The sequence below is a fragment of the Schistocerca piceifrons genome, chromosome 6, assembly GCF_021461385.2.
Source record: "Schistocerca piceifrons isolate TAMUIC-IGC-003096 chromosome 6, iqSchPice1.1, whole genome shotgun sequence".
NCBI classification, from domain to species: domain Eukaryota; kingdom Metazoa; phylum Arthropoda; class Insecta; order Orthoptera; family Acrididae; genus Schistocerca; species Schistocerca piceifrons.
The window spans coordinates 409,913,737-410,202,094 of NC_060143.1; the positions used below are offsets into that span (position 1 = coordinate 409,913,737).

The following is a 288,358-nucleotide window of genomic DNA, read 5'->3' on the forward strand; positions in this document are numbered from 1 at the left end:
TGTGCATGTTACGGTCCATGTTTGACAATTCTTTCTTAGGTTGGTTCATACTACCACCTCTCAAAATATGGAATTCAAAGAGCCTGCAGAAAAACAATTTGCTTCGCAGTATCAAAAACGTAGTGCCTTAAGGTACGCATTTTAGCCCCTGACGTACGCATTTTAGAGATCATGTTTACTAGACTTTTTTGGTTTAATTATCATCGAATATCACCGAATATTGACGATAACCCTCGGACAATCTTTCCAGACCTCAGAAACCTAATTGTCTCTATTACCTTATATTTGTGTACAGAACGTTAGGATCAGAAGGTAGGTTAATGCAGTTGCTAGGAAACTTAAACCTAGTGGGATATTTTGGATCATCAGCCTTCCAGTCAGCCGCCGCAATTCCCTCTTGTGCGGGTCACTTCAAACTATTGTTGCGTTTGTTCGTCACCCTAACTTCATCAGTTATTTATTCTGCGTGTTCTAATATCTTTACAAACAATTTTTGACCTATGAGGGTGCCTCTAGTGCCTCGGGAGTTATCTCCTCCAGTCCTAGCGCATGTGCTATCAACTTAAACGTTGTTCACGCTAGTGTGTTTCGTACACGAGAGTTTAAGAATCCAAAATAAAACGACGAAACCCACTCATAAAGTGCGTAAATTTCACTGTGTACCAGGACTGCAGACATGCACCTGTGAAAAGAAAACAATATGTAGCTTATATTTTCGAGATGATGATTAAAATTTTATGACTACCCCCACACGTACACCACTTTTACTTTTATTTGTGTGCCCAATTTCTGTGATTATCCATTTCGTGATGTCCATTTATCCTCAACTAAACTACTGTGGTATTCATTATCCTACTGTCTATAGCCTCCGTAGACTTGGGACTCATATCATTTCTCAGTGTTTCGTACCGCAATTCGTTGAGCGTTGATTTTTACTGGCGATTCTTTTAAATTTCAGCGTGCTCTTCATCTGGGTCCACATTTCCTCCTTAGCATGCCTTACAATCCAGGATCCGATTTCGGAATTCCTGTCCCACCATTATGATGTAATCTCTCTGTCTCTCGCAGTTTTTTCCATGTACATCTGCCCCCTTGGTATTACCAGCTGAAAGTTGTTGCAAAACTCAAGGTGCCTTTCTCCTGTATTCACCAGTAACTGTGCCTTTAATTCCTTCCCGTGCTATAGCGTTCCAAATTTCCCTTATTGCTATATTTTCATATCACTTCGCACACTGAATTACTCGTTCGTTTTCCTCGCATAACTCGCATCTCTTTCGTGTGACGTACCTGCACTTACATTGTTATCGTTGGTTTGACTCCGTTTCTGACGAGACTAGTGTCAGTTCGCCTGCGCTATTTGGTATGTTTACTATCTGGAGTATTTAAGATAAACTGTCAAAACTGCGACCATTTATAAATATGTCAAAGTAATATTAATTTTAGAGTGATGTTTAATGAACATATTGCAGCTTTTCGCCTTCAACAACCAAATAAATCAGCATTAGTTGTGCATTAAATTGAAGCTGGGGACACGGTAGTCGATACTGAAACAGATCTAAAAGACTACATATATAAAATATAAGCTAAGACGCGAATATCCAGGAACATTTAAATATTTTCAGATAAATAACCACGCAGCCATACCACACACTTAACGACAAGACAGACGGCGAATGGACAGATTGGAGTTCTGTGTACTATTAATTCATCTTACAATTTTCTGTTTCCTCAAAATCAGCCATTTACCAAAGTTAATTTTGGAAAGACTCTGTAGTAGTACCTCTTTTCATTGCGATTTACTTAATTCCTCATAGTAGTAAACACTCTTTGACAGCAATCTCCTTTATTCAGCGTATCATTTCTACAGAACTGAACTGCTGTAAGCTAACATCTTCGTCACACAAGCTATTTATTTTCTATATTTTCATATTTCTGTTTTTTAACGATAAATTATGAGATGAAAACCAAAAATCTTTGAGGAATTTCAGTAAGGACCATCAGTGAAGAAGGTTCTTGTAATATGCAGGTAGTTTATAGCACTGCTTTTTTACTAGCACTCATATGTTTTTTTAGTGTATATGACAACATAACCACCCAAGTGCGTGTGATTCCGAAAGTGGTAGGTCGTGATGAAACAACCTCCAGTTTGAAATCCCAAAAGTGGGCCTTTCACTCTGAAATATAAATCGCAAACACACACCTGAAAAATCGAAATAAAGACAGTTAATTCATAAAGTACATGCCATTAACTGAATTACTCCTCGGTACTTGGCAGAACACGATAACAATATTAAATAGGGAACACTTCTTAATTTTCAGCAAAAATGTTTATTTGGTCACAAAGAGTTTCACCTTCTTCGGCCATCTCCAGGTGACAACTAAATGTCGCATATGCAGATAAAATTATGTGCGACTTACACAGATACTATTTACACGCAAGATACAAAAGTCACAAAAATTGCTTGTAGTGTGTTAACACACAAAAACATTACATTTTTTGTCATGCAGAAATTATTACGTTAACAAAAACAAAAAAATAAAGATTTTTATGTGGGGAAATATTTAATAACAGGTGAAGAGTAAAGTTGAATTTACACTTTTAATCTAATATTTGTAGATCGAAAACTTAATTTTATATAGATCCAGGGAGGAAATTGAGTACAGTTATTTAATACTGAGCTGCTATTCTGTGGCAAGTTTATTGATTTCCAATATTTCTGTTAGTCAATCAGAGCTGTGGCAGTTTGGTTTTATGTACAAGAGAAGTTGTAGGTTAATGAAGAAAGAATCAACCTTTGCCGAACATCTCTTAACAGAAAAGCATTCGTATGATATAAGTTGTGAAGTTTTATAGTCTATTAATAAAGCAGAAAGATCAGTCTACCGGAAATCAATAAACATATGACACAGAATTACAGCTTAAAATTCAATGATCGAACTGAATTTCCTATTCAATCTCTGTTAAATTAAGTTTTAGTTACATAAATATTAGATTAAAACTGTAAATTCAGATTTTTTCCCATCTGTTGCGATGTATCTATCCAAAAAAAATTTCTTTCTTATTTAAATATAACTAAAATGTAATGTTTTCCAACAACAGCCTACATTTCATCATTTGTGTGTCTCTTGTATCTTGCTGCATAAACAATGTCTATGTATGTCGCACGTCTTTTTATTTGTCTCTGTGTGATTGTCATTTGATGATAGCTTAAGAAGCCGAAAGACGGTTCCCTGAAAAAAAAAAAAAAAATTTTGCGAAATATTAAGACATATTTCCTATTTAATGTTTTCAAAATATGTATATGTCCCTGTCTTTGCGTGCGACGTGACGCCATTATCCATTTGTTAAAAAAGAGGGTTTCCGCCTCCGTTTTGCATATTTCAAGCCGTATTGCAAGACTGGCACAGCAAGAATGAAGTGCTCGGATTAACAAGGAGGTAAGAATGGATGACATCTTTCGCGCTTACTGTAAAATGTTTACATCGAAGAAGCTATTACGAAAATAAGATAAGTTTCAAGTGTGGGATTAAAATTCAGGGTGAAAGAATATCAATGATAAGATTCGTTGACGACATTGCTATTCTCAATGAAGGTGAAGAAGAATTAAAAGATCTGTTGAATGTAATGAACAGTCTAAGGTTGGTTGGTTGGTTGGCTTGGGGAAGGAGACCAGACAGCGTGGTCATCGGTCTCATCGGATTAGGGAAGGATGGGGAAGGAAGTCGGCCGTGCCCTTTCAGAGGAACCATCCCGGCATTTGCCTGGATTGATTTAGGGAAATCACGGAAAACCTAAATCAGGATGGCCGGACGCGGGATTGAACCGCCGTCCTTCCGAATGTGAGTCCAGTGTCTAACCACTGCGCCACCTCGCTCGGTACAGTCTAAGGAATACCGAATATACATTCAGAGTAAACCAAAGAAATAGTTAGGTAATGAAGTAGCAGCAATGTCAATAGCGAGAATCTTAACAACAAAATTGGAATCAAGAAGGAGAGGAAGTCTTGGAAGCTAAACAACCCATGACTGTCGAAGTAAGGAGGACATAAAAAGCCGAGCAGCACGGGTAAAGAGGGCGTTTCTGCCCAAAAGAAGTCGGCTAACATCAAACATAGGCCTTAATATGGAGAAAAAATTTCTGAAAATGTAAGTTGGCAGCGCAGCATTTTTGATAGTGAATCATGGACTGTACGAAAACTGGAACAAAAGATAATGGAAGCATTTGAGATGTGATGCTACAGAAGAATGTTGAAAATAATGGGGACTGATAAGGAGTGAGAAGGTTGTGCTCCGAACTGGGGAAGAATGGAATACATGGAAACCACTGACAAGAAGAAGGGACAAATGATAGGATGTTTGTCAAGACATCAGGAAATAACTTCCATGCTACAAGTGGGAGCTGTAGAGGGTAGAAACTGTAGAGGAAGAGAGAGATTGGAATATATCCAACAAATAATTGAGGACGTAGGGTGCACGCGCTACTCTGGGGTGAAGAGATTGGCACAGGAGAGGCATTTGTGGCGGGCCGCATCAAACGAGTATTAACACTGATGACAAAAAAAAAATTGCAGTTTCCACAGTGTTTCAATTTGTCACTCCCCTGTGAAATATTCCCCGCCAAAGTAAGAAACAACGTCACAACGCGTGCTGAACAGCTGAGAGAGGCAGCATCAGTGGCGAAATTGAAACTGCTGCACTAAACTCTTCACTAAACTACTTCGTCAGGGCACGTTAATTTTTTTTAGGTGTAAGACGTTCTGATAAACTAAAGGCGCGCTGATAAATTTTTTTTTCTTGTCATATAGTTGCAACGAACTAACAAACACTTTTTCGTAATTGTACTGACCATGAAGAGAAGTAAATTAACATTATTTTTTTGGTACACATATTCTGTGTCTTGGTCCCAGAATTGTACACGGAACAGCTAAAGAAACTGGTACACCTGCCTAACATAGTGCACGGCCCACGCGAACACGCAGAAGTGCCGCAACACGTCGTGGCGTGGGCTCGACTAATGTCTGAAGTAGTGCTGGAGGAAATTGACCCCTGAATCCTGGAGGGCTGTCCATAAATCTGTAAGAGTACGAGAGTGTGGAGATCTCTTCTGAACAGCACATTGCAAGGCATCCCATATATGCTCAATAATGTTCATGTCTGGGGAATTTGGTGGCCAGCGGAAGTATTTAAACTCAGAAGAGTGTTCCTGGAGTTACTCTGTAGCAATTCTGTACGTGTGGGGTGTCGCATTGTCCTGCTGAAATTTTCCAAGTCCGTCGGAATGCACAATGGACATGAATGGATGCAGGTGATCAGAAGGAATCTCACGTACGTTTCACCTGTCAGAGTATCAGGGGTCCCATACCACTCCAACTGCTCAGGCCCCGCACCACTACAGAGCCTCCACCACTTGAACAGTCCACTGCTGACACACAGGGTCCATGGATTCACGAGGTTGTCTCCATAACCTTACACGTCCATCCGCTCCATACAATTTGAAACGAGACTCGTCCGACCAGACAACACGTTTCCAGTCATCAACAGTCCTATATCGGGGTTGACGGGCCCAGACGAGGCGTGAAGCTCTGTGTCGTGCAGTCAAGGGCACTCTAGTGGGCCTTCGGGTCCGAAAGCCCATATCGATGATGTTTTGTTGAATGGTTCCCATGCTGACACTTGTTAATGACCCAGAATTGAAATCTGCAGCAATGCCAACAGAGTTACCAAAATACTCTTAATAAAAATTCCAAGAACTGTGTTCATGAAGGGTTGTACTTCTGTCACTTTGAACGATCCTCTTCAGTCGTCGTTGGTCCCGTTCTTGCAAGATCTTTATCCTGCCTCAGCGACGTCGGATATTTGATGTTCAACGGATTCGTGATATTTACGGTACACTCGGGAAATGGTCGCACTGGAGAATCTCCATTTCACCGCTATCTCGGAGATGCTGTACCCCATCGCTCGTGCTCCGACTATAACACCATGTTCTAACTCACAGAAGTCTTGATAGTCTGCCATTGTAGCAGCAGTAACCGATCTAACACTGCGCCAGACACTTCTCTTTTACCATAGGCGTTGCCGACCGCAGCGCCGTGTTCTACTGTTTAGATATCTCTGTATTTGAATACGCATGTCTATACCAGCTCCTTTGGAGCTTCAGTGTATTTCTCTATGAGAATGGCGAAAGATTGTGAACATAATTTAAACTCATGTTTCGTGGGTGAATAACGTAACACATGGGCTTCTGTAGAAATTTATTCAGCGGGGGTTGGTTGAGGGGCAAAATTCTAAAACTGCCTTTTTTTACATAAATGATTTCTTCAGTTTCGAGACGTATCACGCCACAAGAATTAAATTATATAGGTGGAACAGCTGACTGAACGAGAGGTTTAGCGAAGTCAAATGAAATATAACTTCTAGAAGTATGAGACCGATGGGGAGAGGGCTGGCGGAATTCCCTTTCGTCCTCCTCCCCTCCTTTTTAACGCCTATGTATACCACCCTGATGTTCATACTAATTTCAACAAGTTAGGAGATTAGGAGAGAATGAATGAAGTGAAGCAAATGAGATTTGCAGGCAGATAAAGTCTCTTGTAGGGATCACAATAATTAAGAAAGGTAAGTGTGGTGGAGTATAAGCTACAATCCTCCCAGCACTTTATACTAGAATGAGTACGTAATTAGAAACACTTAAACACGTATGCACCATCCATGGCATAGTACTACATTTGCCAGCGTATTTTGATATTTAAAAACGTTTATACGTATTTGAATTAACACAGTCTTGGCTGCAATTTATTTATTTATTTATAGACAGTAACTGAATACAATTACATTCGTATATTTTGTCAGCATATGCTTATTTTTAGGATAAAATCGCTTTCTTAAATGGCTGATATGCCACGTTCTCCCTATTGCGAGGAATAGCTCATCATCAAAATGAAAGCATGAAATCGTAGTACTACTTTAAGTGTTGAGTGTTCAATCAAATCATAATCTCATACATCATTCAGAGCTGATAGTACTATCAAATCAGCAGAGTATTGGTGAAAAGTAGCGCTATATTAATATTAACTGCATGTTATTCATACAGGAGTCCGAGAGACTAGATTATCATCTGTCTATCCAGCTTTAGGACCTGCAAGAAGACAAGAGGATGATACATGGATGGTTGTTGAGCAACGGTGTCTGCAGTTCAAAGAACAGTCATTGGTCTACTTTAGGAATGTCCTGAATTAACAACAGCGATAGAGAAAGGGAGGCTACAGAAAAACATGTTGGCAGTTATTGACAGCTTTCTCTCTTGAGTTATTTAAGTGTTGAGATGTACACTTGTGTTGCAAGGTTGCGTCAGCGTGGCGAAACTATGGTTCGCAAATTGAGACCGAGCGTTTTGCACTAGGGAACCACTTCTGGGAATATTTGATGAATATTTGATGAATACAGAACGGGAACCAAAGTACTCCAATGCAGATGTTATGTGCGAAGAATGTATATCAGGAATCATTTCATATATCGATGTAGTGCATCCTAATAATTTAATCGGTGTTACGTTATTGGCACGTGTACACCTGTTTTGGTAATCATCGGTTTCTGGAGGAATCTTGTATTCATTCTGTTAGTTTTGTGCAAAGAAAAGGAAGATAAAAAAGGTAATTACAATGAGTGTTCACAAATATCACAGTCTGGCAAGCGAGTTGCTATGGTTTCTTATTGTCTACAGTTTATTTTTAGGATTGCGGTCGGAGTTGAGGTGTCGAAGTGGGGGAGGGGGATTTGATGGAGAAGAATGGATTTATGTCTCCCTTATCTGAGCACATCGATTCTATTTGTGGCTTTAAGTTGTATATAGTATGGCGTGTTTGTAATTGGTTACTAAATTAATAATTCTTTACATGGTGAAACGCGTGACTGATGTTTGTTAGGCTACAGTTCACTTCCAGAATTCCCCGTAGATAGTACTAATTATTGACTTAAAGGCTATTTTCTGTTTAGTTTCATAGATCTGAGGATGGCTGTTAGTCAATCGAAACTGGTAACCCAACATGTAGTGGAATTGTAACGAGTTGCTGTTTATTCCAAACTGTGTAATTAAGGGACGTAAAATGTTACTCCCTTTCTTACCGAATAAGAAAATGCCAACAGTGACCAAAAGACTCTGAATAAAAATTCCAAGAACTGTGTTGATGAATACATAAGAAAGATTTCAGTCGTTGCTGTGAGTGCCGATGTTGTCTGCGGCAGCGCCGTCGACTGTGATAACTTAAATATTTTTTAAATCAATTTTTTGACTTGTTTGATGCGGCCCACCACGAATTCCCCTTCTCAACATCTTCATCTCAAAGTATCACTTGCACCCTACGTCCTCAATTATTTGCTGAGTGTATTCCAATCTGTCTTCCCCTACAGTTTTTGCCCTCTAAATCTCCCTCTAGCACCATGGAGGTTATTACCTGATATCTTAATACACGTCCTAACATATCGTCACTACTTCTCAGTGTTTCCCATATGTTCCTTTCTTCACCGATAATGCGGAGAACCACCTCATACGTCATTTTATCAGTCTTCGTAATTTTCAACATTTCAAACGTTTCGATTCTTTTCTGTTCTGGTTTACCATTGTCCATGACTTACTACCAAACAATGCTGTGCTCTAAACGTACATTCCCAGAAATTTCTTCCTCAGATTAAGCCCTACGTTTGATACCAGTAAAATTCTCTTGGCCAGGAATGCCCTCTTAACCTGTGATAGTATGCTTTTTGTGTCCTCCTCGCTTCGTTCGTCATAGGTTGCTTTCCTTCCAAGACAGCGGAATTACTTAACTTCGTTTACTTCGTGGTCACCAATTTTGATGCTAAGTTTCTCGTTACTCTCACTTCTGCTATTTCCCGTTACTTTCGTTTTTTTCCGGTTTATGTCAATCCATATTCTGTACTCACAAGATTGTTCATTGCATTCAACATATCCTGTAGTTCTTCTTGACTCACAGAGGATGGCAGTGTCATCAGCGAATCTATCATTGATATCCTTTCAGCCTGAATTTTAATCGCACCCTTAACGTTTCTTTTATTTCCGTCACTGCTTCTACTATGTATACACTAAACGGTAGAGGCGAAAGACTGCATCTTTGTTTTACATCCTGTCTCCACCTGCCCACCCTCTCCTCCGCGTTTAGCAGTGGAATTCCCATTGCAATCTTAATAATACCACCCTTTCTTAAAATTTCACTACTCACTTCTATAAAAGTAAATTAATAAATAAACATATCTTTAAAATTTTCTGTTGGAAATGAGAATACGGTCCCATTCCGTATCCGATAGGAGTGGATAAATACAAGCAAGAAGTTATCCAAAGTGTGCATCATTCAGTCATCGCCTCCTCATTTTGTACTACGCCAGTAGCTTATTCTGTAAGGCAAACCAGAACCATGGCCTTAGTTTGCTGCTCTTTGTCAAAATTCGACATGATATGCGAGTCACATATTCTTAACATCAAATTCATTTTCGGCGGATTGATTCTAGTTCCTCTTAAGTTTCTACCACGCACTTCATAAAGGTTTGTATAGTATGTATGTAGATGCAGAACGCCGGGTTGTAAACAAACTGTGTTGAAAAGATCCCTTATCACAACAGGGAGAATTTCCGATTATTCTACTGATATTCAACTATCGATTTTTCTTTAACCGAATATTGAGATTCTGCGATCTTTCTAAGAGCCCAAAGATCTGCATTGTAGAAATGACATGGGCTCTACAGACAGCGATTTGGTGGAATCCAGCTTGTTCTGTTCATCCACGAGACCCAGAAGGTATTAGTTACCACCGCCCAGGTTGATGCTGCCACGCTCCTAGACGTCCGGTATGCATTCCACACATTTCCGCATTGACGCTTAATAAACGAAGTTATGAGAGTACAGAACTTCAGGCCAGCGTTGTGGTTCAACTTAAGAGCTAAATGCAAATACAAATACAAAACAGCATATCTTTCTTAACGGGGAAAAATCTTCAGCCGTAAAAGTAGTTTCGGCCGTACTCTAAAAGAATCTTTCGGGAACTGTTGTTCCCAATTTACACAGTCCAGTCTGATTGTGTGCGGTCGTTGTCACGCGAAAACGGAGCGATTTATTTGACCTCCAAAAGAGCACGACCATTGGCTTTCGAGCCAAGGGTGGAAGAATATCCGAAACGACTATGTCTGCAGCCGAATATACTGTGTATGACAAAATGGTGCTCTCGTCATCCGGCGCCGAGGCAACTGAGGTGGCCGAAAGCCTATAAATGACGGGAGTGAAGGGCGGCTGCGGAGATACGTGCTGGGGAATAGACTTGTTGAGCAGCTAACCCCCCAGACGAACCAAGGGACTACGAACAGTGTCTCCTCAACAATAATTCAGTGAATGTTACTGTGTACAGGCCTCCGCACCGGTCGCCTGTTTCATGCCCGTATGCTGACTGTTGTTCATCGGCGACGTGGGCTGGAATTTGTATGCCGATACCGCAATAGGGCGTCCACTGAGTGGCCACAGGTGGCATTTTCAGACGAATCCACCAGAGAGATAGCTTTTGGCGTGTGTGGCGTGAAACGTCTGATAGCAAACACATTCCAACAATGGTCGGAAGGGTCCAGGCCGGAGGAGGAGCGTTGTGGTCTGGGGAATGTTTTCGTTGCACAGCTTGAGTGATTCCGTCATTTTGGAAGACACAATGAATCGACACAAGTACACATCTATCCTTGGGGATCGTGTTCACTCCTACATGCAGTTTGTTTCTCCTCGACACTTTGGCATCTACCAGCAGACACGTGAATTCAAATACACAATTAAAAACTGAGCATAATTGATAGCAAAAGAGTCCTTGGCGTTTGGGATCACAAAATTGTTAATGAGCGGCGTGGAAAAGGGATTAACTAACAGTGGAATTAAAATCTTGGCACAAGTGAGTCTGAGTATATTATCATCATTCCCAGGGTGCAGAAGTCAAATAAGACATTAGTACGGATATTAATTAAGCTTACATAAAAACATTTAATTATAAGAAATAAATGCGACACAACTAGCACTGTATAACTTGTCAAAAGTTTTCAGTAAAGAAGTCTGCGTCCAGAAATGGTTATCATCCTAACAAATTAATCACGTGTAACATAGACATGGGTAAATACAGTGAGTGTAAGATCGTACCGTTTGGAGAAGAGAAAATAGCATGCAAATACTGTTGCTTCCCTAGTCATAGATGAGCTTGCATTAATTTAATTAAGCACTGCAAAATGCCTAACTTCTCTCTGTTCTAACCACCCGAAGCCCCCAGAGAATCTCACCATAATTGTTGTGAAGGAATACAGGCTGCGCACAGGTGGATGCCACGGCTAGTGTCGCAACGCACAGTCCGCATTTCCAAACGGAACTTCTACTCACTGATGCATCCCGTTGCCGAAGATTGAAACCTCACGTCTTAATCCTAAAGTGTGCACTGTCCTGCATCTCCTTCCACTTTTCTCCACCTCTCATGTCCCTGCTCTGAGCAGAGTCCGTGTCACAAACATTACCTTCTAATGAAAAAATTTGCGCCAAACCCTGCACAATTAGGAAATTGTTGTCTGTTCTCCCACCATAGAATCAGTCTAAAAGTTAATCAATCAACCGGATCCCCACTGACGCCATTTGTGGAGCATTTCATTTCAGTTTCATACATTACTGATTTCTCTTTTAGTCCGTCAGTTTTCCCGGAAACAAAATTTTCGGATTGCTAGCTCCTAGCCTCCCACTGTCTAGCATTTTTTAAGAACGCACATGGAGAAAGTGTGCCATCTTTTGATTGAAGAATTCCCATGTCACGGAGGCTGGTGTCTGGTTGACGTAACTAGCTTTCACTGAGAGATAGAAAACTCAGTAAAAACCGATGAATAGAGTCGCTTTCTTCGGAATGGCAGGAGACAGAGGTTTGTGCAGTTCCCACTTCACCGACCTTCTGGGAAGTCACTGAGCTGAGTACAATGACATCCGCGAAATATGCTATGACCGAGTTGGGCCTGGTTGTAAAATGGTCGTTTATTTGCTTCGGGCTAGACTTGTTACTCTTAATATTCCAGCCACACCCTTTGCTCCTGCACTTGCCACCTGTGGATCATGGACAGAATTTGCAGGTGCGCCGGAATGACGCCTGTCAGAACAATGTTGGTCGGCAGAGGACAAGGGCCCAGCTGACCAGAGGCATTAATCCTCTTTCTGTCAGTAGGTTCCTCAGAAGTCAGCTCTTGTCCTTCAGAAAGTATCTCAACAGGGTTCTCGGCCCGCATGCCATGATGTGGCATGTGCTGGGTGCCCTGACAAAGGCTCACCAGTTAAGAATCCTATATGCTAAAGTTCCCAGTGAGAATACAGATGAATGATAGGTAGGAAGAGAACCCTAACATTCCTTCTTCCTTATCTTAACTGCATCACCACTTTCCTCACCAAACCATCTTCTTTCCTCTTATTTTTTCTTTGCATCCAGCTCTTTATTCACATCTGTTGCAGCTGTCTCCACAGTGTGCCACATTTTCTCCACATTTTCATCATTTATATTTTTTAGTGCTGTAGGAGCTTTTACTAACTGGTTTACAAGTTCTATTAATCTATCCTTGATGGAATATTTCTGGTTCTGTGTCGAAACTAGCTTCATAATTCTTAATTCCCGTAAACTATCACACTAATTTCTAGTCGTACCCTGCGACTTTTATCTTTATCTGTTTGTTTTTTCTTTTTTTTTCATCTACTGTTGTTCCGGTACACTATCTGCGATTTGTATTTGAAACAAAAATTTCCCTTGCGTTTTCTCAAAACACACAACCTGAAAACTACGTTTACGCACAAACTACTTGCAGTACTACTGCGTACATCAAACTGGTCGGTAGTTACAGTTACTCACAGACTATCTACACCTTGAAATGTCACGCTACATTATACCTTTCCCTTTTGAACTCAACTTTCTTGTGCTCTTCGGTACTTTACCGTGTGCATTGAATCTTAGTGATGCCGTACGCAGTTTAAGTGATTCTACTTTCATAATAATAGACACTAGTGACATTGTCTCCCTTGTGGCTCCCCTCAGGGGGCTCAGCATTCATTTGCTGAGTACCGGCTTGGCGAAGCTGATGTTCCCTGAGCTGAGGAGTGGTAAGCGCCGCCAGTTCTCTGGAGGAAGAAAAAAACCTCAGTCCTAAGGTATGATATGTGCTGATGGGGTGTATGGTTGTTGCGGCAGAACAGTCGTAAGAGGGCAACCTCTTTGCAACCTGCCAGCATCTCAGTTGTACGTGGCTTACCCTGGCAAGCGGGGCTCTGTCTGAGTGGACATCCATCCCCTAGCTACTCGCGGGACTATCATGGAGCCTCTTAATTCTTCATAAACTGGATCGGGTGTGCCATTGGTGAGCACTACCACCCATCACAACAAGAGAAGCCGCGAGAGTACGTCTCCTGAGCATACTCCTCAGAAATGCAGAATTCGTTATAGTAACAGGGCATAGGAGTGCCTAAAGAACCGCAGGCACCTTTGCTAAGGTATCCCCATCTGTACCCAGAAAGGTTTAGATGGTATTACGAGTGGTCCGAAGACAATAAAAAGGGTTCATAATGGTACCCTTTGAAACGGCCACTTCAGGGCAAGCACACAGACTAGCACTGGGTGACAGCCCTATTACTGTTGACCTGGATAAATCCTTAAATTCCACCTGCAGGGTGGTAACATGTGAAGACTTCATGTAATGAGGAATGGGCAGACGAAGAAGACAGAATGTGAAGAACACAATGCATGGGCAGCTTGAAACAACACCTACATTCTTTCTAACTTCCAACACGCAAGATCTGCCCAGCCACATTAACGCAGGTTTCTTACGCTTACCCGTTCACCCTTTTTTTCCCAGTCCCATGCGGTGTTTCACGTGTCAATGATTTGGTCGTGCTACCATTGCGTGTAATGGTCATGCTAGTTGTGAGACTGTAGTCATGCAGCTCATGAACCAGATGTGGAATGTAAATCTCCATCAGTGTGTGTCAATTGCTCTAACTCACATCCAGCCTGAGCAGAGTGTGCCCCATCTGTAGAGACGAAAAGAAAATTCAAGAACTTAAAGTTACATGTCGCGTATCATATGCAGGATCAATGATGATGTTTAAATCCATGTAGCCCCCCATCATCCGCTGTCTCATTTGCATCAGTTGTGAAACAGCCTATAATTAAAGTCAGTGTGACGACACAAATGGAAGTGTCCACTGCTGCTACCAACACGTGCTCCTGTTGCTGCACATGCCGACAGCCAGGCTCTAGCACCACCGCGCTTGCCAGAGACGCAGTTACACGAACTTCTCTCACTGACAATTTGGAGTCATTGCCCGCCAACAGCAACTGCCCCACTGGCACCGACTTGCATTCAGGGGTCTTCCGTGTTTCAGCCTACCAAGGGAAAGCCGCCACAAAGACGAAGTAAAACTCCATTGGAACACCACCTAAAGCACGGCTGCCACTGCTGCTATTAACGATTTGGCGATGGATGTGGTTCCAATAGACAACGCACATAGTACTACTAGTCTGCCACCAATGACCTCGCGTTCCCCGCCAAGCAGCAAAGAGAAACGGAAGACAAACTTTCCTGTAGCGAAATTTAAATGGCTTCAGAGCTCGCTTGGATCCGATATCCCTGTATTCAGAGGTTATCGTCTATATCGGAAAGATGACCTTCATGGCGACAGAACTCAGGGTGGAGTTACAGCGTTCGCCATGACAAGCTTTACTCCTCCCCTGTAACCCTAATCACCACACTACAGGAAATTGCTGTCAATGCGTATTTTGGGTCCTTTCAAGTAACCTTCTGTTTCCTATGTCTTCTGCCACAGGCACCACTGGATGGCGAGGCGAGGCACTTTCTGAGCTGATCGACCAGCTTCCGCCACCGTTTGTCCTCTCGGGGATTCAATGGCGTAGTCTCTCCATCTGCCCGAGGGGACGAGTGGTTCAAAGTGTATTACGATCTGACATCACGTGTCTCCTGAGTACGGGCTCCATGACACATTTTTGAACAGCAACAGGGACATTCTCCACCATTGATTTGACAGTTTGCTCTCCTGCTCTCGCAGACTCTGTCGAATGGGAGGTGGCAGATGACGTCAAATCCAGTGAACACTTTCTTATTACTGTCCGCCATTTATAACAAATGGAGCCTGACACAAGTGGCCTTTATCCAAAGCGAACTGGGCGCTTTATAGCCAGCTGGCTGTGAGTGAGCACAGGGACGCGTCCACGACTGGGTGGGTCACATTACCTATGTAATCCACGCTGCCGCTCATGGATCTATACCTGCCGTCACAGGAAGCAACGTGTTCCTTGGTGGAACGATCAGTGTCGTTGAGCTACACGGGACAGGCGGACAGCGCTGCGCAGGCTCACGCGTGGTCCAACAGTAGAGAACCTTCGAGTCTTTCTGTTAACAGGAGCCAAAGTTTCTAAATTCCATTTATTGGTCAACTCCGGCCACTGCAGTATGGGAATCCGAAAGGAAGATATGTGGGAAATGGATGTCATGTCCATTCGCTGCCGTAAAGGAAGGACAATGAAGTCCTGAAAATAACGCCCGAAGATATCGCTAACAACACGGAGCGGCACTTTTATGATGTAACATCGTCCACGAGTCCAGTTCCAGGTTTCCATGCATGTCGCGAAGTTCGGGAGAGGAAACGTCTTACTTTTGCCTCCAACAATGACGTGGCCTATAACCTCCCGTTCTCCATGTGGGATCTGCACACTGCATTTGCTGCGGCTCGCGAGACCGCGCCTGAGGCAGACTTTATACATTATGGTATGCTACGGCACCTTAACCCTGGATCTAAAGAAATCTTACTTGCTCTCTTTAATAAGACATGGTGAAATGGGGAATATCCTGCCCCTTGGAGGGAATTCATAACGTTCCCCATTCTTAAACCAGGGAAGGTCTGCACATTCCCAGGCAGCTATCGGAGTGTCGCTCTTGCCAGACGCCTAGAGGAGATAGTCAACTCTCGCCTAGTCTGGACTCTGGAATCTCGAAATCTCCTCAGTCGTTTCAAGAGTGGATTTAGAAGATATCGTTACATTCTTGATAACCTTACCCTACTGGAGGCGGCTATGCAGGAGACGTCTCTACGGAAACTGCTTTTAATATCCATTTTTTGACACTGAAAAGGCATACGACAAGGCGTGGAGACACAATATACATTGTCAGCTACATGAATGAGGTTTTCGTGGCCACCTCCTCATTTTCCTGCAGTCCTTTCTTGCTGAGCGTTATTTTCGGTACAGAGTCAGTAATTCTCTTTCAAATAGATTTACTCAAGTTTATGGTATCCAACAGGGGAGCGTTTTAAGAGTCACTTTGTTCGCAGGTGTGGTCAATGACATATCCTCAGTAATGAGGAGTCATGTGCAGTGCTCACTGTTCGTGGGTGATTTTCTATTTCCTTTTCCACTTCTAGTCACCATATCTTCCTCTCGTTAGTTACAGCTGACATTTAAGCGACTGGAAGAATCTTCTGCTCGGACATGTTTCAATTTATCCCCAGAGAAAACTGCATGTGTTGAATTTAATCGTGATCGTTCTCTTTTTACTCATCCGGAACTAAAGCTGTGGGATACTGTTTTACCTTTTAAGGAGACTGTCTAGTTTTTAGGTATCTTACTTGATATCAAACTTACTTGGCTGCCACATCTCAAGGAGCTCAAAACACGAGCCCTTAAAGCGCTGGACATCATGAAGTGTTCGAATGGGAAGAACTGGTGTGCTGATAGATCCTACTTGTTGCAGTTCTATAAGAGTTTCGTGCGATCACTTCTTGATTATGGTTGTACGGTCTATATTTCTGCACGACCAACATATTTAAAGATGCTGGACTCCATACACGAACAAGCCCTATACCGAGACTGTGTGCAGAGGTAGGGGAGCCGCCATTAGCTGCTCGGCGGCGGTTCCTTGTGGCTAAAACGGTGCTCAAGCTCCGGTCATTTCTGACTTCGCTGACTTTTCCTACAGCTATTAATATCTGCGAATCCTTAGAATTTTAGATCTGACAGAGTGCAACAAATTGTTCACTCCAGACTACTATTTTAAGAATAAATTTATTACCATTTCAAATGAGTACCAGGGCTCTAACGTGATATACACAGATGGGTCCAAAGAGGGGGGGGGGGGGGGGGGATGGCTGTCGGTTCTTTTGTCATTTTTCCTACCTCTGTCCTTAGGCTCCATCTGCATAGAGAGTTAACTATCTTTGATGCCGAACTCTATGCGATTTTTAAAACTGTGGATCAGAGAAAACGTGAACGTGGATCCAAATTCCTCATACGCTTCATTGGCTTAGTGCGCTGCAGACAATCCAGTCTTTGTGCCCAGAACATCCACGACGCCATCCTTCACTTGCACAGACAAAGACAGGAGGTCTCACTCTGCTGGCTACCAGGACAAGTGGGTATCCGAGGGAATGAGTTCGTGGATACCACGGCCAAGGAGGCATATACCCTTCCCAACATAACTGACTGTCCTTTCCCTCTGCTTGCTGCGCTGTCATTGCTGCGAAGGTTTTTCGTGCGTCTTTGGGAGGAAGAGTAGCTGGGCCTGACGGAAAATAAGTTGTGATGAATAAGAGAGACTGTGAGGCCATGGCGCACCTCCTTCTGGCCAGTAAGAATTGATGGTCTGTGTAACGCGACTTCGAATAGGACACAGCCCCCTGACTCACGGCTTCCTTCTCAGAAGTGAAGAATCGCCTGTCTGTGAAACATGCGGTGTGCTGATTACAGTTCGCCACATTTTAACCAACTGTATTTTATATTATAACGAGAGGGTTCAAAATGGTTTACCGACAGAACTGCCCTCCATTTTAGGTGATAATAAGCTGAATGTGGCATGTGTCTTAAGATTGTGTTTTGTCTTCCCTTCCACCTAAGCTCTTAGGTCGAAGTTTTTAGTATGTTAGAGAACGACTGGCTCATCCAGTTACTATTTCTATGATCCGCCAATCTTCTTTCCTGGACTTGCCTCTTCATAACTCCACATCAGATATAATTGTTTGTAATGATCTGCCTTGACTCGCTTGCTCCATTGTACTGTTCAGAGGAGTCGTGTGTGTTCACGTAAAGTACAAGGAAACATACGTGGTCTTTGGTTCTATTTTAGGCTATCCCCATCGTGTATGCGATAGCCCCATTTGCCCACCAGATTCAGCAACGACAACATCCCTTGCAGCTGTCTCCTTCGGCTGAAAAAATGTCGCCCCGAACTTGACTGTGTTTTTAAGAAAAATAACACGACGTTTTCTCTTGCTCTCATTACCTATAAAATTGATGATACTTGCAAATTTACCCTGATCCACAGGCACACATTCCTGAAAGGATTCAGTCTTGTCGGCTCGCTCATTATTATTACAAGCATCGTTCCTCCTCCTCTTTCCTCCATCTTCTTCCTCCCTTCCCCTTTGGGAAAGGTGGTGCCATTCGAAGTGGTCCCGAATCTGCGTTCCTTTAGAAGTAAATGCGTCCGTACTACTCCGTTATCCACAACATTCGCAACACAATTAACAATATTAGATTCCTCTGCAATCTCCAGAGTATCTCCTTTAATATCACCATCTACAGTACCACTGTGTAAGATGCAGAAATCAGTGGTACATACACTTCCCTGTTCATCTAGCCCAAGCTTCACTGCCATTATCACCCAGTTGACTAGATACTGCTGCATCTAAATCAACATCGCCCATGTTTCTGCTCACACAATCATCCATTCCCGTACTGACCGCACTAACTTCATTCGGCACTACAGCTACTTCAGACTCCAATATTCACAAGATATTGGAGATGACACTTACATGCTGTTGTTCTTAATTACATCAAACTAACTAAGAGGTATCTGCACAACAGCACTAGTATCTTCATCTTCTAATATCAGAATATCCCCCTTTATGAAATGGACCACTCAGTCGTTGTGTTCTATCCTCCTAACAATCGACACATGTGAAACCGTGTCCACCAAGAATTCATGTTCCTTATTGCTCACCGTGACAAGCAAGCAACAATCCGTTTCTCCGTGTCAACTAATAAACTCCCGTTCGCTTCTTTCTATTGCGCCATCCTGTTTCCCACCTATGGATTCAAGCTCTTTATGCCCAACATCACCATATTTAAAGCATAGAGGGTGGCGACATTGTTTCTTCACGTGTTCCCCTAGTCCACATTTGTAGCATTTTACCTCAGAGAAGACACGATGGTCACTCCGTTTGTGAGTGGCACTACCTTTCTTCTTCATCTACCTATTCTAAAAGCCGGCATGGTAGCTCCGCGTGATCGGTCAGAGAGCCGGTGGTTCACTGTAATAAAAAAAAACTGAGTAAAGTAATCAAAGGTCAAATTAAACGGAGGTCATGTGACGTCCGCTTAAACCAAACGCAACGACCAAAAAAAAAAAAAAAAAAAAAGCTGAGACAAATCACTAGGATTTTCCATCCTCAACCGTAGTGACATATCCGCTGAAATACCTCGTACGAATACCTCTATTCTCTGCTTTTCGCAAAAATACTCTATCCGCCTCTGCGATGTGTGTCAGTTCGTAGGTCTGCGAGTTTAGCTTAAAAATCCTATCAGAGAGTGCTTCTACTCACTCTCTGTGTTTCTATGTCAAACCCATGAGCTTTTCCCTGAAAAATCTTGTACTATTTTTCTGGTAATAGCGGTAGGTAAATCTTTCGCCCAACTGGTCAAATATCTGTCTCTTACCAAGGGCTTCGTCGTATGTCGAATACCTTTTAGCGCCAACATTAATAGTAATTTCGCCATAGAAATATATGTCGCATCGGACCAATTCCCTAATCGAGCTGCTTCCCTCACATCATCCAGAAGGGCTGATACGTCCTTGGAGGCTTTCCCACAGAAAGGCGTAATGAAAACAGCTGCCGTAGCATCAATGGATAGGACATACTTTTACTACGGGCTTAGTATCCCCTCTCTGCGATTTCGTCAACCTAGTCGTAGTATGTAGTGCTTCGAGCTCTCTGAATTTCTTCGCTAGCCTGGATTCGTTCTATTTTATCCTGGATTAATGTGGCTACCTGACGTTTCAAAACTTCAACGGCCGGCTGGAGTGGCCGAGCGGTTCTAGGCGCTAGTCTGGAACCGCGCGACTGCTACAGCCGCAGGTTCGAATCCTGCCTCGGGCATGGATGTGTGTGATGTCCTTAGGTTAGTTAGGTTTAAGTAGTTCTAAGTTCTAGGGGACTTATGACCTCAGAAGTTAAGCCCCATAGTGCTCAGAGCCATTTTCAAAACTTCAACAGTTTCACTCAAAGTTACTGCACGTGTTTCCAGTTGTTGCCCATCTCGACTTATAGTACAGATTAAGAGGGAACTTAGTATACTGACACGCTCAATTAGCAAAATTAGCGACATCAACCTTTCCTACGCATCGCAGCCCAGCAAAACACACTGCACTCCCGTGCCTCATGGCCAAACCTTCTCAAAGTTCCACACGCTACTAGCACCGCCTTAGCACACGGTATTCGTACCCTGATAAATTATAGTGCTGGCACCTAGTCGGCCGTAAGTACTCTTCCCTACAGTTATCCCGCAACTTTGAAATGTCTGCTGGTTCCTGTGGCCTATGCAATGTCACTTTCAAGTTCATATGCAATCCTTTCGACTTAACATGATCCCAAAGATAAAAGAAAAAGAAAACAGGCTAACAAAAATTGGCCACCCACCGCACTGCATGATGACTGACGTCTACGATTGATGGTACAGTTCCTCGACGGTCATGACAGCCGACGCCAGAATCTATGGCGCCCAACATGAAGGACTACAGGTTTTTCTGGCACTATTGCAGCGTGCCAGAATCACTTATTGGGAGCAAATTTGTAGATGACCGCCAGATGAGGCGTCTTATGTGATTATAGGCTAGACGAGCGGACGTGCTGGGGATGAGTCCTGTGGAGCGATGGGGCGTTAATAAGATATCACTCAATTAATAATCGGTTATTGGCAAAAGTTTTACCTTCACTCTGTTTTATTCCCCCGTTGTCGGTTGTACAGATGACGTGTAGGCTAGAGACCCAACAGGAACGCGGAGGACAGTCCGAGAAGCGGCACAACGTACAGTCGGTTTGCGATACTTCTACTATCCAGGAGTGGCGGCACAGGCGCGCTATGCCCAAGTTGTCCAGCTCACAAATGCGCAGAGCAGATCTTCATTCACGGAAGATCAGCCCAGCTCTCATCTTCAGTCAGTCTCGTCTTGGCCGGCACGAGTCCAGTTTGCAGAGTCGAAGTTCTCTCCGCAGCCTGACAGCTGTCGACTAGTAGCAGTGGATTCAATGGTGGCAGCAGCTCTAGACACTTCGTAGTATTCTTCAAAACTGCATCCTGCAAGTATTAGAGCCAACCTTCCATCGGTATCCTCAATGCAGATGGAAAGGCTTAACTGTGAGTGAGTGGAATAAAGGTGAGGGTTTTATACCAGTCGATGACGTGATTCGTCGAGGTTTTCATAGCACTCGATAGCGTGATTCCCACCGTACCGTGATCGAATGTGCTCTCCTTTTCTGAGCGTGCGTTTGTTCTTTGCTGGCGTAATGTTTGACTTCAGGGCTTCAGAGCGTTCCTCTATGTAAAGTTTGCAGCCTGAAAGACGTTCTTCTGTCATCCCTAAGTACACGTAGCCTCCTTACTTAAAGAGTGTTGTGTGTGCTTTGCACTGTTGTCTGTGTGCTGAATCAGAATCTGTTTGTACCCGGCGGACTTGTTCCACTTTGCGTAGTCCCAACTGGCTCTAACAAAACTTTATTCCTAGACTTAATTCCTATTTTGCTATGCAACAGTACATCTAATCAGTTAGCTATTTCTGATTTATACACCTTACATTTTGTCCCAATTTTTAGACTTGCCATGTCAAACCTTGGGATTGCTTTCTTTGTTTACTTATTAAATCTCATATTTTCTAGGTCTATTTTTTGCTTGCAACAAGAAATGCTCTGTCCATCACTCTGCCCCTCGTCGTGCTACGACAACTTCCACTGTTTGCCCGCTTTGTATGTCTGTCACTACGCGATCTACCTGACTGACGGTTATTCTGTCCAATGAGCACTATATTCCTGTATGGATTTTCTTATTACGTAATGTTATTCAGCTGTCATATTGTAATAAAACACACAAACATTAAAGTAATATTTTAGGACGTCCTACTATTTCTTCAACTCTCTAAGTACATGACCCCTATTTTTCGGCTTATATTAGCATGACTTATAAATACCAGAAAAAATATACCCTCCCCTTCCTTCTTCATTAATGATTCACAGAACTGTTTTCCATGGTCAAATGGCTTTTTACTTAGACAATCTTCAAATGAAGCCAATAAATTTAAGGAATGTGAACACCTGGCATAATTTTGTTTATGCATGTTTATTTCAAAAAAAGGAGAACAGTTGGTTGTGCAAGAAATATTATCAGTGCAAAGGCAAATAATCTAATTTCTTTAGAGTCATTGGACTCATATTTCAACTGATACGATTCGCCCGTACAGATCTCGGATAGTATCACTCGAGTTCACGTCAGACGCTCTCGTGAAGGAGGCATACAGTCATTAGCACACCTGTTTAACGTCGTTTTGAATGAAGTGCTACGGGTTACCATTTGTAGTTTTACCAGTACTTGCTTTTAGCAAGTCATGCACACACCATTGCTAGCAGTTGTGTCTTCCTTCCTCTGTTATACGGACGCGACTGCTAGAAGGGTGATCCTGACGGTGAAACTAGACGTGTAAATACAAGGAAAATCTTTCGTTCGTCTCTGCTTATTTGTATCTTAAAATCTGTGAAGTGATATTACCTTGCGACTTCTTCAGATGGCATTCCCACTGATGTTCAAGCGCGCATTGTAACAGCCGCTTTAACAGTTCCCTCAGAGAATTTCTGGCGCCTTTACTAAGAATCATGATTATTTAAAGCATGATAAACATAAATATCCTGAATTAAATAATCATGATCGATTGAGGTTTCACTATCAGTGATAGTGACACCATTTCTAAACACCTGATGGGGAAGTATCGGGAAAGAAATCGGCCAAGCCCTTTCAGAAGGAGCATCCCAGAATTTGCCTTAAGCTATTTACGGAAACCACAGAAAATTTAAATCATGATGGCGGAATAGACACTTGAGCCACTGTCCTCCTGAATCGTGATTTCATAGTCTTCACTCAATGGACGGCCTAAATGGACAGCTAATGTATATTGCATACCTTAAGCTTAACTATGAAGGTCCAACATTAGAAACACGATGAAGGAAATAGTAGTATCATAAGATGAGCTGTATAATAACCGTTAGATTTTTATGTCACGTTTTTACATGATTTATTCCCGTCCGTGAATGTTCAATACTGCTGGTTAGTCACATCTGCCTATATGGATTTGATTTCCAAGCACAAACAGGATATGAAGTTCTTGTACACAAAAGACCAAAGTAAGATTTGTACGACTTCTTGAAAATAATTTTCATTAAATTCAATTCATCTTTATTTCCTTCGGAAACAATTTGCAAAACGCGTTCAGATTATTTTTTGACAGTTAGAAAAATTTTCGGTCTTCGTTTGCAGGATTCTTCATCTAAACAAAATGGTCGTCGTATCGCTAGAAAATTTTTTACTGTCGGGTAGGTGTATTGTTAGCATTAAACAAATAGACTACCCTGTCTCGAATTTTGAAGAATAGTTTGTCATCAGACTTCTGACTGGCTTGATGCGGCCTGCCTCGAATTTCTCTCCAGTGCCAAACTTCTCATCTCAGAGTAGGAATTGCAACCTACATCTTCTCTTATTTGCTGGATGCATTCCAGTCTTTGTTTCCTCTACAGTTTCTATCCTATACAGCTCCCTCTAGTACCATGGAAGTTAATCCCTTATGTCTTAACAGATGTCCTACCAACCTTGTCAGTGTTTTCCATATACTCGTATTCTTTTCCTCGCCGATTCTGCGGAGAACCTCCTCCTTCCACACCTTATCAATCAACCAAATTTTCAACTTTCTTCTGTAGCACCACATCTTTTCTGTTCCTGTTTTCCACAGTCCATTTTTCGCTAACGTACAATGCTGCGCTCCAAACGCACATTCTCAGAAATTTCTTTCTCAGAATAAGGTCCATGTTTGACACTAGTAGACTTACCCTTATTATGTCCTCCTTACTCCATTCACCATGGGTTGTTTCGTCTGCATTGTGATCACCTACTCCGATGTTCAAATGGAACCCGTTTATGATGTTCCAGTGAACTGCTATGTCGAAATCGTGGTGGAGCTCGGCAGTTGTGAGTGAGTGCTGTCTGCCTACCTCACTTAGTTCGACATCGAAATGCTAAACTAACGAGTGCAGTGCTTGTTATATATTAATTTAAACAAATTAAACTTATCTCCGAAGCATGACACCTGTACCACAACGGAAATGCCGTCACATTGAGACAACAAATTAGTTATGCAAGTAACTAACTATGTTTATTACAGCGCACGTCTAGTTCTAATTAGTTGTAGAACAATCGGGTTCGTAATTACAAAGCAAAAATGCTCTGAACAATATCGGTCTATTGTGACCAAAGTTCTACGTGAACTAAAGAAAATGATTATTAAGTAGTTACCATCACGTGAATAATCAATTTTCTGAACATTAACGGCAAACAGTGGGTCACTAGAAGCTTATTTGTATTTTAATGTATCCCTAACACATTGCAGGATACATCAAATCTAACTGCAAGACTGCTTGGGAAGCGCAGCAAAGTTGTCATCTACACAGCTCAAAAATGCAAAGTATCTAGCGCAAGACTCGCAAGACAAGACACTAAACAAGCAACCCAAGTTTCGCCGCAAGTCCTGCAGACTTCGACCAAACGGAGAGCGTTAATTGCAGACTGCGAAGCTTTCTTAGAACTCAGCGGACGTGGGTCCCGATGCACGTATCAGCACCTAATGCAAAATGGCTGAGATGGCAGGAGAGAATAGCTACTACAAACGTCAGGACAGGTCCATACATCCTTCCTACAGCATATCCCAAAATGGAATCGTCATTTCCTCCCTTTTATCTACCTATCGGAAACCTCAATCTGCGGAGAGGATCTCCGGACGTTGCCACAGTGACGTGCGAGAATTTCTTTCTTCTCCAGAATACAGACGACACTGAACACAGTTACCATTCTTAGCTTACTGCATAAATTTTACTATGAAGAAGGTAGCTATTGACTCCTTACCAGGCTCCACTCATTGGTGGAGACCTTTGCGCCAAAGCATGATATTGGAAAAGATTCACATGATCCGATAACCATAGCTTTGAAGAGAAGGCAACGAGTTTTTAGGCGGTAGGCTAGCGCCGCCGTATCTTTACTTTCCGCTTTCTGTGCACCGTAAGGTTAATTCGTCACACGTGACAATCCTTTGCGGGCTAGTCGGAAAATCCTGTCAAAGGAAAAAACGCATTCTCATAACCGAAACGGTAGGCCAGAGGTTTACAACAGACACTTCTGCAATTGCAGCACCCTCGAGTCGGGCCTCCCTTTACCAGGGCCTTCATAACAGACCACCTGTTCTCACCAGAACCTCCACGTAACCACTCACCCCTCTCGCTTTCCACAATGACAACTGAAAGCTTCCTCCGTAGATATCTAGCCTTGTGCTTTCCTAAAACCTAGCCAAAAATAAGAAAATAAAAAAATAAACATCGACGACGACATCTGACTGCTATGTACTAATGTTAAGTTTCTTGCTGTTCTCATTTCTGCCAATTCTCATTACTTTCGTCTTTCTTCGACTTAATCTCAATCCATATTCTGTACTCATTACACTGTTCATTCCATTCAGCATATCCTGAAATTATTCTTCAGTTTCATTAAGGATAGCAATGGTAACAGCGAATCTTCTCATCGGTATATCGTTTCACCTTGAATTTTGATCCAACTCTTCAAACTTCCTTTCATTTCCGTCATTGCTTCTTCAATACATAGATTCAACAGTACGGGCAAAAGACTACATTCTTGCTTTACAATCTTTTTAACCCAAGCACTTCGTTCTTAGTCTTCCAGTCTTATTGTTCCTCTTGGTTCTTGTATGTATTGTATATTACCTGCTTTCCTTCTAGCTTACCGCTATTCTTTTCAGAATTTCAAAATTTTGCACCAATTTAAACTGTCGAACGCTTTTTACAGGTAGACGAATTCTACGAACGAGTCTTCATTTTTCTTCATCTTACCTCCATTCTCAGCTGTAACTCAGAATTGCCCTTCTGGTGCTTTTACCAATCCTAAATCCAAACTGATTGACATCTATCAGGCCCTCAATTTCCTCTTCCATTTTTCTGTATATTATTCTTGTCGACAACTTCGGTGTATGAGCTGTTAAGCTGATTGTGCGATAATTCTCGCACTTTCCGGCTCTTGCTATCTTCAGAATTATGTGGACGATGTTTTTCCGGAAGTCTCAATGTATATCGCCGCTCTCATACATTCAACACACCAACATGAACAGTCGTTTCGCTGCCACTTTCCCCAACGATTTCAGAAATTGCCATAGTATGTTGTATATCCTCTGTGCCTTATTTTCTCTAAAGTCATCCGAAGTTTTTCTAAATTCTGATTCTTTTTTTTTTTTTTTTTTTTTTTTTTTTTTTTTTTTTTTTTTTTTGTCATCAGTCTACTGACTGGTTTTATGCGGCCCGCCATGAATTCCTTTCCTGTGCTAACCTCTTCATCTCAGAGTAGCACTTGCAATCTACGTCCTCAATTATTTGCTTGACGTATTCCAACCCTGTCTTCCTCTACAGTTTTTGCCCTCTACAGCTCCCTCTAGCACCATGAAAGTCATTCCCTCAAGTCTTAGCAGATGTCCTATCATCCTGTCCCTTCTCCTTATCAGTGTTTTCCACATATTCCTTTCCTCTCCGATTCTGCGTAGAACCTCCTCATTCCTTACCTTATCAGTCCACCTAATTTTCAACATTCGTCTATAGCACCACATCTCAAATGCTTCGATTCTCTTCTGTTCCGGTTTTCCCACAGTCCATGTTTCACTACTGTACTCCAGACGTACATCCTCAGAAATTTCTTCCTCAAATTAAGGCCGGTATTTTATATTAGTAGACTTCTCTTGGCCAGAAACGCCTTTTTTGCCATAGCGAGTCTGCTTTTGATGTCCTCCTTGCTCCGTCCGTCATTGGTTATTTTACTGCCTAGGTAGCAGAATTCCTTAACTTCATTGACTTCGTGACCATCAATCCTGATGTTAAGTTTCTCGCTGTTCTCATTTCTACTACTTCTCATTACCTTCGTCTTTCTCCGATTTACTCTCAAACCATACTGTGTACTCATTAGACTGTTCATTCCGTTCAGCAGATCATTTAATTCTTCTTCACTTTCACTCAGCATAGCAATGTCATCAGCGAATCGTATCATTGATATCCTTTCACCTTGTATTTTAATTCCACTCCTGAACCTTTCTTTTATTTCCATCATTGCTTCCTCGATGTACAGATTGAAGAGTAGGGGCGAAAGGCTACAGCCCTGTCTTACACCCTTCTTAATACGAGCACTTCGTTCTTGATCGTTCACTCTTATTATTCCCTCTTGGTTGTTGTACATATTGTATATGACCCGTCTCTCCCTATAGCTTACCCCTACTTTTTTCAGAACCTCGAACAGCTTTCACCATTTTATATTGTCGAGCACTTTTTCCAGGTCGACAAATCCTATGAAAGTGTCTTGGTTTTTCTTTAGCCTTGCTTCCATTATTAGCCTTAACGTCAGAATTGCCTCTCTCGTCCCTTTACTTTTCCTAAAGCCAAACTGATCGTCACCTAGCGCATTCTCAATTTTCTTTTCCATTCTTCTGTATATTATTCTTGTGAGCAGCTTCGATGCATGAGCTGTTAAGCTGATTGTGCGATAATTCTCGCACTTGTCAGCTCTTGCCGTCTTCGGAATTGTGTGGATGATGCTTTTCCGAAAGTCAGATGGTATATCGCCAGACTCATATATTCTACACACCAACGTGAATAGTCGTTTTGTTGCCACTTCCCCCAATGATTTTAGAAATTCTGATGGAATGTTATCTATCCCTTCTGCCTTATTTGACCGTAAGTCCTCCAAAGCTCTTTTAAATTCCGATTCTAATACTGGATCCCCTATCTCTTCTAAATCGACTCCTGTTTCTTCTTCTATCACATCAGACAAATCTTCACCCTCATAGAGGCTTTCAATGTATTCTTTCCATCTATCTGCTCTCTCCTCTGCATGTAACAGTGGAATTCCCGTTGCACTTTTAATGTTACCACCGTTGCTTTTAATGTCACCAAAGGTTTTTTTGACTTTCCTGTATGCTGAGTCTGTCCTTCCGACAATCATATCTTTTTCGATGTCTTCACATTTTTCCTGCAGCCATTTCGTCATAGCTTCCCTGCACTTCCTATTTATTTCATTCCTCAGCGACTTGTATTTCTGTATTCCTGATCTTCCCGGAACATGTTTGTACTTCCTCCTTTCATCAATCAACTGAAGTATCTCTTCTGTTACCCATGGTTTCTTCGCAGCTACCTTCTTTGTACCTATGTTTTCCTTCCCAACTTCTGTGATGGCCCTTTTTAGAGATGTCCATTCCTCTTCAACTGTACTGCCTACTGCGCTATTCCTTATTGCTGTATCTATAGCGTTAGAGAACTTCAAACGTATCTCTTCATTCCTTTGTACTTCCGTATCCCACTTCTTTGCGTATTGCTTCTTCCTGACTAATGTCTTGAACTTCAGCCTACTCTTCATCACTACTATATTGTGATCTGAGTCTATATCTGCTCCTGGGTACGCCTTACAATCCAGTATCTGATTTCGGAATCTCTGTCTGACCATGATGTAATCTAACTGAAATCTTCCCGCATCTCCCGGCCTTTTCCAAGTATACCACCTCCTCTTGTGATTCTTGAACAGGGTATTCGCTATTACTAGCTGAAACTTGTTACAGAACTCAATTAGCCTTTCTCCTCTTTCATTCCTTGTCCCAAGCCCATATTCTCCTGTAACCTTTTCTTCTACTCCTTCCCCTACAACTGCATTCCAGTCGCCCATGACTATTAGATTTTCATCCCCTTTTACATACTGCATTACCCTTTCAATATCATACACTTTCTCTATCTGTTCATCTTCAGCTTGCGACGTCGGCATGTATACATGAACTATCGTTGTCGGTGTTGGTCTGCTGTCGATTCTGATTAGAACAACCCGGTCACTGAACTGTTCACAGTAACACACCCTCTGCCCTACCTTCCTATTCATAACAAATCCAACACCTGTTATACTATTTTCTGCTGCTGTTGATATTACCCGATACTCATCTGACCAGAAATCCTTGTCTTCCTTCCACTTCACTTCACTGACCCCTACTATATCTACACTCCTGGAAATGGAAAAAAGAACACATTGACACCGGTGTGTCAGACCCACCATACTTGCTCCGGACACTGCGAGAGGGCTGTACAAGCAATGATCACACGCCCGGCACAGCGGACACACCAGGAACCACGGTGTTGGCCGTCGAATGGCGCTAGCTGCGCAGCATTTGTGCACCGCCGCCGTCAGTGTCAGCCAGTTTGCCATGGCATACGGAGCTCCATCGCAGTCTTTAACACTGGTAGCATGCCGCGACAGCGTGGACGTGAACCGTATGTGCAGTTGACGGACTTTGAGCGAGGGCGTATAATGGGCATGCGGGAGGCCGGGTGGACGTACCGCCGAATTGCTCAACACGTGGGGCGTGAGGTCTCCACAGTACATCGATGTTGTCGCCAGTGGTCGGCGGAAGGTGCACGTGCCCGTCGACCTGGGACCGGACCGCAGCGACGCACGGATGCACGCCAAGACCGTAGGATCCTACGCAGTGCCGTAGGGGACCGCACCGCCACTTCCCAGCAAATTAGGGACATTGTTGCTCCTGGGGTATCGGCGAGGACCATTCGCAACCGTCTCCATGAAGCTGGGCTACGGTCCCGCACACCGTTAGGCCGTCTTCCGCTCACGCCCCAACATCGTGCAGCCCGCCTCCAGTGGTGTCGCGACAGGCGTGAATGGAGGGACGAATGGAGACGTGTCGTCTTCAGCGATGAGAGTCGCTTCTGCCTTGGTGCCAATGATGGTCGTATGCGTGTTTGGCGCCGTGCAGGTGAGCGCCACAATCAGGACTGCATACGACCGAGGCACACAGGGCCAACACCCGGCATCATGGTGTGGGGAGTGATCTCCTACACTGGCCGTACACCACTGGTGATCGTCGAGGGGACACTGAATAGTGCACGGTACATCCAAACCGTCATCGAACCCATCGTTCTACCATTCCTAAGCCGGCAAGGGAACTTGCTGTTCCAACAGAACAATGCACGTCCGCATGTATCCCGTGCCACCCAACGTGCTCTAGAAGGTGTACGTCAACTACCCTGGCCAGCAAGATCTCCGGATCTGTCCCCCACTGAGCATGTTTGGGACTGGATGAAGCGTCGTCTCACGCGGTCTGCACGTCCAGCACGAACGCTGGTCCAACTGAGGCGCCAGGTGGAAATGGCATGGCAAGCCGTTCCACAGGACTACATCCAGCATCTCTACGATCGTCTCCATGGGAGAATAGCAGCCTGCATTGCTCCGAAAGGTGGATATACACTGTACTAGTGCCGACATTGTGCATGCTCTGTTGCCTGTGTCTATGTGCCTGTGGTTCTGTCAGTGTGATCATGTGATGTATCTGACCCCAGGAATGTGTCAATAAAGTTTCCCCTTCCTGGGACAATGAATTCACGGTGTTCTTATTTCAATTTCCAGGAGTGTAGATTGAGCCTTTGCATTTCCCTTTTCAGATTTTCTAGTTTCCCTACCACGTTCAAGCTTCTGACATTCCACGCCCCGACTCGTAGAACGTTATCCTTTCGTTGAGTATTCAATCTTTTTCTCATGGTAAACTCCCCCTCGGCAGTCCCCTCCCGGAGATGCGAATGGGGGACTATTCCGGAGTCTTTTGCCAATGGAGAGATCATCATGACACTTCTTCAAATACAGGCCACGTGTCCTGTGGATACACGTTACGCGTCTTTAATACAGTGGTTTCCATTGCCTTCTGCATCCTCATGCCGTTGATCATTGTTGATTCTTCCGCCTTTAGGGGCAATTTCCCACCCCTAGGACAAGAGAGTGCCCTGAACCTCTATCCGCTCCTCCGCCCTCTTTGACAAGGCCGCTGGCAGAATGAGGCTGACTTCTTATGCCGGAAGTCTTCGGCCGCCAATGCTGATTATTTATCCAAAATTAGGCAGTGGCGGGGATCGAACCCGGGACCGAAGACGTTTTGATTATGAATCAAAAGACGTTACCCCCTAGACCACGGGTATCGAACTGATTCAAATACTAGATCCCTTATCTCTTCTCTGTCGACCGATGTTTCTTCTTCTATCACGAGATCAGCCAAATCCTAACCCCCCCTTCCCCCATATAGAGGCCTTCAGTGTACTCGCTTTTAACTTCAGCGAAGGCTGTTTTGCCTTTTCTATGTGCTGAGTCCGTCCTTCCGTCAATCATGTCTTTCTCGTTTCCTTCATATTTCTCACGCAGCCATTTCCTTCCCTGTACTTCCTACTTATTTCATTTCTAAGTGACTTCCTTTATTCCTAAATTTCACTGAACATTTCTGTGTTTCCTTCTTCAGTCGATCAAAGGAAGCATTTCTCCTGTTTCCCATGGATTCTTCGCAGTTTACTACCTTGTACCTATGTTTTTCCTCCCAGCTTATGTGACTGTCTTACCTAGAAATGTCCATCGCTCTTCAACTGAATTGCCTGTTAAGATATTCATTATCGCAGTATCTATAATCTCAGAGAACTTCTAGCGTACCTCTTCATTTCTCAGTACTACCGTATCCCACTGCTTTGCGCATTGACTGTTCCTGACTAGTCTCTTATACTTCAGCCTACTCTTCATCATTACTAAATTGTGATGTGAATCTATATCTGCTCCTGGGTACCCCTTACAATCCAATACCCTATTTCGGAATACCTGCATGACCATGATGTAATCTAACTGAAATATTCACGTATCTCCCGGCCTTCGCCATATACGCGACCTCCTCTCGTGATTTTTGAGCAGAGCATTCGCTCCTACCGGCTGAAATTTACTGCATTCTTCCGTAACCCTTTCTTCTAGTTCTTTCGCTACAATGGCATTCCAACAACCCCCACCCCCAATGCATTGATTCCAATACACAGCTGAAGAGCTGATAATCTCATCAACAGGGATGTGGGATTTCAACAGGGCACAGCCTGGAACCCTGAATTGGCTGCTATTAAATCACGACTAGAAAATCAAGATTTTTCGATAACAGACCCGTCATAACATTCGTCTATTATGGTTTTTTGGTGACGTCTGGCCGCACTGTTAGTAAACATAGCGTACAGCGCATATACAGTAGTGCCACTCTGAGACTTTCGGCAGAGGGCGTTTGAGTATGGCGCCATGTATCTGCAAATCATTGCGCATGCGTGATGATTTTCGCGCCTGCACTTTCTTCGCGCGAGTCTTCTATATATATATATATATATAGGGTCGTGGACATAAGGAACCGATCCCCCTCCTGCTCATCTTCTCCAGTTCGCTGATGACACCGCCTTCCTAGCCCTTTATCCTACCCTTCAACGGTCCCAACGTACCCTCCAAACCCACCATGACCAATTCACCGCTTGGTGCAACCAGTGGTTCCTCCGTGTTAATCCCTCCAAGACCCAGGCAATCATCATAGGCCACACCACGCGCTCCTTCCGCCTCCATGATTTCTACCTCACCATTTATGGCCGTCCTATCCACCTCACTCCTACCCTCAAATACCTTGGCCTCACACTCGACCGCCACCTCACCTGGACTCCCCATCTCCTTACCATCCAAAACAAAGCTCACAACCACCTCCGCCTCCTGAAACTCCTGTCTGGCCAGACGTGGGGTCTGCATCCTTCCACCATCCTTCACACCTACAAATCCATGATCCGCCCCATCCTTTGTTATGCCAGCGTCACTTGGATTTCGGCCCCTCCCTGGTTCTATAAAGCCCTCCAAATCCTCGAACGCCATGCACTCCGCCTCACCTTCCGCATCCACCTTCCGTCCCCCACGCGCATCCTCTACGACCTCATCCCCTTCCCCCACCTTCTCCTCTTCCTTGAACATATCCGCACACTATATATTGTCCGCCACCTTGATCCCTCTCACCCCCTGGTGTCTCCCTTCCTCTCCACCCCCAACCAGTTGCCGCGCCTTTACTGTTGTGTCCCTTCCTCTCTCCATCTCCACACTCTCCATCTCCCTTCCCAACACAACTTCCACCGTCTACCCCTCCCAGATGATGAGGTTCGCCCTGACATCTACCCTTCCTACCAACTCTAACCCCCCTCTTCCTGCCTCCTCCTCAGGGCTCCCTCTCCTCCCCCTCCCTCCTCCTGAGCGGCTTCCCCTCCTACTCCCCCTCCATCCTTTGTGCCTCCTTTCAGTGTCTCTGCACTCCCTCCTGCCCTGTCTTCCCTTTTCCTCTCCCACCCCACTTGCCTCCTGCCTCTTTGTGAACCCACGGTTGCCCCTCCTCGCTTCATCCCACCACTTCCCCAGCTGCCCCATGCTCTCCCCTCCTTTTACATCCTCTGTGACCTTTCCCTCGGCAAGTTCCACCTGGTAGTTTTATTCTTCGTCGTGTGTGCTCCAAGTGGGTTTTACGTGTGTTGTTTCGGAGTGTTTTTAATACTGTGGCCAACTTTTAACCTGTGCATGCGCATTCAGTGTCTTCTCTGTGTTTTAAGAATCGCCAACTGTGTTTTTTAACTTTCTGGTGACTTTTTTAACTGTCCCCCATAAACGTCTCCATGTCAGTGTATTTTTCCCTCCATTTTCACCCCTTACTCTGTTTTACGTTCCCCTTTTTTATCTCCTTATGTATGTATCATTTTATTCTTGTTTTAGTTATCATGTCACTCGGCTGAAGAGTGGCGGATTGTGCCACTGACAGCCCTCCACTCCCCTGCCCATATGTGGCAGGGGAATGAAATCACAATAAAGGAAAAAAAAATACGGAGCCGATATCCTTGACCCCACAGGTAGCAACCATCTGCCTGTCCTCACCATCATGTCTGCCCTCCACCTCCCTCCCTCCCCACCCTGCACCCCCTCCCAAGGTCGTCCATGACTACCGTCGTGCCAACTGGGATGCCTACCAGTAACCCATCGCCACCCAGGTCGAAAGCCACCCTCTTATCTACCACCATCCAGACGACATCATCCACGCCTTGTTCTTCCTTCAGAAGGTAATTACCGATGCAATCGAGACCCATGTTCCTACTAAAACCATCCACCTCCACCGTCCCATTCTCCCTCTGCGAGCTGTCCTCCTCCTCCGCGAATCCTGCCGCCTCTATCACTCCTTCCTGCACACTCATGACAGGGATACACTCCAACGCCACCGGCAAATACAGCGACACGTATGGAACCTTGTATCAGCAAAGAAACGCTGGGACTGGCGCCAGACCTGCACATGACTTAACGCCACCCTCCCTATCAACTCCTGCAAGTACTGGTCCGCCTTCCATCGCCTTACTGGTTCCCATTCCGCACCCCATTACCCCCTTCTCCATAATGACTGCCCTCCTCCCTGACAACCTCAGTAAGGCCAACCACTTCGCTTCCCACCTTTTCGAGGTCTTCTCCATCCCTAGTGATCCCCACTTTGACTTTTCTCTTTTCCCCACCATCATGGAATGCACGGATACCTTGGTCGATCCTCTTGCTCCTAGTCTCCAACATCAACACTCCAATCACAGCACAAGACATTAAATTTATCCTCCGGTCCAAATGCAATGCGGTCCCTGGTCACGACTGTGTCGCCTACTGCCACCTTAGAAAAAGCCCCTTCTCCTTCCTGACTGTCCTTGCCCATCTCTATGATGTCATCCTCTCTATCGGGTTCAACCCCGACCAGTGGAAGACTTTCCGTGTCCTCTTATTCCTCAAACCCAACAAACCCCCTCCGTCACCTCTTCCTATCGTCCATCTGCCTCACCTCTGTCTTCAATATGGTCTTCAAATCCATTCTCTTCCATCCTCTTCCATCGTATCCATCAGTGCCTTAATCAACACCCCCTCCTCCCCCTTACCCCGTGTGGCTTCCGACTCTCCTTCTCCGCCGAAGACCAACTCGTAAAACAATGAACTGGTAGTCAAGATCACAGGAATTCTTTTTATTCCATGATTACTGGTTTCAGTGAAACTAAAGCCGCCATCATCGGATCTTAGGCAATCATGGAATAAAAAGAATTCCTGTGATCTTGGCTACCAGTTTATTGTTTTACAAGCATCTAGATCGCCCCCACATGCACACAATGTGCTCCCTACTGAAGACCAACTCTTTAACCTCATTCACCTTCTCTCCCTCCAGCTTAACTACTGACGCTCTGCCATTTTTGTTTCTCTCGACCTCCAAAATGCCTATGACAGTGTATGGCATCCCGGTCTTCTCTTTAAATTCCAAACCTATGCCCTGAATATCAGTCTTGTCTGTCTAGTCGCTTCCTTCCTCTTGTGCCAACCTTCCTATGTCACCCTCCATATCACCAACTCCCATATCTTTTATCCCATTGCTGGCGTTCTCCAGGGCTCCGTCCTCTCGCCTCTCTATCTCTTGTACACGACTGATATGCCCAAGCCACCCCCACCTGTCCACCTTCTCGAATATGCTGATGACACTGCCTTCCTGGCTCTCTAACCCTTCAACGGTCTCAACGCACCCTCCACACCTACATTGACCAGTTCACCACTTGGTGTAACCAGTGGTTCCTTCGTCTGAACCACTACAAAACCCAGGCAATCATCATAGGCCGCACCACCCATTCCTTCCGTCTCCATGATTTCTACCTCACCCTTTATGGTTGTCCCATCCAGCTCACTCCACCCTGAGATACTTTGGCCTCACCCTCGACCATCACTCACCTGGACCAGTCACCTCCTGACCATCCATCGGAAAGCCCTTTCCTGCCTCCGTCTCCTGAAACTCCTGTCTGGCTGGACATGGGGATTGCATCCTTCCACCATCCTCCACACCTACAAATCCCTCATCCATCCTATCCTCTGTTACGCTAGCATTTCCTGGATCTCTGCACCAACCTGCTTTAACAAGGCCCTCCAAATCCTCGAATGCCATACGCTCCCCCACACGGCTCCTGTATGACCTCATTCTGTTATCCCACCTCCTCCTTTTCCTCAAATATCTCCATATTCTTTACACTGTCCACAGGCGTGATCTCCCCCCCCCCCCACCTCCTGGTTTCCTCCTTCCTCTCCACACCCTGCCCATTGCTGCACCTCTATCGCTGTATCCCTCCCTCTGTCTGCCTCCACACCCTCCATCTCCTTCATCAGGGAAATTCTCAGCATCTCCCACTCCTGGATGTTGAACTTCGCCATGACATATACCCCTTCCAACTGTAACCTAGCCTTGTTCCCCCCCCCTCCCCAGGCCCCCTTTCCCTCTCCCCTCCTTCTCCCAGAGCGGATTTTCCTCCTTCTCCCACCGAGTCCCTGCTGCACCCCATCCTCGCCTCTTTCCCTCCCAAGTCCTTCCCTCCACAGCCCTCTTTGGCGCGTCCCCTGCCCGTCTCACCCCTCTCTTCCCCTCCATCCCTTCTTCCCTTCTCCCTCATCTTCTTGTCCTGGGCAAATCCTCCGTTTTGCTCATCATCATCAGTGTGCTACGTCAGTGTCGTGTTTGGTGCTGCTCTCCTGTGCGTCGAGAGGTGTGATTTTAATGTGTGCTGAATGTGTACATAGTGTTACTGTCAGTGATTGGTATGTGCTACACCGTCTATCGATACTTTTATGCTCCGGTCATACTTCGCCTTGAGTTCTTTTAATTCTCTCAGTGTGCGGTTTTTTGTGTATTTTCTCCTTTGTTATTTTTAAATGTCTTCTATTGTATGTTCTATGTCTTTCGGCTCAAGAGCAGTGCATATGCTGCTGCCAGCAAGCCCATTTGCGGAATTGAAATAAAATAAAGAAAAAAAAAATACGGAGCCGTCAGTTGTAGCTAGCCACCAGCAAGGTTAAACCAGCTGAAGATGTCGCAAGTTGCTTAGAGGAAATATTGTGGAATTCGCACAACGCCATCCGGCAGCAAACTTGTGGAGAGTATTCACTGCTTAATACATTGTTGAATAATGTAGTTCACTGTGTACACAAGCACTATGTTGTTATTCATGCAAAATTTTGTTTTCGTACCTTTATTGTTGGATGTCATAATGACACCTATGCATGCAAAAACGTTGATTACGGGAAACTGAAACTAAAGATTTGCACGTAATTTTCTTCTAAATGACAACATGTCAAAACATTCAAGCCCTATAGTCTGTTGAGTCTGTTGATTCTGAGTGATCTTTTCATCTTTACATCTTTACTTTTCTTTCTTTTATTTGTCGTGCTGGCCTTCTTTGTCATGCGTTCAGCAGCTGTTTTGGGTTCAGCGACACGTTGCTTGTCCACTCATATCAGCCCACTTTTCATGATGTTCCCAGTTTTGATGCCTAATCCGTTCATGGTTTTTAATCTGCTTGTTTATCATTAAAACATATTATGGTACCCACTACACCAATCTGAAAAGCTGACATGCCAAAAAATTTTGGCATGCATTTCCAAGTGCAGCTATTGTAGCTTTTGTTCGGATTCCGTGTTTTGCATTGTTTTCCAGGAGTTCTTCAAGGATATTGCACGAACGAGTTATTATAAAAACAGCGGCGCCAAAATTAACTAATGAGACCTGATTGGCAAGGTTTTGTGTTTGACGGTAATGTGACTGTTAGGCATTTACGTGCGAATATGCTTTAGAAAGGTACTATATATCTTTTACATATTTTTAGAATCAGGAAGACTCACAGAAATTTATTAATTAAAAAATTTCCATTTTTTTTGGATCTACATGACATCCAGGTCTCTCCAAAAACAAATCGTAGTTTACCAACCCGACCTCTCTTTTGGATTAATACACGGCGTAATATTTCAAGAACAAAATTAGTTCCTAGTAGTAGTTTGCATGACTCTCTTCCTGCAAAAGAGAGGAAATATTGTCATATAGTGGGTTGAATGTAAATTAAGCATTTTGTTGGACTTGCGGTGTACTGTGAAACCCTCCCAACATCACATATTATTGCAAGGGACAGATTCTTGCTCACGGTTTTTAACAAATTTGCTGGAGTATTACGTTTCGTCACAATGAAAAGTACGCAGCGTGAAGTTGCAGAATCCTTCGAAAGTAGTCCATTATTTTCTTTTCCGTTCTGAAGTCTTGACTCAGTAAGGGAAGATAACCTACACAACACCTTTCTCCACATAAAAAACACGCAGATGATGATAGTCGTACGTTAGCTCTTACTTAATTTTCAGCTATAGTGAGCGAAGGAAATAGGGGTGCAAACAACAGTACTGCGTAAAATATTTTTGCCAAGAGTTCCTACGTAATTAACTTTCCAAAGTGACAACGTCTATATTGACAGAATTAGAGCGCAGACGTGTTCATGTCGCTGTGTGTAAGTGCACAGGCAACATCACGTGGCATATTGTGGCATATACTTGCACGTAATCTGACCGCCGAGTTTTAAATAACCAGAGCGTGGAGTCGGTAACTTAAAGCCAAGCTAATATTTCAACGCCGTTCAAACCTATCAGTAATAATAAATGCTGCAAGATCAATCACCCACATACTGGATCTGGGAAGCCTGTCAGAAAAACGTAGAAAGAAATCAAATACGACGTCACAATTAAGAAAATTAAAAAACTGGAACTCTCAAATGTCATGCTTGTACAGAAGTTTTGCGAACATATTCATTTAATTTTTTAGAATAAACTCCCAATATCGCTCATCTGGAAGAAAACCGTACGTATTAGGTACGTATCTTTAAAAAAAAGATCCGAACTCTATCATATAACGTACAATAGAGCTCAAAGTTTCATCACTGATGCATTTTTAGATGCCCAAATTGTTCCCTTTTACGGGTGATTCTTAGAGAATGGGATTTATGTTAACTAACAACGCAAGTCAGACATGGAAGAAATCAAGGGCCTTCTCTTCGTACACCATTTCTCATTTCCTTGAGAAAAAAGTATTAAGAAGTATGCATTCTAGAGGTGGAAATACGCACCGATACCCTGTTCGCTTATAATTATTTCAATTCTGACAAGAAAAATTAAATCTATGAAATCTTGCGAAGTTTCAGTGCCTGTCCCCACACCCACAATTCAACTGACTCGGTCAGCTTGCTCGAGTCAACTAGTAGTGACATAGCTCATTGAATACAAGCTGTTTTCAGCTTCTTGTTATGTGAGAAAATACTGGGCGCTGTTTTCGAAAAAGAACTACATTTCCAAACTGCACATCTATGTTTAGTCAGCAGTCCCATCTTTACGTTTGTGTGTCACACGGTTGGAGGGTGTGAACCAACTTTTCTGAGAGAAACGTCTGAAGCAATTTTTTTCCTGTTGCACTATCTTATTTTTAAAAGGATTAACTTCATTTATGTAACGTATTAGGATAATGTGAAACGTTACTGTTGGTAAATATTTACTCTTCCATAGTGAATAGGGTACACAACGTCGATCAGCATACTGACTTTTGGTGTACGGGTGTTACTAGTCTTCACTGATGTGCTACGATTATTCGGAAGTAAGTTTTCATATCACAAAAAGATGGTCAAGTATTGAGAAAGACGAAGCACTTTCGTGGAGAACGCAGTTGTAGTACGCAACAGTTAATGTTCTCTGCATCACTTGCTGTGTCGGTGATAATTCTAAATGTAGTGACTTGTACGTTAATGCCGATCAGTTGGAAAAACGAACCAATAACGATCCAATTCAGCATTAGTAGTGTCTGATTGATACAGTCACATTGATTAAACATCTAGGCGTAACGTCCCATAGGGATGTGAAATGGAACGAGCATATAAGGATTGTAATGGGGAAGGCGAATGGTCGACTTAGCCTTATTGGGAGAATTTTGGAAAAATGTGGTTCATTTGTAAACGAGACCGCAAATAGGACACAAATATGATCAATTTTTGAGTACTGAGTGCTTGGGAGCTATATACCAGGTCTCATAAGAGAAAGACACGAAGCAATTCAGAGGCGGGCTGTTAGTTTTTTATTGGTAGGTTCGAACAACACGCGTGTATTACGGAGATGCTTAGGGAACTCAAGTGGCAATCCGTGGAGGGATGGCGACGTTCTTTTTGAGGAACACTATTGAGAAAATTTAGAGAAGATGACTGCAGAACGAGTCTTTTGCCTCCAGCATATATTGCGCATAAGGACCACGAAGATAACATACGAAAAATTAGGACTCATACAGAGACATACAAACAGTCGTTATTTTCCTTTCTCAATTTGCTACTGGAACATGAGAGGAAATGACAGAGACTGATACAAGGTAGCATAAGTCAGGAACCGTATGGTAGTTTGCGGAGTATGCATGTAGATGTAGAAGAAGAAGAAGAAGAAGAAGAAGGTCACAGTATCTGTCACAATACATGTTCCAGGTACCATTGTTTTCTTTTTGTGGCTATAGGGAACCTCAGTCTGAGAATAAGGCTTGTATAAAAATTCTTAAACTTTGTTACTAGTCTAGAACCACTTTTTTCCACATCTCACATGAAGTCACTGCGGGATCCGGCTCTTAAGTTACGTATTTACTCGGCCTCAGAATACGTTACTTGTTTAATTCTTTGAGTACCTCACGTGGAGTCAGTTGTGGTAGGGTGCAGACCCCGTCGACCCGCAGTCGGCACCACCGTGCAGAGGCCATCAACACCGCGGCCGGTGCCACTTTGCTGGCCTCGTCAGTTAATGAGACGAATACAGAGAGGGGCGGCCGGCGCGCAGCCTGCTCCCAGGGAGCCGGTATCTGCGCGGCCATCTCCACACCTGCAGCCGGCGGGCCGAGGCAGGACACCTGGTCCAGCCAGTAAACAGACACTGCGCTCAAGGGCAGCTGTAGCTCACACTCACACTCGCGCTCCCAGCCTCTGGCCGCCATGTTTACATCGACACCTGTCACGCACCTGTGCAGCCCAGCACCGATACGGACCCACGGTCCAAGGAAAGAGGCACTGAGCTCAGGTGAGAAACTTTCCTCGTGGTGGTCAACGCTATTTTCGAGTAAAAGGAACGTCAATATATTTCCTTATTTTGCCAGAAACTACTCATATTTCATTCCAGTTGTACGTCGAATTCCATCACTATTATTCTTAGGGGACGTCCATTAATGACGTGAACTCAAAACGAGGTGTGGTAAGGGGCTCAACAAAATCTCATTTAAATGGGGGAGGGGGGGGGGTGGAGCAGTGAAAATCTCACAGAGCCTTTTAATTCAAAGAATACCCATTATCACAAGGATAAAATTTTATTTTGAAGAATTAATCCCCAGGATGTACAGTATTAAAGTGTCCACCAGTCGTTATGTTGTCTCTGAACTTAATGGAATGCTTTATATGTGTGCATGCCCGGCAGTGCCACATTTGAAATAAGAGTAAGATTTCATACTGCGATGTTCCTGCTGCACCGATCGAAATCACTGCATGTCAGCCAGTGAGTCAGTCGTGACATTGTGCAACGCATATAAACCCGATGGCACTGCGTTCAACAGGAATTTATATCAGAACTTTACAATGTGTGCGCTAAGCCACAGTTCGAAAAGTCGAACCATGTGCGAGCAAGAAGTTAATTGTATGTTGGAGGAAGTGAAGCTTAAGTTTACAGACAAGAATTCTCTTAGTGATTATGTAAATCAACAGATTGGAAAAGTTTCATAATTATATAATTCAAAGAAAGTTACGAACAATGTTCTCTTTCATCTGCAGAGTAAGTGAAGGTTCAGTGACGTTTAATGTATATAATATATCAACAAAAGGTCAATTCTTAGGGATCTTTTGAAACGGTTAATACTACTTTCGTGGAGACTTTTTTGCCGTCCTTGTTTGTCAGGCAGCCTGTCCGCCTATCTGTCCGAATACTACTCAAGTGTTTTTTAATCACCTGATACACTCTCCAAATAAAACATGGCTTTATTAAAGTTTTTTAATCGCTGTTTGAAACAAATAACGAAATTTCGTTTTTACACGAGGAGAAGGCTGGAGACGGGGTGTCCCACCACATCGCACCGAGGAGGGAGGGGGAGTCCAAATTTTAAAGAAAACTCCTCACGTTATTAATGGCCGTCCCCGTATGGTAGTTACTGTTAATGAAACAAAATTCCCTTAGCAGTCTAATAGTTATTGCAGTTGCATCATACTACTATCCAAGTCTGATCGAAAACTTCAACAGATATTTCTAGTGTGGACAGATTTGAACCGATGTTAACATTAATTAGTTAATATGAAAAGTCCCACGGCTCAGTTTGGAAACAGATGAAGTGGTTTATCCAACTTCGTCGAAAAAGAACGTTCACTGTCCTCATTCTTGTGGTCGAACGATGTGCAACAAAAGAAATACTGTTATTAGCAGTAATTATCCCAAAGGACACATTAGCCACAGATCTACTATCCTTACTACTGAAACTACCAAAATTTCCTTACAGTTTGTAGCTTTGATCGACTGTAGCCAAATATATTGCTTCCACAAGAAGTATTATTCATATGGCTGCTATCGTTACAAAGGGCTGATGCCAGAATTAACTGCACGCTTACTTGAAAACCCAGGGTGGCCGTTTTCACATTAGCTATAAGCGTCCCCAAAATCTTGATTCAGAGCAGCTCAAAAATTTTTCGATATTGTGAATTTGATCGATCAGCGCTCTATTTGCGGTGTTTTTTCTTCAGAGAGGAACATTTATTTTGGCACAGCTTCCTCTCTGCAGTTTGAGAGCGTACAGAAGTAGTTGTTGTTGCAGTTCCATATCGCCTAACTAAATTTCATATCGTTTCTCTTAGAGTTCTGGGAGGGGAGCGGAAGCGGTGACGTATTTTACAATGTATGAAACATAGTTCCAACATTAATGGCGTCAATTCACATGTGATATAAACCATTGCAAACTTCTACTCTCATGGTCTCATGGAATTAGGACTTCATTTATGGAGGCTCCTCTGAACTGTACAGTTTCAAGGCAACCTGTTTTACTGAAGTGAACGATTCTACTACAAGCAGTAAACAATCAGTGCAACCACGATATGTTTTGTGTTGACGTCAAGCTATTCACCATTTCCTTCATGTGCGGTACCGCAGCAGTATTTCTGTTAAATGACGTTTCCATCTCTGAAATTGCTTACATGTATTTACTTTACTCAAACTCCAACAATTGGCCAATTTCGGCCTTAAGTCATTTAGAAGTCCTGTCTACAAGAAACCGAACAAGGATACAACAAATTTATGTTTGCCTTACTGACATACGAAAAATATTTTTACAGAGGGCCAGTCAAACATTTGCACTTACAGGTCCCAACATGTCGTAACATTGTCTGACTGTTCAACAGCGGACATCTAAGTTTTGAGAGCGAGCACACAACGTGCAATCGTTAAATTTAAAAGCATAATTTTTACTTAGAGCAGGTGTAGTCTTCCTCGAAACCACTGCCACGTTGTAGGTCACTGTACGTCCTCGCTTTCGTCGTTGAACGCCAACTGTCGTTTCTGTCCGCATGACAAACCGACACAGCGGGATATTTTACATCAGTATATTTTCATTGACCGATAAAAATGTCGGAAATATATATGTAGTATATATAAATTACTGTAATGCATATTGGAGGCTCGAAATTATAACAAACAAGTGAAGTAAGAACAGGATGCGTCTGTATAGTGTGGTGAAATTGAGGGAAAGGAGAAAGGAATTCTTTATTGCATCTGTAAAATAATTAATAATGTAACTCTGCCAGAACGGTTCATAAGGATAAGATTCGAAAACAAGTGACTGTTTATTCATATGTAACTACACATACAATGTGACGCAGAACACCACCGACAAACATTCAGCCAGCCGCTGTGACCGAGCGGTTTTAGACACTTCAGTCCAGAACCGCGCGACTGGTACGGTCGCAGGTTCGAATCCTGCTTCGGGCATGGATGTGTGTGTTGTCCTTAGGTTAGTTATGTTTAAGTAGTTCTAATTCTAGGAGACTGATGACCTCAGATGTTAAGTCCCATGGTGCTTAGAGCCAATTTTTGACAAACATTCAGTAGTGGTAGCACGAAGCAAAACGAGAAAAAACTGGTACTAAACATGAGCACTAAAGTACATACCTTAAGATCTGCGTGATTTTAAATTGCACATAAACTCTTCCATGCGATGCCCAGTGTCGACGGAATCTGTAGGTTTGTTTCCGGTTACAAACTACATGATTTTTAATTTTACGAGCCCATTCGATAGAGTGGTCCTAAATTAGTCTACATCTACATCTACGTGATTATTCTTTTATTCACAATAAAGAGCCTGGCAGAGGGTTCAAGGGACCGCCTTCAAGCAGTCTCACTACTGTTACATTCTCGAACGCCGCGCGGGAAAAACGAACACTTAAATTTTTCTGTGCAAGCTCTGATTTCTCTTATTTTATCGTGATGATCATTTCTCCATATGCAGGTGTGTGCCAACAAAACGTTTTCGCAGTTTGAGGAGAAATCTGGTGACTGAAATTTCATGAGAAGATCCCGTCGCAACGACAAACCCCTTTCTTATGACTGACGCTCCAACTCAAGTATCATGTCTGTGGCTCTATCTCGCCTACTTCGATAATACAAAACGAGCCGCCGCCCTTTGAACTTTTTCGATGTGATCCGTCAATCACACTGCACAGCAATACTCCAGAATAGGGCGGACCAGCGTGGTGTAAACAGCCTCTTTAGTAGGCCTGTTGCACCTTCCAAGTGCTCTGCCAATGCATCACAGTCTTTGGTTTTCTCTACCCATAGTATTATCTGTGTGTTCGTTCCAATTTAGGTTATATGTAATTGTAATCCTTAAGTATTTAGTTGAATTTATAGCCTTCAGACTTGTGTGACTTATCGCGTAATCAAAATTTAGCGGATTTCTTTTAGTACTCATGGGAATAACTTCTCACTTTCGTTTATTTAGGGTCAATTGTCACTTTTCGCACCATACAGATATCGTATCTAAATCATTTTACAATTCGTTTTGGTCATCTGATGTCTTTACAAGATGGTAAATGACAGCATCATTTGCAAACAATTTAAGAGGACTACTCAGATTGTCTCGTATCTCATTAATATAGACCAGGAGCAGTAGAGGCCCCATAACACTTCCTTGGGGAACGCCGGATATTACTTCTGTTTTATTCGATGACTTTCCGCCTATTACTACGAACTGTGAACTTCCTGACAGGAAATCACGACTCCAGTCGCACAACTGAGGCGATATTTCATAGGCACACAGTTTGGTTAGAACACGCCTGTGAGGAACGGTGTCGAAAGCCTTCTGGAGGTCTAAAAATATGGAATCAATCTGACATCTCCTGCCGGTAGCACTCATTACTTCAAGAGTATAAGTAGGTAGTTGTGTTTCACAAGAACGACATTTTCTGAATCTACGCTATGTGTCAATAAACCGTTTTTTTTTTGTTTTTTGGAAGTAATTCATAATATTCGAACACAGTACATGTTCCAAAATCCTACTGTAAATCGACGTTGGTGATATGGGCGTGTAATTCAGCGGATTATCCCTATTTCCCTTTTTGGGTACTGGTGTGACTTGTGCAATTTTCCAATCTTTAAGTACGGATCTTTCTATAAGTGAGCGGTTGCATATAATTGCTAAATATGGAGCTACTGTATCAGCATACGTACTCTGAAATGAATCTGATTGGTATACAATCTCTGCCGGAGGCCTTGTGTTTATTAAGTGATTTAAGCTGCTTTGCTACACCGAGGATACCTACTTCTATGTTTCTCATCTTGGCAGTTGTTCTTGATTGGAATTCAGGAATATTTACTTCGTCTTCTTTGATGAAGGAGTTTCCGAAAACCGTGTTTAATAGCTCTACTTTAGTGGCACTATCATCAGTGACTTCACTGTTGTTATCGCGCAGTGAACGTATTGATTGCGTCTTGCCACTGGTGTGTTTAATGTATGACCAGAATCACTCTGGGTTTTCTGCCGGATTCCGAGACAGAATTTCGTTGTGGAAATTATTAAAAGCATCTCGCAATGAAGCACGCGCCATGTTTCGAACTTCTGCAAAACTTTTCCAATCTTGGGGTTTTGCGTTCTTTTAAATTTGGCATGCTTTTTTCGTTGCTTCTGCAACAACGATCTGACCCGTTTTGTGTATCATGGGGGATCAGTACCATCACTTATTAATTTAGGCGGTATATATCTCTCAATTTCTATTTCTTTGAAATCATTCCGCATCTTTTCTACGCTTACATGATCAGATCGGGAGGAGTGGAGACCGTCTCTTAAAAAGGCGTGAAGAGCATTTTTATCAGCTTTTTTAAGTAGATGTACTTCACGTTTTTTTATGGTTGTCGGTGTTACGGTAACTTAGCAGCAACTGCCTTGTGGTCGCTAAGAGGTCAAGTATGCTTTCGCAACCATTTATGCTTCGAGCGGGCTCATGAACTAATTGTTCAAAATAATTTTCTGAGAAGGTATCCAGTATAATTTCGGATGAAGTTTTATGCCTGTCACCGACTTTCACCGTATAATTTTTCCAGCATGTCGAGTGTAGATTGAAGTCACCACCGACTACAATTGTTGGAGTGGGGTACGTATTTGAAACGAGACTCAAGTTTTCCTTGAACTGTTCAGCAACTATATCTTCTGAGTCGGGGGGTCGGTAAAAACGAACCAATTAATAGTTTAGTCCTATTTAAAGTATAACCTCTACCCATACTACTTTGCAGGAACTATCAACTTCAAATTTTACTACAAGGTAAACTACTTCTGACAGCAATAAATACTCCGGCACCAACTGCATTTAATCTATTCTTTCTGAACACCGTTACGTCGTTTGAAAAAATTTCGGCTGAACGTATTTCCAGCCTTAGCCAGCTTTCCGTACCTAAACTGTCTAAGCTTCAGTGATTTCTATTTGAGGTTTCCCAACACAGCTACGACAATTTACAACTACAAAACCAATTGTTGCTACAACTACCTTACTGTGTTTTAACTGCCCCCTCGTAGACGGACGCCCTTTCTGCCATTTCCTGAGACCCTCTAACCTAAGAAACCGCCCAATCCCTTCCCCACAGCCCCAGCTACCTGTGTGTAGTGGGCTCCTCACCTATTAAGCGGAACCAGGAAACCCATCACCCGATGGCGCAAGTAAAGGAATCTGCAGCCTACACGGTAACAGAATCACCTGAACGTCTGATTCAGATTCTTCACTCGGCTCTGCACCAAAGGACCACAGTCGGTTCCATCAACGATACTGCAGATGGTGAACTCCGCCTTAAGCTCGCAAGCAAGACTGACAGTCTTCACCAATTCCGCTAGCCACCTGAAACCAGAGAGAATATCCTCCAATCCAAAGCAACACATGTCAGTGACAATGACATGAGCCACCACCTGCAGTTGGCTGCACCCTGTACTCTTTATAGGATCCGGAAGCACCCTTTATACATCAGGAATGACTCCTCCCAGTATGCACAGTGTGCAAACTGGCTTTCTTCCCCTCCTTGGCAGCCATGTTCCTAAGGGGCCCCATTATGCGCCTAATTTTGGAGCTCTCAGCTACCAGAAAACCCATTCTCTGTGAATGCCTAGACCTTGCGGTCCGAGAAGCTTCTTCTGGAACAGGGTGGGCGACTTCATCTGGCTTAGAGACTTCGCCAGCCACAGATAACGCCAGAAACCTGTTCGTCAAACGAAATGGGGAGGCCCTACTTCTGCCCCTCAGAAAGTCTTTCACTGCCTGCTAGACTTCGTAATAATCTCCCACTCGACCATGGGTGAGGGGTCAACCTTATTGCAGGCTGTACCCAGGGCGACCACAACAGTGGACCGATTGGCGGACATGTGGGACGTGCTCGACGTCCCTCGCATCCCTGCGTCCGACCCCCCCCCCCCCCTCACAATGATGCACCTTGGCAGCAGCCTCAAGCCGTGTGACGGAAGGCAACACTGCCTGGAGCTGAGAGCGAAGGGTCACCAACTCAGCTCGCATCCATAGGCAGCAATCAAAGTTTCTATCCATTACTGAAGTCGCTCCTGTTTGAAACTCGTAAAAATATGTATCAAACGAATGGTGTATTCGTATTATTAGCAGCAGGAACTCGAGATACTCTCTCACTGATGGTCTAGCTGACACTAAGCTGTTCTAACCAAAACAGACAAAATCCTGTATGATACCCAACATAATCATGATTTCCGCCCTTTTTATTGCTCATGAAACCCAGACATTGCATGTTGTACCGCCATACAGTGAGACCTTCAGAGGTGGTGGTCCAGATTGCTGCAAACACCGGTACCGCTAATACCCAATAGCACGTCCTCTTGCATTGATGCATACCTGTATTCATCTTGGCATACTACCCACAAGTTCATCAAGGCATTGTTGGTCCAGATTGTCCCACTCCTCAGTGGCGAGTCGGCGTAGATCACTCAGAGTGGTTGGTGGGTGACATAGTCCGTAAACAGCCCTTTTCAATCTATCCCAGGCATGTTCGATAGGTTTCATGTCAGGAGAACATTTTGGCCACTCTAGTCGAGCAATGTCGTTATCGTGAAGGAAGTCATTGACAAGATGTGCACGCTGGGGGCGCGAATTGTCATCCATGAAAACGAATGTCTCGTCAGTACGCTGCCAATATGGTTGCACAATTGGTCGGAAAAGAGCATTCACGTATCGTACAGCCGTTACGGAGCCTTCCAAGACCACCAGCGGCGTACGTCGACCCCACATAATGCCACCTTGCTGCACTCGCTGGAAAGTGTGTCCAGCCTGACTGGATTACTTCTAAAACGTCTCCGACGAGTGTCTAGTTGAAGGCATATGCGACACTCATCGGTGAAAATAACGTGATGCCAATCCTGAGCGGTCCATTCGGCATGTTGTTGGGCCCATCTGTACCGCGCTGCATGGCGCCGTGGTTGCAAAGATGGACCTCGCCATGGACGTCGAGAATGAAGTTGCGCATCATGCGCACAGTTTGAGTCGTAACACGACGTCCTGTGGGTGCACGAAAAGCGTTATTCAACGTGGTGGCGTTGTTGTCAGGGTTCCTTCGAGCCATAATCCGTAGGTAGTGGTCCTTCACTGCAGTAGTAACCCTTGGGTGGCCTGAGCGACAATTCCTGTCTCTCTGTATCTCCCTCATGTTCGAACATCATCGCTTTGGGTCACTCAGAGACGCCTGGCCACTTCCCTTACTGAGAGCCCTTCCTAGCACAAAGTAACAATGCGGACGCGATCGAACCGCGTTATTGAACGTCTAGGCATGGTTGAACTACAGACAACACGTGCCGTATACTTACTTCATGGTGGAATGACTGGAACTGATCGGCTGTCGGATCCCCTCCGCCTAATAGTCACTGCTCATGCATGGTTGTTTACATCGTTGGACGGATTTAGTGAAATCTCAGAACAGTCAAAGGGACTGTGTCTGTGATACAATATCCACAGACAACGTCTATCTTCGGGAGTTCTGGGAACTGGAGTGATGCAAAACTTTTTTTGATGTGTGTAGTAGCTACACGGATAACTGAAAATAAGTCGCTCCTGTTTGAAGCTCGTAAAAATATGTAACAAATCAACTGTGTAGTCGGCTTATTAGCAGCAGGAACACTAGGTGCTGTGTCACTGTCTCTTGCGATATTCGTTTTATCGATGTGAAATTACAGTTCTCCAGTAGCGACTGAGCAGCATTGCAACACTGCGGTAGTAGTCGGTGCGGGCCAGGGCTGTGCTGTCGCTGCTGTAGTACTGACTGTTATTCGTGTTGTACTATACCTGTTAAAGCACGGTCTAGTCACGTTAATGTGATCACCGGCTACTTTCGAGTTGAACGTACACTAACAACTCACAGACCAGACAGCACGTTGCAGAACTGCCATAGTCGTGGAAAATGGTTCAAATGGCTCTGAGCACTATGGGACTTAACATCTGCGGTCATCAGTCCCCTAGAACTTAGAACTACTTAAACCTAACTAACCTAAGCACATCACACACATCCATGCCCGAGGCAGGATTCGAAACTGCGACCGTAGCAGTCACGCGGTTCCAGACTGAAGCGCCTAGAACCGCACGGCCACCGCGGCCGGCCATAGTAGTGGAGCGTATATAAATCGTGTTGGTGGGAAGGAGGCGGGTGCGGGAAGGGACAGGAAATACTGCAGTCGTTGTCGTAATGAGGAAACGGAGCGATTTATCTGACGTTCAAACATGGCATGGTTATTGGTTTTCGGGCTAAGGGAAGAAGCATTTCTGAAATGGCTAAGTTTGTAAACTGTTTGCATGCCGCTGTGGTTAAAGCATACAGCCCACGCCAAAGTGGCATTGTCCAAAACTGCTGCAGAGGCAACTGTGGTGCATCGCGGTTCACTGATGAGGGGGGGAGGGCGGGGGGCGGGGGTGTGGAGAGGGAGGGGGGGGGGGGGAGAGAGAGACGACTGCGGAGATGTGCACAGGCGAATAGACGTGCAACTGTTGAGCAACTAACAGCCCAAATAGACCAAGGTGCTACCTGTAGTGTCTTTTCAACTACCTTTTAGCGAACGTTGCTTTGTACGGGCTGCCACAGCAGGTTCCTGGTTCATGGACTTGACTGCTGTTCATCGGCAACGAAGGCTGGAATTTGCACGCTAATACCACAACTGATGGATGAAAGGTGGCCTTTGAGATGAGTCACGTTTTATACTCCATCAGACGAATAGCCATTGGTGTGTATGGCGTGAAACCTCTGAAAGCATACACCCAGCAACGAGGAGGGAACGTTTTGGTGTGGGGAATGTTTTTCTGGCATTTCCTGTTTGATCTCGTCATTCCGGAATGCACAATGGATCAAAACAAGTATGCATCTAACCTTGGGGATCATGTCCACTCCTACATGCAGTTTGTTTTTCCTCGGCAAGATGGCATCTACCAGCAGTAGACTGCAACGTGTCAAGCACCTCGCAGTGTATGTGTGTGGTTCTAAGAGCACCAGGAGGGGTGACCGTACTCCGCTGTCCACCGAACTCCTCAGGTTTCAACCCAATCGGGAATCTGTGGCGCCATCTCGATCTGGCTTTTCGCGCCATGGATCCTCAACCGAAAAGCCTGGCGCAGCTAGCCACTGCATCGTAGTCGGCATGGCTTCGTATCCCTATTGATAACTTCATGAAGCTCAATGACTCCCTTCTTGCATGTCACGCTGCGGTCTGTGCTGCAAAAAGTGGTTATTCAGACTTTAGACAGGTGGTAACATTAATGGGACTGGACAGTGAACATAATACAAACTGTCAGAGATGGTAACACAGACCGAAATGAGAAAATGTCTAGTAAGCTGGGCTCCAGAACACACACATACCTTAATATTTTTGAACACTTGCACATCTTTCCTACAGTGAAATACATCTCTTTCACTAAACAAGTCCTTATAGTTCTTATGGTATGCATTTTAGAGCCAATGTTTACTGGATTTTTTTCCTTGTTTTGGACCATAGTATCCCATCCCAATAAATGGTAAGCAAAGAACTAAAAGAGTTATGTTTCACAGTATCGAAGATGAAAAAGCGCTTCTAGATCTTAAGATATGCATTTTGGAGCCCATGTTAACTGAACTTTTTTCTTGTTTTAATTTATACTGTAACCTCTGAAAGTTTGTCAGTGGAGTTCTGGTTCACCCCGCATATGATGAAAAGTTTTACCTCAGACGACCTCAGATCATGATACGAAACGGTAAACTTATCATCTTTTTTATGTTTTATCGTCAAATGTCACATCCTGTCATTTACTTTGCTGCAGTAAAGTACTTCTAATCATATTTTTAAATATTGATATTTTCCACATCAGTTGTGACAAAGAGAATATCGCAGTCACGCAACTGGTTTCAGCAGTTGTTTCACCAGCAAAGTGACAGCACGTAATTGGGTAGAATATTTTGACCCAGTATATTCTATACTGGCCAAGGACCTTGCAGCAGAGGTAACACCGTTTTCCGCCAGATCACCAAAGTTATGCGCTGTCGGACTGGGCAAGCACTTGGATGGTTGACCATCTGGTATGCCGAGCGCTGTTGGCAAGCGGGGTGCACTCATCCCTTGTGGGGAAAACTGAGGAGCTGCTTGATTGTAAAGTAGCGGTCCCGGTCTCGTAAACTGATATACGGCTGTGAGAACGGTGTGCTGACCACATGCCCCTCAATATCCGCGCCCAGTGACGCCTGTGGGTTGAAGATGACACGGCGGCTGGTCGGTACCGTTGGGTCGTCGTGACCTGTTCGGGCGGAGTTTATTTTTATATTCTATACTGACATTCGTTGCTGCATCGTCTGCAGGCTCATCCGCTTTTTCACTTCTTTGATGGCACGTAGAAGACTGACTTCCTTTCGCTGACTTTGAAAATGAGAGGGAGAACCCCATTTCCCTTTGGTAGGAATTTTTTGCTGGGTACCTACCATGGGAAACTCCACGACCACTCGAGGAATCCAATGAGAAACACAATTAAATTTAATTTATTCGAAACCCCTCAGGTTTGCATTTTGGTCTACAAAAGAAAAAGAGAACTGGAAAAAAAGTAAACTGAACTTTGTGACTCAGCTGGAAAAAGAATTGAAAAAGAGTTGAGAGAGTCTCTGCTTATATTTATCAATATATACCACAAAACAGTTTCAGTAGTAAATCGAAACTAGAACTTAAAAACTACTTTTAAGATACAGGGCCTCCATATATCTCAGAAACCTAAAATGGAGTCTATCCTTGGTTAAAGACCTAATTTAGACCACACGAAGAGTAAATATGTCTAGCTCCGTACGAATTACAAATAAAATTAATGTTCGCAATTGATGTATTGCCGGCCGTTGTGGCCGAGCGGTTCTAGGCGCTTCAGTCTGGAACCGCGCGACCGCTACTGTCGCAGCTTCGAATCGTGCCTCGGGCCTGGATGTGTGTGGTGTCCTTGGGTTAGTTAGGTTTAAGTAGTCCTAGGGGACTGATGACCGCAGATGTTAAGTCCCAGAAGTTAAGTCCCATAGTGCTCAGAGCCATTTGAACCATTTGAGCCATTGATGTATTGCTGCATTCTGCATTGTTGAATGAGCAATTACATGGGAGATGACGATTGCTGTGGGTAGAAGGTTGTATACGACTACGTCAGGTGCACCAGAGGGAACTGGCTAAAGAAGTAAGGTCTCAGGTTTTGAACGGGTCTAACGCCAACTTAAGTCATTGAAGATAATAGCGTTTGTGGTTGCAGTAGATGATCTTACTAACCCATAAACAGTTAGCGCATAATTTTGACGAAGCCACATGATTAGGGGTAAAGGCACTCTTGGATAGTTGTACTTGTTACCTTCTTTTCACCAGACACCATAAGTATTAAACACGTCGTTCCGTGTCCCAAACTGAGGTCCACGTAAGACAATGAATTTTTAAAATGGAGAATAACTTATCTCGTTTTGCGTTCAGCAGTTAAATTCTCAGCAGAGGCAACTTAAAACCACTGTGATTGGTCCATTCCTCGAACTTTCTTTGCCGTGAGTTGGAACTGGTGAATAATGGCTGCAAAGTTAGCTGGGAAACAAAATGGAACAAATAATTTCTCCAACATATGTGAGTTCCGTCTAGGTCGCCGGGTTCTGAATGGTAGTCCATTATTTATTAATATCCTTAAGCCTATGTCCTATCTGACATCTCAAAACCAGTTCTAAACGGGAGGAGTGATGTATGTGTGGCTAGCATTGGATTTCTCATAGGGTATAATTCCTTTGAGTATAATCCTAAAGTTTATCACTTACAGACAAAATACCTGCCTCCTCTATCAAGGAAAGCCTATTGTCCAGGCATCGGCAGTAGGAGCACTTTGTCAAAAGTAAAATCATTTCCTATTACCAACACGGGAAAGTTCGTAAAGTTTGGAAACCAGATTACTCGTTGATTCGTCAGGGCCCCCATTATCTTTCTTAGAACTTAATAAGCACAATGTAACGTTGTCAACCTGCACTGGTTGGACAGTTATACGGAAACACTGCGAAAAAGCACGCTTGAAAGTAAATCCAGATGTTAGTGAAGCCTACTGGTTGCGCTGCTGCTTTTGACCATGAACGGCACCTCTACAGTGTCCTCAATACGTTACAACTGTCAGTCGGCAGTCAGAACAGTGTTCTGTGTAGTTATGGGTGTATTATGTCGGAGCTAAGTGAAATCGAAAGTGGGCAAATGGTTTGTGCTGGTATGGTGGATGCTTACGTAACCAAGGAAGTCGAAGTGGTAGTGTTAAAGAGGCACCGTAGCGATGATTCATATCGCTTAGGGGGAATGCGGAAAAAACATCATCCGCTAAGTCACAACGCGGCCGAAACTTTGTGGCGACTTCAAAACGGACGGTGATGGGCCCTTCTATATACAAATGTTGGGACTGCTGTTTAAGACACAATCATCCTCAAGAACGAATGGGTAACATTGCTTGTAGCGAGAGAAAAAATTTTCGTTTGTCCTTGAAGCGGCGAAAGAAAGCTTTTTGGCAAAACCTCTCTCAGGCACATACATGCAGTGTTGGCAGTTGCATGTCGGAAGGTAATTACTTGCATGTGTTGTAACAACAGGAAAATAGAAGGGATCTGTTCTCCTTGGATTTAGCTTCTAACAGAAGTTGAAAATGGAGCAAAAATCAACCCGTCTCTCTACGCAGTAACTTGTTTCGCACCTGGATAACACTCGGGATTCGAAAGTCTTCTGTACACAGAGAAAGATCCACTCCGTTGAGATCCAAAGAAAATTTGGTTTTCTTTCACTGACCTGTTCAAATCACGACCTGTATCCTTCGTGCGACTTGGGTACTACATAAGAACGCGAAAAATCGACATCACGTAACTATTCCCCATGCTCCAAGAAGACGAAAATGGAAGCTGTATCTTCAGTGTTCTAGAAAACATAATGAAACATCTTTCCGCAAGATCAGTAAACAGCACCATAACGATGTCCTACATAATATTAGTCACATGACTGGAGTCTTCGGCCGTGTGGTTCTAGGCGCTGTAGTCTGGAGCCGAGCGACCGCTACGGTCGCAAGTTCGAATCCTGCCTCGGGCATGGATGTGTGTGATGTCCTTAGGTTAGTTAGGTTTAATTAGTTCTAAGTTCTAGGCGACTGATGACCTCAGAAGTTAAGTCGCATAGTGCTCAGAGCCATTTGAACCATCTGAACTGGAATTTTCGGAAATAACTGAACTCCACATTATTCACAGGTAAGCTGAAATTAAATTAGTTCGCTTTTAGTATTCATGGTGTGTTGCGATTTGAGTGATAGCAGAAGCGTGCTAGAGTTCACCGCCTTTTGGTTATACAACACGCTGCGCTTATGTCACGGCATCGTCCATGAGAAAGCTTTGCTTAAATGTAACATGCCGTTGTAGAGTAACAAGGTTACAAAAAGTGCAATGAGAACATACGGACTGAAACGTGTAAAACAGGTGTCTGTAGCTCAATGGCTTATCAATGTGATGAAATTTAGTATATGCATAAGTTTTTCGTGAAGAGGCATTGGCTGTTGCAAACAGCTACTTGAATGAAACGTTGAGAAGTTGAGACAAATTTCCTGTGTGGTGCTGAAAATGCTTCTCACTTTCCGCTCTCTATAGCAATGTTACTTCTAGATGTCAGAATTTTCTGTCATCTGTGTTTGACATACGTGAGTGTAATATCTCCGAAATGTAGAAAATAAGTGCCCTTAGACATATGGATAGATAAGTAAACGCTAATGTAAAACAGTGCTCCTTAAAACGAAAACTGTCGATCCTGTAAAAGAATATGCTGAAATTTTCAGACTGTGGCTTCCTGCCGTTATTTTATTTGTATTAGTAGCTGATAATAACCCACTTCGCCGGCGTTTTAGTTTTCTGTCAGTAGTCTTATAAATGTAATAATGGACAAAAAAACTGCAGCTACAGACCTTTTCGTTTCATTTTTCTTTTTTTTTATTATTCCGATAAATATCTTTACATTAAATTACATTCTTATGAACTGTATTTGATGTTTGGTTGTGTGACATACACACATATATTTTCTGTTTGTCCAGCATGTGAAAATGCAGTGTAGATCTGGCCTTGTGAGAAACTGGTTACCTTCAAATTAACTGCACACTAGTAAGACGTTCGCCCATGAGCCTTATCGGTTGTCATATTTTAAGATAATTTCATAGAATATTGTAATCTTTAAAAGAAAATAGCATATGAGTTGAGATCAATGGGATTCTTGGTATGAACACCGATTTTCCCTCTTTTTTACCAATTAAAATTATTGCTTAAGTAATATTATGAAGTAGCTGTTTGACATACAGTGTTGTGCCACTACATAATTTGAGTGAGTTGATATTTCGTAATAGTGGCGATCCAATTTTCAGTTTCAACTCGTGCAGAGGCATACTGGACGTTTAATGAGTTTAAAAATTCGGTTGGAAAGTTGACACTTCCTTCTTGATCCATTATTGTGTCTATCGATGTACATTTTGTTATTTATTTGTTGCACTACGTCGTTCCTCTGTATTAAAATTTTTCGCTCACACCACCAGTCTTTATTTAGATACTTCATTTCTATCCACGAATACACTTTATCAATAAGTTGTTCCTCAGCTTCTATCACAGTGCATAATTCTTGTGTTAAAAAAAGCTTAACAGAGTACGGATCAAGAGCGTAAGTGCTAAATCCAATTTTTAATAAATTTTCGGAATAATTATGAGCTTTTGGGTCTCCTGTCATTATAGCATACATATTTTCTTTCAAACCTAAGTTTTAAACCTTATTCCAAATTATTAAGCTCTTTAAACTTGCGTTTTTTCATCTGTCTGTGTTGACTTTGGAATCACCAGTAATGTTTCGCGAAAGTCTCCTGATAGTAGGAATAGAACTCCGCCCATTAATCTGTTGTTTTTCCGAAGATCTTGTAATGTTGTATTGAGTGTTTTAAGATTTTTTTTCTTTTTTTTCCCATTGTACATTCGTCCCGTATAATCATCTTGCATCGCGTTTAAATTCAGGTGGAGGTAATTTTAGTGCTGGCAATGTAATTTTACCATTTGAGTAGCATGTACTTGGTATTGTTCCTCTAAATTCTTTCGTCCTACAACACTTACACAGTTTACCCATTCCCCCGACTGCTATACTTGGATGTTCATTATATTTTATTTGTTACTTCTGTATTCTGTTCATGATTTGTATTGCTGTCCAATATTTTTCCTGTTTCTTCAATTGTGTGGTCACATTGTCTGTAGTTGCCTTACAATTCCTCGGGGTATTTTCGTTCTGTCGTTGTATCTACAAGAAAATGCGTGTTTTCTTTTCTTTTTTTTAACAGATGCGTTTTATCTTATTCAGGTAAAGCCTGATCAGTGGTCTGGAATTAAAGACATTTACGATTTGATTTGTTTTTAAGACCAAAAACAGTTCCTTAACAGTATGTTGCTTTTTGCTTACGGTGATTTCGTCTCGGTTTTTCGCCTACATCGGGAAGTGTTTTCCTTCGTTAGACACTGATATTTGTAGTGTAAATTTTAGAGCATTTAAATATAGTACAAACCATCCAACATTTTCAGATCGTCTAAAACAAGAATACCATAAAGCAAGCAATATTGAAAAAGATAAGAATATAATAAGAATCAGTTAAGATAGACACCTTCTCCCTTTCCAAGAAAATACAAAGTACTGACAAAAAGTAAACAGTTGCTCAATTACCAAATAAATATTGGAAATAAAAAATAAAAAATAGAAAAAATTACATGAAAAAGAAGAGCCTATTCCATCCTTCACACTCTTCCACCCAACCACTCCTCCTCCAAATTTAATTTCACTTCTTACTCTTCACCTTCTCCTCTAACTCACTACTCTACACTTATATCCATTCATCACGGTTTCTCCCTGCGCCACCCTTCTTCACTACTCTTACACACCATATGAATACGCAACAACATAATCAAATAGAATTACACACTTACAATTAATTAAAATACGAAAAAGGAGCATAGGTCAAAGACAAACCAGTGGCAATGTTATACTGCCGCAACACAAAACAGAAACCACAATACTTACCTAGAAGTATAAAAATAAAGAGAAAACAGTGGTGTGCGAAAAAAGTGTGCAGTGTAAACGTAAGAAAGGCATAGTTTTGCAGAGCAACTAAAAATTGGACAACAATTATCAGTGTCTAACGAAGAAAAACACAAAGGATGTGCTAGCAGACGTCATTTCCCGATTTAGCAAAAAAAAAGGGGGAGACCACCATAAGTAAAAAGTAACACGTTGTTAACGAACTTTTTTCGATCTTAAAAACAAATCAAATTGTAAATACCTTTAATTACAGGCCACTGATCATGCTTTATCTCAATAAGGCAAAACGCGTCTGCTGAAAAAAACACGCATTTTCTTGTAGTGGGAACGACAGAACGAAAATACCGTCAGGTATTTTTCCTCTTTTTCTAAATGACTTATTTCTTCTCCGATCTTTCTCCCTAATATTTTCATGTAGCTCTTCTGTTAGATTATTTCCTTTTCGCTGAGAATTTTGCCGTAACCTTGCTAGATGTGCTTCTCTTTCTTCATCGGTTTCGTTGTTAAGCGCAGCATCTTTTGTCTTTTCGACATTATACGGAGTTGCAAAAACTTGTTTCTACGTTTGGGCATTTTGCTCCAATATATTATCACTTACTTTACTATTACACAGAGAGATTAGTTACTCCTACTTAAAGCCGAACTGGAAGTAAATCGCAGTTTTCGCGATCAGTTTTCCCTTGGTTACGTTTTTCACTTGGTTACGTTTTTCACTTGGTTACGTTTTTCCCTTGGTTACGTTTTTCCCTTGTTTACGTTTTTCCCTTGTTTACGTTTTTCCCTTGATAACGTTTTTCCCTTGATAACGTTTTTCCCTTGGTTACGTTTCTGCCTTGGTTACGTTTTTCCCTTGGTTACGTTTTTTCCTTGGTTACGTTTTTCCCATGGTTACGTTTTTCCCCTTGGTTACGTTTTTCCCCTTGGTTACGTTTTTTCCCCTTGGTTACGTTTTTTCCCCTTGGTTACGTTTTTTCCCCTTGGTTACGTTTTTTCCCCTTGGTTACGTTTTTTCCCCTTGGTTACGTTTTTTCCACTTGGTTACGTTTTTTCCACTTGGTTACGTTTTTTCCCCTTGGTTGCGTTTTTTCCACTTGGTTACGTTTTTTCCCCTTGGTTACATTTTATCCCCTTGGTTACATTTTATCCCCCTTGGTTACGTTTTTCCCCCTTGGTTACGTTTTTCCCCCTTGGTTACTTTTTCCCCCTTGGTTACTTTTTCCCCCCTTGGTTACTTTTTCCCCCCTTGGTTACTTTTTCCCCCCTTGGTTACTTTTCCCCCCTTGGTTACTTTTTCCCCCTTGGTTACTTTTTCCCCCTTGGTTACTTTTTCCCCCCTTGGTTACTTTTTCCCCCCCTTGGTTACTTTTTCCCCCCTTGGTTACTTTTTCCCCCCTTGGTTACTTTTTCCCCCCTTGGTTACTTTTTCCCCCCTTGGTTACTTTTTCCCCCCTTGGTTACTTTTTCCCCCCTTGGTTACTTTTTCCCCCCTTGGTTACTTTTTCCCCCCTTGGTTACTTTTTTCCCCCTTGGTTACTTTTTTCCCCCTTGGTTACTTTTTTTCCCCCTTGGTTACTTTTCCCCCCCTTGGTTACTTTTTTTCCCTTGGTTACTTTTTTCCCCTTGGTTACTTTTTTCCCCTTGGTTACTTTTTTCCCCTTGGTTACTTTTTTCCCCCCCTTGGTTACTTTTTCACCCCCTTGGTTACTTTTTCACCCCCTTGGTTACTTTTTCACCCCCTTGGTTACTTTTTCACCCCCCTTGGTTACTTTTTCCCCCCCTTGGTTACTTTTTTCCCCCCTTGGTTACTTTTTTCCCCCCTTGGTTACTTTTTCCCCCCTTGGTTACTTTTTTCCCCCCTTGGTTACTTTTTTCCCCCTTGGTTACTTTTCCCCCCCTTGGTTACTTTTTTCCCCCTTGGTTACTTTTTTCCCCCTTGGTTACTTTTTTCCCCCTCGGTTACTTTTTTCCCCCTCGGTTACTTTTTTCCCCCTCGGTTACTTTTTTCCCCCTCGGTTACTTTTTTTCCCCTCGGTTACTTTTTTTCCCCTCGGTTACTTCTTTTCCCCTCGGTTACTTCTTTTCCCCTCGGTTACTTCTTTTCCCCTCGGTTACTTCTTTTCCCCTCGGTTACTTCTTTTCCCCTCGGTTACTTCTTTTCCCCTCGGTTACTTCTTTTCCCCTCGGTTACTTCTTTTCCCCTCGGTTACTTCTTTTCCCCTCGGTTACTTCTTTTCCCCTCGGTTACTTCTTTTCCCCCTCGGTTACTTCTTTCCCCCTCGGTTACTTTTTTTTCCCTCGGTTACTTTTTTTCCCCCTCGGTTACTTTTTTTCCCCCTCGGTTACTTTTTTTCCCCCTCGGTTACTTTTTTCCCCCTCGGTTACTTTTTTCCCCCTCGGTTACTTTTTTCCCCCTCGGTTACTTTTTTCCCCCTCGGTTACTTTTTTCCCCCTCGGTTACTTTTTTCCCCCTCGGTTACTTTTTTCCCCCTCGGTTACTTTTTTTCCCCTCGGTTACTTTTTTTCCCCTCGGTTACTATTTTTTCCCTCGGTTACTTTTTTTTCCCTCGGTTACTTTTTTTCCCCTCGGTTACTTTTTTCCCCTCGGTTACTTTTTTCCCCCTCGGTTACTTTTTTTCCCCTCGGTTACTTTTTTCCCCTCGGTTACTTTTTTTCCCTCGGTTACTTTTTTTCCCTCGGTTACTTTTTTCCCCCTCGGTTACTTTTTTCCCCTCGGTTACTTTTTCCCCCTCGGTTACTTTTTTCCCCTCGGTTACTTTTTTCCCCTCGGTTACTTTTTTCCCCTCGGTTACTTTTTTCCCCTCGGTTACTTTTTTCCCCTCGGTTACTTTTTTCCCCTCGGTTACTTTTTTCCCCTCGGTTACTTTTTTCCCCTCGGTTACTTTTTTCCCCTCGGTTACTTTTTTCCCCTCGGTTACTTTTTTCCCCTCGGTTACTTTTTTTCCCTCGGTTACTTTTTTTCCCTCGGTTACTTTTTTCCCTCGGTTACTTTTTCGTGCTAGTATTAAAATAACATTGAGGCGCGCTAGCCAGCGATTACACTACGTAAATTGTGTTGGCAGCGCTGAGTTTTAATTACATTGGCATTAAAATTTTTGCCACCCACTGTAACCCACTTCCACCCACCGCTATCAAAACGCCATACTGCACAATGCGTGACTTACAGCTATTTCCATGCATAAATGCCATTAGTCTGCAGCGAATAGTTTTGGCCACAAAAGGAAATATGTGGACGCAAGTCCCATTTCTGAACCTCTCTACTAACTATTTGTTAGCAATGAAGCTGCATAAACTGTACAGCTGTCGTTTGTAGATCGGGCAGAAGTTATTAGACTTGGTAACAAGCGGTACGTTGTGAGAAAACTACCAAAGGTCTTAGCACATTCTGGAATGTTCCCGCGCAATCGTCTTTTTAACTGCGTGGAAAGCAATTACGCTAAAATAGCTGCATCTTGAAAAGGAACAGCGCGAGCAAAAACTCCAACACAGTGGTGAATTGCCGCGTTGGCTATTGACATCCGTTAATCTCCGGCTATTATCGTCCGATGCAGCGCCTTTAGCGGCGCTGGCGCGTAACACAATTTGTAATCGTGCAGAACGATCAGCTGTCTAATTTTCCCATCTGCCGACGCCGTGCCTTGTCCAGTCTATTGTCCTTGAATATCTTTTATGTTTTAATTGCATCCATTGAATTCTTGTGGCTGCCCTTGGATCTGTAGCCAGACGACCTTACAACTCACGTGCGTCAACTGCTGTAGTCTATTCATCTCCCTCTCCAAGCGTTAATCCTCTGTACAACCTAGTCCGTGCGCACTAAGGCACCACTTGAGTTCCATTCCTTTATATAGTCAAAGTAAATCAAAACTAAGACCTCAACATAACGCGGCAAATATAGAATTATTAGTTTAAACTAAATATTATCTACAAAGAAGAGGTGATGGCCTACCAACTGAGTCTCACTGAAGATTTTAGTGTCTGATAATCTCGAATTTAGAGCTTATCTCTCTTCCTATTTGGTTTCAAGAGAAGCATATGCTCTTATTGCCTTCTGTAATGGTCACAACGAATGCGACAGTGATTAGTGTTCGTCAGCCAGTTACCGCAAAGAGGAGAATGAGTTGTCTTCAAGGTCGTTAGGACAGTGACGCGATTGGTTTAAAATACATATGCGCGTGGTATACATATTAATAAATGTGTGGTTGTACGCTTAACACTGCAGAATGGGACAGTCTGATGCCTACTCCTCTTTTCGAATATCGAAAAATTTGGGCACGACCAGTTATTTTGGCAGGCATTGTCAACAATTCGACAGAACTGCCCTACATCATGTCATAAGAAATCTTCAGGTACCCATATTTGTTCCTTTAAAATGCTCAAGTCACGTTACTTAAAGCGTGTAGAATTTTGCTGCTATTACTAAAACCAGTTAGTTACACAATGAAAATAGATTCTTCTCAATATTTCCTTACATTGAGGAGGTGGGGTGGCTTGCATGCCTCAACGACACATACAGCCGCGTCATAGGTGCAACTTCAAGAGAAGGGTATTTGTGGACAGGCCAGACAGACATGTGGTTCCTGAAGAGGGGCAGCAGTCTTTCCAGGAGTTATCAGGGCCAACAGTCAGGATGACTGACTCACCTGACCTGACCTCACCTTGTAACATCAGCCAAAATGGCCTTGCTGTGTTGGGATTGCGAACGGCTGAAAGCAAGGGGAGACTACAGCCGTTATTTCTCCAAGGGCATGCAGCTCTACTGTATGGTTAAATGATCATGGTATACTTTTGGGGAAAAAATCCTGGAGGCAATATGATTCCGCACTCAGATCTCCTGGTGTGAACTGTTCAGCACTATATCGTCAAGAGCACGTGGGCTATTTTTTTCCAACTTCCGATCGGTCGCGAATTAGAAACCACAGTGAAAATCTAATATTTTTTGTTTTCAACATTTAGCTACACCTTCCAGCTACTTCTCTACACATGCTTTCCAACACCCTCGTCATAGAAGGCAGCCGCCTGTGATTTCCGCCAATTCCCTAGCCATCTGTACCAAAATGCTGTCCTCATATCTAGCGGTTCACGTCAGCGAAGACATGAAAATCAGAGTGAGCCAAATAAGGGTCCTTTCTCTTTTCTCCGGAAGCTCCCACTTCTGAAACCTGGAGCCAAAAAGTTTAGTTTTTGCAGATCATCTATTAAATCACTAAGTCCTTCTTCAGTAATTTTTTGTGGACTCCTGGGTGAGATCGAATAATCTGGGTCTTGCTGTAAAGGCCCAGTCTCATGTTTTCATTTCACTTCCACATCTTCATCAGATTCTAGGACGTAATGTTCTCGAGAGATAACAACAGGCAGACCTTCATGTGGTACAGGTCGTGTAACCAATGGTAGAGATGGACATGTGACGGTATGCTTTTTCTTTCTTGACATTCGTTGCTTAAGAGAAAACACCAAACAAAGATAAGTCACTGACATGATTTGAAGGTTCTCGCGAAATAATGCTACTTCATGTCTTAATTTATCAAAGAAATTCACGTTTCTGAGAATCAAGAGGCACTTCACCGCACACATAGCAAATCACACTGTAAACACATTGAAGTGTCATCTTAAAGCCGGCCGTAGTGGCCGAGCGGTTCTAGGCGCTTCAGTCTGGAACCGCGTGACCGCTACGGTCGCAGGTTCGAATTCTGCCTTGGGCATGGATGTGTGTGAAGTGCTTAGGTTAATTAGGTTTAAGTAGTTGTAAGTTCTAGGGGACTGATGACCTCAGAAGTTAAGTACCATAGTGCTCAGAGCCATTTTTGCCATCTTAAAACTGAATTAATATGAAATGTAACGAAAATAAATTATCTAAGAAAATTTAGATTATAACTATGTCTTTTGCGTCAATCAGGATAAATAAAGCTTTTAGGTTGGTTTCTTATTTACCAGAGGAAATTTAACTTCATAGAAAACCACCGAGGTAGAAGAGCACGTTTATTAATTACAGAGAAATTTATAATTTAACTAAAACAAAAATTGCGGACTCTTACCACACAAAATGTGGCCAAGTCCCACAGTGCGGGTCGTTGTCCTATTTGAGATAAACATGGATTAAAAACTGATACTTGCATAATAAAAATAACCCTTCGTGACATTGTTGTATTGTAGCCAAGACAACCAACAAAATATTGATCTGCAAAATCTGATAAATTTGAACGTAATTCTTAAACATTCTTACACTATGGTAATACATTCTTTTCCATGAAAGGATGATTGGTGGTGTAACTTGAAAGAGTTCAGTTACTAAGGTACCTAGTAAATAGTGTACTTCGTTAGGTCCTCTGACTCTTCACTGTAGTCCCAGATCGTTGTTCTTCGTCTTCGGATACTTCTTCGCAGAAGAGGAAGTTCATATTTTTATCTGAGTTACTGTCACGATGTGAGAAGTCTGAACCTGACTCTGAAGAATAATTGACTGGCTATTTGATATGTTTTCTTCCTTTTGTTTTACACAGAGGTACTGTCGTTTTGTTTCCATAGCACGTTCTCTTCTTTCTGCAGCACGTCTTTCCTTCTCCATAGCAAATCACTCGTTTCCCACGCATTCTTCTTCCATTCGTTCTTTAATGGGTGTAGAAGTACAGATTTCACTGTAGATATCAGAATTATATCTTCTGGTGGGACAATATCACGCAGTGTGTGTTGAATGGCACCGTTTGCGGGGTTAATCATTGAACAATTGTCGCCACGTTGTCGGAGCTTCGGGGATATGCCCCAATTCGCCATTTTCTGATAAATGCGCCATTGTTTTGGGGACAAACTGAAACAGTCATTTCCTTGCGAAAGTGAAGTTTAAAGGCAGTTTTGTCAACGAGTAATACGTTGATTCTTCTAACAAAAGCGACTTACTCATTTTCTAGCTGCTGATCAACTCCTGAATCGATGGCAGTCGATTTAAAACTTCAGTGCCCCAATTACCGAATGAACCAAGCAACGACGTGTGAAATGGGAAGACTTGTAATTAAATACCTGTGTTAGTGAGGTGTTAACACAAAGTTAAGTGAACCCAAGGTCTTTCTGACACACAAAAGTTGAAACGAAATGAAAATTAGCGTAAGGAGAACAATGCGAAAAGCTTTAAATGAACTCGAAACTAAAATTCTTACTACTGATGGAATAAAAGTTTCAAGGTAGTTTCGGCCTTATGTACAGCCAGAAAATGGATCGTTTGCCTTGGCGCTTAGAGATACTGCCACCGAAATGGAGTGGGACACAGAGAAGGCCGAAATAGTGAAATCAAGGATGAAAATCAAGCGTGGTACAAACGATGAAGTGATACACTGGCAAGCAGCAGTTTATTGCATGTTGCATGAGCACCGTAACGCAGGACATTCTCATTAAAAAAAAAAAAAAAAAAAAAAAAGTGGGGGGGGGGGCGAGTGTTAGTCCTGCATCGCTGATGTCAGTCATTTGTAGAATAGTGAAAATCGCTTTGGGCTCGCGTTCTGTGAACTGTAGAAAAGAATATGGATTCCAAAAACAGCTGTGTTGTGAATTTCAGTTAGCTCCGTTCGTCAATAAGAATCAAAGAGGTTGGTAGCGATATCGAGGTTGCTACCTTCCTGTTTCTTGACTTCGGGATGTCGTTCGAAAACGTGACGTACTATCGCGAAGTGAACTAAATGCGAGTGATATGCCGTTAGCCATCTTTGTGACAAAATTTAAGACTTTCTTGTAAATGTAACACAGCACGTCATTCGTAACGGTACCAAATCAGATGAGAACTCTGGGTACACCACAGGAGTTTGCTACAGGCTCACAACTGTACACGGGACGTATAAATGCCCTGTCTATGGTGTCGGAAACTCCGTTAGACTGTTCTCAGATGACGTTGATCATGTAGAGAAGAGGCAACACTAGAAATTTGTAGTGAAATACAAGACGACGTGCAGAAGATCGACGCTTGGTACAGAATCTAGCAGTCACCCCCATAGAATAACAAATACATATAATGTGTCAACAGACACAAATATCTGTTGTCGGGCTTCACATTTTGAACAAGTACGGAAAAATGTCACAGCTGCTTAATATGTAAGGTTGTGTCTAAAAATATTTAAAGGGAAATGTCCAATAAAACCATTAGATTGGTGCATAATTGCGTAGGGTTTTTGCTTTGTACGTTGGAATTCGGGTTACTATGTGCTTATTTATCGATTGTCATCTTTTATTTGTAGTTCTCTATTGCTAGTTGAGTTTGTATATTGTCATTTTGTTATTTCGAAATAGTAAGTGGAACCGTGGAAGCTAAAAAAATGGAGCGCCAAGTCGAGAAATCGGAACATTTCCGACATATTTTTCTGAGTTCAATAAAGGAGTGACAGCGCTGGAGGTAGGCAGAAAAGTTTGCACCGTGTATGGAGATAATACGATTGGTAAGAGCACGGAAGGAAAATAGTTTTCTCCTTTTCAGGTAGGTCTTTTTGATATTACTGACTCTCCACGTTCAGGAAGACATTCGGGGTTGATAAAGATCTTTTAAATGCATTAATCCACAATGATCCACGTCAGTGTACTCGAGCACCAACTAATGTGATAAGCTATAATCATTCCACCATCGTTCGGAATTTGCATGATATGGGAAAGGTTCAAAAATCGGGTACCGCATGCTCCAAGCCAAGTGACTAGAACGAACTGCTTCCCTGAGGTGTAGCCATCAATGCTGACATTTATTGTCAACAACTGAGACATCTTCCAGATGCAGTCCAAGAACAACGACCCGGAAGACTGGGTGAACTGATGCTAGTCCAGATAACGCCCGCGCGCTTTCTGTTAGACTGACAAAAAGCGCTATACAGGAGTTAGATTGGGAAGTCATTCAGCACCATCTTTATTCACCTGATCTTGCTCCCTCAGCTTTTCACCTTTTCTGCTCTCTGTCAAATAACCTTAAAGGAACTTCATTTCTGGATGAAAATGCGATCCGAACATGGCTCAACGAGTTCTTCGCCTCAAAGTCGTGCGGAATCGAATCGAAAATGTTACCCCTGCATTAGCCGATCGTTGTAAGTAGTGAAGGAAAATGACGACTAAAGCTCTGTTATGTGTATCTGTTATGTTGATTTATGGAAAAACGCTAAGAACTTATTCGCCGACTCAGTAAATGCAGCAAAGTATTTTAAAATGTTATTCAACGGTTAGGGATCCTTATCAAGTGGGATTAAAGGAGAAGATAGACAAGATTCAAAGGAGAGCAATGCGTTATGGAAATGCTCATCCAACGCCAGTGGAAGACACTACAAGAAATGATTTCTATGTCACAAAGACAATTATTGTTAAAAATTCGAGAGCGTACTCACACGTCCCAGCGATAGTCAAGCAGTAGATTACTCGGTTCCGCATCCAGTAGCGAATTATTTTCCTTTCACAAAGATACATTACGTCTCTTCCGCATTTTTCTAAGAGATTTAATCTGTTTCTTAAAAGGAGATTCGGATCCCAACTATGTCTACCGCGAACAGTACGCTAACAGTGGCCGTGCGGTTCTAGGCGCTTCAGTCTGGAATCGCGTGACCGTTACGGTCGTAGGTTCGACTCCTACCTCGGGCATGGATGTGTGTGATGTCCTTAGGTTAGTTAGGTTTAATTAGTTCTAAGTTCTAGGCGACTGATGACCTCAGAAGTTAAGTCGCATAGTGCTCAGAACCAGTACGCTAACATTTGATACAGGAGTAACTTCAATCGCTCCATTAAATGCCTTTGTCTCGCTCCTACTTTTGAAACCCCGGACGCTTCCACAATAATATTTCCAGGAGTAACAGCACCGGAAGAAAAGAAGGGGGCATAACAAGTGATTAAGACCTCTACCGTTGATTCATCAATGCTATAAATTACAATTCGTTACCGTTTGGCTAGCAGTCTCATTCTGGCGTGGTAGTTCAGTTAGCGCTTACCCAGTTCTCTAACCGTTCTGAATCTTCAAATAAAACGGAATCTTTCAGACACCTCCGTCGCTGAAATTATATTGTTTCTGGGGGACAGAAACAGAGAAAATTAATTCTGGATGACAAAACTGGCGTAAGTTTACGTTCACGTGCGTCGAGGTAGAGAACCCGTTCTTACAGGGAAAATTATTTGTCGAATTAATCCCATTTAGAAGTTCAACCATCGTCCTCCTTCGTAGCTGAGATCTAATTATCTAACACAAGGAACAGATATTTTCTGCATTGCTCAGCTTGGTAAGTGCCGTTCTAGAAAATGACGTTCAGGACGACTTTTAATTAAACAAAACTACACTCACCAATACATAGCTCGGAAATGATAGTTTAAAAATGAAGACTCATATGTTACTGCCATCGATCACATGTACTGCGGCAATTCTGGGGCTGAGAGTACAAGTAGTACAAATGACACTCCAAAAAATAATGATTTAAGCACACATTTGTAAAGCTAAAGTGCAGATCTTTTTAGAGTAAAAGAACTACAAGCGATTTCCTGCATACTTCTGCATTCTATGCTGATAAAATTTAGGCTGTAAGCCAATGCCTGGACTGCATTCAAAATATAATTAGAAAAAGTGACATGGCGGAAGAAAGGAGACTTGCTAATATCTTTAATGAAACTTCAGATATACATTTCTTAAGATTACTTATAGTAATATTTGATGCATGTTTAATTAGGCCATGTTCTGAAACAGTGGATGTAAATCTTGACGCAAAATCAGCATATTGACACAATAGATCATTTGGTAATGGAAATAACCACTTAAAATGTGCATTTGTTCCCCAAGAGCGGATGGAAACAGTGAAAGAGGTCAATCTAAAGCTTTCCATAGTCGAATGAAAACAGAAAACTTTCTTTCAATTAAAGCCATGTATGCCATTGCAAAGGACAAAGTTGCTAAAGACACTCTAGGAAACAAAATGCAGTGGAAAAATATAAGTAGGATCAGAATCAGTAAAGAAAGTACTCAAACGATGCAGTCCAAGTATTCACTAAAACGGGATCTTGAGTTTATTTAAGGGGATTTCAGTAGGCACAACATTCGTCGCCTATCAATACCTCCTCCGCCATTTTTACATCAAGATGAGTATCAAATAAAATTTGAGAAGTGGAAAAAATCTTCAGGGAACAAGGAACTACATCCATCTAATTTATCATGAGTTCTATAACAATATATTCCAAGATTTTGAATATGGGTACGCTTCAGGAACTGTGCATGCAAGAGCTTCAATGCATTGGAAATAAGTAAACCAGTTGCAAAATACAGGTTTACTAAACCTTGACCATGGTTTCGGCGATTTTAAAGCCGCCTCCTCAGAAGACGTAGGCCGTAAAATCACATTACCTACAGTCAACGTGGGAGTCGACTCCATCTAATTGACCCTATTTATTTGGCGGATGTCACTAGCTCTGAACGTGGCATTCACACGCTATAAGATCTGATGTCACCTTTTATATTTCGGAATAAAATACAGAAGAGAAGATATTTTTTTGCACTTGTTCCTGTTTTAATCTAGAAAGTTTTAAGATGAAAGGAGTAAAAGTATTTCTAATACGTTACAAGAAATAATGGAGAAACACTACAGTCTCCATCCATACCTACAGATATACAAAGACTAAGTGACTATTGAGAAATATACCTGATGTTTTGATAGGAAATCACGTAGTTTATACATAGCCATTTAACTTTGGCTATCATTTACTTAGTCTGTTTCAACAAGAATTTGTGCATTTGTACTCTCAGCACCAATTGCTGTGGCCTTAGCGTCTAATAATACTAATCCTGTTGTCAAAATAAAAGTTTCGTAAGTGTGATCTATCTCTTTCTAAATCAAAGTGGAAAACAACAAGGAACAATTATACTGAAGCTGGTATTATGACTATCACTATTGTCTCGTGTCTTCAGTGTGTTATATCTTCAGGTACACAAAATCCCACGGCGGGAGTGGCACTGCTATCGCTCGTGCATTCCTGTGCAGGAGGTATGTGTGGGGGGAAGGGGGAGGGGGGGCGGGCAAAGGAAGGTTCGGCATCCTCCGCTCACTACGTCTTATCATGGGTTCGGCCTCAGCTTTTGTTCCTTTGCACCTTAATGGACTCCAGCTTGTAATGGATCTCCTAATCTCTACAGCCTAAAGCGCAAAAATACACTGTTTTTACTGCTGTTCCCTGGGTCGGCAAGAAGAGCTACAAACAGATGATTGAGCAGCCGCTGTCAGTCGCTCGCGCCTACATGGCATCCACATTATGCTGTCCGCATCTTGTCGGTCGTTTCTCTGGTTAGCGACCTAACACAAGGAATTCGTCATGCTGAAGAATTTCGGTGGAAAACCATCTCCTTCGCCAGATACACATCAGATTATTATTGCTTATGGTGAACACCACATAATAATATCAGGTGCAAAGCATTTCCCAAAAGCTCTTTCACTTAATCGCTGGATCCTACAACAAACAAACAAAAACTTGGAAAATTTAATAATAAAATACATTTGTGGTCTTATTATAGAGTTTTTACTATGTCTATGTACCTTCAGAAGTGACAGATTCATCATCAGAATTCCAGTTATGTAAGGACCTTCACTGCGGAGTCAACACCCCACAGAGTCTTTACATAACAAATGAAGCGTTGATGCTGAATCGTTGAGTTCCAAATGTACATTGACGTAATAAAAAACTCCACTAATAGCAGTAAACGGATTTTATTCTTATTTTTCCACTTATGTAACTACATAGTTTTGCAAATAATAGCACCTATTGTTACCACGAAACATGAAAACATGTTGAAAGAAAACTGGTGTTAACCTCTGTTTACCAATCGCTCGTCATCCATACTCACTTAAAAGTGAGGCGGTTGTCAGGAATATTCGCAGAGTTTTTTTCTGGTTTTATTTTTTTCTTCTCGAAAGCCGTGAAATTCTTTGCGCTACTAAAATAACAGATGAGATGGTGATGAAAGTGAATTCACATGGACACTGATTTTTATCACAATGTTTAGCAGTTTCAGAAAGTGCAACTTAGGACGAAAGGAACCGTCAGTGATATAAATCTCTCTCTCTCTCTCTCACTCACTCTCTCTCTCTCTGTGAATACTAGGCTATTTTGATGGGGCTGACAGAGCCGCTTTGTAGTGACACAAACGGCTGCTCGGAGCGCGAAGCTGAAACGAGCGCCAGACACACTCACGTACAAAATTTGTATACGGGACGTATCATAATTAGTAGCGAAGACCGACCGGGATGAAAGTATAGTGGACGGGATTAGAAACGTTCGAGTAAACATTAGGCCGCTGACAATCCGTATGTGAGATAGCTGCGAATGTGTAGTTATGAGCCGCCACTGATTGAAGTGTCAATTATTGTCCCATTTACGACAAAAGTATTTTAAATTTAAATTAATCAATGAAGTCCCCATCTAATTGACCTCAAATTTCACCCAAAGCCTACCTTAACACGAAGCACACAACTACTTCAGCACGTTACATGTAACAATTTACAGTACATAAAACATTCTCAGACTTCTAGCCGCGACTATTCAGTGTAAAACATCAAGCTTTCGACGATTGCTTCCACCGTCTTCGTCAGGAACAACTTATTGTCTAGAGTGTTGCTATGGTAGTCGCATACAGCCCGTAGGCGGCTTCTGACTCTTTCGCAGATAGTGTCAACGTCTGTGTTAGTGGCGTCACTGCTCCCACAATAGCGTAAACATTGCAACAGATATCTCCGCTTCTTCTCTGCCTAGAGAGCTCGTTTCCATGTACCACTAACGTTTTATCTTCTGTAGTGATTGAAGTTCTTCTCGCACATTATTATTTCTTTAGCGTCTTTAGTTACAGAATAATCAGAGTATGTAGAATCCTGGGACAAAAGTTTTGTTTCATACAACAGTATGTTGAGTTTGTTTGTGAGACTGCGCTCAGTAACTGCAGATTTCGATTTCGAATAGACAGTGTTATACACAGCGACTGGAAACAGTGCGGATAGACTGACTGACGTAATTCCTTCTGCACTCACAAGTGATGTTATTAATCCCAGGGATCCTGACGCCGGGACTGTTATTAATAGGGTGTAGCATCTTTATCTTTTTAAGAAATCAGAAAATAAATCTTATACCATCTTCCAAGGATCTAACTATTTTGATGGCTGTAGCGCCTCAGTTAGGAAGGAATAGTGTCAGGGAAAGACTAACCGTCGCATCCATGGTTCCTGAGACTAAGTGATGGTGATGGTTGTGACATGAATGGGAAAGAACTACTCATAAAGTTTTTATTTTGGCACCCATTATTCCTGCCAAAACTTTTCCACAAAGCTTATGTTACATTACATTACATTACATTAGAAGTCGCTTTTTCATTGACATTGTTCTTAATGCTTCGTTAAGCCTACAATCCTCCTGACTTATATTTGTAGCTAATCGTAAGCTACAAGTTGATAAATCAGGTTGGATTCCATTACGAATAGATTTTCTCAACCACTATGAAATGGCTACAATCAGTGATGAACACAAAAAACAGTTGCACATCAACCTGTATCGTATTGAAGACCTAGCTAGAATTCGGCTATACTATAGCCATTATCAGGGCTAAAATAGATAACAAAGCATATGACTCAGACACTCGAATCGATTATATAAGGGGCATTTAACAGTTGTACGGACTTATTATTACATTGTAAGACAGAGATATCATTTAGTAGCAACTCATATAGGCCCAGAAAGCATGAATATATCGCATGTTGTTAAAACGACCTTAAACTGTCCAGTGCTCAGTTCACACTGAGGCTGTTGCTTACATGCCTACACAATCAGTATGTCCTACATAGTAAACGAAGCCCCTTTTACTAGTTACCTTCCTATTCCAAATTGCAGTTGATATGTAAGGGTGCATCGAGGAGTTACTTGAAGAGTATACAGGGTGAAGACAAAAAGTGTATCTAGCAAAATCTCTTGCTGACTGGGAGCGCCCACTTCCATACAGGTTTCACGGATGCCGAAAAATACTGATAAAGATGTCCTAGTAGGAAGGATGCGTGGATTCTAGGGCAACACACACACACACACACACACACACACACACACACACACACACACACACACACACACACACACAATGAAAGTAACAGAGAATAGTGAATAATAAAATATATTATCAGATTTTGGTAACGCTAGTTACAGCAATAGTAGGATGTAGGTTTAGACTGTCTGTCCTGCGTTGACTGCAGTTCCACGAACACCAACTAAATAGTGTTCCTTCAACTAAAGTTGGAAGAAAACTGATCTTCTGTCTTGATGTACTATTCGAAGCACGCCGAGCGGGGTAACCGAGTGGTCTAGCGCGTCTTGTCACGGTTCGCGTCGCTTCCCCCGTCGGAGGCTAGAGTCCTCACTCGGGAATGGGTATTTGTGTTGTCCTTAGCTTATGTCAGTTTAAGTTCAATTAAGTAGTGTGTAAGCTTAGGAATGTACAGAGGAATGTGTATCACCACTCAGTACCTTACCAGCCGTGGCAGCTCACTGAATAGACTGCTAAGACATCAAATCCACATCGACCATGGGGCTACGGTTCGAAACCTCGTCAAGTTCCTTTTCTTTTCTTTTTTAGAGTTCCATTTCCTCGCTCTAGTCGTTTATAAACGGACATTATTTTGTCACATGACAATGGCCTATCACGTGACAGTAGGACACATTAAACTGCCTGCATGTGTCCACCAAGCACGCAGTGCACAACCATAAATGGTCGTGTGATGTTCATGTAGGGCTGCTGCCCTATAGAGTACGCAAATGATGAATACGTGGAAAATGCTTTTGGTGCTGGGTGCATCCGATAACCAAGCTATTACTGCTCGTTCGTGTGCTGCAAGGTATCCTCAAAGGTACTATCCCGATGCCAATGTTGTTCGTTGCCTGGAATAACGCCTTCGGGAAGCTGGTAATCTTCGTCCACAAGCAAGTAATGAACAGAGGTCGTCCAAGGACTAGACGTCCTCCAAAAACAGAGGACGTGATTCTTGAAACTATACACCAATCACCTTGGCGAAGTACTCTTCATATTGCAAGGCATTTCCAGGCATCTCAAAGACTGGTTGTTGAAGTGTTCCACGTTGAAGAATAGCATCCATTGCACCAGTGGCCAGAAGACCGCATTCGACGAATACAGTTTTGTGTATGGCTTTTGGACTAGCTTGAAAATTACGAACGTTTTATACGAGTAAATAATGTGACATGATAATTGAAAAAAATCACAAGTCATGATCACTAAAAAACATTTTATTGGGTGACAAGTTTCGACTAGGTCTATTGATGAAATATCGATATATAGATGTATTCTCCAAAAGTACCGATATATAGGCGATGTTCTTTCTCCCAGAATATCGATATCAAAATGGCAGTATCGAGTGCCGATATTTTTATTTCATGTTATAATTTTTTTTCAAAATTTTCGGTAAATATCTGAAGTTGCGGTAGAACATAATTTCCCTTTCACTGTGTGAAGGAGTCTTAGTACTTTTTGAGCTCTCATGACGTCCAGTCTCTCTCTTTGAATGTGTAAAGCAAGTATACGTGGCACAAAAGTAGTAGTCCGGTTGCACTGGAGGGGGGGGGGGGGGGAGGGGTGAATGGAATAACAAGATTTCCGATGCAGAAATAGACATCAACTAGTGTGCTATTTCTTCACATCAGCATGCTTCCAAAACAGTTGCTGAAAATGATTAACAAAATTCTAAACGACGGGATTTGGTCGTTATGGTGGGCGGAGACGCGGGAATGGAAATGCTGACGTAACGGACGGTCGGCGCTACGAACAGAAACTGCAACGTTCAGCCTCACCACACAAATTTTGACACTGCAACTGCTACGTCGCTGGCATTGGTAGAAATGAAAAAACAGGGAAGTCGACAAGAAGTGTTAAAGACAAATTTGTTATGTGAAGAAACCGAACGACGGACCCATCGGACACCTGTTATTGTGCCACTTACATACAGTTACCACTGTCAGCAAAGTGATTACCGCCAAGGGTGAACGAGCATCGTTTTCCTTTCAGTTCTTGCTCTAAGGGAGATAGGCAGACTGCTAGCTCGTTGATGTACAGAATATCTATTAATAAATCAATACGTAAATATACAGCTCTAAAACCAGCAGTATATTTACAATGTGAAGCCGAAATTTTATAAGCAGGCACGTCAATATATATTACGTCGATATATCGATACATTTTTCCATATATCAAGAGCCGATTATGATATTTTTAAAATATCGACATATCGGATTCCCGAAATTTTTAAAAATATCAGTAGTCCTAGTTTAGACAGAGCTATGCTGTCAATATCGGATATTATGCTTTTGAATTTTTACAACATACTATTCCTCACTGTTACAAGTGACTTCACGTTGCGTACACTGAGGTGACATATAATGGGACAGCGATATGCACAAATAAAGATGGCGGTAGTGTCGCGTACACGAGGTATAAAAGTTCAGTTCACCGGCGGAGCTGTCATTTGCACTGAGATGACTCATGTGAAACGGTGTCCGACCTGATTATGACACATGACAAATTGAGACTTTTTACGTGCAATAGTAGATGGGGTAGACGCAAGGGACATTCCATTTCGCAAACCCTTAGGGAATTCAATATTCCTAGATGCACTGTGTCAAGAGTGTGCCGAGAATATCACATATCAGGCATTACCTCTCACCACCAGACAAAGCAGTGGCCGATGGTCCTCACTTAACGACCGGGAGCAGTGACATTTGCGTAGAGTTGTCAGTGCTAACAGGCAAGCAACACTGCGTGAAATAACAGCAGAAATCGATGTGAGACGTACGAGGAACGCATGCATTAGGACAGTGCGGCGAAATTTGGCGTAAATAGGCTATGGCAGCAACGAGTTTTGCTAACAGCACAACATCACTTGCAGCATCTTTCCTCCGCTCGTGACCATATCGGTAACCCTATACGATTGGAAAACCATGCCCTGGTCAAATGAATCCCGATTCCGGTTGGCAAGAACTGATGGTAATATTAGAGCAGACCCCACGAAGCTATGGACCCAAGTTGACAACAAAGTACTGTGCAAGCTGGTGGTGGCTCCATAATGGTGTAGACTGTGTTTTCATGGAATGGACTGGGTCCTCTGGTCCAACTGAACTAATCATTGAGTAGGAATGGTCATGTTCGGCTACCGGGAAACCAGCTGCAGCTATTCAAGGACCGCATGTTCTCAAACGACGATGGAATTTTTATGGATGATTATGCGCCATGTCACTGAGTCACAATTGTTCACTTTCGGTCTGAAGAACATTCTGGGCAGTTCGAGCGAACGATTTGGCCACCCAGATTGCCTGACATGAATCTCATGGTACATTTATGGGACGTAATCGATAGGTTAGTTAGTGTGCAAAATCACGCAGCGGCAACACTTACGCAATTATGGACGGCTGTAGAGGCTAATATGGTGCAATACTACTACAGGAGACTTCCAAGGCCTTGTTGAGTCTATGCTATGTCGAGATGCCGCAGTATGCCGAGCAAAAGAATGTCCAACACGATATTATCAGGTAACTCGTGATTTTTGTCACTTCAGCGCATGTACACTACCATGAAGATCACTACACATCGGCATGTAAAATGTAAAGAGACTTAAACGTGGCTGCAAATCAACAAATGTGTAAATCTGAAGAGGTTAAAAAAATCAGCCAACCAGTTGGAAAACAAAGGTTAATTATCCCTCGATCTAGGTTTCGGTATTTCTAAAAATATCTTTCTCAGAAGGAGTGGGTCCTAAAATGTGTATAAACAGCTACAAAAATTATTTCTGGAAACATAACAAAATATTAATAGGAAAATATTTCCGAGGTAAACGTGTTCACTTGTTACAATACATGATGGCACATTAGATTAGCTGAAGCCGAGCGGCTCTTGCCATATATAAAACTGACACAACAAGAATTATCCCTAGCCATGGCTTTAGATAGCAGCCAGATTACATTCAGCTTACTTCAGAATGAATAATCATTGGTAAATGCCTACTGTTAGAGGCTCTTGTCGACATAAAATTATAACAGGAGTCACAGGATGAAATATTTGCACAATATACATCATGCCAAAGACGAAGGACAACTGTTACGAATATATAGGCTCAAGCGACTTGGAAAAATTGGGATGCAGAGGACGCTAAGTATATGCGCGTAAGAACTGCGCCCTGCTTATGTTAAATAGCAGCATTTTACATTAAAGTAAGCATGAAATATCTTCTACAAGGCTACTAAAAATGTAATAGATTTACTGGTATACATTACGTATAAAATTACTAATACATTTGCTGACAGAATAATACTGTACGTAAATTCAGCGTGCGTTAGGTATTTACAAAAGATCGCCGTTTCACTTGCATGGAGAAAGAAGGGCAAATATAAGCTGAAACAATGTCACTAAAAAGAAAAAAACTTCCGGTTAACACTACGCAAGCTTAAGCGATAAGTAAAATAGGAAATCAGTGGGCGCTATATACATGTGCGTAAGCACTTTCCACACACTGAATTATGAGATTTCAGTGCTGGGGCATCAACAAGTGTCAGCGCGCAAACCGTTCAACGAAACATCATCGATATGGGCTCTCGCAGCCGAAGGCACACTCGTATAGGCTTGATGACTGCACGACACGAAGCTTTACGTCTCGCCTGGGCCCGTGAACACCGACAATGGACTGTTGGTGACTGAAAACATGTTGCCTGGTCGGACGAGTTTCGTTTCAAATTTTATGGAGTGGATGGACGTGTACAGGTATGGAGACAACCTCATGAATCCATGGTCCCTGCATGTCAGCAGGCTCAAGCTGGTGGAGGCTCTGTAATGATATGGAGCGTGTGCAGTTGAAGTGATATGGGACCCATTATACGTCTAGGCTTTCACAGGTGACACGCACGTAAGCATCCTGTCTGATCATTTGCATCCATTTATGTGCATTTTGCATTCCGACGCACTTGGACAATTCCAGCAGGGTAATGCGACTTCCCACACGTCTAGAATTTCTACAGAGTGGCTCCAGGAACACTCTTACGAGTTTAAACACTTTCACTGGCCACCAAACTCTCCAGACATGAACATTATTGAGATCTGGGATGCCTTGCAACGTGCTGTTGAGAAGAGATATCCTACCCCTCGTACTCTTACGGATTTATGGGGCAGCCCCCCCCCCCCCCCCCTGCTACTTCACACATTAATCGAGTCCTTGACACGTCGCACTGCGGCACTTCTGGGTGCTAGCGGGAGCCCTACAGGATATTAGGCAGGTTTCTTTGGCCCTTCAGTGTATTTTAAATGAAGCGTTTCCAGGGAAATGGTTTGGTCGTGGAGGGCCAATGTTTTGTCCTCCACGTTCCCCGGAACATACTCCACTATATTCTTCTTTGTGGGGACACTTGAAGGAACCGGTTTGTAACACTCCACCCATGGAAGTACACCAAGAAACAGCTTGTGCGCAACCGCTTCAGCAATGGTAGATGCAGGTGTGTTGCGCACAGTCCAGCAAAACATGATCCAGCGAGCGATGAAGTATTTGCAAATGCAATGTGGTCGCTTTGAACATTTTCTATAAAGACAACATTGCTCGTACGTGTACACACTGCCTCTGTGAAAATAAGCCTGGATGTCAAATGCGCAGAATGAAATTGTGTGTAACATAATGTGCAATCTAGTGTAGACTACCTATTATGTTTTTGTACCTCATTGAATACAGACCTAGCTACTTTATACACTGTTATTTTCTATTGACTTTATTTGTATCATCGACGAAAAAAGTGGTCGTTGACGTTTGTAAGTAGTTCGTATTATCCTTAATGTTTAAATAAAGGTAACAGTAACAGAAAGATACACAAGATACAACACTGTGGAGTTGTAAACTGGTTACTATTTGATGTTTTATCTGAAAAAAGAATGTTTGTGTGAACATGACTCGAACGTCGTCGAGTCTTCATATTCGTCCCCCATGGCATTGCCTCGTTTCACTGAGCTACGGGAGCAGCACCCACACAGTGCAGAATTCATGCTACCTGCCGTGGTGCACGCAGCTACAGCGCTCCCAGAGCTTCGTTTTTTACTCTCCATTTCTAGTAAAACTATTGGCACGACCAAGTTTTGCTAGGTACACTTTTGTCTTGAACTGGGATGATGAATCGCATGCCTACCGCCAAGTACAGGCTATATACGTGGTTTTTGGGTCTATATGACTTGCTACTAAATAGTATGCCTGTCTTACCATGTAATGTTCAGATTGTACAACTGCTAAATGCTTCATGATATAATCCATTCAAGTGTCTGATTTCTGTTTTCTTATTCCTATTATCACAGACGATGGCAACACTGTAGCTGAAATCTAGCTAGATCTGCAATAAAATACAGATTGAAACACGACTGTTCGCTATGTTAAGTTGATAAAGGTATACCATAGGTCAACACTTTCTCAAAAACGATTGTTTTCCTGTTGAATTTAGCCACTGAAAGCAATTCTTTCAGGTTAATTGATTCAGATTATATTCTGAAAGATATTGTTAAGGCACAGAAATATTTCAGTTCAATGGTTTTGCCCAATGAAGATTGTCAGTACATGTACTAAAGAACTGTAGCAATTTACTGGTGAGTTTTTTTTTTCACATGTAACGAACAACTTATGTAGTTAAACAGTGTCTTTATGTTTCACACGTCAGTACAAAATTTGATATTATTTTATCTATTGGACAGAGAATTAATTTGTAGTTTAAAATTAAAAAGTTACATTAGTAAAGGGAAAAATTCCAATAGAAATTTTATATTTTCAGCATTTCCATTCAGTTCAACACACAGAACATTTTTACTGGAGCTGGAAGAACAAAATAGGTCTAGTTCGTCCTGCTTTAAACAACAGCTTTTAAAGATGTCAGTAATAGCCTTAGATGGAAATTAATTGTTTCGTCTTTTAAAATTTAGCACTGGAATAAGATTAAGAAATTTACTTGTGTTATGAGATATTATCTATGTAGAACTTACTTTAAAGGAAGAACAACCCATTTCTACAATTTCTTCTTCTTCTTCAGCAGCGTTTGTACCTCATGCTGGCGGGACCTGCTGTTTTGGCTCTCTTCCGTCGTTTTATCGGATCTTGTGCCTTATCAGAGTGCAGGCATGACGTCTTGAGATTTTCGTGCTAGGTTTTTAGCCATCACTGCCTAGGTGGTCCTACTGGCCTTTTACCATTTACTCTCAAATTAAAATGCCTGATATGTGATATTCTCGGCACACTCTTGACACAGTGCATCTAGGAATATTGAATTCCCTAAGAGTATGCGAAATGGAATGTCCCTTGCGTCTACCCCATCTACCATTGCACGTAAAAAGTCTCAATTTGTCATGTGTCATAATCAGGTCGGACACCGTTTCACATGAGTCATCTCAGTGCAAATGACAGCTCCGCCGGTGAACTGAACTTTTATACACTATTTTTTTTACGTCTGCTCTAAGTATATCCCCATATCATAGTAGACGGATTATTCTCATCTTGCCTATTATTGGTGGTACTCCATGTAACTTAGGAACTTCATCGTTCGTGGCATGGCAGTGTAGTGTTAACCAAGACCTCCACTACAGCGTCTTTGTTTCCACAACCGCAAATCGTTCCACTTATTTTGTTCAAGACCAGCATTCAGCACCGTCGAGCGTAACTGAACGGATTGCAGATCGGCATATTTTCGATTTGTGTCTTTTTGGAACCTTCCTTTCTTGGGTTACCCTAGTCACAACACGCCATTTGAGCCATGTGCTGTTCAAGCGATTAGAAATTTTTACACTGAGATTTCCCTCAGCACCAGTTCTCAGTCTTAGGTAGACTACTTAAAACGTCTTTGTTGTTGAGAGGTCAGCACTGTTGATTCTGATAGTCTCCGGATCATTTAGACCTGTGGTGAGATACACGTTTTAGACTTACTTTTAAAAGCTGCAATCTATATTTAGTTGGCAGGCTACTTCAGCTTCTTATAAACCGTTAAGTAAGGTCTGACACTAAAGAGCTTATTAGATACAAGCTTTGGAACGTTCTTAACGCGTCCAGTTGCATTTCTAAAACGACAAAAAAATAAGATATCCAGTAAGTATGCTTAGTCTGAATTTATAGTTTTGCCACTTCTGGAGGTACGCAAGATTTTTCAAAGCACTTCTGTGTCAGAAGAGATGACACTGACGTTAATAATTACTGTTGAGCTACACGGCTTGAATTTGGTGATTTAAAAGTTGTTCTCCCATACGGGAAGGTATTACCGTCGACTTGTGACAGCGCGCGAAGAGAAAACGTGCTGAGTAACAATGGAGTTCGCCCTCTCGACCAACGTTTTCGCATTGCTTTTTCTAATCAAGATGTCATTCAAACACGGAGAAGCAGATGGATGGAAAATACGTTGCTGTTACTTTAAATATTGAGAAGACCGGGACAGGAAGGGTAAGGGGAAGAGTCTGGCGTAAACAGATGCGTGCGTTCTGCCGCCTCCGCAGTGACCTGCGACCCGACCTTACGTAAAGAGCGCCTCGCTGCTCTTTCTTGGAAACCTCTCATTCGTCTTATCGGTGTTTCTACGCAAATTACGAGCTCTCTGATTAGTCGAGATCGGCCTTCCCCGTGCGGTCGTAGGCTTAATGAGTTGACAGTGTGGGCTGTTCCGACGTAAGTGCCGCTGGAAAAGTTCTTCGAAAAAAATGTCTGATGCAGTAAAGTACCAGAAACTCGCAAGTTAGAGCTGACCGGTGCAACAACGCTTGCAGCGACAGCATCCAGTTTCAGACAAATCCAGAATAACTTCGAATTCGAAAAAGACAAACATATGATTTTATAGTTCTGTTTCATTTTATATACGAAATATAACAAATTTTAAAAGAGCCGTACAGATGTCTTTCCTGGAGTAAAAGTGCCAAAAACAGTTCTTAAGTCAGCTACCGAAGAGATATATAGGGCTTCGTGATCATTTCTGTATGCTCCTTACTCCAATTGCCGTCTACGAACTGAGCAAACTGGCACAGGACAAGATCTGAATCACAATTCGGGAGAGCGGCGGTTAAAATCTTCGTCCGGCCACCAACAATTTGATAATCTTTGATTTCCCTACATTTCTTAAAAGCCCATTCACAGGCATCAATATATGGGCCGACCGAACAGTTTCGTGGCAGCCCACTCTCTCGACGACCGACCGCATCTGCGATTGCAGCGCTGCCTTGTTGTTCATTGAGTTCATCTTCTACCAGATCCCGCTTAGTTTTACACAGAAACAATAACGCATATTTGACTTAACTGTTTTAGAGGTAAAAAGACGCAAAAAAACTGAGAGAAAGTTGGTGGAAAAGAAGTGGTTAATTCAAGGAAAGAAATTTATCCACGTTCCGCTACTCATGCAGCTGGGAGACGATGATTTTCGCTATAACCTTAGAACTGATGAATCATTCATTTCGGAGTTGCTGAACATCATCAAGCCATTCTTAACAAAACAGAATACAGTAATGAATGAGCCTGTAAACTGCGAGGAGAGGCTGTTAGCTACATTACTACTTCTAACCAGTGGCAGAAGTTAAGAGGACCACAAATTCAGTGATATTGTAAACGCACAATTATTACATAAAATGATTCTTGAAACCTGCAACGCGGTTGACGAGTAAATACATGATACTAAAGCAAAATAAATAAAACCAAATACGTTCATGTAAATGGTATTAATTTATTTATGTAAAAATCATAAGGATGACCTGTAAGTTTAAGAAACTCATTTCAGATTCGAAGAAGAAATACTAATTTTCTAGGTGCTGCAGATCGTCTGATAAATAAAACAACAGAAGAATAAGAAATTAAGTATTTAGCAATTGTTAAAACTGTAAAAAAACTTCTACAATTTGCTCTTCATAGTTGAGGGCCTGTGTACAGACTGAATTTTTTAACACTTATAATTTGAAGCAAGTATATTTTGTGAATTAACGTATACTGAATGTCTATATTTTAGTTTACATATTTTATTTCCAATAAGTATAGGAATTAAAATCTAAAACCAGAAATACAGAAGATCGACGGGCTCTCATTCTCTCTGTGCTACACGAAACCATTATGGATTCATCAAAAAAATGAAAAAGGCCCTTCAGTTCTCGCATTTATATTGCTATCCTACTCGCACGAGGTGTCCCACAAACATCGGCAGTCCTTAAATTTCTCCAAAAACTCTGTCCTTACCGTTTCGCACGCCTAGCACCCTGTCACGTATATTATAACAGCATTTAATCCCACGCCCAGCGACAAAAAACGAGCTTTGGTCAGGCGTTTTAGCACGAGGTCGCTGCACACGGCGCAATTTGTTGTACGGAGAGGGGGGGTGGAAGAGGGGGGAGAGGGTGATCGGCTGTCGGATGGTCCTTGCCGCCCGACATCCCGACAAGGAAAGCTCGTCGGTCTGTCTGTCAAAACGCCTACACATGTCCAATCTGTCGGTCGGTCTCTCGGTGCGTGTATAGGGCCCTTAAGACGAATAGCGGAATGATTCCTTTGCTAGAGCAACGACAATTCCTTCCCCCATTCTTTCCCCATCCGAGCTTGTGCCCGTCTCCAATGACCTCGTCTTCGACGGGATGTAGATCCTAATGTTCCTCCCTTTCTTTCTTCCGTCTATGGGAAAAATACCATTCTTAAGAAGTCAATAGTGCAGCTGTATATCACAATTAGTTTAATAAAACACTATTCCATAAGTGACAGTGGTAGAATAGTTTTGTTATAGATGTTTACAGAGTTTAGACAGTAATAGGACAGTTATGTAGCATATACTTCTCGTGGCTCAAAGTTTCCTGTCGTAAGACTAATAGAATATCGCAATAGCGTTGTATAATCTCAGTAGGACCGTAAGTAAGACACCGAAGAAAAATTACATTTTAAAGCGGAACCATTCGTGCAGTGTTTTGAGCGGAACTTGTATACTGCTATGTTACATACCACTGTCGCTCAAATTTAGTAGTGAATGTTGTATTACCAGTTCTATAATGAATAGAACCATTTATCAACGAATGATATTCAGAGAAGATAGTCCTTTTACAAGGAAATACTACAAAATTTCAATGAACATGATGCAGATAGTTCATACATCGGTGAGCAAAGTGCATCAAACTACTGCCCAAGAAACTACCATGCTACTGCAGTTTTCGGTAGAATTTCTTAAATAATAACATCGCTCAGTTATATGTTTTCAATAGTGTGCTTCATTTTATCATAGTCTTTCCCTTACTCGCAGTTTTATTTCAAGTATTTTATATTTGTAACATGGTGATTGGAGAAATATCATAAACACAGAAGAGCAACAAAGAAAAATGCTACGGAAACGTTTTGAGACAATTTGCATAAGTGGATTTCGGATAAAGCGGAAATCTCAGGAATTACATCACCACATTGACAAAATACCTGACACTTTCAGGAAGACACGATTAAAATTTGACGGTCATTCGCTCAAAATGAATGACGGACTGACCAAAAGAGTTCTGTCTTATAGTCATAATGAAAGTTAAGAGTAACTAGCAACTGTAAACTGACAGGTATCTTCAGAAATTGGTGTCGTAGATGGAAAGAAACAGGACTTATGTGCAGTCAGGATTTTTCTCGAGAATCATCAGTTTGCATAAAGTGAGAACTGCAAGCATCAAAACGTGCACTGAAAAATGGAACAGAACCATCGGAGAGAAAAGGAAGAGGTTTTGGGAGGAGAAGAAACCAAACTTACGAGCTAAATAAGTTCAGTCGCGCTTCCCAGTTACGTACAACGATGTACATATTTTTTTTAATTTAAAATATTTTATAGCCCAATTATTCTGAAAAAGTAGATGACACTTCAAGAAAAAGTAATTGTGCCCGCTGGTGTTTTTCGTATGAAAATAGGAAATAATGAATGGCAACAAAATAATTCATAACTGCTATGAATTTAACTATATGTAAATCGAGAACTTTATTTTGAAGTCACTGCTCCAGATGAAAACCAATTTCATACTGCATGATTTAGACAGCTACAGACTTATCACCAGTGACGAACCTTTAGTCCATAACTGACTGCTTCGCTGGAAACTAACAGCACAAATGATAGCACGGAACTTTAAAGTGGAACGGTCACGCGATAAGTCAAGAAACTGAGTTACTCTTGAACTTTAAGACAGACAACAAAACATTGTAGACATTATATGTCACAGTCATACTTAATAAGCATTATCTGTTCCTTCTAAGGAAAAGTAAAACTAAATAAGCTGCACAGAGTTCATTCACTGACAAACTAAAGTTTGACCTGAGAGAGAACCACGAATGATACGTAAAAATTTGGTAAGCAATTAATTCTAACAAGAATCTTTGTGAGGCACTTATCATTCTGAAATTTACTAACACTTCTATTTGTGAGCTCTTATGAACTAGCCCGGCTAAGTATCTTTATCATTTTGTTTGCGAAGAAGATCCACCGAAGAGCTGTAATTTTTCTTTGAACTTTATCCGCATATCTGTTTAAGTACCTTACTTTTCCGTCCTCAATGCTCCACTGTATGCCAGAACGACTTCCTACCACATATAAGAGCACTCGCTATGGTATGAAGATGTTGAGGCATTTATGCAGCTTTAATAATGGGAGCATATGCTTCCGAAACATGTATGCGAATAATATTCTAAGAAAAATTGTAGCTGTTCAGTTGGTCTTCCTCCCGTCCCAAATGGATTACACAGCTGTGGATCCAAACCAAGTAACTACTACGTGAAACGTACGAGGGGACGTAAGAAGGTAAGATATACAACATTATCGCAGCCTAAGTAACTTTTATTGAGCCCTGCAGTACACTTCAAAGTGATAGACACACATGGCACAATTTTTAAAGATATTCACAAAGTATCTACTGTATAAACAATGCTTGGAACATTTCATCACTCATTCAGCACCTCGACAATAGAAATTCGTTCCTTGGTCAAGGAGTCATTCGAGAAATTGTCTGAACGTACACATCGTTGCACAATCCCCCAACCCCTCGCCCTCATTTCCCGCCCCACCCAAATGTTGCTTCAGCTAGCCGGCTGCGAGGACATCGTAGTCTGTGGTCGATGGCGAATGTGTTCTTTCCCGATCATCATAACATCTGTGTGGTGTTGGTCAAATTGTTGGCACCATTCAACTACGGCTGGACGCGACATTGCAGTGGGTCTTGATACTGCCAGAATTTCACGGTGAATCTGTGAGCAATTTTGGTCGTTTTGCCCACGAAAATCTCGCACTGTCTCGCCTAGCTTCAGCTTTAGAGCACGGTTCCAGGTGCCGCGCCACTTCAGTAGCACGTTGCGATGCTCCTATTATCCGTACCGCATCAGAACTGTGTGTGCAGGAAAGCCGGAACATGTACTACCTTGTGACAGAGGGACATTCTTTCTCCGCAGTGGGCTGAGCGGCGAGTGACATTTGTGACTTACAGGTTCGTATATATGGTGTCTTCAGTGCAGACGCACCTGAGGCTCGATGTCTTACGGGAATCGGCCTAATGCCGCGAGTTAAGGGGGTAAATTGAGAACCTGGATCTGACGGGAGGCGTGCTAGGGTAGTCCGGGCAATGACGACAACCCTATCCGGATGGCTCAGTGGTATCCGGCACGGTAGCTCAGCGTGTTCGGTCAGAGAACTGGCTGGTCTCTGTAATAAAAAAAACTGAGTGAAGGGATCAACAACGAACTTCAACAGATGTCAAGTGACGTCCGCTACGACCAAATACAACGAACAATAATGAACAAAATGCAAAAAATAAGTGGTCTAGTAAGCAGGAAACCCGTGTTCGAATTCCGGTCTGGCACAAAGTTTCAACTTGCCCCATTCATATCAATCAATGCCAGCTCGCAGCCAAGGTCTGTAATTCCTTCGTGTATTAATTTGTTACTTACTTTCTGAAGTCCTTACGTATCAAGCCAGCTTTATCAAACAGCTCTCAACTTTCAAACATAAATAAGCAATATTTCCACTGAGACTACGTTTAGCAAAAAACTGGAAGTTGAAAGACATTTAATGTACATAACTTCGTCTTTTTAGTACAATACTGCAGATGTTCTCGAATGTATTGTCGTAAGGTCTAGAAATCAGGCTTCTTATATAACATAATCCAAAATTTTTACGGATTTCGAACTGTTATTCATCATCCTGTTATATCACCCTTAAGCAGTGTTCTATCTGAATAGCGTTGCAAGTCGTCGAGGTCGTCGTCGTCGTCGTCGTCGTCGTCGTCGACGACGACGACGACGACGACGACTTCGACATCTTCAGTCCGAAGAGCAGTCGATGCAGTCTTCCATTTTAATGTGTTTTGTGCAGTCTTCTTTACTTCTGAGTAACTAATGCAAGATACATATCTCGTTCAACCTGCTGAATGTCGTCAGGGCTTGGTCTCACTCTGCAATTTTTACCCAACGTACTTCACTCCATTACCACATTTACGAATCCTTGACACCACAAGATGATTTCTGTCAAGCGATTTATGCTTTTTCTCAAGATGAACCCAAAATTTCTTTTCTCCCCTGTTAAATTCAGTACCACTCCATTAGTTACACAAATTAGCAATCTAATCCTCAGCATTTCACTCTAGCATCACAATTGAAAAGCGTTTTTTTTTTTCTTTTTTTTATCTCTTCATATATTTCTCTTCCACGCAAGGTTACGTTCCAGACAAATACCTTCAAAAAAGACTTCTTAACATTAAATTTATATTCAAAGGTACAAAGTTTGGTCTATGAGAAACACTATTCTTGCTATTGCCAGTCTCCATTTTAAATTCTCCTTATTTCACCTATCCTCAGTTATTTCGCTCCACAAATTTAAAAACTCGGCTATTTTTAATGTCTCTCTTTCTAGTGCAGTTCTTCACCATTACCTGATTTAATATGATTACATTCCATCACTCTAGTTTTACTTTTTTATTTTCACTTTTGTTGTTGCTCATCTATAATCTCTCTTCCAGATACTAAACATTCTAATAAATTAATTTATGGCATATAAAACCAAAAGATTCTATGTGAAATGTAATACATGAGTATATCAAATCTCTGATGAATTTCGATGTTCGTTTTTAAAAGTATTTTCGGCACGATTCGCCTCTTGTCACTTGCCACTCTCCCCCTCCTTCGGCTATCATACTGTACGCGTCTTATGTTATTCGCTCCTAGCTCATTTGAAAAAATAACCATAAAACATAACTTAGCCTGTTCTATTTATTAAGAATGATATTACTACCCTGTAATAAGGCAGTGTGAAGTGCTTTTTTGTCATGTTTCAGTGCTGCGTACATTAGAAAACGATCACTTTTGTGACGTGTCGATTTGCGGGCAAATATGTGGAGATCTGCACGTTATAAAAGCATCAAACCTTGTAATCTAAATTTCTTGAAGGAAGTCCGTTACATGTTTTCTAATGTAATGCCATTTGTTGCACTGTACTTCATGTAATCACAGTCCACCCTCACCAAACTTATTTGCTCGCCAACACAGATTCTAAACCTGACTATATTAAGCCGGTAACAAAAGCAGCTTAGGACTACTGTCTGCAGGATAAGCTATTAATAATTGAAACTATCTTGTTACGCTTTACTTTTTTTCTGGTGGTCTCTGTGACGTCTCCCAACTTCCAAACAATTAGATTTCGGGAGAATGCAATATTAGCACTTCAGTTTAGATTCCAAAATCCTTCATCATTGATCGGGATACATTACACTTGCCATTCAGCGTATCTTCTAAGGTCTTTGCCATCTCTGACAGAATTATGTCATTGGCTAATCGTAAGAGATTTTTCTTCTTTCTCCCTGAACTTTAACTCTCTTTCAAATTTCTTCCTGGCTTCCTTTACAGCTTGTTCAATGTACAGACTAAATAATATCTGGGACAGACTATAACCCTGTCTTACTCTTCTCAGTTACTGATGTCCTTTTACTCTTGTAACTGCAGTCTGTTTTCCTTTTAAGTTGTGAACAGCCTTTTCTTCCCCGTATTTTATCCCTGCAACCTTCAGTACTTTAAATTCCAGTCACCATTTTCAAAATATTTCTCCGAGTCTACAAATGTTGTAAACGTAGGTTTGCCTTTCTTTAACCTATCCTCTCAGATAAGTCATACGAACAGTATTGCCTCACGTGTTCCTACATTTCTGCCGAATCCACTGATCTCCCAAAGGTCGGCTGCTGCCAGTTTCTTCATTCAGCTGTAAATAATTTGTCAGTATCTTGCAACCCTGACTTTTTGAACTGGTGATACGATGGTATTCACACCAGTCAGTACTGTAGCAATTACATTCTTCTTGAAGTCTGAAGTTACTTCGTCAATGTCACATATCTTGATACTAAGTGGAATAGTTTCGTCACGGCTGGTTCTCCCAAGGGTCTCTGTTCTAAGAATGTCTTGTACTCCAGGAACCTTGTTTCGCCTTAAGTCTTACAGCGCTCTGTCAAATTCATATCATTGTATCAGATGTCTCATCTCATTTTCGCGTGCTTCCTCTTTTTATTTCTGTAATAGTGTCCTCAAATTTCTTTTCCTTGAATAGCTTTTCCTCATATTCTTTCCACCTTTCAGCCTTCGCTTGTTTGCTTAGTACTGGCTTGTCAATTGAGATCTTAATAGTCATAGACGTTCTTTTTCCTCCGAAGGTATCTTTTTTGCCATCTGTTTTCCCACTGTCATGCGTGCTTCTGCAGTTTTGCTTTTGCTCTCTAGACATTCCTACTAAACCATTCTTCAGTCACTTTTTAGACGTCTGTATTTGTTTTTGCCTATTTTATTTCCTGCATTTTTAAATTCCATTCGTCAATTAATGCAACATCTCTGGTTTTATCAAATGTATTCAACTCTCAAAGGTTCCCGATCATTATATGTCGTATTCCTTTCTACTGTTTCAGTCAGTTGTTGCGTAATGCTCTCTTCTAAATTCCCGAGGGGCTCCTGTTTTTCTACTTACGTAGGTGTAAGAATCTTGTTATAATCCTTTGATATTATCTGTCTGTTGAAGGCATTTCACCTATTCGACAACTTTATGTATTTACATACATGTTAGATTGACGTATTCGCTTACACACTTTCGGTTTTGCTGTTTGTTGTTTTTGAAAACATGTGACCAGGTGACTGACTGTGTTGTAGTCGTGTACATCAGTCTACATCGCGTGTACTTTTACCGATAAAAGAAAGTAGTTTTAGGTTTTGTTATTGTGGAATGGGAAGTTACACGTTTTCCTTCATTCATGCATAAAAGCCATAGAATTACTTATTAATACAGAAAAACAAAGTCATTCGTTTGTCCCTGTGAGTATGGTTGCTATAGTTGGTCTATTATAAACAAAAACCGAATGTGTTCCTTGATGTAAAGCACCAGCATTCCATAACACTCTCAGTTCATATCAGTCGATATTAATAGCTATATTAAATAATGACTGGTAACAATTTTAGAAGGAAGTACGTCCATCGTACATTTGTGGTGTCAAACCACAAGTGGCATTATACTACTACTACTACTACTACTGCTGCTGCTGTTGCTGCTGCTGCTGCATGTCCTCTTCCCCGACCATCTGCCCACTCACTGTATGCACACAAGACAGTATTTAAAAAGTAACGTGGTGCAGTGACAGGGTTTGTGTTCTGTGAGTGGGTTTCCTTGCTACAGCTCTGATACTAATCCATAGCTAAACTTTTGTTAATAAACAGGAATTCTAAAACTGTTTAACTAAGGAAGACGAGGTTATTAACGCCTGATTTACGAACTACAGCCAGTGTGATAGACCCCTGATTACTATGGGGACTTCGTAACCATAAATGCCAGTAGACACACATGTCATTTTGCACCAGATCCTAAAGCCTAGTTTACACGACATTGGGTTGCGCCACTCGTTTCGTGGAATGAGTTGCACGCAAATGGTTTCATATTTGACTATAGACACGGCGAAACCAGTATACACTTCCGTTTCGTCGTTTTGCTGGTTCCTGAGTCGTGTCTGAAATGAAAGTTTTGGCAGCTGCACACCACACGAGTTGTGATGGAGTTAAAGCTTGTTGCGTGGAATCCCTGCATAAGAAAATAATAAGAAACTTGTTTCGATTCGTGACTGGATGAAGAAAAGACGTCAGTTCGGTTGCTCAGCATCCTTGCTGAAGTAATTTTATAAAGACCCAATAAGTTCTTTTAATTATCTTAGAATGTTACCAGAACTTTTCACGTTTCTTCTAAATAGAGTTAATAATGGGATAAGGAATAAAGATACTGTAATGCATGAAGCACTCTGGCCAAAACTGAAATTACATACCACATAGCGTGCATTACAATCGAGAACACTCGGCATGTTATAAGATGCGGTTTTAGTTGGTAATAATGAATTAACACCAATAATTATTAACATTAACAGTAATAATTATTTACATTAACAGCAGTAATTATTTGAAGCAGGCCGCATTAAGAACAGAATGGTTTGCAGACTACTCTCTTGAAAATAGATTTGTACAGTGGCAATATTTCAAAATTGAAACATACTTGAATGGGGAGCACTGCTACGACGTTTTAAATAGATGAATGTTGAATAAAGAATGCAGCTTCTTGATTTGCGTAGACTTCCCTCCTGTCAGCAATATTCCTTAAAAGAAAAGAATCAGCCAACTCGAACGATGGGATTTTAGTCTTGTAGACGAGAGCATTTCCACAGCTAGAATTACGTTCGCCTGTATTTTTCTTAAAATAGTTCAAATGGCTCCGAGCACTATGGGACTTGACATCTGAGGTCATCGGTCCCCTAGAACTTAGAACTACTTAAACCTAACTAACCTCAGGACATCACACACATCCATGCCCTAGGCACGATTCGAACCTGCGACCGTAGCGGTCGCGTGGTTCCAGACTGAAGCGCCTAGAACCGCTTGGCCACACCGGCCGGCTGTATTTTTCTTAATTCAGTTGTATGCTTCCTCCTAATTCAATAAATTTTGCCCTGCAGTTCAGATGTTGTCAAACTACCTATATTCTAATCGCACGTGAAGGTCTCAGGAGCAGCAATATGTTGCTTATTTTTGTAATCAACATCACTGAAATACCACAAACACCTATGAAAAGCATATATATCTAAAAAGCGAACATTATTCTCCGTTCCCCACTTCATATTTCAGTTTATCTACACTCTACGAACACACAACTTCAAAATTCATGCATCTAGTGTCGTCAAAGTTGGAACACGCCGAAAGTGTTCAGTTTCACCGACGAGTAAAGGCGCGGTGCGCATGCTCATTGGCCGGTAGAGCATTTGCTGCAACCTTGTGTCGTCGTGTAAACTAGGCTTAATGGAGCCCTTCCCACTGACATTTTCGTGGTTCGCCTCTTCAACCGGATACAAGATCAGGTAGACCGAAAAGCCGTAAATTGGTCTCCATTATTATAGCAGTAGCTATCCATACAAGGTGTTTGCTTCTCATCACGCTTGCAAGAAGTGCACTTTTATGTATTTCATCTGATGACGTTATCACATCCGCCAATCTCCAATGTCTGCGTGTTGCACTGGTTCGATATTTTCCGCCTTACTTTCACTTATAAATAGAGATTATGACTGGCTTGCTTCCAGTATTTCACATCTCGTGCCCATATAATTACATTATTTGGATCAGTGTTCTGTGCATCTGAAATCGTAACTTTTTCGGTAAACTGTGTGACTAGACTAGTTGATGAGAGCTGTAGTAAGAGAGATTTCCGGCTTATTTAATTTCATTTATTCATTTATTTATTTAATCTGGTAAGATTGTGGCCTTTAAGCTATCTCTTACATCTGACAACGGTTTTCAAATACTTTAATTTTTACTTCATTGAACATTTAATTTTAATATAACATTAAAAAATTTGTAGAAATAGAATTAAAATGGTTTTCAATCATATTTCAGCGAATATAATGACATAGTAAACAACTATACTGAATAAGAACTAACAGCATTAAACCAACATTACTATTATTCCTGTTACTCCCGCTAATAATAATAATAATAATAATAATAATAATAATAATAATAATAATAATAATAATAATAATCCTAGACTCAGTAAAAGAAGTGAACGCGATCAACAACAGGCTCATGACCATGCGAATCAAACACGCCAACAAGAACTACACCCTCATCAACGTACATGCCCCCACGAACGCAGACAACAAGGACAAACCAGAAGAAACAGACAAATTCTGGGACAAACTCGAAACCACCCTGGCAAAAATACCCCAAGACAACGCGAAAATTCTACTAGGCGATTTCAACGCACAAATCGGCAGAGAAAAACGCTACAGAAAAACAGTAGGAAATTTCCCTGCACACAAATTCACCAACAAAAACGGCACCAGACTGATTGAACTCTGCCAGCAAAACAACCTCAAAATCATGTCAACCTCCCTGATGAAAAAGCCCAAGAAACAAAAGACGTGGCGATCACCAGTCCACTCACTAGGCGAATTCCAGATAGATCACGTGGCAATCTCCTATGACTACCAGAAAGAAATCCACGACGTCCAAGTGAGAAAAGGCGCCAACATAGATTCGGACCACTACCTAACAAGAATCAAAATCAAACCCACACCAAGAAGACAACACAAAAAGAAATAGACCTCACCGAAATTTGATACAAGAAAGATCAGAGAATCGAACATCACAGAACACTGGGAAAAACAAGAGGCGAAAGATTGGACCAGCTTTAAACAAAAAATTGTGAACACAGCCAAAGAACTGATCCCGCTGACTAGAAAACCCAGGCACCCTTGGTGGAACACTACCTGCGAAGTCGCCCTACAAAATCGAAGAACAGCTTTCACAAACTACAACAGCAACAAAACACAAGAAACACAGGACAACTTCTATGAAATTCGAAGACAAACATCGAAAACAATAAGACAAGAGAAACGCAAATACATAAACGATCAGCTAAACTCCATCGAAGAGGACTTCAGAAATTTCAACATACGGGATTTCTACAGGACGTTCGCCAACCAAGTCAAAGGATACTCACCACAGAACCTCTGCTTCAGAAAAGAAGACGGAAAACTGGCACTTACCAACAAAGAAAACTGTGAAGAGCTCGCGAAGTACTTTTCAAAATTACTAAATTGCCCGGAACCTAACTCAACCTTCGAACCCCGAGAACCGGCCAACGCACCGGAAGACTCACCATCACCAACAAAAGAAGAAATCCTCCACTGCATAAAGAAACTGAAAAACAACAAGGCAGCCGGTGAAGACGGAATAACGGCAGAACTGCTGAAGAACGTAGGACCAAACTCGCTAAACGAAATCACACAAATCATACAGAACACCTGGACAACTGAAATCATACCTGACGACTGGAAGACCGCACTCATTCACCCGCTACACAAGAAAGGTGACAGGACAGACACAAACAATTATAGAGGAATTTCCCTGCTACCGGTCATCTATCAACCTGCCTTCTCACCAGAACGCAAGGACAACTGGAACCCGCCATCTCGGAATACCAAGCGGGTTTCAGACCCAACAGAGCCTGCCCCGAACAAATCTTCAACCTGAAATCAATCATAAAATCCCACATGACATGCCCCAAAAAAATCATCTGCACTTTCGTCGACTTCAAAAAGGCTTACGACTCGATCGACAGAAAGTCCCTCATCCAAATCCTCAGAGAAAAAGGCCTAGACCAAAAGACCCGAAGACTAATCGAACAGACACTAACCAATACAAAATCCAAAGTCAAATTCATGGGCGAAATCTCTGACCCCTTTGAAATCCACACTGGCCTAAGACAAGGAGATGGACTATCCCCGCTATTGTTCAACATCGTCCTGGACAAAGTAATGAGTGAATGGGAAGCTGAAGTCAGGAGACAAAACACCTGGAGACCAGTCACATTAGGAAGGAAAAGACTGGAAATCCCTTACCTAGCATTCGCAGACGACCTAGCGATACTGACCTATGACCCAACATCAGCAAAAACACAGATCGAAATCCTGAAAGAATGCGCCGAGAAAGTTGGCCTACAAATCTCTTTTGAAAAAACGCAAGTCCTAACAAGAGAAGGCGACGACATCACAACCAAGTACGGCAAAATTAAAGGGGTCACACACTTCAGATACCTAGGCGAAATCATCGAACCGACCGGAACAGAGAAACTGGCTTACGAAGACAGACAACAGAAGACACGGAAATCACTAGGCATGGTACGAAACGTCTACAACAAACAATGCATTTCCAGAAACACCAAGATCAGACACTATAACACAGTGATCAAACCCGCCGTACTGTATGCCAGCGAAACACTAGCACTCAACAGGAAAATCAAAATTGAAGAAATCAAAAAAGAAGAACGCAAAATCATGAGGAAAATTTTAGGAGGAAGACCCACACCAGATGGCTACAGACTACAGAAGAACTCAACAGTAGAAGAATATTCGAACATCGAGAACGATATGAGAAAAAGGCGCCTTAAATTCTACGGACATTTAGATAGACTCCCTGAAACAAGACTCACCAAGAAAATTCTAGAACACATCAAGACACTTAAAGTCTCGACACCCTGGATGGAAGGAGTCCGAAAAGACCTACAAGCAATTGGCACCACAAACACCACAGACAGAAGCACCTTCCGAAAACACATAGACAATTGGGAAGTAAAGTCAGAAGCGCTAAAACAGCGGACGAAACAAGAATGGTCTGAGGAGAGAAAAGAGGCCCTCTCCAAGAGAATGAAGGAGTACTGGAAGGACAAGAAGAACAAGCCTTCAAAGTCATAAGCTTAACGATTTCCTTTTAGGGAAAATTCGCCAACAATAATAATAATAATAATAATAATAATAGATCCCGTGGAGGCCCGGGAAAAGAATAGGCCTCCGGTATGTTCTGCCAGTCGTAAAAGGCGACGAAAAGAACAAACCACCAATAGGGCTAACCCCCCCCCCCCCTTTTAGTGTGATTACTTGGTTCAGGACAGAACTAAAGAAGCCTCGGACAAGCGCCGTCATGGTCGGGGACGACGCTTGAACCCTATGCCCGCCCACAATGGTAACGACACTGCTAGCCAACTGGAAAATGATTCAAATCCAAATAGAGGTGTTTTGCAGGATATGCTTCCTGCAACCACCCTAGAAGGAAAACAAAGACAGAGAATGAGATGGTCAGATGAAGTTAATCGACACCTCATGTTCTGTTATTACCAAGCAACAAACCTAGGAACCAACACAACTGGATACAGATCACAAGTATACACAACATTTATTACCAGATACCCAGAATTAAAATCTTTAACAGAACAACGACTAGCTGATCAGATCCGTGTAATAATCAAAAATAACAGGATACCCCAGTCAGAAATAGAAAACATCAAACAACAAGTACAACAAATACTAGAACAAAATAATGTGCAATCAGAAGAAGAAGAAAATACAGTAATGGACTCAAACATTCCAGAGCAAACAAACAAAGAACAACACGCATCAATTAAACAATCAGAGGAAAACGACATCTTAAGACAGCCACCAGAACAAGCACAAATAGAACACGAAGTGACACACGTTAGATATAGAAGAAAAATTTCAGCTGACATATATAGAATACAAAGACACAAATACAGACATTAGACCATTCTTGCATAGACCACCAAGTAACCCACAAGTCGAAACAACAATAAAAACTATCAACACAATCATACAAAACAAAATAAATGAAAACACAACTATGGAAGAGTTACAGCTACTGGTTTATATAGCAGCACTCACTACACTAAATATACACACTAGGCAGAGATCAGAACCAACCAACACACAGAAGAAACCCACAAAACCAGCATGGCAACACAGGCTACAGATCAGAATAGAAAAACTGAGAAAAGACATCGGACAGCTAACACAATTTATAAGAAATGAAATGTCAGAAAAAAAACAAAAAAGGTTAGGTAAAATCTCACAACAAGAAGTGATAGAGCAATTAGATGAAAAGAAGCAGAAATTACAAGCATTGGCCAAACGACTTTGAAGATACAAAAAAAGTGAAAATAGAAGGAAACAAAACCAAACATTCAACACAAACCAAAAGAAATTTTACCAGACAATAGATAACACACACATTAAAATAGACAATCCACCAAACATAAGACATGGAACACTTCTGGAGCAACATATGGTCAAACCCAGTACAACATAACAGGCATGCACGGTGGATACAAGCAGAAACAGATACGTACAAGATGATACCACAAATGCCTGAAGTGATAATTTTGCAACATGAAGTCACCCAAGCAATTAATTCTGCTCACAATTGGAAAGCCCCTGGAAAAGATAAAATAGCAAATTTCTGGCTAAAGAAATTCACCTCAACACATTCACATCTAACTAAATTATTTAACAGTTACATTGCAGACCCATACACATTCCCTGATACACTTACACATGGAATAACTTATCTGAAACCTAAAGATCACGCAGACACAGCAAACCCAGCTAAATATCGCCCCATAACATGCCTACGAAAAATATACAAAATATTAACTTCAGTCATTACACAGAAATTAATGACACATACAACACAGAACAAAATTATAAATGAAGAACAAAAAGGCTGTTGCAAAGGAGCACGAGGATGTAAAGAGCAACTGATAATAGATGCAGAGGTGACATATCAAGCTAAAACCAAACAAAGGTCGCTACACTATGCATACATTGATTACCAAAAAGCTTTTGATAGTGTACCCCGCTCATTGTTACTACAAATATTGGAAATATACAAAGTAGATTCTAAATTGATACAGTTCCTAAACATAGTAATGAAAAACTGGAAAACCACACTTAATATCCAAACAAATTCAAATAATATCACATCACAGCCAATACAGATTAAGCGTGGAATATACCAAGGAGACTCATTAAGTCCTTTCTGGTTCTGCCTTGCTCTGAACCCACTATCCAACATGCTTAATAATACAAATTATGGATACAATATTACTGGAACATACCCACACAAAATCACACATCTGCTATACATGGATGATCTAAAACTACTGGCAGCAACAAATCAACAACTCAACCAATTACTAAAGATAACAGAAGTATTCAGCAATGATATAAATATGGCTTCTGGAACAGACAAATGTAAGAAAAATAGCATAGTCAAGGGAAAACACACTAAACAAGAACATTACATATTGGATAACCACAGCGACTGCAAAGAAGCGATGGAAAAAACAGATGCCTATAAATATCTAGGATACAGACAAAAAATAGGAATAGATAATACAAATATTAAAGAAGAACTAAAAGAAAAATATAGACAAAGGCTAACAAAAATACTGAAAACAGAATTGACAGCAAGAAACAAGACAAAAGCTATAAATACTTATGCTATACCAATATTGGCCCACTCAATTGGAGTAGTGAAATGGAGTAACACAGACCTAGAAGCACTCAATACACTTACACGATCACAATGACACAAATATAGAATACATCACATACATTCAGCAACAGAAAGATTCACATTAAGCAGAAAGGAAGGAGGAAGGGGATTTATCGACATAAAAAACCTACATTATGGATAGGTAGACAATTTAAGAAAATTCTTTATAGAACGAGCAGAAACTAGCAAAATACACAAAGCAATCACTCATATAAATACGTCGGCTACACCACTGCAATTTCATAACCACTTCTACAACCCTTTAGATCACATAACATCAACAGATACGAAGAAAGTAAATTGGAAAAAGAAAACACTACATGGCAAGCACCTGTATCATCTAACACAGCCACACATCGATCAAGACGCATCCAACACATGGCTAAGAAAAGGCAATATATACAGTGAGACGGAAGGATTCATGATTGCAACACAGGATCAAACAATAAACACCAGATATTACAGCAAGCATATTATTAAAGATCCCAATACCATAACAGATAAATGCAGACTTTGCAAACAACAAATAGAAACGGTAGATCACATCACAAGTGGATGTACAATACTAGCAAATACAGAATACCCCAGAAGACATGACAATGTAGCAAAAATTCATCAACAGCTTGCCTTACAACATAAACTTATAAAACAACACGTTCCCACATACAAGTATGCACCACAAAATGTACTGGAGAATGATGAATACAAATTATACTGGAACAGAACCATTATAACAGATAAAACAACACCACATAACAAACCTGACATCATACTCACCAATAAACAGAAGAAATTAACACAACTAATCGAATTATCCATACCCAATACAACAAATATACAAAAGAAAACAGGAGAAAAAATTGAAAAATACATCCAACTGGCTGAGGAAGTCAAGGACATGTGGCATCAGGATAAAGTTGACATTATACCAATTATACTATCAACTACAGGAGTCATACCACACAATATCCACCAGTACATCAATGCAATACAGCTACATTCAAACTTATATATACAACTACAGAAATCTGTAATTATTTACACTTGTTCAATTACCCGAAAGTTCTTAAATGCAATGTAACATATACCGTACAGTTAAAAGGAAGTCACGCTTGATCAAGGTCCGCGTCACCTTCCATTTTTAACCAGACATAACGTCTGAGACAAGAAAGAAATAATAATAATAATAATAATAATAATAACCAGACATAACGTCTGAGAAAGGAAACAATAATAATAATAATAATAATAATAATAATAATAATAATAATAATAATAATAATAAAACATAAGACATATTTTTGACACAGCAATTTCTGAGTGAAAAACTCCTGTAGATGGCTATTGCTAGGGATTTCTGAAAAGAAGAACGGTCTGGTAGGAAACAAGCGTACTTAGTCGTAATAAGGTAAGAGACGTATATAGGAAAAAGGTGAACATCATTATTGTTTAAGCAAATATGTTAACTGTCTTTTGAAGCTGGAGACATTGTTCAGTTCTCTGTTGTACTGACAGATCAATTCAGAATCGGGTTCGAGCTGCTGAAAAGGGCTTAGAGAGGGCGGCAAAATGATGGACTGGGATAGGGGCGATTTTTACCTGTAGGGAACTAGAGTTTATATTACATCGTTTACTTCCTTGCTTTGACATCTCACTAGGATTTTGATTATTGTATGAAGAGTGTTTCCAACTGCTTCACAGTCGATCCTTCGATACAATCAACAAACAACTATGAGTGATTTGTGATAGTACCTTATTCCTAAGAATGGCGAGTGACGAAATATAACGTCTCTGTTTCGTTCACGAAGCTGGTGAATTACTGAATAAATTGTGGAGCATAGATTTAATATTTCAAGTAACAAAATGCAATTTTACGTTTTTCTCACAGAATTTATGTATTTATGTCGTTTTAATGAAAACAGAGAGAGAGAGAGAGAGAGACGTATCTTACTGTAGCCGCCGGAGAACTGCGTCCAGCCTAGCATTCCGCCCACAGATTTCTACCGATTCACAAACCTCACCAACCTCTCAAATCATCAAGTTTTGACGACCCTGTTGGATAAGTCTCTTCGTAATACACAGGGTGTTTCAGGAGGAACAGTAAATAATTTAGGAGATGAACTGCAACAAAAAATGTTATATAACATGTATCCAAATTTTATTGAGTACAGAGGTACAGCTGTTAGTATGTAACAGAAACAAACTTAAAGTAAAGGCAAATGAGGACGTTTACATTACATTTTAAAAAATTCCACCGCCAGCTTCAATGCACTTCTGACTTCTTCTCATAACACCACGAGTAGTTTTTCTGAGATAGTATTTCTGTTCTTTTATGAGAGCTGCACTACTCATAATCCGAACGATAAAATCGGCTCTTGTGGTTACGTTTTTCTTTCTGTAGACTTCGTCTTTGAATCATTCCCACAGGCAAGAATCCAAAGGGGTAAGGTCCAGGGACCTTGGTGACCAAGAAACGTGTCCGTATCTACCGTTCCATCTTCCGGGGAATGTTAGGTTTAGACCATGTGTCACTTGACGAATACAATGTGCAGGAGCCCCGGCATGCTGGATGAACATACGCATTCTTGCAACCATAGGAATCTCTGCTAGGAATGCAGGAAGCTCATTTTCAGGAAAGTGTAGATAACAGGGTCCTCTAAGACGACGCCGTAACACAACAGGCCCAATCAACTGATTCTCTATCAAACACCACAAATTTACAGAGAAGCGCTCTTGAAAATGTGTCTCCACAATGGCATGTGGGTTTTCTTCAGACCACTGACATGAATTAAGGGTGTTATCGATGCTGTCACGAGTGAAAGTGGCTTCATCAGCGAAGAGTGAAAATGAGATTACCTGGCGGTTTTCACTCATCCAATGATAAAATTTCAATCGTCTATCGTCATCTCCTGAACAAGCTGTAAATTATGCGGATGGAACCCATGCATACGTGAAAAAATTCCACGTGTGCTTGCTGAAGGACTATGTTCTACCGTCTGCATAATGTGTTCTACTTCATCCACAGCCTGTTCATTTACACGTTCAGACTGCTGGGCACTGTACCAGAGACACGCAGTGTATTGAACACACGAGTAAACACACTTGAATCTGGTAGTCTGCGGTTAGGAAATAGTATGCCATATTCTCTAAAGCAGCAGCAGCGGCGTTTCCATTGCAAAACCCATATACAAATACCATATCGGCACTCTCAGCATGCGTAAATACACGAGTCATGTTTGCACGCTACAACATAGTACACATGGCCAACAAATCATAATTAAAACTTCAATGTAAACTAAAGCACAACTTCGCAACGTGAACATCAACACTCTAATGTTGACATTCGATAAATACGCCCATAGCAACCGGTGTACCAACATACGAAATAACAATGCACCGAACTCAGCTGTATCTCTATATTCAGAGAAAATTGGACACATGTTATATGGCATTTTCATTGCAATTCGTCTATACTATCATCTCCTAAAATATTTACCGTTCTTTCTGAAACTCCCTGAATAATGATAAAGTGTGCTACATTACCTTGTTTACTATGAATGCGAATGAATTATTACTGTCCTTAGGGTTTACATATGACTTGTTTAGAAGTAAGTTTCTTTCCAGTACATGCTTTGAATCTATGCTGTATTATTAGCTTTACTTAATGTACATGCTACTACACAGTCCAGTAATATTTATGTAACTACCGCCTATGTTCGACGTCGACGTGCAACAATAATTCACAGAGACAGCTGGAAGCACTAGCAATGGAGGGTATATAAAGCATGTCAGGAGGGGGGGGGGGGGGTGACACGGAAATCAAAACAGTCATTATCGTAGTACGGAAATCTGACGTCAAAAGGGCATGTTCACTGTCTTTCGGGCCAAAGGCGAAAGCATTTCCGAAACGGATAAGTTTGGAAACTGTTCGCTTGCCATCTTGGTTAAAATATACTGTGCATGGCAAAACAGCGTTAATCAAAACCGACTGTGATGCATCACGGACCATAGATGACAGGGGTTCACGACGGCTGCGGAGATCTATACGGGCGAATAGACGTGTAGCTGTGAAGCAACTGACCGCCCAATTGAACCAACATGCCTGTAAGTAATTCCATAGATATTCAACATCAAATGCTTTCTGACCTCCGTAAGACATCAATGGTATTTAAATCATGCGACTGACTTGGCCAAATGATATTCTTCAGTTCCCCACATTTCTCTTTCCTGTTGACATACCCTACACGAATTTAGAATCCTGCCCTGTTGCAAAACAAACCTAGGACAAATAAGTCCTTGCTAGATGGAACTACGTTGTTGATCAGTATCCTGTGATATCCTTCCTTCTTTTACAGTCCATTAATTCCCACTAGATCATCGACTTTATCACCCACACAACATCCTCGCACCAAGACCGACCCTCTTCCATGCTTCAGCACACTCCAAGAAGTCGACGAACAAAAGTTCGCCCATGGCTCCCAAATACTTCAAATTTAGATTCGTCCGAGAATAAAAGTTTGAACCACTGTTGCGCGCTCCATTGTTTTATGTTGCTTTGCCCAGTGCAATCTTTCCACCTCCTTTTGTTTGCGTAATAAAGATTTTTCTGCCGCTATCCACCCCTTGAAGCCATGTTCACGAAGACGGCGATGCACGGTTGACACAGAGATTGGAACCGTTCGCATACTGTTTACTTCCTGACGAATTTCAGGTGCAGTACGAGTCCTCTGACGTTTAATGTGTACGCATGTGAACTGCTCTGCCCCATACGATGTTACTCGGTATCTTTCAGATCGCGAAACATTTGCATTGCCCGCATCTCGTGGTCGTGCGGTAGCGTTCTCGCTTCCCACGCCCGGGTTCCCGGGTTCGATTCCCGGCGGGGTCAGGGATTTTCTCTGCCTCGTGATGGCTGGGTGTTGTGTGCTGTCCTTAGGTTAGTTAGGTTTAAGTAGTTCTAAGTTCTAGGGGACTGATGACCATAGCTGTTAAGTCCCATAGTGCTCAGAGCCATTTGAACATTTGCATTGGCACCAGTTTACTTGAACCGCTCCAATGTATACACCACTCTGGATTGGGCTACTCCAACGTTTGTTGCTATTGTCCAACTAGTATAGCCCTTCTGATGCGTAGATACAATTACAGTACGTTATATAATTTTTTTGTGTTTGTGTTTGTACTTGTAAACTGAACTTGCAATAAAAGTAAATGCGTTGGTACATGAAAGCGCAGAAATTTAGCTTATAAAATGCTGTTTACTTTCTGTAAGGATATAAAATACACAATAGACTAACATTGAAAGACATGCGGTTCTAGTTATGTGCAAAACAAACAACCAACCAACCAAACGAACATTGAACCAAGAGAAGTCGTCGATTATCTGTTCGTCTCTTAAATGTTTCTTTATGTTTCTTTTCTACCAATGCTAGCGATAATTTACCATTTACTGCGCCATTTATGCACTGTACCAAAACTACGATTCGTTAGTTTTGGTACAGCCCAACTCTACACATTTGTTATATTCTGGATACTCACGACACCCCTCTATGCGAATAACCAGCCAAATACGAAACAAAGGCGCTTAGTCTTGACAAGTTTATACTTCTTTTATTATCAGAAGGGAGATGTGATAGAATATTCAAAACGAAATCCCTGTTGTAACCACAAATCCATCGTTGGTATAGGTGATTGAAAACTTTCGATCTGTAGTGTTCTTATTAAAATGCAAACAGCTAGAAAATTACAATATTTGTTCGAAGTCTGGTTTTCGTATGCAGCTGACGTGAGAGATTACCTTAGAGGATACCCCTGGGTGAGCGGCCGGTGGGCGGCGCGTGTCACCGGCGCGGCGGCACGCGGGGAATGTCAGAGGTCAGGGCGGCCAGACTGCCTGCCTCCGCCAAGGCCTTCAGGTCTGGCAGCTCCTTAACATTCAGCCGCCGGAACCTCCCAAAAAAAGGCGCTCCGCCGGCCGGCCGGCCTTTGGCAGAAGATGCACCTGTTCTCCTCGGTCCCAGTTATTACTTGCCCTGCCCCCCCACGGCCCTCATAGGGCTGTAAAGTATCCGTTAAAAGAATCACGTAGCGCTGCCTCTTTCCTCTGTATTTCTCCGCGGCTCCTTTCTTTCCTCCTTCTGCGGCTCCTGCTCTGCCTACACCCCCCCCCCCCTCTCTACCTTTTCCCACCCACTCGACACCGCTTTCTGCTAGGTCCCTACTGGCCGACACGAATCGTGGGTGGGCTTGACCCGTCAAGGGAAAGACAAAGAGATGTTTCTTCCAGCCGGGAGAGGAGGAGGAGGAGGAGGAGGAGGGAGAAGACGGAGCAGTCGTGGGCAGATGGTAAAGTTCGCCCGTAACACCAATAACAGCTTGTAGAAGGGCCCACTGAATACGCGTGACGTATTTAATGGAGACTGAGAGAGATGTTAAAATGCAGCCTCGCTGACCCCTCTGATTTGTGAGAGCAATCGACGATCGCTGCTGCGTGATTTAAGGGACGTTCGTGGCCCGGCGATTGTTACTTTTATCGGCTGCTCGAAGTCGTAACTTCGCATTGCCTTATTTGTAAATATTAAGTTCGTTGGAGAACCTATACTTTTCCGAAGAGATATCTTCGGTCTACTCCATTAAAATATTCCGTGCAGTTAATATGACGATAGTGGACGTAGGCATGATTTTATCTAATCATATTAGTAAACTGAACTCTGCAGGTTATATACGGGAGCGGCCCCGTTCTTTATTGTGAACTAACAACGCTGTGTTCTCGCGGCTCACACTCGCCCAGTACGAGGCACAGAAAGGTGATCGTCTTATTCTGAGAGAGGAATGGAATATCTGATCGTCTCTGTCCTTGTCTACATATCATTAATGGTTCGTTACTGGACAACATATGATAGCTGCATTAGGGAAAAACATTTCGGTCTTACGAAGAAAACGCATGATTTCAGAGACTTCTTTTCTACAAGATAGCCACCTTCCAAATCAATAAAACTTTTAATGCTGTAATACCCAGCAAAGTAAGATTCTTAATTTCTTAATTAAGGTTTCCGCCAGAGTTTCAAATAATATTATTGACTAATGTCGAAATTTTTTTTTCTTTCTCAAATTATTACCTACATTATAAGGTACAGTGTTACTGACAAAACATGAAAAACAACTAGATTTGTTTTTGGAGATGGTCTGTCACGAGAAAAATCCTCTCCAAAGACAAATTTTTGGAAGCAAATACGGACTGACGGGCTTCTACCTCAAGATGATGAAACACATTTTCAAACATTTAGCGTGCGCAAATCAGAGCAGTGCAATAAATCCTTCACGACATACCTGCTTTTGTAATATTTCACTGTACATGATACATTTGTTTTTACGACAGACCAATGGAACAAATGTTGTTCGACTGTATTATAGTTATCTTGATACACTCAAAATTCGATAGGCGTCTTTAGTCGTTTGTATATAAAAATTTGTCAGGCGTCTTCAGGTGTTTATTACGTGTTCATATGCTCTCTCTCTCTCTCTCTCTCTCTCTCTCTCTCTCGCAGAGATCATAATGTTACAAGTAAACACATATATACTGTATTGATGATGATCTCAGACATTATGGCCTCTTTGATACGTCATATGTTACACCTTTAGTGAATCACGAATCTTTTTGAAAAGAGCAAAATGATTATTTTATTTGAATTCGGACTGTTCGTTCATCAATTTGTCCGGCTCCCTAATCTTTTTACAAATGATTCATGGTTTACCAAAGCGATTAGCTTATGACATATCAGTAATTTATAAAATAGTGCTATAAAGGCGTAAACATTTATCAATACAGTATCTATGCATTTGTTTGTAGGTGGCTGTCATATTTTTATGTATAAACAACTAAAGGCGTCTATCGAAATTTGAATGTATCAAGACAATTATAAAACAGTTACATAACATTTGTTGCATTGATCTGACGTAAAGACAAATGTATTAAGTACAGTGAAACATTAAAAATACAGGTATGTCACAAAATATTAATTACAATTCTGTAATCTATGCACACAAAATGTCTGAAAATGTTGTATTTCATGTTTTGCTAATAGCATTGTACCTGTTAATGTAAGTAATTGTTTGAGAATGAATCAAAATAGCCGAAACTAGTCACTAATAAAAATATTATTTACAACTTCGACAAAAACGTTGATTAATAAATTACAAAAATATTGAGTTGTTGGTCCTGATATCAACACAATGTTGAAATTACGAAAGTAACATTTGTTACAATGTGAAGAAAACCTTGTCTCAGGTTCAACGTCGTCATTGACGTAATTTTTCGTCTGTATAGCCATTTCTTTCGTATTGAGGGCGGCACCGCTTTGAAAACGACCGGTGAGGAAGACCTTCGAACTGGAAGTCTTACGACTGAAAAAGAATGACCTGAATTGTCTGTGCATGGACATTATACTAATATGTGGATTTCATCTTGGGTATTAATAAACCCATTCAGCTGTACTTAGTCCTTTATTACTGGGTCACTACCTGTTTAGTGGCACTAAAAGTCACGTCTTCAGGTGAACATCTGTATAACAATAAATCCAGGAGGAATAACAACCCCGAGATATACACTGATATGGTAAATCATTTTAAGATTTCAAAACTGTTTTAAAAACTACTAAAAACTTTTACATGAGAATATCAAAATGTTAGTACTCACATAACTAACATATTAAAGCGGAAAAGACCTGGACTTCGTACCCAACATTCGTTGTCCGTCAGAACAAAACACCGCTACAAGGCGGTATGTTAGAATAAAAAAACGGATTTCAATGCAGTGGATGGGTCCTATACAAATCATACCATAGTGATCAATTGGTAAGGTGAAAATAAATGAAAAGTTGTTAAGACCTAATTTTGGGCCAGAGTGAAAACCACTAAATAGTTGTCACAAATTGAAGGGATGTTCTACTTGCACCAAACCCGTCAAGTAAATAGCTATTGACGGGAAAGCAGAAACTGAAAACAGCAGTTACCGCTTCTCCGATCTACACGCAGACGCGAACAAGGAACGCGGCAATATGCTGTGTCATACTGACGATAGGAAAGTCATGCGCTGATGATGCGTGGGCTCGACCGAATGATTGGTGGTCTTTTGGGGGTACATGAATGATGAATGAGGAAAAACTACTGGGATAAAAATAACAAACTTTTTTGAAAAACAATATGTAGAATAACAATATGGTAGTAGTTGACATTTTTCGTTAACAACACCCGCAAGTTACGCTAAAGCTTGGGCATGTAGTGACTAAATACAGCATAAGCGGTTTATTAATATCCGAGAAGACTACTTATAGCTGTATTTGTCCTACCTACAAAGTTCTGCATGTGGTTCAAATGGCTCTGAGCACTATGGAACTTAACATATGAGGTCATCAGTCCCCTAGAACTTAGAACTACTTAAACATAACTAACGTAAGGACATCACACACGTCCATGCCCGAGGCAGGATTCGAACCTACGACCGTAGCAGTCGCGCGGTTCCGGACTGAAGCGCCTAGAACTGCTCGGACACCGCAGCCTGCTGTGTTTTCATGTGAATTTCAGTTAAGAATGTATTTTCATTGCGTCCAGTAAAGCGTAATACACCCCGGCAACGGTTTCCTCCTTTCGGAGGTAGTCAGTGAACACCATACTAGGATTCCACAACAAGGGAACCACGTCATTCCTTACGGATGGGGTTGTTTTTCTTTCATTGGATGGAGTTTCAGCTTTTATCACCCTCTGTTTCGGCCTCATTTCCAGAGTGTGACGATGAATCCAAGCTAAACACTCTTGACCAAGGCTCATTCTAAAGCAGTTATTGTAGACGGGTAACATTTGCAGTTATTTTTTAAAGCGATTGTTGACGACAAGTAACATTTGCAATTTTTTTTGAGTCTTCAGTCTTCTTTGACTAGTCCGATGCGGCCCGTCACGAATTCCTCTCCTGCGCCAACCTCTTCATGTCAGATTAGCACTTGCAACCTACGTCCTCAATTATTCGCTGAATGTATTCCAGTCCCTGTCCTTCTCTACAGTTTTTGCCCTCTACAGCTCCCTCTAGTACCATGGAACTCATTCCTTGATGTCATAACAGATGTCCTATCATCCTGTCCCTTCTCCGAGTCAGCGTTTTCCACATATTCCTTTCCTCTTCAATTCTGCGCAGAATTTCCTCATTCCTTGCATTATCTGTCCACCTGATTTTCAACTTTCGTCTCTAACACTACATCTCAATTGCTTCGATTCTCTTCTGTTCAAATTAAGGCCTATGTTTGACACTAGTAGACTTCTCTTGGCCAGGAATTCCCTATTTGCTTTTGATATCATACTTGTTCCGCCGGCCGGCCGCGGTGGCCAAGCGGTTCTAGGCGCTTCAGTCCGGAACCGCGCAACCGCTACGGTCGCCTCGGGCATGGATGTGTGTGATGTCCTTAGATTAGTTAGGTTTAAGTAGTTCTAAGTTCTAGGGGACTGATGACCTCAAATGTTAAGTCCCATAGTGCCCAGAGCCATTTGAACCATTTGCTCCGCCGTCGTTGGTTATTTTACTCCATAGGTAGCAGAATTCCTTAACTTCATCTACTTCGTCACCATCAATCTCGCTGTTCTAATTTCTGCTACTCCTCATTACTTTCGTCTTTCTTTGATTTGCTCTCAGTCCACATTTTGTACTCATTGTACTGTTCATTCCATTTAGCAGATCGTGTTATTCTTCTTCGCTTTCACTCAGGATAGCAATGTCATGAGAGAATCGTATCACTGACACCCTTAAACCCTGAATTTTATTTCCCCTCCTGAACCTTATATTTCCATCATTGCTTCCTCGATGTACAAATCGAACAGTAGGGGCGAAGATTACATCCTTGTCCTACACCCTTTTAAATCCGAGCACTTCGTTCTTGGTCATCCACTTTTATTATTCCCACCTGTCTCTTGTACATATTGCATATTACCCATCTCTCCCTATAGCTTACCTCCACTTTTCTCAGTATTTCGAAGATCTTGCGCCATTTTACATTGTCCAACGCTTTTCCTAAGTCGACAAATCCTATGAACGCTTCTTGATTTTTTTTTCCTATCTGATGTGATCTTCACCCTCACAGAGGCCTTCAGTGTACTCTTTCCCTCCATCCGCCCTCTCCTCTGCGTTTAACAGTGGAACTCCCATTGTACTCTACCGAAGATTGTTTTGACTCACCTATATGCTGAGCCAGTCCTTCCGACATTCATTTCTTTTTCTATTTCTTGACATTTTTCATGCAGCCATTTCGTCTTAGCTTCCCTGCACTTCTTATTTATTTCATTCCTCGGCGACCTGTATTTCTGTATTTCTTTGTTCCTGAATTTCCCTGAACATTTTTGTACCTCCTCCTTTCATCTATCAGCTGAAGTATTTCTTCTGTTACCCATGGTTTCTTCGCTGTTACCTTCTTCGTACCTATGTTTTTCTTTCCACCTTCTGTGATTGCCCGTTTTAGAGACGTCCATTCCTCTTCAACTGTACTGCCTACTGAGCCATTCCGTATTGCTGCATCTATAGCCTTAGAGCGTATCTCGTCATTCCTTAGTACTTCCGAATCCCACATCTTTGCGTATTGATTCTTCCTGACTAATCTCTTACACTTCAGCCTGCTCTTAATCATTACTACATTGTGATCTGAGTCTATTTCTGCTCCTGGGTATTCCTTACAATTCAATATCTGATTTCGGAATCTCTGTCTGTCATGGTGTAATCTAACTGAAATCTTCTCGTGTCACCCGGCCTTTCCCAAGTATATCATCTCCTCTTGTGATTCTTGAACAGTGTGTTCACTATTACTATCTGAAATTTATTATAGAACTCAATTAGTTTTCTCCTCCCTCATTCCTTGTCCCAAGGCCATATTCTCCTGTAACCTTTGCTGCGAAGCTCGATCATACTCAGAACATCGTGTGAAGTATAGTGTACAGAGACCATTCGATATCTTTGCAATGTCAGCGAACTCGCTTGCATTCCACTGGAAATCATTGATCACGATGCTGTGAATTTTTTTCCACAATCTTCATTTTCAACAATTTCATGAGCAGGCTTAAATTCAGATGCCCATTGTAACCACTGAATACGAAGGGGAAGAATCCTATAATGTTGAAGGTTATTCCGGTTTTATTTTGTCATTAAATATATTGCAACGAAGTACTACATAACAAGTCGTAATTACATTTTGTCTATTTTCTCACGGAAATTTTAACAGTTGAATGTTTAAATTGTCTATTAATATTTCCTATGGTCTCTATATAACGAAAAACATTGCAGATTTTAGAGGGTTCCAAGAGAGAAATAAACTGACGATGGAAAACCAATGTCCGACATCATCACCCACGGAGGCAACAGAGTATCGCATTCACAGGTGACAGCGCCTGACTACCTAGCCGTTAGCTCCATCTTCTCCAGTGGCGATCGTTGCAATCGGTCAGTCAGCGTATAAAATCACGTTGCTGCTGAAGGGGTTTCCTAGTGGCTGCGGCCGGCACCTAAGCTTTGACGCTCTGTAGCGACATTAGATGACCTTTCCGGACACAGGTTCCTATCCTCTCCCTCTACAGCCCGTCGAAGTTCGTCGCAACATTCCTGGGATGCCCTGCATATATTGTTGTTAACAGTAATGAGCCCATACTGTCCCTCACACGCGCACGCGCAATTACGTAACACAAAAAAGCCGCCCTTCTTTAACTTTTTCAATTTCCAGCGTTAGTCCTGTCTGGTAAGACATGTGTAGATAAAAATCCTGCGTCAAGATCGCAAATTTTCTTTACTCATAACCGGTTTCGGCTCCGTACTGAGCCATCTTCAGATCAATCTAAAATGGTTTTTCAGTGTCTGACACTCATTACACAGCGTCGTATTTTTTGGAGCTAAGTCATCCTAGTTAAACAAAAGAACCTAAAGCGAAAATCTTAGTTTGTTATCTAAATTAACAACATTAATCACTAACCAAATGTAATATAACCAGCTAAGATTTTCACTTTAGGATTTTTTATTTAACCAGAGTGACTTAGCTCTAAAAAACACGACGATGTGTAACGAGCATCACACATTGAAGAACATTTTGGATTGACCTGAATACGACTCGGCAATGATACGAAGCCGGTAATCAATAAAGAAAATTTCCTATTTTCAACTAGGTTTTTTATCCAAACACGTTTTAAATAAATTGATTCTCTAACTCTTGTCAATGTCAAACAATAACAATCAGGCAAGCATCCTATAACGCACACCAACACTATAGCGGAGGCAGTCTCTTTAGTAGACCTGCTGCCTGCCTCTTCTAAGTGTTCTGACAATAAAACGTAGTCCTTGGTTTGCCTTCCCCACAACATTATCTAGTGATCGTTTCAACTTAAGTTGTTCGTAATAGTAATTCTTGGGTATTTAGTTGAACAGAAGTAGTTTAGATTCGTGTGATTTATCATGTAACAGAAATTTAGAAGATTCCTTTTAGTACTCATGCGGAACCCCTCCACATTTCGTTCTTTAGGGTCAATTGGCATCATATAGGACCATGTGTCCTCATGGTGGCGCGCAGGTTTGTGCAGCTTACAACCACACTTACAGATATATCCCACAAAACAACAGTTAGAGTAAAATATGGACAAGAAGGGTACGCTACACACGATGATAAAATACCGTCGCTATGGCTTTGAGATGACGCTCGTTGGGTTACTAGTGAGGTTAAAATTTGCGGCGGAACTACTTAGACTTCTGAAGATTCTACCCTTACAAACGGGTTGTAGATGGTGTGTTCACGAGTTAATGTTATAAGATACCGTAGACTTCAAATAACAGAAAGGTTCAAGAGTGGGATTAAAATTCAATATGAAAGTATATCAATGATAAGATTCACTGATGACATTGCTATCCTCAGTGAAAGTGAAGAAGAATTACAGGATCTGCTGAATGGAATGAACAGTCTAATGAGTACCGAATATGGCCTGAGCGTAAATCGAAGAAAGACGAAAGTAATGTGAACTAGTACACAGGCGAACAGCGATAAACTTAACATCAGAATTGGTGATCACGAAGTATCTGAAATGAAGGAATTCTGCTACCTAAGCAGCAAAATAACCCATGATGGACGAAGCAAGGAGGATATAAGAAACAGACTAGCACTGGCAAAAAGGGCATTTCTGGCAAAGAGAAAGCTACTTGTATCAAACATAGGTCTTAATTTGAGGAAGAATTTTCTGAGAATGTACGTCTGGAGAACAGCATTGTGTGGCAGTGAGTCATGGACTGTGGGGAAACAAGACCAGAAGAGAATAGAAGTATTTGAGATGATGTGCTGCAGAACAGTATTGAAAATTAGGCGGACTGATAAGGTTAAGAATGAGGACCTTCTCTGAAGGATACATGTAAAACACTAACAAGAAGAAGAGACCTCTGTTGACACATTGGGGAATAAGTTTCATGGTACTAGAGGGAGCTATAGAGAGTAAGACAAAGAATGGAATACATCCCGTAAATAATTGAGGACGTAAGTTGCAGTTGCTTACTCTTAGATGAAAAGGTTGGCACAGGAGAGGAATTTGTGGCGGGTCGCATCATTCCTGTCAGAAGACTGATGACTCAGAAGAAAAACTTGTCTCGAAAAGTAAATGCGAACAAACCCGATACATTATCGACATAGTGAACAGCTTTCCGTTGTCCCTGAATCGCGTGCCTATTCGAAGCAAGAAGTGTCAAGTAAACTCATAGTTCAATAGCTGTTCGTAGGAGAAAAATCAGACCATCTCTAGACTTGACGGCCTCCGACTGACAGGGCGATAAGCATCATCAGTTATAGCATTGCACAATTCTGTAATAATTTGTGGAACTCGGGATTTAGCTCAAGATATTAGTGGACATTTCGATGATCAGAAAATGTGACATTTGGAAAAACGAATTAAGGTGGGGCAAACAGTTCATTTCCGGGCGAATACAATAACTACATAATCGCTCATACTACGTTCAGGTGCTCAGCTAACATATACGGGGAGAAATAAACGTTTAGGTACTCCTATGTGCTCCTTCTAGGCAGAAAACAATGAAAAAGCAAGACTTGCTCTGCGAAATCTTTAAGGCTTGCAAAGTGTAGAGTACGGTTCGTCATTAGCAAAGGTAAATGTAAGTATCCGATATATCGAGTACAGCGCCTTACAGTTTTCGCACAGCAATGGGAGAAATTATTTTTGAAGTATGCTTAAGTAGACGGAAGCGCGCGAAGTTCGACCCGCGAGGTGGCATTGCGGAGGGCGACGGCGAAACAGGCGGACCTGGGTGGCTGTACAAATAGAGCCATCCGTCAGCTGCCGAGATGGTATCAGCCGGGAGCGGTTTTTGTTGCCAGCGCGGCGAGCCTCCTGGAAACTGGCAGCCGGGTTGCCCGATCTTTCACTACCGCTCTTCTCTCCACACAGGGGCCAGGTGGATGGCCCCATGACGTCTCTTTCCTCCGCCACCTAACTTTTAGAGACTAAATCTGAATCTCTGTGACATTAAAATTGTGAGGAGCCGGTCCACTCTGAACTTTTTGACTGTAAGGCAAGTACCGAAGCTTATATTCAGAACGTACAAGGGCAGAGGGATTCCTTCTGTCTGGTCAGTTTAAAATTTGCTCTACATTCTAGTTATCAAATACTAGTAGAACACTCTTAAACGGTCTGAAACACCCGATAATACACTTCGTTAAAGCATTATTGAAATGTCAAATGTGTCCGAATAGGCCACGCGGAATCGCGGTTTTGGGGGAGGAGGATGTCTTGGCGCTAGGTTCATATTTGGGTTAGGAACATGGGTAAAAAGTTTCTGGTTTAGCCCGGACCAGTAGCCATTTGCATAGTCATTCGAACATTTGTCTTACTGCAGTTATCATACAATGAAGGCTTTCACGACTGGCTGTCATAGTGCTGGTGAATCTTCCGGGCAATTCGGTCATGGTCGAAGAAACTTTTCGGTTTCTGTCATTTCATCCAGAGCTAAGCTGGGCATCTTCGGAGGTGCCCCTGCAGCGACATAAATACTGTGTAAAGCGAGAGTTGTCGAGTTTACACGTGATCAGCAGAGATAACCTTCGTCAGAGATAAAACTTAACTATCGACTGTCGCCTGTCAAAGGTAAAAAATTATCTATCGATTCTGCAGACCTACTGTCCATATTGCACGTAGTTTCACGGCTTCTTCTTTTCTGTTAAAATTATCACTACGATTAAATATTTCAATGACTCCAGTATATAGTCAATGTAGTTGGTCATTGTAGATAAAATTTTGGTTTCGGAAAAATTCACTTCATGATTTCCTCACTGCAGAGCATGCTCTGCTGTAGCTGATCTTTTTGTTTTTCCTAGTCTGCAAAGACATTTACGTTCTTTCAGTTTTGTATTCACTCTTCTCTTGATGTTCCAATTTGGACCTTTCAACAAGTGGACGGAATCTTATATACTCCACTTGCTGACAGAGGAGGGCGTTTGTCCTTTACAGGTAGGAATGCCCAACATATTTTCTTAATTGGGCAAAAAAACGGTCTGATGTGATGTTCCTGCAAAATCTTTCCTACCTGGTTAGTTACTTTTTTGCTAAAAGAGAGAGAAATCATATTTTTCCAAATACAAAAGAATTTGGACCCCGGAACACCTGGACTATCAGAAGCAGGCTTTCAAGAAGATGGGCTATTCGAAACAAGATGTGAAAATGCGTTCTTACGATAAAAATCTACCTTAATTCGGATTTTTCTTGCAAAAAGGACGTTTTTTGTAAGACTTTTTACGAGCGCCATTTCTATGTTTCACACTTCTGCGAATCGATTCAATTTTTTTTAAGAAGGTAGACAGATACATAATATTAGTGTTCGTCCTCCTGTTTTGTGAAAGCTCTATCCGTTGGCATAAGAACGTGGTTTGGAAGATAGTAAAAAACCTGTACCGGATCAGTCGTAGCTCGAGTCAACACAATCTACATCGGTTGCCAAGATATGGCGGCCAAATATGAAAAATTATGGTAGATGAAAGTTGGTAATCAGAATGAAAAAAAGTGTATGTCCTGGGCAGAGTTAGGAATGTGAAGGAAACTAGCTTCCCCCCGTATTTGGCAGCTCAAATATATTTGAATCAAAACATGTTGATATATTCGAGCTTTTTCACGAGCTAACCCAATTCCCCAGCGCAATGAGCTCTCTTAGCTGCAAGGTGTTTGCACATCTGCATCTTCCAATTTGTAGGCGAAAGTCCCTGATCCTGAGTCCAAAAGCCAGAAAATTCATCAGCCGTGGTAAAAAATAAATAATATAAAAAATGGTTCAAATGGCTCTGAGCACTATGGGACTTAACATCTGAGATTATCAGTCCCCTAGAACTACTTAAACGTAACTAACCTAAGGACACATCCATGCCCAAGGCAGGATTCGAACCCGCGACCGTAGCAGTCGCGTGATTCCAGACTGAAGCGCCTAGAAGCGCTCGGCCACCGCGGCCGGCTTTAATGTAATGTGGCTGAAGAGCATACATATGACAGCTGAGAATTTCTCTGGGATATTAAATATCTTATGGTGGATTTGTTCCTGGGATGGGGAAACGCTAGAACAATGTGGGGGGAATTGAATTTTTTTCCCGGAGGGGACCATTTCTTCCCCAGACCCAATCTCTGTTTCAGATATGGTGAGGGGGCAACATCAAATATACACAAATTTATGCGTTTCTAGAGAGTGGGATGCGTCTACAGGAGAAAGTATCAGAGAGTGGGGGTGTATCTGTAATAGGAAGTACGCCAGAGTGGGGATGGATACACCCTAAACTTTAATGACACGTTGTGTCTTAATGCACGACATGACAAATGCCATGTTGGTTGACATGGTGGAATGTGTCACGTTATACGATATGACATGTGTTACGTTACTTTACCGACATGATGCATTATATTACATAGCATGGGTACTAACACTAACATGTAAAAAAGCGTGAATACGTGAAGAGATTTTGATTTAAATGTCTCGGAAGCTGCCAGATAAATCGACTCCGTAACCACGGTCACTGATGAATGATTGTGCGGTGGCGCTTCACTCGGAGGTAATCAATGCAGGTAGTGGAAGATGCACTGTCTGATCGAAGTATCCGGACATTAGTAGTAGACATTAATATAGGGTGTGTCCACGCTTCGCTATTACGGCGGCTTGAACTCTACTGGGAACGGTTTCGATGAGGCATCTGAATGGATGTGCAGGAATTTCAGCTCAGTGTTCCGCATGAACCGAAACCAGAGAAGGTTTGGGTCTGAAGTGAAGTCGACGATCTTACTCATCCCACAGGTGTTCAGGTCGAGACACTGAGCAGGCCAGTCCATTTCAGGAATATTGTTATCCACAAACCATTACCTAAGAGAGTCGATTTGATAGATACTTCCGCCGCCAGTCCATATCACCAAACAAGTCCCGGACTAATATTCAAATCTCTCCGTGGCGTCTCATGGAGTGAGAGTGTTATTGTTGATGGTGATCTGTCTCTAGGATAGAGACGTTAAGTTTGAGGCTCAAAAAATGGCTCTGAGCACTATGCGACTTAACTTCTGAGGTCATCAGTCGCCTAGAACTTAGAACTAATTAAACCTAACTAACCTAAGGACATCACACACATCCATGCCCGAGGCAGGATTCGAACCTGCGACCGTAGCGGTCACTCGGTTCCAGACTGAAGCGCCTTTAACCGCACGGCCACACCGGCCGGCAGTTTGAGGCAGTCGTCTGAGTCCAATCCGGGAGACACTGCTGTGGAGACAATATGCAATGGAATCTACTATTGTCGTTGATAGCACATGTTGTTGACATACCTACTTTACCTCCGAGCAAATGGACTCGCCCGTCCCCCGTCACCGGCGTGCGCACGATCTAGAGAAACTCAGTCACTTGTGAGCAAGCGGTCTAACGTAACGGTGTCACTATGTTTTCGTAAAAGGAACAACGGAACTGGATCAGGATTGAATGTGCCAGAGGTCGTACACCACGACAGTGTCATCAAGGCCTTCAAGAGGCGTGCGGGACATCGGCATTGCCTTACAGAACGGTGGCGTGTTGGGTAAAAGCCTTCAACGAATGTCGGCAAACTGTGGCAGACATGCATCGGGCAGGTCGTCCTAGCGTCTCTGAAGAAGTAGTGCATGCTGTTGCCGCGTTAGTGGACAGTGATGGACGCCATACGATTCGTAAGATCGCGCATGAAACGAAACCGGATTAGCGCATACGACTGTGCTTCGCATCCTGAAGGAACGCCTAGGCATGCGAAAAATTGCATCACGATGGGTTCCGAATGACTTGAAAGAAATGCAGAAATGGATTCGTTACAACGCTGCTCAGACGCACTTGGAGCGCCGTATCATAACACTGGATGAGACATGGGCCACATCTTACGAGCCAAAACTGAAACGCCAATCCAACGAATGTCGTCATTATGGATCGCCGCGAAAGTCGAAAGTGTTTCAGAGTCCGAGTATGGTGAAAGTTATGGTGGTTTCTCGTGTACGACTGTGATGGTGTTATCCTCATGCATTACGTTCCTCCACGGCAGATCGTCAATGCACAGTATTACTGTTCGCTTTTGGAGCATCATCTGCGACCAGCTTTGCGAAAGAAGCGGCGACACTTTCTGCGCAACCAACCCATTATTTTGCACGGCAATGCGCGGGCGCATACAGCGCAAGCTGTGGCTGCTCTGCTCGGTCGATTGGTACTGGTAAGTACTGTACCATCCACCATACTCCCCGGACTTAATTCCTTGCGACTTTGATTTGATTCCGAAGATTAAGGAACCACTTTTTGGCATTCGCTTGAGAACTGTTCCAGAGATGCGACAGGAAGTAGACTGCTCCATTCGCACTATCAACAGAACAGGCTCTGCTAACGGTATACTACGCCTTCCACATCGCTGGCAACGGGTTCTACACAACGCTGGTGACTACTTTGAAGGACAGTAACAGGTGCAAACAAGTAACTCTTTTGTATCGGTTGTGAATAAATAGTTGCCACTATTTAAGTTCCAAACCTTGTAAAAACAAATAATTATAGATTTTAATTTAAATCTGTGTGGCTGTTCCACATAAACTGAACTGTATAAATTACTACCTCTTTTAAACTCACAGGATTTAAAACTTGATAGTTCTGCGGTTTAGATATTAAAGTTGTGCTGGGGAGCGTACAACTCCAGATTTGAATCCTCACACAACGTAGGAAATAGTCATACGTCCATCGAATGTTATAGATGAGCCTGGTCTGGTCATGAGAATAAATCTCGAAACACTCGACGATTGGGATTCCACGACACTTTGTAAACACTTTCAGCGACAATTGGATTGATTGCTTAGGCTATCGCTCGTGAAAACGTATTTTTCATGTAGTCTGAACACGTCTTCTGCAACGGAATCTGGTAGTGTTGGGTGTTATTATTGTTGTACGAGAAGGTGGTTAATTTCGGCATGTCAGTTACTGATTTTTCCTTAGTTCATGTCTAAATGAGTGTACTTATTTTTGTTTTTACACAGCTAAGAAAATCGTCAACACTTGAGGATCATTAAAATGTAGCCAAGGCTATCATTAGTATTCATATTGCATAACATCTTATCCCGAACCAAGTAAAAAAAATAGGTATTATTCATGTATAACTACTACTGCTATTATTACTACTTATAATAATAATAATAATAATAATAATAATACATCATCAGCTTGCCATACAACATAAACTTATAAAACAACACGTTCCCACATACAAGTATGCACCACAAAATGTACTGGAGAATGATGAATACAAATTATACTGGAACAGAACCATTATAACAGATAAAAAACACCACATAACAAACCTGACATCATACTCACCAATAAACAGAAGAAATTAACACAACTAATCGAAATATCCATACCCAATACAACAAATATACAAAAGAAAACAGGAGAAAAAATTGAAAAATACATCCAACTGGCTGAGGAAGTCAAGGACATGTGGCATCAGGATAAAGTTGACATTATACCAATTATACTATCAACTACAGGAGTCATACCACACAATATCCACCAGTACATCAACGCAATACAGCTACATCCAAACTTATATATACAACTACAGAAATCTGTAATTATTTACACTTGTTCAATTACCCGAAAGTTCCTAAATGCAATGTACCATATACCGTACAGTTAAAAGGAAGTCACGCTTGATCAAGGTCCGCGTCATTTTCCGTTTTTGACCAGACATAACGTCTGAGAAAAGAAAGGATAATAATAATAATAATAATAATAATAATAATAATAATAATACCACAACGTCGAATTCAGTCTCCCAGGAACCGTCCAATAATTCTTTGTCTAAGAATGAGTCCAGTCTTTCTGCTTTCTGTTTTCTGCTACCTTTTTTTTCTCTCTAAAACTCAAATTCACTGAAAAGAAGCCACATTCAACTCCATTCACAACATAATTGTAAAACCGACACATTACATGACAACCAAGTCATAATTTTGGCTTTACGGAAGATGTTAATGTTGGTACTTTAATTTAGGGATGCACTGACTTGTTACGAGAGTTCAAACGCAAAAAAAAAAAAAAAAAAAAAAATTGTTTCAAACTTTTGATGACTGATACTGCTACGAGTGATTCCGAAGGCTTGACTGACCCAAAATCCGTGTTTGAGGAGCTACAAGAGCCCTAGCACCTCGATTGAATCACACTACTTTGTGCGCTTTATAGTGATTTAAAGAGCCGACGTGAAAGTTACACATTCAGTTTACCAGTTGCCTCTTTCAAATTTAATTTGCACATTTGTCCTTATCATGTTGTGAAATATCTTCGTCGTCGATATGACTCTAATCCTCCATATTCCTCCCTTCTATCACGCTCCGGTTATGATAACTGCTTTCCTTTTCATGTGATATTTAAGCCGGAATTAATTTCAGAATTATATATGTATACACTAACATCTGATTATGGCCATCAGTCCTTCTCTTACATCGGACCAGGGTATCACACATTCAGTACCTCTTACAACATAGTTAACTAAGAAATAACAATTTTAATACGAAAACTAGTATTAAAATGATTTTAGTGTCAGAACTGACAGTGTGAGTAAATTATACTATGAACTAACAAAATTCATACAAGCAATTTTTGTATTAGTGCAGCTGCAACCACTAATAATGATGATGATAATAATTATGCTGATGATGATGATGAAAATGAAAATAATTGTGACATTAATAACAATAATGATATTCGCAGATATAAGAATAATTTATGGGTCTACAATATATATGTTTTCTGATACAGCGAGTTCTGGGGAAGGGAAATTTAAGGAGACTACATCGGATAAGAATGTAGGAAATAAGGAAGATCAGGTTGTAGAGAGGGATGCACAAGGATAACGAGTTTTTACGGGGACAATTGAATTCTTATTGTTGCTTTCATAGATAAGTCTTCTGAAGCGAGAGATATTATTTAGTTCTCTAATATAATGCGGGAGGTTGTTCCAAAGTCGGATTCCTGCTGCTGAGCAGAACTTCGATGGACTGGGACAGAAAGGATTTTGTTCTGATGGAAACGGGTGTTTGTGCCACGTTGTTCAGACAAGAGCTTTAAGATCAAATAGAGATATGGGGTACAGTGTTCACTGTTAAGACACTAAGGAAGAGTAGAGGGTATGGAAATCTGTACGCTTGTCTGCACGCAGCCACGATAGTTGTGAATATTAGACTGAAATGTGATCAAAGAGCTGCACATCAGAGATATAACGAACGCAGGCATTCATAAGTAGTTCCAGCTCTATGAGCTGTCCTTAGAAAGATATTGCAGCGTAACATTTCTGTAATCAATAATTGGAATTATAAGCGTTTATACAAGTTTTTCAGGTGAAGAGGAAAGAGCCTTACACATTTTTACACGACATGGAGAGATGCTGATGCCTTCGTGCACATTATAGTTACGTGCTCAGTCCAGTTTAGTTTATCTATTATTACTCCTAGACTCTTTGCTAAAGGGGACTAGTTGATATTTGTCCCGTTTAGGGTTAAAGATAGTAAGGATACCCGATATTTCGGGTTACTGAGCCTAGAATGACCAACCAGTACCGCTTAGGTTTTGGGAGGGTTGAGCTCTAACCCTACATCCTGCGCCCATTTTGATAGTGCACACAGGTGGGTACTGAGTTTCCTGATAGCTGTCTTCAGGTTTATAGGCTTTGTACTTCGATAAACCTGTTAAGAAATTAACTTAAGTAATAAAAGTTGTCATGCCAATATGTTTCAGTTTGCCTCACAATTATTTTTGTCTGTTAGCCCCCTCAGATTATCGGGTAAATGGTCAATGATTTTTATTTCTTACTTAATTTATTCCTTTTAAGTCATACATAATAGATAACACCGTTCGGAATTGAATTTTATGAAAGAGACTGTAGTTTCCAAATTATGATTCAATGCTGACATATTGTTTTAAGAGGATAAAGGCTTTGTGACGCTGGTTGTCACTAAACCCTGCTACCTCATGAGCTCTGCTTCCATTCTCTGTCGTATTCAGGCAACGAAAAATTGTTGCTTCGCTAAAATTTAAAACAGTTTGCTATATGTCGTTCACAAATATGTAATTGCGATTTCAGGTCCCAGTTGCTGGAGCTATTGTATAAACACAGACAAATGTAGAAGTTCCGATGAAATTGAAATCTTTCTCTTCTTACATTTCTATCGGTTACATGCTGTCTAAACAAAAACCACATTCCAATCTTTCAACACCACTAGAGTTTTCCCAGATACCTGTAGTCGCACCAGGAATGTCCTCACAAAACGTGTAAGTGATAACGATAAGAAGTTGAAGTTTCCAGATGTTCTTTAGCCGACATCAGAGTGAGAACCAAATTTAACTTCTTTTCTTGGTCATATGATTACATGTATCGCTTAGTGGAGAAAGCCAAATAGTCCAAAATTTATAATTTCAGTTTTAAACGATTATTGTTCTGAGTGGATCAGTGCATTGTTCACCGCAAAAACGGAAAACTGTATATGCACGATAACTCGGGTCTGGAAACGTCAACTTTCCGTTTACTCCAGATAGGGAACTAGTCCGGAAATGTTGAAGGAAGGAGGAAAGATATAATACCGTGGATGACGTTGCTGAATTCATAAAACAGTCCGTCAAAAACGGAAACCTGTTTTCCATTGTTCAAATGAAGGTGGATTCTTTTGTCGCCTATGGTTGCTGGTTGCCTACTTTCTGTAAACCTGCCTCAGGGTGATTCGTATGGTACAGACGCCAAAAGACACCTAAAAAGGGGGTCTCACTATTTTAAAATATCATGACGCAATTTTCAGCTGAAAATTCTCATAGCGTTAGGTGCAACACTGATCTTGCTTGACGATGGTCGCTAATAGACTGAGAAAAACTGTACAGCCTTTGGAACTCCCTTCAAAGAACGGCTACATACCTGTACCGCCCATAAATAACAACAAAATGAATGAAATAAAAAAATATTTCGTCTATAGCCTTCAAGAGAAGATACAGCTTTTGAACTGAGCCTACAACAACGGCATCTCATCATGTAGATGAAGATAATTGAGTAATGCAACCATGCAAAACACCAAATATAATGCAGAAATATGTAACAATGTTTATTAGAATTAAAGAGGTTTATATGTATAATTCTATTTTAAGACAAGTAACTTAACCCTAAAATTAATTTAAAAATCTATTATACTGCAGAAAGGGAACACGTGCAACATTAAACCGCTCTCCTCTTTCCTCTTTCGCCATACTTGACTTTTACGTGTATGAATTAAGCATGTATACCTACATCGAGAAACCAGAAATACATGTCAGGAAATAAACTTCATTAAATCGATGTTATTCAATTTTTTTTCTCTCTACTGTAAAATTTGCCCTTCTGCAGTAAGAGGCCCACTTTCCTTCGTGCCCAAAATCTGTAACAGCAACAACAAACCTACGGCTCATATGTCACTTCGTGGAGGGAACTGTGTCCGTTGCTTAGCGTTGAGAATGGCAGCCGATGACCGACGTGTGTCGAGAGGCTCGCTTTGTGTAGAATGTTATCGCGCGCTCTTTCTGGTGATTGGGTGGCTGGGAACCCGCACGGGCAGGTAAACACGAGTGCTCTGCGTCCTTTGTACCTCCCACAGAAGCCTGCCGTTAACGGCAGGTGCACAGCCACGCCCAGTGCCAGGGCGGAATTAGCTCAAAGAGAATATGCCAATTTAATAAGAGTCTACACACAAAAACTTCAAACCTTACGGTTACTTCCAAGCGATAACAATTTTACTACAGCCATGGATTCATGTTGTTGTGGTTGTGGTCTTCAGCCCGAACACTGCTTTGATGCAGGCTCCAACGCTAGTCTATCCTGTGCAAGCCGTTTCACTTCTGAATAATTACCGTGACCCACGTACACTTGAACCTGCTGACTGCATTCATCTCTTGGGCTTCTTTTCTTCCCAACTCTTTTCAGTACTTCCGCGTTAGTTATTTGCTCTATCCATCTACTATTCAGCATCCTCTTATCAGAACAGCTTACCTCCCACGCTATACTTCTACACAACAATGCATTCCAGACAAAGAGTTTCAGAACAGAAGTCTAAACACCTACATTTTTATTAAATGTTAAAAAATGTCTCTCTTTTAGATACGTTTTCCTCCGTACTGCCAGTGTAAATTTCATATCCCCTCTACTTCAGCCACCATCAGTTATTTTGCTGCTCAAATCGCAAAACACATTTACTTCTTTTAATGCCTCTTTCTCTAATTAAACTCCCTCAGCATCGCATAATTTAATTCGATTAGGTTTCATTACCCTTGCTCTGGTTTTGTGACTGTCATTTCACATCCTCATCTCAAGACACGGCCCATTCCGTTCAACTGCTCTGACAAGTCCATCAATGTCTCTAACAGAATTACAATGTCATCGGCAAAGCTCAAAATTTGTTTCTTCTCCGTGAACTTTTGTCTCTTTTCCTGCTTGCTGTGTGTACCGGAGATGGGTTAGGACCCTCTCTCCACACCCTTCTCAACTACTACATCCTTTTCATGCCTTTAGACTATTCACACTGCCGTCTGGTTTGTGTACAATTTGTAAATAACCTTTCCTTCCCTATATTTTATCGCTGCTACTTTCAAATTGTAAAGAGGACGCTCGAGTCAACTTTGTCAAAAGCTTTCTCTAAATCTACAAGTGCTAAAACCGTAATTATTTCTTTCTTTAATATATCTTTTAATTTCTACGATAAGTCGTAGGGTCAGTATTACGTCGCTTCTTCCTACATTTTCCGGAACCGAAACTGATCTTCCTTGACGTCGGCTTCTACCTGTTTTCCATACTTCTGTAAATAATTCGTGTCGTCATTTTACAACTATGCCTTACCAAACTGTAATACTGACACCTGTAATGTTCACACATGTAATATTCACACCTGTTAACATTTACTTTCTTTGGTACTAAATTTACTAAATTCTTCTTGAGGTGTGAGAGTACTTTTCATGCCTCATACATCTTACACATACATTTGGCATGGCTGCCTTTCCCAAGAACATCAATAATTCTGAGGAGACATCACCACCTCCAGAGGGCTCGTTTCGACTTTTTTATTGCTCTGTCAAAGTCATCTCGCAGTATTATATCACCCAGCTCATCCTCACCTACCTCTTATTCTCTTTTGAACAGTTGTACCTTCAAGTTTATTTTCTGTGTGTAATCCCTCTGTATACTCTTTGCATCTTCCAGCTTTCCCTTTGTTGCTTAGTACTGGTTTTTCGTCTCGGCTATTGATATTCATACAGCTCCTTCTCTTTCCTCCAAAGGCCTCTGCAACTTTCGTGGAGGAGGTATTATCTTTTCCCATGTGATACAGCGGTATGCTTCTGTATCCTTAAATATTTCTCTTTTAGCCATTCCTACTTAGCCATTTTGCACCTTGTCAGTCCCATTTTTAGATATCTGTATTCCCTAGCGCCTGCTTCATTTTCTGCGTTTTTACATTTTTTCCTTTCATCAGTTAAATTCAATACCTGCTGTGATACGCAAGAATTTCTATTAGGCATTGTCTTTTTACCTATTTGATCCTCTGCTGCATTCACTGTTTCATCTCTGTAAGATCCCTATTCATTTTGTATTGCATTTCTTTCCCCAGTGTCAGTCCAACATTGCCTAACGCTCCCTCTGAAACGTTCAACAACCTTTGGTTCCTTCAGTTTATCCAGGTCCCATCTCCTTAATGTCCCACAATTTTGCAACTTCTTCAGTTTTAATCTACAGTTCAAATCCAACAAATTACGGCCAGAGTCTACATATGGCACTTGAAATTTCTTACAGTAACAAAACTGGTTACGAAACGCCTCTCTTAGCGTTAAATAATCAATATCTTCCAGAGTTTCCAGATCTCCTCCGTCTATAAAATCTTCTTTCATTATTCTGAAACTAAGCGTTAGCAATAAGATTATTATGCTATGTGCAAACTTCTAACAGGTAGGTTCCTCCTTAATTCCTTTCACCCAGTCCATATTCTCGTACTATTTCTTCCTTTTCTTTCTTTCACTAATATCGAATTCTAATCACCCATCACAATTAAAATTTCATGACCCTTAACTATCTGAATCAATTCTCTTATCTCCTCAAAAATTATTCCCATCTCTTCTTCATTTCCGGTTAAAGTTGGCATACATAAGCTTTCATTACCGTGGTAGATGTTTGATTCCTGTCTGTCTTGACTATGATAATGCGTTCACTATAATATACACTCCTGGAAATGGAAAAAAGAACACATTGACACCGGTGTGTCAGACCCACCATACTTGCTCTGGACATTGCGAGAGGGCTGTACAAGCAATGATCACACGCACGGCACAGCGGACACACCAGGAACCGCGGTGTTGGCCGTCGAATGGCGCTAGCTGCGCAGCATTTGTGCACCGCCGCCGTCAGTGTCAGCCAGTTTGCCGTGGCATACGGAGCTCCATCGCAGTCTTTAACACTGGTAGCATGCCGCGACAGCGTGGACGTGAACCGTATGTGCAGTTGACGGACTTTGAGCGAGGGCGTATAGTGGGCATGCGGGAGGCCGGATGGACGTACCGCCGAATTGCTCAACACGTGGGGCGTGAGGTCTCCACAGTACATCGATGGTGTCGCCAGTGGTCGGCGGAAGGTGCACATGCCCGTCGACCTGGGACCGGACCGCAGCGACGCACGGATGCACGCCAAGACCGTAGGATCCTACGCAGTGCCGTAGGGGACTGCACCGCCACTTCCCAGCAAATTAGGGACACTGTTGCTCCTGGGGTATCGGCGAGGACTATTCGCAACCGTCTCCATGAAGCTGGGCTACGGTCCCGCACACCGTTAGGCCGTCTTCCGCTCACGCCCCAACATCGTACAGCCCTCCTCCAGTGGTGTCGCGACAGGCGTGAATGGAGGGACGAATGGAGACGTGTCGTCTTCAGCGATGAGAGTCGCTTCTGCCTTAGTGCCAATGATGGTCGTATGCGTGTTTGGCGCCGTGCAGGTGAGCGCCACAATCAGGACTGCATACGACCGAGGCACACAGGGCCAACACCCGGCATCATGGTGTGGGGAGCGATCTCCTACACTGGCCGTACACCACTGGTGATCGTCGAGGGGAAACTGAATAGTGCACGGTACATCCAAATCGTCATCGAACCCATCGTTCTACCATTCCTAGACCGGCAAGGGAACTTGCTGTTCCAACAGGACAGTGCACGTCCGCATGTATCCCGTGCCACCCAACGTGCTCTAGAAGGTGTAAGTCAACTACCCTGGCCAGCAAGATCTCCAGATCTGTCCCCCGTTGAGCATGTTTGGGACTGGATGAAGCGTCGTCTCAGGCGGTCTGCACGTCCAGCACGAACGCTGGTCCAACTGAGGCGCCAGGTGGAAATGGCATGGCAAGCCGTTCCACAGGACTACATCCAGCATCTCTACGATCGTCTCCATGGGAGAATAGCAGCCTGCATTGCTGCGAAAGGTGGATATGCACTGTACTAGTGCCGACATTGTGCATGCTCTGTTGCCTGTGTCTATGTGCCAGTGGTTCTGTCAGTGTGATCATGTGATGTATCTGACCCCAGGAATGTGTCAATAAAGTTTCCCCTTCCTGGGACAATGAATTCACGGTGTTCTTATTTCAATTTCCAGGAGTGTACATAGAAGCTTACACTTATTCATCGAAGTAATGAACAATCAGTTGTACAAAATAAATTTTATTTTCTTACGAGGTTTCAGATATGAAGTGCCTTTCTTCAGAAGGTTATAGCTGTCGCATTATTTGCAGGTGTCAACAATAAGATGCATCCACCATATAAGCGTATGCTTATTTTCTTATTGGTTGTTTACTCCTACATTACTATTGTTTGGTTTCGTATTTATAGCCCCGTAGAAACCTGACCAACAGTGCTGTTCACTGTGCCACCGAACTTCACTAATTCCCACAACTTCTAGCTTTCTGTTCACTTAAGTTTCTAAATTCTCTAACCTACCCATCCGATTACGGGATCGAAGATTCCGTGCTCCCAACCGTAGAATGCCAGTTTCATTTTACTTGATGACGACCATGACTGCAATCCAAATGGAGGGGGGATGTCTTACCTCCGGAGTATTTTACTCAAGGGTACACCATCATCATTTAACTATACAGTAGAGCTGCATGCACTTGGGAAGAATAACGGTTGTAGTTTCCCCTTGCTTTCAACCATTCGCAGTCGCAGCACAAGAAGGTGTGTTTGCTGCTATTACGTGAGTAGATCAGCCAATCATCCACACCGTTCCACATTAAACTACTCGAAAGGCTGCTGCCCTCTTCAGGAATGCCATGTTTGTCTGGCCTCTAGGCAGATACCCCTACGTTGTGGCTGAACCGAAGGTATTCTTGAGCCACCCAAGGCATCCCAACTCTGCAAACTACGGGATTCGTGAGGGGGAGGGGGGAGGGGGGGGGGAGGATTCATGCAGGGTCATATCTGTACCAGCTCACTATCTCTAACGCAGTTAACCGTAGCCGTATGATCTTTCCGTGATAACGTCTATATTTATTAAATACACTCGTTTTGACAAATTCTCAATCGTAAGTTCGTTCACGCTTTGTAAAGGACTTCAAGTGATCATTTGAACAGGAATATGTAAGATTCATCATTTGATATTTATGTACAGCGGTTTTGAATCGTACTACAAAACTGTATTGTTGTTCGTTTGAACGTAAAAGGAATTCGTGTATCCAGCAGAACCCACTAATGTTTCCTCCGGTGAGGCAGTCGCAACTCCTCAAGCACTTTTTGTGACATTATGGAAACCGCACAACAGTTGCTAAATCAACAGTTTTTTATTGCGTATACGACCTGTCTCGAAAAACGTAGTTCCATCATCTAGTGTAAAACTCTAACGGTGAAAATATTGTGTTACAAAACAATGGGAGGCAATCCTCAAGTTTAAGAAAATGTCAGATGAGGAACGCACAGTAAAAAATTATTAAAATAAAATACAGACAACAGGATGTTACTAGCAAATAAAATTACTTGATCATTTCAGGTCATCCTCATCCCCAATGTTTTCATGGAACAGAAGTTCCGTGTAAGAAGAGTGACAAGCGAAACCTACAAAAATTCCAAACAAAGGCACGATGACCGGACAGCGAGAGTCACGAGAATCATAAAACAAGTGAGATGCATATCATGGGTATTTATTAAGATCTAGAAAGAAACTGTTGCCAGCCAACATAGTTCCGGCCTTTTTCATACAAAAATTTGAATAGTAGGTTACGGAATCGCGAAGTTTTAAAAAGAAACCGTTCTCGTATCCTGGTGTGTATTGTACTGAGTGCGATACGCACCAGTTGGGTAGGAGCAGGTATACTGGCCAAAAAGGTAAGAATTTTCACATGAGTTTTAAAGAACACAAAGACCATGTCAGTTCCAGGTCAGCGTTAACAATCCATTTGATTGACAACCATCATCAGCTGCAGCAGGTTAGCGACAAAGTGACAGTGTCACACACTGCAGAGAAAGGTCGGTCACTCACTGTTCTGGAAGAAATTGAAATCTTAAGACGTCTCCATTCCCATCCTCATGATTCTATTAACGAACGCACTGACCTGTATCACAAAATATTTTAGTTTAGCATGATATTATTCAGGCAAGTTAGGGTGCGTACATAACGCTGCCTTTTTACTCATTTGAATCGGAACTTTTGTGGCATAACGACAATGGAGATGAGGATGACCTAAGACGGTTAAGTGATTTTATTTATAAGTAACTTCATGTCCTCTCTTTTATTTTAGTAATTTTAATTCTATAATTCCTGAGCTGAATTTTTGATTTAGAAAGCTTGAAGATTCCCTCTCAATCTCATGCAACTAAATATTTTCATTATTACAGGTCACACCAGGTGATGGAACTTTAAGTGTTCCGAAACCGCTATCGGCGTTTTTCATGATTCCATCTAAAACTATGAGAGAATAGTAAAAATACAAAGGCTATTGGAACCGTGTTATATGATTCTCGAATGCGTCATCTGTATGCTTACAACTGCATAAAATTCGTACTTTAATGCAAAAATCATATCTGTAACTTTCATTGTTGTATAATGAAAAGCGCAGAACCCAGCTGCTGCGCTGCCGAGCAAGATGACGCACTGTTTCCGACACCGGGGGATGTTGGTTCAAATCCTTGTCCATTCATTCAGTTTTTTTGTACTACATAGTTTTCTTAAAATGCTACAGTCAGGTGCCAGGATAGTTGCTCCGAAAAGCACACAGAAGAGATTTGGCTACAGGACGTTAAAATCTCTCTTCCTTCAACTTGCACATTCTAATTTTCTCGACTTTCGTTCGAATGCTTGGGTTGAAAGCGTGTGACAACCGACGGTGTCATACAGGAATATTCGTTCGTTTCACGTTACACAGGGTTTAGTTTCCCAATCCTTTTCTATCGCATCGTAAGATCTCACTGTTGCTGGTGGCTCTCCCGCTGAAGCAATGACTAGACTACATGAACTTATCCACAAACTGCAAATTAAATACTCTGTTCGACTCTCCTCTGAACATGGCACCCATACACCTAAATCACTTGCAACAGAATATTCTTACTTGGTCTAGGAATATTTGGTTCAATAGCAATTAAGTTAATTTAGTCAAGCGCTTCCTAGCTTAAAAATTTAGTATGCAGAATGGTGAATGTCAAAAAGGCCAAGTGTACACTTCGTGTTTTGTTTTACGGAATTTTCGTTAATTTTTCGTTATTCTTCACAATACGTGCGTTCTTGCATTTTTTAGGCTAAGTGTAGTGCCCAGAAGAATATTTACTAAGTTTCCGCTAATCTACTTCAGGATTGTACAGCATCATCCTTTGTTTCTATTTGAGTTGAAATGTTATGTGCTCCTTCAGTCATCTGCTCTTTTGCAATCGTGAGATCACTTAGGAAAGATTTGTCATGCAAAAGGTTTTTTACAATCTTGAACTAAATTAGAGGACTTCTGTATAATCTTTTCACCTACAGTGTTTCGATAGTTCTTCGTCGTCTACCAGGTTGGTGCATAAGTTTGCAGCCTTTTGGTTTTGCATGTTTGTACTCCAGTTGTTAAGGGTTTATTTATCGATTGTCATTTTTTATTTGTAGTTCACTGTAACTATTTGAGCTTACATATTGTCATGCTGTGCTGGTACTGCGAACGGCTGAAAGCAAGGGGAAACTACGGCCGTAATTTTTCCCGAGGGCATGCAGCTTTACTGCATGATTAAGTGATGATGGCGTCCTCTTGGATAAAATATTCCGGACTATTTTACAATAGTCGCCCATTAGGATATCCGGGCGGGGACTACTCAAGAGGATGTCATTATCAGGAGAAAGAAAACTGGCGTTCTACGGATCGGAGCGTGGAATGTCAGATCCCTTAATCGGGCAGGTAGGTTAGAAAATTTAAAAAGGGAAATGGATAGGTTAAAGTTAGATATAGTGGGAATTAGTGAAGTTCGGTGGCAGGAGGAACAAGACTTCTGGTCAGGTGACTACAGGGTTATAAACACAAAATCAAATAGGGGTAATGCAGGAGAAGGTTCAATAATGAATAGGAAAATAGCAATGCGGTTAAGCTACTACAAACACCATAGTGAACGCATTATTGTTGCCAAGATAGATACGAAGCCCACACCTACTACAGTAGTACAAGTTTATATGCCAACTAGCTCTGCAGATGACGAAGAAATTGAAGAAATGTATGATGAAATCAAAGAATTATTCAGATAGTGAAGGGAGACGAAAATTTAATAGTCATGGGTGACTGGAATTCAAGTGTAGGAAAAGGGAGAGAAGGAAACGTAGTAGGTGAATATGGATTGGGGCTAAGAAATGAAAGAGGAAGCCGCCTGGTAGAATTTTGCACAGAGCACAACTTAATCGTAGCTAACACTTGGTTTAAGAATCATGAAAGAAGGTTGTATACATGGAAGAACCCTGGAGATACTAAAAGGTATCAGATAGATTATATAATGATAAGACAGAGATTTAGGAACCAGGTTTTAAATTGTACGACATTTCCAGGGGCAGATGTGGACTCTGACCACAATCTATTGGTTATGACCTGTAGTTTAAAACTGAAGAAACTGCAAAAAGGTGGGAATTTAAGGAGATGGGACCTGGATAAACTGAAAGAACCAGAGGTTGCACAGAGTTTCAGGGAGAGCATAAGGGAACAATTGACAGGAATGGGGGAAAGCAATACAATAGAAGAAGAATGGGTAGCTCTGAGGGATGAAGTAGTGAAGGCAGGAGAGTCTAGAAGAAATCCTTGGGTAACAGAAGAAATATTGAATTTAATTGATGAAAGGAGAAAATATAAAAATGCAGTAAATGAAGCAGGCAAAAAGGAATACAAACGTCTCAAAAATGAGATCGACAGGAAGTGCAAAATGGCTAAGCAGGGATGGCTAGAGGACAAATGTAAGGATGTAGAGGCTTATCTCACTAGGGTAAGATAGATACTGCCTACAGGAAAATTAAATAGACCTTTGGAGATAAGAGAACCACTTGTATGAACATCAAGAGCTCAGATGGAAACCCAGTTCTAAGCAAAGAAGGGAAAGCAGAAAGGTGAAAGGAGTATATAGAGGGTCTATACAAGGGCGATGTACTTGAGGACAATATTATGGAAATGGAAGAGGACGTAGATGAAGATGAAATGGGAGATACGATACTGCGTGAAGAGTTTGACAGAGCTCTGAAAGACCTGAGTTGAAACAAGGCCCCCGGAATAGACAACATTCCATTAGAACTACTGACGGCCTTGGGAGAGCAAGTCCTGACAAAACTCTACCATCTGGTGAGCAAGATGTATGAAACAGGCGAAATACCCTCAGAGTTCAAGAAGAATATAATAATTCCAATCCCAAAGAAAGCAGGTGTTCACACATGTGAAAATTACCGAACTATCAGTTTAATAAGTCACAGCTGCAAAATACTAACACTAATTCTTTACAGACGAATGGAAAAACTAGTAGAAGCCGACCTCGGGGAAGATCAGTTTGGATTCCGTAGAAATACTGGAGCACGTGAGGCAATACTGACCTTACGACTTATCTTAGAAGAAAGATTAAGGAAAGGCAAACCTACGTTTCTAGCATTTGTAGACTTAGAAAAAGCTTTTGACAGTGTTGACTGGAATACTCTCTTTCAAATTCTGAAGGTGGCAGGGGTAAAATACAGGGAGCGAAAGGCTATTTACAATTTGTACAGAAACCAGATGGCAGTTACAAGAGTCGAGGGACATGAAAGGGAAGCAGTGGTTGGGAAGGGAGTAAGACAGGGTTGTAGCCTCTCCCCGATGTTATTCAATCTGTATATTGAGCAAGCAGTAAAGGAAACAAAAGAAAAATTCGGAGTAGGTATTAAAATCCTTGGAGAAGAAATAAAAACTTTGAGGTTCGCCGATGACATTGTAATTCTGTCAGAGACAGCAAAGGACTTGGAAGAGCAGTTGAATGGAATGGACAGTGTCTTGAAAGGAGGATATAAGATGAACATCAACAAAAGCAAAACGAGGGTAATGGAATGTAGTCGAATTAAGTCGGGTGATGCTGAGGGAATTAGATTAGGAAATGAGACACTTAAAGTAGTAAAGGAGTTTTGCTATTTGGGGAGCAAAATAACTGATGATGGACGAAGTAGAGAGGATACAAAATGTAGACTGGCAATGGCAAGGAAAGCGTTTCTGAAGAAGAGAAATTTGTTAATATCGAGTATAGATTTAAGTGTCAGGAAGTCATTTCTGAAAGTATTTGTATGGAGTGTAGACATGTATGGAAGTGAAACATGGACGATAAATAGTTTGGACAAGAAGAGAATAGAAGCTTTCGAAATGTGGTGCTACAGAAGAATGCTGAAGATTAGATGGGTAGATCACATAACTAATGAGGAAGTATTGAATAGGATTGGGGAGAAGAGAAGTTTGTGGCACAACTTGACCAGAAGAAGGGGTCGGTTGGTAGGACATGTTCTGAGGCATCAAGGGATCGCCAATTTAGTATTGGAGGGCAGCGTGGAGGGTAAAAATCGAAGAGAGAGACCAAGAGATGAATACACTTAGCAGATTCAGAAGGATGTAGGTTGCAGTAGGTACTGGGAGATGAAGAAGCTTGCACAGGATAGAGTAGCATGGAGAGCTGCAGCAAACCAGTCTCAGGACTGAAGACCATAACAACAACAACATTGTCATTTTGTCATTCGGAGACAATTAGTGAGGCTGTGGACGCTAGAAAATGGAGTGCCAAGTGGAGAAATAGGAACATTTCCGACATTTTCTTCTGTTTGAGTTCAGTAGAGGGGTGACAGCAGCGGAGACAGCCAGAAACATTTGCGCAGTGTATGGGTATAATGCCGTCGGACAGAGCACCGCAAGAAAGAAGTTTCTCGTTTTAAGGAGGATCATTTCGAAATTAGTGGCTCCTCACGTTCAGGGAGACACTCGTGATTTCACAAAGATCGTTTAAACGCATTAATCCACAATGATCCACGTTAGTGTACTTGACAACTGGCAAAGGTGGTAAACTATGATTATTCCAATATCGTGCGGCATTTGCATACAAAGGAGAAGGTTCACAATCGGGTGTATGGGTAATGCATGCTCTAAACCAAAATCACAAAATTCAGTGGGTGATTATGTGTGTATCTCTGCTTGTTCGTCATCAATTGGCTCGTGAACAACACCGACTATTCCTGTCCTGTATCGCTATTGGTGAAGAGAAGTGGTATCTTTATGCTAACAGACGGAAAGAAAGGAATGATTGAGTCCAAACAAAGTAGTAACTCCCCATACAAGACCTACGAGCATCCATAAAAGATAATGTTATGCATCTGGTGGAACAGCGACGGCGCGATGTACTACGAATTGCTCCCCAGAGGAGTAGCAATCACTGCTGACATTTATTATCAACGACCGAGACGTCTAGGAAACGCATTCCAAGAACAACGACGAGGGAGTCTGCTACTCCACGATAACGCCCGCCCACATTCTGCTAGACTTAACATAAAGCAGTATACAGAAGTTCAATGGAGAAATCATTCCGCACCCAGCTTATTCACCTAATTAGCGTCCTCAGATTTTCACCTTTTCCGCTCTGTATCGAACAGCCTCCAAGGAACATACTTTCGGAATGAAAATGCACTCCGAATATAGTTTTATGAGTTCTTCGCCCAAAGCCACGTGATTTCTACAGTCGCGGAATCGAAAAGTTACTCCATCGTTGGCAGACTGCTGTAAATAGTGGAGGAGGATATGTTACTGATGATTAAAGTCGCTATTATGTGTACCTGTTATCTTTATGAGACTTACGGAAAAAGTTTCGAACCTATGCACCAACCCAATATATCTACATTTACATGACTACACTGTAATTCACAGTCAACTGCCGGCATTCATCGAATCACCTTCAGATTATTTCTTCTCGTTCCTCTCCCAGAAAGCATGCGGGAAAAACGAACACTTAAATTTTTTCGTGTGAACTCTGATTTCCCTTACTTCATTATGACGACCATTTCTCACTATGTAGGTTTTTATGATTGCCACAGTAATTCTCCTATCATATCCGTGACAACCTCAACCCAATTACGCGATAACAAAACGAGCTGTAGTCCTCTGAGCTTTTTCTATTTCCCGAGTCAATCCTATCCGATGCGGATCCAATACTGTGTAGCAATCCTCCAGAAGAGAGTGGACAAGCGTAGTCTAGACAGTCTCTTGAGTAGACCTGTTGCATTTTCTAAGCGTTTTGCCAATAAACTGCAGTCTTTGGTTCGCTGCCCCTACAACAGTATCTATGTGATCGTTCCATTTTAAGTTTTTATAGCTGCAATCCCTAAGTATTTAGTTGAATACACAGCGTGTTAGATTTATTATGTAACCGAACTTTAGCAGTTCCCTTTAATACTCGTTTGTATGACATCACCCTTCTCATTATTTAGATTCAACTGCCACGTTTCGCACCATATAGATATTTTGTATAAATCTTTTTTCAGGTTGTTCTGGTCATATGATGGCTTTAAACGGCCGTAAATGACAGCGTTTCATCTGCAAACAATCTTAGGAGGCTGTTCAGATTGTCTCCTAAATCGTTCCTGTGTGCCAGGAACAGCAGAGGATCTATAAAAATTTCTTGGGGAACGCCAGAAATTACTTCAGCTTTACTCGATGACTTTTACTCGTTTGCTACGGCCTGTGACCTTTCTGACACGAAATCACGAATCCAGTCGCACGACTGAGGCGGTACGTTTTACCATGTATACAGTATATTATTATAAATCGCTTGTGAGGAACTGCGTCAAAAGCCTTCTCGAAATCTAAAAATATGCAATCATTTTGACATACGCTGTCAATAGCGCTTATTACTTAAAAGAGAGGCCACGACGTTAGAATCACAGATTTACTTCAAACTTTGTATACCTTTAGTAGGCCATTAAAACAACATAAGGTGGAATTAGTAAGGTGCACTATTCTGGCAATTCCGAGAAAATCGCAAGAGAGGTTTTACGCGTCTATTATGTAACTGATGTATCTGCGTGTTGTTGCAGAACGTGAGAATCCTTCGTGGTTAAGTGGTTAGCGTTCGAGCCGCGTAAGAAGAACGTCTATGAGGCGACGGTTCGACTGATGTTTAGACTTACGTTTTAATGTGTATTTTTTGCGTCACTGGTCATGTTATTTAATTTATATGACATTTGAGAGGTAATACAATTTTAAAAAACCATCTGTATATGCCTGAAGTGTTAATGAATTTCATGTTATTTGACTACTTACATTTTTGTAATAAAATTTAACTATTTAACATATTTATAACTATCGACAACTATATGAAAAAAAGCATAGTGTTTTCCTGAAAACGTATGCCTTTCGTGATTTGCGAAATCCCTTATACATGCAATCTGGTAAGGTACCCGGAACTACTTTGCACCTCGGCGCTTCCGGCTGCAGATACAGAAGAGTCAGGCCCCGTTTGACAATCAACCTGCGCACCGATGAGATGTTCCTAATGTAGTAAGAACGAATAGTGTAGGTGCAATTTTTTTGAATATGACAGAATTTACAGTTGTACTACAAAAATGAAGGTTTGAGCGGGAATCGAACCATCGCCTCATACACGTTCGTCTTAAGTAGCTTGAATGCTAACCACTTAACCACCATGAACCCTTAACGCCCGCCACCTACGCACAGATACATCAGTTATATAATAGACTCGTGAAACTTCTCTTGCGATTTTCTAAGAATTGCCAGAGTAGTGCACATTACTACTCGCACGTCAATGGCATACTAAAGGTGTACAAAGTTTGAAGTAAAATCGTGATCCCAACGTCGTGCCCTCCCCTTGTTAATGAGAACAAAGAGCTAGTATAACAACAATATTTTCTTAATCTGCGCTGGCTATTTATCAGTAAATCGTTTTCTTCAAGATAACTGATATCTTTTGACCACAGTATATGTTCCAAAATTCTACTGCAGGTCGACGGTTGTGACATGGGTCTGTAATTCAGCGGATTACTCCTATTGCCTTTATTGGACACTGGTGTGACTTGCGCAACTTTCCACGTATAGGAGTGGCAAACTTTCGCTAAACTACGATAAGAACACATTGTTCTGAGACGATAATTTACTATATTAGTCTGTGGACAATAAGACTGCCCAGCAGTTATACTGAAAGGAAAATGGTTACGCTGAAGAAGGCACAGAAGAAAACAGTGTAAACGTTTTCGCTAGGCCCTAGGCAGCATCACACAAGAAGAAGACGGTATGTGTTTGCTTATTGGCTTATGGGATGATCCACAGTGAGTGGAGCAGTTTATAGCATTTTCTTCTTTTTGGAGACAGAGGTATAATCAATAAAGTACTTGCCAGTAAATAAAAATGACATTAGGCGGCAACTGTCCTGCTGCCGAGAATTTAATCGCAGAGTTCCCAACGAAGGCACGTTTGGCGCTCGTGTAAAGCAAACGCGTCTCTGAGGCGCGTAAGCCTGTCCAGAGGCCAACAGCGGCTCCCAGTTGTGGGGCCGCCTCACGACCTCCCACCCCCCCCTCCCCCCACCCTAAGAGCCCCACTCCCTGGCGGTCAGTGCGTGCGCCCGCGAGAGTCGCTACTCGCTCAGTCCTTCGCGGGCAGCTGGTGGAGTCGCCACTTCCAGGACGGAGATCTGCCTTCGTAGGAGAAACACGCGCTCGTCGTCTGACGGGCAGGAGATAAGCCCGCAGAATAGTGTGACGTTGTCCCCAGTTCCAGTGGTGGCAGACAGCATACAGAGTACTTGGATTACGACGTTCTGAAGAGCACGGAGGGTTGTTGTTGTGGTGTGCGCCCGTACAGTTGGTGATGTGCCTACGGACGATCGTCGCTTCGCCAGTGAGGTGTCGTCGCTGTCAGCTCAGTCTGCTTGCCGCCGTCACGGACGGCTCATGTAAGTACCTCTAGAAAATAGCATAATATCGGTAAGACAACACTTTTCACACCGTGCGGGTGACCAACAGTAATTCTCATTTTCTATCTGCCGCACACTTGAACCATAACTTACTGTACGGCCTCAGCTAGCGCTAATCACTGCAAGAAACTTGTTCCGGTGAGCACACATAGAAAATAAACTCACGTTCGGTTATCTACAACCACTCATTGGGTATTATGTAAAATCTGCGATAATTTGGGAGTTTCGCCACTGTCGTAACATGATGAAGTGTCTTCACTTTCATGCGAACATGTTTGAAACGAATTGTCTCGATCCACCATTCCACGTCAACTTGTTGCCAACAGGGTTTATTTAAGCTGCTTCCAGAGTATGTTTCTCCCCTTTCTACTTTCTCTAGCAAAAATGACCGAATCTTTCATCAAGAAGTTGTACGACCTTCAAAACTCCCAAGTCCAACGTATTCTAAACTTTAATTGCTAAAATACATTAACTACAAATCCTTCATAGTTGTGGAAAACGCTGTAGCGGGCCGATATTCTCGATCTCAAAACGTTTCTGGTTGCAGAACTTTTTAATGGTTTTCGCTGTATCCCACTAGTGACTACGAATAATTGTACATTTTTCGGCATGAATTCGATCTGGATATTATTGGTATTCTCTTTAATCGTATTTTGTGTCAGATAACGTCACCCGTTGTGATAAGCGGATGAGAGCTGAATCGTGACAGTTCTGTAAGGCAACGCAGGTTGAGAGGAAGTAGGCGTAACTTTTCCAGCGATTAACTGCATTTACAAAATACAATTTTAGAAACTACATTTTTCAGAGCTCTAGTTTCATCCGTTAAATCAGTTAGGTTTCTAAAGCAGCTCCAATCGGCGCATCCATAACTAATTCGTGATGCCCAATGGGGCATATGGCTCCTCGCACCGCTGTAAAAATGAGATGTGAGATTGCTGGCAACAGTAAAGATGCAAAAGAGAAAAGTTATCGTTTTGGACAATGATGGACGATCCGACTTGTCACAGTGTTACCCCGCCATTATTTCTGATATCGGTTCCTTCTGCCGTTAAATAATAGTTGCAGTAAACAAGATAATACGCGTCAGTCATAGCGGCTTCTCCAAGGGCCGCATTGCACTGTAAGATAAGTTCTCAGATATCTTTCATAAGACGTTTTATAAAATATTTGATGGTGTACATTTGTACTTGCATCCCACCTTTTTATAGGAAGTTAGAGCATTTTGTAAATTTGTGAAGGAGCTGTGACATTTAATACCAGAGTGATGTGGGCTCAATTGGCCTCCGTCGGTCAGTTTTTGTGTTAGTAGTCATTATGGTGTTCGATAAACTTACATTGCGGAGATAACATGAATTTCTGTGACCTGTCGATAATAATGGTAATTATGTTACTTGCTCACAGAATACATCTAGTTCATCTTGGTCGTTATCAGTAAGCAGTGTAGTCCATTTCTCCGAAGTGATGTGCGAATGCCAATACTCCAAAGATAAGCTTCAGTAATCCGTGAATAGAAAAAGGTATACGCCTCCAGCACATACTCTTCTTCATTTGACTGAAAACACATATTATAACATAGAGACAAATAAATAAATAAATGATCCTCGCTGTCGAGAAATTAGTGTTGAATTGCCTGCCACGCGCTTTAGCTTTAACAAGGTTCGTTTAATTTTTCCTCTGTACCACATGCCGTCAAAACGGTCTTTTCCATAATCAGTACACCGTTGGCAATAAGACCCATAACCACGATGCGGTGGACATCGAACCATCTGGATACGAAATTCAAGTAAGACAGAAAAACTTTCATAAAAATAATCATCTTCCATAGTAATAAATGGCTTCTTCATTAGCACGTGATATTTTAAAATCATGCGGAAGCCTGTTCATGTAACAATGCATAGTCACGTTCCACGAATTCGCCTGAAGTGTGATCTTATTTGTTATTTTTCTAATTCGCATTGTGTCGCAATGCTATTTACGGCATGTGTGCACTGTGTGCGTTGCAGGTGGGTATGAATAACTGTCCAGTGTCCACAGTGCTATTGTGCCTAATCGCTTGTCGGACTGGAGCAGGTAGAATACTTCCCGTCCCTTCCCTCCCCCTCTACCTACCTGTCACTAGTGACCGCCACTGGCGGTTGAAGCTCTACACTTCCGAGAAACGACTAGTGCACCAAACAGAATAACAGTAACAAAAGTCCTTTCTGTAGCAATGCACTTTCACAGTGGCTGGTATAATATATAATGCGAATTAAGGTCTTTAATACATTAAGGTGTTTCTAGTGCTCGCAGTATATTTTAATGTAATAAACTTCAAGGTTTACTAAGATAAATGGTAACACTATGGCTGTATCATCTCTTCTTTGAAAGTTTCTATTTCAGATTGAACAAAGACAACCGGCCAGAGTCATCATTGCCTCTGAGATAAGCGCCCAGGTCAATGCTTTGAAGAAGATTTTTTTTTTATCAAACATTTCGGAAATCTCTTCAGCCTTTGCTACAGAACGCGACTATTATTTTTTTAGATGTTTACTTTCCTTCGTGTTGAAGCATCATCTACACTGACATTGTTTTCCCGTTACCGCAGTCACTTCAGTAATCATAGGTTAACCTGTATTTCTGTCAACATATAGCGTTCTGAAATATAATCGCGTGAGAACTCTGTGTTAACGATTACTACAACCTCATTAACAAGCCTTAAACGTAGACATTAAGCTTTCCATACGCATAACGTACTGAAAAGTTACTGTTGACACCTTATATGAAAGAAATTCATATACATCAGAACTTCATGCCAAAGTGAGTATAATACTGCTGGAAATGACGCTCATAAATGAAAACTAAATTATGCCATTTGCAGTGACATATAGGTACAGCATTTCTAAAAGAAAAAAATTACAGGTTTTTTTATACCAAAGGTAGTGCCGATTGCTGTAGAATCTGTCTGTACTGATTCCAAACTGCAGGAGGTAAATATAGCACAGAACAGGCATAAATCACTAATCTTACACAAAATTCAATGAATCGACATTTCAATCAGGATGTGCGAAATGACTTACATCTGTGTCATCCATAACGTTCGTTTTTAGACGTAAACGACATTCATGATATATTACTGCAAAACGAGTATCTAGAAATCACATCCGACTTTACGTAAAACTCACTTTTCATACCAAAAGAAGAAAAATAATCTGCTGAAAAATTGTACAATTTGAATTATCATTGGATTCCAGTAATCAAGGCACATAGACTCATAACATGAACTGCGGGGGGACACAAAATTATCTGACATTAAAAAAATGGTATAAGCTACGACAGTTACGTAAATGTTCAGCAAGTTCACTGAAAAATTGTACTATAATTTTAAAACTGACGTGCTCTGCTCAGTACTGAGAGATTGCAATTATGATCCACCGAACGTACAGATAATTAACGTCATGCTTAAAGCGCTTTTCCACATTATTTGTTAATCGACAAGTGCCTCATATCTTTGTAGCGCGGCTGTGCGGAGCGTGATTAAAAAAGAAAAAAGCTGCTGGCATAAAGCCAACGTTCTTGTAGTATGCAGATGAAATACCTACGGTAATACTGATAGTCCGTCAACGATGAGCCGTAAAGACAGAATTTTGGAATTATTGTTTTCAATAATACTGGTTCAATTGCCTGTTTAGATAACAAACTATCTGTCTTGTTAGTATAAGCTTTGCAGTGAAGTGCTTCTAGGTACAATTTTAACTAAGTCAAACTCAGTTCCCATGACCTCAGTTTTGTATGTTGGCTCGGTGGGTAAGTGTCTGCTCGACTTCCATTCTGGAGCAGCTGCAGTCCGTTCGACCAACATAACATTTTCCTCAGCGTCCCTGAATAAATTAAGGTAGATGCCGAGGCGTTGCCTCTGAAGAGCCACGGTCAGTTTTGACCCCATACCTGGTCAAGAGAGATCGCTACACGTACTGACGTTGACGGGATGTGAAATTCCAATATTCGTTCTCCCATTATCAAAACTGCATCATTAGAAGAATAACAGATAATTTTGTATTAATGGGACTGCAGAGCTCTGCATTCGCAGATGGTATTCAAAAAATGTACTAGCACCTGAATTTTAACCCCGAAACCTTTATCCGTGGGATTTCCTGTTATGCAGAGCAAGGAGGATCCTTATAATCTCTAAGACGTAATGACAACCAATGGAACATTGAGGCGTTCAGCGGGCGTAAGTAAGGCTCCTGGACAGCTCAAGTGAAAATAACGTGCCCAAGACTCTCGCGGTCATTGCACGATACGAACTGGAGGAAATAATGTATCCTGAATCGTACTGGAATATGGATTCTGAGACGTCTGATAGTAACGCCCGCAAGGGGTCTACCGATCCTTCACATATTTGGCAGTCGTTTGTGCAAAAACTAGAATGAAAGACTAAGATATTTTTGCTCAACATCCCTCCAAGTTTTGAGGAAACCATCCCTAAAGTTCACGACGCACAATCGACTTTAAACTGACAGGATTGATAGGTAATTTAAAATTTAGCATTTTTCGTTGTCATACATTTTCCTCGATTTTTAGGAAAACAGGCATTTGCGCACCCACATAATTTTCAATTATCTGTGGGTCCCGTCAAGTTTTGGTCAATTATGTGATGACCTTCAGGGGTGGTTTTCTCGAAAATGGGGTGACGGGGAGCGCGGGAGCATCGGGGATGTTGATGTAAAACATCTTGTCTTTCATTTTTAGTAGCACACAAGCGACCTGCCAGATATCAGCCTATTCGGTTTGCTGTGTCTGAGGCCTTCCCTTGTCAGTGCAACTCCGAAAGCTCTTGCAACGTTCGCCACTGTACATGTTCCAGCGTTTCCGCTATATTAAATGGTTCAAATGGCTCTGAGCACTATGGGACTTAACATCTGAGGTAATCAGTCCCCTAGACCTTAGAACTTCTTAAACCTAACTAACCTAAGGACATCATACACATCCATGTTCGAGGCAGGATTCGAACCTGCTACCGTAGCGGTCGCGCGGTTCCAGACTAAAGCGCCTAGAACCGCTCGGCTACAGAGGCCGACACTGCTAGACTAATCTAACTCTTAACGAAGTGCGCATGCGCAGCACTTTACTGATTTTCACGGTCTCTTGTGTTAAACCAACTTGATAAGGGGCCAGATCGACGAAGGATACCCTTAACATTTGTCATACTACTGAACAGTAACAGACATCGTTCGAAAATAACTAATACTTTCTTAGGATTCGTCCGATAAATCCTAGTCTGACCTGTTTCTAGTTTCTCCGTGGCTAGATGGATGTGGGTTATTACTTTCAAATTGCTCCGAACAGGCATTCAAATGCGTTTCTCTTATGTGACTGATTGCAGTGAACGGTCGTCATTCGTGATGTCAAACGAAACCGTGTTTTTATTTTCACATACGCGCATTACTCTGCATCTGTCTATGATGTGGGTCAGCGGTCAGTTTTTCGAACCTGCACTGATAACCAAAAGACTTCATGCATTTCGTAATAATTGTACAGTGACATGACCTAGCTCTATAAAAACTGCGTCATCTGCGAAGAGCCTCAGTGTGTCTACGGAATCTATGATACTATTACACGTGTCTACGTGTGAGCAGCTTAGATTTCCGTAACAGCTATGTGCAGCGAGATTTCCAGTTATTCGACAGCGCTCTTCGCGGATCTGCGTACATCGCGTCTGGCGTCTACTTGGAATATTAACGCCGGCCGCCTTCTTTCCAAGAAGCGGCAACTGGTTATATGTGCGCAGCGACCTCGAAGAAAATATGCGCCTCTGGTCGCGACTATGAACCACGTTCCAAAAGATCCGTAACCGAGGAAAGAGCCAGAGACTGGATCGAATTTCATCCGATACTGTTTCCCTTAAGAGATACAGAAGAGAAATGTTAGTATTTCTATATTTCCACAATCAATTGTCTGTGGAGCACTACTTAACTTTAATATGCTAAAAGTTATTTCTCACCTCTGTATCGCAGCTTTCTTTATATAATTTCGCAATGTTCTCATCGTGTATTTGCTTTCAGTCCGCACCCATCGTTCAATACTATTAATTTTGTACACATACGTATGCATGGTGACGTCGAATAGATATTATTCTATGGAGAAAGCACGTCACACACACTTTAAAGCGTGAAAGGAGTGCGTAAAAATAGTGGTTTTTTTCTGCAAGCTCGATGAACTGGACTGCTAAATAGGAGATCCTCAAGACAGAAAATACTCGTTTTTGGAGATCTTAGCACAAAAAATAATATCCATTATATTACAAAATGTCTGGTGGAGAAACAAGCTTCACCGGAAATGTTCTGAATGAAACGCAAAGCTTTGGGAAACACAGTGAAAACGAAAGAGTTACTAAATATCGAATTTAATACGCGTATTGTGAGGCAAATTACTTAATAGTGTTACTGATAACTATTCTTTATGCTACACAACTGATTCACGGGAACGCTGGAAAAATTGCCACCCAGTAAAGAAACTCAAAGAACAGAAGGAAAAAGTAAACGCTGAAGGCCTAACCCGTATGGCATGAAAAGCAAAGTTGTCTTCCATGTTACTTCTAGATCACAAGAACACGGAGCGTTAATCAGTGTTATTTAAACCAAAATTGTCACATCATCTATAACTTCGCATTTAAACAATGTCAGGGACTGGGTCGGAAGTCTTTAAGTTGTTACTTGATAGTCTCCAGTGACTACGTAACTATAATTAGGAAGTTTGTTTGCCCAGTGTAAGTATATGATGAGTTGAAAGCGAAACTGTCCTCGTTAATCACTCTCAATCAAATATTGCACCATATATCGACAGCTTACACATCTGGAAATATTGTAGCTAAATGCTACCGAAGCTTACCTAGCTTACTCTGCCATGGGGTCCAACATAAGGTAAGGTTAGGTAAGGTTAAGTTAGGGACATCACTCAAGAAAATTAGTGCGCGTGGATACACGGCGAAAAAACGCGCATTAACTTCAGAAACACACTTGAGATCGATTTTAGGAAACTAACATGCGCTATGAGTTGTGGGCTGTTGATGTGATAGGGTGGATGCTGTAACTTGCATTTAATTGGTTTTGCATATTCCAAGAAAGAGAATAATGCTTGACCTTCACTAGTCCTCGCACACATCTTCAACCACTCCAACGAGGTGAAGGTCGTACGTACTGCTTCCGCAAGCAGTCACGGACTTTCTGGACTGACCGATTCTGTCCTCTGGCTGACTAATCGATGTCCAGGGAAATTGTTTTCCCCCATATTGTCTGCCTAAGGAAAACTACATATATTTATCTACGTTCCTTGTTATTTAATACATTTTATTTTTTTCTGTATCATCAAGAAAGTTGTGAAAGAAACCATGGAGACAGTTGGAAAGGAAGGTCAAGTTAAGGGAAATTAAATAAAAACCTGAGGGTATAAGATTAACATCAACAAATTAAAATAAGAGTATCCATATAATCAAAGTAGACAATGCTGAAGTTGGTAAATAAGACACAAAAGTAGAGATGAATTTCATTATATGTGCGGCAAAGTTACTGACAATGGCCGAAGTCGAGAGTACATAAAAAGCAGACCGGCAATAACAAGAAAAGGATTTCTACTACAGAGGAATTTGTTAACATCGAGTATAGATATAAATGCTAGGAATTCTTTGTCTGAAGGTGTTTGTCTGAGTGCAGTCTTTTACATCAGTGCAAAGTGGGAGGGATAGGGTAACTGAGAGGGTGCTAAAATCAGACTGGGAAAAAAAGGGGAACGTTACGCACAACTTTACTGGAAAAAGGGATAGGTTGATAAGCCACATTCTGAAGTCCTGAAGCATCAAGGATTCGTCATTTTGGTAATGGAAGTAAGTGTGTATGTGGGGGGGGATAACAACTGTATGTGGAAATTTTGGCTTGGCCACAGTAAGCAGTTATAACTGGATCTGGGTTTTAATAGTTATGTAGAGCTGAAGAGGGTTAAGAAGGTTAGAGTAGCGTGGAGATCTACCTTAAACCACTCTTCGGGTTGAAGACGACGACAATGACCATAGGAAGAAGAACAGGAAGCATAAAATAATACACCTTCCCTTCACCAAGAATATTGGAAAAAGTTTTCTCGTACAGTTTCACGAGATCGTCAACAGTGGAGTTGTATTCTTTAATTACGTAACCGGTGACGTAAACTATCTGCCTCTCCCTACCAGCTATAATATTCTCTTTCCACTTTCTGCCTTATGTCGTGTCGCTGGAAAGCAGTGCGTAAAATGTAATGCAATCATGCGATGAAGGATAACACCGCTGAATACGAAACTTTCTGATTGATTAAAACTGTGCACCATACCTGGATTCAAACCCGGAATAGTACCTTTCGCAGGAAATGCTCTTACTTATTACTCAGTTGGTAAGAGCATTGCTCTTGAATGACAACGTTTCGGGTTCAAGTTCCGATCTAGCACACAGGTCTAATCTGCCAGAAAGTTCTAAAACAGTTTACATCCTGCTACAGAGTGAAAAGTTCATATGAAACCGCCGTATCTTGTGAACTATTACTTTTTCACGTGTACTGCAGTTACCAGTGTCAAACATGCTACATACTTAAAAACTTCAAATAAGAGGAAAGACTATGTAGCATAATTTATGTACTAAATACGAGAATATCGAACAAAAAACCAATATTGTCTGGTCTTTTTTCCCCGACAGTCATCATAAACTAAATTCTCCCCGTAGAGAGACATTTTGTTTCATGTCTCCTAACTTTTCGTACTCAGCCAAATTCATAAAGACGCAATCGTGATGTAACCGAAGTTTTGTAACTGCGGATTGCCGGTTGTAATTTGAAAAAAAAAAAAAAAAAAAACGATTCTTTCTAAGGAACCTTGTTACTATAACTTAGCTATTCGAGAGATCACTGATCCATATATGGCAACATTCGACGTTCACTTGAACGAATTAAGGTTTTTTAATACTCTGGAAACTTCGTTTGGGTGGTGCATGACTATAGTGTGTGCTGTCTATTAATTATATATATGAGCACTAATGAAAATACGATATTTCTTCATGGGAGAAGAGACTTGGCAATGGAAATGTCCATTGTTTTCAGTTAGCTATGTAGTTTCGTCTACTGTAGCCCAAGACTACAACAAATCGTAGTGATCGGGAATATTATCGCTTCACGGAATATATTTCTCTATGGTTACGACACCGTTATGACTGCACAATGAGCATTTGAGTACGGATTTTGATAGTAAGTAAAATGGCGGTTGACGTTGCATACAAATAATAAAATTATTTTTCTAATGATTAGGAGTTCCTTAAAAGTTAAAGAAATATCAGTTACGTTATTTTGATTTGTTTTAGATTTAATGTACCATTGACTGTTTCAACACTAATGACTACAGGTGGTGGTGGTGGTGGTGGTGGTTAGTGTTTAACGTCCCGTCGACAACGAGGTCATTAGAGACGGAGCGCAAGCTCGGGTTGGGGAAGGATTGGGAAGGAAATCGGCCGTGCCCTTTCAAAGGAACCATCCCGGAATTTGCCTGAAACGATTTAGGGAAATCACGGAAAACCTAAATCAGGATGGCTGGAGACGGGATTGAACCGTCGTCCTCCCGAATGCGAGTCCAGTGTGCTAACCACTGCGCCACCTCGATCGACTACAGGTGTGATAAGGAATGTTGCGACATGTAGGAAAATAATTTTGATTAGTAAGAGTGACGGGAAAAAATTCCATTTACTTCAGTAGTCGAGATAAAATATTCAACTGTCCGGACGAAGATGTGGAACAAAAATGTATAAAATTCATAAGTATTGTACTACACGCGTTCCACCAGCATGTACTGAGCAAGCTTGAGCGAGAAGGAGGGTGGGAGAGGGGGGGGGGGTTAAACGCAACGAAGTCAAATCCTCGTTGAAAAGCATAAGCTGAACGGAGCCAAAGTGAGCATAAGGACAGCAAAGACATAAGTGTTCACTGGAATCGTAAGAGTCTGCCAGCTGACCTGACGAAAAACACTAAACAGTTTGAGTCTTCCGTACAGTCAGCAAGGGGATCGAAATAAATTTCTCCAGGCGATGCGTGTCCGTACTAGCACCAAAACATAACATGACAGAGAAAACCTGAAATATAAGATGCGATCAAAAAGACCTCGTTTGAGGGCGCTGCTGCAGCATATAGGCAACGTAGAGCGACTCCGATGCGGGTATATAAGTATCGACATGTAGCTAAAGGTTCATGTGGCATTCTTGTATTTCCAACGTGCCTGTGCTAAATGCAGAAACTTGAACAATGGCGACGATATTATAAAATGCGTCCAGACAGGTCCAACGTGTCGTTATCCTTTTCCCGGCTGCCGAAGCACAATCATCTGCAGACGTACATCGGAGAATGTCTGTCGAAAACCACCGTTGTGGAATGGTGCGCCAAGCGGTGCCGCTGTTTCACGAAAACACACGTTCCCCATATCGTAAAATTCACAACGTTGAATTTACGCCAACTCAAGAGGGAGTCATTAGAGCACCCGCCCTGCAGTCCTGATCGCTTCCCATGCAATTACCACGCCTATGGTCCCATAGAAAAGGCCTTGAAGTGTCGACGATTCCTGTCGGACGAGCATATACAGCTGGCAGTTACGGACTTGAGATAATTGTCTCAGTACCTGATTGGCATACCGATCTTGGACTGTACGGACTTCGAACGGGACCTTTTTTTATATCACACTTTACACCAAATACGGTATGCAGAAATTGTTTCGCGGCCTAAAATGGTAATAAGTTCCTGAATTCAATCACTGCAAAAACGATGAAACGGCAGATATTGAGAAACTATCGCGGAACAGAAAATCAACTAAATCTGCTCAACATTACCAAGGCAACTGGATGGAACGAGAGGCTTGTGATTTTCTACAGGCATTATGTGAAAGACCTTGTTCCTACTAGTAATGCTTTACCATAGGTCGCTGGAACAACGAAGGCTAGCTAGCGACTGGAAAAAAGTGCCACTCATTCCCTTTTTCAGGATGGATCGCGGGACAGATGCAGATAAGGCTGTAACGCTAATGTTAATCTTTTGTAGAATTATAGAATATGTACTACACTCATGCATTATGCACACTAGACCAGAGACTGATGTCGTGTTCTGTAACTTCAGGAAGACATCTGATACTTTGCAGTTGTCATTTAGTGAGAAATTTGTTGGCTTACCGCTGAGTGTCTTAGTATCCGATGCTGTTGCCTATAGAGAGACTGAAACACTAAAAGACACTAGCGAAATCAACGATGACCTGCAGAGGCTCATGGAGTACTGTAGAGACGGGAAGTTGACCACGAACCCAAATAAATTTAACGTATCGTGTGTAATTACGTGAAGAGACCCATTACTGTTTGATACTGGTGATAAATCACCGGAAACAGTAACATCTTCAAAGTGGAATGATCACATATTCTATAAAAAAAATTGAATGAGAAACAAATACCAGGCTGAGATTCATAGAAAGAATCCTTATAAATGTGATCCGACCACAAAAGAAGCATTTTATAAAACACAAGTAAGATCGATTCTTGATTACTGTTCATTAGTCTGGGACCGTTTTCAGGTTGGACTGATGAAAGAGATTGGGAAGATCCAACGAAGAGCATATGCCTTTGGATATGGGACGGTTTAGTAAGCGCGAGAGTGTTTGATGCTAAACAACGTCAGGTGGTAGACGCTATGCCAGAAACGTTGTATATCCTGTCGAAATTCGTTGAGTTCACGTTCCAAGTATACTTGGACAACATAGTAATTTGTGCTACACGAGTCTCACGAAATGACCGCGGGAAGAAAATCAGAGAAATTAGAGCCCCTACGGAGTTTTTTCTGCAGTCGTTCTTCTCCACGAACATTCATGAATGAAAGAGAAAAGGGGAGAAATAATATTGGCACCATAAGCACACACCGCAAAGAAAAGGTAGGTAGGCTGCGGTATATAGATATAGGTGCAGATATAGACCGGATGCCACCCGTAATTTGATTCTCTTCTGTGTGCAATAGAGTGATCTAGTAATGAATTGTGAACATCACTTTTGTCCCCAGGCATTTTAATTATGAATTTCACTGTAAATTTCAGGCTATGTTCAATTACTTACGAAAATTATGTGAAAGTAGATATACTTGGCTTTTCAACACCATACTATATCAGATGTAGTCTACCTATGGTTGATCAAACGAGAGAGACGAGCGCGTCGTCAAAGACTTGAAGGCCCAAGGGATGTCGAACGGCCGTTGTGTTATTCACAGCGTTGCGGATGCCGTATGGAGAGGCATGTACCTAACACGCCGCCCTCCCGGCCGTTTTGCCGACGTTACAGACCGTGGAGCGTCTATTCCTCTTTCATGTAGCTCCTCAGTTGCCATCAGAAGCCGAGTGCACACGTAACAGACCTCCCACCAAGAAAAAATCGTTGCAGTATCAGGAATCGAACCCGGTTCCTCCGCATGGCAGCCATCTTACGCTTACTAATCAGGTACGTAGGCGAACGTTGGTTGAACATTCTTTGAAAAACTGGAACTATGAGGAATATACAAGGTAGTATAATTCGTTAGTAGGTTTTAGTGACAGATTGAGAGAGGTCTAAAACATGTTAAGAGTATCAGTTTACAGAACAAATATTAGAAAAACAAGACAGGTGGCAAATTTTGGGACAAAATCCAAACTGCTCAGAACACGTTCCTTAATATCAGCAAAATACATGTTGCGTACAACAATGAAGTCCTAATAGCTCTTTGGTATATTCTATTCAGTCTATCGCACACTTAATATTTGTCCTTGCGTAAGAGTCGTAAAGTAAATACTGTACGTGCAGACTGAGTTGACAGTCGGCGCCGTGGCTGATGAGAGCTATCATAAATGGGAAATGCGTTTGTGGTCGCTCCTATCAGCCATCGTGTAAGTTCTCAAGAATGCGAGTGCGGATTATCCGACTTGCGGATGATTCGTACGTAGTTTGGCGAGTTTTGAAAGATAAAAAACGAATGTTGATATTATCTCAGTTGTTTAGGATACATGTTCATAACTGTGAAAAAGTAGATGACGAAAACATCTGCGAATGGCTATATCTCATGTCTACAGAACCGGGATTTGAGAAGGTAAGTGACGTGAATATACATGGTGTCTCTGAGAGGAATGGTCGGTAATCAGTATTCAGGAATATGACAGGAATGATTATCTGAAGAAAGATAATACTTCCTCCTGTGACACCCAGTACTGAGCAAAGTTCAGAGAGCGAAGAGGCGGCCGTCGCGCACGCCGATGCAATGAAATTCGTTGGTACATTATTACAGTGTGCAGATCCATATTCGTTTTCCTGCATCGACGTTTCGACTGTGCGGATAGCGAGGAAAAATTGAATGAAATTTTTCAGATAGTGAAGTAAATGATACGAAATACAATTTGTTCTAGGTGTAATTCTGTAAGTAATATGACAGTTTCCCGTCTGTAATGAGTAAGTGATATCATGCGTTTTCGGATCTGACACGTAGCATGTTTCGTAAATACAACGTACATATTTCGGTAAAAATCATATGTATTTCTATTATTCGTGTTGTCTGGCTATCTGCGCAGTCTTTAGTCATCTGTAACTCGGATAATCTGGAGTTTGTTGTAAAAGCAACCCTTCGAATGTGAAGTCATTCGGCTTACCTACATAAAAAATAAAACGCGCACCATGTATGGAGCAGTATTATGAAGTGCCACAAACTTGGTCAATGTAATGCTGTTCGTCGAAAGTCGATACCTTCGGTTACACACAATTTTATGTTCCTCCGTTTGAAAAATGAGCTGCGACAGAATGTAAGTATTTTTTTAAAATTTTACTCCCGTCTGACTGTTGGTTTAACTGAGATAAACACGTTCGGACGGTGCGTTGCTCACCTTTTTCAATGCTCTCCACTGTCATAGCACTGAAGCCACTATTGAGCTCCACACTGTAATCCGTGTTGGTAATACGACGACTAATGAGAGATGAGTTGCCCTATTCCCTTCTGTCGCGTGACACTCTGTGCTTGCCCACGACCTTGCTCTTGTCGGTATTGTATTACCGAGAATTCGCTGTTTCGACTTATCGTCCACGAGCAACGACGTAAATACTGTTGCAGGGAATATGGCGCTGCAGCTTTCGTAATCTTTAACTCGTAGAATCTTCATCTCAACCGAAAAAAATGTTGACTCCGTCAACAAAAAGGTGAAGAAACACATCATGCTGCCACTAGAGAGGAAAAATCATTCGGAAGCGATATAGGTGCATGCAGTCTCAAACGCTGTGTTCGCTGTGGAACAGCGCCGCGCATATTCTTTGAAGGGTGAAGAAATCAATTCGTTTTATTGGACGGTCACCGAAGGAAAGAGGCCTGAGGACGTGAAGTGAATTACTTTTGCCTTTAAGAACGGGGAAAACACTGGTGTAAAAGTTGGGTCCAGGGGGCGAGGGTGCGCCCGCTGAGTCAGTCCGGGGCGGGACGGCGAAGCCCGCCACCCCACGGGCCGGTCTCGGCTTTCAGCCGTGGCGTCGCCGGGCGTCGCGCCGACCCCGAGCCGGCCGCCTCGCCGCCTGCGCCTCAGCCCGATCGAGTTTCTCGGCGCACGATCTGGGTCAGGCGACCCTTGACGCCGGCCGGCAACGACGTCACCTCGGGTGCCCTTCCTGCTAATCCGAATGAACACGGTAAACCGTATACCTCGGGTCAGCGAGAGCGCTATTTTCAGTGTGTGAGGTGATGGGACCGCATTTATTCCTCCTATAGACGAGTACGAAAAAGAAACGCAATAAATTAATCTGGAGATGTAATAAATGTGTTCAGGAACCTCACCAAATGTTATGTTGGCATTGTTTACGGCATTAAGCTGTGAGCCATTGACGTAACCAGCCACACAGTTGGTCGTATATTCTTTCACGTCGGTTGTTTGCACTACTTCGTGTGGCGTACGACTCCCGGCAATGTATACAAACAACAGGTCCCCCGTTTTGCTCATGTTTGGGGTTACTATAGTGTACATTTAAAAAGAAAAAGTCATTCTCTAGTAAGATACTCTTCTCAAGAGTTAGAGAGAAATCGAGGTAAGTGTTACGAGCCTGTTGAATAACGTATCAGAGAACTAGTCGCCGATTGGCGGCGTCAGTGCAACCTAATAAGACAGCGAACTAGAAGTCTGGCATTACGGTCATCGGCATGAATCATTTTCTTTCTTTTTAGGGTTCTATATCCCAATCGGTAAGAAAGGGCCGACAGCTGTGGCCGAGCGGTTCTAGGTGCTACCGCGCTGCTGCTACGATCACAGGTTCAAATCCTGCCTCGGACATGAATGTGTGTGATGTCCTTAGGTTAGTTAGGTTTAAGTAGTTCTAAGTCTACAGGGCTGATGATCGCAGATGTTAAGTCCCATGGTGCTTGGAGCCATGTGTGGTAAGAAAAGAACCTTCATAGGATCACTTCGTTGTCAGACTGTTAAAAACTCTTTTTCTCGGGAATTTGTAGTATAGTACGATCCCTTGGCAGAGTGTAAACATTAAGCTTCTAAGTCAATGCAATCAAAAAACATGATGATTTGTGTCATATTTGGGTTCTCGCAAACGAACTCTTCAAAACCTATAGGTTACTTCACGTTGACCCAGAATCATGAAATTTGGCAAGAAGCACGATTTTACAGTATAATTAAACGAAATAATCTGAAAATTGTTAATTTGTAATTATATCACACGGAAAAAAATATTTCTCTTGTCATTAATTATTCGACAGTCTGGCTGTCCGTCTGTTAACTATCGATATCGGTAATCGGCAAAAACCCTAGACATTCTCGGTTCCTGGGATGAATGAATTCAGAGCGCGAGTTCTACTTTCTCGTGGCTTATTTTTTCTAATCACCAATCAAACATATTTTCCTTATAACATAATAATAATAATAACTGCAACAATAATAATGCATTTGTGGATAATTAAGAAACAAAACTTTACGAAATAAGTCACACGCATATGACTTCACCATGATATGCGTACGAAAGTATTGATAAATGTTCATTTACATGCCTGACAAAAAGATTTAAAGCGCCCGCACCGGGAGGGGGAAAGAAACTAAACTGTTTCAGAGGATATGTCAAGTTATTTCAGTGATTACAGTATTGAGTGAGATTCACAGAAGACTTCACAGTGCGAGTCCCACTTTTCAGTATGATACTGCGTCCCATCTGTCCTGGCTGCATGCAGTGATTGGCTTGAGGAGGGTGTCATAAAGCCGTTCTATCCGCTCCCGAGCCTAGCTGGCCCAGACCTGTTGTAATTGGTCCTCGATATACTGGTAGTGGGACAGGGCTGATGTCCAAGCTGCGCCCACACATGTTCAACGCGGATAGATCTGGTGACCTCGCTGGCCAACTCAACACCACACAGATATTTTATAGGTACACGCACTTTGTGTGGTCGAGCATTGCCCTGTAGAAGCATGTTACCACGATTCTGCAGCAGGAGAAGTAACACAAGAGAACGCAGGAAATACGTGAGACCACTATCGGCGGTAACCTCACGTCATACACGATGGCCTCCAGTACCACGAAGCCAGGAGTAACGCGGCTGTGCCTCTCCGAAACACTCCAAGAATGGGACATCTCATGTCACCGTCACAACTCGCTGACGATGCTCCTCCAGGGTAGTGCAAAGCTGCGATTCATCGCTGAACACAGTGCGATGCCATCCATCAGCAGTCCGTGTTTTCCGGTCACGGTATCCCTTCAAACGCAGCGATTTGTGCTGCGGTCTAACTGCAGCCAATGCATGGGACGATAATGTCCTGATCTGGCTGCTGTCTGTCTGTGACCAATGGTGCGGGATGACACAAAATGTTGCATGGTCTCCATTAGTTGTTCTCGGATGACAGGAGCGGACATGAAGAGTATACCATTTGCTTTCTGCACAGTACGGCGTCTCTCGGTTTTTCTGATCATAGGTTGTAGGTCGGAATCTTGATGAGTATGCCTGCCCTCACTTTCTCATGCAGTCCAACATCGAGCTATTGTCATATCTGAATGTTCCACAAATCTCGATATCACACTATTCGTCCAGAGGCCAAATGGAGGCCCACAATGAGGCCCTTTTCAGACTGTCACGAGCTGATAACACTGTCTCATAGGAGTACGCGGGATCTCCGTGTCCTTCACCGTAATAACTCAGCGTTGGACGCTGTGCACGTTCCTCATACACCCTAGCAGGCTTGGTGACAACACTAGTGACGAACAATACTAACACATTTTGGTGGCCGTTCTTCCTGCCACTGAGAACTGCAGATCTATTCATTTACATACTCGCCGATAGTTTGTACGTGTACAAAGTAATGTTGACATCCGACCAAGTCTTCTTGGTACTTTTGTCGCGCATTGTAATAATATTCCATATTATACCCCGATTACACATTGCCACGAATGTACAACACTCATCATCAGCATCATCATCATCATCGTCATCCTACCTCACCAAAGAAAGAATACTCGTTGTGGCGAGACAAGTATTTCGTAAAACATTTTTAAAAAATCACATTTCTCGGACTTCTAGTCTGACGGCTTACCCGTAGTGCTAACGCCGTTGCTAGGCACCTTTCGTGGTTGTAAGCTGTTCGTGACATGCACGTCCAACTTTGATTTCTCTAAAACGCTTTTTCACAGCTCGCGGTCTAGTGGCTAGCGTTGTTGCCTCTGGATCACGGAGTCCCGGGTTCGATTCCCGGCCAGGTTGGGGATTTTATCTGCCCGGGGACTGGGTTTTTGTGTTGTCCCCATCATTTCATCATCATAATCATCTTTGGGAACGTGGCTAAAATTGGACTGTGATTGGGACATTGTACGAGAGCTGATGACCGAGCAGTTGATCGCCCACAAACGAAACATCGTCATCGTCATCTCTAAAACGCTTGAAAAATGCACCGCACTAGAACAGTAGTCGTTACACCTTATTATCTAGTAGAGTCGTTCGAAAAATGAGCAAACTCCGTGACCCACTGAGTGTATAGATCTATACTGTATAAAAGTGACTGTCGTTGCTACTCCACGGTGAAAGCAAAACAGTACAAAACAGAAGAGCTCTTCCACAAGTATTACTGTGAATAATCGAAATACTTTAAGCTATCTTGTATGAAACGAAGCTGCGATTTTATAGAAACAAATCCGAATACATTCTGCTACGTGGCAAAACGAAACCATTGCATCTTCTGTTATCTAACATCATTTAGATCCTCAAATGAAGTTCACATGCATGTGTGTATAAAATGGTATTACCTTATTTCATTGCTGCTGCTGCTGCTGCTGGTTCTTCTTCTTGTTACATACATACGAAGTCATATTTAGATAATTTTCAGTACGTGTGGTCTGGCTACAATTTGTACGTACCGTATCATCTTCCTGCTTCGTCCCTTCATAAGTTTGAAACGCTAGTTAAAATTATTAGTTATTCTTATGCAATTCAAACACAGCCAAATCACTGTTTTTCGTAAACTGTGGTAAACAACAAAAACTTATCTTCTGCAGTACATACAGAATACGATATGGACTCAGAATAGTTTTTGATGACGACGAACATGATGGTCGAATACACTTCCTCTGCTTTCAACCTCTATTTCAAGCTACTAACGTTCTCCGACGCGTGCGATTGGTCACCTCAGTGAATTTCTGGCACTTACCAGGCAGCGTATTTCTCACTATACCAAATTAACAATTCTTTGAAATCACGTACCGTACACTGAGTTTTCCTGTACGCGTGTTACAGCAGCCTTACTTTGCTGAGTGGGTCTGAAACGGCAATACACGGACTTTTCCTTGGCTTGAGTCTTATCGACGCGACTCTTGAGGTTCCTACAGCAAATACGGTGCTAATAAAGACAGGGAAAGAAATCTAATCTTCAGATAGCGCTGTTAACGAATAATACTTGCACAGCTGCCGTTAATTACCTTGTATGCGCCATGTCGCAGCAACTTGTTGACACCAAGCGTCTTACAGCAACTCAGGTACTACAGAAGGTTGAAGCACACCAACATACCGATTCAGCATAACAAAAGTGATAACTTCTTTTTTTTATTTTCGTACAACATACTATCATCGTGTAGCTATTCAAACGAACATTTGGGGTGTGCTTTAGGATTGTAATTGATCTAGCAACGATGGTGTTGGTTGATTACCTATGACACAACAATGGGAATTCACGCAGAAGATGTAACACGGTCCCTTCTTTCAGTCACAGTACGAACGCTGAAATGGCAGATATCGAAATAACCAATCGCAGGATGGAAAGTAGCTTCAATCGCTTAGTAGTGGAAAGGCTATAGGAAAATACAAGATACTTATAACATTGCACAAAGATCATGCGAAAAAACTTTCTCCCCTTCTTGCAGCAGCTTATCGTAGACCGTTGGTGCAACGAAAGGTACCTAGCGACTGGAAAAAAGCACAGGTCATAGGACAGATGCACATAATTATAGGCCCATATCGATGATATCAAACTGTTGTAGAATTATGGAGCATGTCTTATGCCCAAGAATTAAGAGCTTTTACAGAACGAAAATCTCCAAAAAAATCAACATAGATTCAGCAGACAGAGATCTTGAGAACTGCAACTCGCACTGTTCCTCCGTGAGATCCATAGCGTTGTAGACAATAGCGGTCAGGTTGATGCCACGTTCCTTGACTCCAGGAAGGCACGTGACACCGTCCTACAATGTCACTCCGTGAAAAAAAATATGAACATACCGAGTATTGGACTGGTTTTTGCGACCAGATACAGATCTTTCTACCATATATAAGCCAACATGTCATTCTTAACGGAATAAAATCGACAGAAATAAGCGCGGCCCCTCCCGCCGGAGGTTCGAGTCCTCCCTCGGGCGTGGGTGTGTGTGTTGTTCTTAGCATGTTAGTTTAAGTAGTGTGTAAGTCTAGGGACCGATGACCTAAGCAGTTTGGTCTCTTAGAAACTCACACACATTTTAACATTTTTTGACAGACGTAAATATAATTTCCGGAGTACCACAAGAGGTGTGATAGGACTGTTACTGTGTACAACGTAGGGGGCGTCGGAATCTCTCTCAGCCGGTCGCAACGCCAGAAGACTGTATCGATTTGCAGAATAACCTGCAGAGGATTGAAGAATGGTGCAGGCTCTGGCAGTTGACCCTGAACGTAAATAAATGTAACATATTGCCCACACATAGGAAAAGAAATACACTGCTGCACAACTACACTAATGATAAAAAATTGCTGGAAAAAGTGGAATAACCACATAAAGCAGTAGTAGGAGCAGCAGATGAAAATGTAGATTCATTAGATGAATCTTAAGGAAATGTAACTCATCCACGAAGGACGTGGTTTGCTGGGCGCTTGTTCGACAGATTTTGACTGCTTTTAATCATCTGGGATCCTTACCGGGTAGGACTGATAGGGGACAGGCAAACAGAGAGAGAGAGGGAAAGAGAGATCCAACTAAGAGCGACGTGTTTCGTCACTTGTTCATTCAGTTGGCGCGAGAGTGTTACAAAGATGCTCAATAAACTCCAGTGGCAGACGTTGCTAGGAGACATTGTCCATCACGGAGAGATGTTTACTATTGAATTTTCGAGATAGCGGGGAACAGTTGGACAACATACACTTGCATTTCGTATACGTTTCGCGAAATGACCACACCAGAAAATTCGAAAAATTAGAGCTGACACAGAGGCTTACCAACAATCATTCTTCCTGCGCGCCTTTCGCGAGTGGAGCAGGAAAGATGGAATCAGTTAAATTCACCAGAAGTACTCTCCGCCGAGCATCGTTAGGTGGTTTACGAAGTGTGATGTAGATGTAGACATTCATTTCGTGTTCAGAACTTCATCGTGCTATATATTTGTTAGCAGAATGCAAACTGAAGCATAGAACGGTTATCTAGTAGTCCTTGCATGAGCCACATTTCTTATGGGTGAGTTCTTACATAGACATGCAGCATTCGACAGACACACTTTCGGGAGCTCCGGGATAGAGCCAATAGCTTAAGAGTTGAATGTCACGTGTTCTACGGCGTTTCAGACGCCCACTTGTTCCCTTTACAGTGTCAACCCATTCGATTTCTAACCGTTGGATATGTCTAATTGACCGGAAAAACTTTAGAACATTTTCTTGCAATTTTAGAATTATTATTTATTTTTTTAGTAAAAGGTTTACATGGCAACAACCATCATGTTTCATTTTACTACTCTATGATTACTATGTGCAAAATTGTTGCAGCTCTAATCACTCTGGGTTCCAGTGATACGTAGGAACGCGGAAGGAAATAACACCCCTACGACTTATCTTAGAAAATAGGTTGAAGAAAGTACAATCAACAATTAAAGTATTTGTAAATTTAGTAGCGAAACGTTAACTACAGCTTATACGGAACCAGAATTCAATCCTACGAAACGAAAGACATGAAACGGAAACATCACTTGACTAGGGAGCTGTGAGACAGGGCCTTAGAATAACTCCCATTTTATTGAATTTGTACTAAGGGAAAGCATGGAGAAACTAGGAAAGATTATCACATTACGTGGTTGCTGATAATGTTGAGAGAGCAGTTGAACTAAATAGATGTCTTAACAAGAGATTAAGAGATGAACATCAACAAAATTAAAACAAGGGTAATGGAGTATAGTAAGATTGAAGTCAACAGATGTAAGAGGAAAATATGTTAAGCGATAAGACGCTAAAAGTCACATTATTTGGGCAGTAAAATATTTGGCGTTGGAAGCAGAGAGGATATAAAATGCAAATTGCTAATAGGAAGAAAGGCTCCCATGAAAGAGACAACGTTACAATGTTGGGCTCCATAAGGTTCCCTTTCTGTGCAGCGTCCGTGGGATATAAAGTTATGAAGAATGTAGCAACCAGTCGCGGAAACATTAACTTCATGATAGAAAACTGCCAAGGACAGTACTTCTACCTACGGCATGTATCGGTTAGAAAAATGTACCGAAGATTACTGGTATCAGTCGAAATCGATTTGCAACAAGATAAATTATGTTTTCGCGACTGGTTGCTACATTCTTCATATTTTTAGACACAATCATCTTACATGAATGTGGTACTATTGCATTTTGAAAGAATTTATCTGGAGTGTGTTTTTATATGGAAGTTAAACGTGAACGATAAACAGTATAGACAATAGACGTTTTTGAAATCTGGTGCTGAAGAATAACGCTGAACATTAAAGCGATAGGTTTGGTAATTAATGAAGGCATGTTCAATAGAATAGGGGAGGAAAGACACTTATTATAGATCCTGAATAAAAAGGGATAAGTTGATGGGTCACGTACTGGTGCAGAAAGCAATAATTAAATTTGTAACAGAGGTAAATGTGGTGGGTAGGCAGTGGGTGTTTTGTATAGTAAGACGAACACGAATTCCCCTCCCCCTCCCTCCTCCTTGCTCTCATCACATATTAACCTCAATAAAGTAAAGATACAAATTAAAAGTCTTAAGGGCGACACTAAAAGTTTGAAAAGACAAGTATAAAAAGACCCAAAATAATTTCATGGGAGAGATAGAAAAGCCTTAAAGTATAGAAGAGGGTTTCGTTGGCTTCTATTGATACTTTAGAAGGCCATTGAAGAGTAACAATAAAGATCATGACAATGTAATACCTTCGTTATTTCGTAAGGACAAGCTGAATAGCGTCGGTTAAAACTGAGCAGGCAAAATTGCCTGTACTACGAGTATTGTCCGTGAGAACGAGTGCGTTATTTCTGTCCGCGTGAAACATGATTCGCTATCTTTTTTTCTCCAACAGCGTTCTGTTACGAAATGGGTAACGCGATACACTGCCCTCTTCTTCGCGATTGTGTCGACGCGCTAGCGCTGGAGGATGTCTTGTTTCTTCCTCGTATTTGCGGATTACTTTTGTTCCTTGAAGAACGGATTCTTCTTAGTAATATTCTTTGGAGAGAGGAATTTAACTATCAACACATTTCGTATTTTGTTTTTTCCTTTAGTTATATCTCTTAAAGTTCTCTTCGAAAGACAGTGTCCCATAGATCTCTAAGTCAATCAGCACAGATTTCTAATTGAAGCTATAGAGTATTATTGCTTGTAGTTCACTGATTCTGATGTATTTCCTGTCCTTCTTTCTTTTCCGTTACAGCTACCGCCAGTACTGGAAGACAATCAGTTTTCGGCAGCTACGCTTAATCTCCTCTGTCCTAGTAGCGATAAAAATTTTACTAAGTTTTTTAGAATTTAGGCAGTATGTAGTCGAAATATATTTGTGAACACAGTAAATAAGTGTGAAGAAGTGTCTTGAGAAATATTTGCGGAATACAGATTTTAGTCAGATATTTAGGTTATAATTTAAATTAGATTTATTGTAACTTGTTTGGAGCATGACTTGAATCATTAGGCGCGCCTGCTTCGTATAAATTGTACAAAAACGCCAGTTATTTACATAATTAGAAATTAATTATGAGTTATTGAGGTATAAACTGTGTAGGCCCTAGCAAGATGGGTCTGAGTGCTTGATTGTAGATAGGCAGACTACAGCTTGTGTGAGATGCATTAGTATTTTTGTAGCAGTTACTGTAGTACACGTTTCACATACCACGTTCTCCACAACTCAAATGCTTCACTTCTTAATTTAGCTTTCCAAATTTTCTTTTTTCCCGTCGTTTCTGCTCGTTAACACCACACTACACTGTTGTGCAACATTGCATTGCAACAGTTTTACCTTTTGACTTCATTAAAAAACATAATCGGTACTAAAGTATGATGGACATGGAATTTTTGGTATGGCTATCGACTATTTGTACTGCTGGCATCGGCATTTGCGGACATAATTAGGACTAATGACTTAACTTAAACACATTTAGAAGACTTGGCGTACCGGAAAAATGAATTTTTGTGTACTTTGACTTGCTTTTTTCGCTGGAGCCCTGTTCCCACGCCTTGAAGCATGAATGAATATTTCCATTTCCTCCACGATATGTACGCTTATACTTTAACGCAACACTGATCGAGCAGTGTTTCTTTCTAGAATTTCACCAATGGAGATAATTACTATTTTAAACACCTTCCCTTTTTTTACCAGCCTTATTTCCGTAACGGCTCGAAATCTTCGTCCATAAATAGTTTCTCGTATCGCGTTGACCCTAATACCGACCGCAAGCTGGCAGGGCTGCCACATCGCGGACGGAAAATCTGCCAGCTGTGCTCAGTTCACATCAAAGGAAATGCAGCCGTTCCGCGGCGTGTGTCGTCATCCGTCAAATGCAACAATTGCTGTAAGTGATTGTCAGTCTGTGGAACAAACCATCGGCTCGGCCGTCGAATGTGTGGCTTGTTGAACGAAAAGTAACGCGTGACACGCTCAGACATGCACTGCACTTTCACAGTAAAAAATCGATTTATACATTCAGTACTACGCTCTTTAAAATAAGTTTCTAACTTGCTCTTGGTGTTCATTCAACAAACGGTCTAATCAGTTTGCGCAAAGCTGCCTCCCACTTAGTTTCTCAAGGAAAACATGGTCAACTTTCCACTTAGTTCTATTATCTGCTGAAAATTAAGTACCACGCTTCTAATAAACTTACAAATTTGCACTCATTTTAGATAGATTTAAATTCGTAAAAACCGTTTAAAACCAAATATATTTTATGACTGCACAGCATTACAGTTCATTCAAACGAAACATACGCAGGGATTTTTAAAGAAATCGCACAAACACCACAATTCCGAAGAACATATGAACGTTTTCCTTCTTTCGTTCTGCAGCACGAGCTAACACAAAAACAATGTTATTGATAATAAGGCCACCACTCTGTCAGACATTGATATTTGCTCCTCGTCCAAATAAAATTTACGCTGCGGATGACATTTAAACTGAAATTTATGTCAATAATATTGCATCCTTTGAGTTTCTTTATTGTATCGTCTCTAGCCAAACGTTCAGCAGATTGTTGTTCTCACTGCTGTTACTTTTCATTGCATTTGTAGTTGCCACTTTTTTTTGCATAGCTTCAACCCATCATAAAGGTAAATATTCTCTCCATTTCCTTTAGAAATTCTTATAAACACTAGTTCCTTTCAATGAGTGGGCAATAATACAGCCCGTTACTTTTCCTGCTCTTTTATTACTATACACAAACTTTACTTCATTTTTACTTTTTTATGAATCAGTGTGTGAATTAAATATTGATCTACTTTTCCCCTACGCCGTTACACGATGTCTCCTGTTACCTGTAAACAATTCTACGTATAATAAGGCTGTTCCGCGTCGTTGCTTGGCTGCCCGAGCAGGTGACTGAGAAGAGGGTGCACGTGTTCTTTTTGTACGTCTCATTACGAAACGAGCAGTGAGATTCCTACTATATTTACTTTCATTGGCTGTCAGCAGCTTGGAGCCGTCGACTTACTTTCTAAAGCGTATTTCCATCGAGCTAGCATTAATTACCACTTCATGGTTTTGAGAACACGCAGCACACCTGGCCGAAAGCGACGGACGTAGAGGTCTGCTCCTGCATATGTAATGACGCTGTTCAAGTTCACTTCTACACATAAAATTTAACTGGCAGTTACCATAAAGATAATTGAGAGTGCTGCCCGGCTCCGCAGTTGCAACACCCACGGCGTCTAATTTCGTTGCTTCAGATTTATTGCCTGTACGTCGTGCTATTGACCTGCAGAACTAGTGAGCTCAGAAGAAATCGGCGGTGTCGTCAAAACTTAACTGTTTAGTGTAGGCTTCACTACAAAAAACGATAACAATGCGTATGACTTAAGGATCAAAAGTGGTGACATTTTAGTGCAAATGGCTTTAAAAAGAGTTGTTCGGCTTACACTACGCGTGTATAGCATAGAGTCATATGCTATTTCCCTGTTGTGCTCCATACTTGACACGTGGCCATTTCAAACTTCGTCACTTCCTATGCGTGTAAAGCTTAAAGCTGGACCAGAAGTTCACCTTTTTCTCATGGTGCAATAAAACTAATTTTTTTAAATAAATTATAAGCAAAAGGATTAATTTCAGAGCTGCTGTAATCAGCTGTACAATATAACGATCAGGGGAGCAACACTGTTGTTTATGTATGTTTAACATTGCGGAAATTTATTATTGCGTTCTAAAAGTCCAGACAGTCTGCACTAACCACTTATCAGAGGTGGCTGGTTGGTTTGTTCGGGGAAGTGGACCAAATAGCAAGGTCATCGGTTTAATCGGATTTGGGAAGGAAGTCGACCGTGCCCTTTCAAAGGAACTATCCCGGCATTTGCCTCAGGCGGCTTAGGGAAATCACGGAAAACCTAAGTGAGGATAGCCGGACTCGGGTTTGAACCGTCGTCCTCCCGAATGCGGATCCAGTGTGCTAACCACAGCGCCACTTCGCTCGATATATCACAGGTGCTAAAAACTATTCAGCTAAGAGTTAGTGTAGGGGAACGTTTAATCACATCTTAATGAAAATTAAGTGTTCCAACCACGGTTAATACCAGTGTCCAGTCCAGAGGTTCACGTCGTGCAGCTATTAGGAACCGTAAGCTAAAAATAGACTTCCTACGGAGGAAAATATGATTTTATAGATGGGCAGAACAGGAACAACATTTTAAATTTCGTGTTCCATTAAACTATGATACCTTCTCGACCTAATATGTTACGGGCAACAACAAAGAAACAAAACCGACACTCTGCGGGTCGGAACATAAAATGTTAGATCTGTTAATAGGATAGTTAAATTAGAAAAGTTAAAAAGAAAAATGCGTAGATTGAAGTTAAATATAATCAGTGAAGTTCGGTGGCAGAACGAACAGGACTTTTGGTCTGATGAATACAGGTTTATATACAAAATGAAATGAGTGATGCAGAAGTAGGTCTGATAGTGAATAAGAATCCTGGCAAGCTTCTATGAACCGCATACTGAACTCATGAAGCCAACGCCCACCAGAGCAGTAAAAGTTTTACAAGATGAAGATATCGAAGAAATGTATGTTGAGAAAAAAAATTCATATAATTAAGTCATGGAAGTTTGTTACGGGGTACTCGAATTCGATAGTAGGGAAAGGAAAACAAGGAAAAATAGTAATATGGACTGTCGGAAAGAAATGAAAGAGGAAGTCGCGTGGTAGAATTTTGAACGGAGCGTAATTTAGACATCGCTAATACTTGGTTTAAGACTCATGAAGGAGGTTGTATGCGTGGGAGAGATCTGGAAACACAGTAAGCTTTTAGGTTGATTATATATCGGTAAGCGACAGATTTCAGTCAGATTGTAAACTAAAAGGCACTTCCAGGGGAAGATTTGGGTTCTGGCCTCAATTCATTGGTTACGAAACTGCAAAATGGTAGTAAATTAAGCATATATATTGAAGGAATTAGAAGTTTTTGTTAACTTCAGAAGGAGCATTACAGTGCTTGACAACAAAGGGGAAAGGAACACAGAAGAAGACGAATGGATAGCTTTGAGGTATGAAATAGTCAAGGCAGAAGAGGATCAAATAGGTAAAGAGACAATGTCTAGTAGAAATCATTGGCTATCACAAGAGATACTGAATTAAAGAGGTGAAACTAGAAAATACAAAAATGCAGCAAATGAAGTAGACGAAAGGAAATACATATGTCTAAAAACAGATTGGCACGAAGTGCAAAATGGTGAAGCAGGAATGGCTAGAGCAAAAATGTGAGGATATAGAACAATACATCGCTACAGGATCGATAGATACCGCGTATATGAAAATGAAAAGCCTTCGGAGATAAAAGAAACAGCTGTTCGTGTATCAAGAGCTCAGACGGAAAACCAGTGCTAAGGAAAGAAGGGAAAGCTGAAATGTGGTAGGAGTATGTAGAGGATATATCCGAGGGAGATGAACTTGAAGATAATATTATAGGAAGGGAAGAGGACTTTAATGAAGATGTGACAGAAGACATAATACTGCGAGAAGAATTTGACAGAGCCCAAAAAGATTTAAGTCAAAATAAGGCCGCAGGAATAGACGACATTTCAGTCAGAACTACTGATGACTTTGAGAGAGCCAGCCATGACAAAACTACTCCACGTGGTGTGTAACATGTATGAGACAGGAGGAATACTCTGACTCCACGAAGAAAGTAACAGTTTAAATGCCAAAGAAATCACATGCTATCTTTAAAAAAAAAAGATATCAATACGAATTCTTTACAGAATGGAAAAGCTGGTTGAAGCTGAAGTCGGGGAAGATCAGTTTGGGTTCTGGAGAAATGTAGGGACATGCTAAGTAATACTGACCTAACTCGTCTCTAAGAAGATACGTTTAAGAAACGCAGACCAAGTTTATAGCAGTTGTAGACTTGGAGAAAGCTTTTGACGTTGACTGGAATACACTCTTTCAAATTATGAAGGTAGCAGAGGTAAAATACAGGAAGGGAATGCTACTTGCAACTCGTGCAGAAAGCAAATGGTAGTTACAGGAGTTGAGGAGCATGAAAGGAAGCATTAGTTGAGAAGGAAGCGTGTGCGCCGACTACGTGGGTGCGCCGGGACTCGAGCACCCAAATACAAAATCTCGTAGGTTTGCTGGATCCACAACATTTTTAGTTTGATAAAAACAAAAAATATTTCTCTCTTGCCTTTACCAAAAATTAATGAACTATTACAACAGCGAGATGGTAGTTAAAGTTTGTGACTTCTGAAATATATCTGTTTGTTTCAGATGTCTTTATGCAAATGCAACGAAACAATGCGCTCCCTCGTTCCTTGCCTTACTTTGGCCAAGTCAAGTCACTCTCCAGAACAACAGTCGCAGTATACTGTGAGTGGAATTCCGTCTTTTCGGCTTCCATTCATGTTTCCTTACAAGTGACTCGCAACAATATTCCCACTCCATTCATCAATAATTGTTTTAAAATATCTGTTTGCCAACATCGAGAAATAATAAAGAATAATCAGAGATACAAGGAAGCCGATTGCAACAAAGTACCTCAGTAGTTATTTATTTAAACATAACAGTGGTGTAGTTTAAGATTACAGTGAAATTGTTTTCGTGTAATCTGGATGTTACCGTTTTGTTTGTCGGCAGAGGCTTTGAAGGACGAAGTAGTCTATACTGTAGACCGAAGAGGTGTCACAGCATTGATAGCTAGTACAAAGAAGGTGGTCTACTGACGGAATGTGTGGAGCAAAAGCTCTCCAGCGGCCAAAAATTTTCGCAGGTTTCACACGTTACGCAGTTCCTGAACGCGTATGGAAAACTGAAATAAATACATACATACATATATACATACATACATTCGGATTCGAAGTTTCCTGTATATCACTGTTATGTATTTAATTTTTAATCACATTTATCGGTATTAATCATTTTTGTTCAAATGGTTCTGAGCACTATGGGACTTAACATCTATGGTCATCAGTCCCCTAGAACTTAGAACTACTTAAACCTAACTAACCTAAGGACAGCACACAACACCCAGCCATCACGAGGCAGAGAAAATCCCTCACCCCGCCGGGAATCGAACGCGGGAACCCGGGCGTGGGAAGCGAGAACGCTACCGCACGACCACGAGATGCGGGCAATCATTTTTGTTTAATACCTTGAATAAAGTAAACGAATGATCTTTTTGGGTACGTTACAGGCGATTTTATAACACACACAGTTAAATTTCTATTTCTACCTGCTATAAAGAAACTTACGTTAGTTAATGGTTGGTTATACATTTCATGTTATGGATAAGGATGTTTATTTTTGCAGGCGGGCCCGTATCGTGTACGTTGCGCGTCTGCGGTTGTGGGTTCCTCAAAGTACATTTGCACCCGAGATTGATTTCATTTCTGTTGCTTTTAAATCAGCTGTGTTAGGACTGAGCTAGGACAATCTCAACGTATGCTTACAGTTCCAGTAAATTTTACTTTATCAAGGCACAGATTTTTATGTTCAAAAATGATTATAAATGGAAGGTAATCATTTTAAAAATTATCCAGACTCCCTAGAAAACATATACTACATTCCGCCATTGATATGCACACCCAGAAAGTTTGGAATATCGGCGCCCTTGGAACAATGTGACACAGCGTTGTAGCCTATCCTTGACATTATTCAGCCTTTACATTGAGCAACCAGTAAATGATACCAAATAATAAATTGGAGAAAGAACTAAAGTCCTTGGAGAAGAAATAAAAAATACAAGGACAAAATAGAATAGATTCGAATTCAATCATGCGATTCTGAGGGAAGTAACTAGAAAACGAGACACTGAAAATAGTAGATGAATTTTAATATTTGGGGATTAAAATATAATTACCGAAGTAGAGAGGATAAAAAATGTAGACTGGCAATGGGAAGAAAAGAATTTCCGAAGAGGGGAAATTTAACACCGAACATAGATCTAACCGTTAGGAAATTTTTTCTCAAGGTATTTGTTTGAAGTATAGTCTTTTATGGAAGTGAACGTGAACAATAAAGATTTTATACAAGAAGAAAACAGAAGCTTTTGAAATACGGCGCTGCAAAAAATGCTGAAGTTGGGATGAATGGAGCATGTAACTAATGAACAGAACAGGGAAGAAAAGAAATTTGTGGCACAACTTGACTAACGGAAGGGATCGGTTGATAGCACATGCTCTGAAACATAAAGGGGTCACTAGTTTCAAGTGTATGTGGGGAGGGGGATAAAAAGGGGTAAAATTGTAGGGAGAGACAAATAGAGAAATACAGTAAACAAATTCAAAAGAATGTAGGCTGCCGTAGTTATTCTGTTATCAAGAGGTTTGCACACGATAGAGTAACACGGCTAGCTACATCAAGCCTGTTTTAGGACTGAAGACCACAGCAATACAAAACAGAATATTCTGAATTATGTAGAACTATTCGTTAACGTCGTAGAGACAATGGGAGAGAGGGAATAAATAGCGAACTCTGAACACTGGAACTGAATAAAATCAAAACTTGTGTTTGACAGACACCTTGTATCATAAGTGAAGATCACGGACGGCACTGCAACAAACAAGAGAGAGGAAATCGTATCAGCATACCAAGACCTATTTTCTAGTTTGTATAGTTAAAGGTATTAATAAGAAGAACGGATAAACAATAAAATTAAATGCCAAGGTTTACAGAATCACGAGGAATGTGCAAAGGAAAGGCATCGGAAGATGACGAACTTGCAAAGCTAAATCCATAATGTCTAGGAAAGTGAAGTCCCCAAATCTGAAACAAGAGTATAATTATTTCCACTCACAAAGGAAACGAGACAGCAAGACAAAAACAAAGATTTGTCCGCCTCCTGTCCCTAACGTGTACAAACTGCGTCGAATAAACAGTAGAATTTAAACGGGCAACGTAACACCTTTATTTTACAAGAGGATCAACTATGGAACGAAGCAATCAGTATGAAGTAAAGATTTGCAGTTCACTGATTTGGAGAAAGCCTTTAACATAGTTTCAACAAAATCTGTGTTGACAGCCCTACAGAATCAATACATCTATCGAATGTATAGAATGATTTAATATTTTGCGAGAATATTACCAGAGCAACTAGGGTATTGTAATACATCATTTGTTTTAATATATGTACAATCCCGTCAGAATATATTTACTGGATATGATTGGATCTTTGCCGACCGAAATGGCCGTGCGGTTAAAGGCGCTGCAGTATGGAACCGCAAGACCGCTATGGTCGCAGGTTCGAATCCTGCCTCGGGCATGGATGTTTGTGATGTCCTTAGGTTAGTTAGGTTTAACTAGTTCTAAGTTCTAGGGGACTAATGACCTCAGCAGTTGAGTCCCATAGTGCTCATAGCCATTTGATTGGATCTTTAGTTATTGCAGTAGTAAAATCAACGATATGAAACCAGATTATAAACATCAAAACGCTCCGAATTATGTCATTTCATGTCAGCAGCGCCGGCAAACACTCACGACAAAACAGAGTGATACGACACTCTTTTTTTTCTGTGCTCTGCGGGAAACGATGTTGAACTATCACTGTCAAAGAATTTTCTGTGCTACAATAAGGTGCGCAGATGTCTCGACACGATTAAAGTGCATGAATTCAACTGCAAACCTTTTTGTGACTCAAGAAGGTGGAAGGGTCTTCCCAGTTCCATCGGGCAGAAAAATTTCATCTTGTCGTAGCTGCAAAAACGTTTCATTTACTTTTAAGGGACCTTTTCATCTTGTTGATGAGATGTGAGTAGAAGGTTTTGTAACAGTGTTTCGCATTTCACTCTTTGCAGCTATAGTTCCTGAAAGAGAGACCTTCAAAGAGAGTGCGAGGGCTATTCGAAAAGTAAGGTCCGATTGGTCGCGAAACGGAACCGACAGTGAAAATCCAATGAACGTTCGCACAGATGTGTTGGGCCATGTCTCTATAATGCCCGTCGAGCGAGTCACGTTGCTCTTTCCAGTTCTGAGCGGACAGTGGGCACATGCCTAGATAAATAGTGTGTCTCGCCAGAGATGAGGACCTGGTGAAAGAGTTTGCACTCTGCAGGGTCAATGAACATGCTCCTGCAGCGTTTTCGACAGGAAGTGTTCGATCACGCAAAGTACAGCCCGTAACTGGTTTCCTATGAGTTTCATCTCTGCTCACATGTTGCGCACAGAGAACAATCTGCAGATCAGTGCAGAGAATTGGCAGAAACCACAAGTTTCTATGATGGGTATTGGCAAGTTGATACAATGCGGGGAAAATGTTGGAGTGGCGACTATTTATAGAAGTAGCTGGAACCTGTAGCTAACAAATAACACATTTGATTTTCACAGAGATTCCTTTTCGCCACCGATCGGATCTTACTTTCCGAATAGCCGACGTATTTTCCGACCTTCGACATCGACTAACGTTTGGACACACATTTCTACTACAGCTGACGAACTCTGTCTCGGCATGAATCTTTCTGGTCATACATGAGTGTAGTGCACGTTGGCCTTCCCCTTGTAGTCCGCTTGCACCTTTCGCCTGGCACCCTCGTTTATAGCTGTGCCTTGTTTTCCCGTCCACAGCGGCCGGAGTGTAGAGAGGATGAGTGCGCTGCGCCCCGCCACGGCGGCGGCGGCGCTGCTGCTGGCTGTGCTGGTGGGGGCGGCGAGCGCAACGCAGGGGCGAGCGCTGCCCGCGGGGGCGGAGGCCAGCCTGCTGTCCGCGCTGGGGCTGCGCTCGCGGCCACGGCCCGACCGCTCCCGCGTCGTCGTGCCGCCCGCCATGCTCGAGCTCTGGCGGACGCGCTTCGAGGCTCAGCAGCAGCACGCCAAGCAACCCCGGCGCGACGTCGTTCCCGCGCACGGCGCCAATACCGTCCGCAGTTTTACGCACCGAGGTTAGTACCGAAATACCTGACATACGTACAGGAAGTTTCCGAGAAACGAAAACTATGTATATCAAAGGCGACGTCCTGACTGACCCAACATCACCCAGCCCAAACCGCTAAGGATAGAAACTGGAAATTTGAGGAGAGTGTTGATCTTATACTGTAGGCGTCGTTTAAGAATCAATTTTTCGAAATTCCATTCCTAAGGCGATGAAATAGGGAATTAAAGGCTTTTTGAAAATATGTCATTATTAAGGCAATTTTGGGGCTAGAACTACGAACTAGTACTTAAAAAATGGAAAATCCAAGATGAAATAATGACAATACTATGAAAAGGATAGATTGCTACACACCATATAGCAGAGACGCTGAGTCGTAGTGAGGCACAACAAAAAAACTGTCAAACAAGTAAGCTTTCGGCACTCACTCACTCACTCACTCACTCATGCAAACGCTACTCACACACAAATGAGCACAGTCTCTGGCAGCCGAGGCCTGCACGAGTCATTTATGTTAGTTTAGTTACTAGACAGCGGTTGGCGCAGCGCCAAGAATACAGAAAGATAAGAAAAGGATCGTGGGATCCAGTCTCTATGCAGAAATTTCTGTATTTTAAATTTTTACGTTACTTCCACTACAAATAAACCAAAATAATGCTAATTATATTGTATTTATTAATATTTTTATATAAGGCGTCGAAAGGAAATGCGAAGGAAAATCTGGTTCAAATGGCTCTGAGCACTATGGGACTTAACTTCTGAGATCATCAGTCATCAGCTGCTGTAGATGCAGTGCGATGCGATAGTCATGCACCGAACACGATGGTCTTCCCTCCCGTTAGTGCCACGTGGCCATCCACATTCTGGTCTTCTCGCGACTGTGCATTCCCGTGGCCACCGCTGCCAGCAGTCATGTACAGTCGCTACATTCTTGCAAAGCCTTCTGTAATATCGAAGAAGGAACACCCAGCTTCTCATAGCCCTACTACACGACCTCGTTCAGACACAGTGAGGTGTTGCCTTAAAGGCATTCTTCACTAACATCAACTCAACACGTCCAATCTCAAATGTAACTAATGCTCACGACTCTTACAACACGTATTTAAAGCAAACCTAATTTGCATCCTCATGGTGGCACTATTAGCGCCACTCCTCTGTGAATAGAGCAAAATCTGAATAAACTCCATCTTTCAGATGTAGAATTTTCTTTCTCTTTTTGGTTAGTGTAGTAAAATAGTGGCTGTAGTGGACATATTTCGCCTGGTCGCAGTGGATGGCACGAAAACAAACCCCCACTACCTCTCGTGAAGAAGCAGACAACGAGGTACACTGCAAAGGCGGTTTTTTGTGGCTGTAGGTGGCTTGGTTTGGATTATTTGGTGCATAAAATTGCTATAAACCCGGAAGGGAGATTTTAGTTTAACCTCCTGTCGACAATGAGGTCTTCAGAGACGGGACAAACGCAGAGATGTTAACGACTCGTGTGCCCCGGCCAGGCAACTTCAGCCACCTTCCCGCCTTTGTGTACTGCGGGCCACTCTGACGACGCAGGCGCAGAGACACACAGTGTTCGGGTGAAAAACTGTGAACCCGAATCAATTTGTCAGTCCAGGGGCATTCAGCATTCAAGCGCGACGGGCGAATTTCCATTCCTTTTGGTAAAGCCACAACAGTTGTTTACACATAAAAGATTTATTGCTTCATAACCATTCATAGCATGATGACACTTGACATCAACTTGGTGAAATGCGCTACGTAAGCGTTGAAAGTTGCATGTATGTAACTAAACTGCGTGTCTGTGTGCAACGAGTAGGATTTGGCTGTGTAAGCGATGCCTGCAGAAAACCAGTTGCTGTAATACACACAGTGTCCCCGGAATGTTTATGATCAAAATTAAATAAAGGATCGAAAATAGTGAAAGGTGTAGGCAAATAACAGCTCGCACAGACGCCCGAACAACGCACAATCCGTAAATGGAACAATAATAACATTCAGTATATGGTGCAGTAAGAATATTATCGTCTGCTATGTAATGATGCGCCGGACATAGATATACGTAAGGAACTATCCGTCCGAAGACCTTACAGTCCAGAATCAGTATCCCAATCACGCAAAATCTCCGTGATGATTGAGGCAATTATCATACCGACACATCTGGTTTAGCAGAACACTAACCTGCTACGTGAAGAAGTCCGTTACTGCCTGCTGCGCATCCTCGCCCGACTGGAATCGTCGATCGTTCAAGGGCCTTTTTTAAAGGCCCGACAGCGTGATAATCGCATGAGGAGATATCAGGACTACAGGGTGGATGCTGTATTGTCTTCCGCTTGAGTCGGCGTAACGACATTTCGATATGACGACGTGGATTATCGTGGATCAGCAGCATTCCAAAACGGTGATTTTAGACAGACCTGCTGCCCCACACTAATTCTTCATTCTCCGATGCAATGTCTACTAGTGTTCGTCCTTCGGCATCCACGAAAAGAATAACAGCACGTTGACCCTGTTTTGACGCATTTGGTAATAATATCGCCGTAGGTCATTTCCGCATTTATCGAGAGCACGTCGGAAAGAGACACTGCCATGCTAATCCCTTGCCTACGTGCTGGGCCCTATATACGAGCATCGGAGTCACGCTAGGTTGCGTATTTACTGCAGCAACGCCCTCAAACAAACTGTTTGATTGTCGCTCATGGTAGAATGAATTAAATGTATTCGCAGTTGCGAATACGATTAGACTTCAGCTGCACAATGGGTGGAACTAAAAATTTGTGCCAGACCGGAACTCGATCATGAATTTCCTGCTTATCGGTCTTGGAGGCGTGCTCGGATAACCGAAGTGGTTAATGCGCTCCCAATAAGCGGGCAAACCGGGCTAGAGTCCCAGTCCAGCAAAGATATTCGTTATCACACCACAGTGAAAATCCGATGAAGTTTTGCACAGGTGTGTTGGGCAGTGTCTCTAATATGCCCATCGATCGCGTTACGTCGTTCTTTTTAGTTCTGAACACACAGGGAGCACATAAAGATACCTAGAACAATAGTGTCCCCCGGCTAGTACGAGGGCCTGGTGAGAAATCTCGCCTGAAGCTATGCAGCCAACATTACATAACTGTCGTTCGTTTTCTTCTTCAAGACAATTCTCAGCCGCATTCTGAAGGGGCAATGAAGATGCCAGCGTAGAGAATTGGCGGAAAGCACTGGCGGCTGCCTTCTATAACGAGGGTATTGGAAAGTTGGTACAACGCTACGACAAACGTCTAAGTCGGATCGGCGACTATGGAGATAAGTAGCTGGAAGTTGTAGCTAACTGTTGCAATAAATAAAACAGTTTTGACTTTCACTGTGGTTTCCATTTCGCGACCTATCGTTCCTTACTTTCCGAAAAGCCCTCGTACCTTGCGGGGTATAATTAGTCTTTTGCCGCCCAGTGAGTCTTAAGTACATAGCGAAAGATTTCGCATCTTTGAACTGATGCTTATTGAACCTGCTGCACATCACAGTAAATGTATCCTCTTCCTTTGTGCACCGTGGAAGATAAAAATTTTTCTAGTAGTAGATATTTATTGCTTTTTCTTTGAGCAGAGTACGTGCTGTATTGATTACATTTGACAAGTTAAAGATGTGTGCCAAATTGAAGCATGGGCCTAATACTTTTCTGGACAGTGGGCCAGTATTGTTTTGTGCTAACACTTAAGCTCCACGAGATTATGACGTAGTAACAAAGCACCAGCTACTAGCGTCCCTCAAACTCAATGAAGTCTTCCGGATGTTTGCGCTAACCAATTCAGGTAATACAAAACACTCAGATGATGTCTTCAGCACTTCGTCACAGTCTGAAGGTTCGCTGTACCATCTGTCTTAGTTCTTTCGATTCAGCGTTTAGCTATTACAGGTTGACTTCATTGAGTATGAGGGACGCTAATAGCTGGTGCTTTGTTACTGCGTCGTAATATAGTGGTTTCCCGGCAGTTCTTTAGTGAACAGCTTTTGCCATCACTGATTGGTACCAGGTAAAGGAAGCACTGTAAACTAAAGGATTCGGCTTCGTATTATACGGTTCCACTAATCACAACTTTCTGTTGGCCATAATTTCTACGCAAGTACTTGAGATTCTTCACATACAGGTTGTGGATGGGAGCTTGTCTTAAGGACGAATTTACGTTACATCTCAGCCATTGTGGCGTTCCACGACTGACCATACCTCCACAACTTTAAATATTTCAGCTTAGTTTGATGTACACGAGGATGAATTAAGATGTATTTTCTGACAGCTACAACCAGAACTCATTAACGTTGTGTCGCTGGGGTCTGATTTGCAAGCTTCTCCAGGATTTATCGAGAAAAGGCGACGATTTGTTTGCGAGGAATAATATAAAATTCTTCTTACTAACGCTTACAGCTAGTTGTCTGCAGTCGCCAGAAGGATGCGTGCTGTTACAGATGGCAAAGAGAAATAACCGGAAGAGTGGATTAAAATACTAGAAGTTGCCGTAACAATAGTTAAAAGTTAGGTCAACTCGTAAAGAAATACTGGTTACATTCAATGTTTGTTATGACTCATATGATGTTTTCACTTTGTTCTCTTGATGCTTATTTTAGAGAGTGTTTATATATTTTTATCCTTGTATAAAACGAGCCTCTCTTTAGAGCTGATATAACGTGTACTTAAACTTTGGTTTTACTCTTGTCGTTTAGAATTTGTGGGTTAGATTTGCAATTATGGATGTAAGCTGCTCGAACCTATGCGCCACCATGTGGATATAGACAACTATATTTATGTGCGAGTTTTGTACATCGTTTTGGTCGGTAACTTTTGATGACGAATTACATTACAATAAACAGTTGCATACCTGAGTGATATCGCGCCTACGCAGTTTACCACGCTAAATTTCATTTTTCCCGTTTGTATTGCAGAATCTGATGCGGACGCAGAGTTCGAGGGGCATCATCGCTTCCGTCTTCACTTCGACGTGAAGAGCATTCCCGAGTCCGAGCTGCTGCAGGCAGCCGAGCTGCGGCTGGCGCGCGACGCCATCGAGACCGGCCGCGGCCGCCGGCGCTTGCGCGTGCTGGTGCACGATGTGGTGCGCCGCGGCACCCGAGATGTGCCCCTCACGCGCCTCGTCGACTCGCGCGTGGTCGGCACCGGCTCCAACGAATCGCTGGCGCTCGACGTGCTGCCGGCGGTGCGCAGGTGGCGCGAGGATCCGCGCCACAACCACGGCTTGCTGGTGGAGGTGCTGGCTGCGGACCAGTACTCAAAGCAGCAACCGGCGACACCGGTACCTCATCACGTGCGGCTGCGACGTGCCGCCGATGAGGACGACTCCCGGTGGCTGCAACGGCAGCCTGTACTGCTCGCTTACACCGACGACAAGCGCGGACCTCAGAGACGTTCCAAGCGCAACGGCGCGCCCCCCAGCCGCAAGTCGAAGCGGAAGGACCAGCGTTCGACATGTCGCCGTCACCCGCTCTACGTGGATTTCCGCGAAGTCGGTTGGGACGACTGGATTGTAGCACCGCCAGGCTACGAAGCGTGGTATTGTCACGGTGACTGTCCGTTCCCACTGTCAGCTCACATGAACTCTACGAACCACGCCGTCGTACAGACTTTGATGAATTCGATGAACCCTGGCCTCGTGCCGAAAGCGTGCTGTGTACCGACGCAGCTCACGTCCATCTCTATGCTTTATTTAGATGAAGAGTCCAAAGTGGTGCTTAAGAACTACCACGAGATGGCAGTGGTTGGGTGTGGTTGTCGGTAGGACGTGCGTATCTCTGTTTTAATCTCTGGACCGTGGTGCATTTCATTCCCCACATTCGCAGGCTGTGCCATTTTGTAATGTTAGATGTAGTTTGACTGTCAGTTGTGCCTCGACAAACTCGCTGTGTTATGACGAAAGAATATTCAAACGATACTGCCTAGACAGTGAACAGATGAACTGATCCCGAAATCGTCCGAGAAATGACAATACTGACAAATGCAGTGAGGTACCTGTTGTGCTGCAAAGCATTTGACTGATTAGTACGCTAGAACATTGCGTTGAATAAATACAGCACTAGGGAGGCAATATAATCATTTTTCAGTTAGTCTGGTGTGTGTTTCACAGGGTAAAAGCGACATTAAACTGATATTATGAATGAACAAATAGTGCCTTCTAACTTCACTCATAGACTACATGTGCAATAAAAGTACACAATATATATATATATATAAATATTAAATCATGTGTCAGTACCTGACAAAGTCTGGGGTAATTTATTATTTAATACAAAACTGTACTATAAACTTTTATTTTGTAGGGTCTTACCACTACTGCATTCAGTCAGGAAATGAATCACAAATGCTCAAAAAAATTATTTGTATTCTTGACATTTCTGTACAGTCAACCTTTTAAAAGCATGAAGCATGTATTACCTCTTGCTGTGTTGGTCATAAACAAATTTACAATTAAAATATCAATTGCCATTTCTTCAAAATTCCAATGTTACTGATGTTGATAAATTATTTTTTTTCACCATCTTTCATTACTTTTGTGTCTGACAGACTTAAAGAAACCGCAGTTAAATTATAGTGTTCTCCTTTCTCATACACCTACCCCTCCAAAAAGGTCTCTTGTAGCAACCTGGAACTGTAGATAATGTCAGCAGCAGCTCTGTACATTGCTATAAGTTATCACATCATGTAGCAAAACCTTTATAGACATTTGCTAATCTACTTCAACACTCTGCTTGTAATAAGCAGACTCAAATTTGCTGCTTTTATTCTGTGATTCTGTATGGAAAAAAAGCCACCCCTGCAATTAAAAGATCGTTGTCCTAATACATTGCTCCTTAACATTGGCACCCTTTTGTACTCAAATACAATAATCTCAAATGAGACTGGAGTATTACATGAAGCACAATTTCAGTTTTTGTAATTTCTGAACTGAAGAACATTAATCCTTCTGTAACTCTTCTTTTTTTTTTATTACTGTGATTCAATACAACATTACAGTTGTTGCTTGCAATTTTGCTTGAAAAGTCTTCTACCTTTCCCAACTTCCAGCTCTGAATTCCTTTCTGCCAGAGATCCTTCCAACTCCCTCTTCACACTCTGTTTGTGCATCCTCTTCTTTTATTAGATGGAATATTCCATAATCTCCTTAGGCCATCTGTTATCACCCAAATGGCATGCACAAGCATGTACACACACACACACACACACACACACACACACACACACACACACACACACACACACACACACATATGCTAGTAATTGTTTTACTTCAGCTGTATCCACTGTAATGGTGCCAGCTTCATATCCTTACAGAAGTCTATTTTTAATTATATCCTATAGTGTTAACCTGCAGCAACACCTCCAAAATCTTATTTCCATTGACAGTAAGTTCCTTGTAATTCTAAGTAAATAAATTCCATTCAGATTTGTTCTATTCTACATGTTACTCTTGTGCTATTATGCTATTCAAAAGATTTCCAAATCTAAATGGCTACTTTGGTATCTCAAGCAGTCTGATTTTTGTTATAAGAGTTATCAAAATAGCAATAACCTATGTTTTTTACTATACTAGATAAAAATCCATTTGCATTTGTGATACCACTGATAATTCCTTATTTATTACAAATATATCCCATACCAACATTCTTGTAATGTTTTAATAATGCTGGTCTTTACTCAAGATAAAATCTACATTTTAAATAATTACAAGTAATTTAAGTAACATTTATGGTCAAAATGCCGCTTCTCAGATTGTAACATTTTTTCATGAATAAACCTACCCACTTATCCTAGAAATGCAATGTTGTAACAGACGCTGGGAAATTTGCACTTGTATGAAGTGCAGAAAGTATCAAACATGTATAAACAGCATAATTAAATTCTTTGTTTCTGAGCATAGCCCAGAGGATGTTCTAAAATACACCTAATTATATTGAGCACTGTAATAGGAACCTGTACCTGGATAAGGAAATCATATTTATTTTCAATGTGTATATTGTACAACAAAAATTTTTATACCAATGCATGTAACTGAAAAAGTTATATCATTTGTAAGTATTAAAATTATGGATATAAAAGTGTGAATATAGTCATTGTAAATGTTTGTAAATATCGAAGTGTACATAGGAAAAGACATTTATAAAATATTTCTATAAATAAATGTATTTTTATGATTTTTATCTTACATGGTATTTATGAAGGAACAGTTATTTTTAAGAGGAGGTTCATACGATTATACCTATTACATACCAGGTGCTATACCTTTTGCAGTAAATATTTCTTTCCATAAATTTCTGAAGTGAAGTGACAGGCTGTTTCTCCAGAAATGTTTGATCAATGATGATAAGTACAGTCAACCATCACTTCAATAAAGAAACCACAAATCCCTGAAATTTTACATTCCAAATGACGTAGAACTGTACTGATTGTCCTAAAAACAGAAAATGGGTAAGTTTTACTTTTAATTAGATGATTATAGGAAGCTGTTTCAGGATTTTACACCATACACTACAGTCGACATAATTTAATACATAGACATGTGAACATGCAGTAATCTATGCTACAGCATCTAAAGAAGTTATGAGAAACAGTCACAGAGAAAGAAGTGAAAATGATAGTATGCCATTATTATATTCAAATGCTTCACTTCAAAATTATTTTCTTTATCATTGTATTTTGGATTACTGAGCTGCAAATTTTGGCACCATTTTAATGACTGTGCATATAATTCTCATAGCATCAATGACAATGTCATTAATGTGTGGAATGATGCTCAATGCAAGGCTTCAACAAATGAGCAAATACAAAACATTTCTCTATGTATCACATAACTCCATTGATTCCCTATTCAAGGGATGAGTATTGCATATTCTACTTGTAATTTGAACTGGGCTTCCCAGAATTACAAATAACTTGTTTATACAGTATGTTCATCTTATGCAAGTAAATGCTTAAGTAGCTTGAAAGTTCACTCTATCAGCAACATAATGTCACCTCAAATAGATCACTTTTAAATCCACTTAAAACCAAGGTATCAAGCCATATGGACAAATTCATATTGATAATTCATTTGTGGTATACTATATGTATGTACACAGATAAACAGTTGTCAACCTGAAGATGGTTTTAATGAATGCATTAGAGGTAGTGTCATCCTACCTTCATACTGAGAACCTACACACAACTGTCAAATCCTACTGAAAAGGCAACTTGACAGTCATCATTGATATAAATTCTAGCTTTGTTGTGATTAGTTCATAGAAGCAGAGATTTCTGCTATCCATTGAGTCATGGGGTGTGATTGTCAAGGAAAGCCAAATGTTCACAAACATCTCAACATAACAAACATACTTAAATGGCCATGCTATCACTAACTTAGCTCATGGGACAATCAATCAGCTCACAAAGCAGAATCTATAGTAACAACTAAATGCTTAAGTACAGTGGTAACAGGCAACACACTGTTTTCATATGTCTGAATGATCAGAGAAGTCAGAGAGGACTTACAATCGCCATTTTGAAGATATGCCTTGAGAGAGTAAGTTATTTATACCTTTCAGTTGACCAGTGCACCATTTCTTATATGAGATAAGAATTGACTAAAATGGCATTGGACAATAAATTTCCTAGTGAGGTTAGATATTCATAGCAAAGGAAAGAAATCACTAGGGTGTAATAGGGATTCCTTTCTAACTGCTTACCTTACTGTGGGTAGAAGTTACATGGTATGCTATATTAGATGCCCTCCTGATTGTAATACTCAAGATGAAACACCCTTTTTATTTTTATTGAAATGTTTTTCCTCTGAGCAAGTTACTTAAGAATCCTTTGATAGGGAACATAATTTTGAAATTAACTGGTCGCATGTACCAGTAAATTCATATTCCAAATATATCTGGAAGCCGTCAGATAACATAGGTTCCACAATACCTTTCATTGCTACAAATTAATCCAGTACTATTAGTTTTCAAAAGTGTATTTGACCTAGATGATGGACGAGTATATTTTATGGCAATAAAGAATGGAGACAGGCTAGCCATCTCCTCCTTCCCCCTCCCCATACATCTCTTTCCTATCTATGTTCATCTCCTCCACCCACCCACCCCTTGCACTGTCCATCTTCGCCTTCACACTTTGAGCTGTGCAGGGATATAATTTTGTAAGTACATTCAGCAGATATGTGGATACTGTTTGCTAAAGGTGTTGCGAATAGAGTTAGTAGTAATAAATTTAAACGTCATGCATGATGCAGCAGTTTTACGTGTATTTCAGTGTTAATGATGTCATCTGCCCTGAAGTATGATACATAGGTGGTTCTTTCTCACTCAAAATTGTTGCCTGATAGTAATGGATATGTGTATCAAGTTTGGTTTAAATTGTTCCAGTGGTTTAGGAGATTTACAACAAATGTCCCTACACTATTGCAGCAACTACCTCGTTGTCAATCGACAGTCTAGAAAAACTAACAGAAATATGACCTGAATTCATCATATCAATACAGTTGCCCATTTTTACGAGGATCATTCTAAAAGTAAAGAACGTTTTAATCTGATCTGTCGAGCCGGGCATTTCTCCCCCAAACCACGACGCCTTGTCATAGACCTTACTAATCCTTGTCGCCGTTACGATAAAAGCGAGTACGAACAGTCGTTCACTTCTTATTTGTGTGATTTTAAAAGAGTGTAACTACCTTAACAATCACGTGTCAGGTTCAAAGTGTAATGTATCTTAATGCAAAAAATTGTCCGGTCTTTCGAAATTTACGCACAGGTGACCGAAGTTTATCGAAACGTTATGAATGAAGAGCGGGTCGACCTTCAGCTGTGACTGACAAATTCAAATCAAGGACCGTTGATGGAGTGAGCTTACGCTTTCCTGAAATTTCACAATGTCTTCCTCATCAATTCGATAGTGGTGATTTAGACTAGCCAGCCGAAGTGGCCGTGTGGTTAAAGGCGCTGCAGTCTGGAACCGCAAGACCGCTACGGTAGCAGGTTCGAATCCTGCCTCGGGCATGGATGTTTGTGATGTCCTTAGGTTAGTTAGGTTTAACTAGTTCTAAGTTCTAGGGGACTAATGACCTCAGCAGTTGAGTCCCATAGTGCTCAGAGCCATTTGAACCATTTGATTTAGACTGCGTAAAAGTACAGGGCTATTACAAATGATTGAAGCGATTTCATAAATTCACTGTAGCTCCATTCATTGACATATGGTCACGACACACTACAGATACGTAGAAAAACTCATAAAGTTTTGTTCGGCTGAAGCCACACTTCAGGTTTCTGCCGCCAGGCCAGGAAGTGGGAGAAGACAAGGTCTACCTGTCAGGAGTCAAAGCAAGAATAGCACAATGGGGTGTAGGGCTTTACATGGCCTCCACGCTCTCCCGACTTAACCCCATGCGATTTCTTTCTGTGGGGTTATGTGAAAGATTCAGTGTTTAAACCTCCTGTACCAAGAAACGTGCCAGAACTGCGATCTCGCATCAACGATGCTTTCGAACTCATTGATGGGGACATGCTGCGCCGAGTGTGGGAGGAACTTGATTATCGGCTTGATGTCTGCCGAATCACTAAAGGGGCACATATCGAACGTTTGTGAATGCCTAAAAAAGCTTTTTGAGTTTTTGTATGTGTGTGCAAAGCATTGTGAAAATATCTCAAATAATAAAGTTATTGTAGAGCTGTGAAATCGCTTCAATCATTTGTAATAACCCTGTATATGCCTCCAAGGTTCCATGATTTTTGACAAATGAACGCGATAGCAAATGGGAGCTGCACTGAATTTTGTCAGCACAGTAAGGATTTCAAATTGCTCTTGAACCACACTTGCTGGTGACGAGAGATGGGTCAGCAAAACAAAATAAAAATACCAAACAAATTCTGAGCACCAAAAAAATCAAGGACCAGTGTTTTGGACCGAAATGCCGCTTTCTCTTAGAGTTTATGCACTGTGAAGAGACTATAAATGTAACGACCCACTGTCAACCCTTCACAGACCGTCTTTTTCCCAAACTGTTGGAATTTTTGAGCGGAAAGCACTATGGAAATGTCAATGAACTGAAAGAGGACGTTAGTGACAGGTTCAACAACTTGATGGCAACTAGGTATGCAGAAAGCATAGGAACGATTGGAGAGCGCCACGAGAAATATTTAAATTTGTACGACGACTTCATAGAAAGACAGCTAACAATAAGCTATCAAAACTCTCTGTACAATAAGTTGTCTTTCACTATCTTGAGTAGAACTGTTTGGAGAAACAAACGTTCTTTGCTTTTAGGAAGACTCTCCTGCACACACACAACAAAAATATTTAGACACCCCTACGTAACGCGGAATTGAGCACTAGATGCCACCGGAGGCTACGCTCCAATACAAAGGAGGCGTACAGTATTGTGTTGTCAGTAGAGAGACAGTAACAGCGGAATGGGTCGGTCAGGGGGGGCTCAGGGACTGAGAACGTCGACGTACATACAGCATATAATTGAGCTCATAGGTTGCAAGTGCTACTCTGAGATGAAAAGGTGGCACCTGAATAACAAATCCATCAGGGGTATTTCAAATCTTTTAAAGCCACGCAAGTCGACTGATAGTGATGCATTTGTGAAGTGGAAATGCCAAGTAACAATCATGGCTAAACAAATACCAGGCACACCGTATATCCTGAGGGACAGGGACTAGCAAGCATTGCAGACGGTGATTGTAAAAGTTCACATGAAATCAGAAGAAGAAATCACTCATGAATTTCAGAGTACTACGAGCAATACAGCTAGCACCATGAATAGACGTTAGGAGTTACAAACAGTGGTTTTCAGCGGTCGAGAAGCACCTCATAAGCCACATACCTCTGTAATGAGTACTAAGCGGTACTTCATGTGGCGTGAGGAGCGACTTCACTAGACAGTGGATGACTGGAAACGGTTGATTTGCGGTGATGAATCACGCTATACCCTGTGGAAGGATTTAGGTTTGACGAATGCCTGGAGAATGTTATCTGGCATCGTGTCTACTGTCAACAGTGCAGTATGGAGCAGGTGGTGTTATAGTATGATGGTGTTTTCCGTGGTTATGGTGTGATCCCTTTACTACACTTAAGAAAACGTAAATGCGGAAGATAATGAACTCATTTTACAGCATCGTTCTCTGGATACAGTAGAGGAACAGTTGAGAAAAAATTGTTGTTTGTGTCAGCATGACAATGCACAGTGTCATAAATCAGCCTGCATGAGGCAATGGTTTGTGGATAATAACATTCATGAAACTGACTTCTCCGCCCATAGCCCCAATCTGAATTCAATGGAGCAAAATTCTTATTAGTCTACCTAGAAACTAAGTAGAATGATAAGACAGGGAATGAGAAGGTTCTCCACAGAATAGGCTAGGAAAGAGATATATGAAAAACACTGTCAGGAAGAACGGTCAGGATGATAGGAAATTTAAGTCATCTGGCAGTAACTTTCATGGTACTAGAGAGAGGTGTGGAGGTTAAAACTGTAGAGGAAGACTGAGACTAGAATGCATTCAGCAAATAATTGAGGTTGTAGGTTGCAAGAACTACTCTGATATGAAAAGGTTGCCCATTCGTGGCGGGCCGCATCAAACCAGTCATAAGACTGATGACTTCAAAAAAGAAAAAAATGTCTACTTCGTTCCAGACCCCAGGTTCAACATCATTACCTTCTTAAGTTTCCGTTCTTGTGAAGAATGGGGTGCCATTCCTCCATAGACATTCAGGAACTTTATTGAAAGTTTCCACACCATAGTGCAAGCCTCATAAAGCACAACAATAGACAGACCCTATATTAATGCCCACTAATATGTGTCCAGATACCTTTAATCGAATAGTGCATTGCTTCACTCAGAACTCATCATCAGGAAATCTATACATATTAATTAAAGTCTGCTGCCACGTTTTGTTTTTTGTTTTTTTTCTGTCTGTATGTGAAGGCTAATCTCAGAAACGATTGTAGAGATTTTGGTACAGAGTTCACTAATAGATTTGAAACGGCACTGTCAGTTCCATTTCATTACATTTGTTACTTGGCGTTTCCGAGCATGTCAGTATATGTGAGTCACATTGAGTTTCACACATTTAATGTTTCTAGCTGAGTGTGCGCTGATATGAAACTTCCTGGCAGATTAAAACTGTGTGCCGGACCGAGACCGAGTTCGAGTGTCGGTCCGGCACATAGTTTTAATCTGCCAGGAAGTTTCACATTTAATGTTGTTCGAGGCCCCTGGAAGAAGAATGAGCAAGAAAATGTTATTATGTAGTGATATCTTTTTGACCCACATTCCTTCCTGTTAAATCTTCTGGGTGACTGGATGGATGAATAGTCAGTTTTGAATGTTTCACGAGAAGCGAGAGAGGTGACATCTGTACGCATGAGCTATACGAACAGTGCAGTATTCTGGGACTTGGAGTTTAGCAGTATATGGAGGGAGGGTCAGAGATGTCCCATTCGCTTTCAGCCTCGCTGGCATGCTGCTGGTAGCGAGTAACGGTTCTGGCCTCCCACACCACATGGCGAGGACAGACCCGCCAAAATTTTGCAAACATGCTGACACTCTTCGTCAAAAAAAAAAAAAAATGGTTCAAATGGCTCTGAGCACTTTGGGACTTAACATCTATGGTCAACAGTCCCCTAGAACTTAGAACTACTTAAACCTAACTAACCTAAGGACATCACACAACACCCAGTCATCACAAGGCAGAGAAAATCCCTGATCCCGCTGGGAATCGAACCCGGGAACCCGGGCGTGGGAAGCGAGAACGCTACCGCACGACCACGAGCTGCGGACGACTCTTCGTCAGGTCCTCGTGATTGTTACATGGTGTGTTTCATCATCATACTGATCTGATTTGTTAGGCCTTGAATTAATTTTTCACCATGTAGCGATTTTTAATCTGTCTCAGGGTAGAATAAGATAACTCACTTTACGATCATACTTTAGCTTCTGTACACTTGATTTTAAGTGTAACATGCAGTTTTGTGAGACAGTCTTTGTCGTTGAAACATGTAAACATATGCAAATATAGCTCAATGAGTTAAGAATATTGCACATTGGTTGGTTTCTAAATTAAATACGGGTTTGTTCATGTAACTTTCAAGGATCTTTCTTCTGGAATTAGTGTGATATTTATGTGATAAAATCCGTACCTTGATCATGGTCCTTCTTTTCAGTAATCATCCCACGTGGTAACTTAACCAGTCGAAGCTCATTCTGAGTTGATTAAACGTAAATACCATCGCCTTCAGGGATCATATTCAGTTGAGAATATTTTTCTGAGTTCAAGTGCTATTATATTGAGCGGAACCTGTCATACGTCCCTTATCTCTCATCCTATAAGGAATACTGTATTCTGTGCTGTCAGACACAAAATTACGAGTAGAACGAGTACCAAAGCATGTAAGGATTTTCTTCTCATCTTGCATTTATAAAATTTAGCGTTTTTCTCCCTAATATGGTGTCTCACCAGTAAAATGCCTGTACTTTTCTACTTTTACTCCAGTGGTTTGATTATAATAGAGCACCTGCAGATTCCTAATATATCTGGTCATGAAGACTAGTATGTTGATTTATGAGAGTTTGAGTGAATCGTTTCCCACACTAGCCTTCATTTCAAACCGTAAGTACTTATACAGAGCCACTTCTGGATACAAATAACCTTGACCTCGTCCTTGACCTTGAATATCAGTTTACAGTTGCAGTGCTTACATTCATTGTCTCACCCCCTCCCCTCTGTCCCTTCGTGGGCCTGTCTATGTACCTGAAAAGGACTTTAGGTGTCAGCTTACCACTCTGCATGACTTACATTCAAAGTCACACACCACCCCATTTCCCCTGTGTATCCAAGTACTTGGGGTACTGCCAGTTCAAGCCAAGAAACGTATTACTGGTTTAGATAAGGACTTCCAGAAACACTGCTCGTGCCCATGTATGGGGTACTTTCAAGGTCAGGATCTAATCTGATATCTCGCTCATACCTGCAAAGTGATAAAACTTTCAGGAAAATGTAGGTCAACCATGAACCAGGGTGACTAAAGCTCCCTCTCCCTCTTTTATAACTACAGTACTTGAGTGTGTGGCTTTACTCTTTAGTTACGCGCTATAGGGAGAGAGAAACAGGTCTGTTATTAACAACAATAATTTACTCTCTGAAGTCCAATTGTGGTAACAGAACATGAATTAACAAATCAACTTCAGTGTTATTAATATTTTTTGTGTAATAGAAATTTTAAAAATATTGTTTAATTTTGTTAATTTTTTGGTTTATTTATTAACAATGTTTGTTAAAAGTTATTTACAATTCTTTTATAATTTACAGTTTATTAACAACAATTTTCTTCCAAAGCTATTTTCACAATAAATTATTTTTTGTTCTTCAAAGTTGACATGTATAGATTTTTTTGAAAGCAAATGCTATCAGGAAAGAGAGATACTTTTTATATATATGTACATGAGGATAATGTTCATTCATTTACGCTAAAACTACTAAATAAGAAGAAGACCATATCAACTATGTTTCGCATTTAATTATTACTTTCTGGTTGGTTTTCTATAAATTTCATTTTTTACAGCAATAATTTTCATATACTTTTTAAAACATTATTTACATTTTAATCATTACTTTCTGATGAATTTCTGTACAATATTTACAATATAAGAGAAATAGGGGATGCCAGTATTAAGTGAAGAAAAACCACACACACACACACACACACACACACACACACACACACACGCACACACACACAAATATATAGGTAATATTTATGTGTAAACTTAGTGTGCAGTCATGATATGCAAGGGCAGTCATTCACACATACTGATACGCACCCATAACAAGGAGTCCATCCATCTATTCCACACAGACTCACGCACACATTCGCCAGTTACAAATAAATGACCATCCACAGATTCACTCACTCTGAATTGAATAGTGTGAGTGTGGTAGGATCCTGATCCCATCCTCTTGGAACAGCACTGCAGCATGCACCTCATTACCTTGCAAGTGGAAGACTATCTGACACGTCTTACGTGAACCACTGCCATCCCATCTCTTTTAGTCTTCAGCCATAAAAGCCTTTGAAACCACACAATGCACACCCTTAGCCCACCTTCAGATACAGGCAGCATCTATACTCTATGCAGACATATTACCTCTGCCCCATGAACTCCACAACGTGAAACACACCAGCTAATCTATTATCAGACCAATACCCTTCTTGCTGTGATGTGTTATTCATAAGGATTATTCCCTGCATATTCTGACGTGTCGAATGTTTCGGGATTGTATCTAATTACTTCATATGGATCGCAGCCTTTCACTCAGTAGATGAAACTGACTGTATCTACATAAAGTAATTTGGGATTGGCAAAATCTGGCTTCGCAGACTCATAGTGAACGCAGTACATATGGAGTTTGCAGAGGTTCATAATACACATGCCGATACACAGGGTGATTCTTATTAACTTTTAAAAGCCTCAAAGTGGATTAGATAACACGAAGGCAAGTAATTTAACAAAACACATATGGGCCCGCAAATGACGGAAAACATCACAAAACTGGACGACAAATGTAGCCCATGTGATGTCACCAGATGATATACCTCACTACTAGCGCAGCCTGTCGATCCTACTCTCGCTGGTATGGGGGAGTTTCAAACATCGTTTCACCAGGCTACTGTGTTTTCGTAAATGTAAAACAATTCATCATAGTCTTTTTTATCACAACTGCGAGCACTACCGTACCACATTTAATAACGCACGAACAAAAGCAAAATACCTCAGCAAAACGTGTGGGACTGCTTCTTACCGGTAAGTGTAGAATCGACATGCCCAACAGCTGCACTAGCAGCAAGGTACATTACCTGGTGTTATCGCATGTTGAACATTTGTAATCCGCTCTCGGGGTATTTCCCGAAATTTGCAGCTCCATGTGTCTTACATTAAATTACTTTCTCACCATCATCTGCATAGCTTTGGAGGTTTTTAAACACTAATAAGACACCCTGTAGATAGGTTTTGTGAACTAGACTGAAACCATAATCATCTCCACAGTGACTAGCCCTTCATTGAAAATGGTGGCGCCGGCCGCGGTGATCTAGCGGTTCTAGGCGCTCAGTCCGGAACCGCGCGACTGCTACGGTCGCAGGTTCGAATCCTGCCTCGGGCATGGATGTGTGTGATGTCTTTAGGTTAGTTAGGTTTAAGTAGTTCTAAGTTCTAGGGGACTGATGACCATAGATGTTAAGTCCCATAGTGCTCAGAGCCATTTGAACCATTTGAAAATGGTGGCCCACTTGAAATCTAGCCTGGCAAAGAAATCTATTGCACCATAATAAATTATTTTCATGGTATTCCCTAACATTTTCTGTTTTCCCAAAAAATGAACTGTTCATTAATTTATAAAAATCTCTCTCAGAATCCCACGACGTGGACGCTCTCATTTTGGTGTTTAAATCACTGTACTCGTTAACCAGCTTCATAGGTGATTCTAACAAGTTTCACCTGCAAATTGAGATACTGATGGAGATTTATGTAGTATATAGTATGTCTACGGCTCCTGATAGTTCTCCAGTATTTTCATCTGCTTGAGGGTGGAACATTTTCATGGCACTTTGCGCTCCAGGCCCAGGGACAGTTGCATAGGATATTCATCTGCCTCCAGGAAATATCCCCCACCAGAATCCACAACAGCGTTTAAATTCTACAGTCTGGCGATTTCCATCGGAACCCTCCAATCAGCAAAGACTGCTGGATGGCTTGTCCATACACGAATTTCACATAAAAGTAAAGAACATAACTTAAAGCCTCACATAGCCTGTACTCATCCTCACCCATCTGCAAGTTATTCACCTTGCCATACCTGTGCATACGCTGGCAAAGCACCCTGCGAATCCTGCATTTATTGAAGTGCAAGATGTCAACAGCAGTTGACAGTTTGCTGTAGATATTCCACTTACTTTACATCATGTCCCACAAAAGCCCGAATACAGTTTAATAGAAGGTATAGCACAGGAAGTATGTACCCAGGCATAAATATGAAACTTCTGAAAGATGTCTGTGAGCAGGCATACATAGGTACTCAAGCATAATCTTGAATACTCCTCTAAATCTGCCAAACATTCAAACATGCTTGTATGCTGCATCTACTATGACAACGTCTCTCTGTTCACTAGGGAATGTAGATATGTCAAGCAATGAATTCACGTATCTGGAAGGAAAGATTACCTCTTTTATCACAAGCCAAAACTTTGCTTCATCAGGATATGCAGCTCTGGTGATATGCATATCTTTACGATACACCATCTCACGTTTCTGAAGATGTGCGCGCATGAAACCTAGTCAGGGAGGAAGTGGAGCATTATTCTTGGTATGATTCTCTCAGAAAATGTGACTTTCTTTCGACAATTCCAGGATTGACACTGAGCTTAAAATCATTCAAACCAAAATCGCCCAAATTCTCAGCACAAAAGTAGTCTCATACTTGCTTGAATAACGTAAGAAGACAGGTATGTGCCATGGCAGTTGGTACTTCAAGTTGCATGCTTTGTGGACTGTGGTGCAGAACTACACCATTAGATTACAATGGTCTCTACGTTGCGTTCCCGCTTTGTTATCCAATGGCAGCCCACAATTGTGACAAACAACTGCCTACTTGTACAAGGCATCTTTTTCCTGCGAGATGGTCATGAGCCTATTATTGTGATAAATCCCGTCAAATTTTCACAGGTTTTTCGTGCTTGGAGAAGAACCATCCCAGATATGTGCTGTTCTACCACTCTGTGAAGGAGGTGTGAGGGGCAGTGGGTCACCTTCACAATGCACGAAAAGAGCTAGGAGGCATTCGAAGACTGCATACACGACAAATGTACCTTGCTCTTCAGGGTGTGTGTTCTTATACTTTAAGAACTTTTTCCCTCGGTAGGTATTTTCGCATGTAGAGCTTCCTGATTCCAGCAATCAGATGCCTTTAAAGACACTTGTGTTAATGGAGTTGATGCATCTGCAGTAAAAATATCAGTTATGTTTATTTTTGCTCATTCTGGCTGCTCCTCGAATTTTGGTAGGTCCTGGAATTTTACGGGGAATGAAATGCCTTTGAAATTATAATACCCGCATAAAATAAATTGTTTTGTATGTATACCTATTTGATGCATTTTTGAGTAGTTTCTATTGCTAAGTGACCATGCAAAGCAATATTGATCCCCCTCAGCGGTATTCTGCACATTAATACCAGCATGTTGAACTGGGATATTTTCATGTGGTAGGAGTGGAGAGTTGGATATTAATTCTAATGAGGTTAACTTGATTCTGGTTTATTGATTAAAGATTCAGACGGAATAGTTGAAGCTCTCAGCCGTGACTTGTACTTGATGTCCACTTGCTGCTTGGAATGTGGGAAGACATCACCACCATCCTGGATAGGATCGGACGTGGCAAAACTTGCAATATACTGCCGTGGAAAAACCTGAAACTATAACCATAGATCACTACAACAATCTTGGTGATAGCTTAGTACAGGTTCTGATGACCGATATGGCAATTAAAGAACATCCACTAATAGAAATTCAATTTGTCCTTGAACTCACTCCCGTAAAAAGCTCTGGATATTTAATAAAATATTTCCTTCGATCAAAATAGTTAGTATGTATGCATAGAGAGAACTTGCAACTCGCCTTAAATCTAATAATCACTGTACGTGAGGGTACTATTTAAGAAGTGGCCCTAAAATAACAGTTGCGACTCAGCAATAAATTTAATAAAAACCACTCAGCCAATTTAAAGCAGAAATAAAGAAAGACTTCACTAACCAAATTTTAAAAGGAATAACTTACGACTGGGCCACATAGAATTACTCTATCAACACTAAACATCACCAGCGCACTGTTGCCACACAACAGTTACAGACTGCTTAAGATAACAGGTCCCTCTCACCAACTTGATTAAATGCCTACAGTGGTGAACCATTACCAGCTGCCGAATGAACAACAGCAACAGGGAAGTAACCGATTTTCTGATATTTGACGAGTTCCTAACCACGGGTGAATTGCATGTGCGTTGGTAGTTTAGTTTTTCAATTTCTGGTGTGTTAATCTAATTTACTGGACACAGTTCTTGCGTTTTGGTTAGCGTCTATAGTAGAGTTCCGCACGTGTCGATCTTTATCTGTGTAGTACAGTTTTCCATAGTCTTTAGTATTGATAGGGACTTTATTTGCTATGTGCGGATGCTAGCTGAGTTGGTGACACTTCGCTCTCAGGTCCAGGCTGTGTTGGGAGCTTGAGGCGGCAGTGGATGGGCATCACTACTGTGGATGGACAGTGAGAATCCAACAGACGTCCAGCACGACTGATGCGCCCACCGAATGGTCCGCACTGATGGCCAGCCCAATTACTGCTAGCACCGACGTTGAACTCTCACATGTGGTAGAGAGGGAGATCGCCTCAGAGCGCGGCAGACTGTGAAAGACTTCCTGGGGGACCGAAAGTAAGGCCTGTCTGACAAGCAGGTTCCAAGTGTTATCTGTGGCTGACAGTGCCTCTAAGCCAGTTACAGTCGCTTGTGTTGTTTAAAAGGAAATCTCTCAGACTGCAAGATCCAGGCAGTCACGGAGGGTGAGGTTATTGGTAGTTGAGAGCTCCAGTGTTAGATGTTTTATGGGTTCGCTTAGGGACATGGCTCCCAAGGAGCGGAAGAAAGCCAATGTGCACGCCATTTGCATATCGGGTGAAGTCATTCCAGATGTGGAACGGTTCCTTCCAGATGCCGTGGAGACCACATAACACAACCAGCTCTAGGCGGTGGTCACTTCAGTACCAGTGGTGTGTGTCGCTTCGGATCACAAGAGATTCTCTCTTGTTTCGAGCAGCTATCTAAAGTGATAAGGACGCCCAGTCGTGGTTGCGAGATGAAAGCAGAACTCATTTGAAACGCGGGACTTAGGGAAAGCAGGAAAAGTGTGGACGGGGCCTAATCAGTGACCATTGGTTGCACAGAAAACAAATGGTTCAAATGGCTCTGAGCACTATGGGACTTAATTGCTGTGTACCTCAGTCCCCTACAACTTAGATCTACTTAAACCTAACTAACCTAAGGACATCACACACATCCATGCCCGAGGTAGGATTCGAACCTGCGACCGGTGCATAGAAAACACTTTATTTTTAAAAAACAAAACTCTCAACTATCATTTTTAAGATTTTACTACATTGACAGCTGAAAGCCTTATTAGAAAAATTGCAAGTTATTGTCGGCTGAAGGCCGCAAGCAATGTAACACACAATCAACGGCTGAACGCCTGATTAAGAAGGTTCAAAATTATTTGTCGGATGAAGGCCAAAAGCATTTTCAAAAATACACAACGCCTGAAGGCCTGAATTACCAATAAGGTGGACATTTACACGTTAAAAAAATACCAAAAACCCCTTCAACAATATTAATAACTGTAACAAGTTATAGTGACGGCTGAAGGCCTTATCAAGACAGAACTGAAACTATTTGTCGGGTGAAATCCACAAGCAATGTTACAAACAATTAACGGCTGAAGGCCAGCAGCAGTTTCAGAATACACAACGGCTGAAGGACTGAATTACAAATAAAAATACTAAAACCCTTTCTAATAATCTTAATAACTTGTAAAAAGCTATAGAGACGGCTGAAGGCCTCTCTAAAACGGGACTGAAAATTATTTGTCGTCTGAAGGCCACAAGCAATGTTACAAACAAATGACGGCGGACATCCTGATTAAGAAAGGATTCAAAATTATTTGAAGCTGAAGGCCACACGCAATTTTCAGAATAATCAACGGCCGAAGGCCTGAATTACAAGTAAGGAAGGCCGTTGCATGTTAAAATACTAAAACCTTTTTTAAAACAATCTTAACGAACTGTAACAAGCTATAGTGACAACTCCAGGCCTTATTAAGAGAAAACTGAAAATAATTTGTTGGCTGAAGGACACAAGCAGTGTTACAAACAATTAACGGCTGAAGGCCGGGATTACAAGTGGGGTAGGCAATAGCATGTTAAAACATTAGAGTAAATTTTAAACAGTTATGATAAATTGTCCAAATAAGACGGAGTGACCCACAGACAGCGCTCCCTGGATCGACTGAGGAAGGTGACTACAGTAGTGAGACAGGCAGCCAAGAGTTGTACTCACGTAACAGGATGGCAACACACACTAGGGGTAGCTTAAGCGCCGACCGACCGACTAACCAATCCGCCTAATGTCCGCTCACTGGTACAACGTTGGATTATTTTTAGGCAAGGGCAAAGAGACGGACAGCACCACGTCTTCAGAAGCACACCCAAGGCCGAAGGAAACACTAGAACCAAGGCAGATCTTCCAAAATACATGCACAGTACAATACAAGAGGCTGTCGAACTACACGCCACGTCGGACAGCATCAACATCACGAGGAAAAGTACACTGCCAGAAAAGTACACTAACCTCCAGGGCAGGTAACTGGGGCGTTAGCTGCCACAAGGCAGAAAATACCGCTAGTTGCACTTCACTAATAAGAATAATACTAAATTCAATGATGAGTAACAAATAGAGAAAGACGGCTGCAATATTTTACCGCCTCGAAACACTTCACTCGTTGCCGCCAGGCTCAGCGGCCATGGGAGCAACAACCCACCAACCAAACGCGAGATTTCAGAATAGTCGACGTTGCATTAGTAGTGAACTCTTCACACAACTTAAAAGTCCTGGGTTCGGTGTGCAACGTAGTCGTCGCTCTCATAGCTACCCCTCCTCGATCCGGCAGTGGCAGCACGCCGCCAGCGGCCCTGGCTTACCCTTTCGCCGCACGGACCTGCTCGCTGCTGCGCCCCAACTGAACTGATGCCCGTTCGCAACTCTCCTCACCAAATCCAGTACACAGACAGCGTTAAAATAGCTGCTCATTCAAACCACGAGATACCCAAGGATGCGGGAAAACAATTCCACCAACAACTCACAATACTAAAACCAGTCACTGTAAAACAACACGGACGAATTATAAGTCGGCACAAACACAGAGAAGCCAGAAGCGGTCGGAAGACAAAATGCACGTCGTCGGTTGCGACGACCGACCGAACGACCAACCAACGGTCGTCTCCACCAAGTCAGGCACGGGAAAGATCCCAGTATAAATCGTCGACTGACAGCTTATTGCCAGGAGGTCACTTCGACGGGCGAACACACAAACACAGGTGAAAGTTGCACTACTCGAATATCACCGTCCATTCAACTAAAATTCGCTGAATCCGGTCCTTGAAGTGGTCGTGCACTCTCGCGACCACATTCTTCCGTCGGACAGTGCATGTGTGTCGCCAGCGGTCGGGCGAGTACTGGCTGTCTGGACTTCACTGCTGCTCCGTCCCAACTCAACTCCCTCGACACACGACGACCCGGAAATACTAGAGGCCGCTCCAAAGATGGCACCACAGTACGCGCTATCAATAAGCCCTGCTGCTGCCACTCGTGGACAGACAAGGCGAGTATCGTAGTGGCGGCAGTGAATACACTAAGAAAACGAGACGCCACTATCGCTATTACAAGAAGCTATCAACGGCCTCAACTCGAGCCGTACACGGCTCATTATTTGCAGCATAGTCGATAGAACTAATTGCTGACGTCTCGAACAGAGACGTGTGGATGGGCTGAATCAGAGGCTTGGATGGTTCTGCGACTGTGTAGGCTGCAGAGTCCTCGACTTGCGCCGTAGTGTTGTGAGGTTTCCGGGTACCACTAAATAGGTAGGGAGTCCATTACACGCAGGAGGCGGCTACCCGAGTAGCGGGGGCCGTGTGGCGTAGACTAGGCGACATTTTAGGTTAAAGGGTTTCAGGGAAACACAATAAGGGCATCAGTCTCAAAGGGTGCAGGTCGAACACAGGAAGAACGAAGATCTACGGAGCGCCGGTGTAAAACTTGTAAATGCTGAAGAAGTAGCGTAGCTCCAAGTGCTAACAGGAAGCACTGATGCTCAAGTCGTTATGGGCATTTAAAGCTGGCTAAAGCCGGAGATAAGTTCAGCCGAAATGTTTGCGAAGAACCTAACGGAGTTCAGAAAGGACAGGCGAACCACAGCTGGCGGTGGCGTGTTTGTTGCTGTTAGTAGTAGTTTATCTCGTAACGTAATTGAAGTACTCGTAGATATTTCCTGTGAGTTAATATGGGTAGAGGTCAATCTTGGCAACTAGAGAAAAACACTAAATGGATCCTTTTAACGACCTCCCAACTCAGATGATACAATTGTTGAAAGTTTCAAAGAAAACTTGAGCCTAATTTCAAACACATACCCAACTAAGACAGTTATAACTGGTGGTGACTTCAATTTACTGTCGATATGTTAGCGAAGATACACGTTTAAATTTGAAGGTACGCATAAAACATCATCCGAAATTGTACTAAACGCATTCTCTGAAAATTGTTTCGAGTAATTAGTTCTTTGACGCACTCTAATAGGAAACGGTTGTGAAAACACACTTGACCTCTTAGCAAGAAATAATCCTGAGCTAATAACTAGCATCAAAACGGATGCAAGGATTAGCGAACACAGGATTTTCGTAGCGAGACTGAATGCCGTAACTCCCCAATCCATCAAATATAAACGAAAAATATATTTGTTCAAAAAAAAGCAGACAAAAATTCGCTTGACGGCTTCCTGAGAGACTATCTCCACTCCTTCCAGATTAGCAATGTATGTGGAGACCGATGTGGCTTGAATTCAAAGAATGTCGACAGCAACTGAAAATGTATACCAAAAATTTTTTAAAAAGGCGAAGCTGATCCTCCAAGGCACACAAAAGAGTTTAGAACACTTGCAGAAACAACCAAAAAGCATGTCAAATTTAAAAGAATGATAAAATCTATTACAGAAGCTAGATGCTGATAACCTCGCTGTTGAGCGCTCATGAGCTCCTGACACCCGAAATTTAGCGCATACTTCAATGCGAGATGCTCATAATAGTTTCCACAAAGAAACTTTGTCTCGATATCCGATAGAAAATCCAGAGAGATTCTGGTCATACGTAAAGTACGCTAGCGACAACGCACAATCAATGCCTTCTCTGCGCGATACCAATAGAAACATTTTCGATGACAGTGCTGCTAAATCAGACGTACTAAACACATCCTTCCGATATTCCTTCACCAAAGAAGACTAAGCAAAGATTCCGGAATTCCAATCAAGAACAGCTGCCAGTATAAGTAACTTAGAAGCAGATATCTCTGAGTAGTGAAGCAACTTACATCACTTAATAAAAGCGAGTCTTCCGGTCCAGACTGTCCACCAATTTAGGTTCCTTTCAGAGCATGCTGATGCAATAGCTCCAAACTTATCAATCATATGCAACCTCTCGCTCAACGTAAGATCCGTACCTAGAGGCTGGAAAGTTTCACAGGTCACACCAGCATTCAAGAAAGGTAACAGGAGTAGTCTACTAAATTACAGGCCCATACCATTAACGACGAGTTACAGTACGATTTTGGAACATATATTGTGTTCTAATATTATGAATTACCTCGAAGAGAACTGTCTACTGGCACACAGTCAAGACAGATTTGAAAAACATTGTTCTCGTGAAACACAACTAGCCATTTATCACACGAAGTGTTCAGTGCTATTGAGAAGGGATTTCAAATTGATTCCGTATTTATAGATTTCCAGAAGGCTCTTGACACTATCCCACAAAAGTAGCTTGTAATCAAAATGTGTGCTTACAGAATATCGTTTCCGTTATGCGGCTGAATTCGTGATTTCCTGTCAGTGAGGTCACAGTTCGTAGTAACTGACGGAAAGTCATCGAGTAAAACAGGGATGATTTCTGGTGTCCCTAACGTAGTATTATAGGCCCTCTGCTGTTCCTTATCTATATAAACAATTTAGGAGACTATCTGAGCACCCCTCTTAGGCTGTTTGCAGATGATGCTGTCGTTTATCATCTAAAAAAGTCATCAGAAGATCAAAACCGATTACAAAACGATTTAGATAAAATATCTGTATGGTTTGTATATTGGCAATTTATCCTAAATAATGAAAATTGTGAGGTCGTCACATGAGTGCTAAAAGGAATGCGTTAAACTTCGGATACATATAAATCAATGAAAACTAAAGGCTATAAATTCAACAAAATATCTAGGAATTACGATTACGAAAAACTGTAATTTGAAAGAACACATAGAAAATGGTCTGACACAACAGAAGAAACCGAATTATTTTAACAGCAATAAGATTAACTGTACATTAGCTATAATTTTAGCCGGTCACTGGCCAAAAAAGCACTTCTTCACAGAGTGATGTCTTTGTAGCAGGCACATATTCAATGACTGTCTTCACATCTTCCATCTTCATTCTGGAAATAGGTACTTGGTATGTTGGGTAAGCCACTGGAATTCTGTCTATTAAACCTGGAATGTTGGGCTCATGCCTTTTTCTTCAGTTAAAAGTATGTCTTCCTAATCCTTCGATACAGAGATTCTAAACACGTGCGAATTCCTCATTGCATGTAAATTCAGGAAAGCTTTCTTGCAAACCACTTTCCTTTCACTTCCAAACATTATATGGTAAAGAAACGTTGCACCCCTACAGTTTTCACAACATTCTGGATCAGTTTTCCCAGAACGCCTCTGTTTTACTTCCTTTGCTTCAATAAGGCGCTGGGCATCTTTGTTAGGAAGATCAAGAAATCTTGCCAAAATATTCCAAAATATTATTACGTTGAATTACGTCAATCGAGTCATAACATTTCATTCTGCAGCTGAAAGGAATTTTACAATATAAGATTGGTATTGCTGGTAATATTGGTATTATTTACATCTATACAGTTTCCTACGGTTATTCCAAGAACGATTGATATTTACCTGCCAGATTCTGTAACTGCTTTCCCTGGAACATAATCTCCTCTGTAATTTCGATAAGGCAGTCCTTTGGTGCGAGCTGTCTTTATCTTATTTCTATCACAATCTGAGCTACTATTCTTCCTTTTTTGGAGCCACAGTAATACAACCAACTTCCGCTCAATGAACGTTAACAGTGACTGTTAGTGCGCCAACAAAGGAAGTGGATAATTTCATCAACAATGTGTACCACCTTTTCTACCATTTGTAGGAGCATGACGTGTTTCATTTCAACACCAAACGATAGGCTGTACTCTTAAATGTACTATTCAGTGAAAATACGAAAACCGAAAATTTTGACTTATTTGGTTTCAACAATTTGCGATTGAATTGCAGAAAACGACCATATCGATGAATTCAAAAGCATAACGCCGTTATAGCTTGTAGTGTTCACAAATGCAGTAACAGTCGGCTCTTATGCCCAACTTCGTAAACTGAGCGTTACTCAGCAGTCCGTCGCAAGCAAAATCAATGTGACACCGACAGTCCATATTGTAATACACAGCAGCAACGTAAGGGGTTAGCTTTCAAGGTGGTGTGCCATCCGCTGCTTTCTTGGTGTAAATGGATGTGAACGGTAACTGTATTGTGACCCAGTAAATTAAATACACTACTAACAACTTCGTCAACAACGATGTAATGATTTTCATGCACGTCACATTTGGAACCAACAGCATCACTCATCGACAGAATACAATGTCCTGTACTTTCACAGTGACCAAGCAGCTAAACGTATTGAATAGCGGCGCGTAAGGTACACGAACACTTTATCAAATCCTGGCTACTGAATTGCGACCACGTTCTGCAGATTCAAACAGAATACCAGGTCAACGGAAAACACGAAAACTCGACATCTCCAATTTAGAGCCCCTAGACAACACTGTTGTCGTAATCACAGACATCACGCCACTCAAAGCTTACCAGACAGCACTCCCTGCCATCACTCCGGGTGCCGACAGCGCCGTTTGACAGCAGTTTGCGGCTCATGGCTGATGAATGGTGGGTGAAACAGGCAGAGGAACTACTCAGTTGGTGGCCATGACGCGAATTTCTGTGACCGATACAATGTTTAGTGGTGATATATTTCAGAAGAGGGGTGAAACTGGATGCCCAGTCAACTGGATCATAAACATGTGAGTATACACCGAGCAAGAGCACGCAAGTGAGCGTCTTACCTAACCTTCTTTCCTTCTTGTTGCAAAAATTACCTAGTATTACACTTTTGACAAAAGTTGCTAACCATTCTGTATTTGACTCACATCGCAATATCGTGCCAGTATATCCCCAAATGTAGACGTTGCTCTTTTTCTTGCCAGGATCACTACTTTCTTTTGGGTGGGGAGAGGGAGGGGGCGTGAATTCACAACATAAAACCACACTGCACTTAATGGCGGAATACCGTGCGTCACTGGTGATTTTGGAGACAATACTTTCCAAACCGCCTTGGCAGGCAGTAAGGAAAGGGCGGGATCTACGTACCGCGCATCTGTGTTTTCAGTATGGGTTTGTGGGATCCTGTACCCAAAAGCGCCAGCAACTACGGAATAGTCAGGTGCAGCTGCACGACTTGCATAGTGATCCATAACAGAGTGGGCAGGGGGACTGTTACTGCTAGGCCCACTGTGATGTCACAGCAGTGACCCACTGCGACATTTGCATGATGGGCTAGGTCGCAGAGAGCGTGCGCAGACTGTGGCAAACGATGAGTCGTCAGTCCATTCCAAGACAAAGGACTGAGTTGTGGTATTGGCAGGTACTGTATATCGTCGGTGGTCTAGGCTGCGATGTGCTTGGCTGTAGGTACATCATCGCACTTGGACTGGGCCGTGACGCATCTGGCTGGAGTGTCTGTGTCATTATTGATAGACGAGATTGCCATGTTGACACGTCTGGCCCCGGACACGTCGTTGATGGGTCAGTTGTTTAAGTGCAAGACTACATCCGTACACATTCATCCCCTCTGCTAGTATAGAGTATCAAGTGAGTGTAAAAACCAAGATATTATAGTAATTATAATAATAGTTATGCGAAAAATCTTTGATGTAGCCGCAGGTTACAGATATGCTTCATCCTCAGAGCTCATTGGTCTTTTGGCCTGTAATAAAACATTTTCCAACTCTGCCTGCAGTTGAGTACTCCCTTGGTTCATAGCAATATTTTTATCAAGTGAACCTAGAAACAAATAAGAACATCTCTCATTAGAATTGGATGCATATAAGTATTTGTGTGGGTAACATACATGTTACTGTACAAAAGAAAAAATGAACTACTTACGTATTCACTTTCAGTGACTGGTGTCGTCCCCCATGAGCTGGTACTAGAGAATGGAGATGGTTCAAATAATGGTATCTCTAACATGGCTGGAGCAGTTGTTGGCTCAGTCATAGACTGTAGCGTCTAAATTTGATGTCAGCAGCTTATATCCATTCATCTGTGTTATTAAAATCAAGTGCATATAGAAACAAACAAGAACAATCACACTAGTAATGTACGCAAATGCGTGGCTAACAAATTTATTATTGTAAAAAAAAAATGAACTACTTACGTCTCCTATCCTCAACAACTGGTGTCATCCCCCATGAGCTCACACCAGAGAAACTGTGAGAAATGAACATAAGCTGTATTTTTGCTGCAGACACCTCAGCTTTTAACTCAGGTGAATATCTTGAAAGGAACCTCATTGACTGCTCAAATCAGGAACCGACACATGCATAAATGCCTATTGTTGATAAAAAGTTCTTAAAGTTTAAGAACGCACATGTCTAGGAACAATGTACCTTCATCAAATAGGCAGACTTTGAATGCCTGTAGTGCACCAAATAAGCAGACTCTGAATGCCTGTAGTACATTATCGAGGTGACCCCATTGCCTCTCACACTTCCTTCACAAAACTGCGTACCAGCACGTACTGTATATGACATATCAAGTTGTATGCAAGTAAGACACCAACTGCAACAGATTCTAACTATACGTCAGGGACTATCCCGCGACACAGCTGCTTTCTGAGCTTGAAGAATGTGTGGGAAGTTGGTAATATTTATCACAAGAACGTTGGTAATATTTATCACAAGAACGTTCTCATGACTGTTTTGCAGGAAAAAGATTTCTTGTGCAGTAAGACACTTGACTGTTATAACTGTGGACTGTCGTTTGATACAAAAGTAAAATCTCCGCAAAGAGGCTATTGTAATCTAATGGCAAAGTTCTGTGGTGTACCCTATAATCTATGCAACTTTAAGTTCCAACTGCCACAGCACATACCCGGTGTCTTCCATTATTTGAGCACGTATGATGACAACTTTCTTGTTGAGCTCTTGGGTGACTTTGGTTTGAAGGATTATAAGGTAGAAGCACACCACATTTTCCAAGAGAATCATGTCAAGAATAACGCTCCACTTCCTGGATTTGCTACGTTCCATGCACATGCCTCTTTAGGAGCTTGTTGAGACAATGCGTCGGGAAGGTATACATATCACCAGAGTTGCAAATCCCGATGATTCAACATTTCAACTCGTGACAAAGAAGGGCTCTTTCCTTGTGAATATGTGGATTCAGAGGAGAGACTCCACAAAACCACACTGACCGACATAACTGCATTCTCCATTAAACTGACAGATACTGCCATAATGGATGTGGATTGAGCATGTGGTAGTGACGCTTTGGCAGGAATTCTTTATCACTGAGGTGAATATGCAAGATTATACAGGATGATTATAATTAAAGTTAAACTTTCAAAATGCTGTAGAAATAACACCACTGGTCAGAGTGACGTCCAATTGCAACGGAATATTTTCGGAGAATGAGGAAAACGTATGGCAGAAGAAAAAAATAGTGTGAAAATTGATCAGTAGATGGCGCTGTATGCGTCAGAATACGTAAATGAAAACACCTGTCATGTGCACGACCCATTGAAGGTGGTATAAACACGCCGGGTACAGGGCTTTTCCACCTTTCGTGTCTGCGACGTTCGCCATGATTGTCTCAATACGCTCTGCTTGTAAAGCTGTATTACAAGAATTATGACTGTGCACACGTCAGTCTGCACAAGTTCCGGACACTGAAGGGTTTGAAAACAGGCAATGGTCCGATGACTGCCGCGGGTGTGGAGAAAATGATTTGGAAATTCTAAAAGATGGGTTCTTTTGCTGTGCAACCTGGTAGATGGAGGAAACGAATTGATTCGACGTCAGTGGAATCAGTGGCCACAGCAATGCAGGAGGAGACGAGTGGTGGTGTGCAAACGCGTAGAGCACGGAGAATTGCCCGAACATTGGACATACCCGTGAGTACGGTGTGTAAAATCCTACGAAACGTCTTTCAATTGTATCCATTCAAAATTACCCATGTGCACGAGTTGCTTCCTGTTGACCTGCCAGCAAGATAGACCTTTGCTTTCGAATTTCTTGCTCGCACGGAAGTGGACAATGATTGACCGTGGAAGATTTTGTGGATAGGCGAAGCCCACTTCCATTTGACAAAATATACCAATACACAGAATTGTCGAATATGGGCAATGGAAAAAATCCACACGCAAATCAACCAGTACCACTTCATTCTGAAAAGGCCACTGTGTGGTGCGGGTTTACGGTATCATTTATCATAGGACCATATTTTTTCGAAGAGACAGGTGCTTCCAGTCCTGTTACCTGCATCGTTAATGGTAAGCGCTATGAGTGTCTTTTGCGCTACCACGTCGTTCCAGCTGTCCAGCAGTGTGGATGTGTGGATGGTATCATTTTTATGCAAGATGGTGCACCTTTGCACATTGCAAAGCCAGTTAAGTAGCTGCTGAAGCGCCATTTTTGAAATGCTAGAATTATCATCTGCCATATCCCTACAGCTTGTCGGTCCCGATCACCTGATCTCAATCCGTGTGACTCCTGGCTGTGTGGCTATGTGAAAGATGTTGTGTTCAGTGTTCCGATTGCAAATTTAACTGCACTGAAAGCACGCATTGTGCTTCACATTCTGAACGTGACCCCAGAAACACTTCTTTAGTAAATCTCAAACAGCTTAAAAATCTATTCTTGCTAGTGTCAAGAATGAAGTCATTTGCTAGACTATACAGTGGAAATAAAAGTCAAGTTCTGAAACGCTCCTGGTCCACTCTCTTGAATCCTAAGATCTTTCACGAGTTAGAGGGATGTCAAGTTAAATTTCCTGACTACAATCCCCGAAATGATGTCCTAGTCCAGGCCCGCCCAGCCAGTAGTGTCCGGTACCCGGTAACGCAACGTCTTGGTCACAAGAGCGGAAGTGAACAGTGGTCTGGACGACAGCAACTGCAGTGGCAACGTCTCTTGTGATGATCATCATTTCCAGGCAGGCGACGTTTTTTTGTGTGTGTGCATGTGGCAGTAGCGAAACCTGCTTCTAGGATACGTGGTACAAGGAAATTTTCTCTTCATTTGACACTTGGGGGTGGGCATTTAAGTGGGTCACTTTCTCCTCTGCAATCGTAAATGCAAAAGAATAGAAAACTGAGCTGTACAAAGGTTCAAAGCAGCTGAACATCTCAGTGAATGTAGGGCAGGTCAGCTCCTTGTGCTAACGGATCATCAGTTGTCGTGGGACATTGTAGCTATGACATGGATGTGGTTCGATGGTGCCTATAGGTATGTGTTCAGGCTGCCAGACAACATGTCGTAAGCCGTCAGTAATGGGACAAGGGCGGCGTCACCCCACTCTACATTGTTGCCAAATTTATTCAAGATGGTGGATCCAAGATGGCGGCGATGTATGTCACAATGAAACAATGACTTCATGGTGGGAAGTTCGAATTTTGGCAGGAAGATAGATCAATTGGGCTACCTCCATTAACCTGCACCCCTTTCTCTCCCCCTCACCCCTCCTCATTCCCTTCCCCCTCCCCAAGAAAATGGTGGGAAGTTCAAGTTTTTGTGAGGAAAAATGGGCACTCGGACTACCTCCACTAACCTAAGAAAATAGTGGGAAGGAGGGTCACTTGGGCTACCTCCACTAACCTAGCTCATCTGACAACCACCTCATCCTTGAATTATTGGGAAAAGGACTCAACCTGTGCTGGGCTGCAGGATAGGATGGACATAAGTCCTTATTTTGCGGACAGTTTTTATTTAAACAGTTTCAGTTGTCATAGGCAGTAGCTCCATCCAGTGTATTCACCATGAGTCCAACTGACCTAGTACTCAGTACTGTCACCAGAGGGCTCTGTCATCTCATGATGATATGATGATCTTGGGGGGGGGGGGGGGGAAGCGGAATGGCGGGAAAAGAACTCAGCCTGTGCTGGGCTGCTGGAGAGGAAGGAGTGTACTTCATTTATTTTGGAACAATTAATTTAGGGATGGATTTCACTTAGTTCATTTATTACACTGATACAAAACACTCGCCCTGGCGTGCTCAGGGACACACTACATAGCCTACAGACCTGCAAACTACTCGTAAGTCATGCACTACAGTGACGTACAGACACGCAAACAACTCGTAAATTGTCAAGATAATGCATGTAAAACGCTCTGCAAACACGCTTGCTGATTGTAAACTGTCGAAATAATGCGTTCCACAGCATACAGACCTACAAACTACTAGTAAACTACCGAAATAATTCAGTACACTGATGTACAGATACGCAAACAACTAGTATATTGTCAAAATAATGCATGTAAAAGGCTCTGCAAACACATTCACTAATTGTAAACTGTAGAAATAATGCATTGCACATTCTACAAACCTGTTCACAAAACAATGCAACAAATATGTACACTACTCGCGAAATTGTCAAAAAATAATGCATATATAACACTCTGTCAACACGCTCACAACGCTTAAACAGCCGAAAATAATGCAATGCACAAACACTCATTGCATGTAAAACATGCTTTTGGACTATTGACAACCGAACTGTATCAGCGAACTGTTCCCTAGAGAGCCCCAAGGCACAATGGCGGACTGCACGCTCGCACAAGTCCCATACGTGAGACGCCTCTGGGCCATGCAGACGTGTTTACCATTGCTTACACGATTATATATAGAATTTCTGCCTGCAGTCCAATGAAAACCTAATTGCCAAGCAACTCATCCTTGCAGACGTAGCTAAAATGTTCTCAATGTTACACTGATGTCACATGTCTACGTAAGTAACGGCCAAGCCTGTCTCTGAACGTGCTATAGAAATCTGTTGCAATGCTTCCCAGAATAGCACAAGTTGCATTCTCCCTGGCAATCCTAATGGGAGATGCAAGACGCCTCTGGCCGCATTCATGTTTAGCCAACCACCACATGTACCTGCCGGTCCAGCGTAGGCCTAACTGCCGAGAGAGAGATATCTGTATAGCGGCTCACCCACGCAGGTGCAGCTAAAAGGCTGTCAGTGTTTTACTGCTGTCAGATGTCTACGTAAATAAGAGCCAAGTCTACCTCTACGAAATCGTAAAGTGCCACAGACATAGTTAATGCAAACTCGATAAGTTTTTTACTGCATCTCACTCCTCCCATATATCGAAAATAAATACTCCCTGCATGCCGGCATCGAGCACATGTGACAATCCTATTAAATATACAGGTATTCATCAATTGCACAGACCAGTGTAAAGTTGCATCGCCTGTTCTGTGGGAGGATGACCGTATCCCGCTTTTGACACAGCTCAGTGAGCCTTGAGCACCCGCTGGTGAAGTATCAGTGCAGCAGCAGTGCAGTAGCGAGTCGCACATTTAGCTTTCATATTTGTTTTGTAGTCTGATTATTAATTTCTTTCAGAGTGTTTGTGCGCTTGCATATTTAATTACATAAAATCCTTGTGTATTCTCGTACTTAAAAGGAGTATATTGCTTATTGATAGCTGTAGAGTATAAATTCGCGGAGTCGTTAGATATTAGCAGTAGGATGGATAGGGTGTGTGCGTGCTGTGTGCGGGCGCAGGAGGAACTGGCTGCGGTTCGCGAGCAGCTGAGCGTGCTGTTGACCACGGTCAGCCGCCTTCAGGCTGCTGCCTCGAGGTGCAGCGACGGCGGAGGGTCTGGCGCGTCGCTTGAGACACCCCAGGTGTCGCTTGCTGCGTCCGCTGACTCAGCCGCCCAGGCACCTTCTAGTGTACCCGGTGCGTTGGGGCCGCCCTCACCTCACGGTGAGTGGCGGACTGCAACACGTGCGCGTCGCTCGAGGCGGAGGGTCAATGTGGAGGCTGTCCGGCTGGCCTCACCCGTTCGTCCTGTCAGTGGGCAGTTGGCCGCTCCTTCAGCAGGGCCCGAGCAGGCACACGGGGGCAAAGGCTTGCTGGTTATTGGGAGCTCCAACGTTAGGCGGGTGATGGAGCCCCTTAGGGAAATAGCGTACAGGGCTGGAAAGAAATCCTACGTGCACTCGGTTTGTCTGCCAGGGGGCCTCATCCAAGATGTGGAGGCGGCCTTGCCTGCGGCTATCGAGCGTACGGGGTGCAGTCGTCTGCAAGTAGTTGCTCACATCGGCACCAATGATGTCTGTCGCTTGGGTTCTGAGACGATCCTCAGTTCGTACAGGCGGCTGGCGGATTTAGTGAAGACCGCTGGCCTCGCATGCGGGGTACAAGCAGAGCTCTCTATTTGCAGCATCATTCCCAGAGTGGATGAGGGTCCTTTGGTTTGGAGCCGAGTGGAGGGTCTCAGCTAGAGGCTTCGTCGACTATGTGACGGTCTTGGCTGCAGATTTCTAGACTTGCGCTATGTTGTTGTTGTTGTGGTCTTCAGTCCTGAGACTGGTTTGATGCAGCTCTCCATGCTACTCTATCCTGTGCAAGCTTCTTCATCTCCCAGTACCTACTGCAACCTACATCCTTCTGAATCTGCTTAGTGTATTCATCTCTTGGTCTCCCTCTACGATTTTTACCCTCCACGCTGCCCTCCAATGCTAAATTTGTGATCCCTTGATGCCTCAAAACATGTCCTACCAACCGATCCCTTCTTCTAGTCAAGTTGTGCCACAAACTTCTCTTCTCCCCAATCCTATTCAATACCTCCTGATTAGTTACGTGATCTACCCACCTTATCTTCAGCATTCTTCTGTAGCACCACATTTCGAAAGCTTCTATTCTCTTCTTGTCCATACTAGTTATCGTCCATGTTTCACTTCCATACATGGCTACACTCCATACAAATACTTTCAGAAACGACTTCCTGACACTTAAATCTATACTCGATGTTAACAAATTTCTCTTCTTCAGAAACGATTTCCTTGCCATTGCCAGTCTACATTTTATATCCTCTCTACTTCGATCATCATCAGTTATTTTACTCCCTAAATAGCAAAACTCCTTTACTACTTTAAGTGTCTCATTTCCTAATCTAATTCCCTCAGCATCACCCGATTTAATTTGACTACATTCCATTATCCTCGTTTTGCTTTTGTTGATGTTCATCTTATATCCTCCTTTCAAGACACTGTCCATTCCGTTCAACTGCTCTTCCAAGTCCTTTGCTGTCTCTGACAGAATTACAATGTCATCGGCGAACCTCAAAGTTTTTACTTCTTCTCCATGAATTTTAATACCTACTCCGAATTTTTCTTTTGTTTCCTTTACTGCTTGCTCAATCTACAGATTGAATAACATCGGGGAGAGGCTACAACCCTGTCTCACTCCCTTCCCAACCACTGCTTCCCTTTCATGTCCCTCGACTCTTGTAACTGCCACCTGGTTTCTGTACAAATTGTAAATAGCCTTTCGCTCCCTGTATTTTACCCCTGCCACCTTTAGAATGTGAAAGAGAGTATTCCAGTCAACATTGTCAAAAGCTTTCTCTAAGTCTACAAATGCTAGAAACGTAGGTTTGCCTTTTCTTAATTTTTCTTCTAAGATAAGTCGTAAGGTTAGTATTGCCTCACGAGTTCCAACATTTCTAGGGAATCCAAACTGATCTTCCCCGAGGTCCGCTTCTACCAGTTTTTCCATTCGTCTGTAAAGAATTCGCGTTAGTATTTTGCAGCTGTGACTTATTAAACTGATAGTTCGGTAATTTTCACATGTGTGAACACCTGCTTTCTTTGGGATTGGAATTATTATATTCTTCTTGAAGTCTGAGGGTATTTCACCTGTCTCATACATCTTGCTCACCAGATGGTAGAGTTTTGTCGGGACTGGCTCTCCCATGCCGTCAGTAGTTCTAATGGAATGTTGTCTACTCCCGGGGCCTTGTTTCGACTTAGGTCTTTCAGTGCTCTGTCAAACTCTTCACGCAGTATCGTATCTCCCATTTCATCTTCATCTACATCCTCTTCCATTTCCATAATATTGTCCTCAAGTACATCGCCCTTGTATGAACCCTCTATATACTCCTTCCACCTTTATGCCTTCCCTTCTTTGCTTAGAACTGGGTTTCCATCTGAGCTCTTGATATTCATACAAGTAGTTCTCTTTTCTCCAAAGGTCTCTTTAATTTTCCTGTAGGCAGTATCTATCTTACCGCTAGTGAGACAAGCCTCTACATCCTTACATTTGTCCTCTAGCCATCCCTGCTTAGCCATTTTGCACTTCCTGTCGATCTCATTTTTGAGACGTTTGTATTCCTTTTTGCCTGCTTCATTTACTGCATTTTTATATTTTCTCCTTTCATCAATTAAATTCAATATTTCTTCTGTTACCCAAGGATTTCTATTAGCCCTCGTCTTTTTACCTACTTGATCGTCTGCTGCTTTCACTACTTCATCCCTCAGAGCTACCCATTCTTCTTCTACTGTATTTCTTTCTCCCATTCCTGTCAATTGTTCCCTTATGCTCTCCCTGAAACTCTCTACAACCTCTCGTTCTTTCAGTTTATCCAGGTCCCATCTCCTTAAATTCCCACCTTTTTGCAGTTTCTTCAGCTTCAATCTGCAGTTCATAACCAAGAGATTGTGGTCAGAATCCATATCTGCCCCTGGAAATGTCTTACAATTTAAAACCTGGTTCCTAAATCTCTGTCTTGCCATTACATAATCTATCTGATACCTTTTAGTATCTCCAGGATTCTTCCAGGTATACAACCTTCTTTTATGATTCTTGAACCAAGTGTTAGCTATGATTAAGTTATGCTCTGTGCAAAATTCTACAAGGCGGCTTCCTCTTTCATTTCTTCCCCCCAATCCATATTCACCTACTATGTTTCCTTCTCTCCCTTTTCCTACTGACGAATTCCAGTCACCCATGACTATTAAATTTTCGTCTCCCTTCACTACCTGAATAATTTCTTTTATCTCGTCATACATTTCATCAATTTCTTCATCATCTGCAGAGCTAGTTGGCATATAAACTTGTGCTACTGTAGTAGGCATGGGCTTTGTGTCTATCTTGGCCACAATAATGCGTTCACTATGCTGTTTGTAGTAGCTAACCCTCACTCCTACTTTTTTTATTCATTATTAAACCTACTCCTGCATTACCTCTATTTTATTTTGTATTTATAACCCTGTAATCACCTGACCAAAAGTCTTGTTCCTCCTGCCACCGAACTTCACTAATTCCCACCATATCTAACTTTAACCTATCCATTTCACTTTTTAAATTTTCTAACCTACCTGCCCGATTAAGGGATCTGACATTCCACACTCCGATCACTTGCGCTATTGGATTGGGAATTGTAGGACGCCCCTTGATAGGTCAGGGGTGCACTACACAAAGGAAGCGGCTACTCGGGTAGCAGAGTACTTGTGGCGTGTACATGGGTTTTTTTATGCTAGGTAGTAGTACGAGGTATCCTGATGAACACTCACCAGTCGACGTGAAGGCAGGGAATTAAGGACGCGCTCACGTTTAACAGGGCTACGGGAAATAAACTTAATTGTGGGGTGTTATTACCAGCCACCAGGTTCCACCGTGACAGTTCTAGAATCATTCAAAGGGCGTCAACATTCTGTATCGCAGAAGTATCCGGATCATGCCATATTAGTCGGAGGCGACTTCAACCTACCTAGTATAGACTGGGTTTTCTATGGATTCATTACAGGTGGTACAGACAAGCCGTCGTGTGAATTACTTTTGAACACATTATCCGAAAACTGTCTTGAGTAGCTAAATCGACAGCCAACGCGTAATCGAAATATTTTAGATCTGGTAGCCACGAACAGACCAGCTGAGACAGGGATTAGTGATCATGATGTTGTCATTGCGACTATGGTTACTAAAGTTAAACAGTCGGTCAAGAAGGCTAGGAGAGTATTCTTACTAGAAAGAGTAGATAAGCAGTTGTTAGCATTCCACTTAGTAAATGAATCGACTTCATTTACTTCCGGTACGATGGACGTGGAAGAATGATATGCAAATTTTAAACACAATGGACAAGTATGTGCCGAAAAAGTGAGCTACGGACGGAAAAGACCCACCGTGGTTTAACAGCGCAATTCGTAGAATACTCAGGAAGCAAAGGCAGTTGCACTCGCGATACAAGAAAGATCGGGAGAATGAGGACAGGCAAAAGTTAGTAGAGATTCGTGCTGCTGTAAAAAGAGCGATGCGCGAAGCATTCAACCACTACCACCGTCATACCTTAGCAAAAGATCTTGCTGAAAACCCAAGGAAATTCTGGTCTTACGTAAAATCGGTAAGCGGGTCGAAGGCTTCCATCCAGTCAATCACAGATCAGTCTTTCCTGGCAAAGGAGGACAGCAAAACGAAAGCTGAAATTTTAAATTTAGCATTTGAGAAATCTTTCATGCAGGAGGATCGTACAAACATACCGCCGTTTGAGTCTCGTACAAATTCCCGTATGGAGGACATAGTGATAGACATCCCTGGGGTTGTGAAGCAGCTGAATGGGTTGAAAATACATAAATCGCCAGGTCCTGATGGGTTTCCAATTCGGTTTTACAGAGAGTACTCTACTGCATTGGCTCCTTACTTAGCTTGCATTTATCGCGAATCTCTTGCCCAGCATAAAGTCCCGAGCGACTGGAAAAAAGCGCAGGTGACGCCTGTATATAAGAAGGGTAGAAGGACGGATCCTCAAAATTACAGACCAATATCCTTAACATCGGTTTGTTGCAGGATTCTCTAGCATATTCTCAGTTCGAATATAACGAATTTTCTTGAGACAGAGAAGTTGCTGTCCATGCATCAACACGGCTTTAGAAAGCATCGCTCCTGCGAAACGTAACTCGCCCTTTTTTTCACTGATATCTTGCGAACCATGGATGAAGGGTATCAGTCAGATGCCATATTCCTTGACTTCCGGAAAGCGTTTGACTCGGTGCCCCACCGCAGACTCCTAACTAATGTACGAACATATGGGATTGGTTCCCAAGTATGTGGGTGGCTCGAAGACTTCTTAAGTAATAGAACCCAGTACGTTGTCCGCGATGGTGAGTGTTCATCGGAGGTGAGGGTATCATCTGGAGTGCCCCAGGGAAGTGTGGTAGGTCCGCTGTCGTTTTCTATCTACATAAATGATCTTTTGGATAGGGTGGATACCAATGTGCGACTGTTTGCTGATGTTGCTGTGGTGTACGGGAAGGTGCCGCCGTTGAGTGACTGTAGGAGGATACAAGATGACTTGGACAGGATTTGTGATTGGTGTAAAGAATGGCAGCTAACTCTAAATATAGATAAATGTATATTAATGCAGGTGAATAGGAAAAAGAATCCTGTAATGTTTGAATAATCCATTAGTAGTGTAGCACTTGACACAGTCACGTCGATTAAGTATTTGGGCTAACATTGCAGAGCGATATGAAGTGGGACAAGCATGTAATGGCAATTGTGGGGAAGGCGGATAGTCATCTTCGGTTCATTGGTAGAATTTTGGGAAGATGTGGTTCAGCTGTAAAGGAGACCGCTTATAAAACACTAATACGACCTATTCTTGAGTACTGCTCGAGCGTTTGGGATCCCTATCAGGTCGGATTGACGGAGGACATAGAAGCAATTCAGAGGCGGGCTGCTAGATTTGTTACTGGTAGGCTTGATCATCACGCGAGTGTTACGGAAATGCTTCAGGAACTCGGGTGGGAGTCTCTAGAGGAAAAGAGGCGTTCTTTTCGTGAATCGCTACTGAGGAAATTTAGAGAACCAGCATTTGAGGCTGACTGCAGTACAATTATACTGCCGCCAACTTACATTTCGCGGAAAGACCACAAAGATAAGATAAGAGAGATAAGGGCTCGTACAGAGGCATAAAAGCAGTCATTTTTCCCTCGTTCTGTTTGGGAGTGAAACAGGGAGAGAAGATGCTAGTTGTGGTACGAGGTACCCTCCGCCACGCACCTTATGGTGGATTGCGGAGTATGTATGTAGATGTAGATGTAGAGCTACACCATAAGTCACAAGAGACGCTTCCTATGACCCTGTGTCGAATGAATTTTTTTTCCCTTCTGTAACACGCTTTGCATACTGCCATAGGTTTTGATTTTTCCGCCACGAGTTCTAGGTGTGTGTCAGGTTCTAAACTGACATTAACATGTTCTCATCCATTGCTTCTCACAGAAAATTAGATGTAGCATGGTGTAAATCATGTTGTAACTGCTGCTACCATAACTCACCACACACATTGGATTATTTTAAATAAAAGACAGTTACAACATAGGGAAATAGGTAGAGTTTGGCGGTATTGTGGAGCGTTTCCAAACTGCTGTCCGAAGGTAATTGACGACCTCTACATTTAAACTAATCTGTCACAGTGATGGAATAGCTGATGGCTCTGCATTCCATTTCGACTGATTCCTCTTATTGCAGTGATCTACACGATCACTGTTTTGGTGCTAGGCATCACCAGAAGACGTTGCCGCTCCACCAAAACTCTTTCTCCATCTCAATCAAGCGATGTCAATCAGTCATTATGTGGTAACCAACAGCGTACCAGTGGATGGATTGGATGGAAAAGACACCGTCGATGTACTTTAGTAATAAGCATCATAGTTGATAGTGTGAACAATTTTAGCAATTTTACAGTAATTTCAACACCAACCAATGATGCAGCAGCATGTTTCCCAATTTCAGTATCATCGATAAACCAGTCATTCTCTACTTTGCGAGTATCATTGTAGATAGAGGACTGTGCAGTACATCTATACAGCGATCTATATATTTATAGCATCTCGAGCATAATTTACGATGTATCTCTATTCAGACGGGAGTCACAGGGCATTCTCGCAGTCTTAGGATAAAATTAAAGATTGAAAGACCCCCTTGCACTGTCTTTGACCAACCCGCCCTGCAGCACCGTTATCGATATAATCTACAGCTGACCAGAAGTTGACCACTACATTCTGTGTCTTATGAATGAGTGGAGCTTGCCGAGTCCTCGCCCATCCAAGTGCACAAGATTTCTCCAGATGCACCTATGAAGAGGAGGTTGGCACTCCTTATCGGTGTATAGTAGTAGATTTGAAAGTGTTGTGATGTAATAGAAGACGGTTAAGAAGAACAAGAGACGAGTGGTTTTTATGCTTGATGGAACTCCAGACAGATGGAGTTGGAAGCATTTTACATAAATCAACTATGCTATCAATTTTAAAGTACTGTTCTAGCGTCTAGAATCAGTACCAGGAGAGTATTGGTAAGAGAGAACATAAACACACGCACCGCTAATTCTACACGGTTCTACATCTACATCTACATGGTTACTCTGCAACTCACACTTAAGTGCCTGGAAAAGGGCTTATCGAACCATTCATACTACTTCTCTACCCTTCCACTCTAGAATGGCGCGTGGGAAAAAGAAACACCTAAATCTTTCCGTTCGAGCTCTGATTTCTCTTATTTTATTATGATGATCACTTCTCCCTACTTAGGTGGGTGTTAACAAAATATTTTTGCATTCAAAAGAGAAAGTTGGTGATTGAAATTTCGTAAATAGATCTCGCTGCAAAAAAAAAAAAAGTCTTGTTTTCAGTGACTGCCACCCCAACTTGCATAATGTATCAGTGACACTCTCATCCCTATTGCGTGATAACACGAAACGAGATGCCCTTCTTTGCACTTTTTCGATGTCCCCCGTCAATTCTACCTGGTAAAGATCTTGCATCATGCAGCAATAATCCAGCAGAGGACGGACAAGTGTAATGTAGGCCGTCTGTTTAGTGGGTTTGTCGCATCTTCTAAGTGTTCTGCCAACAAAGTGCAGTCTTTGTTTCGCCTTCCCCACAATATTATCTATGTGGTCTTTCAATTTAAATTGCTCGTAATTGTAATTCCTAGGTATTTAGTCGAACTGACAGCCCTTAGATTTGTGAGAATTATCGTATACCCAAAATTTATCGGATTTCTTTTAGTACCCGTGTGGATGACCTTGCACTCTTCTTTGTTTAGTGCCAATTGACACTTTCCCCACCATACAGAAATTCTCTCTAGATCATTTTGTAATTGAAAGTGATAGTCTGATGATTTTACTAGATGGTAAATTACAGCGTCATCTGCAAACAATCTAAGGGGGCTGCTCAGATTATCACCTAGATCATTTAGGTAAACGAGGAACAGCAGAGGGCCTATGACACTACTTTGCGGAACGCTAGATATCACTTCTGTTCTACTCGATGATTTACCGTCTATCACTACGAACTGTGACCTATCTGAGAGGAAATCATGGATCCAGTCACACAACTGAAACGATACTCCATATGCTCGCAATTTGATTTATAATCGCTTGTGAGTAACGGTACCAAAAGCCTTTTGGAAATCTAGGAATATGAAATCGATCTGAGATCCCTTGTCGACAGCACTCATTACTTCATGGGAATAAAGAGCTAGCTGTCTTGAAAAGAACGATATTCTCTGAATCCGTGTTGGTTATGTATCAATAAGTCATTTTCTTCAAGGTGATTCATAATGTTGCGAGTACAGTAAATGCTCCAAAATTGAGGTCAGTGATATGGGTCTGTAATGCATTGAATTACTCCTATTTCCTTTCAAATGGTTCAAATGGCTCTGAGCACTATGGGACTCAACTTCTGAGGTCATTAGTCCCCTAGAACTTAGAACTACTTAAACCTAGCTAACCTAAGGACATCACACACATCCATGCCCGTGGCAGGATTCGAACCTGCGACCGTAGCGGTCTCGCGGTTCCAGACTGCAGCGCCTAGAAACACACGGCCACTTCGGCCGGCCCCTATTTCCTTTCTTGAATATTGCTGTGACCTGTGCTATTTTCCAGTCTTTAGGAACAGACCTTTCGTCAAGTGAGCAGTTGTATATGATTGCTAAGAAAGGCGCTACTGCGTCTGCATACTCTGAAAGGAACCTGATTGGTATACAATCTCGAGAGGAAGATTTGCCTTTCTTAAGTGATTTGAGTTGTTCCGCAACACCTAAGTTATCTACTTTTATGTCATGCCAACAGCTGTTCTGGTTTCTAATTCTGGAATATGTACTTCGTCTTCTTTCGTGAAGAAATTACGGAAAACTGTATTTAGTAACTCTGCTTTAGTGGTACCATCATCGGTAACATTTCTATCGCTATCACGCAGTGACGGTATTGACTGTTTTTTGCCACTGGTGTAATTTACATACGACCAGAATCTCTTTGGGTTTTCTACCATATTTTGAGACAATGTTTCATTATGGAAACTATTAAAAGTACCTCGCATTGACGTCCGCACTAAATTTCGAGCTTCCTTGAAACTTAGTCAGTCTTGGGGACTATGCATTCTTCTGAATTTGCACTTAAAAACAGGCTATAATGTTAGATCGCTTCAGTTTCCGACCTATTAGTCGGCACTATTAATATTCCTTTGCACGAAATATATTTACAGTCCATGACATACATCCTTCTTGAAGGTTTCTCAACGATATACTATGGTAGCAAACTGTAAACTGTAAAAACTACTTCCTTAAAATATTGATTCTGTGTGATACATGTGCGATGTAGCTTTCCAAAGATGTATAACGTACACTGTTCACATCCGACCATGGTTCAGAAATTATAATATGCCTGCATCACTCCTATAAAAAAGGATCGTTAGTAATGGAGAATACCTCTTACAAGGAAACAGATAAACCCATAGCAGCGGCGTCCGGCATGTGAATTGCACATAATGCCGTCACTAACTCTGTAAACAACACATCTGTCAAGCAGATGTATACACAGGGATTGCAGAGCCTCAAAACACCTATCGCTAACTTAGAATCACCTTAGTTATAAAACTGAAGACTCGATTTTTATACCCAAGATGTGACAGGGGAATGAAGTACATCTAATAAGTCTTCGTTCATTTAGAGGAATGTGTCGCTCACAGGATGGTCTCATTTCATGACACATGAGATGAAAGTCCTCTTATAACCGAGAGGTTTGCTGTTATCGATCACAAGTAGTCAGTGCTCTAAGTCACATACAGAACACGTCGTTCTATACGAGTCGAAATCAAGCTATGTCTCACGACTGATGCATCCCGACAGAACAGCAGAAAAATGGTCAAATAACCTGCAGCATCATCAGTCTGCCATTAAATCGTACCTCGTTAAAGCTCCATCTCAAACGATCACTCTGTCCACTCTCTGTTATGCTTTAACCCAGATGCATGTAACTTTAGAGGCAGATGGTTCTCTGTTTTCCGGAAAAGCGCAAATACGGTAGTCAGCTCGCATGCATGAGGGCAAGTCGATTATTATCCGCAAAGAAGTTACAAAATTTTATCGTAATCAAATAGGAAACTTACAAGACATCATTTTTCGACATAGTCTCCTTGCGCTTCAACGCGCTTGGTCCATTGTTGTACAAGCTTCACGATGCCCTCATAAAAGAAGATTCTCGGTTGAGGTGCGAGCCAGGAATGCACCGCTTCTTTCACTGCTTCGTCCGCGGCAAATCGACGGCCCCTCTTAATGCCTGTTTGCGTGGACCAAACAAGTGATAGTCAGAAGGGGAAGATCGGGACTATACGAAGGATAATCAAGTACTTCAAATTTGAGTATCTGGAGCGTTTCAGCAGTGTGGGCAGGAGTATACGGATGGGCATTGTCGTGCAACAACACAACACCTTTTGACAACAATCCTCGACGTTTGCTTCGAATTCCTGGCTTTAGCCTGGCAATAAGCATCTCACTGTAACGTACACTGTTCATTGTTGTGCCCTATTCCCCATAATGTTCCAGTACTGGACCTTGTGCGTCCCAAAAAACCGTAAGCATCAGTTTTATTGCGGACGGTTGGGTCTTGAACTTTTTCTTGCACGGCGAATTTGGATGTTTCCATTTCATTCTCAGCCGTTTACTGTCCGTCTCGTAATGATGGATCCAAGTTTCGTTACCAGTAACGATCCTGTCCAAGACGTTGTCCCCTTCGTTACCATAGCGATTCAAATCTTTGTTGTAGATGTCTAAGCGCGTTTGTTTATGCAACTGTGTAAGTTGTTTCGGGACCCATCTTGCACGAACTTTATGAAACCCAAGTCTGTTGTCATGATCTCGTAGGCACAACCGTGACTAATTTGCAGACAATGTGCCACTTCGTCAACAGTTAATCGTCCGTCTAAGAGAATCATTTCACATGAACGCTCAATGGTTTCTTCGTTTGTGGTGGTAAACGGTCGTCCGGCTCCTTCATCGTGCGTAACACTTGTGCGACCATTTCGGAATTTTTAAATCCATTTGTAGACACTCCGTGTTCCCATACTGTAGCGAAAGTTTTCGATGAGTTTCGGCACTTGATACGCCTTCCGACTACAAAAAACGGGTCACTGAATGTTGCTCTTCTTTGGTGCAAATAGACAGCGGAGCTGCGATGAGTAACAGCACGGCAGCGATAACGAAACTAACCCAGCAGCTAGAAATTTGGAAAGATATAACAACAAATAAACAAAGCACGCGTCATCAACGTAAAACGACAGTGCTACCAAAATAAACAAAAATATAACTAAATTTCGGATAATAATTGGTTTACCCTCGTATCACTGTTATCTCAATAGACATACAGTAGTATGCTGCCTCGACGGGAAAAAAAGTGACTGTTTCCCTGGTTCCTGGAGCTTCCGTGTCAACGTTTTCCCGGATTCCTCTTGCTGTCGCATTCTCGTTCCCACGTACGAGAATTGTTCTGCTACAGCCAAAACACACGCAAATACTTTCTCAGTTCCCCCGAATTTCGGTGTATTCTCACTCAATTTATACGTATGTTCCGTCATTTTCCTTCTTCTGTCAATTGTATGTCACTTGTACCCATAGGATCATGACACCACTCCTCATTCCGTGTTCTAAAATTGCATATAAATATAGTACAGCTGCCAAAACCTAACGCAAATGCACTATTTCTCTAATCAGGCTGCATAGTATAGCACTGTACTTGATTGCATCCAGTAGCCTCCACCCACCCACATATTCTACATTTGCAGTGCGTTTGCTCTGTTTTCAATATGTATGTGTCTGTGCATGTGTTGCAGTTGGCTCCCAGGAACCGGTCCTCCCATTGGGACAAGGGGGCTGATACACCACTCTGCGTTGTTGCCAGATGTATCCAAGATGGCGGCGATGACTTCATTCAAGATGGCGTCGTGTAGACTTGGAAACAGCACATAATGTCATCCAAGATGGCGGCCGTTACGTCATTCAAGATGGTGGATTTTAGCGGTAAGTTTGAATTTTGGCAGGAAGAAGGTCAATTGGGCTACCTCCACTAACATAACCCCCCCCCCCCCCAGAAAATGGCGGGAAGTTCAAATTCCAACAGGATAACGCACTAGGCCCCATCTGCTGAGATGCTGTTTGCAGCTGGGATCTGCTTGCTTGCTGCTGTGAATTCTCCAGCTATCTCCAGACTCACAAGAATATTGGGAACCAGGCACATATTTATCAGTGTAACTACAACAAGTATTAGGATTGCTGCTGCAGTCTGACACCAAGCAATGTTCTGGAATGAATCTCAAAATGGTTCAAATGGCTCTGAGCACTATGGGACTTAACTTCTAAGGTCATCAGTCCCCTAGAACTTAGAACTACTTAAACCTAACTAACCTAAGGACATCACACACATCCATGCTCGAGGCAGGATTCGAACCTGCGACCGTAGCGGTCGCGCGGTTCTGGACTGTAGCGCCTAGAACAGCTCAGCCACCCCGGCCGGCCTGAATCTCAATATATATAGCGTAATCGCCTTTGTTCCAAGCTGGGGCTTGCCCATCCTTTGTACACCAGTTCAAAAGAGTCCGAGAAAGCTTCTAGGTTTTGACGATTTGGATTGCAACTCCCTCTGGACGAGTGAATAGTGAACTAATACCAAGGTGGCTTGAGTCGCCATTGAGGCCACGTCTGTTGCGTGTGTACTCTGCAGAAATTTGAGAAGATTCTTGACAACGTGTGTTTGCGCTGGGAGTACTGATAGTGCCCGAACTCCTACCACTCAGGTCTTCCTTGGGTGTGGGGTCCTCCACGGCCAGCTTGGCCTCTCTCTGACTGACACACTCTTCTGCAGCTGTGGTCATGGGCCGTATTTGTGGTGGCAGTATCCTCCATCGGCGCTGTACAGCGGCACAGTGAGTACGTGGGATGTACCTGATGATCTGTAGACCAGTTTTGCGGGGTTTAACTGTCAGTGCAATACGGCGATCTGTACAAAATAGTATCGTCGCTGAAAGTCTCATCTGCAGAAAAAAAAGTGGCGGACAGTGCTCCCACATTGGCATCATCAGTAATTTGGAGGGTAAATTCAGTAAGAGCCAATCAGAATACTCCATTCACTCACAAGATGTCCTTCGTGCTGGGATACAGGAGCCTCTACAAACTGGTTCGAACAAAATGGAGGCAAGGTTTCTAAGGAAAGTACTAAAAGACAAGCTGAAGCAGACCATCCATTTCTGGCTGGGATGCTGTCACTCATCCAGCAGTGTGGCATTAGGACATCTCCAGACCGGTAGCTGTAGGACACCGAAAATTCCCGCCATTTTTCTCTTCTGTAGGACAGTGCTTCGTATTCTGTTTGCTTAGTTCTTCTATTTTCCCCGGTGTGCTTAGACAGTGCTCTCTTTCCAAATAACAAGAATGCTTTTATGATCACAGTGTTTTCGCGACGTGCACAGACGTGACGAAGGCTTTTAGCGGCGATAACCGTTTCTCAGATGCATGTTGAAAGCAGGACGTCATGATTTTCAGGAACGGAACACGTGATGTCTCGTTAGGAAGAATGCAGTCGGTGTTATTCTGGGCTATATTCGTAAACAGGTCCTGTCAGGACAAGAATTTCCAAGCAGACAAGCTAAGACACCACGAAAGCTCCTACACCAACAACGAAAGTGATCATTAACTATTTCTGCCACACTTTAAGATTTCCGAGAGGAAGACTAGGCTCTTATTTACATAAACATGTGACATCAGTACAACACTGGCAGCTTTTTAGCTGGGCCTGCGAGGGTGAACCGCTATGCAAACATCTCGCTGAGGGTGATCCGCTATGCAAACATCTCTCTCAGTGCCGGACCCGCAGCTGTGCATCACCGCGCCAGCAACGGTGCCTAGTTGAACACGTATTTCTTCAGATATTTCTCAGGTGTCGTGTATAAAAAAGATGCCGCCGCTTCATCCTTGCGGGGCCCGAACTGACTCTTACACGTGTTTTGGCAGCTGACGGCCGCGTTGTCGTCACTCTGGAGGGGCCGCCGGTGCATCCAGACTCCTAGGAGCGCATCTGTGTGGCGTTCTGTGTGGTCCAGTGGACAGGGGACGGCGGGCGGTGCGTGCTTCGAGATTAAAAGATTTTTAACTGTATAATTACGTGTGATGTGTGTTTCGTAGCAGTATTCCTTGCGCTATTGGAATAAAAAGAAAGGCGATCGATTTAATTAGTTCTAACAAGTCCTGCCTCGTTCCAGCAGAGATTGATGAGCGCCAGAAATCCAAACCTTGCAAACTGATTTTTCTTTTTTTCTTTTTTTTTCTTTTTTTTTGTAAATGAACAATATACCCATGAATTTCCCTTAGTGAGATCCTTCCTCTCCACCAATTTCCAGGTAGAGGAGGGGAGAGGGAGAAAGGAGGGGGAGAGGTGGTGGGTGGGAATGGGGCGGCAGAGAGGGGCATCGATTTCCTCAAAAATTCTTTAAACAAATAAATAAATTATATTCCATACATTGCCTTGAATCCCATAAATTGTTTGGATAAACACTGTTCCACACATTGTCTAAATTGTTTAAACAATATTACATACACTTCAATCGATTTGCGGACAAATTCTTTAACTAAATGATTAAACTATATTCTGTACACTGCCATAAATAATTAAATAATATACTATACATTTTCTGAATTGTTTAAACAATATTCCACACACTGCAAACGAATTCCCTCCAAATGACTGGTCAACTGAGACATTTTCATGCCAATTTCCGTGAGGGACGGTTGGACAGAAGGGGGTATGCCAGAGGGGGAGAGGTTAATTAATTGATCAATTTAATTAAGTATTCAATCAAATTGATAGGATTCCAATAACTTAGATCTGAAAGGGACATGTAGCAGTGAGGCAGTTGGGGTGGGTTGGAGGATTCCTGAGGGTTGGAGGGAGGGGGAACAACAGGTTAAGGACCTGTCAATCAAAACGAAGGATCTTCTTAGCAGAACAACAAGTTAATGACCTGTCAAACAAAAGAGAACAATAGGTTTGACTCTGAGTGCATACCTGCCCCTGATGTATGCAACCTGCAATGTGGGGTGATGTCCTTGTTGCCCTATTGTTTGCATAATTTTCTTGCATCACAGCGCCACCGTCCAGTTCCAACTATAGCCACCAGTCATCGTCAGCGATCAGTCATCGTGATTCATAGCCTCACACACCTGACCAGTCGCAGTGCACTTGTTGGCGTGTCAACATGAGGTTGGACAACAGAAATAGGGCATTATTGCTGAAGCTCTATCATCAAAACAACAGCAATGCTGCACCTGCACTTCCAGAATAACGCCAGCTGAAAGGATTACAAAAGCGTCCTCTTTCTCCACCTGCTGTGCGGAGCATGATGAAGAAGTTCGAATCAACTGGAGAACTGGGTGTCGCTCCGCGAAGAAGTTGACTATCGGGTTGCACCAAAGGTGGTTGATGAAATCCTTGTTACTATGGCAGACAAGGCTGCGCGCAATTCCCGATCGTCAAGCACTGCGTGTGCTGTGTCACGACCATTGGACATTCTGTGGTCCATTGTACGGAAGGTGGATCAAACCATTCTCAAATGGTATCTCTACAAGATTCATATCGTACAGTAGCCTGCACCACAGGATGCACAATGATGTGTTGACTTCACTCTCCATTTTCTCGCAAAGATTGAAGTTGATGAGGGTTGGCTCTGGACCACCCTATGGACAGACAAAGCTCATTTCTGTGATGGGTGAGGTGAACATACAAAATTGCCATGTGTGGGGATCTTCACCTCCAGTCACTGAACATGAAGTTCCTCTGTATGGTGAACCTGTCACCGAATGGTATGGCTTCACGACTACATTCATCATTGGTCCATTCTTTTGTGAATAGGATGACACTCAAGGACCAAAGACGTGCAGTATGACTGGCCAGCATTACTGCGATATGTTTCGCCAGCATGTCGTACCCGCCCTACAGTAAAGAGACGTACTGAACTCAACAGTCTTCATGCAAGATGGGGCCTCACCACACATCGCTCGTGAAGTTCACCTGCTTCTCTGAAACACACTTGGGAACTGACGAATAATCAACCGGTCGGTTCCTAATGCTTGGCTGGCACGATCACCTGATCTCACTCCTTGTGATTTCTGGTTGGAGGGCTACCTGAAGTACACGGTATACTAGGGGAACATTTGCACATGTGCTGACCTGAAGCGCATCGTATCAAGAGAGGTAGCCAGCATACCTACGGACATGCTACATTCTGCTGTGCAGGAAGCAATCCTGCGTTTTCAGATTCTTGTGGGCACTAATGGGCGCCATATTGAGCCCCTTTTGGAGCAGTAATGGAACTGGTATGTAATGGTATGATGTACCGTAGCAGCGCCGGTATGTAATGGTATGATGTACCGTACAGCACATTAAAAAGGTTTTAATTGAATTGATTCTGCGATAATTCTCTTCCCCAAGCCCTTGATATTAATGCTACCAGCTTTGGGCCTCATATGGTAATTGATTTCCTCGTTATAACGTGGTAAATAGGGAATGTTTGGTTGCAACCGGCCGGTATGTTTATAAAATATCTCGGTACTTAACCTTTACCTCACCTGAACTGCGTACAGAGTAAATTATTGTTGCTGTTAATAACAAATCCGATGACCCACTCCCTATGGTGTATAGCTACAGAATGTAACCAATCATTCGAGTCCTCTAGTTATCAAGGCAGTAGGGGAGAGGGAGAAGAGCTTCAGTCACGTTGGTCCAAAGTTGACCAATTCCCACTAATTTTTTCGCCCTACAGGCACTAGTGCGATAACAGTTTACATCCTGACCTCGAATGTACCACATACATGTGCATGAGCTGGGTTCCCAGAAGTCCTCATCCAAATCAATAATAGCAGGCAGTACACCCTGTGCATACGTAGAATGGTGGGGGGGGGGGGGGGGAGGGGGGATGGACTGGGTGTGACCTGGAAAATAAGTTACGCAGTTGTGTAACCTGACAATGGGTATCCTATCAGTGTAATCTGATAGTCAAGGACAAGGTCATACAGAACCACCACTCTATAACTAACGTACACAGAAAAAATTGTATCCATATCAGTACCCTCATTTTCATAAACTTACATTTTTGGAATTAAGATTGTGATATTATATTTGTTATCTGTGTTTGATGGTTTGAAGACATTTATGTGTATGTTGGTAAAGATCCATGACGATCAAGGGTCTTAAGAACAACTAAATTGCAATGAATTACAATCACTGACCCGCAGTCTTTTATTGATATCTCATATAAATCTGAACATCTTCCGTGATTTCCTAGGCCTCAACACGTCCTTAAAAGCGAAGTGCAATTATCACAGTCTATATCAAGTCATTCCACGCACTATCACGTATCCTTGAGCTTATGTGTTAATGAAAGTTATTCGTTGCACATAGAAACAATATTAATGGCATTACTATGCCGATTTAACTGCATAGATTCAGATCTTTCGTAGATCCAGATGCCTCACGTGGTACGTGGGTAAGATGATGTGAATGCAATTTTAGTTAAAATATCCCTATTTGTCTGGTATCGCTTGCTAGGCCACTCTTTTAGTATTCACGAAGTATAAATGCATAAACACCCAATTTTCAGACTGATTTAGAGAAACGCTCGTATACTTCCCTACCTATTGTAACAAGTCATCCGGCCGTAGATAACGTACGGAGTAGGAGTGGATCGCTAATGAAGGAATAAAAGGAGCAAGCGATTGAAACTGCGATGCTCTGGCAAACGATGTGCTTCTTACTGAGAGCACACTGCCACTGGTCTGTGATATGATGCATGTTGCAGCAACGTTCACTTTCACTGGTCCGTCATGTGACTGGTGTCGACACTAGGAAATTACATATGCCAGTGTATTTAGGAATCTAATTAGTCTTATGATATGTTTCTGACATTTCAAATTTTCCGTTGAATAAGTTGTTCTGCAATAGTTGCAAGAAAACTTCGTCAAACTGACCTCACCTTTTAAAGTCAAAAAAGCGCACTTTCCAGATGCCAGCCCCAGCAATCGATCCCGCGCGAAGTTTTAGGCCCTGATTCAGATAGTACGCAGTTATGAACTTCTGAACGCACAGCTTTCAACCATTCGCAACCGCCCGGTGCCCGGGCGCCACGTTCTGTACAGCGAACTGAGTAAGACGCTGTTTTAACATGGCTAACATGCTTTATTCACAGTGTCAAAGTGCGCAGTTTCTAGCGTCTAGGTGGTGCCAGAGAACTCTTTGCAATCAACATGATTAAAATGTAAATCGAAAATCATTAAGTTCATTTCATAATTATTCTTCAGTTAGCTAAGTTTATTAAATTTTATTTTGAGGCGTATATACAGATGCAGAATATCAGTTAGAGAATATTGTTATTGTAGTACTGAATGTCTAAGTGAATGAGGTTGACATATTACATAAAGACATTACGTACTTACTTTTTTCGCACAGAATATCATGGCTGTTCTCGAACAAGTTGTCAAAACATGTTAATCGGAAGTGCCCACTGCTCCCCTCCTCTTTCCTCGTCTTCAACATGCCGCTTACAAGAGGGCTCCGGTCGTTCCTACGATGAACCGTAGTTCGCGCTTTTGGCGTTACGTGGCTGCAGTGGGGGCGGAAAGAGAGACAAACAAACGGTGCGAGCTCAAGTTTAAAAGCTGTACTTACAACGTCATAACCGAGTACTATCAGAATTATGGCGTAAACTTCCAAATGGTTCAAATGGCTCTGAGCACTATGCGACTTAACTTCTGAGGTCATCAGTCGCCTAGAACTTAGAAATAATTAAACCTAACTAACCTAAGGACATCACACACATCCATGCCCGAGGCAGGATTCGAACCTGCGACCGTAGCGGTCGCTCGGTTCCAGGCTGTAGCGCCTAGAACCGCATGGCCACTCCGGCCGGCCGCAAACTTCCGCGCAGGGTCTGATTCTGGCGCTGATATCTGGCAAGTGCGATTTTTTTCTTCTTAACAAATGTGCTCGAGTTTGTGATGTTTCCTTGTTAGCTCTTAACCTGCAGCTCACAGCAAGAGCACACAGTTTTGTATCTGAGACTCGTGATGAGGCGAATACGCAAGTGTCGAAGGACACGCAGCTGGGCCTCTATTGATTGGGTCGACGGCGAGGGTCTAAAGGGCAGGACCAAGTAGACCTGTGCCGGAAATTTGACACCTTCGAGTGAACGCGATCCGGCGGCGTGTCTGCTGCATCTTCCCCCATGCCATTTCGGTATGGATGTCTTCCGACAGAGGCGACATAGTCACCTAAAGACGCCACAACACTGCTATGCCCTTTTTAAGATGACTGTATTGCTTTAGTCCAGTAATTACAAGATATAAGGACAATCCTTTGTATGTGCATAAACTAAAGACCTTTAAACTAAAAATATGAGGGGCGGTTATCGTGAGACAGTTATAGCCAGTATTTTTTATGCAATATATTTAGCCTACTTTCATTCCCTTTAGTTCCCTTCCTGCCAGTTTTTATAGGAAAATGGAGAATGTAGTGATGTAACAGAAACAAAAAAACGTTCACCGTATAGATCATTACCATTGACTGTAAACATATAGTACAAGTAATTATCTTTCTAATAAGTTAATACCACAGAAAGCTGCCTTCTGATACGTTGCAATGTTTTATGAAATTTGATAAACTCAGCAAACTCGAATTAAAAAATTACAGTGACACACACGCATACGCTCACGAACACACACGCCCGCGCGCCCACCCACCCACCTACACATACACACACACACACACACACACACACACACACACACACACACACACACAACACAAACACACAATAATTTTCAACGTAATATTTAAATTGCAGTTTACTGGTTAATTCATTGAGACTGGAGCAGCTAATATCATTCGGATAAGTCCTTCGTGATATGTCTTACCAAGGATATGTAGTATCTATGGCATGCAGAATCGCAGCTCTATTTCAATACGCAATTGGGCAGGTAGTCATAGTTGTTCCGTTCATCAGAGTACGCATAAATTACGACATGCCAAGTGTTTTTTTTTTTTTTTTTTGCACTATAGACCAAGCATGAACTTGGAAAAGGATGAAAAAACATATCGCAGTCTTATTTATGAGATTATTCAGACCGTCGCCGTATTATGAGTCTCGGAAACAGGAAACATAAACAAGAAAATCTGGTGATAGATTTGAAGACCGCTCTTTCCGATCGTATCCCAGTGTCTTAATCACTGTACCTCATACTCGGTGCAGCTATTCAGTGTTGCCGTCTGCCTTGGAACTAAGGATGTTACGAGTTCATGATGACAGAGTGCTTTTGTAAAACCACTGCTTGGAATTAAAATGGAGAATGTAAACGTTGGTAGCATGACACGCAGTTCTCAATATCTCACTAAACAAATAATGTATTGTCGTTCCCAGGAATTATGGCGACGTATGTGTTTCTTTTATTCAAAGACAACTTATTCCGACTCTCGAGACTGAATGGGTCACGTTCCAAGTCTTGCTACCTAAAAAAATCCTGAGGTGCTTACCAAGAATCGTAACCGTGATCTTCACGCCAATATTGAAAGACCCTAATCGTGCATTGCGGTTTCAGCTTTTATGGACGAAACATTGAAACACAGCTCAGATGATGAAGATGTTAAATCCTTAAAATGTTTTCTACATTTCATATTTATTATAATAAGCAACGTGGCAACGTTTTCATACAGTTTATAGATGCAGCACAGTAGAAACAAGTGAAAAAGGAAATAATTAACTAAATTCACAAATTAAGATGTAATTTGACATATACGATTAACACTGCATATGAAATACACAGATGTCTCAGTCGTATATTCTGTAAAGCAGTGTTCATGCTAGACCTCACAGGAAGTCAATATTTCACTCAAAGGTATGCTCTTCTTTATCCCTTCATTATTATCCACGGGTTCAATTAATTTATCTTAGATTCTCTAAATACACTGCTGTCTGCAGCAAGTGAAGTCAAGTATAATTTGGCACTATATAACACATTTATATCAAAATACTGAACACACCTAAAGAATGATAGACACGAGTTAAATATCATAATAGATTCGTATTCATAGAATCGAGTAATGGCCTGACGTATGATACGAAGTGATTCATAATAGAAATCATGAAGCATGGCACGAATGTTTTCGAGTATTGCTGGGCAGCAGCGCCCCACAGCAGAGAGCCTCTCACGCAGCCTTCGCTGCGTTGTCGATGACCCGTTCCGCTTACGGAACGAGCTGCGTCGCCTTGTTTACCGGTAAATGAAAGCCCAGACAGCTATGTTTATTGCAGAGGGGCAAGTAGCATTTCTCTTTACGCGGTAACTTGAGGCCAACCGCCCTAATCAGAGGCGGAGAGTTCGGCACCTCTTACTGCCTCATCAGCGCTTCTCTAAATTTCTCTTTTCCTCTGCTATATTACTCCTGGACGGAAGAAGGAAGAAGAGTCCGAGTAGATTTCCACAAAAGAGTGGAAACAACTAAGGGCCATTAGAAGAATGTTGCTACCTTTATGAATTACATAAGCGAGGGCAAATTGTTATAGTTGCGTCCCCAAAACCCCTTACACCCTAAGTGTTATTGAAATTATCTGTATTTCCACCGCCAAGCGTTGTGTGACGTCTATCTACATTAGGTATTGCTTTACGTAGACTGCTAAAAAATACTGAAGGCACTTCTAATATGCAAATCAGGCGAATGAGTATACTATAACATCATAATTTAAAATACTTAAAACACTAAAATATTAAAGTAAGCAACGTTGCGGCCGTGTTAATGTCCTTTCCCATGGTTGAGAATGTTTTGCTTGATGTGGGTACTTCTACATATAGCATTTCCTACTATGTCATAGAACTACCAACAACAGTACTCTAAGTTCTTACTGACAGTAAAATATCAATAGCAATTCTTAACTAAGAGTGAGTGGGTATACATGAAATTACCCTCAGATTTCGATGCTAGTCGGTAACTGGTAGCCCACTGCGAATAGGAGACAAGCTTCCGGGATTGTGTTTTTCTGCTGGTAATCGTGGGTCTATGACGACAGATAAAAATACACCATTATACTATCGATTCTTTAATAACTCGACCTCCCATGTATAAAAGGCTTTCAAATGTATCATTACTTTACAAACGAGTTAAAGTGCTAAATATTTGACGCTAAGCAGTAAGAGAGAAAAAGTTGAGAAAACATTTGAAATTACGTTTAAAGTTTGTTGGAAATTGTTAAGAGCTCTCATTCTCAAACACAGGATAAATATAGTCTAGGTAATTTGCGTTTCGTTTCAAGAAAACTTAGTTTTTCACACATCTCAATGTTTATGACGTCATATCTCGCGAACTATATGCCATACAGCGGCATAACTTTGCAGGCTCATTCAGTTATATACATGAACAGGGTCTACAAAATATGTTGTGAATAAGGTTATTAGTAAATAAATAATAAATTAAAACGTCTTGCCTAAACAGTGAAAATGTAGAAAGCGATAATTTTTTTTCCTTTCACCATTTCGTATGAGTGTAAGAGAGAAAACTTTCATATAGGTTTGAAATTATGTGTAAGATTTGTTGCAAGTCGCTAAGTGCTCTCATTTTCAGGCCCTGCATGAATGTAGTTTGGCTAATTTGCGGTCATGAGTTATGCTGCCACGAGAAACACACACAGTTTCTAACTGCATACGTGTCTTACATGTGTTAAACCTTTAACATAAGACTGAGCCGCTTAATGAGTAGATTAGGACAGCATTTTAAATTCGGTCAATAATTATATGAAATACTGAAAATCAAATCTTTGTTGCCCTTGGAAGCAGTTAGATAGGCAACCTGCAAATGGGTCTGTGGACCAAGAACCATGAAAGCCGTTTAGTAATACAGATTGTTCTTAGATCCCTTCTAAAACGAGCGCTATTTAAGTATAATCCTCTTATTCTGATAATCCTATACTTAGGAAGTATATATTGTTTTTTTAAGAAACTTATCCACTTGCAATATGTTTCTTCAATAGCTCATAACTGTGTCTCAAAATTGCAGAATTCTCTTTCGTCATTATTGCACTACAGATTATCAAAATACAATAATGGAAGATGGCATTCAAACACATACGTCATGGATGAATTCGAAGATGAACATAGTATTGCAATTTTACAATCTAATAATATTTTTATCTGGTTTTCATTGTTGTAGTTGTTACAGTTCACTTCAAGTAATTCCTTCGGAACAGTCCTTTAGAGGCAAAGTTGATGGCAGATAAATAGCTGTGAAGGCCCCCCCCCCCCCCCCCAAATCAGGCAGTTTATGATCGGAGTAACTTTGCGAAACTAGTAGGATAAGAAATCACATAAACTGCTAATATGGCAAGCCGAGACTTGATAACGACAGTTGAAATATAGGTTATTTTCAGCTATAAATTAGAACACGTAAACGTCAGTTTTAAATTAAATATAACCATGTGAGTCAAGTGCCAACAACCATGCCGCAATGGTAACAACGCTTCCCGTCAAATCACCGAGGTTAAGCGCTGTCGCTGGCTAACACTTGGATAGCTGACCATCTGGGTCTGCCGAGCGCTGCTGGCAGGCAGGTTGCATTCAGCCGTTGTGAGGCCTAGTGAGGAGCTAACTGATTGATAAGCAGCGGCTCCGGTCACGAAAGCTAACAATGGGCGGGGGAGCGGTGTGTTGGCCACCTGACCTTCCATATCCGCATCCAGTGATTGATATCGGCTGAGGATGACAAGGCGGTCGATTGGTGCCGTTGGGCCTTCGGAGGCCTATTCGGACGGAGAGAGATAAGTGAGACATTTATTCCTCTTCAATCATATACTCACAATATGATATGTCAGCTCGCAAGAAATCTCCTCTTTATTTACTATAATGCAATACGAACCACAGATGGTAGCCTCGTGAATTACTGCATGAGGCGTAAAAGATCGCCAATGTGCCAACACTAATATAACTCTGGTTGAAGAAAAATTACGAATAGAAAACATGATGCAAAATGTACAAAAAGAGGTGTATCAACACCCGATGTGTTTAACCTGTTTTAATTCAGGCGGTACCTGTGGTCTTATTGCATGGCTTGCGATCTTCACTTTCGGTGTAGTCAAGAATCAAAATCATTCGTCACCTATTAACTGTGTTATGCATTACAGTGTCACGTGAACCCACAGAAGGAAGTGAGTATCGCTGTCCCGGTGTTCCCTAGTGGGATATGCAGATGGAAGTTTCCATTTGTGGACTTAGTATTCAATCAGGCACATGAAAGGCGACATCTTAATGCAGTGCAAGTCGCAAGGGCGATCTGTTTGATCCGAAAAGGATGGACTTTCGGTTGAGCTGCTGCAGATGCCAATGCATCTCCATGTGTCATCCATAGGTTGTGGATACGCTACACTGAGACAGGTCAGTACACAAGGCGAGTTGGACAAGATCGCCGATGCATTACAACCCTCCGTGGAGACCGATATCTCGCCATCTCTGTGTTGCGGCGTCGTACGGATACCGCCACAGTACTGTACGACGATCTCAGAAGGGCCACTGGAGCCACTATGTCCGATTAGACTGCAATGAACGGGTTATGAGAAAGGACGTTCTGACCCAGACGTCCTGTACAAGTTCATTTTGCAATACGTATTCGGTTCTGCCATTCCCACGTCAACTGGCAACGTCGTCAGTGGTGAAGCGTGTAATTCACAGGCGAGTCCAGATATCCTCTGATGCAAGACGATGGCCGTGTTCGTGTGCGAAGACCCGTAGTAAGCGCTACCTGTTAAATGTTGTCCAGGAAATCGACAAATTTCCTAGGTTCTATTACGCTGAGACGAGGCTTCAGTGTTTGCAAGCCATACGGATATCGTCCATGGTCGCCTTACCGCCTAGCAGTATGTTGAACAGATCCTGCTGGATCATGTGGTCGCTGCTACATACGGTGGTTGCCCTTATAGTTCCAGGGCCCATATGGTGTGCGTCAGCAGGTATGTCTTGCGAAGACTCGACATTGAATTAATGGAATGATTGGCGGTTTTCTGAGCAATGTACTAAAAAATTACTGGACGAATTACCAGCGGAATGGAAATACACGACGTCTTTATACGGCTGAATTGTATACATCTGAAGGCATGGATAGTGCATACTATGACGAAAAGACTCTGCAGGGTGGACTATTAAGTATTCCACCGCAGACCTCTCTCTTATGAGCAGAACTTATGGCGATACTAGAAGGATTTATACATCGTTTCAAGCTACATTGCATTGAGTAGTTAGTTTGAATTATTTTAGGTAAAACTTTTGCTTACTGCTTGCCCAGTCGCGACTAAACTATCATGTGTTTGTAACTATTACTATGAGAAACTGCTATGATTTACATGTGTATATGTGAATTCAGGAATGGCGTGCTGGTACGTGATGTGGTTTAGCTGCGTTGTGTGAACGGACTGCGTTGATATTCAGCGTCGTATTTCAAGTACCTGCACAGTAATTCATTATTTGTGTCTCTTGTCTTTCATTTTGTGCCATAGTGATTTTTGAGTGTTTATAACGCAATTCGTATGGATATTGGAGAGTAATTCTTTCATGCTTCATTGTGTGCAGTTACGGAAGTCCTCGCTAACAATTAGTCTGGCAATTTCGGCCATAATCACTCTGACTGGATTTAAATCGAATAATAAATATATTCACCGGCGAGATTAAACTTAAAGTGTGTTATTGTCTTGAAGAATTTATCTTGAGACTTGTTCAGAAGCTCGTTGTAGGCCAAAATCTGTGCGTAATCTGTGTCAGTGAGAGATTAAGTATTTCAAACTGAGGCCATACTTCGCAGAACATTTCGTACTTTATGTACGCACTATAGGGAAATAAATGGGCGACCCGCAACAACCACAGACAGTACATAAGAAGTAGAATGGTCACAGATTTAGTTGATTGAGTACTGCCACACATTAATTCTTGTGCCACAGCAAGTATGAGTGACATTGGCAATAGTGTCAGTGGCTCGAGAAACAGTCAGAACCATTAACACAAGACCTCAATGCCCAATGGAATCACTATCAGATTCTGCACATCATTGTCAGCTGAGTTAGTGACCCATCAGGGTAGCCGAGAGCTACCTGGACTCGGGTAGGCGCGCCGGCTCCGGATCGAATCCGTCCAGCGGATTAACGACGAGGATCGTTATGCCGGCCAGCCTGGATGTGGCTTTTAGGAGGTTTTTCACATCCTGCTAGGTGAATACTGGGATGGTCCCCATGTTCTGCCTCAGTTACATGACACGCGGACATCTGATAAACGTTCACATTATCCCATGGCTTGCACTAGATGCAGACAGCTGGGGTACACTAATTCCGTACCAGGGAATTCGGAGTAGCGGCAAGAAGGGCATCCGGCTACCCTCTGTAACTAACACTGCTACATCAATAGTAACGCGGCCGACCCCGCGTTGAAGTGGGACAAAGGCCCCAAGAAAGAAAGAAAGAAAATTGTCAGGTAAGTTAGCCCCTCTAACAAAAACCAGTCGACAGCGATACACAAAACTGTCGTCCAGTACGTTTGACATTCATCTGTTGCAGAATGTTAAAAAAAAGTATAATAAGTTCAAACGTGGTGATGTATTGGACGGAATGACCTCCTCCGTGTCAGCATGCATGAATTTCGAAAACATCGCTCATGCGAAAACCACTCTAGCGTTCCTCACATGACATCCTCAAAGCTATAGACCATGGCGGTCGGGTAGAGGGAGTATTTCTAGACTTCCGAAAATCATTTGACTCAGTTCCACAATAACGCTCATTAAAGAAAGTACGATTATATGGGATATTAAACGAAATTCGTGACTACATTAAACATTTCTCGGGAAGGAGGACGCAGCATGGTATCTTGGATCGGGAACAACGACAGATAGAAAAGTAATTTCAGGCGTTCACCAGAGAATTGTGTTGCTGTTCATGTCTTATCTTTGTGTTCTGGCATACAGTGTTAATAGTAACATCAGACATTTTGCAAATGATGCAGCCCTTTGTAGCAACGTACTGTCTGAAAACAGCTGTATAAAATTCGGCAGATGTCGATAAGATTTCAACACGGTGCAAAGATTGGCAACTTGCTTTAAATGTTCAGAAATGTAAAATCGGGCACTGCACACAACTATAAAACGTAATTTGCTTCAGTATTAATGAATCACGATTTGAATCATTCCATTCATACAAAAAGCTGGGTATAACAGTTTGTGAGGATGTGAAATGGAACCATCACATACGCTCACTCGTAGATAGTGAATTTGGCAGCCGCCGGTTTATTGATAGAGTAGTGGAAAAATGCAGTCAGTATACACAGGAAACTGCTTACAAAACATCCGGGCGCCACCTTCTGTATTATTGATCAAGTGTGTGGGTCACTTAACTAAATAAGACTAACAGGAGACGTTGACTGTATACAAAGAAGGACAGCACAAATCGTCTCAGGTCTGTCTAACTCACAGCAGAGCGTCAGTGAGACACTGAAAAACTTCAAGTGTCAGAGACTGTAGGTAGATGCCAACAAAACACAAAAGCTTGCTCACAAGGTTTCAGGAACCAGTATTAAGTGAAGAATGTAGGGCTATATACAGCGGGAAACTAATTTCCCAATCATTGGATATCAAGTTATTCCAGCGCACAGAACGGATGTTTCCGTAGGACACACGCCGATCATATTCAGAGATGTCTTGTTCTTCCTTTTGCCGTTTCTCTGCGAGATTACCGTCGGTTACGTATCGGTTTAGGCGGTGTTAGCGACATATAGCGACCGGTTACTCTTCCTGACGCAACCATCCTTTCGAGAAGGAATCCGTGTACCCCATCTGCTGTATCTAGCGTAGATCTCATGTTAGTTTTCTTCCAGTGCGGCGACAAATTCGCAAAAGCATTCACGTAGCTGGAGGATCTTGGCAACTCATGCTTTTGAAAGACAACCCGCACATCCATTGGTCCTCAGAAATCTCCATCGCTTCTGTATTAATCAGTGGGAGCATTCTGGCTACGTCTGATTGCAACATGGGAAGTACAACACGATTCTATAGGCTCTTGTGCAATATTATTTTCCGATCGTAATCATCGTATCATAGTCTATCCGAAAAACCAGTGGGACATTAGGAAGACATGCTAGAATGAAAGTAGTGGTACTTGGATCAAATTCTGATACATTGTGAGAAGTATGGAGACTTAGCAGGCGACTGTAATCGGTTTAGATCAGTGGAAATGGGCTGAAGAAAACAATCACTGACAGAATGAAGTTAGACTAATACAGAGATTATGTAGGATGTCAAAATGAGTGAGTTTGCAAAATGTCGCCCTGAAGCATTTGTAAGAAATCGCTTCATTGGAAAATTACTTACATTTGAAACACGCGATTGCCAAATGAAAACAAGTTATGAAAAATAGGAAAAGGATAAACATCGATGAGTGAGTGACAGTGTATAACCAAAAGCTAAGGCAATAAGGGCGCGACCAAATAACTAGGGGCACTAATTATTACGAATCTCTTGTAGGTAATCTTGGAGAGAACTACCCACGAAAACATCTAATCCTTATGATAAACTAATAGTGGATCACTCTGATAGCAGTGCGCGTTAAAGCACCACTTCTGGCATGTGGAGATGCATCAGCCCTGGACCGAACCCATTTGGCAGATTGACGACGAGAATCGGTGTGTCTGCCAGCCCAGATGTGGTTCTTAGGCACTTTCCCACATCCTAATAGGTAAATACCGGGATAGTAGCCAAGTCTTGCATCAGTTACACAATTCTTAGGGGTAAACATATTCCACCCCAGGTAACGCTGTGGCGACAGGAAGAGGCTGCAGCCACTACATGACTTAATCATGCCAAATTTGTCACTAGCTATATCGAGACAGCGCCAGTGTGGGATAAAAGCATAAGTAAAAGAAGAACGTGACAAAATAATAATACCGATATTAATACTATATACTCATATTTCAGGGGGTCCTGAATTACTTTTCCCATAGTCTATAATACCTGCTAGTGATTCCTATGTGACCTATGTTTATATGACTAATGACTACCCACATAGGACCATCCTAGCTTATGTTTCCCACGATTTCCCTAAATCACCAAAGGCAAATGCTGGGATCGTTTCCTCGAAAGGGCACCGCCACTTTCCTTCTCCATCCTCTCCTAATCGGAGTTTGTGTTCCATCTCAATTGACCTCGTTGTCCAAGGGAGTAATGGGGCAACAGGACGATCAGGACAATTTGTTATTGCGGATTGCCGACATCAGGGGCAAGCAGAAGGAACAAACCTATTGTTCTCTTTTGATTGACAAGTGCTTAAACTATTGTTCTACTAAGTGGTTTATGACCCCTTGGGATAGTCCATCCTTCTGAGAAACCTCCCCCCCTCCCCTCACCCCTTCCCCTCCTTCTCCCAACCCCTCTGGAAACATCCAACCATCCCCCCTCCCCCTTACTAAGACAAGTACACTTTCAGGCCTGAGTTATCCGAATAGCCTCCCTCACACTTCATCACTTTAATTGACAAATTAATTAGATTGATCAGTTAATTAACTGATCCCCCTCTGTTAAATCCCCCAGCCCTCCCCCTCTGTCCACATCTGGAAATTGGTGCAAATCCCCAAACACACACATCAAGTGGAGGCAACCCTTTGATTTTTGATACCTGAGAAATTCCTGTTAAAACACATTCTCTCTCTCTCTCTCTCTCTCTCTCTCTCTCAAGTGACCACACCATGTCGCATGCCACTGCCAGGCCTGCACATACCATCGGTTACAGTCAGAGTGAACTGCAAACAAAGCAGTGTTTACCTGGTAACCCCCCCCCCCCCCCCAAGCTGTAGGTGTCTTGAAAATATTCCCTAACTCTATCAGATTATTTGACTAATTAATTAAATTGACATGATTTGTGTGGGACAGTTTCTCATTGTTTGCTATTGGTGGATACTATGACTGGAATATTTGGCAGGATTTGATCCTGCACCTGCGAGGTTTCAAAACCCTACTGGATCTCTTCCCCCCATCGTTGCCTTGTGTCAGTGGATACTGACACAAGTGGATTTGATACGAAGTCCATTACGTAGAAGGTAGCTGAAAATTTCAAATTTCAGGTCAGTTGCATGCTATGTCCTTAAACAATCTGCAGATGGGTTGGACTGGTGTGTGTGCTAGCAATGCCAATATCAGAAACAATAAATTGAGCAATAGGGAATTTGATGTTGTGATTAGGGTTTTAAAGTACTATATAATCCCTACGCTGGTTGTTTCCGGTACATTCGGAAGGAAGAGGAAAGGCCTAGTGTGTGAGAGGATAGAGACAACAATAACAAATACCTCTGCAAGACAGAGTCCACTGCAGTGTATTGAGAAGCGCTAAACATGACACACTTAAACAATGACCCAGTCAGTAGTAGTAGCTGTCATGGCTAGACATCGAAGATCGCTATCAATAGAGATCCCCCGTGCTCACCTCTGAGACGTCCATACACAGCGCACCTGTCCCCTCGTACACTGCCAATGTCAACCCTCAGCGATAAGTGAAAACTATCGCCATGGCCACAGCCGCAGTCATGGATGTGCATGTATGCCAGATTCCATCACCTCTCACCATGGAGGGCATCTGGGGATGATTTGAGTGATAGGATTTTGGATGTTGTCAAAAATTCCGGCGCCAACACTTAGCAGTGACCGATATTCAGGTATATGGAGAGCGCCGCGACTGGGACATGCCCTGCCGCTGTGGGCATAAACCGAATAGCCGACTGGCTGGAATTTTTCTTTGTACCTGCCACTCGTGAGAGCCTTAATCCGCAAAGGCTCATTCGTTCCAGCCGCAGGCTACCTCTGCCACGCACCCCCCTCACGCCAAACGGTATCATCTTAGAAAACCACCCACAGATTTATCACTGTAACTACAATTAGATATTACGATTGCACGCCCAATCTGATGACATTCGACAATAAGTGAAGTATCGGAAATACATCCCACAGACGCTGTGGCTCTGAAAATATCAATATCTACATCCGTCTTATGACTGTACATAATTTTCCATCTAAAATCCTTCATCCCCCCCTTACGACTATCGGCGCATTGAAATCGCAATCTTTTACACCTAATCCATACCTCCCTTACGACTGCACAGTCATTTCCCTTGAAAATTTCGGAATAATGACCACAGTAACCTGATACCCCGACACAACCTTTATAAGCCTTCCAGTCACAGTTAATCTATCGCACATCCCCTAGAAAGTATAATATTTCTCCTATAAGTCTTTGCTGGTGGCACCAGACAATATTGAGCGAAAATCCGTGGTGGATGGGCATGCCTCATTTGTTTTTCTTGCGAGTGGTACCAGTGTCTCTTAGGAAGGGAAACGTAATCATCTTATAAGTGACCAGATGTTAAAAACAAGATCACAACGACTATGTTACTATAAGCCTGTATAAAAAGAGGTCTTAGTTCTACAGGCACACTATAGTCGCTAATAGTGTTACTTTCTGGTAGAAATGCTGTCTGTGATTTGGAATTAAGTCTATTCATTCAACCATATATTTGCGCTGGACCCTATGGGAACATTTTTTAATGATTCCAGCCACTGGTGAATCATGTTCGTGCCACTCCCATAACTCTAAACGAGTCACCTTTTTCGAACCTTTCTGCTAAGTATCCCACACAGCAAAACTCCAGCGCCGTTTTTTAGACAGTCGCTCTGCATCTTTAAACTGTTCCTCAGTCTCTGCCCGACCCTCCCTACAGCATTGCCCATGTGATTCTTCCAGATTAAGTCAGAACTGAATGGAAGTCGGAGAGTGCTATGTCTAAGACGTTTTGCATCCTATGGCAAAACAGGGTGAGCTGAGTTAATGTGGCAGGACCATGTTTTGACCACTCGGTGGAAGTCGGAACATGCTGTTGTAGCTCCGCCAACCGTGTACAGTGTGGAATGCCCCAGCACCAAATGAAGCTTTCTCCTTTAACACGAGGTAGTAGAAAAGACAGTACAGAGCACTTACGGAGATGTATCTTTTCCGGAAAATTAGTAAGACTCCACATCAAACAGGAACTGGAAGAAGGATGAGGAATTTGCTACTGCATTGTGGTGCATCTCCAAACTATATACAGGTACAGCAGTCTGAAGGAGGTCTGCATCTCTCAGGGTGCATTCATGTCTGTCACACAAACATTCTCTCCTTCCTCGTTATTTTGTATCATCCAACAGAGAAAAACTATGAACTATAAAAACTCCACTAACGTCACCGACAGAGAACTCGATATTACCATGACCCAGATTTCCGATATATCGAAAACAAATACCGTCTGCGTGTTAACATCGAGTATGTGTGGCAATCCTATTAAATATACAGATATTGGTCCAATGGGGCAGGTGACCTTTGATCGAAGTCACTTCCACAGACCAGTGGAGACTTTCATCAAAAAATGGCTCTGAGCACTATGGGACTTAACATCTGAGGTCATCAGTCCCCTAGAACTTAGAACTACTTAAACCTAACAAACCTAAGGACATCACACACATCCACGCCCGAGGCAGGATTCGAACCTGCGACCGTAGCGGTCGCTCGGTTCCAGACTGAGGCGTCTAGAACCACTCGGCCACACGGGCCGGCCAGACTTTCATCACCTGTACCGTAGGAGAACCATATCCCACTGACTATCAATTGCAAGAGAGGTCCGTGTGTTGTTCTTTCATAAGTAGGTCGATTCATTGTTTTTTTTCTGCCGTAACGCATCCAACCACCATATGATTACAGCTTTGTGCACCACTATGATTTTGTTTTTTGCACCATTACTTCGAGATCTGTGTCAGGCGCTAATCTGACTGTAACACATCTCAATCCATTGTCTCTCACTGAAAACTGGACATCGAATGGTGTAAACTATGCTGCTCACACAACATACAGAATGGTTGAAATGTGAAACAGGGATAATGTTCCTTATTGACAAAAATGTGGAAGACATTGTGACATATGCAAACTGGAAGAGTTTGCAGCATCGTATGGCGATTCCAGACAGATCCCCAAAGATGACTGAGGACCTCTACATTTAAACCCCTCTACCACAGTGACATATTAGGAGATGTATAGGTGTTCCATTTCGATTGATCCCTAGTATTGCAGTCATGTACGCGATCACTGTTTCGTGCAGGCCTTGCCCGCAAGGTGCTTCTCCCACCAAGACTCTCTCCATCTCAAACAAGTAACATCAGTCATTACGCGGTAATCAACAGCATACTGGCGGATGGATAGGATTGAAAAGACAGCGTCGACATGGAGCGATGTACTGTAATAAGCACCACAGTTTATAGTGTGATCAATTTCGTCAGTTTTTCCGTAATTTCAACGCCGAGCAATGACGCAGCAGCACGCTTCCCAATTTCTGTATCATCGCTAAACCTCCCGTCCACTATTTTTCGTGTACTATGTAGTAGATTGTGAATGTAATAGGTGACTCTGCAATACGTCCACTCATGGTTTATTCCGGAACATATACACCAAGGTATACCAGACAGTATCCTATACTGATCTACTTATTTCTAGCACTTCATTAATAGTGCGTAATTTACGATTACGATTGTCCAACTTTTCCAATGTGGATGGTAGTCATAGATCATTCTCGCATTCTTAGGATAAAGTTTGAGATTGAAGATCCCCACATATTGTCCTTGACTAATCCTTCCTCCAACACGTCCTCGATTTAATTTGTCGATTTGCAGATTTAACTCTCGTAAAGGAACAGAGCGAGCCAAGTCCGAAACTGCGGTTCAGAGAAGACTGTTCCGCACCAATCGTACTCTCAACACCCTACCACGAGCATAATTTCTCTCCAGATGTCGAGGAGGTTAGCACCCCTTATCAGTGTACAGTAGATTGTGTATAATGTTGTGATATATAACAGGCGGTTATGAAGAAACATGTGGTTTATGCATGATGGAGCTCCAGACGGCGTAATTTCGAACATTTTATGTAAATCAGTTGTGCTATCAATTCTGAATAATTGTTCCTATGTGTGGTGTCCATACCAAGAAGACAACGTAAAGAGAAAAATGATTGTGGAACATAAACATATTCCAAAGTCTGAACGGTTCTGCACTGAAACAGGCTGTGGTGGTGGTGGTTAGTGTTTAACGTCCCGTCGACAACGAGGTCATTAGAGACGGAGCGCAAGCTCGGGTTAGGGAAGGATTGGGAAGGAAATCGGCCGTGCCCTTTCAAAGGAACCATCTCGGCATTCGCCTGAAACGATTTAGGGAAATCACGGAAAACCTAAATCAGGATGGCCGGAGACGGGATTGAACCTTCGTCCTCCCGAATGCGAGTCCAGTGTGCTAACCACTGCGCCACCTCGCTCGGTGAAACAGGCTGTAATACTAGAACTCTGCAGTTTCCATCCCATTAGGCATGTGAAACACAACGCTGTCAATATTCCAATGTAAGAAATAAGTTTTCAGCGCATGACACACATTTTCCCTGCAAGTTTCTCTACGATGAACTATGGTGACAAACTGTAAAGTGATTAAACTACTACCTTGCACACCAAAGAAAATATCGATTCTTTGTAACACACTGCATAGGTTTCGTGAAGTGTATGACGTTTGCTGTTTACGAAGTTCAAGCCTGATTACAGTTCAGAGGTTATTATATGTTCACTAGAGTCCTATAAAAATGATCGTCGACAGCCGAAAATGCATACGAAGAAACAGTGACACCTTACGAAGAACTGAACACCACGATCGGTAGCCAGAGGAGATGTAACAATCCTACTGCAGTTCACCACCGCCCTTGATAACCCTAGTTACACAGACAAGGTGACTATGTTGAAAAATAACGTCATGTACCTGTGTCACTTTGAAGTGTAGTGCAATAATCAATAATAGATACTTGGCTTGCCATAATAATCTGTATCCCATTTTTTTAAAGTCCCCTCGTATAACGTCTCTCAACCACGCTCTGAATAACATGCAAAGAAGGCTAAACCAAAATGATTTGAAACATCGCCGTTCCAAACAGCATGAGTTGTATCCATGCAGTTCCGACGTCGGTTTACTGCGTTTAGTCGCATCAGACTGGAACAATAGGAGCTCCATTGTGACGCTGTACGCAAAAACAGAACAGGTCTGAAAAGGTGTCGTGGTGCTACTCCTGTATGCAGTGTTGTCTTTGGAGCACCATTGTCGTTGCGACGCTCACAGACGCCGTGTCGACGTGAGCCATCAAAGTGGTTGCCATGCCGACATCCGTGGAGCTCCAACAAACGTCGTACTGTCCACGAGGATACCTGTCATGCTCCAAGCAAGTCCACCTGACTCAAAGTCCATGAGGTGGCTGTACGACCTAGCACGGCCTAGCGAACAATATGTATGTCCTTTCAGGCGCTAGCAATGTTTGGCCATTGAAATATTGCGTGACACTGAGTATGGTCCTCCTGAGCTGTAGATTCGATATTAGCATGTCAGTCGTGGGAATCCGGTCAACGAGAGCGACAATATTGTGGACGTTGAACTTAATACTCGATAAACCATGAGTTTGCCATTACCTAATTTGAGGCACAACAAAACTTTCTTTCAAGCAACGAACATTCAAATGCGATTTCTTGTCTCCCCGTTTTGTCCGGCAGCGCTAAAATTATAAATCATTTGTATATCCTAGAGTGTAGTATACTTCGTGCCAATTTGATGTTGATGCATGTCGCCTTCACGCTGTTGCAGTTTTAATGACCAGCGCTGTGCTTTGCTTTTACCATTTTTGGACAAGACGCGATGAACCTAGCCACTGTTGTACAAATACGCCGTAGCGAACCCACCATGCAAATTTCCTAATAGTATGAGCAATGTGGCAGAGAGAGCTAGAATATGGGATAGTGTCAGTTTGCGAGTAAACAAGAGTATCTATCATAGATTGAAGACGGGTTTATGACAGCAAAAATAAAGCCAATAATGTAGATGACAAGAAAATATGCTATTAGGAAGGTGCTCTTCTTTTACAGTAGTGCAACTGACAACTGGCTTGCCAGGAGTCGGGCTTCGTGGAACTTTATAGGCTGTCCCTGTGGTATTTCTCTCTTGCCGATTTATGGAATTGCTCCAACCAACCGTACATGTCCTTTAGTGTCGGTGCTAATAGACCTTCTGGTCTCCTCTACAGGGTGTGCCATAAATGCTGCAACAAATTTCTAGAGGCTGCAGAGGATGTCTTGAGGAGCAAGTCTCAGCAGCAATCCTGACTTTCCACGCTGACGGACTGTAGGCGTAGGGTCTCGCAATGTCGTCCGTTATTCAGTGATCGCGACTGATTGCCACGACTGCCAGTGGAGAAGATGGAAACAGCTGCCGCGTAGATAGACCTTGTCTTTTATAAATGCGACGTTCTGTTGCCTTGGCGGATGACGGCTTTGAACACGGGTTTTCTATTGTAGTTTATTTTCCTCCTGTATACTGAAAAGTATTGAACATTTTAGGCAGTTCCAAGATAAAAATTGCGGATGGAAACCCGGGTCCGAAACCGTCGTCCACCAAGGCAACAGAACGTTGTATTCAAAGGAGACAATTCCTTATTTCCAAACTTCCCGACTGTAGTCCGTAGGTGTACAAAGTCAGGTTTGCTGCTGAAGGTGTGGGCTAGTGGCAGGCGCCGGCGCGTGTAGCTTCGACGCTCTGTAGTGTCGTTGGATGACTTTTCCGGACAGGAGTTTCTATCCTCGATTCGTTCCTCAAAGTGCTGTGCTCTTTACACCCATTCGAAGTTTGTCGCAACATTTCTCTGACTGTTTGTATATGTAAATGGTACGAAGCACTTTGTACCTCGTACATCTCTCTGAACATCATCCTTTCATTCATCCTGTAAAAAAAGGAAGATCTAAAACAATGTAAACGCAAATTAGATTCTACTTTAAGTTCCTTCTGACCACAGGTGCTCTCACGCATGCGAATGAGCTCACACAGGCAAACACACACACACACAATATATACCACTATTTGCTCATTGCTTAAAAGCTGAATTTCTGTTTGTATATAGGTGCATTTTGTTCACACCAGTGGGCATTTGTTATTCACACTCGACTAAACGCCGCAGTAAACCAGTTTCTCTAGCTCGCAAGTGACAACCAATGAAAGGGTTAGTTTCCTGCTCCTCGCTGCACTTGCACACGATTTTTAAGTCAATTCTAATCGACGAAACTTTTGCACAAACCTTCTATTACTTTTACGCGACAGCTTTTGTGATACACTCCAGAGAAATACCACGACCATAATGGAATGTTCGGGAATGTTTCCGCTTAGTATCGTTCATTATATTTGCATGAAAAACACATTTTATTGTTCTGTCTGGCTCGGCTTTGCAGCCGCACCTGCTTGAGTAAGTCTACGTGAGAAAGTTGGTCGTACTTCTTTGTCCACTACGCGTTGCCTACTTCGAAACAGTGCCGACAACCTCATTCCCTCTTAACATCACAATTCACTTTTACCCACAATACAATTACTCATCTGTTTTTCTATCTGATTTAACAAGTAATAGCTAGTGTTCTTTAACAATAACAACACAGAACATGACTGAATTATAAATATGTTCCACTACAAAGGGAACAGGGTGTCGCAGGAGGAACGATCAGTATGCAGGAGTATCACAGAAACGCTCATAAGAAGCAAAAGAAATTTGTGCCCTATTCCGAATGTTTTCTGATCTAGAAAGCATTCAGTGTATAAGGGGTCCCGTTAGAAGGTTATACAGTCCAGAATTAGTATGGCAATCAGGAAATATCGGCGTGAGCATTGAGAAAATCATCCCAGCGACGCACCAGGTTAAAAATACCCATTCGGTAAAACACCATGTCCTGCTGCGTGAAGAAGTCCGTAACTGCCTGCTGCACAACCTCGTCCGACAGGAATAGTCGACCCTTCAAGGCATAGGGAACGAAGGCGTGATAATCGTATAGAGAGAGATCAGCACTATAGGGCACCTGCTCGAGTGTCTCCTACTTGTCCGTAATGTATAACACTGGCTTGCCAGATGACTGGCGTCTTGTGTTGAATCACGATCAATTCGGAACTTGTAGAACCATTCCACAATGCTGGTTTTAGACAGACATGCTGCCCCATACACGATTTTCATTTCTCCGATGGATGAAGAAAAGAATAACTGCGCGTTGTTCCTGTTTGAACGCATTTGATCATATTGCCACCACAGTACTTCGGTTACACATTTACTGCACACACGTCGGAAAGACACGAATGCCACTAATCCCTTGCCTACATATCGTTGCTTATATAACCTCATCGTAGTCTCCCTAAGTATATACTCTGCTGCAACGCCCTCGAACGGAGTATTTTGATCGCCTCTAATACATTTGTTTCTGGACTAGTGGTGCGAATGTAACTGACACAGCCTGCTGTGTCGTCTCTCCTAGCAATTTCCACATGCATCTCTCCATTACTAGCTTGACAGTTCTCAGTTTCTTTTGATGTTATCGCAAGAAATTCGTATCACACTACCATTAGTCAGAACTGGCAATACACACTTTTGCAAACTGTCAGTTTTACATGAATCTTAAGCTCAATTTTGAAAAAACCATTTGTTAGTTGTCCAAAGGCAATCCTGACTTCTATCCGAAAGCACCGGAAGAATATTTATTTCATTTGGTAAAACTCAAAGGTGTGAAGCAGATTTTCGACTGTGGTAGCAATAAAGACAAAAGAAAGGAACTGAGCGCACTTGGAGCATGAAAGAAAATGATTCAAATGGTTCTAAGCACTATGGGACTTAACATCTGAGGTCATCAGTCCCCTAGACTTAGAACTACTTAAACCTAACTAACCTAAGGACGTCACACACATCCATGCCCGAGACAAGATTCGAACTGCGACCGTAGCAGCCGCGTGGTTCCGGACTGAAGCGCCTAGAAACGCTCGGCCACCACGGCCGGCTTTGGAGCATGACTTACGAAGTTTATTTGGCGACAGCACACTGAATAACATGAAAAGTTAGCATCATTATCTAGTTGATTCGTTATTTCTTCGTTTAATCAGATACATTACGGGATTTCACTGCTTTGAACATCGATCAAATGTAACTGAGTCACTCCAAAAGTGGGAGGACTACGTTCTTTTCAGCTCAGAGTTTAGTGGGGAGGACGGATTTTGGATGACATCTGACCTCATTAACATACAACGGTCTCACAGCGGTTGGGAACCGCTCGACACAGCTAACGATGAATTTCGAATCAGCGCTACCTCATATATGTCAATAACTTTCATCACGACCTAATATTGTAGCTGCTGTCACTTTCAGTCACTACAACGGTGAAAAAACCATTTGTCAAGGACATTTTATTACCCATGATAGTCACGTCGTATGTTTCTCACACAGGCACACTACCCTTTCAAAATGGGTGGTTTGCCAGTTTTGGTAGCCCATGTATATCATTTGATCAGGCGAGAGGGCAGCACTCTGCCATACATCTCAGACATCACTAGGATAGTTCTCGCATAGCACTTAATGTCAGATTGAAACAGTACATTGGATATTTATCTCTTCTTACCTACTCACTACCCTAGAAGCCCTCAGTCCTATTTACATTTCTTGTATTTGTGGTTCCACATTTCCTTTCTTTACTTATCAATAGTATGGCTAAAGGGGTAGGAGCACATTTTGTTAGTGTGGGTTGCCTACATCAGGGGCAGGAATGCAATCAGTTGGCAAACCTATTGTTCTCCTTTGATTGACAGGTCCTTAACCTATTATTCTATTAAGTGGTTCTCCATGTCACCACACTTAAAGTATTGTCCCCCCTGCCACCTCCCACTCCCTTCCCCCCTCAGGAAACCTCCCGTCGCTGCTACAGGCACACTTTCAGGTCTGAGTTAATGGAATACCCCCATATCACTGCTATCAGTTTGAGTGACTACTTAATTAATCTGATCAATAAAATAACCTCTCCCCCCATGGTAAACCCTCTCCACTTCCACCCTCTCCTCCTTCCCAGAAAATCGCGGGAAAAAGACTCAGTTGATCAGTCATTTCTTGGGAAAACGATTGCTCTGGATGGAATATTGTTTCAACAATTTAGACAATGTACAAAATATATGGAAAGGGTATACTGTTTATTTATAAAAAATTCAGTTTGTGGGTGTTGAATTTCTCTTGCTCATCATTCTCTGCTCTTTGGAATCATCTAGGTCTTACAAGAAGAAATTACATGGAGCCAACATGTTGCATAACCTAATGTTCGGCAGTGTACTCTGGGGGTCTTAACCTCATTTTTGGGCCTCTGTCGGCATTTAACCTATTGCTCTGTTAAGTGGTGTTCGATGTCACCCCCATTTACTTAAACTATTGCACCACCTCTGATACCAAATTAAGTAATTAGTTATGTCATCCCACCATTTTCTGGTACACTTTTCGAATTTCACATGCTTTTGAACGCCATTTCTGGCGCACTTTTGCCGGCCGGGGTGGCCGAGCGGTTCTAGGTGCTACAGTCTGGAAACGCGCGACTGCTACGGTCACAGGTTCGAATCCTGCCTTGGGAATGGGTGTGTGTGATGTCCTTAGGTTAGTTAGGTTTAAGTAGTTCTAAGTTATAGAAGTTACATCCCATGGTGCTCAGAGCGATTTGAACAATTTTTTTTTTTCGTGCACTTTTCTTTGTCACCCACCCCTTAAACTATTGTACTGCATTTTAGATAAAAATTATTCACATAAACTTAGTGTTATGCACTAAACCTGCTGTTCTGCTCCATGTCATCCAATCACACACACCCTCCCCTTAACAGTTATACCACTAACACAACGTTGATATAAAAATTTATGCAAATTAATTAAATCGACAGACTTCAAATGTATGGGGTAGTTTGTTTTTTAATTCACAGGATCCTATTGGTTGGTGAAATCGATGGAATACAGTTTAAACAAAAGATCGATATTAAAAAACAGATCCTGCCACACGATGCCCAATGCCGACACTGCGGTCAGTGTGCAACTATGGTCCCCGCAGAACTATGATGCGACCATTCGGATCCCACAAGCATGAGGCGGCGACATCTCTTTCATACTTGTCACCTGAGAAATTCCTATTAAAATACGTGTTCACCCAGTTATTGCTGCCGGCCAGAGTGGCCGAGCGGTTCTGGGCGCTACAGTCTGGAACCGCGCGACCGCTACGGTCGCAGGTTCGAATCCTGCCTCGGGCATGGATGTGTGTGATGTCTTTAGGTTAGTTAGGTTTAAGTAGTTCTAAGTTCTAGGGGACTTATGACCACAGCAGTTGAGTCCCATAGTGCTCAGAGCCATTTTGAACCAGTTATTGCTGCTGGCGCGATGATGCACACCTGGGATGCGAGTCCAGCGCCAACAGATGTTGCAATGCTTCCCAGAATAGCACATGGTGCATTCTTCCTAGCAATCGTCACTGAATTTACCCATCAAACTATGTCTGCTGCTGGTGTTGGAGCAGTGTCTCAAATGACATTAGTTTTTGCTGAAGATGAGTGCTATTAAGGATGTGAAGTTTAAGATGGAAGATAAAATATATATAATGATTGAATGGAATTATGCCTATCATGGAGCATGAATTGGGTTATGGGAGCACAAGGCAATTGACCATGTCCGCTTCCATATATAGCTGATATATCTAAATCTTCTGTACTTGAAGAAAACCACATACATAGCATATTTTTAGGAAACTGTACACTGTCACAGTGGGAGCACGGTTGAGAAAAACGAAGATAGAGGTTGTGAGGTAAAAATTCATTTATTTATGATCCAACTTAAAAGTACTTTTAAATTTTCATAAGCACACAAAGCAACACTTCTTTCATACGAGTTCTTGAGTCGATCTAGAGAAGGACACCAGAAAGTATTCCAGGTCCTGAAAAGCAGCTAACTTAAAGATTCGACACATCCATGAGATTTTCTCCGTCCCCTTCACATAGAGAATGGCATCCGTGTAATAGAATAATTTAAGCACCATTACCATGTCTTTATAGGGTATTCCAGGATCATCCCAGTGAATTCCATGGTACAAATGCGTGAACCACTGTCCACTCTTGCATGTCTTAGCACACTTCTCGTGCTTGAAAGACCTTGGTGATGCAATGTTTGCTGGGAATGTCTCTATTATTCCAGTATCTTTGTGTACGCTACAAACGCAACATCTTTAAATATGAACTGTCTACGCTCCCCATTATGCAAACCATGAGCATCCGCAATGATATTCACACCTTGAGATGCCCCTGTGAAATGCTCTAGGTGTGGTGCGGCACCTGTTCATTTACACAGCTCGTTGCGCAACACCGATGAGCGGGCAGTAGTTGATCACACAGTCATGTAGAACTAGACATACATGGCAGTGTGTTCTGGGAAACTTGTCGAAAATTCAAATTCAATTCGCAAATCTATACGTTCAGACTTAATTATCTCGTTCTGTGTCGAGCAGCCTATTACAATGATTGGTGAAAGCTCCTTGAACTTACGTGGACTGAGTAGACGCTCTCCTCTCTCTCCTTCGGCAATTCCATAGCAAGAAGCACAAAACCTTGCAGACATGTCATAAACTAGACTGTATACATTTTGATTCCACTACAGATGTAAATTGTCATATGGGTAGAATTCTGAATGGAGGTAGACTTGGCATTAGTTGACTTGTAGTTGTTGAACACGGTGGAATCTTTTGCTATATTACCTCTTTTATCAGTCTGAAATGCAAGTATGATGAATCTAGGTGTCTCTAGCTGCGAAGAGATTTTAATAGCCCACGTTTGTCTGCTCGCAGTCGGTAACACTGGGTACTCGAAAACCTCCCACTAGCGAAATGTCAGTGACAGAAATGTGCCGGAATTCTGGACGTTTAAAAGCTTCAAACGCTCCTCGTCGGATGGACTGCTCTGAGGAATTTTCCATATTATCTTGCTGACTGTGATCATATACTACTCTTGAGATCCTTGAATGTATGACTTTTTGCCCGTCACACTCGGCACCACAATGAGCTCCTTTTAACGTTCATATTAATCTGTCTCATGTCCTGAAAGTACCCCATAAGCATTTGTAGAGGTATGCATGCAGTTAATCGCCTGTACTCAGAAACTGTTCTATTCTCTGGATCCCGCGTTTTTAAAACTATGAAAATCTGCAGGTGATACAGAGACATATTTTTATGAATCGATGTTATGCCAAAATTGCATGTACGGTCAATCTCAGACACATTGAGTTCATAGCATATCTCTTGGAATAGATATGCTAATGTGTTACGTGTAAGCTTTGATATCACTGTATCGCTGCCGTCAATTTTCTTGAATGACCCCTCTAGATATATGAAATTCTTGCATGGAAGCGTGGGTGCATCTTGGTGCTGGATGACAATCCTAATTTAATCGTCCTTGTTAAATGTGGTTGAAGCGTAAGGTTTATGAGAGAAGTATTCCTGACGTATAATTCTCTCATCATACTCTACCAGACTGGTTATATTGAGTGAGGATGTCACTGCGTGGTTTCAAGCCAACTGATTTAAGAAACTCAAAGTCCGCACGTGTTATCACTTTTCTATTTGGTAGCGAAGTAACATGCTGTGGTTTGCATGCACTTGTTTTATACCGTATGCCGCTCTCGCCTTAGATGTAATCATACAATGATCTCCTCATGCCGAAAGTGCAGCTCCAAATAATCCAGTGCCTGAGCTGTCACCGGAAGGTATATTGCTTTGGCAGGGGTCTCGACAACCTTATACCGCGTTGCAACTGAGAGAAAGAATCTGTAAATAGTATGGACCGGACTACGTTGAGAAAGGAGTTTGTTGCAATGTTACACTCGACTCGGATTGTGCTGAGGGGAACTATGTCGACAGTCTGATCTGACTCGTAAAATTAACTTGGATCCTTCTTCAGAACTTGCCCCTTTGTGAAGCCCGGCAGGCACCCTATTGAACCTCTCTGGTTAAAGTCAGTCGTTGCATTTACAGTCCTTATTTCAGATGTAAGTGTATTGATGTTTGTACGAAGTTCAATACCTTTTCCAGACTGTTATAATACTTCGTTTAAATCGTCGATATCGTATGTACCCGGTTCTATTTCCACAATATATTTTTCACCTTCTATTTCCACAATATATTTTTCACCATATCCATATGCAGTTTGTTGTTAGTCTCAGTGATATTTGGGATGCTGTTGTACATCTCCAGTCCAATCAATGCAATAGTCCATTCACCAACACTCAAATCCATTGGCGGGAGGTAATTTACATGCAATACAGATGACAGTTCTTTTAACGACAAAGTGTAGGATACTGCATCTGAACCACAACTGATGAAGGAAGTTTAAAGCTCCCCCTTATATAGCATGCTTCTTCTTCTTTGAAAACCTCAAGAGAAACATGATACGTAGATGTCCACAGTGGTATGTATTAAAGTCCTGATAGGGTCGATAATTGTAGAATACACGTCTTTTGTGAGTGAAGTATCGTTGTAATTCTTCTGGCGGTTGCAGGTCACCAAATGAGTAGAAATAATAGACGGTATCCGTACTTTTCATAACATATGATACCCAGTGGGTGCCGGGACCTCCAGCAACATCTACATTCACAATGCCACATTCACCAGTTTTCCACATAGTCTTTGGTAATGTATCCCGCATAAACACACCATGGAGTCTTGGTATATTTTATTTGTTTCTAACAAACTTAAGAAGATCAGTATTTGTGAGTGATAGTGAAACGTCCCCTTAGAAAACATGACTGTGCTTAAACTGACATACAATATTTTTAGCGCAACGCAATCTGACTTTCAAAAATCCCTACAAAAGAATGGCCCTGACTAACATTAACCTATACGTTTCACAAATCACTTACCTCACAAAAATCTTGGTTACTCGAACTAGTGCAATACAGCGAGCGCCACTACTGCCAGCTAAATAAAAGATTCAAACTACGGAAGGCACTAACTACTGATAGGCATAGTTAGCAAATGAAAGATTTTAATAGAGAACAAACAATTTATTTACCTTAATAGTGTTGAAAAATCATAATATACATAACAGATCATGACATCCAGTCTTATAAATTTCCAAACTCCGCCATCTCTCTCCCCACATCCACCACTGCTGGCGGCTCACCTCCAACTGCGCAACGCTACGCGCTTTTCACATCCAGCTGCCGCTGCCCAACACTACAATGGCAGACAACAATGCAAACCAGCCACAGATTGCACACAGCACAGTCAGTGATTCTCACACAGAGCGCTACGTGGTGTTACCAATAAGAAAACCTAAACAGCCTACTTACATAGCCCCCATGCTCCCCACAAAAAAAATTACAAATTGTTTTGGGCAGTGGCCAATAATGATTTGATAAAATTTTTCATAATTACAATAACAAAGATATCAAATGCACACACTTATTGATACAATGTTGGTCAAAAGCTAAAATTTTCTCACAGTCCATAAAGACAGTCCTGATCATTCATCACAGTAAAACTGCCGTTTCTTTTCTCAAAGTCTGAGCAGTAAAAGACAATGCACACGGAAGTAGTGGATTTCCATGCAGTCTTGAAGAAGTAGTGTTGTCCTTCCAACAGAAAGACAGTGCTGACTCTCGACATGCAGACAGGTAATGGGCCACAACAGAGCAAACCCACCATAGAGTCAGTCGAAGTTTTGAAGAATATTGGTAGGTAGGTCATCACAGAACAGACCACTGTAGTCTTGTTAGAGATTACGGTATTGGTGGGCCACCAGAGGTGCAGACCCACTGCAGTCCTTGTAGAAATAATGGTATTGGTGGGTCATCAAAGGTGTAGACCCACTGTAGTCCTTGTAGAGATGGCCAGTAGCCATCTGTTGTGACTGTGCAGGTGCACAATCACCATTGAAGAGTCTTGAGGATAGTATAGCAAGTCCATAACTACCACCTGTGCACTCACAAAGTTTTTGGAACTGTCCTTAGAACCAGCAATGCTGTTATCCAGTCCCTTGCTGAATTATCAACAAACATGCAAACACTAACAGTCTCAGCTTCTCACATATTGTCCATATACTATGACCAACAGAAACGTGTGCAGTGAAAAGGAACTTACAAGTCAATAATATGATGAACTAGTGTCAATTACAATTTTATAACATAAGAATACAATAACAAAGGTAAAAATACATCATTAAAGAACATAACAATACAGATAACATTTGTAGTACAGGCTTTACAAAAGAATCGAACTAACATATACATCAGTGTTACAGGAATTATGACATAAGTACATACATAAAAGATCAGAATAATTATTGAAACATCGACTTCACACATGAGCATTAAAACAGAACAGAATTAATAATGTCTAACATCTTTACAAAGTAAATAACATATTATTAATGCAAATTATATTTGAGGATAACAGTATTCCTCATCATAGTTCATGTAGCTGAGTATTAGAAACATTCTACAACATAAGTCTTATCAGATAAACATATTAAGACAGGAAGAACATAAATACACAAGGGTCCACAAACACTTTCTTTTCTTCTCGGAGATCTCCCTTCGTTCTTCATTATTCCCAAAAGGTCCTATCTATACCTGCTTTCTGTACTTTTTTCGTATAACTTCTCAATGCGTCTCTTCCAATTCATCGCAACTCATTCTCTTATATAGTCTACCCCCTCTTAAGCTAACTTAAATCTACTGATCTCAGATGCTAAACTAAGGGGCGAGGCAATGCAGCAGCACAAAACAATTAACACAAACATCAATGACAAAAAATTCAAATTGGCAAAGCAATTGCAATATTACAACTAATATAAGGCACTGTGCAGCAAACAAGAAAATAAATGCGTAGTAAAACTGGCTTAACAGCATAATACAAAGTCAAATTCAGTAACATTATGTCTGGCAAACAGCAGCAGAAAATGAAATAACTTATACCTAAACAAGGCAAAGATCAAGCAGAAAAAATATTGCACTAAAGACAAAAATGCAGATAAGGGAAATGTCTATTCACATCTTAATGTCTATGTAATTAAAGTGGTGCACCACAAAAACTAATTCTACAAAAAATTACTAAGTACTAGAAAAGAAAATTATATATGCAATTACTGTTATTAGTCCCTTCTTATTGTTCTTTCCATTCCAAGAGCTCCTTTTTCGAAGAATGTGTATCATAAAATAATTATTTAATAGATCTGTTGACAGAAAGTATTCACATTAGCAAATGCATTTAATTTTATTTTATAAAAGCAATGATGCAATACACCTGGAAAACAGATATGAAATAAAATAAGCAACTATGTACAAAGTGAAGCATAAAAATATCATTCAGTAGTCATGAAGCATTTTATAAGTTAGTAGAAATTCTCTCAACTCTCGTAGAAAGACGATTTTCATAATCAGGTGTGCAGATGTAAGTATCTTTCCAAGTAATGAGCGTGTCATATTTGCAATGCTTTCTACAAAGGAATGTCAATAGCGAGGATAATGGCTTCCCTTTTTTTTTTTTCTACCTGTGCCTCTGAAAGGCACACGCTAATGCCTTTTTTTTTTTTCCCCAGGCGACTGTCGCCCAGCTGGGTGTGCACGACGCATTACGTGCAGGTGGTCACTTAACTTTGTTACCAAAACATTTACGACACCAGTTTCCGCTACAGTGACAGTCTCATATAAAAATATTTCATAGGTCAAGAATTTGCGTTGCAAATGTATAGAAACAAAATCCTATGAATATAACAGTGTTCAAAAAGTTTTCGTCGGCATTGTGATACATTCACGCATTTACACACATTTCATAACTCTTAAAGTACGATTCTTGCTTTCCAACATCCTTTTTCACAAACCAGAGTCCCTAACCACTACTAATTATTCCTTACCTTATTCGTCGACACTTCTTCAATATTTCATGATAACAGATACGTAGCATACTCAAATAACTCATATAGCATCAGCTTATTGATCATAAACATACCGCAACAGCATAATACACATAGTCATCGTAACAACAGCATCATAGCACCTCAGTCAAGTCTCAAAATCGTCGTAGATTTCTGCAATAATGTCAAAACCTAAAACAAATTCTCTGCTCATTTCAATAGTGTCATCTACCTCAAATGCACTTTAAAAATCATAATCCCATACCAAATACATCATTCAAAGCTCTCATAGTATCACAATGGTTCCGAAAAATGAGCATTTCACAAAGTACAGACGAAATACAATTTCATAAGTGTGAAGTTACCCAACTGTGTAATTGCGTAAACATGTGTCACTGATGTAGTAAAGAAAATGTTTATCTCTCATTTAAATGATCAGATAGCTGTGTAATTTGTGTGTTAGAGAAATATGGTACCGATGTGTAAAGTTGTATAAGCAAATACCATATTAGCTAGGGCTCCTTGTGCTTGCCAAACACATGGTACACAAAGTAAGCGTGTACCCCCCTGAGGATTAATGTAATTATACCCTCAGGTGTTACAGATTACAGCAATGGAATGAAATATATCACGGAAAACCCTTGTATCATTGTACTTCAAATATCTTAAAAAATAAATGTTTTAAGTACAAAATTAATCACTCAAATACGTGTACTGTAGCGCTAAACTGTGTGTCTTGTTGTAAGATAATCTCTGTGGCAGTGTCGTAGTTATCGTCCTCCGAAAGCTAAGTTCTGCAGAAGTCAATGTACTTACCTCATCATAAACGAAAGTGAAAATCTTAGCTTATAGATATCATAGTTATTACGTACCTGACTGTGATCAAGAAAGTACTATAATGTAACGTATTGTTGTGCTACAGTAAAGGCTGTCTCATTGTAGCTATACCACAAAAGTTACTACGAAAACATGTTTTACTTTCCAGAATAATTCAGAAAAACTGTGCAGAACTAAAACAGAAACACTGCAAAAGCAACATTGTATATTGTCACTCATTAGTAGCGTCGTGATAAAATCGTGTAGCTGCCACATAAACTAACCACTATCTCATCTGGTATCTCACAGAAAGTACCTTAAATCCAGAATGTATTTTCAAGTAAACCAAAATGTTGCATTAAAATCTCATTAGCAGTACTGGTAAATGTTCTAAGTATGTGAGCCTTATAGTCATTACGTAATCGTGCAACTAACAAGCAAGAATGCACACACACAATAACACTGGGTCGTCTCTTCACAATAACAATGCATTCGTAATTTCTGTTTAAAAATGTTCCCTTGGTTCTTGATTGGATATTTAACTTCAAACATTGTTGCATGGTAACAGTTTCTAAGTCTGACAATGCATACTAGAAATGTGAAGTGAAGAGTTTTATGGCAAAGACAAAGTTAAAAAGCAGATTATCTCCCAATAAATGGTTTTACATGTGAAATGTCGTGTAACCCTTTGCTCTTCCTAGTACACAGAGTTTCAACTTTAACGCAATTATCATGTGGTATACGTCGGTAAAGAAAACTGGAATTTTTCTCAAGGTTAGCATCTATGTTATTTTTCCCTGAGCCAGTGGCCGCATGTGGTTGCCTGCGGTGCGAGTCATTGTCTGTTTCTTTGTTGGCGCGCGTCGTTACTGGGATTAGGAGACCTAACTTCTACAAATTCGCCTTGCCGAGAGAGCCCAGCCCTGTTAGAATCCCCCCAGTTCTGATGAAATTCACGTCTGTCGTTATGATTATATCGTCTGTCGTCATGTCGGTAGTTCCTGTAGTTTCTTTCTTGTCGGTTAAGTGGTGGAGAATTTCTCCCTGAATTATCACTGCACGGTGGACCGTTGCGTCTGAAGTTATTCTGTCTCCCGTGATAATAATTGTTTTGGTTCCCATATTGTCTGTTTCTAAGGTAATCTCTATCATATTCATTACTACGGAAATGCGATCTTTCTCTGTAACTATTGTTACTCTGCCAGTGGTTTTCATACGGGTGGCGTCTGTTTTGGTCACGATTTATGTTGTAAGAATAGGCTTGTCGTGTCCAGTTATTGCTTCTGTCGTCACAGAATTGTGACGGATGTGACCTGTAGTGATTGTTTTCCTGTTTTTGCATCCCGCGACTGTCTGTGTAAGAGACCTTGAAAAGCTTCAGTGTCGTCTTTGCAACGTCCTGCCAAAATAATATGTCGTAAATGTTCAGATAATTTGATTAAGCAAATGCGGATGAGTTCTGAGGGGCTGTATGGGTTTGACAGGTACTGATTCTTGTGCAACATGTCTTCAAAATATTTCACAAGACTGGAAAATTCAGATTGTTCGAAGTGTTTCATCATTATGATGCCATGTTTTACTCGGTCTTGTGTAGCTTGAGACCAATATGCTGAGAGGAAGGCATGGTAAAATTCTCCTTCACTGTGACAATCGTGAATGACCGATCGCATTCTTACAGCTGGTTCATTCTCTAAATAGCCACACATAAATTCTAATCTGTGTTCTAATGACCAGTTGGGAGGAAAACAATGAGAGAATTGATGGAGCCATGTTTGTGGATGAATGTCGTTGCCAGAATTCTTAAACGTTTTGAATTTACGTGTAGTAATGAACAGCTTATAGTCAAAATCATCATGTCGGCGAGTAGCATATCGGTCATTGTTACGTCGTGTCAGCGGTTCCATCACAAAATTCGATGCACCTTGCCAATCTCTTTCATAATTTCCGAAATGCCCTGTGTTATTATTTTGTGGCTTTTCCGTATTTCTAAGTTCCTCTTCCCATGTTGGAGCGCGAGTGTCCTCTGAGATATGAAATTTTTGTATTACTTGTGCCAACTGATCTTGTACTTCCCGGATTTCTCTTTTGTATTGCGTATTAATTTGATTCTGATTTTGTTTGAATTTCTTAATTTGTTCATACTCTTCTGTGTCAGTGATGGCTACAGGTTTTGTGTCATTCAGATCATCATCTACCTTTGCAGATAAGTTAGTGAACTGATCCGAACGTTCGGCTACTTTCTCCGATAGTGTACTTATTTCCTCAGTGTGTTTTTCTGAACCAAGTTTCAGAGTGTCCATTTGTGTTGAAATCGTATCTACTGTGTCCTTCAAGATTTCCTGAGTTTTTGCAAGTTGCGTAACCGAATAGGTAGATGCAACTGAGTCAATTTTAGCCCACAAGGTCTCATGATTTTCATGAACAATGGTTTGCAGTTCTTTTGTGGCTGCTTCGTGATTCTGTAATGCATTTTCATGCCGCGAAAAAATGGGTTTAAAATGCTCACAAATTTGTGTTTTTACGTCATTACAGACTTTTTGACATTTCGATTCAATGTTATGTAACTCAGTAGTTAAATCTTCACGTGTTTGTTCAAGTGTGGTGTCTAACTTTTGAAAATTTTGTTCCATTGTGTCTAACTTTTTAAGATTTTGTTCCACTGCGTCTAACTTTTTGAGCTTTTGTTCCACTGTGTCTAACTTTTTGAGATTTTGTTCCACTGTGTCTAACTGTTGCTGTGATTGTCTCTGGTGTTGTTCCATTGTGTCTAATTTTTGTAGCCTTTGTCCCATTTGTTGCATTAACTGTAATTACAATGCACTGGTGTCTGAAACATGTTCCTCAGTGCTTTTCGGCAGTGAAGTTGCAACGGCAACATTCACATTTTGACAAGCAGAAAATGTTTCTTGACTCATTTGAGAAAACGGTGAGAACCCAAAACCTGAGTCTACAGTATTTGCAATATTGTGTTCAGTCATTTCGGATTCCTGAGGCGAGCTGTTGCCGACCGATCGATCGATAATGCTTCCCTGTTCACTACCTGTTTCACTGTCTACACCATTATTTGACGCCCGCTCCATTTCCCTATGCACAGTTAACAAATTACTACTTTGCATGTCTGTTAATTCATTACACAGGGGTGCTGGTAAGCTACACTCGTCGTCACTACTATTTCTCAGTTTACTTTGGAGCCTAGTGTTACGTTTTTCACACGCCATTATTGTCACAATATTTCACACAATAACACAGGAAAGCACAATTTGAAGAGCAAAAACAAAAGCTAGCAATAAACAAAAGCTACACTAATTACACAAACTACAAGAAAAAATAAGAACATTCCAGTGAGGTATCCTCGGCTAAGGGTCGACATATGAAACGTCCCCTTAGAAGAATTATACATGACTGTGCTTAAACTGACGTACAATATTTTTAGCGCAACGCAATCTGACTTTCAAAAATCCCTACAAAAGAATGGCCCTGACTAACATTAACCTATACGTTTCACAAATCGCTTGCGTTAAAAAAAGCTTGGTTACTCGAACTACTGCAATACAGCGAGCGCCACTACTGCCAGCTAAATAAATGATTCAAACTACGGAAGGCACTAACTACTGATAGGCATAGTTAGCGAATGAAAGATTTTAATAGAGAACAAACAATGTATTTACCTTAATAGTGTTGAAAAATCATAATATACATAACAGATCATGACATCCAGTCTTATAAATTTCCAAACTCCGCCATCTCTCTCCCCCCACATCCACTACTGCTGGCGGCTCACCTCCAACTGCGCTACGCTACGCGCTTTTCACATCCAGCTGCCGCTGCCCAACACTACAATGGCAGACAACAATGCAAACCAGCCACAGATTGCACACAGCACAGTCAGTGATTCTCACACAGAGCGCTACGTGGCGTTACCAATAAGAAAACCTAAACAGCCTACTTAACAATAGATCTGGTAGGACCGCTAATGGTCTATTTTTATTTATGAATAGACCAAGTACTTTCCTGCACAGTTTCAAGTACAGTCCTTTGCCGATAGCTGTGACTTCCGTCATGCGCTTATGTCTTCTTGCCTTTTCTCACTGCACTTGGGTACTTTGCACGTTCTTCGCCGTTCGAGCGATAGCTGCAGCACCACCAGCGAGGGAACCCACCGCCAAGACTGTGAGGTGGGCCGGGAAGAGAAATAGAAGAAAACCGATAAATGTCTTGGGTATTGGTAGAACTCGAGGTACTTTAACCGACCCCCCTCTTCTCGCATCTTTCTGCTTCAATGAGTTTTTACCTGCATACATCGCTTTCAGGATACAGTTCTACAAACAGCTCTGCTTCCTGCCCTTGTCTTTCTTCTCCTTGTTTAGTGCACTACATGCAGCATTCATTCATAGCTCGCTTGAAATTCATCACTCCTAAACCCAATCGAATTTTTCCTCGCATAGTTTTATCAACTGCAAATGCCACGATGTGTTGTCCTATACCAATATCCTTTCTTCTCCGTATCGCCTCAGCCTTATCAGCTAAAATCCTATCTGCAATGTAACGACTTGATATATCTTTATTTGCAATGTTGTGTTCCATAAACGCTTCGTCGAGCAGATTAACCCATCTTATCATCTCGTGCCAAGCGTTTCTGAAGCTTTGTCCCAGGTCCACAGTAGTTATAGCCAGGGATGTGTAAATCCACTGGCAATTTGTCTAGAATACCACCACCTCCTCTAATGCGTCTGTTAGCACACATTTTATACTACTGCAGTGGTTGTGAACTATGCGCTCCCATTATATAGCAAATCGTCGGCATCAATCCAACTGTTTTGTGTAGCAGGAAAACCAAACCATTTGACTAGTGCTTTATTTCCACGATGTCTTATGACTCTCTCCACGATTTTCTGCAACTCCTCAGTGTAGAAGAAGCCTGCAATTTCTACACCTTTACCATCCTTCAATATGTAAGTTCTAGGATTCGTTCTTTGCACCTTTGAAACTGTAAATATCTCTGTTGACCAGTTCGGTAGGTATAATTTCTCAAATGCCGTTTTGTGTTTTGAGATACGCACGAAATCACCTACATTAAATTTCTATCTCCGTGGATACAGCATTTTAATGTGAGAGTACACTGTATCCATGAGCCCATTATCACGAACATCGATTGGCCTCATTTTTATTGTGGTATGTTTAGTTCGATTATATTGAGCGATTATTTCTGGGAGGATATCTGTCTGTTTGTATGAGCCGCGAAGGTTAAAACGCATCCACATTCGACATTTTATTGTTCTGTTCAGACACTCCACGATACTTGCCTTGAGGTGAGTGACTATTGAGTAGTGATGTATTCCATACAGCTGCATCATGGTCTTGAAATACCTATTGTAAGACTCTACGCAGTGATCGGTTTGGAGGTTGTCAGGGCATCGATCGTCCCTGTCTGTAGAAAATGATCAAAAACGTCGGTGATTAAATGAAACAACAAGTTTACTGTTACCAGTCACCGTTTTATTTTTTCCACGACGCGTTTCGAAGGTTTAAACCTCCATCATCGGGTGGATTTACATTAGTTAGTATTACATATGTGTGTATCTTGTGTTACGACATTTGGAGGAACTTGTGGCACTGCCTAGTGGAGAAACAAGACACTATTTCAGAATATGGTTTTTGATAACTTTTGACAAAAAATTAAACTGATATTTAATGGTAAACTTTAATAAGTAAACTAGAGTACCTCCAGTGGTCACAGGTTCCTTTTTTTTCCTATTTTAAATTTAACAATAAAATCTACAAACAAACAGATGGTCTGGCAATGGGCTCAAATCTTTCCGGATTGTTAGCAGAAATATTTATTAGTAACCTAGAAGACAAAATCTTGAATTCCAATCACCACCTCCTCAAAAATATCACCTACTACTACAGATATGTAGATGATATCATAATTTTAATCAAAGGCACTAAAAATGACATCAGTGAGTTGAATCAGTTTTTCAACAACTCCCATGAAAGTATAAAATTCACAGTCGAACACCAAAAAGATGACAGTATACATTTCCTTGACCTTACCATTACAATAAAGAATAACAGACATCAGTTTGAAATTTATTAGAAGCCTACCACAACACATACTACAATCCACAACTCCTCTTGCCACCCCGCAGCACACAAAATGGCAGCATACCGGTACATGATTAATAGAGCTATCCAACTACCACTCTCAGAAGATAAACGTGATCAAGAAATTGAAATAATAAAACAAACAGCTATTGAAAATGGCTATAACAACTCCATAATAGACACTCTAAAACACTCAATAATGGCAAAGCAATCACAACACAAAAAACAAAAAGAAAATAATGTCTTGCATACAGTCCCCTTCCTGGGTAACATTTCATACCAGATTGCTAATGTCTTCAAACGGAAAGGCATAAGTATATCCTTTACAACAGACAACAAGATTGGACAGAAGTTACCCCACAACATCGGCACACGAAACCCACTTCATCACACAGGTGTGTACAAAATTGAATGTTTGGACTGTGACTGCTTCTACATAGGCCAGACAGGCAGATCATTTGAGATTAGGTTCAAGGAACACATGGCAGCACTAAAAAACAAAAAATACCACACATCAGCAATAGCTACCCACCTACATGAAACAAAACACCATGTTAACAACACAAGTATTAGCATCCTACACATCCAACCAAAAGGCAGAAAACTAGACATCCTTGAAACACTCCAAATATACAAACACCAAATGAAACAACCAGAATCCATCTTAAATGACAAAAATGACAATATTTACAATAGTATCATCTCTGTTTTCAGCAACTGCCTACACTCTTAAAATACACACACACACACACACACACGTGCACATATCCTAATATTTACCATAAATATTGACAGCCACCAAGAGTACAAGAGATTGACCTCATTCACAGATAGTTCATCACACCAACAGCTTGTACCCCCTGTCAGCTTAAAACTGTATGTACATCATCTACTGGCACAAATGTATATCTATCTGCATATTTTATAACATTAACCAGTGTATTACCCCAACCTTTAGGCAGCTAATATATGCAACATGTAATCTTATGACTCCTTGCCATGTAAATGTTTGCTCTCATATAATCACTCCTTCCTCTCTCTCTCTCTCTCTCTCTCTCTTTCTTCAAAGAGTGTCATCTATGTATGATTTTACTGCTGTAGCCAATATGATCATTGTAATTGAAGCCTATAACATTTTACCTAATTGTTATTAGCAAGTATGAAGTTTAAGCCATTTTAACTTTTCACATGTTGCATAAACGAGTACGAATGTTTAGCTGTTTTAACCTTTCAAAATTGGATTTATATACCAACTGAAGTACACACACATATATTTGACACCTCAAAACAAACACCTCCAAATGGTTTAAACGATTATTCTGTAATAATGTTGTTACAATGTATATTCTTTGCACTTTGCGATTATGTCTTCTCTTCTGCTGTACGAACCTTGCACCCAGCTGATTCCAGACGCCATATTTGTTTACAAATGTGGCAGTATACATGTGAAGTGTTACGACAGAAAAAGGAACCTGTGACCACTGGAGGTACTCTAGTTTACTTATTAAAGTTTACCATTAAATATCAGTTTAATTTTTTGTCAAAAGTTATCAAAAACCATATTCTGAAATAGTGTCTTGTTTCTCCACTAGGCAGTGCCACAAGTTCCTCCAAATGTCGTAACACAAGATACACACATATGTAATACTAACTAATGTAAATCCACCCGATGATGGAGGTTTAAACCTTCGAAACGCATCGTGGAAAAAATAAAACGATGAGTGGTAACAGTAAACTTGTTGTTTCATTTAATGTCAGTAACAGTCACGGTAAAGCCTAACCTAAAAATGTTCGCATTTAAAGTTAAACGTCAGTGACATTTCTAACTATTTTTTTTTAAACAGGTAATGCCCACGCAAATTTGGAGTATGTATCAATTAACCTTAAAATGTATTTGAATCCGTTAACATGTGAATATTCCGTCATATCTACAAGATCAGCTTGCCATAAGTCATCCAAACTTTTAATCATAATATGCCTAAGAGGGTATTTTTGCGTGCTGGCTTGTGCAGTTCTCGAACTACTGTCTCCATACTTATTCGATGATACCTCGCTCTCGAAGCTCCGAGATTATTGAAACAACCTCATTCGAATGCGCTGTATTACTTGCAGCAGCTGATGCCATGAGCAGCCGTAGTCGATTTATTAGCCCGTTGAGGTCGTCATAATATATATACTGCGGGATTCGATTGTTCACTGCTTTATGCTCAATGTCAATACCATCACCGCAGCTGCCGCCGTTTTCGCCTTCAAGTATTGGTTTTATAACGGTTTTATATTTCTTGTTGCTCAGGCTTTTCGCGATCTTATGTACATCATTCGTGTCCAGTATTTCACAGTACGTTTCCCTATCATTAACTGAATATATTTGAAGATAGTAACTGTTCTCGAAAGAAGTGATACCATTGATGACCGTGCAGCTTCTCTAGAATAAATGACAATTAATTGAAACCCTCACCTGCCGACAGGTGTTGTTGATATACCTCGATGAGGACAGCTGAAAATGTTTGCCCCAACCGGGCTCGAACCCGGGATCTCCTGCTTACATAACAGACGCTCTATCCATCTGAGCCACCAAGGACACAGATGAAGAGCGCGACTGCAGGGAATTATCCCTTGCACGCCTCCCGTGACACCCACACACGCAACTGTCCACAATCTACATACGTAATGTACCTAATAGATATTTGTCTATCCACTCATTACTCGCGCACACTGAGGAGACGATTCCTGTAAGAGTTCGGGCAACCTGTGAGCATTCGCACGGACAAAGGTCAATGACTGGGTAGCCTTTAACTATAGTTTTTGAGCGCTTGCTACACACAGGGACGAATCGATGCCCAGACAACCTCCAAACCGATCACGGCGGAGGGTTTTACACAGGTATTTGAAGACTGTGATGCAGCGGTATGGAATACACGACTACTCAACATTCACTCACCTGAAGCAAGTATCGTGGAGCTTCTGAACAGAACAATAAAATGTCGAATGTGGATGCGTTTTGACCTTCGAGGCTCATGCAAATGGACAGATAACCTCCCAGAAATAATTGCTCAGTTTAATGCAACCAAACATACCACAATAAAAATGAGGCCAATCGATGTTCATGATAATGGACTCATGGATACTGTGTACTATTGCATTAAAATGCTGGATCCACGGAGACAGAAATTTAATGTAGGTGATTTCGTGCATATCTCAAAACACCAGACAGTATTTCAGAAATCATACCTAACGAACTGGTCAACAGAGGTATTTACAGTTTCAAAGGTGCAAAGAACGAATCCTAGAAGCTATAGAAGAAAGAATATTGGTATAGGTCAACGCATCGCGGCATTAGCACTTGATGAAACCGTGTGAGGAAGAATTCAGTTGGGTTTAGGAGTGATAAATTTCAAGCGAGTTATGAATGCTGCACGTTGTGCACTAAACAAGAAGAAGTAGGACAAGGGCGGGAAGCAGAGCTGTTTGAAGAACTGATCCTGACAGTGATGTATGAAGCAGAAAGATAAGAGAAGAAAGATGCTTCATGCAAACATCAATACACTTAAATCCGAAATAAGAACTGTAAATGCAACGATTGACTTTAACCAGAAATGATCAATAGGACGCCTCCTCGGCTTCACAAAAATGCAAGTTTTGAAGAAGGATCCAAGTTAATTTTACAAGTCAGATCAGACTGTCGACATACTTCCCGTCAGCACAATCCGAGTAGAGTGTAACATTGCAACGAACTCCTATCCCAACGATAGTCTGATCCATACTATTTACGGATTCTTCCCCTCAGTTGCAACGCGGTATAAGGTTATTGAGACACCTGCCAATGCAATATACCTTCCAGTGACAGCTCAGACATTGGATTATTTGGAGCTTCGTATTGTGAACCACAATAACTAACTTGCTGACTTTCGGGATGAGGAGATCATTGTACGATTACAGCTAAGGCGGGATGGGCGTACGGTATAAAACAAGTGCACGCAAACCACAGCATGTCACTTCACTACCGAACAACAAAGTGATAACACGTGCGAATTACGAGTTTCTTAAATCAGTTGGCTTGAAACCACGCAGTGACATCCACACTCAATATAACCAGCCTGATAGAGTATGTTGAGAGAATTATACGACAGGAATACTTCTCTCATAAACCTTACGTTTCAACCACATTTAACAAGAACGATGAAATTAGGATTGTCATCCAGCACCAAGATACTCTCTGGCTTCCATGCAAGAATTTCATATATCTCGAGGAGTCATACAAGAAAATTGACGGCAGCGATACAGTGGGATCAAAGCTTACACGTAACGCTTTAGCATTCCTGTTCCAAGAGATACGCTATAAACTCAATGGGTCTGAGATCGACCGTACATGGAATCAGCATAACATTTATCCTTAAAAAATATGTCACTGCGTCACCCGCAGATTTGCATGATTTAGAAAATGCGGGATGGATCATAGACGATCTAGAGGATAGAACAGTTGTTGAGTACAAGCGATTTACTGCATGCATACCTCTACAAATGCTTATGGGGTACTTTCAGGACATGAGACAAAGTAATATGATCGCTAAAATGGAGTTCGTTCTGGTGCGGAGTGCGACGGACAGTAAGTCATACATTCAAGGAGCTCAGGAAGAGAATAAGATCACAATCAGCAAGATAATATGGAAAATGCCTCACATCAGTGTATCCGACGAGGAGCGTTTGAAGCTTTTAAACGTCCTGAATTCCGGTACATTTCTGTCACTGACGTTTCGCTAGTGGGAGGTTTTCGAGTACCCAGTGTTACCGACTGCAAGCAGACAAACGTGGGCTATTCGAACCTCTTCGCAGCTAGAGACACCTAGATTCATCATACTTGCATTTCAGACTGATGAATGAGGTAATATAGCAAATGGTTCAACTATGTCCGAGAACTGCAAGTTAACTAATGCCAAAGTCTACCTCCATTCAGATTTCTACCCTATGACAATTTACATCTGCAGTGGAAACAAAATGTATACAGTCTAGCTTATGACATGTATGCAAGGTTTCGTGCCTCTTACTATTGGTGTACCCAGACTCCGGTGTTGGCATCGGGCATCGAGCATCGGGCGGCAGGATGTGTTTTTCATTAGCGATCTTTTGTGTAAACTGTATTCCATCGATTTCACCGACCAGTAGGATCCTGACATGTGAAGAATATCAATTTAATTAATTTGCATAAATTTTGATATCAACGTGGTGTTAGCGGTACATTGTTAAGTAATGGGAATCAGATTAGGAACTTCGACTTACAATAAGGTTGAGTAACGCTTCAGGTTAACGGAATTAAGTTAAGGGAAGGGTGTGTGTGTGTGAGTGGGTGACATGAAGCAGAACAGTAGGTTAAGTGCATAACACTAAGTTAATATGAATAATTTTCTATCTAAACTGCAGTACAATAGTTTAAGGGGGTGAATGACAAAGACGAATGTGCCAGAAATGGCGTTCAAAAGCATGTGAAATTCGAAAAGTGTACCAGAAAATGGTGGGATGACATAACTAAGTACTTAATTTGGTATCAAAGGTGGTGCAATAGTTTAAGGAAATGGGGTGACATCAAATACCACTTAACAGAACAATAGGTTAAGTGCTGACAAAGGCCCAAACATTTGGTTAAGACTCCCAGAGTACAGTGCTGAACATTAGGTTATGCAACGTGTTTGTTCCATGTAATTGCTTCTTGTAAGACATAGATGTTTCCAAACAGCAGAGAATGATGAGCAAGAGAAATCCAACCCCAACAAACTGAATTTCTTGTAAATAAACAATATACCCTTTCCATATATTCTGTACATTGTCTAAATTATTTAAACAATATTCCATAGAGAGTAATCGATTTCCCTCCAAATGACTGATCAACTGATTATTTTTCCCGCCATTTTCTGGGAGGGAGGAGAGGGTGGGAGGGGAGAGGGTTTACCAGAGGGGGAAAGGTTAATTAATTGATCAAATTAATTAAGTAGTCAATCAAAGTGATAGTAGTGATAGGGGGTATTCCAATAACTCAGACCTGACAGTGTACCTGTAGCTGCAAGGGGAGGTTTCCTAAGGGGGGAAAGGAGTGGGAAGGGGTGGAGGGGACAATACTTTAATGTGGTGACATGGAGAACCACTTAGCAATAGGTTAAGGACCTGTCAATCAAAGGAGAACAATAAGTTAAGCACCTGTCAATCAAAGGAGAACAATAGGTTTGCCCTCTGAGTGCATACCTGCCCCTGGTGTAGGCAACCCACACTAACGAAATGCGCTTGTATCCCTGTAGCCTCACTATCCTTATCCTCTATATGATGGAGTGAGTTATTTAATGTGTGGGTTTATTTATTTATTATTTATTTCATTGGTAGTTAGTGGTGCTGCGTTTCCCTGTCTGCTGTAGTCCAATGTGGGCAATTTAGTGTACTCAGCAAGGCAAAGAGGTTTCTGTCTTCTGAGTAATCATTCGACCATAGTTAGGTTGATGGCATCAGGGATCTTTCTCGACAGTTCCAACTACGTCGAGCGGTTGTTTTGAGAGCACGCTTGAGCACCTCATGGTGGGTGTTGGTGAGTGTGGATCATTGCTTTATGAATCAAATTAGGAACTTCGACTTACAATAAGGTTGAGTAAGGCTTCAGGTTAATTGAAGTATTTTAACTGATTTCCTTTTAAAACATTAGATTCAAAATTATAAATTATGTTTCAGACGGTTTTTTCCAAACCTTGTGGTGTCGAAATGTATTCCGCGGCGAAATGCTGAGGTTTCGAAAGAATGGTTTCTCTTAAGTGTGAATGCTCGTTTGGCTGTACATTCGTGTGAATTAATTTTCATTTTTTGTTCTAAATTCGTTTGTTTTCGATTTTCATAGGATTTAGCGGTTTTCGAGTGATTTTATGATGTTGAATTCAGATCTTCAATACTTGCTTTGTTCGTCTTTTCGTATTTTGTTGAATTTAGATCTTCGGGGCTTGCTTTGTTCGTCTTTTCGTATTCATCGTTTTCTTTTCTGCACTGCAGTTCATTTAATTTTCTAATCATGGCGTTTATCTATTTCATTAATTTTTTCGTAAATATTACGATATTTAGCAACTGTCCCACTTTATTAAGTCTTGCATCCCGGTGATTCCTTTTTGTACATATTTTCTTTGTGTGAAGTTACTCTGTGCTGTTTTACTCATTGTATTACTACGTTGGAAGACACGAATTTCTTGGTCTTGAGGAACGTAGTGAAGCACTAACTGTATTACATCTCTATTCGTTTAGTGTGAACTTCGTGCTCGTTGGAGAATTTATCTTTTCCTTCCTTTAATTTTGTATGAATTCTCCTCACTTTGTCCTTCAGTATCTAGCATGTTATGTGGAGTTAGGGTTTAATGACCGTTTCTCAACGCCACCTCCCCCCCTTTCCCCTTCAGAATAATTCTAGTGCATCCAAGATGGTGCTTCCAAAGTACAGTACTTCTTGCAGGCTTGATATTTCCGTGTTTTTCAGTGTGAATTTATTACATTCTCTCGAGGCTTAACCCCTAGTTGCCTTTCATACAGAAAAAACATGCTTCATGATTAAATTGTTTTCAGCTGATGAATTCATGAAAGAAAGAAAATCTTTACAATTGATGTGTATCGGATTCAGCAATTAATTCCCTTGCCATAACTAAGTGAACCTGAATAATTGATGAAATTCGGAATATCTGAGCAGACCTCAGAGTTCCCTATCTTTTTCGATTAGTAAATCCCCCTGGCTAGGATTTTAATCTGATAAAGCTCAGGGAGTAGAACCCATTTAAGGTTGATTCTCTGTGCGTAAGAGTTAAGGAAATCACTGACATCTCATTTAGACTTCTAAACGACGAACGAGGATTTTGCAGTAACACTAGTTAACATCTTGATTTATAATGTTACTTCAAAACGAAACAAAATTCTGCAGAAACACTACCGCATTTATCCCTTTTCTCTTTACTCAACACTTTTCTTGCAAGAATACTTCTTTGTATTCGTAAAACATTGATGATGAGCTGGAATTTAGGTTTTGAAGCCACGCAACCGATATCGCTTTTTACCTAAGTAGCACAACGACATCTTCCCAGTCCCTCTTCACCGACTGCTCTCTCCGCACAACTCTGCAAACAGCCTGTTCGAGATGGGAGGAAAGCTTAAAGGAAGCCGTCAGTCCTAAAACTGCTTTTACTTTGGGAAAATAAAAAGGCGCCGAAAAGGTGAAATAAAGGCGGTTGTAGGGCCTCAGTGGGCTCGGACCGGAAACGCACTCCTCGCCGGGTGGACCACCCGCACTTAAAAATCACGACTGTCCAATTTCCACTCGTAAATAATATTTTTACGCGTCAGCGGGTGGGGGCGTGCTCAGGCCGGTGTCCTTTGTAGGGACCTCGCCAATTAGCGGCGGCCAGGTCCTGTGATAACCTGGCGAACCCGCCCGCCGTGGACAAAGAGAGAGACTGACGGGCCGTTATTTATGGGGCCCGGCACGTAATTAGCTGCCGAAACGGCGGCCCGGACCGGGTACTGCGCTTATTCATTAACAGCCCGCCACCTCCGCCGTGCTCACCTCGCTGCCCGCAGGACTAGCAGCGGCTCCTAAAAGCTAACGACTCGCATTTGAGACATGACCACCGCTGGAGAGTTGCTCATTTATTGCGGTGCAGCCTGAGCAAATAGGTTCTCACAACTCGCCAACTTTCTCAAGTGTCTGTTAACAACGTCTCGCAGGAAACAGGTATGCGTTATGATTGAAGACTTTCATCAAATAGAGCCTAGCACGCAGGAATACCACCTTTCAGGAAACCTGAGGCTGGACGTCTTGATCATACGAGCAAATTTCTAACACTGTTTGTAAATGTGATATGTTGTAAATGTGAGTTATTGTCCTCCCTGTAACCAAGTGAAAGCTGTTCTTATTTTGTGTATCTTTCCCTTTTTCTCTTCTTATTTTGTTTACAGACTTTGTATAGTAAAGGAAACGTAAATCATTTGTTGGTACTACGCAATTCGGAAACATATACTCATTTACTTGTGGCACAATACGTTAGGTTTTTGTTGTACTATACTTTGTGATAAACCAGTGGAGCCCACAAGACAGGCAAATAAATTAATATCCCAATGTAAACACATAATTGTCTCACGCAATGAAAAAAATACTGCCTGCTAGACGCATGTGTCTAATCCTGAGCCCCACACGCTGAGCCACACCGCCGTGTTTACTTGACTTACGGGTTGGAATGGTCAGGTGCCACAGACCGACAGGCTTAACCGCTGCGCGTGCGGCGCGGTATGTTATGTGTTACGAACACGTTCAACATTTGTCACCCACTTTTGGGGTACTTCCCGACATTTGCGGCCCTATGTGTCTCATGTTAAAACATTTGTCTCCGCGTCATCTACGTCGCTTCAGAGGTTTTAAAATTTAGTAAGAATCTCTCTATATAAAAAATTGGTTTTAATATTGCGTCAACACATAAATGAAGAAAAGGTCTTCACCTTTTCATTATTATTTGTTATGTATGGATCTGCCATTTAAAACATTTAAAGCCAATACAATAATTTCAATTGAAACCTCAGATAAAAGAGAGCGATAAACATCGTGAAGCAAATGCCTAACAGTAATAAGTTCCTGTTTTGTACCTTTAAATGCATATTTTGTGTTGCTCTTTGCTGCTTTCAGTAGTCCCTCACTGCCTGTCTCTCTTTCACAAAACTCAAGAATTCACCGCAATTTTCAGAAAAGTTCACTTATATTTCGAATTCTCTTTTCACTAATACCATGGACATCTGATTTCTTTCTGCTGATCACTGGTTCTTCAGCATAATGAAGATTCTTTCAGCAAATGAGATGCCGATAAAAAATGAAAATACGTATGATATTGGCCTACGCAACAGGGAATGGCAGATATCAACTGTAGTCTGCTGCTTAAAGCGATCTACCAAAATGTGGTCTGCTGTTTTACCAAGTTTAGCATACACAATCCGGATATCACAAATTCATACTATAACTGATCTTCATCGAGGCTGAGACACATTTTGCTGACAATCTTAAAAACAGACTGTCATTACGGATGAAAATGTTGCAAGCAGATTGAACTCAGTTCTCACAAAAGTGATAGTTCTGGGACAAATAATCACGCAAGCTGACAAAATTGCCATTTTCAAGACTTAAGCTCTGTGATATTGGTAGTTCTCCCGGGATGTCATGAACTTTCTTTCCTAAGAATTTCTCTTGTTTCCTGCTCTCTAACTTGTTTTTAAATTCCCTCATTACCATCCAACTCAACAGAAGTAACTGAGCTGCTTGCCAGTTTTCTAACAGTAGTTTGAAATAGGGGCAGAATATGCTGCAGAGGACACAGGCAGAATTCAGGACGTGAATGTTCAATTTCTTGAGCATCATGCTTGATGTACAGTTTGCCATATCAGTCTTGAACAGCCTTTCACGCCCTTTAAAATAAAATAAGCCAGCAATATACAATTATATCAGTCGCTTGAAATAGCTAGCTAAAAATTCTCTCGGTGGCTGAACATTTGATGCAGAGGAAACAAGTTCACTGTAGAATTTGAGAAATAGTGCATTTACGTTACAATGAAATCTTTAAATCCATGTGTTATTGTATTATTTTTGACATGGTTGTTGTGTTCGCTCTCAAAATGGATGGACTTTCGTTTTCGAGTAATACAAAAACTGAATTGTTCACTGGCGCATTGACAACACCACTGTGTGTGTTACGATGTAAAGTCAAACCGCCGGCACGCCAGGCGGGAACGATGGAGAAGAGATGGCTGTGACAAGACGTCAGCCAATCTCACGCTGACCGACCCCTCTCCAGGACGACAACGCAGTAGCAGTGAAGAGGACATAAGAAGCGCGAGCGACTGGTGACGGCCCAGTTGAATAACAGCTTCAAGACTAGCGACTTGGCTAGAAGTGTCAACGCTAGTAACTTCGTTTGTATCTCTCTGTGTAGCCCAGACTTGGAATTGTTTGTACTGAAGAAGTTTGCATATTTTGTATGCCGCCCTTTGCTTGCGACACATCTGTGTAATTGCAAAAGTTAAGTATTGTAATTTACATTTTGTAATAAAATTCATTTACACGATTTGTTTGAATATTCGTCTAGCGAACCGCGTAAGCAGGGTTCCTAGACACCACAGTGTGCACTTATTTGACCCACATGAAAGCCGTTAGATTTTGTAATGTTTCTATCCCATGGAAAATGTCTTTCTAGGTTTCTTTGGAGTTTTCATAAGAATATAACAATCTCCATCCCGTGGTTAACATCAAAGGAGTGAACTGCATAAGAAAAAGTCTTCATATTTCCTAAGTTTGAAGCATGTGAGGACACAGAAAAATAAAAGGCTTCATGAAGTTCGCCTGAGACTACATCTTGACTGTATGAGCAAAGAACATTTCCTGAGATAGCCGTTGCCTTAGTTATTACTCACGAAATTTTAGATTCAATATTACTGTACAGAAACAAGGAACGATGAAGTTTCATTTGGCAGACCAATGACTTGTAGCTAATGTCATGTTTTGCACTATGGTAAACAAATGCAACTTCAGCACATGTCATGGTATCTTCTTCAGACACGTGTTTTCTCTCAAACGAAGTTGTAATAGTTTCATTTTTGCGACACTGCTATTGTGCCAGAATGTGTCTTTGTATCTTCTGATGATCCACTAAAGCTTTTCTTCCTTCAAATTTTATCGAAAACGTGGCGGGGAAAATCACATTGCTGTGGAGTTGTTTTCTACCGTCAAACATGTGGAAAAAAATTTTGTTGAACGCATAACATGTTCCAACTTTCTTTTGCAGAACAGACAAACTTGATGAACTCTCTTCGTCATTGGAGGAAGGGCAAAACATATTTTGCCAACGACGGTCCTTTCTAATTCTAAAATGCTCAAATTGGATGTGAATCGCAGTGGCAGTTCCTAATTTAACGGGCAAATGTGTATTTTGAACCATGTGTAAGTACTGCAGGAGGAAATTCGCACGTCATTCTTTCTCTTCGTTCGCATGATTCACAAATTCGCCATAAGGTGAGGTAAAAATATGTTCCGTTTCTCTTTACTCGGTATCCTCGACAGTACTTCAAATTCCGGGACAATTCCGCCGAAAACTGAACGGGTGGCAACGCTACTAGCTATTCCTCCTCGACGGCAAGACTCTGTCAACTGCGGAAGTAGTTCCTAGTAATCCTCGAGGAAGTGGGTTATGACTGTTACTGTTCACGATACAGAAATACGTAAACAACTTGACAAGTAACGTTTGATGTAGCTCTCTCTCAATACGACAAAACGTTACGACACGCTTTCTGTGAACGACGGAGGCTAATGGGAGGTTGTTAATACAGTAATATGAAAATCTAGGGCAAACACTCCCTAAAACAAATTGTCTGTTGCTCGATGTAGACTATTTATGCAGAACATTCAGTTACTGGCACTCGAGTAAACTAGATTAAATGAAAATTTAGAAAAGTTTCCATGGATGCCCAAAATTCTGTTAAACGCTATTTACACTTTTACTAGTGAAGTTATTTCCGGTCATGTTAAAAAGCCAGCTATTAGCTGTCGATGAAGGTAAACTGCTTGCAGTTAAATGTGAAAATTACATCAAACTGCCAACTACAAAATGATTTTATATAAACGTTACCCACCACGTAGTTGACGACTGTTGCTGCCTGAATTGCACTCAGAAAAACTCCTCGAGTTGTCAATTCACTTATCGGTTCGTTTCCACTTCACTTCCCAATTTGTTTTTCGAATGACCTCGAACGTTAAAAAAAGGTAAAGTTCAGCTACAAACAGCGAGGAGTTGAATGACAATAGCAGTCAAATAAAATTAATTGCTACAGTTTCCACGGGGAACAATATGACTTATTGCCACTTTTAACAATCATCGACGAGTCTATGTGGAATGTATCTCTTTTTCTATTACGAAAAGCAAAGCCGTTACCGAAGATTCACATTCTCCTAGGCTAGATAACATGTGAAGGCTCATATAGTGAGAATTTAGTCTCAAGATGTAGTTAAGCTCTGTATTGCTCATGCTTTAGCCACAGGGAGAAGAGCTTGCTGGATAGCGGTTTCCAGCAATGGGGGAGGGGGGGGGGGGGGTGACTGGCCGCTCGCTCTGGAACGAGGGCCCTGGGAACACTGCTCACCAACAATTCAACTTATTGTCAGAAAGGTTTGTCAAAGCGCCTTGCTACCCGTGGAGTCATTGTGGAGCCATAGCAGCTGAGGGAGTTCTGAGACCATTTTGTAAACATAGAACGGAGGCCCCTCGGCAGGCGCTAAACTCCGGAGACAGCCCTGATAAACATTTCTCTAAAGTGTTTACCACGACGTCTTGCAACCCTTGGAGTTGTTATGGATCTATATCGGCTCTAGGAACTCCGTGGCTATTTCGCAAACCCAGAGTGGAGGTGGGTCAGCAGCTGCTAAGCGTTACTTCCCCGCTGACTGTAACAGCTCTGGTTCCCGCGCCGCAGTTGTACTGGGAAATTCCTCTGAGAGGAGCAAGAAAGGCAGTGGGGTAGCAGGGAACAGTGTGAACAATGAAAGTTCGGCGCTGCGACTGCATGTGTATCAAGATACAGTAGTGAAAAGAGGAATGAATGCAATGGATGTTGGTCTGGAGACGGGGCGATAGTGTAATTGTGAAGTGGTGGCAGCGGCGAGAGGATTGGAAGCAGCCCGAAGGGAGAGGGTGGAAATTCGTCAAGGACCCGTGGAGTACAGAGAGGAGGAGCACTCACTCACTTTCAAAGGTAAAGCGCCGTAGAAAACTTTCAGAAATTTCATTTATGGGTGACAGCAAGCAATTCTGATAGGTCGAAGACTAGAGGCCACGTAGTTTGTGAGGTTTATCAGCTGACAGGAAGAACTGGAAGTGTCTAAGAGAGTAAATGGAAGCTGCATTAAACCTTATTTGTCAAAGAGCAAAGAAAGAGCGTTTAATAGACATTATAAATACAAATTAAATGAATCCTACTTTTCGAAGTGAAAAAGGATGGAAACGTTCACTAAAGGATGTAAATAAAACCCTTTTCACTTTTAATTAATATTGCTATGTTCCTTGAACAGTTAGTCTCTCTATATGCTTTTTTTGTCCTATTTGCCGGCATATGTTTTTCTTTGTCTGTTGTAACTTCTGTTCGTTTATATATAGTGTCTATCTTTCTCCATTGGTTTCCCTACGGTTGGATGATCCTTACAAACGAACGCTGGGTCTTCGCGACTGTCAGATGGGCCAATGATTTCCGTTTAGAATAATTTCCATTGTCTCACGGGGTGAAGCATTTATAGTGAGGCTGGCGACCTAAAATAATTAGATTTATTGGTGTTGGGAGGATTACTGTTACTAAGGGCTGCCGAGGTCAATTAACTTGATGTAATCCGCAAATTTGAGAGAGGGAATATTGCAAACAAAACTCACCTTAGAAAATTAGAACCGCTGCAGTTCTTCCGCGTCCACAAAATAGAACTTAACTGCTCTCTCATGCTAATTATCTGTGTTTCAAGTTTAACAATCTCGGTTTTGTGGCGGAAACCTTCAGTCTTAAGCAAATAAGCAAGTGGCAGTAATGATACACTACGTTCAGCCCCCTGCAGGGCGCCAAACTGGGATGGTCAACCTTTTAGATTCCCCGACTATCTTCAAACTTCATGAGTCAAGCGAAACTGGTAACACTGGACTTTCCCCTGCGAGGGTGTGGCGACAAATTTATTGTTGTCTCTGGCTGAGCCAGATGCAGCTGCCTGCCCTGTTTCAGAGGATGATTCTCAGCGTTCAAGGTCCGGGCAATCGCAGAGGGTGGGCTTATTGGTAGTTGGGAGCTCCAATGTTAGGCGCGTAATGGGGCCCCTTAGGGATATGGCGGCTAAGGAGGGGAAGAAATCCAGTGTGCACTCCGTGTGCATTCCGGGTGGAGTCATTCCTGATGTGGAAAGGGTCCTTCCGGATGCCATGAAGAGCACAGGGTGCAGCTAGCTGCACAAGGTGGCACATGTCAGCACTAATGACGTGTGTCGCTTTGGATCTGAGGAAATTCTCTCTGGATTCCAGCGGCTATCTGATTTGGTGAAGGCTGCCGGTCTCGCTTACGAGATAAAGGCAGAGCTCACCATCTGCAGCATCTTTGACAGAATCGACTGCGGACCTTTGGTGCAGAGCCGGGTGGAGGGTCTGAATCAGAGGCTCAGACGGTTATGCGACCGTGTTGGTTGCAGATTCCTTGACTTGCGCCATAGGGTGGTGGGGTTTCGGGTTCCTCTGAATAGGTCAGGAGTTCACTACACTCAGCTGGCGGCTACACGGGTAGCGGAGGCTTTGCGGCGTGGACTGGGCGGTTTTTTGGGTTAGAAGGCCTCGGGAAAGTACGGGGTGGTCTGCAATCTCAAAGAGTGCATGGAAAATACAGGATGTGCTTGGATAAAGGAACAGTCAGAATTGTAATTGTAAATTGTTGTAGTTGTGCTGGGAAAGTCCCTGAGCTTGAAGCGCTAATAGAAAGCACAGAAGCTGAAATCGTTATAGGTACAGAAAGCTGGCTAAAGCCTGAAATAAGTTCTGCAGAAATTTTTACGAAGTCTCAGACGGTGTTCAGGAAAGATAGATTAGGCATAATTGGTGATGGAGTGTTTGTGTCTGTCAGTAGTGGTTTATCTTGTAGTGAAGTCGAAGTAGATACTCCGTGCGAATTGGTATGGGTGGAGGTTATACTTAACAGCCGAACTAAGTTAATAATTGGTTCCTTCTACCGACCCCCAGACTCCGATGATATAGTTGCTGAACAGTTCAGAGAAAATCTGAGTCTCGTAACAAATAAATATCCCACACATACGGTTATAGTTGGTGGGGACTTCAACCTTCCCTCGATATGTTGGCAGAAACACTTGTTCAAAACCGGTGGTAGGCAGAAAACATCTTCCGAGATTGTCCTAAATTCTTTCTCCGAAAATTATTTCGAGCAGTTAGTCCACGAACCCACGCGAATTGTAAATGGTTGCGAAAACACACTTAACCTCTTAGCCACAAACAATCCAGAGCTAATAGAGAGCATCATGACTGATACAGGGATTAGTGATCACAAGGTCGTTGTAGCTAGGCTCAATACCGTTTCTTCCAAATCCATCAGAAACAAACGCAAAATAATTTTATTTAAAAAAGCAGATAAAGTGTTACTAGAAGTCTTCCTAAGAGACAATCTCCATTCCTTACGAACTGACTATGCAAATGCAGACGAGATGTGGCTCAAATTCAAAGACATAGAAACAACAGCAATTGCGAGATTCATACCTCATAAATTGGTAAGAGATGGAACTGATCCCCCATGGTACACAAAACAGGTCCGAACGCTGCTGCAGAGGCAACGGAAAAAGCATGCGAAGTTCAGAAGAACGCGAAATCCCGAAGATTGGCTAAAAGTTACAGACGCGCGAAATTTGGCACTGACTTCAATGCGAGATGCCTTTAATAGGTTCCACAACGAAACATTGTCTCGAAATTTGGTAGAAAATCCGAAGAAATTCTGGTCGTATGTTAAATACACAAGCGGCAAGACGCAGTCAATACCTTCGCTGCGCAGTGCCGGTGGTACTGTTACCGACGACTGTGCCGCTAAAGCGGAGTTATTGAACGCAATTTTCCGAAATTCCTTCACCAGGGAAGACGAATGGAATATTCCAGAATTTGAAACACGAACAGCTGCTAGCATGAGTTTCTTAGAAGTAGATACCTTAGGGGTTGCGAAACAACTCAAATCGCTTGTTACGGGCAAGTCTTCAGGTCCAGATTGTATACCGATTAGGTTCCTTTCAGATTACGCTGATACAATAGCTCCCTACTTAGCAATCATATACGACCGCTCGCTCACCGATAGATCTGTACCTACAGATTGGAAAATCGCGCAGGTCGCACCAGTGTTTAAGAAGGGTAGTAGGAGTAATCCATCGAACTACAGACCTATATCATTGACGTCGGCTTGCAGTAGGGTTTCGGAGCATATACTGTATTCAAACATTATGAATCACCTCGAAGGGAACGATCTATTGATACGTAATCAGCATGGTTTCAGAAAACATCGTTCTTGTGCAACGTTCTTTATTCGCACGAAGTAATAGCCGCTATCGACAGGGGATCTCAACTTGATTCCGTATTTCTAGATTTCCGGAAAGCTTTTGACACCGTTCCTCACAAGCGACTTCTAATCAAGCTGCAGGCCTATGGCGTATCGTCTCAGTTGTGCAACTGGATTCGTGATTTCCTGTCAGGAAGGTCGCAGTTCGTAGTAATAGACGGCAAATCACCGAGTAAAACTGAAGTGATATCAGGTGTTCCTCAGGGAAGCGTTCTGGGACCTCTGCTGTTCCTGATCTATATAAATGACCTGGGTGACAATCTGAGCAGTTCTCTTAGGTTGTTCGCAGATGATGCTGTAATTTACCGTCTAGTAAGGTCATCCGAAGACCAGTATCAGTTGCAAAGCGATTTAGAAAAGATTGCTGTATGGTGAGGCAGGTGGCAGTTGACGCTAAATAACGAAAAGTGTGAGGTGATCCACATGAGTTCCAAAAGAAATCAGTTGGAATTCGATTACTCGATAAATAGTACAATTCTCAAGGCTGTCAATTCAACTAAGTACCTGGGTGTTAAAATTACGAACAACTTCAGTTGGAAAGACCACATAGATAATACTGTGGGGAAGGCGAACCAAAGGTTGCGTTTCATTGGCAGGACACTTAGAAGATGCAACAAGTCCACTAAAGAGACAGCTTACAATACACTCGTTCGTCCTCTGTTAGAATATTGCTGCGCGGTGTGGGATCCTTACCAGGTGGGATTGACGGAGGACATCGAAAGGATGCAAAAAAGAGCAGCTCGTTTCATATTATCACTTAATAGGGGAGAGAGTGTGGTAGATATGATACGCGAGTTAGGATGGAAGTCATTAAAGCAAACAAGTTTTTCGTTGCGGCGAGATCTATTTATGAAATTTCAGTCACCAGCTTTATCTTCCGAATGCGAAAATATTTTGTTGAGCCCAACCTACATAGGTAGGAATGATCATCAAAATAAAATAAGAGAAATCAGAGCTCGAACAGAAAGGTTTAGGTGTTCGTTTTTCCCGCGCACTGTTCGGGAGTGGAATGGTAGAGAGATAGTATAATTGTGGTTCGATGATCCCTCTGCCAAGCACTTAAATGTGAATTGCACAGTAATCATGTAGATGTAGATGTTGCATTCTCATTGGTTTTCCCCAACCTTTACTAAACGAAATCTCCTCTCAGTGCAAACGCCTACCTGGACTTCTAATGATTATTATTTCCATTCTAATGACTGCAAAATTTCTCTTGACTTCATTGGAAATCCTCAGACCACCAATGCTCGCCTGGATACATCGTGAATGTTGCCACCAATTCCGAGTGACAACTGTGAAAACCAACTATTCTACTAATGTTTACCGACAAAAGAAACAGCTCATCTTAGGAAATGAATGGAAGAGCTATTTATGACGATAATAAATGTCAAGTAATTACCCATACGTAATATATACTGAAACACTCGTAGGCGAGACGTTTGCGTGTAAATTCAGTCCCACAGTTAAAACCCGCACATGACGATAATGTACCCTGTAACTTCGTTTCTGCAAGCCTCAGAAACTATCTAATACAATTACCACACACCACGCTCCCAGTCTCACATTGTTCTCATCTTCTGTTCCTCTCATTCACAACTAGCCAACCCTAAAAATCTTAGCACAAATCGTATTAACTTGTTACTAGTCTATGCCATGACCCCTGCTTCTTCTCGATGCTAATGTAGTATTAACGTATACGGTGAGCGTAAATGTTATTAAGAGACCTAAGCATCATGACTTTAGACATTCTTCAAGGCAGGACCCACTGTACGTATAAGAATGTGGGCTACCGCAGTTTTTGTTTTCGTGTTAAGGACACAAACAACTGAAAAGAAAACACTCTGTCTTAAATAAGTTAAACTTAGGCACTTGCCAATTTTTGATACGCAAGAGGCATTCGGACATTCAAGAAGACTTATTCTGATACCTGATTTACTTTTCTTGGCTTTTACGATATCTGTAACCGAATGTTTATAAAACATGATTATACTAAAAGAAATCAGCTAAATTTCGATTACGCGATAAGTCACACAAATCTAAGGGCTGTAAATTCAACTAAATACTAAGGGACTACAATTACAAATAACCTAAATTGGAACGATCACATAGATAATATTGTGGGTAGAGCAAACCAAAGACTGCGATTCATTGGCAGAACACTTAGAAGGTGCAACAGGTCTACCAAAGAGACTGCTTACAATATGCTTGTCCGCCCTATTCTGGAGTATTGCTGTGCGGTGTGGGATCCGCATCAGGTGGGACTGACAGATGACATCGAAAAAGTACAAAGAAGGGCAGCTCGCTTTGTATTATCGCGAAATATGGGAGACAGTGTTACAGACAGCCGGCCGCGATGGCCGAGCGGTTCTAGGCGCTTCAGTCCGGAATCGCGCGACTGCTACGGTCGCAGGTTCGAATCCTGCCTCGGGCATGGATGTGTGTGATGTCCTTAGGTTAGTTAGGTTTAAGTAGTTCTAAGTTCTAGGGGACTGATGACCTCAGATGTTAAGTCCCATAGTGATCAGAGCCATTTGAACCATTTTTTTGTTACAGACATGATACGTGAATTGGAGTGGCAGTCATTAAAACAAAGGCGTTTTTCGTTGGGACGGGATCTTCTCATGAAATTTCAATCACCAGTTTTCTCCTCCGATTGCGAAAACATTCTGTTGGTAACCGCCTACATAGGGAGAAATGATCATCACGATAAAATAAGAGAAATCAGGACTTGCACAGAAAAATTTAAGTGCTCGTTTTTCCAGTTGAACGGTAGAGAGACAGCATGAAGATGGTTCATTGAACCCTCTGCCAGACACTTTATTGTGAATAGCAGAGTAATCACGTAGATGTAGATGTAGATAAATTAGGAACTTACTCCGGAAGTATTCCAGCACTAAGACATTTTGACTCTGAAGACAACTTGAAGGCGGAATTACTGTGCAATATGGGTTACATTAAATTTAAGTTCTAAAAATACTGCATGAACATCACCTCAAACTATACAAATTTTCTACATTCTGAAATTTATTTGAGAATTTTAGTTTGAATAGTCCCAGAATCGTGTGATTTTATTAAATTACATTAACTCTGACCCTTAAAAGACCGAAAAGCCTTATCTTAACTGCAAGTTTGCAAAAGACATTAACTTACGTCTACTTTAGATGACAGAAAACTGAAAAACCCATACAAAAAGCAGCGTTTCCTGCCATCTGAAGTGAAATGGTGCAGCTCACACTAGGGATGGAGGTGGAATAAGTGGAGAAGAAAAGAAGGATACACTGTCATTCATTACATTAATCATCACAGTGTTACTGAAATAGGGAGGATATGTGGGGTTGCCAGGGGTAAACCATACATACTGGGAAAGCATCTTGTATTTTTAACCAAGTATGCAATGTACGTTGTGAATAATAAATTTGAATGGACGCCTTGTTTAGAGTATATAACATTCTTACAAAATTTGAACCCTGTCAGGTATTTAGCAAAAGAGATACGTATGTATGATGAAATGTGGAATACTGGTTGGGTGTCACATGTTTTCCAGAACATTTAATGATGTCATTAATTTATACACACACTGTAATGTCAGAGTGCCTTATCTTGTAAATTATGGTAATGTTCATCTCCGTTTTTTAAGTACGATAACCCAGCTGTTGCTGGTCTTCTCACTACAGGGTACAGACCTCGAATAATGAAACTTGCACTACTGGAATAATAATAAAATTAATTTATTGTTATTTACAACAAATACTCACACCCTGATCCCAAACAAGTCTGATCCTCTCACTATAATGGCCCATACGTTTGCTCTAGTAATAAAAGGTGTAGGAAGAGGAACGGGCTTGATTCTTATTGGTCCAGAGAAAAAAGAGGAGAGGGAGGAGAGGTAGGGGTTCTCCAGGGGGAAGACAGTGAGGGGTGACCTTGAATATATGTCACTCAGTTGCTTCATATATAACATTACAAAAATGGTTCAAATGGCTCTGAGCACTATGGGACTTAACTTCTGAGGTCATCAGTCCCCTAGAACTTAGAACTACGTAAACTTAACTAACCTAAGGACATCACACACATCCATGCCCAAGGCAGGATTCGAACCTGCGACCGTAGCGGTCGTGCGGTTCCAGACTGTAGCGCCTAGAAACGCTCGGCCACCCCGGCCGGCTGTAACATTATATATCATTGTCTTATCACCAGAAGTCCTTATCTTATCAGTGACCTTGAAACTGCGATCTTTCTCTCCTCCCCTCCTATTCCCGTTCCTCTGAACTAATTAATTAAGTACCCTGGAAGTATGAATTAAAAAACGCCTTCACTCATCATCAGTCTAGAAAACAATTTGGTAGTACTGCATAATGAAGCCAATGACAAGACCCCAAATCTGTTAGAACAGCTGGTAATATACCTCCATAAAGTCAAAAACCTAGAATTTACGTTAAATGAACAAATAGATTTCCCCAGCCACAATTATTTCAGTAATTTTAAAGACTTATTGCAAAGTTACCTTCGATCACATTATGTATAACAACACCTGTGAGGTATTTACAAACGTGTATGCAAATCTGCCTCTTAAGTTAATTGATATGCATGAACGGGATAGAGAAAAGAATCTATGATGGTATTAAAAAGTTAAAAACGCTTTTCTTGGATTATGTGGTAAGTTTACACTGTTCATTTTTCCTCTATTTCTCAAATATTTTCCGCATTTGACTTACGAAATTCATAGCCTAACATCGAACCTTTTCGTGTCAGGAATATGCATTTTACCTTATCCAAGAGAAAAAATAAATCTTGTATTAAGACAAGTTACACCTGATGATGGATCCACAGGGTCCGAAATGCATCGTGTGTTTAATAAAACACAAAATTTGTTACTAAAGACGTTTTTAAATTCTTACTTCCGGTATATTGTATACAGTCACGTTTGAAGCTGCAAAATATTCATAAAATTAAATTACAGAGTAATTAAGTAATTATTATTATAGTTATCGACTTAGAGAAGCTAAATCTGTAAGCTTTAAAATACATCCAGCACTGCACTTGCACAAAAAGTATTTTGTTTAACTGTTGTTTCACGCTGTATTGCACTCCATCATTTCCAATAATTTTGGGTGAAACTGTTGGTCACTGCTTCGCACAATTGTGACTGAGGTACTATGTCCGTGTAGTGTTTAATATGACAAATTGCTATGACTTACGTGAGTGTATATCAATACAGTAGGGGTATGCTAGTGTGATCCTGTGGGTGAATGTTTTCTTCTCCTTCCATTCGCTGCTTGCGTAGTGATATGTTTAGCTGCTGTAATGTATCCTCTTTCGTAGTTGAGTACCCATTGTCGCCCAGGTATGTACTTATTACAAAATTCTATTAGTCCATTTCCTCCTCTCCCTCTCCCTGTTCACCTCCTCCTCCTCCTTTCCCCCTTCTCCATCCTCCACCCTCCTCCCTGTCCATCTCCTTCTGCTCCTCTCTCTGTCCATCTCCACTGATCTCTCTCTCTCTCTGTTCAACAGCTTCTCCCCCCTATCTCTGTCCATCTGCTCCTCCCACCTCTATCCATCTGCTCCTTCCCCTCTGTCCATTTCCGCCCCCCCCCCCCTTTAATCACATATCCTCCACCAATTCTCTTTGTCCGTCTCCTCCTCTCTCTGCCAATCTCCTCCTCCCCCTCTCTTTGCACATCTCCTCATCCCACACCACTATTCATCTCCTCCCTTCCCTCACTAATCTCCTCCTCCTTCCTCTCTCTACCCATCTCCTCTGCTTTCCTTATCCTGTTCTTCTTCTCCTCTCCCCTCTGTCTATCTCCTCCTCTTCACTTCCTCCATCCATTTCCGCCTACCCCTTTCTCTGTCAGTCTTCTCCTACCCTTTTGTCGTCCCATCTCTTCCTCATGCCTGTCTCTGTCCATCACCTCCTCTTTTCTTATTATGCCCATCTCCTCCGCCTCCTCTTCCTTCTCTATGTTCTCTTCCCCCTTCCCTGTTTCTGTCCATCTCCTCCTCCCCCATACTTGTGCACATCTTCTCGTCCCTTCTCCATGTCTGTGCATCTACTCTAACCCCCTTCTCTCCTCCCATTATCACCCCATCCCAATAGGAGGCTGCTGGCTCTTACCCCCTCAGTATTTCTTACCAGTTCGTGACCAAATTCGGTTGAAATCTTTCCAGAGGTTTAGGATTAGCTCTTTACTTATGGCACTACCTGCATATTCACGTATCAAAAATATTTCACCAAAATTTGACATATTTCACACGTATTTGTACACATATTTCACCTGTATTGCTAGCGAATTTACAACTTCGTGCAGCTGAATGACTATGAGTCGTATGTTCTGAAATGTGTGTCAAACAATGATACAACCTTGGAAATACATTCAGTGGTGTATATGGCTACTGTCGACGAAATGTATTGTGAATAGAGTTAGTAATATCGAAGAAATAAAGTAGAATGTCATGGACAATGCGGCAATTTTTCACTCGTCTGACTGTTCATGATGTCATACCTCTTGGACTATATATTGTACAATGAAGCATTTTTCTGTGTACATTCAGTTGCGTTTGTGGATAATACATGCGAAGTGCGTTGCGAACAGAGTTTTTAGTACTGAAGCAATGAATTAAAATGTCATGTATGATGCGGAGTTTCTCGCGAATCTCAGTATTTGACATCGTATCTCCTGAACTATGTGTCGTAGTGTTATATGTTTCTGTAAGTACATTCAGTAGGATATTGTGATACTGTCTACGAAATGTGTTGCGAATAGAGTGAGTAGCAAAGATTTAATACATTTAAGTGTCATGCTTGATGTGGCAGTTTATCACGCACCTCAGCGTTTGTAACTTCATATTTCCTGAGCTAAGTGTCGTATAATGATATAATTTTGCTGGTTTTTTCAGTGGTATATGTGAATACTGTCTGAAAAATGTCCTGAAATAGAGTTAATAGTATGGAAGTAATAAATTAAAACGTCATGATTAATGCGGCAGTTTTAGTGCTTGAACAGCGAAAATGTAGTAAGCGATAAACATTTTTCCATCATTTTGTGGGAGTTGTCAGCGAGAAAAAATTTTTAAAGGTTTAAAATTATGTGTAAAGTTTGTTGCAAGTCACTAAGTGATTTCATTCTCAAGTACTGGGTGGATATATTATGAGTTTTCGCCACTCATAGGCTACACTCCTTTCTCATCCCCACCATCACCCTTTTGATAGGCAAGTGGTTCTTACCCATATAGCGATGATTTGTAGACAGTAAGTGATATGTCTTCCAAGTTTGGTTGAAATCGGTCAAGTTGTTTTCGAGGAGATGTGGAACACACATATATACGTTTATTTGGATTTATTCTTGATAGTAAAGTAGTCTCGAGAGACAGGATACATCACACTGCCAATAAGAAAAGGGTGATTACGAACTTCTTGGAGAAAATCTTGCAGAGACGTATTTCCTACACAGCAAGGAAATAAAGCTCAAGTGTTATTGAAATCTTTTTGAGTGTTAGAAATGGAGGAACTCTTACTAATGAAAGGGAACAGTGTACCAGCACTAAAAATATGGAAGAGATATAGCTCATATTACAGCATTCTCAAGCACTTATCCACATCGGATATGCAATGTCTGCTCAACATTCGACAACGAATGTGCAACCCAACAGGTTATCGTTCTTAAACTGAATCTCTCCGGAATAATGTCCACTAATAAAGTGAATAACCCACATACTACGGAAGGTACGCTGGAAAATAATGCCTCCAAAACTTTAATGCGAAAACTCTTAAAGCTTTTTAAGTAAAACAAACTTTATTAACATTCCACAGCGTTATTCTTCACGTCTACATATTTGCAGCAGTCTGCCGCTAGAGAAATCCGAATTGTAGAGTGTGACATGTGGTTGTGTAACTTAATTATCTCGTGCTGTAAACGAATTTTGAATTCGAAGAATTCGTTCATACATGGAGTGTGCTCTCCTTCAGCATGACTGTGCCAGACCACACACGAGCACTGCAAAATCTGCAGCGATCCAAAACCT

The 288,358-nt window shown here is 41.8% G+C and overlaps 1 protein-coding gene across 1 annotated transcript; it reads left to right on the forward strand.

The window, feature by feature from the left end:
• The first annotated feature begins 41,125 nt into the window (after positions 1-41,125).
• LOC124803355 (protein decapentaplegic-like) lies at positions 41,126-180,089 on the forward strand. The gene is made up of 4 exons (XM_047264541.1): positions 41,126-41,210; positions 153,144-153,349; positions 171,821-172,010; positions 176,918-180,089. Exons 1-4 carry the CDS (start codon positions 41,126-41,128, stop codon positions 177,766-177,768), a joined length of 1,332 nt encoding a protein of 443 aa, XP_047120497.1. The 3' UTR covers positions 177,769-180,089.
• The last annotated feature ends 108,269 nt before the right edge of the window (positions 180,090-288,358 follow it).

Excerpts from the sequence above, each read along its gene's own strand:
- LOC124803355 (XM_047264541.1), top strand. The coding sequence starts at position 41,126 with ATGTTTACATCGACACCTGTCACGCACCTGTGCAGCCCAGCACCGATA. Across the intron at positions 41,211-153,143 it reads GAAAGAGGCACTGAGCTCAG|AACGGGGAAAACACTGGTGT; the intron begins GTGAGAAACTTT and ends TTTGCCTTTAAG. Across the intron at positions 153,350-171,820 it reads TTTCTCGGCGCACGATCTGG|GCCAGCCTGCTGTCCGCGCT; the intron begins GTCAGGCGACCC and ends GCGGGGGCGGAG.